The 288,358-nt window shown below is 41.3% G+C and overlaps 6 protein-coding genes across 9 annotated transcripts; 4 read left to right on the top strand and 2 right to left on the bottom strand.

The window, feature by feature from the left end:
- Positions 1-57,759: 57,759 nt before the first annotated feature.
- NLK (nemo like kinase) lies at positions 57,760-204,047 on the top strand. Its single transcript, XM_082603528.1, has 11 exons — positions 57,760-59,316; positions 145,719-145,848; positions 154,564-154,619; positions 180,329-180,435; positions 181,937-182,022; positions 186,380-186,589; positions 189,743-189,844; positions 195,590-195,676; positions 200,648-200,846; positions 201,764-201,857; positions 203,868-204,047. The coding sequence occupies exons 1-11, from the start codon at positions 58,859-58,861 to the stop codon at positions 203,920-203,922; spliced, it is 1,584 nt and encodes a 527-aa protein (XP_082459654.1). The 5' UTR covers positions 57,760-58,858; the 3' UTR covers positions 203,923-204,047.
- Positions 204,048-244,991: 40,944 nt separating this feature from the next.
- TMEM97 (transmembrane protein 97) lies at positions 244,992-253,815 on the top strand. The gene is made up of 3 exons (XM_082604832.1): positions 244,992-245,197; positions 250,899-251,043; positions 251,947-253,815. Exons 1-3 carry the CDS (start codon positions 245,069-245,071, stop codon positions 252,204-252,206), a joined length of 534 nt encoding a protein of 177 aa, XP_082460958.1. The 5' UTR covers positions 244,992-245,068; the 3' UTR covers positions 252,207-253,815.
- On the bottom strand, positions 253,421-259,783 carry IFT20 (intraflagellar transport 20). Its single transcript, XM_082604833.1, is given in 7 exon segments — positions 253,421-253,842; positions 254,303-254,406; positions 255,016-255,101; positions 256,269-256,397; positions 256,556-256,589; positions 256,592-256,796; positions 259,605-259,783. Coding segments are annotated over 6 exon segments (480 nt in total). The 5' UTR covers positions 256,637-256,796; positions 259,605-259,783; the 3' UTR covers positions 253,421-253,760.
- Positions 259,784-259,959: 176 nt separating this feature from the next.
- TNFAIP1 (TNF alpha induced protein 1) lies at positions 259,960-269,709 on the top strand. 2 transcript variants are annotated; one of them, XM_082604831.1, is made up of 8 exons: positions 259,960-260,094; positions 260,461-260,804; positions 263,110-263,427; positions 264,001-264,170; positions 264,601-264,690; positions 264,773-264,825; positions 265,638-265,833; positions 266,980-269,709. In XM_082604831.1, the coding sequence occupies exons 3-8, from the start codon at positions 263,223-263,225 to the stop codon at positions 267,214-267,216; spliced, it is 951 nt and encodes a 316-aa protein (XP_082460957.1). In that variant the 5' UTR covers positions 259,960-260,094; positions 260,461-260,804; positions 263,110-263,222; the 3' UTR covers positions 267,217-269,709. The 2 variants fall into 2 exon arrangements, with proteins under 2 accessions (XP_082460957.1, XP_082460956.1); XM_082604830.1 differs by lacking the exon at positions 260,461-260,804.
- A 176-nt stretch (positions 269,710-269,885) lies between these two features.
- On the bottom strand, positions 269,886-282,288 carry POLDIP2 (DNA polymerase delta interacting protein 2). Of its 2 annotated transcripts, XM_082604828.1 has the most exons (11): positions 282,063-282,288; positions 280,664-280,745; positions 275,899-275,996; positions 275,103-275,199; positions 274,859-274,934; positions 274,512-274,619; positions 273,916-274,052; positions 273,075-273,101; positions 272,740-272,865; positions 271,445-271,524; positions 269,886-270,920 (listed from the first exon to the last, which is right to left on the bottom strand). In XM_082604828.1, the coding sequence occupies exons 1-11, from the start codon at positions 282,221-282,223 to the stop codon at positions 270,806-270,808; spliced, it is 1,107 nt and encodes a 368-aa protein (XP_082460954.1). In that variant the 5' UTR covers positions 282,224-282,288; the 3' UTR covers positions 269,886-270,805. The 2 variants fall into 2 exon arrangements, with proteins under 2 accessions (XP_082460954.1, XP_082460955.1); XM_082604829.1 differs by lacking the exon at positions 272,740-272,865.
- A 107-nt stretch (positions 282,289-282,395) lies between these two features.
- VMA12 (vacuolar ATPase assembly factor VMA12) lies at positions 282,396-287,434 on the top strand. 2 transcript variants are annotated; one of them, XM_082603376.1, is made up of 6 exons: positions 282,396-282,632; positions 284,395-284,468; positions 284,793-284,882; positions 285,389-285,431; positions 285,644-285,756; positions 286,058-287,434. In XM_082603376.1, the coding sequence occupies exons 1-6, from the start codon at positions 282,422-282,424 to the stop codon at positions 286,148-286,150; spliced, it is 624 nt and encodes a 207-aa protein (XP_082459502.1). In that variant the 5' UTR covers positions 282,396-282,421; the 3' UTR covers positions 286,151-287,434. The 2 variants fall into 2 exon arrangements, with proteins under 2 accessions (XP_082459502.1, XP_082459501.1); XM_082603375.1 differs by having other exon boundaries at positions 286,055-287,434.
- Positions 287,435-288,358: the final 924 nt, after the last annotated feature.

Raw genomic sequence — 288,358 nt, 5'->3', positions numbered from 1 at the left:
TACCCTCTACAGTAAGCGTAGGACCAAAACAATAACTAGAGGCCAAAGCAATTAACCATTTCCCCAGGCTGAAGTTCCAGCCTCTTATTGCCTTGATAATTTACTCTGTAAGGTGGTAGGCACCTTGGCTCAGAGTCACTTTCCACATCTATTTTAAAGTCCCTGAATTCTGCTGAGTCTGATTTTACTCTGTACAAGACCAAAAGCAATAAGGTCTTCAACACCTCATTGCTTGGTGCTAAAAATCACCCTTGATGCTTACCTAAAAGCCTATAGTTATAATACAACTTGGTTTTCCTGCAGAGCTTCCAACCCCTGTTATACTAGGAGACAGAATTAGTGGTTGTATTGTTTTAGCAAGTCTTTGGAGCAGTGGACCAAAAATTATATCGCTGGGTGTCATCCCTTCTCCAGCCAGATCTTCCTATTTCTACGGAGATCTTGGAGCCCTCAGACCCAGTGTCGTGGTTCTCAGGGAAAAGTTGTGGAGGTTTCGAGCTTTCAGGGAAAGTACAAGAAATGGGAATGCCAACACCAAAAGGAGCCAAAATTATATCACAGTCTGTCCAATTCTGAACCTGTGATCTCGTCGTCAGCTCTGACCTCTCCTCGCCCCCAACTGCATTTCCTCCTTTTTCCTATTCAGTGAATGGTTCCGCTGTCCACCACTGGCTCAAATCACAAACGTGGGGGTCATCTGGGTCTTGTCCATTTCCCTCACCACCACCCTCATGCCATGTGCAACCAGCCCCCTATGTCCTGCCAGGGCCATTCTTTCTACTCCAGCCCCACGAGTTCCACCTTTGTTCAGGCCACCCTCTTTCCTCTGGTTTAACAACAGGCTCCTAAGTGGTCTCCCTGCCTTGCTCCCTTCTGTCTATTCTATCTACAGCCAGAATGAGCTTGCGGAAAAACAAAATAGGATCATGTCACTGCTCTGCTTAAAATCCCCCAGAAACGACCTGTGTTCACCAGGATAGAATTCTAACCCCAACCTTGGTACCCAGTGCCCTTCATGTTGGTGCCCCAGGCCACCTCTGCGGCTTCTTTTCTTGCCACTCCCTCTTTTACCAAATATTAAACTACCTGTGGCTCCCAGAACACAACACGCCTTCTCATATCTCCAGCCTTTGTACATATTATTTCCACATTTGGGAACAATTTTCCATCTTCCCCCCGGCTAAGACTTATTCATTCTCCAAGGCTCAGTGTATACATACTTTCCTCTGGAAACTTTCTGGAAAGGTAAAAAGCCCATCTTGCCTCCCTACTCTGGCCAAGTGTTCTTTTTATCCTAGTCTTATCCTTCTGATATGCGGCAGAAAGCAAAGCAGATTCCTGAGCAACACCTGACCCACAGCACCTGAGGGACTACCTACCAGTATCCATTCTCCCCTTCCTCTTTCCCATCAGAGCCCAAATTTGTTCTGATATCTACTCTGCTCCAAGTAGCTCCACGCCTCAGAGGGACCTGACCACACCCCCTGACTGGGAGTGGATCTGATTGATCCAAGGGTAATTCCATTTCCCTTCACAATGATTATCTCAAGGATGTCATGTAACCCAGTTCTGGCCAATGAGATGCACTGCTTCCTGAGAGAAACCCTAGAGAGATGGGAGGAGATGGCCTCACTTCTCCTTCCACATCAGGGATTCTTAAACTTTAAAAAAATATTTAGGGTGACAGGATCCCTCTAGCAATCAGATGAATTCTATGGACCCCTTTTTAGAATAATATTTTTAAATACGTAAAATAAATCACATGCTGCAAACTATTACATTTAGAATGGATAAACAACAAGGTTCTACTGTATAGCACAGGGAACTATATTCGATATCCTGTGATAAACCATAATGGAAAACAATATAAAAAAAGAATGTATATATGTGTATAACTGAGTCACTTTGCTGTACAGCAGAAATTAACACAACATTGTAAATCAGCTATACTTCAATAAAAAAATAAATAAATAAAATAAATATCACATGCAAACAATTATAATGTAACAGTTATTAAAACATTTATGATATAATAATATGTGATACTTTATTAATACATTCAATATCAAGATCTAGTGTGGGTCTAACAACTGCTATAATTTCAAAGTGGGGTTCAGCATAAACAACATTTTGCAATTTACTCACAATTATAACGTGTGAAAATACATGTGATTTCTATTGATGGCAGAGCCACAGTACACTATTGCTGCTGTAGTTTATTGCCTACACTCATAATTGAAGGAAACACCAAATTTCAGGTAGAAACTAATGATGTAATTCTTTTTCCCACTCAGGTTCATGGCTCCCTGAGTTTGTCCATAGAGCCCAGTTCCTAAGCCCTGCTCTGGACTTTATACTCTGGCTGTGATAGCTGGAGCCACTGCAGCCATCTTGCTAACAACCTAAAGGTGGACTGATGTGGAGATTGGCATAGCAGAGAGATAAAAAGAACCTCAGTCCTTGATGCTGATGTTGAGCCCCTAAACCAACCAATTCCACAGCCCATGAACTTCAGCTACGAAAAATAATAAATTGCTTTTTGTTCAAGCCCATTTGACCCAGGATTTCTGTCACTTCAGCTAATTTACAGGAAAGGAAGAATGTTTAACATTATATCAGAGTCAGTGTCATAGAATAGCACAAATGGGGCATCTACATTGAGCCCCCAATCAAAGCAAAAAGCCCCTCTCCTGACTAAGAGCAATTTAAACTCTTCCCGCTGTGTTCACAGTGCGGGAGAATCATATAAGCCCTGAGCCCTGGGGTAGAGAAGCTAGAGGAGCACCTGTCCCACAGCACCGTTTTACAAAGCATATTGGATTGAGGTGAAGCCTTGCACAGGGACCGATTGATGAGAGAGCGATGTGGGACACACCAAAGAGCCATACTCCTCAAGCTATAGTCCTCAGAAAAGAACATCAAATTGAGGATGCATCAGAAACACCTTGAACTTGCATGTGAAACTTCAGAAACAAATAGCAGGCCCTATCCCCAGACGTTCTGATTCAGTAGGTTGGCAAGGGCCCCGAAAATTTGCATGTCCAAAATGTTTGGGGTTATGCCAAGGCTGCTGATCCAGAGACTATGCTTTGAGAAGACCGTCCTGGAGGATCTACAGCCACCCAGAATGACCCTTCAGCCATGTGGCTAATAATATCACACAGGAGAGCACAACTGGCCTTGAAAGTTCGTCCAGTATTAGTATGCTGAGCAACTGATCTAGCTCTCTTTACCAAATGTGGTTTCAGCCAGGAGCGTGATTTGCCACTATCCTTGGCCGTGGAGTGCCAGAGACAGCTTGTACTGGCTCACAAGAGCCAATTGTTAAGGTTTCAGGAATCTTGCAAGCTGGTTATTAAATACAGCCATTATTAAAAATTAAATTATGGGGGACTTCCCTGGCAGTCCAGTGATTAAGATTCTGCGCTTCTACTGCACTGGGCATGGGTTCAATCCCTGGTCGGGGAACTAAGATCCCGCATGCTGTGCAGCGTGGCCAAAAAAAAAAAATTAGGGGACTTCCCTGGTGGTCCAGTGGTTAACAATCTGCCTTCCAATGCAGGGGACGGACGCGGGTTGGACCCCTTTTCAGGGAACTAAGATCCCTCAGGCTGCCAGGCAGCTAAGCCCACGCGCCACGACTCCTGAGCCCGTGCACCACAACTACTGAGCCCATGGGCTGCAACGAAAGATCCCACGTGCCGCAACGAAGACCCGATGCAGCCAAAAATTTAAAATAAATAAATAAATAAAATTATACATACTGATAGTGAAATAAATTACATTAAAAACAAAGGCAAGGGCTTCCCTGGTGGCGCAGTGGTTGAGAGTCCGCCTGCCGAAGCAGGGGACACGGGTTCGTGCCCCGGTCTGGGAGGATCCCACATGCCGCGGAGCGGCTGGGCCCGTGAGCCATGGCCGCTGAGCCTGAGCATCCGGAGCCTGTGCTCCACAACGGGAGAGGCCACAACAGTGAGAGGCCCGCGTACCGCAAAAAAACAAACAAACAAAAAAAAAACAAAGGCAATATATAGTCAAAACTCACCACTTTCTAATTATTTTACTACATTTTATTATCATCTATGCTCTTGAGTTTACTCACGTCTATTGTGTCTGTTTGGTAGAAATACTATATGTAATGTTTTGCTAGAACCCAACTTCGCATTCAGTGAGTTAATGGTAGATTGAAATCAGCCATGGTGGGAGGATTTATACCATGGAAATTGTTGATTGTATAGACTTAAGAAAATGATGGAGAAAATGTAAATAATGGAGATTCAATTTAAACCCGTGTTGTATCTATAATTGTTACATTGTGATGAGTGCAAAAAATTGAGGAAATACTCTTTCAGCTTTCAAAAACTGCTACCTGATTCAGCAAAGAAGTCTCTACATCACTGATGAACAGATGAAGTTCTGATATACATCTTTGTTGTTTCTCTTTTGTCTTACTCCCTAACATAAATGAAAATATCAACCAACATTCATATTGGAATTATACTCACTTGTCTAGTGACACGAGTGTCTTCTTTGCTGAATCGGATAATAATCAAGCATTTATTCACAGTCTGATTTTGTCAAATCATGGTTGAATTGCAACCATAGTTTGACTATGGATACAAGAGTTCAACAAAGGTCAATAAAAGTATTGTGAGATTCAATTGACTATATGGAATTTACAATGAAGCATTATGTATTTTATTATTTGTAAATTGTGTGCTACATACCCTTTCTAGCTATAAAATTTTAGAATAAACTTATACATAAACTATACTACATTATACGAAATTTATAATAAGCACGCTTTTTTCTGGAGAGTCAGTTTTTAAACATGTACCAGCACCATCTTTGTGTTTTGGTTTTGTTGTGTTTTTTTTTTTTTGCGGTATGCGGGCCTCTTATTGTTGTGGCCTCTCCCGTTGTGGAGCACAGGCTCCGGACGCGCAGGCCCAGTGACCATGGCTCACAGGCCCAGCCGCTCCGCGGCATGTGGGATCTTCCCGGACCGGGGCACGAACCCGTGTCCCCTGCATCGGCAGGCAGACTCTCAACCACTGCGCTACCAGGGAAGCCCCCAGCACCATCTTTGAATCATCTTTGTATCCTGAATGAGGCAGGCCCTAGCTGCTTATTAGGATTGTGAGTCCGTCACCCAGAGTGTCAAAACTGGGTGAGCAAAATTCTGCAGAATTCTGTCTTACCAGGCTGATTTCTTTTGAATGTGCTGCCTGCAACAATAGTATCTTTCACGCTTGTTGAAGTTGTCCTCGAGTGGGGACACTGGCTGCTTCATCCTCCTACGTGTAGCTTGGTGTGCTTCCCTAGGCGGGGACATGCACTGGAAGTAACAAAACTTGAAGAACCAGAGCCTGGCTCTCTTTACCATGATAAGCAGGCAACTCCCTGGAAAGTCTCTCCATAAGAATAGGAACGGGGAAGGGACCTCCCTTCCTCATCAAAAGTCCAGAGTAGTGGGGAGTATGTGCCACAGACAGAAGGCACTCCGGGAAGTGGTGACCGTGTGGGCAACACGAGGCCCTGGGCTGGGGCCTTCCCAGAGGGTCTTCCCAGAGGGCTGGAGATGGTGTAAGCCTGGACTTATTCACAAACACCCTCGGGGACTACCAGATAAGCCAGAGAGGAGAGGCCCAGTCCTGCAGTTACTTGGCTGGGGCTACCCAGAAGTAACCTCGGGCTTAATGATTTATGAGATCTCATTGGTACCTCATTTGCCAACCTTCATTGTGCACATAAAAAAGCCCATCTCAGGAGGGAGATGACTCAACCAAAGAGGTCACATGGTGAGTCGGAGTCCAGGGCTATAGATGTATCTCTGACTGTTTCATCCAGCCTCTGCTCTAGGCAAGATTTCTCCTTTAAACAAGCAGGGAAAGTATCAGCTCCTTGCATAGAAACACACAGAGCCAGCTGGCATGTCTGTGAATCAGCATTTGTGCTTCTCCCAGACCATTTACAGATTCTGGGGAGGAGAGCATAGAGGGAAAGTGCTCTGGAAGCACTTGCCCACAGTTTTTACACCATGGCCAAGCTTTCTCCCCATGGCACATCATTCACCTGTTTCATCTGTCTCTGTCTAGCACCCAACTACAGTGCAAGTTCCTGTAGCAGGGAACATGATACACATGGGCTTCGGGGCCAGAAACAGGTTCAAATATTGATGTTGCCACTGTGACACTGGGCAAGTCCAATAAGTGGAAAAAGAAAAGGAACAAAAATTTATTGAATGCCTTGATAAGTTAGGCTCTTTTTAGTTGTAAGTGACTGAAACCCAACTCAAACAGGATTAAACAAAAAAGGGAATTTATCAGCTCAGCAGACAAACTACCCTGGAACAGATCATGTTGGCTTCAGGTGTGGCTTGACCCAGGGGAATGATATCTTCAGGACACTTTTTCACTCCCTCCATCTCTAGACCCCACATCCTCTTGTTGCCTCTATTATCAAATGGGCTCTCTACTCAGAGAAGGAAGATGTATGACTGCCCAAACGCCAGTCATACATATGGTCAAGCTCAGGCCTAGCAGTAAGGAAGACAAGTCTCTTCTCAATAATGCCCACACAAATCCTAGGATGACTCTGATTGGTCCAACCTGAGTCACACGTTATAGCCCTGAACAAATTACTGCGGTTAGGTAAATTCAGAGCACTGATTGGCCATGCCTGAGTCACATGCTCCTCCCCTGGCGTGGGAGATGAAGCCTGGCAGAGCACAAGAACTAAAATGCATTAGGGAGGGCTTCTCTGGTGGCGCAGTGGTTGAGAGTCCGCCTGCCGAGGCAGGGGACACGGGTTCGTGTTTGCCAAAAAGAAATAAAAGGACAGTTAATAAAAGAAAGGAAAATGGATTCTAAGTAGCCAAAAAGACATCAAATGCCTGCTGTACCTATATCTCCCTGGCCCTTCGTTCATTATTTCCATTAAATTCTCACAACAATGTAATTTAATCTTTCAGAACTACAGTTTCCTCTTTCAAAATGAGAATAATGATACCTAATAAGAAGAATGGCTACCACTTACTTAGTACTTACTGTACCAGGCACTGGGCTAAGTGCTTTATGTATTCCAACTTATTTAATTATTTATGTCATAAGATTGCTGTTGAACATAAATTAAAATGGATGACATAAAAATCCCAGGCATACATAGTACCTGGTATATAACAGGTGATAAATGTTTAAATGTACTTTATTTGTAGCTGCCACTCATCTACTACAGTATTAAGCGTCTAACAGGTGCCTGTTTTAAAAGTTTAATTAATGAATGAAAGTGGAATTATTTCTGCTTTTAATTATTTACACTCTACCTAGTTGTACAAAGGATTTGATGTAACATACAGGATATACATTCAGCCATGTAGTGCAATTTAAATAGAAAAACAAAACCAAGATAAAGGAAATCTGTAAATTAGAATAGAATAACAAGACAGGTGGAAAAATAAAATGCATTCATGGAGACCATGGAATTACTTTGGGAATTTGGCTCTGAGCTTCCTGGCAAACAAAGAGAAAAAGGAAACCCCATTAATTACAATTCTACAATTCACAAGTGCAGGGGAAGAAAAATATCATTCCTCAGGGAAGAGAATTTAATGCATTGGTTTTGGAGGTAAAGGAATTATTGTTGGGGGTGGGGCAGGTAACAGGGACAGATACCTATAGATCCTGCGTGGGGAAGGGACTGTAGCATCTCCAGCACAGAAAGTAATTGACAAGGCAGCACTTCATCTTTTGAGGGGCAAATACCTGAGGTACTTTTGATAACAGGATGAGGTGCCAGTTTGGGGCTCTGATAAGAACTCAATCTCTTGAGACACAAAGCCTCCCACAGACTTGGGAGGGACTTCCCTCTGACAGAGTCCACATTCAGAGAGGAAGTAGGAGCCTCATCTCTAGGAAGAGGCTGACCCTGAGGGCCTTAACTCCCTCCTCAAGAAGAGACCTAGGAGATGATCTCCATGAGGCCCGGGAAGGAGAAACCGGGGGGTTCTCACCTAGCACCTCCCTTAGGGCAGGACACTTCCTCTTAGCTCCAAATCTCCAGCCTACAGCCCCGAAAGAGTTAATTGCAGTGACCCAAATCTGCAGTCCCATTTTCGGCATGCTGAAAATTACTTTTTAATCCTGGCTTTCAAGGCTTGCCCAGGAAGCCATCTGCTATGCCCTCCCCCACCTCGGGCACATGGGATTACTCCCACCTGCCCCGCCTAACTTGCTTTTGTGAGGCCTAATTCTGCTCCTGCCCATCCAGAGAATAATAATTTGGAGGATGACAGCTTCATCTGTGGGGTGGGAAGAGAGCCTAGATTTTAAAACAACAAAAATCAAGGTCTTCCAGCTCAGATTAAATAGAAGACAATTTGAAAGGTCAGAATCCATAAACAATTTGTAGGTATAGGATAATCAGACCTCTTGGCCTCAGGGATGCAATGCCATCTGTTGCAGGCCCCTGGGGCTGGGCAATGGGAAGCTTTGGGGTTTTTTCTGGGCTCTAATACTTGAGTGCCAGAGGGTTACAAAAGCAGATTTGTACCCATGACTCTGGATTTGCTCCACCCAAGTAGAAGTCCCCGAACTCCCACTGGAATAAGACCCACAGGTTATATCCTAACCTCTCAGTCCTTCAGCACGTAAATGGACCCGTTCATATAGACCAGGGATCCCCAATCCCCGGGCCTCAGACCGGTAGCAGTCCTTGGCCTGTTAGGAACCAGGCCGCACAGCAGGAGGTAAGTGGCGGGAGAGCAAGGGAAGCTTCATCGGCCATTAGCGCCTGAACCATCCCCCACCCTTCCCCCGTCCTTGGAAGAACCGTCTTCCATGAAACCAGTCCCTGGTGCCAAAAGGTTGGGGAATGTTGATGTAGACCACCTACTGCGTGCCTGGGGCTGCACCCTTGAGGACTTCACTAACCAGTGGAGGAGAGAGATGAGTCAATAAAGAGAACCCAATATGAAGTGTGATGTGTACTATGAAAAGGGGGTCTTAGAGCACTGAGTGAGCACCAACCCAAAACGCTGGGAGGGGGCTAAGCTGAGCCTTAAAGAACAGTAGTTCACCAGATGGACAAGGTGAGACAGGACATTCCAGGGAAAGGAAATCACACAGACAGAGGTCTGAGAGAGGATGATGCTTCTGAGGAGAGGACAGAGAAATTGTTCTCACTCACATGGCTGGTGGGAGTATCTGTTGCTTGGGTACCACCTCTATGAAGGACAAACCAGCGCTAATTTTGAAGTTACAAATACAGATATCCTTTCACCCAGAAATTCTACTTCCGAGAATTTATCTTGCAAACACACTCCCACGTGTGCAAAGTGATGTACTTACAAGATTATTCAATGCAGCATTGTTTATAATGGCAGAAGGTTTGGAATGACCTAAATATCCACCAACAGGAGACTGGTGAAATGAATTCTAGTACAGCCCTACAAAGAATACCCTGCAGTGGAAAAAAAGAATGAAGCCATTCTTTATGTTCTGGTATGAAATGATCTCCCAGAATATTGTTAGGTGATAAAAAGCAAGGGATCAACCAAATACAATATGTAGACCTTGCTTGAATTTAGATTTCAACAAAGTATCATCTGTTAAATAGAGAGAGAGAGACCATCAGGGAAACCTGAATGCGGATTGGATAGTTTATGATATATTTTTTTTCATGTGACAGATACTGTAGGTTTTTTTAAGTCATTTTCTTTTAGTGATATATGCTGAAGTATTTACAGATGAAAGTATATGTCAGAGATTTGCTTTAAAATAATCAGGGGGAGGAGGGTAGGGCTGAGGGCATAGATAAGACAAGACTGGCATATGAGATAATTGTCGAAGCGAGCTGATAGCTATATGGGAGTTACACATTATTTCCTCTACTTTCATATATGTGTGAAATTTTTCTATAACGAAAAGTTTTTAGAAAGCAAGAAACAGAATAGCATATTCAAAATGCTGCCATTTAAAGTAAAAAGATCAGAACTTTACCCCCCCAAATATAGATAGATAGATAGATAGATAGATAGATAGATAGATAGATAGATAGATGAATGTTCTCCTGGGACCTATTAGGCTATTGGGAATATAGCTAATTTTTAAAAAATAATTATAATATAGTGTGGAAAATGTGAGGACAAAAGGAAATGAATAAACTTAAGTGAAGAGAGGGGGTAGTTGAGGAAGATTTCTCAAGAGATGACATCTGTGTTGCATCCTGAAAGATGCCCAGGAGCTTGCCAGATGCGAGGTATGAGTGAGGAGTCACGCATTTTGTGCTGAGGGAAAAGCAAGAGCAGAGGCAGGGAAATGGAAAGAATATAGTGTGTTTAACTAAAAATACTACTTTGTATTAATATGACCAAAATCAATACTGTACTGTTGTCTTACATATTTAGAACTTTAACAATAGTTCTTCAGTTAAAAAAAAAAGATTTATGCACTCACAAAAAGAAAAGAGCAGAACCAATAGCCTTGCTTCTTTGCTTGTATATATATAACAAGTCTCTGGAAGAAAACACATGGTAAAAATGGTTGCCTCCAAGAAGGTGGACTCACTAGCTGGAAGAAAGGGCAGGAAAGAGACTTTTCATTTTCTTCTGCTTTGTATCTTTTGAACTTTGAGGCAAGTGAATGAATTATCTGTTTTTTAAAGTTAAATTAAAATATACATATATATATATATGTATGTGTGTGTGTGTGTGTTTGGAATCAGGGAGCAAGCCTGTCTAACTTGGGTAAGTTATTTAGTCTCTACCTCTATAAATCTGTTTTCCTATAATCAGAATGGGGACAATAACATTAGAATCTGCCTCATGGCAGTGCTGTGGGATTAAGTAAAATAACGTATTAAATGAAATAATGTAATAAGTTAGGTTCTGGATAGAGGGCCCCCTTATGAACACCAACTGACATTGATGGCAAGGATAGGACTCAACCCATGACTATTTGATTCCGTGGTCCTTGTTCTTTCCACTACAGAAGTTAATCACCAAGTCAAGTTGAAGAGAGGCTGTCCATAGAGAAGACTGGGCTCCAGATTGAAGATAGGGATGGGGTCAGTGGGATCTCTCTGAAGCTTGGACACTATGGCCTCATGGGGCTTTATTATCCGTGGTCAGCTCTGCCAGGAAACATACGCATGTGCTCATCACCTGCTCTCAGCTATTTTCACTGCCCTTGTCTCCCCCATGAAGACAAACAATGAAAGGTCAAATGGATGAAAGATGTAGTCTTACCTGTATGACCAGGACCAAGTCTTGCCCTGTGAGGGAAGACGTTCTTCTCATAGCTGCTCACAGACATCTGGGCCCAACAGCAAAGAACTCTGGGCAGAACGTCAGGAGCTTTGAGACCCAGCACTGGGAGTCAAAGGGACACTGTTGACACAGCATATAAACTAATACTCCTTCACCTCACTGGGCCTCTGTCTCCTCATCTGTAAAATGGGAATAAAAACACCGACCCTAGCTACCTATCAGGGTTGATGTGAATAGTTTCTGAAAAGGGACACAAGAAATTAAATCTTCAAAGCTTCTATTGTCTTTTAGCTTCAGTTTTATTGTTAAAAGTCCATTGTTATTTCTATTCTCTTTCCTTTATACACAACTTGTATTTCTTCTTCTGGAAAGTTATGGGACCTTCTTTTTACGCCTGCAATTCTGAAATTTCATGGTGAAGTGCCTTGTTTTGGGGTCTTTTTATATCTTCAGGTCTAGATTTCCACTGTTCAATTTCTACAAAGATCAAACTTCCAGGTTCCATCCAAGATGGAGGAAGGCCAGTCTCATGGTTATGCTGGATGGGAGAGAGAAATATCTGTTCTTGGGCTTCCCTGGTGGCGCAGTGGTTGAGAGTCTGCCTGCTAATGCAGGGGACATGGGTTCGTGCCCTGGTCTGGGAAGTCCGGAGCCTGTGTTCCGCAATAGGAGAGGCCACAACAGTGAGAGGCCCACGTACCGCAAAAAAAAAAAAAAAAAAAAAAATCTGCTCTTTAAACAAACTTTCAACCAATCTTATTGCGTTTCCTTACCAACCTCTTTGCAGTTCCTGATGCCTCCAACTCCTAAACCATCCCATCATCATCTGGTATTAATTCACCTTTTTTGTGTTAGCATTCCCCTTGCAAGCACTCGGTGTTAACTTCCTCATTTCTTATGAATCATCATTTCCCATATTAAAAAAAAAAATGTGTTGACACTTCTTCTCCACTGTAAAAAAAAAAAAAATTAGATCTTCTAATTCAGACTCTAGACAATTAGGATCTTCCTCAAGCCACTTTACCCAGGCGTATTCTGTGGCTCCTTAGATATTTCCTACATAAGTTAAAAAGATGATCAAAGGGAAGTTGAAAAGGCTGACCCTGTATTAGCAAGCCAGAGTTGTCACCCTGAAGTTCCCTAAACTTTCCTCCTCTCCTGTGTCAAAGAGATGACAACATACACACAGGTGGGTGAGAAGGATACTATGCCCCATAAATACACGTGGGCAGTATCCATCTACTTCAAATGTTTGTCCTTGGTGAGAGCTGCAGCTGTCTTGATGTGGCTAAAGGAAGTCTGGGAAAATCAGAAAAATGCAAATGCGATTCTTACTTTAGGCAAATCAATCTCAGCAATGCTCATATCTTATCAATCTTATCTTTAGGATGATCATTAGGATCATGGATTAATGCAAAAGTTTATTTTTGCCCTGTCTGCTCTCACCCCTTTAAAAGCCTTCAGATCACATTTTGACTCTGCCAGGCACCCCCAGACCCCTTACAAATCAGTTTGGGGACAGTATCCTCAGCATTAGTGCTGGACGGGACCCTGACAATCACAGGGTCCAGCCCACCACAAGGTCACCAGCATCACACTGCACCCACCCCTTATCACATGACATGAGCCACCTGCAGCCATTCTCTGACTGCAGAGGTTTCCCTTAGGAAGCCCCAGAGAGGGAGGAGGAAGACATGTGGGACATTCTTTATGAGGAGGTCTTTGAGGGACACTGCAGTGAGGAGGTTAAGAGCAGGAGCTTTGAAGTCAGGCAGTTCTGGTTGAATCCTAGCTCTCACTAACTTGCTGTGTGACCTGACTTCCATGAGCCTCGGCTTCCTCATCTGTAAAATGGGGATAAAATGACATCTACTTCACAGGGTTGTCGTGTGATCCAAATGAGAATCGTGTGTGTGAAGCATCTTGTGAAGTGTCTGACGTGGGGTAAGAATGAGAGCTACTGAGCACGTAGTATACTCAGCACTGTCCGGAGTCCTTTGTGTGTGTTAATTAATACCAGCAACAACCCTACAATACAGATGCTGTCAGCTCCTTCTTCAAAAAAAAAAAAAAGAGGAGGAAACTGAAGACCATGAGCGGTCAAGTGACACAAAGTGGCAGAACCAAGATATGAACCCATGGCTGTAGAACCCAGCTCTTACTCTTTTTTTTTTTTTTTCCGGTACGCGGACCTCTCACTGTTGTGGCCTCTCCCGTTGTGGAGCATAGGCTCCAGATGCGCAGGCTCAGCGGCCATGGCTCATGGGCCCAGCCGCTCCACGGCATGTGGGATCCTCCCGGACCGGGGCACAAACCCGTGTCCCCTGCATCGGCAGGTGGACTCTCAACCACTGCGCCACCAGGGAAGCCCCCAGCTCTTACTCTTAACCCCTCATCCATTGCCAGCTCACTGTTTGAACTGGCAAAGATGGAGAAGGGGTCTCCCCGCCTGGCGAAGAGCTGGACTTGTAGTGAACCCTTCTAGAATTCTGTATAAGGAAAAGAGGACACTGGTCTAGAAGGAAGAAGCAGGTAAAGGAGAAGGCACAGTGGTTTCCAGTGCAGTATGGAGAGAGAGAGGCAGCAGTGACTCATCCATAGGCAGCCATCTTCTGCTGTGGAGGGGCCATCACCCAGCTGGAGCCCTGGCACCCCTGCCCTGAAGCCTTGGCTAAGGCTCTCTCTCCCCTGGGGATGGAGCTGGAGAAACATCCCAGGTCTCTGCAGAGGTGAAAGTCACAGCACACTCCCAAAGCCTTTCTCATTTCAAGCATTAGATCGCTTTGAGCCAGAGCCACAATGGACTGGAAGGTAGGAGTCAGCCCGGGGGAATGGTGTTTGGAAATATCCTCTCTCTGAGTCCAAAAATGTCAGGCTATGAAAAATCCCAGATTCTTAGAAACACCATCATGATTAAGACTGAAGGCTCAGAATGCAGGGCTATTTCAGTTCCAGCTCTAACACTAACTAGGTCCTTGACCTTGGGAGATCATCTTAACCTGGGATCTCAGTTTTCTCATCTGTAAAATGGGACAAATAATACTTACCTTATAGGGTTTTGAGAATTAAATAAGAGAATATGTACAGAGCCTAGATAGGGTCTGGCATAGAGCAAGTAGTTAATAAGTAGTAACTAGTTATTATTATACATGGTGGTTTTAAATTTCTAAAAGACAAAAATGCATACATTTAGTTGATTGTGTGTGCAGTCAGAGATGTATAGATACACACATATAAACATGCACTGATACATGTTTCCCTAGACAGGTCGCTGAAAAACCAGCACGTGCTTGACTCAACATGAGGCATCTTCCGCCTTCTCCTGGGTCGGGTGAGGTGTGCAAGACAGCGATTATTATCCCCATTTTAGAGATCGGGAATCTAAGGGACTTAGTGGGATCTAAGTAGCTTGCTAATCCAATGCCTTTCCCATCCTTTTCTTAACCTTCCTGGCAATTTGTGCCCACCCTCCTCCTCCCACACAAATTCTCTGTCAGGCTAAAGGATCATGGATTTCCCCCTCAAACACAGCCCGATTATAGGAAGGAGACGCCTGAGAAGAGGTGAGAGGGAAAGAAAGAAGAGGAGAGGGACTTCCCTGGCGGTCCAGTGGTTAAGATTCGGCGCTTCCATGGCAGGGGTCATGGGTTCGATCCTCCACGCTTCCCTGCCTTGTCTCCCAAGGGTTGCAGGGATGCCCCAGATGTCCCCCCCTCCAGCGGGGCCCCTGGCCTCCTGGGACCCCGAAGAGCCTATGTGCCACCCTGATGCTCACTCCATGCGTGCCTATCTGCGTCGGGGCTGCGGGGGTTCAGTGGTCCAGGTGAAATTCCAGGAGGGAAGCAGCCCTCTAGACAGCTCACCTTGGCTGGCTCCTGAAGTACCTCCCTCTTCGGCACCGCAGGGGCTTTGGCACGCAGTGTCATCTATTCATCAAGGCACCGTTGATAGGTTTAGATTTTCTAGCTGAGGGAGTGTGCAGAAGCTGTACTCTGACAGTGAAAGCAAAACTGAAGATGCTGGAGAGGAAGGGTCAGTGTGAGGATTCTAGGAAATTGGGCATACAAAGGGTCCAGCACAGTGCCTGGCACACAGTAGGACTCTGCAAGGGAGGACCGTCCTCCCTGACCCCGAGGAGCTCTCAGAGGTCCCACCACCACACACCAAAGCTGCATTTCAATTTGTCTCCTGCACTCAGGCTTCACTCCATTACACACGGACATTTGGCTTCATTGATATGAAGGGGCTAATTGCTACATGAGAAATAATTACAAGACAGGAAATGGATTTCTAGACACTGTCAGTGGGAGGGGAAGCTGCAGCAGCTGCTGGGAGTGCTCTGGGAGCCTACAGGGCTCAAAGCCGCCCAGAGCAAAGCCAGAGTCTCACCCTGGGAGTACTTGCTTTACCCAGAGATGTGCTCCTAGAGAGGTCGGCGGTGCTGCAGATTTCTGGAAATCAAATCCACTTTTCCCTCTGAATTTGTTCCATAATTGGTGATATGCTCCCACAGGGTCCCTCGACATAATAAAAACCATACTGAAGAATGTAGTTAGCCTTAAAGGAAACCTATAAAGAGAAAAATGACAGGAAACGATCGCTCTTAAAACTAGCAAAAAGGAGAGATGCTGTGTGGAAACTCTAGGGTACTAGTTGGGGTTAGATGAACCCTGAGAAAGAGCTATATGTTCAATAGGTTGCCTGATATATATGCCCTTTTAGAGTTCCTTATGGCTTAGTTTTTTTTTTTTTTCAATCTAAAAGAATATATCTTGAGCTTCCCTGGTGGCGCAGTGGTTAAGAATCCGCCTGCCAATGCGGGAGACACGGGTTCGATCCCTGGTCCAGGAAGATCCCACATGCCATGGAGCAACTAAGTCCGTGTGCCACAACTACTGAGCCTGTGTGCCACAACTGCTGAAACCCATGCGCCTAGAGCCCAGTGCTCCGCAACAAGACAAGCCACCGCAGTGAGAAGTCCGCATACCACAACGAAGAGTAGCCCCAGCTCGGCGCAACTAAAGAAAACCCGTGCACAGCAACAAAGACCCAACGCAGCCAAAAATAAAAATAAATAAATAAATAAATTTATTTTTAAAAAGACTGTATCTTAATTCAAATACATGCACATATACACACACGCAGAGATAGAAACAGATAATAAGTGTAAGTGGAAAGGTCCATCTTTGGTGCTAATCAAAGTTAAACAAATTAATTGTAGCTAGTATTTATGGAGCACACTCTATGCCAAGTACTGAGCTTGGCATATATTACTTGTTCATCTTCACAATAGCCTGTGAATAGGATGCAATCAGCCTTAATTTACAGGTAAGAAACCAAGACTTAGAAAGGTCAACCTAGGTGCCCAAGTTCACACTGGTAAGTGCCAGAGCAAGGATTTGTGCTCAGCCTAGCTGAATCCAGAGCCTAGATTCCCAAAAACAATGAGAAAATCCCCCAAATTAGCAATGATATAGACTCAAGAATCTCGGGAATCTCAAGAATCTCTCTGGGATCTAGGATTCAATTCCTGATCCCCTAGCTTTAGGAAATAATCTTAAATATGGAACAGGTTTAATGCACAAAGATCTTCTTTGCAGAATTACTTAGTTACAATAAGGAAAAACTTGGAAACTAAATGATCAACAACGGGGGAAAGGTTGCATAAATTCTGGTACATTCATAAAATGGAGTATTATTCAACCACTAAAACTGGTATTTATAGAGTTTATAACAACACGGGGAAATGTTTATGTTATGTGGAGTAAAAAGTAGCAAGACTCAAAAAATAAATATGCATTACAATCTCTCTGAGAAAGAAATAGGCAAAGAAAGATAACTGGAAGGAAACACACCAAAATGCTAGTTGGTTTTTTTTAAAGCATAATTATGACTGTAAGAAACACCTTTCAGTCTTTAGTGACAGTCCTGCATTCTTAACAGCCTTTCCCAGGCTCTGCCCACAATTATAAGGCCTTTATGGTGAGGTCTTGCTTATCTTTCCTCACAGATGTCTGTTTAAAAGAACCACCAGTGGGGCTTCCCTGGTGGTGCAGTGGTTGGGAGTCCGCCTGCCGATGCGGGGGACACGGGTTCGTGCCCCGGTCCGGGAGGATCCCGCATGCCGTGGAGCGGCTGGGCCTGTGGGCCGTGGCCGCTGGGCCTGTGCATCCTGAGCCTGTGCTTCGCGACGGGAGAGGCCACAGCAGTGAGAGGCCCACGTATCGCAAAAAAAAAAAAGAACCACCATTGTCATAAATTATTATTCCTCTAACTGTAAGTTTTCACACAGTGGGCTTCCCTTAAGCAGTAGGTATCTGTGCCACAGTTGCCTCCTTTGTTCTGGCTGATGACATCAGGTGCAGAGTAAGAACTTTTTAAGACCAGAGAGGGGGATGCCCAAGGGGGCAGAACTGCAGGTATGCGAGTCTCCTTCACAGCCGAATGGTCATTGGTTCATTCATTCACGCAGTCAACAAACTTTTGCTGGATGCCTATTGTGTGTCAGACACCACACTAGGTTCTGGGAACGTGGGAGTAAAAAATATCCAAAGTTTACTTCATGCTGGCTTGAGAAGCAACCCTGCTGATCACATAAGAAAATGGGAGGAAGCTAAGGCCAAAACAAAGAGCTATCTGGCCATTAGGCTGCTTGATAAATATGCCCTTTTAGAGTCCCTTACGGCTTAGTAACTGAGACTGTTAGCAAGTCATTGGCTAGAGAAAGAACTAGAAACCAAGTCATCCAGCACTTTGCATTTACTTCTGTCTTAGTAGAAGGAGAAAGAGAGTTGTGGAGTATGAATTCTCCTTGCTGGTCTGGGATGACAGCCTCTTTGTAATAATTATCAGCTCAGTTGGTAGTTTCTTGTGACTGCTAGCATGAATGACTTGTCTTCCATGGGCCAGGCTTGTGCCTGGGTACTCACAGACTGGGACAACTTATGCCCTGACATGTTTCCTAAGACAGATACCTATGTCCCACCCAAGGTGGTTGGTAGTCTTGGTCTCTCTAGAAGCTCCATGCTGCTCCTGTACTTCCAATCCGATAGGATACCACTCTCCCTCTATGCAAGGGTTTTCATGCTAGAGTAAAGATCAGACAGACCAGTTCTGCTCCCTGCTCCACCACGTACTAGCTGTGTGACATTAGGCAAGTTGCCTTTTCTGGCATTCAGCATACTCAAGATTAGATTTAAGGAAAGTTCAGCCTGCCTGTGGATTCCAGGGCTTTTGCCCAAGCCTAGTGAACCAGACCTCCAGAGAGGGGCTCAGAATCTGTACGTGTAATGAGCATCCCAAGTGGTTCTTATTAATACTTACCTCATGGTAAGTAGTCAATAAATGGTAGCTTTAAAGAGTTGTAATTTACATTATCAATATCTACACTCAGTTTAACAATGACATCACCATTGCCTTCAAGAACAATGAATAAGTATAACATTTTACATCAGGATAATTAAAGGGCTATTCTGAGATTTTTCCTAAGGCAGCAGTCTTCCCCAAAGGTGAATTGAGGTCTCTAAATCTAGATACATAAAATGATGATCTGTAAATTGTAAATGATCACCTTTTCAGTTTCTACCTACTAATGTTTCAACAACTTCAGAGCCTGATCATATATGAGCAACTTTATCATGTCAGGTACTCTGTAGGGCCTAGTATATAATATTTCATCTTCAGAATTCTGTTAAATTCACATATGCAACTTCAACTCATGTATAATTTTCTAAATGTAGCAGGCTCAGGACCATAACCCTTGCAAGCCTTGGGAAGTGGTAATATATGTTCTTATTACTCAATTTATTCATCTTTTTAACTATTTATATCCTGCTGTGATCAACCATGTCTATTTTATAATTACGAATTTTCTGTAATCTTTTTTACAAATACTTCGATGTCATTTCTGAAGCATCACTTCTCTTCTAGTACTATCTGGTCTTCCAACTCTTTAGACTGATACTTTCTCCTTAGTGTAAAACCGCTGACATCAGTGAGGTGTGAATTCATCCTTCTGGGTTTTGCTGCTGTATGAATTTTCTGGAGAACCGTGAGTCATGACTTCTAGATGAGAAACTTTGCCCATTTCTGTTCACTGATGTCTTAGAACAAGCTGTCTATAACAGTTTTTCTATGTCAAATGAGGGTTGAGTGCTATCTGAAGGCTTATCCCATGTTCAGCAGACTACTGGGCTTTCGAATATGAATTGTCTTATGTTTTGATCCCTTTTTGAGGTGGTATCTCTTGGTATCTCCATTGGCCTTTTACTCATGCACTTATTTTTCAGGGAGAGACTCATCAAATTGCCTTCCACAACCTTGCTTTGGAAGACCCTGCTTGTCCCTACCACCTGCCCAGGCTCCGGCAGAAACAATCTAGGCAGGACCCTCAAATTGGGCCCCTTCCAAAGGAATAATAGCAATATCAACTATTCACCAAATAAATATGCACTACAGTCTCTCCAAGAAAGAAATATCACTCTTCATCAAATATTCAACTATTCTGCTAAAAGCTTTACGTACATTATGCTATTTAATCTTCAAGAAAATCCATCCAAGGGGATATTTTTATCATCTCTATTTTAAGTGCTTGGTTCAGAGAGGTTAGACAATTTGTTCAAGATCACACAGCCTGTAAGCAGGAGAGCCTGGTCCTTTGGACTCTAACAACAATGCTTCCAACCTCTGTAGTGCTGCCTCAATTCCCTCTCACGTTTCATCCTGTTCCTTGTGACCTACTGGGAGCCCCAACCTTGCCAAGGGGAAATCCACTGTCTTTAACACTTTCAACCCAAGCCTAAGGCCTTGCCTAGCCCAGCTGGACTTGCACCACAGAGAAGCTTTATTCTCCAGCCTCTGTGTTCCTCCACAGCCATTCTCTGAGAGATGAGATCATTGTGAAATTACTTTCTGCTGCTCCAGGCACTCTCCTACAACTGCAGTGCCCTCAACACACTCCGGTCTCCCAGTTCTAATTATCACCACGCTGAGTGGGCCCTTGGAGAAGCCCCAAGGCAGAAGATAATTAAATTAAAAGCCCAGGTAGCAAGGGTGCTGTATTATCTCTCTGTGTAAAAGAATTACACCCAAAAGTTAGCAGTTTAAGACAAAAACATTTATTATATCACCATTTTTATGGGTCAGGAATCTGAAGGTGGCTTAGCTGGGGGCCTCTGGTTCAAGTTCTCTCATGAGATGGCAGTCAAGCTGTTGGCCAAGGATGTGGTCTTATCTGAAGGCTTGACTAGAACTGAAGGATCCAATTCCAAGATCACTCATGTGGTTGTGGAACTAAAGACCTTAGTTCCTTGCCTTGACACATGGGTCTCTCCATAGGGCTGCTAACACATGGCATCGTGCATCCCCCCAGCGCAGGTGATTCAAGAGAAAGAGCAAGAGAGAGCACATGTTAGGCACAAGATACAGTCTTTTTATAACCTAATCTCAGAAGTGCCATCCCAGACATCCCTGGTGGTCCAGTGGGTAAGACTCCACGCTCTCAATGCAGGGGGCCAAGGTTCGATCCCTGGTTGGGGAACTAGATCCCACATGCATGCTGCAACTAAGAGTCTGCATGCTGCAACAAAGATTCTGAGTGCTGCAACTAAGACCCAGCAAAGCCAAAATAAATAAACAAACAAATAAAATATTTTTTAAAAATAAATGGGCATTCTGCATTAAAAAAAAAAAAAAAGAAGAGGAAGTGCCATCTACATCACTTCTGCTGAATTCTGTTTGCTAAAAGTGAGTCACTAATCACTCAAAGGGAAGGAGTTACACAAGGGCATGAATACTAGGAGATGGCGAACGCTGGGAGCCATCTTAGAGGTGTACTGGACAGAATCAGTTACTGCCACCAGCCCCCATAAAACCACACACACTAACTTTGTTAAGCCTAATTTCTTCTCTGGACGATAGCTTTTACTATATCTCCTGCTTAATTTTTTTTTTTTTTTTTTTTTTTTTTGCAGTACACGGGCCTCTCACTGTTGTGGCCTCTCCCGTTACGGAGCACAGGCTCCAGAAGTGCAGGCTCAGCAGCCATGGCTCATGGGCCCAGCTGCTCCACGGCATGTGGGATCTTCCCGGACCGGGGCACGAACCCGTGTCCCCTGCATCGGCAGGCGGACTCTCAACCACTGCGCCACAAGGGAAGCCCTCCTGCTTGATTTTCGGAGTCCCCTTCCAACAGGATAGTATAATAGTTGACACCCATCATTTTCTTAGCCCCTTCTAAATGCTGGGTCAGACACTTCGCAAAACTGGAAAGATGCAGAAACTGAGGCTCAGAGAGGTAAAGTAACTTGCCCAAGATCACATAACAAATAACAAGCAGGGGCATGATTTAAAGCCAAAACCATCTGACTCCAGAACCTTGTTCTCTTTGTCATGTTGGTCCATGCACACCCCTTGTTTTTGTCTTTGCTGTGTCCCACTTTGCAATGACTGTGACTCCTGTGATTTGGGAGAGGTGGAGGATGCTTTAGACGGAAGGAAGATATGTTTCATTTTAGCCATTCCTAACCAGATGTAGTCAGGCTCACTTGTCTCCCAGGCTCCTGAACTATGCTTCTACAAGCTAGATGTACTTGAGATCCCCGGGTCAGTGCTGAATGAATTGACTGATTGCTCCCTGTATCCCAGACACCTTGCAAAAAGCTTTACCTACATTGAGTCATTTAATTTCTACATATATTTCTGCTGATGCGCACACGTCATCTTGAGGTGGCTCAGCTGGGAATAATCACTGTAACAAGGGCAATGTGGCTCCAGGAATGACCCTGGTATAAGCTAGAGGGTCTCATTCTGCTCCCTCAGGGAACACACACACGCTTGACCACAAGGCAAGGGACGATAAATGGGTCAGGGAAAATCCATATTGGACCTCAATCATGTAGGCTCAGCCACACAGTGAGCTGAAACCACAACCACGTGACTGGTAAGGAGCTGGCAGAAGTGTGAACAGGCATGGACCAAGCTGAGGAAGTTGAATCCCTAGAGCATCCCCTGGGACAACCACATGACTGAATGCAAAATGGTCAGCTCATGCTCACCTGTGGGTTAGCTAGAACAGGCACCAAGTCTTCCCCATCTGTAGGTTAGATCATGCCAGAAGGAATCCAAGTGGGTTCAGGCTTCTTGGCTTCAGATAACCTGTCTCTTCACAGCAAAACTCAGGCCAGAAGGACCTAATATCACTTTTCACCATCCCAGAAGAAGAGCAAAAGAGCTGCTAAGAATTAAGTAGGGTGTTAGGACCCCAATCACATAAGCTGGATTTAGGGCAGCGCTTAAGTTCCCACAGAGAGCTAGAGTCCTCTGCAGGTCCCCCAGGCAGAAGGCCAGTCATCAGAACAGTGCCAGCATAGTGGGATTGGGGGTGGAAAAAGAAAGAACAGAAAAGGAAAAGAAGGGAAGGAAAGGGAACTGAGAAGGGAAGGAAAGGGAACTGTCTTGCTGAGAATTCAGGTTTACCCCCAAGCACACCATATCCAAGTCTAAAGAATCAAGACAAATTCCAGAACCCACTGGCCAGTGGGCTGAGATTACAGATGGAGGAAACCCTTGACAATAAGGATTGGTTTGAAAGACTGGAGGAACTGGGACTCCATATAGAAAGCATCAGTGAGTCTAATTCGGAGGAGTGGGGGTGGAGGGGAGTAGTCAGGATCTGGTGACTCCAATGCAGGAAAAGCCTTTGTCCCTGTACATGTATCTCAAGATATCAAGATAAGAGATCATAAGCTCAGTAACCAAGTCCTATAGAGAAAAAAGAACAGGGATCTTGGTTTCCAGTCGTGGCTTTGCCGCTACCTGTTTTACAACTCCTGGCAGATCACTTGGCTTCCCTGATCCTTGGTTTACCTGTGATGAGCAAGCCCTTAGACTGCAAGGTTCTTGTCTGATATACTCACTTGTGTTTATATCAAAGACCTAGCAGAGCACTTGGCACAAAATAAGAGCTCAATAAAAATTTGCTGAATTGGGCTTCCCTGGTGGCGCAGTGGTTGAGAGTCTGCCTGCCAATGCAGGGGACGCGGGTTCGAGCCCTGGTCTGGGAGGATCCCACATGCCGCAGAGCGGCTGGGCCTGTGAGCCACAACTACTGAGCCTGCGCATCTGGAGCCTGTGCTCCGCAACAAGAGAGGCCACAACAGTGAGAGGCCCACGCACCGCGATGAAGAGTGGCCCCCACTTGCCACAACTAGAGATAGCCCTCGCATAGAAACGAAGACCCAACACAGCAAAAATAAATTAATTAATAAAAAAAGAGCACTTGTAATAAAGATGTTTGTGAAAAAAAAAATTTGCTGAATTAATTAATTACACTCCTTGGAAAGGCTGTGAGAATCAAGCATGAGAGTTGCATTATAAGTCATAGAGACCTTAATTAAGATAATGCTTAGTTAAGATAATACTACAGAATCTTAACCACATGGAGGTCTGATCATCAAACAGAAATGGACTAAAGCATGCCAATGGGCAGGAAACTACCGTTCTCCTTTCGCTCTGTGTCTGAAGCAAGGATCTCACCTTCCTTCCTCAAGATGGGAATGGCCCTAAACTACCTGTTGTTTACATGGTGTCTTTCTTATTTATTTTGTTTCATACTAAGTCTACTACAACTTAACTTTTCTTCACTTCGATTGCTTTGTGGACCCATGATAGAACCCAAGTTGTCCTGTCTGATATACAGAATGTAGGTAACCTGGGGGTCTTCAAAGCATAGTGGAGGGCTTAAGGGTGGTGAAAACCTCTGGAATTTAGGGTGAGATTAGTGGTGCTGTCTATTGTGAGGAATCTAAAAGAACATAAGGGCCAGAAAGGCCACCATTGGATGTCTTTTCTCTTATTCTTCATCATGGGATAGGGATTTCTATGGGACAGATAGGGATTTCTAAGGAAAGAGGTAGAAAAGGTAATAGTAGCAAAATCTTATCTATAGTACCTTTGTAAAATCTCTTTATCACTGAACTTGAGATATAACATCATTCACTCTTGTGGGGCCCCTTGACTTCATGAGGATAATAAATTTCCCAAGTCTCTGCAAGCTGAATTAATTTCTCTGTATGACCTAAAAGTCCATGTCCAAAGGGAAAAAAATCCTTTTACAAGTAACACAGATAAGGAAGAGAACATTCATGGAAGCTGTGAAGAAGTGTGTTTGAATGCTTGATCCATAGACCACCTGCAGCAGATCACCTAAGGTACTCGTGAAAATTTAGATGCTAAGTCGTCACCCCAGACTTACTAAATTAGACTCTCTGGGGAGAGGAAGGAGGAGTGTAGGAAAGCTTTCCAGTGCCCCCTTAGTTGGAAGGTGGGAAAAGGGTCAGGAAAGACCCGTGCATAATGAAATTCCAGCCAGGTAGAGTGTTATCCAAAGCAGACTAACTGGAGATGCAAGTCACTCTTGGGACCACTAAAGGTCAAGTAAAGATGCTGAAGGTCATTTTTAAATTCCAGTGAAAGAACAGGGCTGAAAGCAAGAGACAAAACGAATGAGTCAGGAACGTGGAAGAGGCTTTCATCAGTCAAGAGCAGGGGCAGGTAGAAGGCCTGGATGAACACTGATAACAGAAAGGGGCTTCTTGCTCTCTCTGTTGATGTGGTCCATGGGTGGGTCTGCATAGTCTAAAGGTTTCTCTTCAATTGCTGCAAACCCAAGAGGAATGCTGCTCTGGGCCACCTTCCCCCTGCTGTCACCTTCCATGACGCTAGCTCAGATTTGCTGAGATTGACAGAGCTGGCAGAGGAGTCAGCCCAGCTGTCTGGTATGTGTCGTTAAAAATAATCTTTAGCGTTTTCTAAGCTGGCTTCTGAATATCTGTGGCTCTAATTGATGGGTGATCTTCATGTTGTTATATGCATTTAAAAACTACTCCGTCAAGAATGCATTAATGCGCTGTCTGCTGTCTGCAAAGCTCCCCATATTGTCCTTGTCACCTGCTGGCCCCAGCCCACCCAATCTGTCACCTCCAGGGGCCACAACCCACCTGTGCTTTGAGCCACTAGGTACCAAATCTTCGCCTGCTTACCAAAAGATACCCTGAAAAACAGCTTGAACCTAGAGAATAATGAGGGGGCTTCTTCACAGCTTCTTATTTTTGTTATTTCTTTTTCTCGGGGATTTCTCTGCTTCAGCCACCTCAGGGGGCAGTTACAACAAAATGACAGAAATGAAAACACTGAGCCACATTAAAATACTCTACGAGCAACTGCCAAATCCTAAGCCTTTGGAGAATAAGCTGACAGAAAGTACAGCTGTCCCTCTGCTAGCGACAGGGAGTGTGGGCTCAGATTGATGGTTTTGGTCTTAAGCCCAGGAGTTTAATGATAAAGATGGTGATAATTATTATAAAAATAACTAACTTTTATTGAGTGCTTTCTATGTGCCACACACAGTCCCATGCATCATGTGTGTATATCTATGTCTATAACATCTCATTTAATTCTTATTAAAGTCCTATGAGGTGGGTAATATTATTACCCCCATCTTACAGTTCAGAGGAAGAAATTGAGGAACAGAGGGTTTCAATAACTTGAACAGAAACCCAACACAAACTAGCTTAATCCATGGAGCGGTGTTGGCTCATATAATTCAGAAGGATGGGGTGGGGAGGCGTTAGAGATAGTTTCAAGCACATCTGGAATCAGGGGCTCAAGTGACGTCTCTGAAGGACTTTGTCAATCTCTCTGTCTCTCAGCTCTGCTTCCCTGTGTGTATTAACCTCATTCTTTGTTGCTACAGTTCGGCTTCCAGATGACCACAAGCAACCCCAGTCTTACCTAATCCAGCACCCGTGAGGCCATGCTTATCAGTAGGCAAGGTACTGACAAACTTAGGAGGACTTGTCCCTTTAATCCTTGCTCTCACGGCAGCCAGACCCACAAATCCAACCATGTCACTCTCTTCCTTAAAACTCATCCTGCCCTTCCATTGTCACCTACAGGATAAAGTCAAATCTCTTTAGTAAGGTTCCCCATGATCCGGCCCTGGTGGGTCTCTTACTTCACTTCCCATGACCCTCCCGCAGATGCTCTGTGTCCCCGAAGGCCATAGTACTGACACCTCCTGGATTTTCTTTCACACCTGCATTCCTTTGTTCCTGTTGTTTCCTTCTGCAGTACCCTATCCCTACTTCTGATTCCTCCTGGAAAATGCATATTCATCCTTAAAGATTCAAATTAAGTCTTTCTTCCTCCATAAAGCCTTTCCTGGAGCCCGAGGTGTAGGTGACCCTTACCTTCATAGCTCCCTCGTTACCCCTTGTTTCCACCGTTTTATAGCTGGACTTGTCTAATTGCATTGAAATTGGTCTCCTGTTTCCTCTACCAGAGTAAAGCCCTTTGAAGGTAGGATTCATGTCCTACTCATTTCTGGAACCCTAGTACCTAGTATGCAGTCAGCACACACCACGGTTATGCTCAATGAATGTTTGTTGAATTAATGGATGGATAACATGGATGATTAACACGGTATGATTGTCAGGGTAACTTCTCTTGTGATAGAAGGAGGTTAAATGCTGATCTAAGAGTACAACCCCTCCCAAAAGAGAAGGAAGGAAGGTTAACACAGTGGTTAAAAGCATGGGTTTTGGAATAAGAGTCTGGATTTGAATTCTGTCTCTGCTGCTTACTGTGTCACAATACTGAATTACAGTGAGCCTCAATTTCCAAATTTGGAAATTGAGTAATAATGTCAGCCACATGGGTCATTGTGTAGATTAAGTAAGATAATGTACACTTGAAGGAAAACAGAGGAAACTGTATTATCTTAGCTGGCACTAGAAATTCTATTAAGGAGAGAACTGTGTTTGCTGGCAAACTCCCCTGACAAGGAGCTTAGGGTAGAAGATGGGACCATGAGAGTTAGTGCTAAGACATCAGCAAGGAAAAGGGAAAGTACTTTTTTCAAAACTAAACTTTTTATTTTGGAATAATTTTCGATTTAGAGAAAAACTGTAAAGATAGTCCAGAGAATCCCTATATACCCTTCACCCAGTTTCCTCCAATGTTAACATCTTACACGAGACATTGGTCAAAACTGAGAAATTAACATGGTACAGTACTAGTCACTAAACTGTAGACTTTACTCAGATTTCACCAGTTTTCCACTAATGTCCTTTTTCTGTTCCAGGGTCCAGTCCAGGATACAATATTTCATTTAGAAATTACTTTTCATAAATAGAGAGAGGAAAATTATGGCAGTTTCAAAGCAAGCCAGAATGGGTTGGGGAAGAGGAAGAGAGAGGGGAATGGGGTGAGAGGTAGAGAAGGAAAGAGGAAAAGGGGAGGCAGAAGAGAAGAGAGAGGGCGGCTCCAACTGCGCTGTGTGGACCTTTCCCTTTGAGTCCCTCTCCATCCTACACTATGACTGTGTGAAGGCTGATGTGAGAAGTTGTAGCTGTGGAAATGGACGAAGTGCCCTGAATTTCAGGTCTGGAATGATCTAGTGCAAAAGAGAGGACAGAGGAGCCTGAAGGCAGATTTGACCTTGGGAGACACATCTCCAGACACAGCAATCTGCAGGAGGAGATTTCCATAGGCTGCAGAGGAGGCTGCGTGGGGAGAAACCAATTTTATCTGTATCTTGAGGGGCAAGATACACAGTGATTGACAGGCCTGGTTGGCATCTGCCTGATGTATAGTAGTGCTCAAAATGCTCATTATTAGTAGTATTAGTATAATGCTCAGATCCCTTCTTAAGGAGCTGCTTAGCTATCAACCCAACCCCCAAAAGCAGATTCTATTATGTAGGGACTCCCCTCCTGATTCAGGCTCCTCCCCTTAACATCACTTACTAGAGACTTCATGCACACCACAATGGATTCACTACCAAGAGAGCCCACTCCATGGGTTGAACCATGTCCAGGTTACTGACAATCACTATCTAGGTAGTGGGTCCCCAGAGCCCAGCAACAGCAGGGAAGATGAGCAAGCGATGTAGCCAGCGTAACAATAACCATGATAAAGACCACAAAACCTGTGGTTCTGAACTCCCACAGTAAAATCTGGAGTTCCCCTGCCTTCTCCTTAAAAACCTTCCTCTTCCTCCCTTCCTCCATCCCTTCTCCTGCCCCAGGCCCAGCCCCAGGGGAGTCCTGAAGAGCTCACTGGCTCTCTTCACTGGAGAGATGTGAGGACTTATGCAGAGGGCTCTATCAGAGAGACCAAGGTCAGAGACTGAGTTCCAAGAGCAGGAACTGAGGCAACCAGCTCTAAATCAAGCATTCTTTTTCTTTCACTGAATTGATCAGTATCTTGAGCACCCTGTAAGAATAATAATAATCTTTTGCATTTCTAAAGTGCTTTTACATCCATTATTCCAAGAAGTATGTAGGGTATGCCCATTTTACAGATGAAGAAGCTGTGTCTCAAGAGGGTAAGGGATTGCCCTAAGGTCGCCCAACTAACTGTGAAGGATTCAGGACCAGAAGCTGGTCTTCCCGTCTTGGACCCTGGTGCCCCTGTTAGTTGCCATCACTGATGGTTCCCCAGCAAGAGTGATCCCCAGTCTCTCAGCGGAGGGCAGGCGAGCTCAGAATCAGAAGATAGGGACTTTCCCAAATGTCAACGTTTTAGCTTTAACAAATTTATTTGAAAACACATTTCTTCAAAATAATTTATTCCTCAACAGTTAAAGCAAAGGAGTGGTTGGGGGAGACAGTTGTCAAAGAATGAATTGAACAGACGGGATAACAGACAGGTTAAGAGGAATAATTAGAGGCTTTTTTTCTTGTTATTCAACAGCTTCTTTTTCAGGCCTGTCAATCACTGTTTATCACACTTGAACCAAAACAATGATTTTTTTTTTTTTTCCTCTCTGAGACCAGGAGGACCTGCTGGGGAGATAGTCACTAACACTGAAGCAGGACCAGCATGACATACAGGCTGGAGCTGGGCAGCTTAAAAGTGTTCATGGCAGCATGGAAACCAGGAGGCCTATGCCAATGGGAAGGGCCCATGCCCATCGTTAATAATACACCAGGCAGAAGGAGGAAGCAGACATTTTCCAAGCTCTTACTATGGGCTGGCATTCTTTATTTAAGCTTCTCAACAACACTGTCAGATCGACACTCTTATTGCCATTTCACAGATGAAGATGCTGAGGCTCAGAGATGTTAAAAAGCACATACACACAAAATAAAACGCACGAGGCTAAATGCAAGAAAATGCAATGCCAGTGGAACTGCGTGTCCATTTTTGCAACTAAGATGACTGTCAGAATCCCAATAGTAGGTTGTGGTTCAAGCAACTTCCTGTACTACTGGGACTCTGGGGACTAAGGGAGAGCAATCAACCTGGCGGCAGATAAGCGATGAGGCAGAGGAAGAGCAACTATTTAACTCAGGGGCCAGGGGCTGGGGAGGGGGCTCATTCTTGGCAAAAGAGGCACCTAACCTGGGTAGCAGCACAGTCACCAGCAAACCCTGCCAGGTGAAGCCCTGGGCCTTTGGGTGGAGCTCAGCCAATGACCCACCTTGAAAGCAGTGAGGCTGATAGAGAAGAGGAAGAGAATAGAGAATGTTAAGGGAGCACGGAGGGGAGTATGTGACCCAGGACGAGCAGAGAAGATTCCCTAGAGGAAGGGATATAACTGAGTTGAGTGGTAAGCCATGTAAGTGGAAGTGGAGGAGAGGAAAAGAGAATTCCCAGCAGAGAAGACAATAAGCAAAGACACACGTGCCAGAAACATCATGAGGTGGGGGGAAAACTATAGTTGGGGGTAAGTCGAGTGATAAACTTGAAGAAAGAAGTGACCACTAATAAGGCAATAGCTGATCATAGTTAACTTCTATTGAATGCTTACCACGTGCCAGACACTTCTAAGAGCTTTACATACATTAGTCATTCATTCATTCCACAAATATTTATTGAACACTACAGGGCTGGCTATATGACGTGCAGGGCTCCGTACAGTGTGAAAACTGTGGGGGGCCCTTGTTCAAAAGCAAGAAGAAGCTTTTTACTTTCTTCTGTGATCTCTCTCTCCACCAGTCATGGTATTTTCTTATTTGCTATTTAACGTTGCATTCCTGAAGCTCAGAGATACTGGCAGGGCAAGTACAGGTCACTGCAGGTGCCCAGTGCCTCACCCTATAATAATATAATATTATATTATTATATAATAATAAGGGGCGGAGCGGGCGCGCAGCCGCATTAGCACGAGACCTTATTGCGAGGCTAGAGATCCTGCTCCGCCCGGTCAGCCTCGCAGTGGTCCTCACGACGGAGAGAGCCGTGAGAGGGAGGTCGGGCTTTCTTCCCTGGGCCCGCCAGGCCGTCCCGCCTCGGGGCCGGTAGGTGAGCTGGGGGGCCTGGGGACCCCTCAGAGCTCCAGAGCCCTCTCCATGGCCGCCCACTGGCTGGGCCCAGGCCTTGAAGCAGCAGCGAAGTTCTCCTCCCTCCCCACCTCCGTGACCTAATGGCGGCGACTGTCTCCACGGCTCGCGGTCCATGGAGGCCTCAGCAACCGGAGTATATGGACACTGCCATTAAGGTAACAGCTTCAACCAGCTTCAGTCTCTCCACTCAATTTTCAAAAATTGGTCCAGCTGAGATCAGTTGTGTACCCGTAGGAGGTGGCCAGAGGTCAGGGTTAAGTTGCAAGGATATTGCGCATCATTACTTCCCGTCCACCTCTGTGGTTGGTGCTATTCTCAAAGAAGGGCAATTGTTGTGAGCTGGGAATTCACCTGATGGGTATTTACTACAACATCGGTCTCCAGCCTTTTTACAACAGGGACCGGTTTTGTGGAAGACAGTTTTTCTACTGCCGGGGGTGGGTTGCGGGTGGGATGCGGAGGGTGGGGGGTAGTTCAGGCAGTAATGCGAGCGATGGGGGGCGGCAGATGAAGCTTCATTCGCTCGCCCACTGCTCACCTCCTACCGTGCAGCCCCGGTTCCTAATGGGTCGTGGACCAGTACCGGTCGGCGGCCCGGGGGATGGGGACCCCTGTGCTACAACATGTATTCTTATTGATCTTATACAAATGATTCTCTTCAGTTTAAATAAAAAGCCTGAGGGCAGGCTGGGCCCTGGGGGCCTGGCTCCCTCAGTGAAGATGGCTGGGCAGGGTCTGGGGACCTGGCCCAGAGGGTGTCGCCAGCTCAGATCTGCCTCTTCAGCTGGGCGTGGACACTGGCGGGAGGACCCAGACTGGGTGCTGGACGAATGCTCCCGGGCAGGGTAACCAGCCTGCGCAGGGACTTCCTCCTCTTAGCCAGGCCCTGGATCTCCGGAGGGTGAAAGTGAGCCTTGGGACCTTGCCCTTTCTTGTCAGAACAGAGAATAACATTTGTTTTGGTGGAGGTTTACAGGAACATGGTGACCTGACTGTGACCTGACCTCAGGAACAAAGGATCTGACACCAAGAAGTTTGCAACAACTAACCACGCCCCTCCCTAACCTTTCCTATAAAAGGGCTTCGCTGAAAGCTTTTGGGGAGTTTGGGGTTTTTCAGATTTTTTTTTTTTTTTTTTTTTGGCTGCACTGTGGCTTGTGGGATCTTAGTTCCCCCACCAGGGATTGAACCAGCACCCTTGGCAATGAAAGTACAGAGTCTTAACCACTGGACCGCCAGGGAATTCCTGAGTTCGGGGTTTTTAAGGCATGAGCCACCTGTTTCCTTGCATGGCCCTGCAATAAACCTTTCTCTGCTCCAGACTCCCACATTCTGGTATTGTTTGGCCTCACTGTGTGTTGGGCACATGGACTTGGATTCGATAACACTGAGACTTGGACCATGGGCATACATATGCCTATCTCTGACCTTCCCTATGTCCATGCCAAAAGCTCCTCTGGGGCACAGGGTGTTAGTGGTTGCTGGGTGGGAGTGGAAGAGCAGGTAGGCGAGAATCATCCCCAAGATGTGGGAGCAGCAGAGGCAGGATCACATGTGAACTGGGGTTCCAAACCCCCAGAGCATGCTCCATTGTCCCATCAGTAGTTGTGGCTGTCAGGCTGCAGAGCGCAGGCTCAGTAGTTGTGGCGCATGGGCTTAGTTGCTCTGCAGCATGTGGGATCTTCCCGGACCAGAGCTCGAACCCGTGTCCCCTGCATTGGCAGGCGAATTCTTAACCACTGCGCCACCAGGGAAGTCCCTGTCCCACTGTCTTGCAGCTTACATTCAAGTGGGGGGTAGCCAACCAACAAAATAAATGATGCAATTAGATGGTACATTCACTGGTGTGAAGTACAATGGAGGATAATGGTGCAGAAAGAGAGCAAATGGTGCTGGGGAAGTGTAGTTTTTAAAAGGGAAGTCAGGAATAGGCTCATTAAGAAGGTGACTTTTGAGCAAAGATTTGAAGGAAGTAAGAGAATAAGGCAAGAATATAGGAAGGAGAAGATCATTCCAAGCAGATGAAACAGCAAATACACAGACCTTGAAGCAAGAGTGCTCTCGGCTTGTTCTAACCAGTGTGATTAGAATGGGGCAAATGAGGGAAAGTTGGTAGGAGATGAGGTCAGAGAAGAAGCAAGGGGTGCAGCTCATGTAGGGCCTTGTAGACCGTTATAAGGACTTCGGCTTTCACTTTGAGTATGATGGGAACCTTTGGAGCGTTTTGAAGAGAGAAGTGATATGATCTAATGTATTTTAAAAGGATCACTCTGGCTGCTGTGTGAAGAAGGGATGACTGAGTTGAGCCTCAAATTTTGAGTGGTAGCAATACAAGTGAAAGTGGAGGATAAGGACTAGAAAAACAGCATGAACCAGAAACTATTGCAGTAACCCAGGTGAAAGATGATGCTATCTTGGACCAGAGTGGTAGCAATGAAAAATTATCTGATCCTGGATATATTTTGAAAGGAGAATCAACATATTTCTTCACAAATTAGATAAGGGTTATGAGAGAAAACTAGGGCTCAAAAACTATTCCAAGGGCTTCCCTGGTGGCACAGTGGTTGAGAGTCCGCCTGCCGATGGAGGGGACACGGGTTCATGCCCCGGTCCGGGAAGATCCCACATGCCGCGGAGCGGCTGGGCCCGTGAGCCATGGCCGCTGAGCCTGCGCGTCCGGAGCCTGTGCTCCGCAACGGGAGAGGCCACAACAGTGAGAGGCCCGCGTACCGGAAAAAAAAAAAAAAAAAAACTACTCCAAGAATTTTGACCAGAGCAATTGAAAGAATGTTGCCATTAATCGAGATGGGGAAGAACGTGGTTAAAGCTGGTTTTAAGAAAAAATTGGGAGTTCAGTTTCAGATAGGTTAAGTTGAAGATGCCTATTAGACTTCTAAGTAGAGATATTAAGTAGACAGTTGTATATAAGTCTGGAGTTTGGGTATATGGACTGGAGATATAAATACAGGAGTAGTTAGCATATAAATGATAGCTTAAAATAATGAAACTGGATGAGAACTCCAAGGGAGTTGAGTGTATGTAGAGAGATGAGGTTTAAAGACAGCTCTGAAGTACAAAAACATAAAAGTTTAGGGGGAATAACCAACAAAGGAGACTGAGAAGGGATGGCCAATGAGATGAGAAGAAAACTAGGAGAGTGTGGCATCCTCAAAGCCAAGTGAAGAAAGTGTTTCAGGAAGATGTTGATCCTCAATATTAAATGCTGCTGATGGATCAATATGAGGAATGAGAACTGACCTTTGAATTTATCAACATAGAATTCATTGGTGACTTCAACAAGAATAGATTCAACAACATGGTTGGGGGTGAAATCGTGATTAGAGAAGATTCGGAAGAAAATGGGAAAGAACCAACTCATTATTTTGAAAATTAATAAATAAAAGGGGAAAATCTATTATTTATCCTTTTTCCTCAGGGTAACCAAATAGTTGATGAGGAGTTTCCTTCTGTAGAAGCATTCAGCTAGCAAATAAGGAAGGAATGATGGAGTATCATCATTTTGCAGCCCCTGATGAATGAATGGATCTCGACAATGCTCACCATTGCCATTATGAAAAGACATGCTCCTGAATAAAAAGGAACCTGAATCTGACTAAGCCTGTAGATCTGACATCAATTTACAAAAATCGCAGGGAGAGAGGAACCCATTTAGCAACACCACAGGGAAGCAATCAGGAAAATCCAGGCTATGGGAAACTCTACAGGAAAAATGGCTGATTTCATCAATGAAAAATTGCAAAAATGAAAAAAAAAAAGAGATGAAGGGGGAAACTTATAGATTAAAAGAGAGTTAAAAGTATATCCAAAAAATTACAGTGAATGACCCTTATTTAGATCTTGATTCAAACAAACTGGGGGGGGACATCACATTTGAAATAATTGAAAATATTAAAACTAGTTGGATATCTGATTATATTAAAAATGACTTAACTTTTTTGGATTTGATATAGTATTGAAGTTTTTGGTAAAGAGTTCTTATCTTTTAGAAGCACATGTTGAAATATCTACAGACAAAATGGTATGTCTGGGATTTGCTGCAAAATAACCCAGGAGAAAGGGTGGGAAACAAAATACTGCTTGGCCAAAAATGGATAATTATTGAAAATCAGGTGATAGGCACATGGGACTATGTTAAACAATTTTCCCTTCTGTGTATGTTTGAAATTTTCTATTACAAAAAGTTTTTTTAAATAAATTTATTTATTTTATTTTATTTTTGGCTGCATTGGGTCTTCGTTGCTGCGTGTGGGCTTTCTCTAGTTGCGGTGAGCGGGGGCTACTCTTTGTTGCAGTGCGCGGGCTTCTCATTGCGGTGGCTTCTCTTGTTACAGAGCACGGGCTCTAGGCACGCGGGCTTCAGTAGTTGTGGCACACGGGCTCAGTAGTTGTGGCTCGCGGGCTCTAGAGCACAGGCTCAGTAGTTGTGGAACACAGGCTTCGTTGCTCCACGGCATGTGGGATCTTCCCAGACCAGGGCTCGAACCCATGTCCTCTGCATTGGCAGGTGGATTCTTAACCACTGTGCCACCAGGGAAGCCCTACAAAAAGTTTTTTTAAAAACATAAAGATAAAGAAAAGAAAGAAATCGGTGACTGTGAGTACAGATTATTCTTTCAAGGAGTTTTGCCGTGAAGGGGACCAGAGAAATAAGACAATGGCCAGGACTATTTCATTTAATCCTCAGTAACAACTTTTTGAAGTAGGTGACATTATTATCATCCCTACTTTATAGCTACAGAAACTAAGGTATAAGAAAGTTAAGTAACTTGTGCAGGGATACACAGTAAGTGTCAGACCTGGAATGCAAAGCTGAGTAGTCTGGATCCAGAGCTCTCTTAACCACTTTGCTCTCTACATTAAATGTAGGGGAATAACATAGTCAGCTTCACTTTACTTTGGATTAGTTTGACAGATTAGTGGGGGACAAAATTGCAGGCAAGAAAACAAGTTCAGAAGCTACTGCAGTAGCCTAGACAGGAGATTATGATGACCTGAACTAGGGCAGTGGAGTAGAAATGAGAGAAATGGAAGAGTAGCAAAGATATATGGAGGCAACAACAACCAGTAGATTTTGGTGAGGTGAGAAGAACAAGTGTGGTGTGGGCATAAGTACGGATCACAGATTTGCAGCTTTGTTCAGTGAAATAGCTGAGACAGAGAAGACGAGGAAAGGTAGGGTGAGGTGAAGAATTAGTACATTTGGGGCATACTGAATGCCCCAGTGCTCTCTATAGGGGGAAGGATATCAGAATTGAGATCATCGCCATTTGTTGGCAGAGTTATTCTTGCCAATAAACCTCTTGCTTGTAACTACAAGTGATGGGTTTCTGGTTGAGGAGGAAAATGAACATTATTTTCACCAAATGTTTCTCTCAGTCAGAAGAGGCAATGGAGTTAACATGGTGCCTTCAGATTCTGGCCTGAATACCTGCCTCCTGAGTTTGATTTCCCAGGGTCACCCTCCTTTCCATCCAATAGGCATGGTTCCACTCAGGTCTTAACTTCAGCCCTAGGTAAATTTCATATGGTAAAAGGACACAGGCTTGAAAGTTAGACAAATTTCATATACAGGGGCTGAATTTCAAGGAGAGGGAGGGAATTCCCTGGTGGTTCAGTGGTTAAGACTCCATGCTTCCACTACTGGGGCCCTGGGTTTGATCCCTGGTCAAAGAATTAAGATCCCATGTGGCGTGGCTGGGGAGGTGGGTGGGGGAGAAAGGACACACCACTTCTAGCTATGTGACTTTGGATAAATATACATAGCCTTTCTGAGTCTTGGTTTACCCAGTTGAAAATGAGAGGAATGGTACTTGTTTCTTAAAATGAGTAATTGGAAGTAAAGAACCTAGCAGAGGCAGTTAGGTGCTCAATAAATGTCAGTTCCATTACCATTCCCCTTTGTGAGATTCTTGGGATGTGATATCCCCATGCCCTTGGTGGTATTTATGGGTCATTTTCTACATCTGGGAAGAGCAATGGCATCAGGCTTTGATGGCCTTACCTGGTGCAGACGCATCCCATCCTGATTTAGGAGTACCTCCACCCCCATTTGGAGTGCATAAATTCACTAGGTAAGGCTCTCCTAGGATTGCAAGATTGACTCATACACTGCTTCTGCCTGTAGCTTCACAATGGATTCCCTGTTGGGGGTATCAGCACCAAGCGTGTGGACAGCTCCTTCCCAGGACTTCCTTACTCTAATTCCAGAACCTGGCCTCTGCCCATGGTTCTGATCAGCATTTCCCTGCCTTTCTTGCTCTTCTTGCCACAGCTTTAAGCACTTGAGTTAGAGTCCATAGATTTGGCATTTAGTAAACCAGAAAGAACCTGATTCCAAAACAAACCAGATTAGGCAACATCTTTAAAAACTTAGATAAATAAACTTTCTAAACCTGTATCACTGCCTTCAACTTTTTAGGAAATGTCGCATAGTTATCTATGGAGGCTGATTCTGATATAAGTTTATGCTTTGAAAACAATGTAACTTTTAAAAGTTTTTTTAATGATTCTCTACTGGGTTGAAATTAATGTCTTTTATAGTTTCATTCTGTCTGGCTTTGTTTTCCATGTCTTAGGAAAATGCTTGTGTAGCTGCCTTAGCTTTTCACAAATTATTACTGGAACCACTGCTCTTGGCAACCTTTATAAGCCTCAGACTTCCCTCTCTTCTGCCTTTAGTTATAAATAATCCTCAGGAATTCAGAGACAAGGCATAATTCTGAAGGAGGAACTACAGTCCCCATGGAAATGATCACACAGGACTTAGAGACTGGTTAGGACTAGTGGTTCTCAATCAGAAAGCATGTGTCAGGCCTCCCTGGTGGCACAATGGCTAAGAATCTGCCTGCCAATGCAGAGGACACGGGTTCGAGCCCTGGTCTGGGAAGATCCCACATGCTGCGGAGCAACTAAGCCCGTGCGCCACAACTGCTGAACCTGTGCTCTAGAGCCCATGAGCCACAACTACTGAGCCCGTGTGCCACAACTACTGAAGCCTGTGCACCTAGAGCCCGTGTTCCGCAACAAGATGAGCCACCACAATGAGAAGCCCACGCGCCACAACAAAGAGTAGCCCCCACTCGCCACAACTAGAGAGAGGCCCGCATGCAGCAACAAAGACCCAACACAGCCAAAACTAAAAAAGTAAATAAAAATGAATTAATAATAAAAAAAAGGAAGCATGTGTCAATACCAGGAACACTTTCTCAACTCCAGCACACTCACTTCAGTTGAGAACTACTGCATATCTAATGAGCCTAGAAATAAACTTGTTGGAGGTAAGAGAACTGTTTCCACAGGGATTAATGCTAACCTCCTCAGTACTACTACAGAGCAGCCACCACATTCTCCACCATCTGGTATGTCTTCCAGGAGGATTTCTAATTTATCTCCAGGGAACTTCCCATGTGTTTCCCCCATTACAATTTGAGGGGATTTGCACTTACTTGGAGGTTCTTTTTGGGTTTTTCTAGATAGGGGACTGGTGCTTCCTCCTTTTGGTTTTAAGTGTTCGGGGACATGTTGGCTGCTGGGTGTACAATGAAGGAGGTCTAAGCTCAAATGGGTAAAATAGCACATCCGCGTCCTGCGTGAGTAGTGAGGACTAAGGTGAACTGTCTAAAGGAAGATGCTCCTTCTTAGTTCCAGTTAATCCGTTTCATACAGAAATGCAATATTACCAGAGCTTCTGATTTTTTTTTTAAAAAAGCCAGAGATCAGGTATTGGTTCAAATTAAAACTTTAAAATATCATGTGGACCAAATAAAAGATTTCTGTAGGCCCCATCTGGCCAGTTTACAAACGAAACTCAGCAGAAAACACCTTTATGATTTTTTGTTGACTTGAGAGCAGACTGCCACACCTGGCCACATCTGCCAAAGGAATCAGTTCCATTTTGAAAGCTGCAATTCTAAAGCACTTAGTCACCCCATGCTGTGTTGATCTGGCCACCTGTCAAGGTGAAGATCTTAGTGTGACCTTTAGTTTTAGGGAGAGAAATTGAGGGAGATGGGCTGGGACAGCGCCAGTCCTTACTATCACCAGACCTGCTCTGATAGATTGTGCTAAAGCATCTTACTGACACACTGATAGACAAAATTCCACTGCTAAAACCCACTCATATATTACTGTTGTGCAATCCAACAAATCATATGGGCAACTCAATGCTGTTAGAATCCCAGCAGTTATACTGGTTCCTTTTCTTCTTGAATATATTCCAAATTTCCCAGACTTCCCTTGTAGCGCAGTGGTTAAGAATCCACTTGCCAATGCAGGGGACATGAGTTCAAGCCCTGGCACGGGAAGATCCCACATGCCATGGAGCAACTAAGCCCGTGCACCACAACTACTGAGCCCACGCACCACAGCTACTGAAGCCCACGTGCCTAGAGCCCGTGCTCTGCAACAAGAGAAGTCACCACAATGAGAAGCCCACGCACCCCAACGAAGAGTAGCCCCCACTCGCCGCAACTAGATAAAGTGCACGAGCAGCAATGAAGACCCAATGAAGCCATAAATAAATAAATAAATAAATAAATATTTATAGAAAGGAATATACTGCCTATTTAAAAAACAAACAAATTTCCCAAGGAAAAGAACCATCTCCACTGACAAGCACCACCCTCTGCAACTGAAACAACTTGAAGCTGGCATTGCACTCTGCTTATCTCACCAACCCAGATTCCAAGTGAGTTGGGGTATTTGACCATTTGTAAAGAAGATTCAACCTGCATCTTTACCACCTCAAAAGTGATTATGAATTCATTCTCTTTCCTTCACTTTCTGAAACCATTTAGTCTTTCCTCTTGCAAAGAAGTAGTTGCAGGGGGTGAGGGGAGAATAAGTCATCGGGGGACAAATATTCTTTTTTGCCTTTCAGCTTACACTTCCACCAGTCCTCATCTTTTCCACTTTCTGGTGGGTGAGAACTCTGCTGGGTAAATGCCTTTCCTGAGAAAGAAAGCCTCAACTAGGTGGGTGGTTCTGAAACAAAAATAGTGGCAAAGACCTGGCTGATGGAGAAGTATCCAAGGAAGTTTTGTGGGATCGCCTTGTCTCTTCAAAAGCAGCTGGGCTCCAGATTCACAGATTAAAGGCATAGTTCCTTTGATACAAGGGTCAGTGTGTCTCAAGTTCCCAGCCACAGTCAGTGGCTCCCTTGAAGTATATAAAGTTCTCACAAGTATGGGGGAGGAGGGAAAGATTTTCAGAATTCCCTGTGGTGTTTATCCAAAATACTCATACTTGTCCTCACCACCCACTCCAACCCTCTGGTCTATCACAGTTGGCTGTGGGGTAAGGAGTCAACTATGCACAGTTCAGAAAAGCTCCCTAGGTGATTTTGATTCACTGCCCTTTCCTCTCCCACGGTACCCTCACCTCTAGTCTACTTGAGAACTGTTGAACTGAGAATTACCCAGCCCCTTGGGTTACTTTGGGAATATTGTGGCTACATGGAGTCTATAAATGAGGTGCCTATTAACACACACACACACACAACTTGGACCTTAAATAAGACAATGGATGGGATTAGACATATGCAATCACCTGAAGGACAAGGGTGCCTCCTCTGTGTAATTGAAGATATTAATAGCCCTGAAGAATGTGTCAAATTGAATGGGTGGGTAGTGCAGGGGAAAAAGAAATTTGGTCAGTGTAGAGAACATAGACAAAAGAAAGGTGCTGAAGCAAGGATTGGTAGTGCCCATCGCCAAGGGAGCCTCAACAGTCAGACCTGGACCATCATGGACCATAGGTAAAACCACCTCTGTTACAAGAAGGAGGAATCAGGCCACCCAAGGCTGATGTCAGTAGGCACCATCAACCTATTGTCCCCGGGGCTAATTCTTGCTCCTTCAAGCAAGCTTCTGACCTCCTCTTTTATAGGGAGACAAAGTTCTGGTCTATATTTCTGGTCCCTAAGGCAGTGGTTTTCATGGTAAATGGCTTTTGATTGATCACAATTTGACATCCCATGAAGCTTGATAGTAAGGCCCTGCCTGATATGGCTCATGCTGACTCTTTGACCACATCTAAAACCACGAACAGAGACCTGATATGACTTCCTTTTTAAAAGGACTATTCTTTTTTTTAAAAAGTGAAATTCACATAGCAGAAAATGAACCATTTTAAAGTGAACAATTAAGTGGCATGTAGCACATTCACAATGTTGTGCAACTACCATCTCTATCTTGTAAAACATTTTTATCACCTCAAAAGGTAACCCTGTACCATTAAGCAATTGCTCCCCATTCTCCCTTCCCCCCAGCCCCTGGCAACCCCCAATATTCATTCAATGTCTGTGGATTTACCTACTCTGAATTTGCATATAAATAGAATCATACAATATATGATCTTTTGTGTCTGGCTTCTTTCATTTAACATGTTTTCAAAGTATTCACATTGTAACATGTATCAGTACTTCATCCCTTTTTATGGCTGAATAACGTTACTTTGCATATACATACCACAATTTGTTTATCCATTTACCCACTGATGGACATTTGGGTTTTTTCCACCTTTTGGCCGTTATGAATAGTGCTGCTATGAGCATGCATGTTATGTGTATTTATTTGAGTACTAGTTTATTGCCTGATGGTTTTTTTAACTTAAGATACTTATAGTACTCAAAATTTTTCTGAGTACTTGTTTTTAATTCATTTGGGTATATACCTAGGAGTGGAATTGCTGGATCATATGGTAATTCTATGTTTAAATTTTTGAGGAACTACCAAACTATTTTCCACAGTAGCTGAATCATTTTACATTCCTACCAGCAACATGAGAGGGTTCCAGTTTCTCTGCATTATCTGTCTTTTTTATTATAGTCATCCTAGTAGGTGTGAAGTGGTACCTCATTGTGGTTTTGATTTGCATTTCCCTAATGACTAATGATGTTGAGCATCTTTTCATGTACTTTTTGTCCATTTGTGTATCTTCTTAGAGAAATGTCTGTTCAGGTCTTTTGCCCATTTTTAAATTGGATTTTCTTTCTATTGTTGAGTTGTAAAAGTTCTTTATATATTATGGATACTAGATGCTTATCAGATACATAATTTGCAAATATTTTTACCTGTTCTGTAGGTTGTCTTTTCACTGTCTTAAAAATGTCCCTGGGCTTCCCTGGTGGCGCAGTGGTTGAGAGTCCGCCTGGCGATGCAGGGGACACGGGTTCGTGCCCCGGTCCGGGAAGATCCCACATGCCGCGGAGCGGCTGGGCCCGTGAGCCATGGTCGCTGAGCCTGTGCGTCTGGAGCCTGTGCTCCACAACGTGAGAGGCCCGCGTACAGCAAAAAAAAAAAAAAAAAAAAAAAAAAAAAAAAATGTCCTTTGAGGGCTTCCCTGGTGGTGCAGTGGTTGGGGGTCCGCCTGCCTATTCAGGGGGCACGGGTTCGTGCCCCAGCCTGGGAAGATCCCACATGCCGCGGAGCGGCTGGGCCCGTGAGCCATGGCCACTGAGCCTGCGCTCCACAACGGGAGAGGCCACAACAGTGAGAGGCCCGCGTACCGCAAAAAAAAAAAAAAAAAAAAAAAAAAAGTCCTTTGATGCACAGAAGTTTTTAATTTTGATGAAGTCTTAATCTGTTTTTTCTTTGGTCGCTAATGCTTGTGGGATTATATCTAAGAATCTATTGCCAAGTCCAAGATCATAAATATTTACCCTTGTTTTCTTTTAAGAGTTTTGTGACTTTAACACCTATATTTAGGTCATTTATCCATTCTGAGTTAATTTTTATTTATAGGGTGAGGTAGTAATCCAACCTCATTTTTCTGCGTGTTGTTATCTAATTTTCCCAGCACCATTTGTTGAAGAGACTATACTTCCCTTGTTCAGTGGACTTGGCACGCTTGTCAAAAAATCAACTGGCCATAAATATATGGATATGTTTCTGGTTTCTCAATTCTCTTTGATTGGTCTATATGTTTATCCTTATGCCAACACCACATTGTTTTGATTACTGTAACTTTGTAGTAAGTTTTGAAATTGAAATTGGGAAGTTTTAATTTTCCTACTTTTTTTCGTCTTTTTCAATATTGTTTTAGCTATTCAGAGACCTTTTCAATTACATGTGAATTTGAGGATTGGCTTTCCATTTCTACCAAAAGAAAAGTTATTAGAGTTATAATAGGGATTGCAGTGACTGTGTAGATGACTTTGGATAGTATTGCCATCTTAATATTGTCTCTGATCCATGAACATGGAATGTCATTTATTTAGGTCTTCTTTCATTTTTTTCATCAGTATTCTGTAGCTTTAAATGTACAAGTCTTTCATCTCCTTGGCTACAATTATTCTCTGGTATTATATTCTGGAGGAAGATGCTAAAATGACCATTTTAAGTTATAAATAAGATGACTCCTTACTGCTGTGTGGAGAATAGACCTTACAGAAGAAAGGGTGGAAGCAGGGAAATGTGTTGGATATTCCTGGTGAGAGATGATGGTGGCATGGACAGTGAGGTGGTCTTGGGAATGGGCAGGAGAAGTTGGATTCAGGATACATTTTGAAGGTAAAGCCAAAAGATGGGATTTGCTGGGATATTAGAAATAACAAAGTCAAGGATCACTTCAAGGTTTTTGATCTAAATAACTGGTGAAGGGTGGTGCCATTTACAGAGATGGAGAACACTAAACAAGGTACAAAGGAAAAACAAAGAATTCTGTTTGGATAACTTGAGTTTGAGTTGTCTATTAGACATGGGTAGTATTTATCACAATTTGTAATTACATACTTATTTTTTGTGTCTTTATTAACTGCTGTATCAGTTAACAGTAAACAGTAGACAGTAAACTCCACGAAAGCAAGAACCAAATCTTTCTTATTCAGTGTTGTATCCCTAACACCTAACATGTAACTTGGCACTTAGTAGATTATCATTAAGTGTATCTTTTTTTTTTTTTTTTTTTATATTTATTTTTGCTGTGTTGGGTCTTCGCTTCCGTGCGAGGGCTCTCTCCAGTTGCGGCGAGTGGGGACCACCCTTCATCGCAGTGCGCGGGCCTCTCACCATCACGGCCTCTCTTGTTGCGGAGCACAGGCTCCAGACGCGCAGGCTCAGTAGTTGTGGCTCATGGGCTCTAGAGCGCAGGCTCAGTAGTTGTGGCGCACGGGCCTAGTCGCTCCGCGGCATGTGGGATCCTCCCGGACCAGGGCTCGAACCCGTGTCCCCTGCATTAGCAGGCAGACTCTCAACCACTGCGCCACCAGGGAAGCCCCCAGTGTATCTTAATAAATAAATCAAAATGCAAAGTCAGGTCCACCTCATCTTTTCTGTATACTTGGTTTATAACACTGCTTTCAGATGCACATTTGTATATTTTATTATTGCTGCATTTCTAGCGCTTTTTCTATTTCTGTAAGAAGTGGGGTTCTTGTATTCATAATTTAATAAATCATGAAATGCCTCTCACCCCATCTCCTCACTCTCTTTACCTTTCCATTCATGCAATCTCTGGCACAATGACATACCTTAACAAATGTCAAGAAAAGAAGACCTGGGACTTCCCTGGTGGTCCAGTGGTTAAGACTCTGCACTTCCACTGCAGGGGGGCAGGTTCGATCCCTGGTCGGGGAATTAAGATCCCCCATGTCATGTGGCACGACCAAAAAAAAGAAGAGACCTGATACTTCTCAATAACAGTAGTAATATTTATTGAGTGCAAACTATGTGCCAGGTTCTGTGTAAAATGGTTTTATATCACCTCGTCTAATGCTCACAACAAATGTATCAGCATAAAGCCTGAAGCATTTTTTTTTAATATTAGAGTCACATGCTTTGGAATGTGAGCTTATCTATATAGTCAAAAAGAACAGTTGAGATGGGTACATTAATTTATTTAAGTGAATATATATCAGTGTCATTTTTTTTAAAGGTACTGACTTGTGCTAGCATAATAAAGCCCTGGAGAATCTTGCAATTGGGCAAATGAGTATCTTAAGTTAAAAGATAGATCAGGCAAGGGGCTTCCCTGGTGGCGCAGTGGTTGAGAGTCAGCCTGCCGATGCAGGGGACACGGGTTCATGCCCTGGTCCGGGAAGATCCCACATGGGGATCTTCATAACATGGGGCGGAGCGGCTGGGCCCGTGAGCCATGGCCGCTGAGCCTGCGCGTCCGGAGCCTGTGCTCCGCAACGAGAGAGGCCACAACAGTGAGAGGTCCACGTACCGCAAAAAAACCAAACAAACAGAGGAGTAGAATAGGTTATGGGGAGAGACTGCCTTATCCAAATCCAGTCTTCATCACTTATTAAAAGCATGACCTTGGGTAAGGTACTTAGTTCTCTATGCTTGAGTTTCCTCATCTTGAAAATGGAGATATTGATAGTACCTTCCTCATAAGTTTGTTGGGAGGATTAAATGAGAATATACTGAAGAACTTAAAAGAGTCCCCCTACATAGGTAGCACTTAACTTAATGATAACTGTTATTATTAAAGAACTGACTATGATCTGAATATACTCTAACAGCATGGACTTTAGGGCAATTAAAATAATTTATTATTGTTTGAAAAATCTGCTCGTGCTAGGTTTGGTCTTCAGATAAAACATCTTCTGAATTTACACCAGCATATCTTTGTAGCCCAAATGTGTTCTGAGAAGTTTATCCAGAATATGGAGGCATGGGCAGCTGACACAGACCCTGGCTGTTTTTTTGTGAACCTCAGACCCCAGTTTGCATCCAGCATTTCACCAGAGCTGAGCGTTTCTGCCTAGTTACTAGGTTTGGGAGCATGGCGTTAAAAATACGATTGTCCAGATTTATTTGGTGGTAACACGTTCTGACAGTATTTAGCCTACAGGCCATGTACATTTCCATCATCTCTTCTCAGTAAAGCGTTTGCCTGGAGCTATGTCATATGTCTAGAAATATTGCCTTCTCAATTGTCAACAGAGTAAAGAGAGTCATTTCTTAAATTTGTCCGGGACGTTGTAGTTTGCAAAGCACTCTCCTATCCATTATGATTCAATCCACAAGCAAACACTCCAGAGAGACAGGCAGGGTGATCATTTCCACTTAGCGGCTATGGAAACGGAGGCTTATAAGGTTAAGTCTCAGCCAAGTTGGCTGAGCTTCTTCTCACTCATGATTCTGTCTCTGTACCCTACAGCAGGCTTCCCACAAATCCTGGGTTCCCCGAAATATTCAACAAGTTGATGTGGGCCCTTTCTCTTGGTATTTGTTCACCTATATTTTTTCAGCTTGTCCAATATATCCCCCTGTTTAGAGCCACAGAATTGACGGTTACACTTTTTTCAGGTCAGGGGAGGCTGGCCTCAATCCACTAGAGCATCACAGGCTCTCTGCATCCAGGCCCTTACAGTTTTGTCACTGCGGTGGGCACCCCTGGTTAGAGAGTAAAGGCTGGAATTCTGAAGTGACTCCAAGCAGGTCCATAGTTGCCCTAAGTAATAATGGTGATATACAATCTGTTACCATGACACAAATCTAGGCATACTGAGGTTCTCCTGGAAAATATGCTCTGCTATCTCTTAAGCAGGCTGGTAACTTATTATTATTATTTTTAATTTATTTATTTATTTATTTTTGGCTGCATTGGGTCTTCATTGCTGTGCATGGGCTTACTCTAGTTGCAGCGCTACTCTTTGTTGCGGTGTGCAGGCTTCTCATTGTGGTGGCTTCTCTTGTTGCAGAGCATGGGCTCTAGGTGCATGGGCTTCAGTAGTTGTGGCACGTGGGCTCAGTAGTTGTGGCTCACGGGCTTAGTTGCTCTGCGGCATGTGGGATCTTCCCGGATCAGGGATCGAACCTGTGTCCCCTGCGTTGGCAGGCGGATTCTTAACCACTGCACCACCAGCGAAGTCCCAGTATCTTATGTTTTTAATTGGTGGTGTGCAGTAGATTAAGATAATTTTGCTAACTTATTTTACCAAATAAGGATAATAAATAACTATCATCATAAAACAACAGTATGGGGACATTTTCACACCAAAAAGGTAGGAGAGAGAGAATCTTAGAATAAGGAACGGTACATTTAGCTCTATGAAGAACTCACAAATCATCCTTACATTTCTTGTTCTACAGAGGTCTCTCTGAAACACTTCATCAGGCATTTGCTCTGAGACTGACTTTTGGAAACACTTCCCTGGGAGTTGTAACACTTTTTGCCCTGGTATCCTTGACTCCTGCTGTGTTCAGAGCAGGGGAATTTCAGGCCTAAGAAGACGTGTGTATGGACTAACAGTAAAGTTTCTCTGTACATCTGAATTGGAGCCAAGACTTGTGAATCATCTTTTCTGGATATACTATTAAAAGAAGTGGACATGATATAATTAGGTATCATTTGCAACAGTGCATTTGTTTTTTAGAGGTTGGGACAACATGTTAATCCCAGAAAGTCTTAGCTTGGGAATAATTATGGAATCTGCAGTCAGCAGAGGGAAGCACCTGATTTGATGTCACGTTATGGTGAACCATGGAATTGTCATCCACCAATGAGATCTTGACCTTCCTATGTGACCAGTACCCATTTTAGAAAACCCTATCGTGAAATTTAGGCAGACATCATAAATGTCATTATAAAGTCAAAAGCATTGCCTACTAAAAGAAGGCAAGGGATTGAGAGAGGGTAATGTTTTTTGAGTGTCTACTTTGTGCCAGATTCATGCAAAGAAACCAAATATCATTCACAATAAACTTGAAAAATTAGTCATCTTTATTTTACAAGTGAGGAAATTGAGGTGGAAAATAGAGAATTTGAATAAGTTTGTACAGCTGGAAAGTGGCAGAGTTCAAGTCTATCTGACTCCAAAATCATGCTCTCTACATAATACTACCAGAGGAAACAGAACCAAGATCTAGAGTTCCAACAACTTTCATCATGGTGAAATGTAAACAATGAAACTAAAAATACTTGCAGGTTAAAACTAGTGGGGAACTTCCTGAACTTGACAAAGAACATCTATAAAAAACCTATTGATAACATCATACTTAATGCTAAAAGACTGAATGTTAGAAGATTGTTTCCTAAGACTGGGAACAAGGCAGGGAAGTTTGTTCTCAGCACTTCTATTAAACAGTTCATTGAAGGTCCTAACTAGTGCAATAAGTCAAGAAAGATAAATAAAAGGCCTAAATATTGGAAAGGAAGAGATAAACTGTTTTTATTTATAGATTAATAAGATTAGAGAATCCTCAAGGATCTAGAAGAAAAAGCTACTACAACTAATAAATGAATTTAGCAAGGCCACAGAATACAAAGTTGCTATAAAAAAAATAAATTGTATTTCTATATAACAGCAATGAACCAGTGGAAGATGAAATTTAAAAACCAATACCATTTACAATAATATTAAAAATCTTGAAATACTTCCAGATAAATTTAAAATAATATGTTCAAGATCTGGTGTTGTTCAAGAATAATAATATGTTGTTCAACAATAATATGTTCAAGAACCTGGACTTCCCTGATGGTGCGGTGTTTGGGAGTCCGCCTACCAGTGCATGGGACGCGGGTTCGAGCCCTCGACCGGGAGGATACCACATGCCGCGGAGCAACTAGGTCCGTGCGCCACAACTACTGAGCCTGTGCTATGGAGCCCACGAGCCACAACTGCTAAGCCTGCGTGCTGCAGCTACTGAAGTCCGTGCACCTAGAGCCTGTGCTCTGCAACAAGAGAAGCCACTGCAATGAGAAGCCCACGCACTGCAGTGAAGAGTAGCCCCCGCTCCTTGCAACTAGAGAAAGCCCACGTGCAGCAACAAAAACCCAATGCAGCCCAAAATAAATAAATTTATAAAAAAAAGACCTGTACACCAAAAAGTACAAAACATTGCTTGGGAAAATTAAAGAAAACCTAAATAAACAAAGAGATATACTGCTTTCATGGGCTGGAAGACTCAATGTTGTTAAGATGTCAGTTCTCCTCAAACTGATCTATGAACTCAATGAAGTAACAATCCAAATCCCTGAAGGCTTTTTTTTTTCTTATGGCTAGAATTTGACAAGCTGATTTCAAAATGTATATGGAAATGAAAATGACCTAGAATAAACAAAACAATTTTGGAAATAAAGAACTGAGGTGGAGGATTTAAATTACTTGATTTCAAGATGTAATTTAAAGCTATATTAATTAAGACAATATGGTATTGGCATAAGGACAGACACATAGTTCAGTGAAACAATAGAGTTTACAGAAGTAGACCTACACATATCTGGTAAAATTATCTTTCAACAGAAGTACTAAGGTAATTCAATGGAGAAAAGATAGTCTTTTCAACAAATGATGCTGGGACGACTGGATATCCAAATGGGGGAATCCCCCCAAAACCCTTTGACCCTTACCTCACCACCATATACAAAAATAAACTGAATCATAGACTTAAATGTAAAAGATAGAAATATAAGAAAAAAAATCCTATGGCCTTATGGTAGGCAAAAATTTTATAGACGGGGCACCAAAGCACAAGCCATAAAAGAAAAAAAATGGATGAATTTCACTTTATCAAAATTTAAAACTACTGTTCTTCAAAAACACTGTTAAGAAAAGTTGAAAAAGCAAGCCATAGACTGGGGGAAAATATTCACAATACATATATACAACAAAAGACTTATATACAGAATATATAAAGGATAGCTACCCTCAATTTTTCAAAAGGGCACTTCACCAAAAAAGTTATACAAATGACCAATGAGAACATGAAAATATGGTTACCATCATTAGTAAGAAGGGAAATACAAATTAAAACCACAAAGTAATACCACCATGCATCCACTAAAATGGCCATAGTTAAAAAGATTATGGTCCCAGGTGTTGGTGAGGATGAGCAACTGGAACTCATAATATATTGGTGAAAAAGTAAAATGTTACTTATAACTTTGAAAATAGTTTGGCTGTGTCTTATAAAAGTAAACATACACTTACATTACTCTCCAGCATTCCTATTTCGAGGTCTTTACTCAAGGGAAATGAAAACATATGTCCACACAAAAATCTATACACATACATTTATAGCAGCTTTATTTATAATTGCCCAACGCTGGGAATAACCCCAAAGTTCATCAACTGATGGATGGATAAGCAAACTGTGTGATCCATCTATGCAATGGAATACTACTCAATGATAATAATAATAAAAAGTTCTACTCATACATGCAAAAACATGGGTGAATCTCAAAAACATTTTAAGTGAAAGAAAACTTACATGAGAGTAATTACTGTATAATTGCATTTACATGATATTCTAGAACAGGCAAAACTAATCTATAGGGATGGAAAGCAAAAAAAGTGGTTCCTTGGTGGGCTTCCCTGGTGGCGCAGTGGTTGGGAGTCTGCCTGCTGATGCAGGAGATGTGGGTTCGTGCCCCGGTCCGGGAGGATCCCACATGCCGCGGAGCGGCTGGGCCCGTGGTCCATGGCCGCTGGGCCTGTGTGTCCGGAGCCTGTGCTCCGCAGCGGGAGAGGCCGCAGCAGTGAGAGGCCCGCGTACTGCAAAAAAACCAAAAAAAACACCAAAAAGTGGTTCTTTGGGTCAAGGGTGGGAAGGATTGGCTGAAAAGGGACAAGGATAGAAATGTTCTGTATTTTGATTGGGGTAGTGATTACATGGTGTCACTATGTATGTTTGTCAAAATTTATTAAAGTTAAAATATTTATTGGATATACACTACAGATCCATAATGTTGACATAAAAAGTAAAAATAAAAATTTGAATTGATTTTTTGAATTGAAAATTTTTAAGTCCTAATTGTGTCCTTGTGCTAGCTACTGTATAAAAAGGATCGCCCAGATGCTGTCTCAGGTTGTAAACAAGTGCTCTTTATTTGGAAATGATGGCCTGCCTAGGCAGATAAATAGAGGGGAAGTACCTGTCCGAGTAGAAGCCATTGCTCTGAAATTTGATTTTTATTACCAGAGGACGACTTATAATCTGAAACATACCAGCAGCAACAGATTTTGAAGGCAGAAGACAAGGGTAAAGTCATAGGGATGCCTGTGGAGAAAAAAGACAAGGCCATGGGAATTCCATCCAGTGTGGTAGGAAAGTCATTAGGCGCCCTCATCTCTTTAATCGTGGAAGAATTCCTGAAAGGGCAAGATTGAGAGATTAAGGAAGAGAGGACATTCACACTCTGGCAACCTGAAGTTCAGAATGGATCACAGTAGGCATTCCCTTACCTGGGAGAATAAAATTAGAGAGAAACACTGAGTGATGGATGGACCCACTTGTAGGCATCTATCCTAAAGAAATATTTGCATGCATCTGTAAGGAGCATGGATGGGAACACTTGTGAAAGCCTTGTTTGTAAAAGCTAAAAAATGTAAGCAACTTCAATGGAAAATGATATAATAAAGTAAGGCATACCTGCTCTGTAGCAGACCCTGTCAGTGCTCTCCCCATAGAACCTGGGATTTACAATGTCTCTGTATGCCCGCTGACTTTTTACTGCTAGCACCTGCATCTCCTTGTCTGAGGACTTTCTCTGGCCACCAGAGTGCTCTCTGCCCAGGATCATGGCAAACCAAAAGTACCGGGGGAATTAATCCCTCTCTGAAGCAGCCCTCAACCAATGGTAGATGGGAGGTGATGCCCCAGCTCTCTTCAGGTAGAGGGTTCCACACTCAGGTCATACACTGACTCCCAGAGTTCCCCGAGGACTTGAGCTCTGGTTACCTACAGTGATGACTTGCTTGATGAAACACCTTTTATTGGCTTCCTTCCCTTCCTTGTCTCACTTCCCCATCCCTCTACTGGTATTTTCTAGTATCACCTCTCACATAAAGTACTTGTGCTTGAATCCTTGTTTCAGGGTTTCCTTTCGAATTCAACATTTTGAAAGAACAAAGCAGAACAATAAATACATTAGATAATTATGAAAAGATCCCCAAAACATATTGTTAAGTGAAAAAGCATGTTATAAAGACTAGATGTGTAGGATAATAGCACATATATGTATTTTTAACATCTTTACTGGAGTATAATTGCTTTACAATGGTGTGTTAGTTTCTGTAGCATGTATTTTTAAAACAAAAAGTAAAACCATATATTTCGATTTCTGTGTGTGTATGTGTGTGTAAATGACCATAAAATAGTCTAGTTGGGATGCACATTTATCTGAGAATAGTGGTTACCTCCGAGGAGAGTAGGATTGGATGAGAGGGTCAAGGGAGAATTTGCTTAAATAGAAAACTGAAAAATTTAAAACAACAATCTATTTGTGAATTATTTGTGTTTAAAATACTTTATAATGTGATGGACGAGCTCGTTTTACTTCAGCTTAAGAACCAACACTGGGCACTGGGGATGCAGAGAAAAATAGGAACACAGTCTCTGCCCTTAGGGAGCTCCCAGAGCATCAGACAAGTAAACATCTGTGATGCTGTGTTATAAGCACCATGAGAGAAATAAGCAGAGGGGCTATGGGAACCCAGAGATGGGGCCCAGTTAGCCATCTCTAGAAGAAAACGCCATTCGTCCCTCACCTCCCCTGTGGAGAGTTATGTACACTTCAACCAAAATGACTAGGGTTCAATCAGCACAGCTGAAAGTGTAACAATTAAGAATTAAGCAAATCAAGTGCTTGACACCCAGTCAGAATACAGATGGTTTTAATAGAAGACTTGTGATATCCCTGGAGGGGTATCCCAGAGGGGGAATTTATCAGTGTTTCCGGCACCACCAGGAATCTCCAGTCAGACAGTTACATTGGTAAAATGACCTTGGCTCTTCAGATGTCCCACCAGCCTCCCCTCCACGCCTCCACCCTGTGCCCTGAGACCATGCCCACTGAGCAACCTTCTGCCAATGATTTAGTTTCCTGTGGAGGCTTGCCTAGTGGGAGAAAATGTACTGACATGAGGAGGCAAATATTAAATCTAGTTGTCAGTTATATTTTTCACTGAAAGACAGTGAAATGGCCTGTTTCTTGCTTCTGGGCCTTTATTATGAGGCCCTTAGCCCAGTGGTTCCAAGCTTACTGCAAACACATTAGAATCTACTGCGAAGATTTAAAAAATACTGATGCCCAGGCCAGACCCCATACCAGATAAATGGGGTGGGATGGATGCCAGGCAGTGGTCAGCTGCCACGTGCCTTAGGAGACTGTTGTGTATATATCTCTTCCCAGTTCCACCTTTAGTGAAGTCATACTGGTAACTTGAAATCAACCATGGTAGAAGTTTTCATACCATGGAAATGGGTTACAAATCAGAGCTTTTTTTTTTTCTTTCTTTCTTTCTAAAGAGCTGAGTGTTAAACATTTACCATCGTATCACTGAAGCCAGGCTTTCAGTAATTGTTAAAGATCCCCAGGTGATTCCAATTTGCAGCAAGGCATTGGAACCAGTCTTACTCTTTGCCTACACAGTGCTCAGTGTGGTCTTAGAGAACTTGGTTTCACCTGCTAATCTAGGAATGCCTATTTAAGGCCGCAGCTCTCTTTCTAACAACTGTCTTTGAGGGCTTTTAGGGAGGGCAACCTTTATTCTGTCCTGGAGGCTGAGCTCTGCAACTTGATGTACTGGGAGTGGATAGGTGGAAGTTTTGTACAAGGCTCCTTATTGCCCTTTTAGTGAAAAGTATCTTATCACATTTGGAGTCCAAGCTGAAAATGGATCCATAGGACATTTCCTATATGATATTATGAAAGATGCCTTATTTTATTGTATGTCCAATGCATGTGAGTTATACTTTCATTTATTGATTTAAGAAGTCAAAATGACAAAGGGCATCTATAAATGTTAAACATATCAATTTTATCACATAGTTTAAAACTTTTTAATAAAACTAAGGTAAAATGTTCATCACTGATTCACCTGGGAAGGGGGAAAATGTTGAACGTTGCCTGGCTCTCCTGGCCAAGGACATGAGTCAGGGCTAAAGTTTGGTCTTGGAGTTTGGAGTTGGGATGAATATCTCACCCAGGGGCTGAAAGATGGAGAGGGGTGAGATGAAGCCAAAGTCCTCAGATACATGCAAAGGGAGCTCTCGTGGGGCTTAAGCTATGTTGTTGAGTTGAGTGGAAGCCCAGCTCTAGGGATGATAGAAGGCTTCAGAAGGCCTGGACAACACATGAACCTGGATTTGTCTGGCCTTACCCAGTCCCAGCTTCTTACTATGCCCCGTTTCTCTGAAGAGCACTGGGAATGGAGACACCAGGGAAAAAACTGATCAATAACTAATACCTAGAAGTGGGAAGGAAGCTACCTGTATTGAGTGGCTGATCTGTGTCAGGCACTGTGCTAGGTTTTTCATATGTTAATACATAACCTTATTTAATCCTCTCAATATCCCTTTGAAGTAGATATTTTCTACTTCAAAGTAGATGAAGAAACTAAAGCTCAAAAGTGTTAAGTGCCCAAAGCTGCATAGTCTCCGCAGACAACTCATGGGGGGGAGCCAGTTCTTGGAAGAAAGGGAAGATCACCTCCCACTTCCTGCACATTCTATTCCTGCTTATGCATTCTGATGTCCTGTGTGCTTTTTTTAGGCTTTAAGTGCTATCCTGCTGAGTCACTTCCAACTTCTCGTTCATCATGTTCAGCTCTCGAAAATGGAGCAGAATGGAAAGGGACAGATATTGTACTGTCTGGTGATGTGTTTAAGGGGAATTGAGTGTCTGTCAGGCCGACTCCATGTGGATGGAATGCTGGGGACGTGAACTGAGCAGTGCCCGAAGTGTATTTCTCATCTGACATGTAGGACACTTTGCCTTGGAGTGTAATACTAATAATAACCACTCCACTTACTGCCCCCATGAGGAGCGGGGCAGGCCCTAGGCTTGTGCTTTCCATTATTGTCTATTTGAATCATCGCAACTGTTGGAGAAGTAAGGGATCCTCTCTATTTTATGGACAAGGAAATTCAGACTAAGATAGGTTAAGGAACTTGCCCAAGATCATACAGCTAGTAAGGGTCAGAGCAGGGATTCAAACCCATGATCTATATCTGTGCTGTCTAATATGATAGCCACTAGCCACATGAGGCTATTGAGCACTTGAAATGTGACTAGTATGATGGAGGAAACTGTATTTTTAATTTAGTTGAGATATGCTGTTAATGTAAAATACACACCAGATTTCGAAGACTTAGTATCAAAAAATATATATATATACATATATACACAATCTTTTTTTTACATTGATTATATGTTTAAAATGACAAACTTTGGATATGTTGATTTAGATAAAATATATTAAATTACAAATAGAATTAGTTTCTTTTAACTTTTTAATGTGACTACTAGAACATTTAAAATGTTTATGTTACTCTCTATATTTCTATTGGACAGAGCTGATCTAAATCATGGACATTAAATAGTCACTAGACTAGTGATTTCCCAATATTTTTTATAAATTTTTGGAGCATAAATCCCCAATTTACATATTTTATTTATTTATACATAATATACATGTACACAACTCTGTATATTATGTACATTATAAAACACTGACAAAATGGACACTTTAAAAAGATGAAATAAAAAATAAGCAGAAATAGAAGTTGTACTAATTTCTTTTTGGAGCCCAGTGGCTCACTTTGTGCACTGCTTGGTGTGTGCACACATCATTTTGGAAACGCTTGCACCAGACTTAGAGCTCCTTCCTGAAGGGCAGACTGTTAATTTGTCTCCCTTCACCTATTGTTGCACCTAGCACAATGCCTAGATAGAGTCGGTGCTCAGTAAATATTTGTGGCAGGAATAAATAGCTCTTCATATGCAATAATTTTCTGGTGAATTGGATGTATTTCTTTATTTCACATGCATTGAGCACTTTCTAGGTGCCAGGTGCTATGCTAAATACAGAAAAGTAAAGTTGACTCAGCCCCTTTCCTCTAGGCCAGTGCTTCTCAAACTTTAGTGCATGTAAGAATCACCTGGAGGGCTTATTAAACAGATTCCTGCCCCCCACACCCAAGATTCTGATTGAAAGAGAATGAACATATATTGCCAGGAACTTTAAAATGTATCACCTTAATTTAATACCCAACTCCACTTGATGAGGCATATATTATTATCTTCATTTTCAGTCGAGGCAACTGAAACTCAGAAAAGTTAAATTGCCTAAGTCATAAAGCTAGTGAATAGCAGAGCTTGGACTGGTACCCACTTCTGTTCTCAGAAATGCATGCAAATCTTTATTACCTTCACCTTTTAGACTCTGCCCAAGGAACTGGGCATATCACAGAGTGAGACAGACAAGCTTTCTGTCCTGGTCAAACTCAGTAAACAATTAAAAAATAAAGAGTTCTCAGTGCTATGAGGGAGGTAGTGCCTTGTTACATATCTATATAACAGAAGCACATACTCTACCACAGGGTTAGGGAAAGCTTTCCAGAAAAAAAGTGAAGACCTGAACTATAAGTCAGAGAAGTGGAGTGGGGAGTGTTTGGAGCTGAAGATATGCACGAAGACTTGGAGGTAACAAACCATTTGAGGAACTGAAAGAAATTCAGAATGTCTGGAGTATAGAGGGTGGAGGTGAGAGATAAGGCTGCTGAGGAAGGCGGGAACCAGATCTAGCTGGGCTATTTAGACTTACTGACTTTTTTCAAGGGTAGGGGTGTGGTCAGACGTGTATTTTTAAAAGATTGCAATGCTCTCAGTGGAGGATGGATTAGAGGAGAGCTAGCCTGCAGGCTGGGAGATGCGTTAATTAAAGATGCTAGTGGCATGCATTTGGGTAATACTGTGGTGACTGGGGAGAAGGGTGTGTGTGTGTTTAGAAGTGTTCAAAAGCGTTTAAGACTTGATTGACTAGAAGGGGAGGAGTGGGCAGGCAAAAGAGGAATCGATGATTTCCAGGATTGAGTGCACAATTTTAGTAAGGGTAAGGTACTGTAAGCTTATTCTTTCTTTCTTTTTTTTCTTTTTGCGCTACGCGGGCCTCTCACTGTTGTGGCCTCTCCCGTTGCGGAGCACAGGCTCCGGACGCGCAGGCTCAGCGGCCATGGCTCACGGGCCCAGGCGCTCCGCGGCATGTGGGATCTTCCCGGACCGGGGCACGAACCCGTGTCCCCTGCATCGGCAGGCGGACTGTCAACCCCTGCGCCACCAGGGTAGCCCTATTATATCATATTTTTAAAGAAAAGTAAATTAAGATAAGTGAGGTTATGTGAAAGTGAAAGATGTTATTTTAGTAAGATTTCAATGACTAGAACTTATTAGAAAATATGGGAGAAAATTACAGTCTTTGTGGTTAAGTTTATTATTTTTGTTGTCTTAATTAATATCAATAGCCCTATCGTTCAATGAGCATGTAGCTGTGAAAACGAAATAACGCGTCTTTCTGCCACTATGAGGATTAGCCATGGAGGACCAGCTATAGGCTATGAACTGTCAGTCTACTGAGTTTCTTCAGTGACTGTCTTGTTGAGTAACCTTGGTTGAGTTTCTGAAGCTCGACATCCCCTTTTGCTCCTATTCCTCCACACCTGATGTTTTTACAAGGGGTAGTAGATGATTCCAATCAATGGATGATTTGGACTCCGCCTTCTTCATCTAGGTCCCGCCCCCTTCTGTAGACCACACCCCTTACACTTGGCCCCGCCCCTTGATCATCGCTGATATGACAGCGAATTCGCCACAATCCTGACCTATAGGAGACCTGAAGGGTGGGACAGAGATCAGTCTTTTTTTCCATTTGTCAAGTCAAGTGTCTATCTGGTCCCAGTCTCATCCCACTTCCTCTTCAAGCCAATGATTGGTTGCTCTGTTCTTGGTCCCCGGCTCACGATTGGTTCTTTCGTTCCACCCCTCTCTTCCAGCTTTTGCAGGCGGGATTAGCACGCAGCTTCCTGCTCCTGCCAAAAAAATAAAAGAAGAAAAAGAAAAGAGGAGAGAGGCGAAAGAAAATGTCACGGAGATCTTTGGTGTTTAATTCGCTTTTGGTCTTGTCGGTCAGGCCCAACTCTGCCTTTTGATTGGTCTTTCGATCTGCCCATCCCGGGTCGGGGGCGGGATTTCCCCAGGAGACCCACACTCTGTCGCCACTGGCCGAACAGTGCGCCTGTCTGAAGCTCCCGGCCCGGGATTGGAGGCGGACGCGGACAGGTGGGCGTGGATTGGCTAGGGTAGCCGGTCAGTGTGAGGCGGGGGCGGGGCCTCGGCGGCTGGTTGCGCGTGTCCGCCGCTGGCTCCGCTCTATCCGGCTTTGCTAGGGGAGGTGAGTCCGGCCGCGGCGGCACCGGCGGCTGAGGAGGCGGCGGCTCGAGGAGAAAGCGGCCGCGGCGGCTGAGGAGAAAGCGGCCGCGGGGACGGAAGCCGGGTGGGGGGGAGGGGGGGAGACGGAGCAGCCTTGAGCCCTGCGGGGGCCGTCGCGCGGGGGGACCCACCCGCTCTCCCCCCCAACCCTCCTCAGCAGAAGCAGCCGGCGGCGGGGGTAGGAGTCAGCCCGCTTCCGACTGCACCCCGCCCGTCTCCCGGGGCTCCCATTCTTTGGCCCCGGGACCCTAACCTCCTCCCGGGGCGGTTCCCTGTGTCTGGGCGTCCGAGTGCTGCCCACCTCTCTTTCATTGCTCCCCGCACCTCCTTACCTTCACTTTGCCCCGGTTCTCTTTCTCCTCTCTGTCCTGTCGCCTCCTCTGCTCACTCTGTCCCTCCTGCCTCCTTCCTTGGCTCTTTTCTGTTCGGGAAAGTTTAGTACCCCCCCCCCCAATCAGGTCAACCTGACGAGGAGTACGGGGAGATGTAGGAAGGCCTGAGAGTTCGAGGGGGGGAGCTAGTTTCCCTGAACATTTCCCCCCATCTTTTCACTTTGGGGTGGTTGGCATTTTTTTCAGTTGCATTTTTGAGGAGGTGGTAGGTGTTTAGAAAAGGATGTGGGAATGGAAGGGGTAGATGGGTCAAGCCTCTTACAGGATTCCCAGGGTCGTGTGTTACCTGAGCCTTTTCGCGTGTGGAGTTCAGGGGGTCGGGCGGTTTGGCCTTTATTCCCACATTCAAAGTTGGAACCTCCCCCGAATTAAGGATGGAGTTTTAGTACCCACTTGTGGCAGGAAACCTGGGGGGAAGGGGTCCCTTTTTCCTTTTTCTTTTTCTTTTCTCTTTTATTTTTTGGGGCAACCCACACCCTTCCACACACACTCACCCCCCGATTAAACACCCAGATCCTCTAACTTGTCTGGATTGACTGATGAAGACATAAAGCCACTTCCGCTCCATGTTTTTGGAGGTGGAGTGAGTGGGTTTTTTCTTCATTTTTAAATGGCCAAATGACAGCTTGACCCAGTTTGCTTTCCAATCAAAGGGCATTTTTATTTGAATGTCTCTTTGTGGCGCAAGAGCCAACGCAAAAATGATGGCGGCTTACAATGGCGGTACATCTGCGGCAGCAGCAGGGCACCACCACCACCATCACCACCACCTTCCACACCTCCCTCCTCCTCACCTTCACCACCACCACCACCCTCAGCACCATCTTCATCCGGGGTCGGCTGCTGCTGTCCACCCCGTACAGCAGCATACCTCCTCCGCAGCTGCGGCTGCCGCAGCAGCGGCCGCAGCTGCGGCCATGTTAAACCCTGGGCAGCAGCAGCCGTATTTCCCATCACCGGCACCGGGTCAGGCTCCTGGACCAGCTGCAGCAGCCCCAGCTCAGGTACAGGCTGCCGCAGCTGCCACAGTTAAGGCGCACCATCATCAGCACTCGCATCATCCACAACAGCAGCTGGATATTGAGCCGGATAGACCTATTGGATATGGAGCCTTTGGTGTCGTCTGGTGAGTATCCAAAGAAAAACACAGCTTCTCCTGGTTTCTTCTCATGGCTGTCGTTGGGCAAGCCCTGTCTCATGGTTTTCTCCATGTCAGCCCAAGTGGAACAGGCTTCTCGGCTCAACTGTAGGAAGGCACCCTTCCTTACCTGGTAAAGAGGCCTGATGGCATCGGTTGTCTAGGCTTGTGCTTTGGAGTCATGGACAGCTTTGGTGGAGCACCCTCTGTTGAGTAACTCACACAAGTTTGTTGTCTACCAGACCTATTGTGTAGAACCTGAGCAAGCCACTGAATGGAGATTCAGTAAATAGATGAATGCATGGAATGCTTATTTCTCCACAGACCTTGGCCATCTCTCATGTTCGATTTAGTTTGAATCAGTTGCCCAATTGCAGCAAATGTCACAACTGACCCACACTGGATTCTTGATAACAGTCTTGTCATTGGGGTATACGTTGTATAACCACTTTGCTCTTTCTGTCTTTTCATTCCTTGATTTGTGATCCTGATCCCCAGAAGGAAGATAAGGTTCATAGTTAAACCAGTTAAGTCATTGCACGAGTGGTTTGTTTTAAAGCATAAAGCTACAGTTGGGAAGTATGTAGCTTTAGTCTTCTGATAAGAATGCATTAAATACAGCACCACACATGAGCACCACAATTGAGGTCAGTAGACTGTAACTGTGCAGTGGCCCGCATTCACTGTAATGTTCCAGTGTCATTTAGCGGCTTGTAAGCTGCTGTGATCCCTTGGTTGGTTGCTGTAGTAGGAAGTATACTTTTAAACACGAAACTTCTCTACTTTTGCTAGTGTACTCTTTAAAGTCCGAGGGCTTCTTAAATGCAGCATTTTGTCTATTTGTCCTTCTTAGGAAGAGTAGCAGTTTATAATAAAATGTATTTATCATTGTAGGCTCCTATTTCTTTCAAAACCAGAATGAACTGAGCTTTTCCCCCCAAGGATTAAGTATTCTGGTGTGGATAGATGAATTGATGTTTTCAGTGCTTCCAAAATAGATGCCTTCAACTACACCTCAATTAAAAAAAAGATTCTTGTTAATGTATAGAAAAGCCCCCATCACCACAGGAAAATGAACTCTTTGGAACTAGCCTGGTAAATGTCTCCTTTCGTCATTGCTTTTCAGGCTATAATTGACCTGTTTCATTTTTGCATTATATCTGGCCATCTTTATTTACATTTCAGATTTTATAAACTAGGCTACTAAGTGATCCGGTCCGTCGTTTTCTAAACTGGTGAAGTCCAGTGTTTTCCCAGCAAGTTCTCCAAGGTGTGTGGGATTCCTGGTGGGAAAGAATGCAGCCGGTAATGGTGCCTTTTCAGTCTCTGCTCAGGGACCTGCCTGTTCTTGCCTTCCTCCCATCCCTTCCATATCCTATCCTCAGGGACTGCCCTGTGAACTGCTGTTCCTTGTCCAACCCTTGAGGATTTCAAAGCAGGAGGGGCAGGGGGCAGGAAAAAGATCTTTCCTTGCTTTAAATTTTGTCATTGATTTACTGAGCATTTGTTTGGATTTTCTTAGACCTGGAGGCTTTCTTTCATTTTAGTGCTTTGCCTACAGTGCTGAGAACTAGAGATGCTGAAAGGGAAATGGGTTGCAGCATTCTTGACTATGTTCTAAAGATGTTATTCACCTACATTTCTATCAAATGGTGATGTGATTTGTAGAAGTTTTAACTTCAAGTTGGTGCTAAGGGAATTTTTTTTTAAGGGGAGGGAGGTGAGGAACTGTAGTGCTGAAACATATCCCACAGCAAACATTCTGGTAGTGGGTGTTCTGAATTACCAATACATGAAAATCTGAATGTGTTTGATTTGAACCCATTCTAGGTTCTTTCAGTGATCGACCCTTGAAGTACCTCCGTCTCTGTGCCATCTTCCACTGTACACCAGTTGTTGTGCGTTTGCCCTGTCTGACTACATTTGTAAGCCCTATGAGGGTAGTGACTGTGTCTGCTAGAGTACTTCTTTTTTTCCCCAGCACCTACCACAGTGTCGTGGCATCTTTGCTGCTTGGTTATTTGATCTCCTGGTCAGGTCCTCCTTTGTTCTTTAATCAAGTTTTTCTACTTAGCTGCATTGATTGTTTTTATCAGCTGTTACAGGTGAAATACAATTTGGTATAGAAAAAGAGGAAAGAGTTCCAGGTGTGTGTTTTAGTATGCAAATTCTTTTCTATTTTTATATTTACATATTTATGACTTGCTGTCTGAATTGCTCATTATATTTGGAATTTGACTGCTATATGACTTGAGTAAGATTGTTAAAACTAGAGATCTGGACACCAAACCACAGTGAATTGCACTAGTATTCTCAAACCCGAGCTAAAGATGTTAGTGAGCTTTCTTACTTTTTAACTAACTGAATGAAAAATTTTCATTTTAATTTAGAAGGCACCTAATGAGTCTGAAACAACTATTTTCTAAAGTGATGAAAATGGAACATAAAAGTATTCTCCTAATGATACATCATTTAATTCAAAGCACCATATAACTACTTGGGCATTATAAGATTCACTTAGACTCAAATATGTTTAATGCATTTTGCAAGTATTCTTCTTCTGACATAGCATATGAAAAGAAACTATATCTGCTCTCGTTTCTTTTTTTGGACATGTACCCAGTGGTACTAACTGATGGCTAAATATGTTGCATATAATTTTGAGGGATATTGTTGTTTCTCCATGTACACAAGGAGAGATATTTGTAGAAGTGATGCAGCATTTTACCATTCAGATTTATCACTGAACAATTTAGTCTACCAGGCTTGATTTATCTTTCTGCTGAATTTAACTACTGGAATAACCTATCAGTGTTGGACAGGTGTGTAAAAGTAGTGAATTACCTATTACCTTGCTGGTAAAGGTGGTGCTTTGACAGTTCAATTAAGGTTTCATTAACAACTGTCTGCTGTGTTTTATCTCAAAGTAAGGTTTCCAGTTTACCTAGTAATATCATGGGGTAGCCTGAGACACATTCATTGCCAGTGACAGAATATTGTTCATGGGTTATCAAAGCATTGTATATAATTTGACCTTCTTTATCAGATAACAAGGCTTTCAAATGCCCATATGGACATTTTCATAATGCAAAACCACAACACAAAACAACTCACAAACAGGAACCTCAGTTGTTTGGTGAGAATAATGTAAATACCTTCTTGTCTGTAGTTCACATTTGCCAGAGGAAAGTAAGTTATACTGTTCTTAAAGATGTATTATAACATAAAGGCTTCAGGGGCTCGTGAAGTGTATGCTTTTGAGAATTGGAGGAAGTTGACCCCATGAGAAAGGTTTGAGGACCTCTAAACCCAGGCAGGTGTGACATTGGCAGCCGAAAATATCAGATTGAATTCATGGTACCTATTGCCACCTTAATAAAAGTGAGTCTGGGAAAAGCTTCTACTTTATTTTTTTTATTTATTTTTTCTTTTTTTATAGCAGTGAAAAAAAAAACAGACCAAATTTCTACTCTTACAAAAAGTATTTTCTAGTGGGGAAGACAGGCAAAATTTATTTAAATTATAAATATAACTTATCAGGTAACACTAAGTACGATGAAGGAAAATAAAATAGGATAAAGAGAGAGAGCTGTGGTCCTCAGGCTTCTACTTTATAAAATCAGTGTTTTTTACTTATCTGATTAATTGAAAGATCAAAGATCCTGGGATTCATTCAGTCTCTTGTCTTTGTACTCCAGGTAAAGTTGGAGAACTTTGAAGTTTATTATTCTAATTCCTTCAGCAGGTTACTTTTATTTAAGTAGTTTGAAACTTAAGCATTGCTGTACTGCTACTTAGTTACTTACTAGCTGTGTGATCTTGATATATTGTTTAACCTCTCTGCTCCTCATCTATAAAGTGAGGCTAATACTAGCACCCATCTCATACAATTGGTATGAGGATTAAATGAGGTAATCCTTGTAAACCAATGAGTACACTGTCTAGCACACAGTAAGCATTCAATAAATGTTAGCTGGTTTTCATTGTGGTTATTTTTAGTAGGAGAATCAAACTTGTGTGAATGTGCATAGAAGTGGCTTCACATAAGATCAGATTTATCAGGTGAAATCAACATGCAGACTATTTTTTGGTGGCATGACTTTAAATACCATAGAGTGTCCCCTTAGTTGTGCTATATGCCAGGGAAGTAAGGAGGGTTGAATTTAGAGTTAGGGTAAAATATTCTGTCCAATTCTCTCAATTAATTAAAAACAAACGCATAAAAAAAACATAATAAACATGTTTGTATGGACCTGGTAGGTGTTTAGTCAGATCGTCTGTACTGTTTTAGAAAGTATGGATTTCCATGCCTGGAAGGACATGAATTTTTTTTTCTTTCTCAGAATGTAACAAATGAAGGACATCCATGTTGTCAAAGTTCAGCTTTAGTAGAAATTCATTTTACTTGTGTTTGGATGAAAAGGTGTGAATTGTTAAAGAAGATCACAGTGAGGCAGGGGAAATATGTGTGATTTAATCAAAAATTATTCAGTGTAAATCCTTATGCATGGCAGAGATTGTCTAGCTTGCTCATCTTGTGAAAATTAGAGGCATCATGTATTTTCTGATGTTTTCCCTCGTCCTCTTACTCCTCAAATAGCAAACTATAATTTGGAAAAATGGGGAATGCTTTTGGGATAATTTTGGGAAAATGCTGGAGTTAGTTGCATCAGAAAGAGTGGTATACTAAAGTGTATTCTGTTATTAACTGTGTTTTACATGTTGAGAATCTGTAGTATTGAGAAGTTTCTCTATCAGCCAAGATTAACAGCCACAGCTGGATTCTTTGGGGGGTCTGCTTTGTGAAAAGAGCTTTGAAGAAGCAGAGCCTGCACCATAAAAAGGAAACGGTTGCTCTTCTAGACATAACAAAGCATCCGTGTGAAACTAGAAATGTGGAAATCTATATTGTTAGTTTTAACTACAAACGAACTTACTTTTAGAAACTGTAGGTTCATTGTCATAAAGCAGAGTAGGCAAAGAGAGAAAATAAAAGTAACACAGTCTAATGATATTGAACTGGTTTCTTGGCGAGAGAAACTCCATAGCCTGTAACACTGGAAGTCATTTTGTACTTGGGCTCCTGGACAAGATTATGCAGATTTTATTCAAAAACCAAAAATGAAACAAACCCAAAACACAACAAAAGAAACTCATTGTATTCTTAGGGAGAAATGTCATGTTCTGCTATTGAATATCAGCTTAAAAGAAAAAAAGATGATTTTTTTCCTAAAAGAATATGTTTCAGAAAGAATTGCCTTGTCAAACAAGCTAAAACAACAATATCCTTCAAAATTACATGCATCTTTTTTAGCTGTCAGTTAGTACCACCGGTGCATGTCCTGAAAAAGAAACGGGTAGAAATAGTTCCCTTTCATGTGCCATGCTAGAAGAATATTTGCAAAGTACGTTAACTGAATATTTATTTGAGTCTCAAGTTCTGGGATTTAATCCTCAAAGTTTAGGCAACTGTAGCATTGTTGTTCCTTGATATAAAAAGCCAGCTTCTAATGGAGTACTGGAATATTTCATTATCTTCACAACTTGGAGCATTAGAGTTTCACTGACTTCTATATGTAGAATTGAGTGTCTATTCTTGGTGGTTCTTACTAGATTTGTTGATGTCCTAGCAGTTTAAGAATCAACTGTTTGGGCTTCCCTGGTGGCGCAGTGGTTGAGAGTCCGCCTGCCCATTGCAGGGGACATGGGTTCGTGCCCCGGTCCGGGAAGATCCCACATGCCGCAGAGCGGCTGGGCCCGTGAGCCGTGGCCGCTGAGCCTGCGCCTCCGGAGCCTGTGCTCCACAACGGGAGAGGCCACAACGGTGAGAGGCCCGTGTACCGCAAAAAAAAAAAAAACTTACTGTAAGTTTCCTTAATATGCTGATTTGATTTCTTTGATGGGAATTGTCAAAGCCAAAGAAACTTTTCCATTTGTCATCCAACCAAACAGAAAGAAGTCATTGGGTAGAAGCTCTTTCCATTGTAAGATTATATTTGGGTTTTACTTATGATTCCCTGTGCTTCCATAATACTCACGTGAATTATTTGTTGATTGGGTCATCTGATGCAGATCAACAATGACTTCCTAACTAAAATAGCTTGTCAGTTTGATCCTTTTGTTGCTGGGGGGGGGGGTAACAAAGAGTGCCTGAGGCAACAGCCGTAATACTGTGAATAAGCACATGACAAGTCCTCATAGACCTAGTCGGTAGTTCTAAGGTACCTAGCCAAGAGACATTAGAAAAAATTCTGGCACTTTGGCATTATGAAAAGATGACTTCTAAGGAAACTATACTGAGTTCAACTTTAATAGTTAATTGTAATGGTGTGAGTAGAGGGACTCTGTACAGGGAATTCTGCCTTTGATCATGATCTGTGCTCTTTACCTAAACCCAGTTTCACATCTGTGTTTTGAATTAGTTTGGCTAATTGAATCATATGGAAGGTTTTGACAATGTTGGAAGTCACTAGTCAAAGTATATTTATTGTCAGCCTGCTACAGACCAGCACCGTTGTAGGCACTAATGAGGCTATTTAGTTCTATTAATAATTTAGCAAACCTGTTTCAAGTTTCCGCTATTATCTGTACTGTGCTTGGGATATAAAGATGTTTAAGTCACAGTATTGCCCTGAAGGAGCTTACAGTTAAATAAACAGTATGAAAAGTGATACTTCCCTGCTCTCAGGGAGTCTTGATGGAGAATTGAAACTAAATTGGAAACCGTCAAAAACATAAGGACAGATTATTTTCACTCGTTCTTACAATACTCATTTACTGTGTGTTGACTGTTTGCCAGGCACTGTGCTGGATGATAAGGATTTAAAGGAGATTATGATCTAGTGGGGGAGAGAGATTTGTAAATGGATAGTTGTAATTCACTGCCATAAATGCAGCAATAGAGATACTCCCTGGGAATACAGAGGAGGAATTTCTGTGGAAGGTATGGATGCTTTCTAGAAGAGATAATACCTCAACTACTGAGTCTTAAGAATGAGAGTCAAAAAAAAAAAGAAAGAGAATGAGAGAGTCAACAACGAGGAAGGGCATTATGGGTGGATGGGCCCTTGTGAAGGGGACTCACGGGGCTGGAGTTGCTGAAGGTGATAGGAGATAAGGGTGGAGACGAAAGCTTGAGCTAGATCCTGAAGAGGTTGGAGTGTCCTGCTGAAGAGATGAGACGCCATTGGTACGTGGGAGAGGGGCAAATAAAACTTACTCTTTTTATGAGTAAAGCACATATATACATACAGTACATAAACAGATATACAACATAACTATGGTATTAAAATTTCATGGGGGGGCAGTTAAGGGGGAAAATGTCTGAAAACGCTCCTGGGGGTGGACAATAATGAAACAGGTTGAAACATTAGGAATGGCAACCATTGGAAGTTTTTAAGTAAGGGAGTGACTTGTTCAGATTGATTTTTTTTTTTTAAGATATGTAAATGGAAAAGTAGAGGTAGCTGAGGTCTGGGCCTTAGGGAATGTTCTCAGTTGTAGGTGAAAGAAATTATTGGAGGTGGAACTAAGGGCAGTCAGATAGGAAAATATGTTCATAGTGCATAGATTGACAACCTACGCACAACAGAAGATTGTTAGGAAGATGGGAGTGGTCTTTGGTGCAGATAAAGTCAAAAGGAGGGTGGAAAAAGGCCATTGAATTTAGCAAGCAGATCATTGATGGCACATGAGAGAATGATTGTATGATTTTTTCCCCCTCTGATATATATATATATATATATATATATATATATATGTATGTTTGTCTCTAAAGAATGTCTTCAGTATTAGCAGCACTTTATTGTTAATAAAATTCTCCCAAATCCCAAGTTGTTATTTATAGTTTAATAAACCAGGGAACTTGATGTTTATCATATTCAAGGCACCATTTCCTTGGGAGGATTCTTTTTCTTAAATGACAGGGTAATAAAGTACTAACTAAACTTGTTAGGAGACAAGGTTCTGGTCCCTGCCTTGGTACCAACAACTGTATGACCTTGATAAAGTTATTTGACTTTTCTGAGTCTTGGTTTCCTCATTTATAAAATCCCGTGCTTCCTAAGTTTATATTATAAAATTGCATTAGTATTTGTAAAGCATTCTGGCATTACTTTGGGCAAATAGATTCTGCTAGTGACCACAAGACAACTTTCTTCAGGACTCCAGATGTTGAATAGCTTGTCAAATTGTTTAAAGGTAGGATGAGGTAAATGTAACCCTTTTCTAGTGTGATGACTTACATAGAGTTTTCAAATTTGGGATCAGATTTTAAGTGTGCAGTTTGTCCAAAAGACTCACTTTCTCCTGTTACTGACTTATTGGTAATGATTATACATGTTGTGGTGCAGTTGTGAAGGGCCTGCCTATTTGCAAATGGGCAATCAATTTTTTCCTCAATATAAATTTGGCATTATTTTCCTGATAGTACTTTCCCTTTTTAATGTTTTAGACTTATTTGCTTGCCTTCTTAAATATTTGGAGTGATTTTTAAATATTTAAAGAAAGTCTAATGTTAAGTATTTTGTCTTTTTTTGTGAGTAACCAGGTAAGCTGATTTGCCTACCAGTGCTTACATTAACTAGCAAGTTGATTTAAAATGTTTTGTTTTTACGAATCTTTGAAATTCTGAATTTACGTAGGGAATTTACTAGTTTGCAGATGGATCTCCCAGAAAAAGAGCTGTGTCACAGCTTTAAGGCTATAGCAGTTTAGGGCATACAATGCCCAGAGATAGAGGGAGCTCAACTTCCTAAAGCTCTTCCACAGCAGGAAGGGAGCACTTTCATAGCTGTCCTCAATAGTCCTCAGTAAGCCAGCAGCGCTGTCCCTAGATACACAGTTGACCCTTGAACAACATGGGTTTGAACTGTGCAGGTCTACTTAATATGCAGATTTTTAAAAATAAGTATATTGGAAACTTTCTTAGAGATTTGTGACAATTTGAAAAAACTCACAAACTACATAGCCTAGAAATATCCAAAAAATTAAGTAAAAGGTGTCATGAATGCATAAAATATATGTAGATACTAGTCTATCCTTACATAGGCATAAGGTGAATGATGTTTAAAATAAAATTAATAGTGTGTTAGTTTTCTTACTCTTTTATAACTTTGCTTTCAAAGAATTACATTAACATACAGTGTGCTCCTTGCCCCCGCTATTTACTCAGTTGGAGAAATTATATCAGCCTATCATCACAGGTAACTGGCTTTTTAAAAAATGTAACAATGTTTCCAATACTCATATTGATTAAACTAGCCTACCATAAAGCTACCATATTGCTGCTTCTTTGTTATCAATGCATGACTAGTTATACCTGTAAATAAATATTAATTTCTTTTTCATGTTTTTTCATTTTGGACGTCTAGCGTTAGTGATACGTATAATACCTACAGTGTTTTGTATCATATAAGACAGTATTGATAGGCACTGACAGATGATTCATCTTGTAAATAGCACTGCAAAAGTGTTTGCTCCTCTATGATTTTCTTAATAACATTTTCTTTCCTCTAGCTTTGTTGTAAGAATACAGTATATAATATAACACACAAAATATGTGTTAATCGACTGTTTATGTTATCAGTAAGGCTTCCTTTCAGTCAACCATAGGCTACTAGAAGTTGAGTTTGGGGGGAGTCAAAAGTTATGCTTGGATTTTTGACTGCACTGGGCAGGGGAGGTCAGCACCCCTAACCTTCGAGTTGTTCAAGGGTCAGCTGTATAATGCAAGCCACATAATGTGATTTAAAATTTTCTACACTAAAAAAGTAAAAAGAAACAGGTGAAATTAATTTTAGTAATTATTTTACTTAATTTATCCCAAATATTATCATTTCAAATGTTATTACTATAAAAATCATTAATTAGATATTTTACATTCCTTTTTTCATACAAAATGTACAAGATCCAGTGTGTCTCTTAGCGCTTACAACACTTCTCAATTTGGACTAACCAAATTTCAAGTGTTCAGTATCCATGGGGCTACTGACTACCTTATTGACCAGCCCAGTTCTAGAATCTCTTTGGTCTTTATTGGGTTGTTTACTCATTTCTGAACCAGTCACTGTCAGTGGGGATAAGGTTACTTTGGGATCAGTCAGGTCCACCCCTGGACCTGGAGATGGAGTCAGTTATAAGTGGGAGGGATGAATTCCAGCAACGAATGCTGGGAGGGTAGTCATTAAATGACCAGGTACGCATTCATCTAACTTATGTCAGACTCAGAAGAACTTGACAGGGTGTGTTTATAGAGCAAAGTGGAATAATGTTCTTTGTAGAGAAGTTGTCCTGCCTGCCCCGAATTATTTGGAGTATTTTCCTTTCTGAAGCCCTGTTTGCCTAAAGTAGCAAAAGGTAAAATTGGTACTTGATCCTTGCCATTTTTGCTTTCCTTCCCAGTTGGATCAGATATCCTCCACTGATTTCTTTTCTTTCCTCTCTCAGTGTTGTGGTTTTGTTATCTAGATAAAGTTCTCAGTCTTGTATTCAGTTTAAGTAATATAGAGCTCAGTAGTGTGAGGCAGCAAACTTCTTACAGGGGAATGAACAACACAGAAACTTTTTGTTTATCCGTTCCTTGACCTAAAATTCTTGCTCTGAGCTACAGAGAAAAGGTGAAGAGAGACATTTGTTCAAATGGATAAAATTAGTCATTTGACCCAGATTGCAGCCATTTTTTTTTTCTGTCTGCGTGGATAAAACCATCCTCCAATTTACATAAGCAGGTGATTTTTCTTACATGCTAATTTTTTTAATGTACCATGGCAGAGAGCTACAGATTTGCAAATTGTGTAAGTAAATTGAAATAAACCAGGTGACTTTATTTCTCTTTATTATCTTACCAGTACAGAAGCACCCAAAGGGCGCAATTATCAGGTGATTGTCTCATTACACATCTAAGTTAACAGGCAGCCTGATGCAAAGTTTTTTTTTCCTCACTTCTCCACTTCTTCTCTTTTTAATTTTTTAAGATAGGAAGCTATTGCTTTCTATATTTACTTTGACAGGGCTAGAAATTTAGTAATACAGATGTGGGGAAGTTTGAGCTTTAGTACAAGTAACCCAGAAACCGTAAAAATTGACAGGTAATGGTACTGTGCAGAAAAAGAGACACATGTATACTTGGTTTGGGTTTGAATTGCCTAAGAATTAGGTGAGAACCTCCAACTATGTTGAATTGGTTGGCTTCCTTTGTGTTGCTTTTCCAGGTTCTGCATGTTATAGTATTTGAGGTTATTGTGAAGATAACTGGTTGTGTACTAAGGCCAGTGTTCAAAATAAATATTGATGCATTCTTTTAAAAAACAAACTAGTTAATTACAACATGGTTTAAAATGTCATTTCAATAAAATAGAAATTTTAGAAAGGTACAACAATTGGTTTTAGGGGCTCTTTTCACAGAATATTCATGAGGACAAATTAGCATCAATCAATAAAGCGTCTTTTATTAAAACATTCCAATTTTAACTTAGTAATTAATGCTACATATTTAATTTCTCAGATGTTATCATATTGTTTACCTGGTGATATGTGTGGAGATTAAGTTATACTTCCTGTACCTTTGAAGTAATGACTTAGAAATGAATCATAATTTTAAGCTTGCAAGTTAAAAGGTTGGCCAGTCTTTTTTATCCCAGTACTTAAATATTAGTTCTTTTCAGGTTGAAGAAAAGTAGTTTAGACGAACTTTGAGAGCAAAGGAAGTTAAAGAATGACCTGAAAAGGACATTTAAGTACAAAGGGACAGGATGGTTTAATAGTTAAGAGCCTGTACTCTGATGACAGACTGACTGCCTGTATTTAAATCTTGACTCTACCCCTTATTAGTTGCGGGCAAATTATTTAACCTCTGGTTTTCGTGTGTAAAATGGGGATAGTAAATAATGGTATATCTATCTCATAGGGTTGTTGTGAGGATTCAATGAATCAATACATATGTAAGGTCTTAGAACTGTGCTTGGCAATGCGTGTATGTCAGCTATCACTGTTATTACCAGTTTCAGTATGTGTGAAAAAATGCAGTACCTCCTTAAGTTTACTAACCTAGGACATAGAACTAACAGCTTTTGAATGATTGTTGACAGGTGTCAAGTAAATGACTATACCAGAGATTTTTTTTCTGATTAACACCCAACTGTTTTTGAAAAATTCATTCAGATTCTAGAATGCTTTCCAAAGGTAACATTTCCCTTAGCACATAAGAGAAGGGTTTTCCCTTGCTCTTCAACTCCCTCCTTCCACTCTGTTATCAAAGTAATAATATGTTTGTTGTAGGAAACTTGGAAAATACCAAAAAGCTATTTTTAACCTACAACTCAGAGATAGCCACTAATAGTACTTTGGTGTATTTTTTTTTTCAATTTTTAAAATCTGGAATGTGTGTGTTTGTAATGTTAGCGTTGGGATCACGATTATTACATTGTATATTTACAATTTTGTATCCTATTTCACTAACATTACAAAGGTAGGTTTTTGGCCTTTTTTTTTTGAGGGCTAATTTTTTCATTCTCACAAGCCTAGAGCTCTATCTGAAAGGAATTATAGAGTTGGAAGATACTTTAGAATGCATCTAGTGTAACTGCCTCATTTTATAAGTGGGAAAATTGAGACGCAGAGAAAGAAGCTAAGAGAATTGTTCAAGGTCATGCAGCTGGTAAGAGGCTGAGCCAGAACCTTTGCTACTTTACCAGTGATACCTGTCCAACTTAATGCCTGTTGAAAATGGAGGAAGTGTTCTTCTAAAAGCAAAACAAAACAAATATAAAACAAAAACTCTATAAATGAAACCAGGAACAATGCTTCTGAAAAAAAAATAGAGTATTTAGAATACGCTGTTGTTTGGTTTTTGTGTGCCGGTGACTCTAAGGTTTCTGGTAAAAGCTTAATGTCATGAACTACAAGGCTTTTGGTGGAAAACAGCTCACTCTTTTCATGTATGTAATCATGTTCTGTAAAATTTGAAAAATTTTAAACCTCAGAAATCTTGAAAGAATTGTACAATAATAATACCCATAAACCATTCTTCTAGATTAACATTTTGTGACTTTTGCTTTATCTACTTTGAGGCTGTTTTTACAGAACTTGCTGAGATTGGGTTTCAATTAAATTTAGACTTACAGTGTTAAGAAATTTATGGTCACTGCATCAAGTCACTGTTCCATGTAATAAGTTTTGTACGGTCTCCAACTAGAGAACGAACTGGAAATTTTCAAGCTTGTGACTTTTGGAATGCTATTTATTCTCTTAATACTTAAAACAAAATTCAGTGTGAATCAAATGTGCAACTGAAACATACCAGTCAAAACTAGGCTTCAGGCAGAATAGAAATATTCCATTCTGCAAAGTTTTTCTCTTTTGGGGTATTTATCTCAGATTGGGAGTTAAGGGACATTTTCAAAATAAGAACCTAAGATCTGGTTTCACAATTTTATGACAGAGGACACGACTGAGGATATTACATTGTTGAAGCTAAATTTTAAGTTACTATATATATATTTTTAAGGAAATTACCCTAATAAAGTCACATGAGCCGATGATGTTGTGGTTTGTGTCACCCAATTCACTGCTCTGTATTTTTCAGTACCAAATAATTCCTTTGTTAAACTCACTTTCAGTAAATGAGACATTGTTTCCCAAAGGGTAATGATTATTTCCATATGTAGCACAAATTCCTAAGAAATAAATTTTAAAGTTTAAAATATTAGTGATTAGAAATGGTTGAAATTGTCACTGTGTATATCAAGCCACAACTGTGTATATGAAAAGGGCAGCTGCTGTGTTTGCTCCTTGGGCTACGATATAAGACATTTTGTTAATGAGAAACCCCAAATGTACAGCAAGTCTTTAAAAGCACAGTCTTTTGGTTTATGTGCAAAAGTGGGTTGTTTTATTGAGTCCACCCAGCTATTACATTACGTAGTTTCATAACATAAACACCAAGAATGAGGTAGCTGGAGTTCAAATCTAAATGGCCTGTGACAGGTAAGAAAGATATATACAGCAGATACTGGTTTACCTGATGGCAGTTGATAGTGGTATCTGCAAATAAATCACTGACTTCTTAAAGTACCTCAGCAGGAAAGACATTAAAATAGGGACACTGTGATGTTTAACTGGTGTAGGTGCTGAAGATCTAGTTACCAGTGCACATCAGCTTGTCTCTGTAGGTGGGCAGACTTTTTTTTTTTTTTTTTTTTTTTTAATTTATCCTTGGCTGCATTGGGTCTTCGTTGCTGCACACGGGCTTTCTCTAGTTGCGGTGAGTGGGGGCTACTCTTCATTGCGGTGCGCAGGCTTCTCATTGCGATGGCTTCTCTTTTTGCGGAGCACGGGCTCTAGACATGCGGGCTTCAGTAGTTGCGGCACACGGGCTCAGTAGCTGTGTCCTGTGGGCTCTAAAGTGCAGGCTCAGTAGTGGCGCACGGGCTTAGTTGCTCCACGGCATGTGGGATCTTCCTGGACCAGGGATTGAACCCGAGTCCCCTTCATTGGCAGGTGGATTTTTAACCACTGTGCCACCAGGGAAGTCAGACTTTTTTTTTTTAATACCTCGATTTTTTTTTCCTCTTAAGGTAAATGCTTGTTCTTAGAAGACAAATGAAAATCCATCTGTTTCTGTCTCTTTCCCTGTCAGTACTAATCAAAGCAAATGCTTGTAGTCACTTAAGACACATTCTCTACCCACTGATCCACTAAAAATGATGAGAACCTCAAAAGCTGGGACCATGTTTCATTTGCATCTCCAGAGCCTAACATGGTCCTTGGTGGGTACTTATTAAGTGTTTGTTGTTAAGCTGAAAGTTCCTAATGCTAAGTTTGTATGTCATGGTGACTGTCGGAGAAAAGTACTACCACTGACTTTTGCCATTACATAGATCCCTACTTCCTCGTGCAATGAGGAATTTTTATGAGAAAACAGTGGTACTTAGACTGCCCCATGGTGGTGATTTTGTTTTTTTGTGTTTGGATTTTTTTCTTAAGAGTAAAGAGCCCTAATCTAAAAATAATATACAATAACCAACTATTCACCAAAATAGTCCTTTATTTTTATAATCTACATTGAAATAAGAATGCTGTTGAATTGTTTAGGAAAAATACATTCTCAATGCAGTGTTGTGATCTCATGTTAGAAAAATAGAAACTGTGTCTAAAGTGTCATCTAATATATCAAAACATACCAAAGCGGTCTGTGATGCTAGCACAGAAAAAAAAAAAAATACTAAGCTCCTTATGCTGTTCTATAAATTTATGAGTAAATGCAGATTAGTGTGTACTAGAGATCCTTTTTAAAATTATTGAGAAAAAATGGCCTATTTCTGTGGTGTGCTGGTATACGTTTAACAACAGGTTCTCTGAAAAATAAAAAAGCTCTAGTTTGTAGGGCTTGCCAATTTCTGTGGTGTAAATACTAATACTCCTGTAATGGCCAGTTTCAAGCTAGCAACCTGAAGTCACTAAACGCTGAATTGGAAAAAGAAAAACAGTAGCACACCCATTGTAAACTGTTTTCACCATACAGGTAAAGTAGATGTTAACCGTAAAAGCATAAAACATACTAAGATAATTAGGAATGATGATTTCTGAGTGTTTATTACCTTTATTTTAAATATAATTTATTTCATTGTAAGTTTATATAATTTAATTTTTGACAGTTTGACCATAAATGTTGGTCAGTTGACCATAAATGTAATAATTTATTTCTCAAATTCTATTTTTCACTGTCAGCTTTGCAAAATTCCAGAAAATGTGACAGTCTCTCAGGAGCCAGTATGAGCTAGCTCCAGGACATCACTGGTTTATTTTGTATCTTTGTTGGGGTGTTTAGCTAGTGGTGGGGAAGAATGAAGTTAGATCCATATTCATAAAGTCCAAGTGGATTAAAGATTTAAATGTAAAAAACAAAGTCAAAAAGTAAGAAGAAAATATGGATAACTGTTTTTTATCATCTTAGAAGGAGAAGAGTATATTACCTTGACTTCAAAGCAAGACAAGAACATCAGATTTATCTGTGTAGAAATTTAAGATGTGTGTTTGGTAAAATATACCATAAAAAAAGTCTAAAAGAAAAAACAAAAAAACTAGGGGAAATCCCCCCAGACTGAAAACAACCTAAATGTCTATGAATAGTGAAGTGGTTATCTTTGAAAGATGCTCACAATTTATTAAGTGAAAATCAATGTCAAAGATTGTCCCCTTAAAATATAAAAAAAATTTACTCATATGTTCCAGGAAAGTCTGAAAGGATATCTACCAACAATGGTTATTATAATGAGGTGAGAGTATAGTAGATTTTCACTTTGGATTTTATAATAATAACTTCTACTTTAAAGAAACGCTAAGAATTTCTTTATTATAAACATAAGGAGGTACATGATAGTGCCCCTGTTTTTAGAGGAGGAAGCTACAGCTCAGAAAGCTCTAAATGACTTGCCTCAGGCTTCCTAGCTAACAAATGGTAGAAAAGAGCTTTCACCCAGGCCTGTGCTCTTTAAACAAACAAATAAATGTAATATTGATATATATAAAAGATATGTGATTGAAGTTATGAAGAATAATAAAAAAGTATCCATGAACCCACAACCTAACCTAAGAAATAGAAGATAAAATCAACACTGTTGAAGCTGCCCTTAAAATACATCTGACTCCATCTCTCTGCCTTACTTCCCCTGCCAAGAGAAAACCACTATCCTGAATTTTGTGTTTATTATTACCTGCTTTTTAAAAAATGGCTTTTTTGAGATATAATTCACATCATGCAATTTGCCAACTTAAACTGTACAATTTAATGTTTTTTTATATATTCACAGAGTAAATTTTCATTTTAAGTTTAGAACATTTTCATCACCACCAAAAGAAACCTCTTATCTATTAGCAAATCGCTCCCCATTCCCCCTTCCCCTGGCAACTGTTAACTTTTCTGTCTCTCTAGATTTGCCTATTCTGTACATTTGAGGTTGTTAAGTTCTTTGTGTATTCTAGATACCAGTCCATTATCAGATATATGATTTGCAAATATATTCTCCCATTGTTTTCACTTTCTTGCTGGTGTCCTTTGAAGCGTAAAAGTTTTTAATTTTGATGAAGTCCAATTTATCTGTTTTTTGTTGCTTGCTCTTTTGGTGTCATATTTAAGGTTTTGCCTAATCCAGGATCATGAAGATTTATAGTTATACTTTCTTCTAAGAGTTTTATAGTTTTACCTCTTATAGTTAGGTCTGTGATCCACTTTGAGTAATTTCTGTATGGTGTGAGGTAGGGGGTCCAACTTCGTTCTTTTGCATGTGTGTATCTGTAGGTATCTGCATTGTTCATTTGCATGTGGGTATCTGCATTGCCATTTGTTGAAAAGACTATTCTTATTTCCTAATTGAATGACCTTGAATGTTGAGTGCTTCAATAAGCACTCTTGTTGAAAATCAGTTGACCATAAATGTAATAGTTTATTTCTCAAATTTTATTCCATTGCTTTATAAATCTCTCCTTATGTCACTGTCACATTGTTGATTACTATCACATTGTAATAAGTTGTTTTTTTAAGATTGTCTTGACTACTCTGGGTCCCTTGCATTTTCATATGAATTTTAGGATCATCTTGCCAATTTCTGCAAAAAAAGCCAGATGGGACTTTGATATGGATTGCATTGAATCTGTAAATCAGTTTGGGGAATTTTGTCATCTAAACAATGTTAAGTCTTCTAATCCATGAACATGGGATGTTTTCCCATTTATTTATTTATTTATTCATTTATTTTTTTAATAAATTTATTTATTTATTTATTTTTGGCTGCGTTGGGTCTTTGTTGCTGTGCACAGGCTTTCTCTAGCTGTGGAGAGCAGGAGTTACTCTTTGTTGCGGTGCGCGAGCTTCTCATTGTGGTGGCTTCTCTTGTTGTGGAGCACAGGCTCCAGGGCATGCAGGCTTCAGTAGTGGTGGCTTGCGGGCTCTAGAGTGCAGGCTCAGTAGTTGTGGCGCACAGGCTTAGTTGCTCTGCGGCGTGTGAGATCTTCCTGGACCAGGGCTCGAACCTGTATCCCCTGCATTGGCAGGCAGATCCTTAACCACTGCGCCACCAGGGAAGTCCTCCATTTATTTAGATCTTGTTTAATTTCTTCAGTTTTGTTTTCAGAGTATGTTTTTTACTTCTTGTTAAGTTTATCCCTAATTTTTTTTATTGTTTTTAATGATATTGTAATTGTAATTGCTTTCTTAATTTCATTTTTAGATTGCTTGTTGCTTGTGTGTACAACTGATTTTTGTATATTAATCTGGCCCTGCAACCTGGCTGAACATGTTTTATTAGTTTATAAATATATTCCTCATGATTTTCTATATACAATATCATGCCACGTGCAAAGAGAGTGTTACTTTTTCTTTCCCGTCTTGCTGCCTTTATTTTCTTGCCTAATTTCTAGGGCAAGAGCAGACTTCCTTGTTTGTTCCTGATCTTAAGGAGAAGTTATTTCAGTCTTTCTCTGCTAAATGTGTTAGCTGTGGGTTTTTCCAGATGCTCCATATAGGATTGAGAAAGTTCTCTTTTATTCCTAGTTTGTGTTTTTAATCATGAAAGGGCATTGAACATAAATTGATTTTTAAATGTTGATCCAACCTTGAATTCCTGAGATAACTCCCTGAGATATACACTTAATCATGGTGTATAATCTGCTTCATTTTATCTTTTTGTATGTTTTATATTTATTTATTTATTTTTGGCTGCGTTGGGTCTTCGTTGCTGCACACGGGCTTTCTCTAGTTGCGGCGAGCGGAGGCTACTCTTTGTTGCGGTGCACAGGCTTCTCATTGCAGTGGCTTCTCTTTGTTGTGGAGCACGGGCTTTAGGCATGCGGGCTTCAGTAGTTGTGGCTCTGAGGCTGTAGAGCACAGGCTCACTAGTTGTGGCACAGGGGCTTAGTTGCTCCGTGGCATGTGCGCTCTTCCTGGACCAGGGCTCGAACCTGTGTCCACTGGCAGGTAGATTCTTAACCACTGCACCACCAGGAAGTCCCTGTTTGTTTTAAATAGACTTTATTTTTTAGGTTTTAGTTTTAGGTTCACAGTAAAGTTGAACAGAACCTACAGAGTTCCTATAAACTCACTGATCCTGCTCATGCACAGCCTCCTCCACAATGAACATCCTGAACCAGAGTGATAAATTTGTTACAATCAATGAACCTACACTGACACCTCATTATCACCCAAAGTATGTAGTTTACACTAGGGTTTACTCTTGGTGTGCATTCAGTGGGTTTTGACAAACGTATTAGGACAAGTATTCAGCATTGTAGTATCATACAGTATAGTTTCACTGTCCTAAAAATCCTCTGTGCTCTGTATTCATTTATCCCTCCCCCTTAAACACTGACAACCACTGATCTTTTTAGTGCCTCCAGAGTTTTCCCTTCTCATGTCATGTAGTTGGAATCATACAGTATGAAGCCTTTTCAGATTGACTCCTGTCACTTAGTAATACGCATTTAAGGTTCCTCCACATCTGTTTATGGCTTGATAGATCATTTCCTTTGAGTGCTGAATAATATTCCATTTTCTGGGTGTGCCACAGTTTATTTATCCATTCACCTACTGAAGGACATTTTGGATACTTCCAAGTTTTGGTAAGTATGAATAGAGCTGCTAAAAACGTTCATATGCAGGTTTTTGTGTGGACATAAATTCTCAGAGCTTTGGGTAAATACCAAGGAGCGTGATTGTTAGATTGTATGGTAAGAGTATGGTTAGTTTTGTAAGAAATTGCCAGTCTGCCTTCCAAAGTGGCTGAACCATTTTGCATTATCACCAGCAATGTATGAGAGTTCCTGTTGTTCCGCATCCTCACAAGCAGTTGTTGTTGTTCTGGATTTTGGCCATTCTAAGCAGTATGTAGCGGTATCTCCTATTTGCATTTCCCTGATAACGTATGATGTGGTGCATCTCTTCATATGCTGATATGCCATCTGTATATCTTCTTTGGGGAGATGTTTGTTAAGGTCTTTGGCCCATTTTTTAATCAGATTGTTTTTGTTTTCTTATTGTTGAGTTTTAATCAATCTTTGTATATTTTAGATAACTTCTTTATTAGATATGTCTTTTGCAAATATTTACCCTCATCTGTAGCTTGTCTTCTCATTCTCTCGATGCTTTATTTTTATTTTATTTTACTATTTTTTAAAAATATTTATTTATTTATTTATTTATTTTTGGCTGCATTGGGTGTTCGTTGCTGTGCACAGGCTTCTCATTGTGGTGGCTTCTCTTGTTGGGGAGCACGGGCTCTGGCATACGGGCTTCAGTAGTTGTGGCTCACGGGCTCTAGAGCTCAGGCTCAGTAGTTGTGGTGCACGGGCTTAGTTGCTCCGCGGCATGTGGGATCTTCCTGGACCAGGGCTCAAACCCGTATCCCCTGCATTGGCAGGCGGATTCTTAACCACTGCGCCACCAAAGGAAGCCTGATGCTTTATTTTTAAAAGAGTTTTTTTATTGAGGTATAATTTACATGCTATGAAATTCTCCCGTTTAGAGCACAATATATAGTTCATTGAGTTTTAGTAAATTTATACAATTGTGCAACCATCACCATAGTCCAGTTTTAGAACAGTTCTATCACAGCATAAAATTCCCTAAACAACCTGTTGTTTGGTTTTGCTTATTGGGGCTTTATACATATGGTAAAGTTTAAATGGACTTTAATGTGCTTTGGGGAATTCCCTGGGGGTCCAATGGTTAGGACTTCGCACTTCCACTGCTGGGGGCCCAGGTTCGATCCCTGGTCTGGAAACGAAGATCCCGCATGCTGTGCAGCACAGCCAAAAAAAAAAAAAAAAAAACCTTTAAATAAACAAATAAATAAATTGCAGGAAATAAATAAGTAAATAAAGTACTTTGCACTCCATAAAGGTATAAATAGAGAATGCAATAACTTAATAAATTTGGTTCCTGTTTCTAATTTTAAAATATGATAAAGAATTGAGATGAATTTGTTTTATTTGTCAACATTTTAATGAGTCTCTGAGGGAACACATGATAAGAGTTTATACAGAATCTTTTTACTTTAGAGGATAGTTGACCCATTTATTCAGGCTCCTCAAACCAAAGGAAACATTCAATTAGGTTTAATATAAAAATGGTTCTTTGTAGTAAGCCTTTAAATGTCTTCTCCATCTAACTTTTTATGGTGTCCTCGATAGCTTCAAAGATATTAGCATAAGTTTCACCATTTTGTTTACCTTACCAAATAAAAAGAATTCTTTTCTATTAGAATGAACTAATTGTTTTTCTCTTAACTAAAACTGTAATTATTCTGTTGTTTTTTGAACCTGAGTTCTGGGGAATTTTGTTTTAGGGAATAACCCCTGAATTTTAATACTGAGCACCTGCTGTTTTTTAAAAGCTGCATCCTCAGATAACTAATTCTTAGTAAACATGGTGTATAAGAGATAGTGGTAGGAATAGTTACTTTTACATAGGCTTCCCCAGTGATTGTTGAGAGTTGGAAGGTTGAAGTACTAGTTTTTCCAGTTTTAGTATTTTACCAGTCTGTAATCCTATTAGATATTTTTAATATTTATTTTACTTATTTATTTGGCTGCGCCAGTTCTTAGTTGTGGCACGTGGGATCTTCGTGGTGGCATGTGGGATCCAGTTCCTAGAACAGGGACCAAAAATCTGGGCCGCCTGCTCCCCCACACTCCCCAACCCCCACCCTGCACTGGGAGCTCGGAGTTCCACCCACTGGGCCACCAGGGAAGTCCCTTAAAGGAGCCCGTAATCTTATAGTTAGAAGAAAATTGAAAAAAGACATTTTAAAAGTCATGATTTTGAATGATCCCAGAGATAATTTTTCTGATGCCTTAGTTATGACGCAACAGTGCTAGTGACGAAAGTAGCACCAGCTAATTTGTATGCTGTGTCACTTGAGTTCCTAACTTGAATAAGAGCAATAAAAGTTACTACGTGGTTTGTGGGGTCTCTGTATTTCATGTAAGTACCTAATGAGGATCCATTCTTGCTCAAAACTAGAAATGCAGCTTCTTTCCACAGAAGCTTTATTTTTTAGTCATAGCTGTGAAAGAGACATAAAGATCACTTATCCAGTACACTCAATTAATGCTCTAGTAATTGATGATTCCTTCCTTCAGTGTTGCTATATAGGGGATATCTTGGATTGTTCAATTTATTATAAAATTAATTTTTAAGAAAATAATGCCATGTAATTTAGTGGGGAAGATTTGAGAGGTGTTGCCTATTGAAAGTGCATAAATAAGAACAGGGTATTGAACCCCCAGAGAGAGAGAGAGAAAATTATTGATGGGGTAAGTCGCTGGCATTTCTTTCCTAGAATGCCTGCAGTTGTGACTCCGTAGTCCTCATTTAGTGGCTTAATTCTGAGTTTTATTGCCCTCTTGCCCTTCTGGTCAAAAGTTCTGTATCTAATACTAACTTTATGCCCATTTCCTTTCATTTAGTTCTCTTTCACTGAATGTAAATACCATTATTAAGCTTCCTATGACACTTAGGTCTCGGGGGTGGGGCGGGGGTGACTGAGGATTGTCAAAGTGAATATGTTTAAAAAATCCTTACTTATTAAAAAATCAAAACCTGGAATTGTATACTGTTTTAGGTAAACATTTAAAATTTTACTAAAATCTACTTTGGTGTCTTTGAATAATGATGAAAAGTTTAATATTAAAGTCGTGTGTTTAATAACTAACATAATAAACTATGGGATAAATACTTTTAGCAAAAATTATTAAATTATGACAGATTGATGACTGTTTTATCTTTAAGACAATAATCAAGTCACCCCTTATCTTTTTTTCTGTTTGTTAAATTGTCAGTTTTGTAACACAACTGGGACACTTTACCCCCAAATAAACTTCATGGGTGAGTAATATTAATGTCTGATGCTAGCATACTTCAATTACAAAGCTTAATATAGTCTCCAAGAGGAAAAATAATTTAAAATTGAAGATTTATGTATGTACACAATTTTTTCCTCAGGCGACTCATTTTCTCATTTTGTTTCTCAGTTTAGGTTTTAAAAACAAATCATTTTATTGTATCTTTCTTATTGAACTTTATTCTTTAAAAATAGTCCCTAAAATGCTTTCCTGAAAGAGGAGATAATTTTACAGTCTGAAAGTCCTTTTATGTTTTGTCTGTATTTGTCTATATAAAGAAAATTCCTAATTCTTTTCTGCAAAGATGTGTGTAGAGTCAAACTTTTGGAAGATTTATCCCCTCACCCTCATAAAAGTTCACTTAGTAGTATGGAACATCTTGTTCCCTACTCTTTCTTCTGGAGCTTTTAATGACAAATAGAGGGTTAGCAGAAAGGAATCATGACAAAATGAGAAACCCTGAGAAGTGCATTTGGAAGCTAATATATAATTAAACTGAATGAAATGACAAAAGAGTGTTTATTTACCTGTTGAAAAACTGCATACCATGAGAAAAGTTAAGGCAAAATAATGTTTTGTGGAAAACTCTACCAAAGTAATAGGTCTATTCTTTAGCCTTTTAAATAGTTTTAAAAGCTGTGATTTCAGTTAAGTAGTTGAGTGAATATCCAGATTTAAGATGTCAAAAATAATTTTCTGATTCTAAATATAGGACTCTGCAACATTTTTATTGATAACTTGGACAGTAACCTATAAGGCTTATCAAATTTTCAAAATCAGTAGGAGCTAGGGGGCTTCCCTGGTGGCGCAGTGTTTAAGAATCCGCCTGCCAATGCAGGGGACATGGGTTCAAACCCTGTTCCGGGAAGATCCCACATGCCTTGGCGCAACTAAGCCCGTGTGCCACGACTGCTGAGCCTGCGCTCTGGAGCCTGCGTGCCACAACTACTGAAGCCAGTACTCCTAGAGCCTGTGCTCCGCAACAAGAGAAGCCACCGCAGTGAGAAGCCAGTGCACTACAAGGAAGAGTAGCCCCCGCTCGCCGCAACTAGGGAAAGCCCACACACAGCAATGAAGACCCAAAGCAGCCATAAATAAATAAATAAATAAATTTATTAAAAAAAAAAAAAATAAGAGCCCGTAAAGATGGCCGGCATAGTAGATGACTGGTATTCAGAGAGAGTGGTATGACAATGATGGGCAGAAATCGACAAGCAGAAATTTAGTAGGACTAAGTGTAAAGGTGTGAATTGAGAGTCATCTTTAAGTTAGCAGATGTATTTATTGAAGACCTGTGTACTAGGCTTTGAGCCCTGAGGGCATATTAATATGACCTTAAGAAGGGAAGGCAGACATTAAACAAATCTCCTGAGATAATCTACCTAAATTAACTTTCTGCTACTTATTGGCCATGTGATTTCAGGCAAGTTGCTTTAGCTCTTTGTGTCTCAGTTTCCTCTTCTGTAAAGCAGGGATTATGATGGTACCTATCTCAGACTCTTGTAAGAATTGAATGAAATAATATATGTAAAATGCTTAGTAGAGTGCCTTGCCCATAGTAAACACACAATAAATATGAGCTGTGTTTATTGTTATCTGTTAACCCTTAGCATCTTTGTTTTATGGAGGAAAACAGAGTGGTTATGATACCTAGTCTAATTTGCGAGGCTAAGGAAGCTTCCCTGACACAATCCCTACTTTGAAGAAGCTTGTACTTGAATCTTTGTAAACATTACAGTTGAACTATACATACAGATAGGTCCAGGATACTTACAGCAGGAAGATATAGGTGGGATACCCAGGGCCTCACTTTGTACGATTCCAAAGGGACAGTTCTTATAGCGTTATATTGTGAATGGTAGCCTGTGTAGTTATGTAGTGCATTTTTTGTAGTACGCCTAATTAGGAAAGTGACATCTGAGTTAAATTTTGATGGTGAGAGGTCAAGGGATGATGGGGAAGGATAGCACAGAGAGAATTTCATGTACAAAGTCATGGGGACCTGAAAGGCCATGGTAGGTTTGGAGACCTGGAATTAGTTCATTATAACTAGAGTGAAAGATGAGATGGATGAGAGAGTGATTACTAGGAGATGAGATTAAGAAGGACCTTGTTTGTATTGTAATTCCTTCAGATTTTATTTGAATCTAGGAAGCTACTGAATGAGTTAAACCGATGATTAAAATGATCAGATTTCTTTTTATAAGGTGCATAGGCAGTACTGAGGAGAATGGTTTGCAGTAAGAACAGAAACTAGGAGAAGGCAACTGTAGTACTAGGTCAGTGCTACTCCTAGTGTGGACTACAAACTTTATTACAAGCCAGCAGTGATGAAAATACCTTTCTCCTTTCTTACTTTAGGCTCATTTCTAGACATTCAGAAACTTTTATGGCAGTTTGACATAGTTCATGGTTTATAACCTTTGCTGGACTTTCAGTGTTCTACAGCCTTATACTTGTCTCAAGTCAGTTTTTTTCTCCACTCCCCACAGCAGCTATTTCAGATCTCTTTCACTCTCCTTAAGTTCCTACTCCACTTCTTCCTCACTTTCCACAGATGACTTCATCCTCTGTTTCACAGAGAACATAAAGCCAGAGGATGGAGGAACTGGATAACTTCCTGCTACACCCACAGACAAATGTGTGTCAACATTATTCAGCTTTCCTTCGTTTTCCTGTCTCTGGATCCTGTTCTCTTCCAGTTTTTCCAGGGGCTTTGTTCCATGTATTACCTTCTCTCAGATTTTAGTCGTTGTCTCTCTATAGTACCTCTTCCCATAGCCTATGAACTCGCCCAAGGCTCACGCCTACATTCAGTCTTTATCATCCTCTAGATTACCAGTCTAACCTTTCTTTCCCTTCACAGCAAAAGCTCCTTGAAAGATTGGTCTTCAGTTGTCTCTACTCCGTCACTTCTCATTTACTCCCAGTCCACTGTATGCATCTTTCTTACACTTACCATACAGCTCAAACTGCTCTGACGAATGAATGACCAGTGACCTGTTATTAACTAGCACCTAGGTACCAAATCCAGTGAGCACATTTCAGCCCTTATGATTTATGTTGCATATCAATAGTTTGCTCCTTTTTTCTTTTGAATAGTATTGCATTGTATTTATACATCACAATTTTTTATCCAGTCACATGTTCATGAACATTTGGGTTTCCAGTTTTTGCCTATTACAAATGAAACCACAGTGAACATTCATATGCAGATCTTTTTTTTTTTTTTTTTAGAAGATGTTGGGGGTAGGAGTTTATTAATTAATTTATTTGTTTTTGCTGTGTTGGGTCTTCGTTTCTGTGCGAGGGCTTTCTCTAGTTGTGGCAAGCGGGGGCCACTCTTCATCGCGGTGCACGGGCTTCTCACTATCGCGGCCTCTCTTGTTGCAGAGCACAGGCTCCAGACGTGCAGGCTCAGTAGTTGTGGCTCACGGGCCTAGTTGCTCCGCGGCATGTGGGATCTTCCCAGACCAGGGCTCAAACCCGTGTCCCCTGCATTAGCAGGCAGACTCTCAACCACTGCGCCACCAGGGAAGCCCATATGCAGATCTTTGTGTGGATGTATGCTTTCATTTCTCTTCAGTAAATACCTAGGAGAAAATACTGGGTCAAATGATAAGTATATGTTTAACTTTGTAAGAAACGCCAAAGTATTTTCCAAAGCGATTGCAATTTTGCGTTCCCACAAGCAATATATGAGAGTTCCAGTTGCTCCATGTGCTCGTGAGCTCGTGAGCATTTGGTGTTACCCATCACCGCCCCTCCGCCCCCCTAGTTTTAGTCATTTGAGTAGGTATGTGCTGCCGTCTCATTGTGGTTTTGCATTTCCCCTAATAGCTAATGATACAGAGCATTTATCTTTTCATGTGCCTGCTTGCTGTCTCTTTATCCTTTTTGGTTAAGTATTGGTTTAAGCCTTTGCCCATTTTTAAATTGGGTTGTTTGTTTTCTTAATAATGGGTTTTGAGCAATCTTTATATCTTCTGGATAGACATCTTCTTCAAATAGGCAATTTACAAATATTTTCTCCTGTTTTGTAGTTCTTTTTTTAAAAAAATTCTCTCAGCAGTGTCTTTTGTGCTGCAAACATTCTAATTTTGATGAAGTCCAGTTGATCATTTTTTTCTTTTATGGATCATGCTTTTGGTGCTATATTTAGAAACTCTTTGCCTGTGAGGTCATGAAGATTTCTCCCGTTTTCTTCTAAAAGCTGTATAGTTTTATGGTTTATGTTGAGATCCATATTTGAGTTAATTTTATATAAGGTGTAATGTTTAGGCTGAGCTTCCTTTTTTTAGTATATGGATGTCTAGTTTTGCCAGCAGTATTTGTTGAAAAGCCTATCTTTTCTCCATTGATTTGATTTTACACCTTTCCCAAAAATCAACTGGCCATATTTGTGTATCCCTTATTTCTTCTGTAACCTGTAGATTATTTAAAAGTGTGTTTTTACTTTTCAAAACTGATACTTATTTTCAAGTTACTACCTTGTAACATTTTGTTGTGATTTGAATGGGTGGTCTACATAATACTATTTTCTTTGAATTTGTCAAGATTTACCTTATGGCCTAGTATATGATCACTTTTTATAAATATTCTATTGTGTTTGAAACTTATGTTTGTTCTGCAGTTATTTAGTGTAATGTTTTGTGTATGTTCACTAGATGAAGTTTGCTAGTTGTGTTATTTAAATATATATACTTTATATAATTAAGTATTTATGTAAACAAATATATTTTATATGCATAACCTTTCAATTGATAAACGTATTTTTAAAGTCTATTACTCTGGCAAATTTGTATTATTTCTCCTCTTATTTTTCTCAATATTTGCTTTTATATATTTTGAAGCTCATATTACAGGCAGGTTTAGAATTTGTATGTTTCTGTTATGTTGAGCCTTCTGAATATGTACTCACTTTTACCTCTAAAAACTCTTTTTCCATGGTTTATCTTTTGGTAATGCAACTGCTACTTTTTCTTAAAAATTTTTTTAAATTGTGATTTACATGTAACAGAATATACAGATCTTAAGTATGCAGTTTGATGAGTTTTGACAATAGTAAGCACCACCCCAATCAACATACAGAACATTTCATCACCAAGAAGTTCACCCTAGTGAATTCAACCATGTACTGTCATTGTCCTGCTCTAGGCAGCCACTTTTTTCGTTTCTATCCTCTTTGATTAATTTTACTTGTTCTTAGATCTTATGTAGATGGAATCATACAATATGTATTCTTTTGTGCCAGTCTTGTTTTTTTTGTTTTTTTTGTTTTTTTTTTTTTGCGGTATGCGGGCCTCTCACTGTTGTGGCCTCTCCCGTTGTGGAGTACAGGCTCCAGATGCGCAGGCTCAGCGGCCATGGCTCACGGGCCCAGCCGCTCCGCGGCATATGGGATCCTCCCGGACCGGGGCACGAACCCGTATCCCCTGCATCGGCAGGCGGACTCTCAACCACTGCGCCACCAGGGAGGCCCGCCAGTCTTGTTTTATCTACATGTTTTTGCAGTTCATTTATGTTTCCTGCTTGACCCCAAAGTCATAAAAATATTCTTTTTTTTCTAGGAATTTTATGGTTTTAGTTTTTATGTTTAGGTCACTTTTCTGTCTCAATTTAAATTAACTAATTATTTATGTATGTTATATGTATATGTGTATGTATCTCAGTTCCCTGACCAGGGATCAAACCCGTGCCCTTGGCAGTGAAAGCTCAGAGTCCTAACCACTGGACTGCCAGGGAATTCCCTATCTCAATTTAATTTTTGTATATGAAATAAGGTAAAGGTTTGAAAGTTTTTGTTGTGGTTGTTACTGGGTTTTAATACTGATGACCTGTTCTTACAACACCTGTTGTTGAAAATGCTTTCCTTTTCTTGTTGAATTGCCTTGCTCTGCTGTGGAAAAATCAATTGATTGTGTAAGTATAGTCTAATCTGGACTTTAATTCTGTTTCATTGGTCTTTTTCTCTATTCTTATGTTAATGCTGTACTGTCTTGATTATTGTAGCTTTAGAGGAGGATTTCTCAACCTCAACACTATTGACATTTTGGACCTCATACTTATTTGTTGTGGGAGGCTATCCCATGTATTATAGGATGTTTAGCAGCACCCCTAGCCTCTATCCACTTTATGCTAGTAGCATCCTCCCAGTTGTGACAACCAAAAATGTCTCCAGACGTTGTTAAATGTCTCCCAGGGGACAAATCACCCATAATTGAGAACCACTTCTTTAAAGTAACTCTTGAAAGCAGATAATGAAAGCCCTTCAAATTTCATGGTCTCATTCAGGATTATTTTGACTATTCTAAAACTTTACTTTTCCATATCAATATAGAATTAACTTGTCAATTTCTATTTTTAAAATATGTTGAAGTTTTGATTAGGGTGATATAAAAGATATAGATTATAAAAGAATTGACATCTTAATAAAATTGAGTCTTCTAATCCATGAACATGGTATATCTCTCCACTTATTTTTTTTTTTTTTTTTTTTTTGCGGTATGCGGGCCTCTCACTGTTGGGGCCTCTCCCGTTGCGGAACACAGGCTCCGGACGCGCAGGCTCAGCGGCCATGACTCACGCTCCCAGCCGCTCTGCGGCATGTGGGATCTTCCCGGACCGGGGCACGAACCCCTGCCCCCTGCATCGGCAGGCGGACGTTCAACCACTGCGCCATCAGGGAAGCCCTCTCCACTTATTTTTGTCTTTAATTATTTTGTCAGTAGTTTGGAGTTTTCATTATAGAGATCTTGTACACATTTCGTTAAATTTACCCCTAACTAATGTTTTTCATTGCTATTGGAAATGATGTTTGAATTTTTAATTTCACTGCCTAACGTCATTGACTAATTGTAGACCCTCCTGCCCCACCACAACTTTACACTCAAGGCACCATGGCACTTGAGTGGCATCTCTTTCAGCAGTCGTATTGCTCTATCCTACTGTGAAGACCCCGTGAGAAAGAATTGGCAGAAAAGGTACAAACCTTGGGTCTAGAGATCATCAAGTTTCTAGGCAATCAAACCAGCCTATTTTCAGCCAGTAAAATTTGCTAAAATGTTTCTGTGGTTTTCTCCTTACCCATCTTAGTGGCCAGTTTTCTCCTTCCACTGTGTCTTGGAATGAAAGGGGCTTTGGATGTTTTCTCATTCCTTTCTGGAATTTAGTTCATTTCCATTTCTTTGAATTCTCAACTTTCATGTATATAATCAACCAACCAAAAAACTCTGATATTGTTGCTTTTACCCAGCCTCTTTTCTTTGTTAGAAGAAGTATCTCGTTAACTTTTATACCGTAACTGGAAATGGTTAACTCGCTACCAGTTCTCTTTGTTTAGTGTTTTGGTATATCTTTTAGCTTTTCTTTTATTATCTGTTTACTTTCAACACTTCTCTGTCCTATATTTTATACGTTGCTGGTAAACAATACATACTTAAATTTTTTTTTTTTTTTTTTTTTGCGGTACACGGGCCTCTCACTGTTGTGGCCTCTCCCGTTGTGGAGCACAGGCTCCGGACGCGCAGGCTCAGCGGCCATGGCTCACGGGCCCAGCCGCTCCGCGTCATGTGGGATCTTCCCGGACCGGGGCACGAACCCGTGTCCCCTGTATCGGCAGGCAGACTCTCAACCACTGCGCCACAAGGGAAGCCCTTAAATTTTTTATCTTTAAGTTTCATACCCTATTTCTGTTCTTTCAGTTGCCCTAGAAATTCTAACATGCATATTTAAAGTCCATAGGTAATATATATTGTCTATTTTCAAATCTGCCTGGTCAATTTTAGTAGTCTCCTATTCCTGTATAATACTTTTCTCCCTATTTTATTGCTTCAAGCATATTAAAAATCCTTATTTCATATTATGCATCTGATAATTGTATTATCTGTAGTCTTTGTTGGTCTAATTCTATAGTTTACTATTAGTTGGCTCTGACTCATAGGTGCTTGTTCCTTCCTGTGATTTTTTTAAAACTGCGAGCTCATGGTCTTTGGAACTTGTAATTTTTTGAGGCTAGAAATCAGATTTTTTTTTCAGAGATAATTTGAGTGTCTAGAGGTACCACCTACTTTTAGGCAAAATTTTCACCTTAGTTTTTCAGGCCACACAACTAGTTTGAATTCTAGCCCCACAGTGGTGCAGACTGGTTAAGAATTATAGTGAAGATATATATTGGTTTAACTGTTCTACCATGAGCCAAAGCCAGTAAAGATTTTTATTCCCATCATCTCCCTCTGCAGAATGAGGTTTTTCCTGTTTCACCTAGTAAGGATACAGCCTTTTGGGGAGTCTTGGCATATTTATAGACGTGTTGTTAATCCAGTCTGTCTCCATGGTAGGACCCGAGTAGCCTCCTGTCATCTCAGCAAGTAGCCCATTAAAACCTAGACTTTTGTCCCCCAAGGATTGGCCAGTAACTCTAGGGAAAACTTTGGCTACAGTATTCCTCACTCTTGTGAATTTATGCTTTCTTTTTGTTTCTGCCCTCAGGAATTCCTTTGCTTCCCCCTCAAGGTTAGCCATATATTTTATATAGCATTTTCAGGTACATTTTTCAACCTAATTTCCTTTTGCCTATACTCGATGTATCATTGTGTGTTACCTCTAGACGTTTTTGAATTGTGACAAGGTATAATATAGAGGAAAAATAAAGTCCACATTCAGGCCTTCTCCAAACTTGGGATGTTCTTCCCTTGTTTCCATTGTGAAAAAAGCATTCTACTCTTACACTCACTTCAGATGTTCTTCTCTCTAGGTATTCTCTCCTTCTGGCTCAAGTCCCACCCCGATCTATTCCAAGATAGAATGAATTAATCCCTCACATTTGTTTCCATCCTGCTTTATATACATGTCTTTCTTACAGGGGAGATATCCCTGTAGACACAAAGATACAGACTGGATTTTATTTATTTATATGTCCCTAGCATGTAATACGTAATCACTAAAGTTTGTTGGATTGAGTTCTCAAAACCTTTAAAACAAATCTTGAAATTTTAAGCTTTTAGCTAGGACTGTTATAACTTAATTTGCTGTTTCTTTTTAGCAAATAACTTATAAAGCAATTAAAGTTTATTCAGCATATTGAAAATAAAATAATTTTATGTGGTGTTTGGTAAATTGCTGGGCTGGTCGTATTTAAGGAGAGATTAAGTATGATTAAAATGTTATCTATCTTAAAATCTCCAGAGGGGTTGGGGTGGTATGATATTGGAACAAATGGAGATTTAGGTCCCAATTCCAATTTACTTTAAAATTACAGAATATGTAGAATTTTCTTGGAAGCAGAACTTTGTGTCTGGAACATCAAAGGGAATTTTTGCCTTTGGGATACTATTTTGTTTTTAATTTATTTATTTTATTTATTTTTGGCTGTGTTGGGACTTCGTTGCTGTGCGTGGGCTTTCTCTAGTTGTGGCGAGTGGGAGCTACTCTTCGTTGCGGTGCGTGGGCTTCTCATTGCGGTGGCTTCTCTTGTTGCGGAGCACGGGCTCTAGGCACGCGGGCTCTAGAGCACAGGCTCAGTAGTTGTGGTGCACGGGCTTAGTTGCTTCGCGGCATGTGGGATCTTCCCAGACCAGGGCTCGAACCCATGTCCCCTGCATTGACAGGCAGATTCTTAACCACTGCGCCACCAGGTGAAGCCCCTGGGATACTTTTTTTTTTTTTTTAAAGGATGTTTCCTAGATGACCTTGATTACTTTGGGGGGTGATAGTGGGTGCTATTGTTTCCTGTTTCCTGAATTTAGGTCTCTCTTTCTGTGGTGAATTACATAGTCATTTTGTGGCTATTATATACTTGTCCTACAATAAGAAATAATGGTGTCTATTTGAGAAGCTAATTTTGTGAACACATATCCCTTCTGCCTAGCATTCTTTCTCATAGCTGAAGATGTACAGATGAGGAAAAGAATTAAGTAGTGGTATGAAAAAGAGATGGGAAGAATACCTGGTAGAGAGTAGAGAGTACAGACAGGTTGGCAAGAAGACCAACTAGAGCAGAGGTTGGGATGACTTAACAATAGTGAAAGGCCCAGGTCAGAGAAGAAGGCAAGAGGAGCTGCCAGTACCAGAGGCTGGGGGATGGATAGCAAGCTGGCTCGTGTTGCTCAAAGGAGCGTGTCTCACATGTAAACGTTTTTCTGATACCCACTTTTCATTTTAACATCTCCACAATCAGGACATTTCTTACAATCAGTTGTATCCCACAGCTTAATAAACAGTGTGGGTGTTTTTCCTTTTTGGTGGTACATAAAATAACGGCACATTTACCAGTGGTGGCATCTTACAGTTAATGAAATATGGTGTAACTTTACCTTCCTCATAAGAGGGAGTATTGGCTGTATTAGCCTGTGAGTTTATATCATGTGATCTGGCAGACGAATCAATTTCTTAAAACGTTCAGAATTAGACTCAGCATTAAACTGATTCAGACAACTGAATCTTGATGTTATTCAAGTAGAAGCCTCTCCTCTCTAAGATGATTTATGTGAAACTAGCAACAACTTTTTTAAAAGGTCTGCCACTGAACAGGCTGTGTTTGCAATTGCCAGAAATTCTGAATCAAATGTAAGTAATCACTAGAAATGAAAGTAACCTTTCCTCATTTGTGTTAGTTATGGGGCTGTTTCCATGCAGCACCTACATATACAGGCAAGAACAACTTGTATGGCAACTTCTTAGCAGTGCTTAAACAGCAACATCTCTACAATTTGTGCCTCAGGTTCATCTCTGTTTTATCTTCTTGACTCTCTTTGGAATTTTGACGTAACTATCATGCTCACAGATTTGTCTTGTTTGCAAAATTGGGCATTTGAGTGAAACTGCCTCAACTTAAAAACCATTCTTAGGTTTTCCTCTTTTGCTTTTACTGCTCTAAGACTCACAGCCAAATGTACAGCCTCCTTGGTTAAGAAATGTAGAATATTTTAGCTTACGTTTTGTCTACAGACTACCTTCTAGGCCTCCCATCCTCACTTCGTAACTTTCCTATTTTTCTTCCCCTTCCCTAGACTCTTATTTCTTCTTCTTTTTAAATCTTTCTTTCTTTCTTAGATATCTCCCATTTGTTTTGGAATGGGGTGGATATAAATACAGACTAAAACAATCAATGAAATCTATCTTTTAAAAACTTTTTCTAATGTAGCGATACAGCAAATTAAAACACGTGAAGTGGAAAGTCCATTTTTGTTTTTTTCATTTGTGTCATAAATGAAGTGAGTTGTTTTTTTAAAATAAATTTATTTATTTTTGGCTGCGTTGGGTCTTCGTTGCTGCATGTGGCCTTTCTCTAGTTGCGGAGAGTGGGGGCCACTCCTCGTTGCAGTGCGCAGGCCTCTCATTGTGGTGGCCTCTCGTTGCGGAGCGCGGGCTCAGTAGATGTGGCTCGCAAGCTCCAGAGCACAGGCTCAGTAGTTGTGGCACACAGGCTTAGTTGCTCCGGGGCATGTCGGATCTTCCCGGACCAGGGCTCGAACCCGTGTCCCCTGCGTTGGCAGGCGGACTCTTAACCCCTGTGCCACCAGGGAAGTCCCAAAGTGAGTTGTTTTGAGGAAAGGAGAATTTTGTTTTGCTGACATTTGTGGTTGTTACAGTGTTTGGGGGCGAAAAAGGATTATGAGCCTTTTCAGATTATTTCTAATTTAGAGACTGGGTTTTTAAAGGAAATGATAATGATAATTTAAAATTTGAATACTTTTAAAGTTAGTGTGATCAGCTTAAATAATAAGAGAGAGCTATATTCTTTTCTAACAGAAAAGGTGCTTTTCTCCAGGTATTTTGCCTGAGAATGGAGAAGGTATTTCATTTTTGTGCATCTATGTGTATGTATTTTAAGTTTAAAGTTAATTATGTGAACAAAATACAGAGAACCTGTGGTTTATAAAACAATGGAAGGAAAGAACTAGGGATTGAGAGGGTTAGCAATTATTGGCACATGCATTTTATTCAAATATCTGTCCTCTGTCTTACTAGATAAGAATCCAAAGTGATGATTGGACTCACCTCACCACTGGCATATTTTACTCTCTCCCTATTTCTTCTGCCTCTGAACTAACAATGTAGCATGAAAGACTGGGATTTATAGTCAGAGATATACATAAAATTATACTAATCTAATACTGTGTGTCATGTCAGCTCTTTTTCTATTTATTGTTTTCTCTTCTTGGTGCTTTCTTTTGTTAGTACCTGTGCCCCCTTTCCTTCCTTTTCCTATTCTTGTCTTTCTTTGCATTGTACTTTTCTTTCTTATACTAGATACAAACCTCCTTTCCCTTCCTTCCCCTGTTTGCCAGCCCTTGGGGACAAAAGTCATTCTGGAGAATTGTCTTGGGATACTTAAATTATAACTGCTTCTAAGCCTATTAGGCATCTGGCACTGTAAATTAATCTAAAACATTAATCTAGAGATTAAAATCAGGCATCTTGATCAATTTGACACAGAGAATACTGTTACATTAAACCTTGCATTAGTATGGAGGGAAGTAATAAGATAATGTTTGGAAACTTCAGCTTCTTCTTGTCAGTGATGTGTTATTATTCATTCATACCAGAGATGATAAACGAATTCTAGATTTTCATGTTTTATAACATTAACCTTACATTATTGTACTGGCATAGTTCTCTTTCTGTAAGCTTTGAAACAAGATTAATTCTTTTTAGCAAATAGAGACAGAAAATTCCAGTCTTTCTCAAGCATCCTATAATTTGGGTTTATGGAACAGAATTCTTACAAGGATGTTCTACCTTAAAGTATACATTTGTTATTTAAACACTGAAAAGAATAAGCAAATAAAGTTGCATTGAATGAAGCTTATTAACGCTTCTATTGATTCAGTCAGCTAAAATTATGAAAGGACTGCTTCAATCCAAGAAGTACTGTACATTTTTTTTCATCCTAGAAAGCATATGTAATTATTTTTGGTAAAGGTAGCTGAACGGGAGTTTAGATCATTGCATATCCAATAGGAGAAAGTTAAATTTTACTTACTAGAAGATTTCCTGAAGTAACATGCCTCTCTTTTTCAAGCATTGAAAAGCATCTCCTTTGATTATATTGTAAAATAAATCATGTTACTATTTTAAAAATTAATAGGCTTTATTTTTTAGAGCATTTTTAGGTTCACAGCAAAATTAAGTGGGAAGTACAGAGTTCCCAGCTATCCCTTTCAACTCCTCTACTGCCCTCATCCCCCATCCAAACCTCCTCCCCACATCAAGATCCCACGCAAGTGTGGTACATTTGTTACAATTGATAAACCAATTTTGACACTTTATTATCACTGAAAATCCATAGTTTACCATTAGGGTTCACTCTTTGTGTTGTACATTCTATGGTTTTGGGCCAATGTATAAAGACATATCCAAGCTTAAAGTATCATACAGAATAGTTTCATTGCCCTAAAAATCTTCTATGCCCCACATGTTCATCCTTCCCTCTCCCCCAACCTGTGGCAATAACTGATCTTTGTACTCTCTCCATAGTTTTCCCTTTCCAGGATGTTATATAGTTGGAATCATGTAATGTGTAGCCTTTTCATATTGGCTTCTTTCACCTAGTGATATGCATGTAAGTTTCCTTATCTTTTTGTGGCTTGATAGCTCATTTCTTTTGAGTGCTGAATAATATTCTATTGTCTAGATATACCACAGTTTATCCATTCACCTATTTAAGGACATACTGGTTGCCTCTAAGTTTTGGTAATTATGAATAAAGCTGCTCTAAACATTCATATGCAAGATTTTGTGTAGACATAAGTTTTCAGCTCATTTGGGTAAATACCAAGGAGTACAATTGCTGGATTGTATGATCACGTTACCATTTGAAAAAAAGAAATTATATAGAAGAAACCAAAAACCTGCAAAATCTTCCTCTTGATAGCAAAATTAAACCTGGTTCAGGAAATTGTTGAAGACTTTTTAGGGGTCATTCCAGCTGCAGCATTAGTAAATGTTATCACTGTTGTTATCTCCTTAGAGCAGCATTACTGCAGTGTTCTCCTAGTTGGGCTCCTTATGCCAGTTTCACCCACTTTCCATGTTATTTTGTACTCATTTGCAGGCTTACTGGAAAATTTAATGAGATGATATGTGTAATGTGCCTAAGTACAGTGCCAGACTCAGAGTAGTCATTAAGTATTTGGTTTGTAGCACCCCCTCTATCTCATTCTTTCAGTTGTTTGTTTAAAAAGTTTATTCAAAGCCCTAGCATGGCATTAAAGGACCCTTAAAAACCAGCCTCATCCTCTCACCCTAGATTTATTGTACAGTTATGGATTCTTTTCTTGTTATCTCTTGTTTTGGTTTACTTTTAAAAATACATAAAATTTACCATCTTGGCCATATTTAAATAGTACAGTAATATTAAGTATATGCACATTGTCATGTAACAGATTTCTTGAACTCTTCATCTTGCAAAACTGAACCTCTATACCCATTAAACAACAATCCCTCCCTCACCCAGCACCTGGTAACCATATTCTACTTTCTGTTTCTATGAATCTGACTACTTTAGATGCCTTATATAAGTGGAATTATGCAGTATTTGTCTTTGTGACTGGCTTATTTCACTTAGCATAGTATCCTCAATATTCATTCATATTGTGGCATATGACAGGGTTTCCTTCTTTTTTAAGGCTGAATAATATTCCATTTTATGTACAGTTGACTCTTGAACAACGTGGATTTGAACTGCACGGGTCCACTTATACACCGATTTTTTTTTTAAACAAATATAGTACTACACAACCTGCAGTTGGTTGAATCCTTGGATGCAGAGGGCTGACTGCAAAGTTATATGCATGAATGTAGCATCAACACCCCTAACCCCTGCACTGTCAAGGGTCAACTTGACAACCATATTTTCTTCATCTATTCTTCTCTTGTTGGATGGATGCTTGTACCTCTTGGCTATTGTGAACAATACTTCAATGAACATGGATGTGCAAATAACCCTTTGAGATCCTGTTTTCCGTTCTTTTGGATATATACCAAGACGTGGGATTGCTGGATCATATGGTGATTCTCTTTTTAATTTTTTGAGGTACCTCTGTACAGTTTTCCATAGCAGCTGCATGATTTTATATAGTCACGAACAATGCACAAGGGTTCCAGTTTCTCCACATCCTCACGAGCATTTGTTTTTTTGATAATGGTCGTCCTGATGGTGTGAGGTGATATCTCAGTATGCTTTAGCATTTCCCTGAATGATTAGTGATACAGAGCATCTTTTCATATGCTTTTGACCATTTGTATATCTTCTTTGGAGAAATGTCTCTTCAAGTCCTTTGCATTTTTTTTTTGTGTGTGGTACGCGGGCCTCTCACCGCTGCAGCCCCTCCCGCCACGGAGCACAGCCTCCAGACGCTCAGGCCCAGTGGCCATGGCTTACGGGCCCAGCCACTCCACGGCATGTGGGATCCTCCCGGACTGGGGCATGAATCCGTGTCCCCTGCATCGGCAGGCAGACTCCCAACCACTGCGCCACCAGGGAAGCCCCTTTGCATATTTTTTAATCGAGTTTTTTGTTTGTTTTTGTGTTGTAGGAGTTCTTTATCAGATATATGGTTTGCGAATATTTTCTCCCATTTTGTAGGTTGGCTTTTCACTCTGTTGATTGTTTCCTTTGCTGTGCAGTTTTAAGTTTGATGCAGTCCCATTTGTCTGTTTTTATTTTGTCACCTGTGCTTTTGGTGTCATATCCAAGAAATTGTTGCCAAATCCAGTATCATGAAGGTTTTTCCCAATGTTTTCTTCTAGGAGTTTTATAGTTTCCAGTCTTAACATTTAGGTTTTTAATCCATTTTGAGTTAATTTTTGCATATGATGTAAGAGTCCAGCTTCATTCTTTTACATGTGGATATCTAGTTTTCCCAGTATTATGACCTGCAGGTCTGTGGCTTCAGAATGTCTGTGAATCCCTGAAATTGTGTAAAATGTTTTGTGCGTGCGTGACTTTTTAAGAGGACCCATTAACTTTCATCCAATTCTAAAAGTGATCCCTAATACTCAACACTACCACCACCACCCCGTCGACCCCACAAGGCTAGGATTGTGACAGTCTAAAAGAGATCATTAGGGACTTCCCTGGTGACGCAGTGGTTAAGAATCTGCCTGCCAATGCACGGGACACAGGTTCGAGCCCTGGTCCGGGAAGATCCCACATGCCTCGGAGCAACTCAGCCCGTGTGCCACAACTACTGAGCCTGTGCTCTAGAGCCCGTGAGCCACAACTACTGAGCCCATGTGCCATAACTACCGAAGCCTGCATGACAAAACTACTGAAGCCCACGCACCTAGAGCCTGTGCTCCGCAACAAGAGAAGCCACCACAATGAGAAGCCTGCACACCGCAACAAAGAGTAGCCCCCACTCGCTGCAACTAGAGAAAGCCCGCACGCAGCAACGAAGACCCAACGCAGCCAATAAATTTAAAAAAAAAAAGTTAAAAAAAAAAAAGAGATCATTAAATTATTGGAACATAGCACACTTACGAATGCAGCATAAGTTCATGCTGCTAATGAAGTAGAGAACCTCTGTGAGAAGCACAATGGGGACAGTACCAAGTATAGCATCCTGCAAGCGCTTTAGTTCTTCTGTTTGTAGCATTTCCTTAACCACATTGGTAGATAAACATAGTATATATCTTGCTATATATTTTGAAAGTTTGTTGAAAACAGAAAGCCAAACATATAAATGCTAGAACTAGTTGCTTTTTAAAAATCTTATTTTATTTTTATTTTATGTTTTTAATGGTATGCATTTTATTCAAGGGACTTGATTCCTTGATGTAATCAGTTTTGCTTTTAGAGCTGGATTTTTAAAGAAATGATAATGATTATTATACATTCTTGGGGGGTAATTATAATGCAACATTAAATGAATTTAAAAAATTAGAATGTCCACCCTCCCCCATTGCCCTCCCCCCCCAAAGTAACAAATATAAACCACAGAGAACTATTCATAGTGTTTTCCATTGTGGGGCAAGATTGAATAAAGCTTACCTTTGAGCTTTATCCTGAAGCCTCTCTTGTTAACCCTTCACATAGGCTGATGATGTGTATGCTGCAGAAGCAAAGGCAGTCAGCTTTGTGTTGATTTGAAGGTTTCTTTTTAGTCGGGTTGTCATTTGATATTGACATCTCCAGGCAAATTCTAAGTCCCTAAGCAAATCACCATTCAGGAGCATGTGTTAGGGATGCTTTTATGCCCCTTGTCACTGAAAGCTTGTCAACCACGCCAGAGGAAGTGTCCCCCTTCCCCCGAAATTCTTGCTGTTTTTAAAGTAACGCTTTAAACAGAAATAGTGCATCTGCAACATATTATGATTGGCTTTTTCTAAGAGGCCCAGACAAAGAAAATAGTTTTCTATGGAATCTTGTATTTTTTAAACATTATTAGCTGTTCAAAAGAAAAATAAAGGGTGCTAGCATAGCAGATAAAGTTCACTTGGATTACCTGGATTGTAAGAAGATATTTTGGCAAAATGCATCTTTCCAAGTCCCAGATGCCTAATTACAAGTTTCTGCTAATATGTTCATCCAACTTTTATCGTTTCCTTTTGTCCAATACCAGGATGCCTCCCTGTCCTTGTGAACAGGAAGCTGGGAAAAAGGGTAAGTGGGGTTAGGGAGGCACAATCCTCTGTTTCCTGCTGCTCTTCTTATTTTGGGATCAGTTTGGATTGTGAGATGAAATTGAAGAGCAGAATTTAATGTTGACCTCTAAAGTTGATGGTCCAAAAGGGTTTATTTGTCTTCCCTGAAGCCTGTCAATTTTTGAATTGAGTAGAGTGCTTTTTGGCTTTAAAAGCTTTAAAATGCAAACATTGAGGAAATAGCATGTTTGTAGTGACTAAGTAACATAACACATGCAGGTGCACATCTCAGGGTTTTCTTATTTATCCTAAACGTTACACCTAAATAGTCATTTAGAAGGAAATTTTTAACCATTAAGATGGGTTATACTGTGTAGTTAAATGCAATGGTTTCTATTGTGGGCCTTCCTAAAAGGATTTTGACTGATCATAAAAACTGTATGCAGAGAACTATTTGAAATAATAGTCACATGGTTTAGAAATAAGCAGAGGAAAAGAACTTCCTTATGATGTATATTAAATCTGCTTTTTCCCATTTCTGTACTATCCCTTGCACTGTCTGATATGTAGAAAATTGTCTTGTGGTAAGTCTTCCATTTGTTTTCAGAGTTATGTGTACCAATGAAGAGGCTTGATTTCTAGAATCAAGTCTGAAAGCTGATTGAGTGCTAGAGCTGGGAACAGAAAGAACTCAACCACCTAGCTGCTAATCCAAAAAGGGGCAGTGATGGGGTTAAAGTCTTCCAGGCTTCAGAATTGTCTAGGCTGTGACTTGTCAACAGGACTAAATTTTATATATCATTGCTTTTTGTATCTTTTGCAGTATTGTGAGTGCTACACAAATTTCATTGTCTAGTTTGGCAGTAGAATAGGATATATTTAGAGAAGGGAGATAAAACTAGAAACAGAGATTTGAATGTTAGGATAAGAAATTTGGATTTTATTCACTTTTGTTTGTTCAAAGTTTTTGTTTGCCTTAGATGAATGTATTAGTTAGATGGTTAGGCTGGATGATATCTAAGATTTTTTTTTAGTACTATGAATTTATAACCCATGATGAGGCCATGTCACCTCTGTGGTGTCAGCTCTAAGAGATTTAGTCATCAGTTCTCAGGCTTATAGCTTAATACAGAGGATGAAGTCATCAAGGAGGAAAGGTTAGAATACTCTGAGAATGACCACATCAAGGGAGTGATTGATTCCCTCTCTATATTTCTCCCCTTTTTCTTCTTATAATTTAATTTTAAGGAATCTAGGTGGTTTTTTCTTAGAGTTTACTGAGATTTACTGGTTGCATCCATGTGGTTTAGCATGTTACTCTGTTCTGTTTTCTGTTCGTTAGTAGTTGGATCTAGAGGCTTAATCATGTCCATGTTTTTTTGTTTTTTGGTGTTTTTTCATGGGTGGGCATGACTACTAGATAGTGGTGTGTACTTGATCAGGAGACACATAATATTGGGTTATCTCTCTTTTTTTGATATTAGTAGACATTGATGACTAAAACCTAGGTCCATCGATTTATTGAGGTTTGCAAAGTAGTGATATTCTGATTCTACCATTTCCTCTTCATTTATTAGCTGAAATATTTCTATAAAGTGAAGCTTCCTCTTCTCTTTGATTATCTGTTGGTAGGTATAGATTGTATAGGTAGGATTTGTAAAAGTAGGATAAATGCATTATTTGTCCCCTTTATCTGTTTTCAAAATGATGTATTGGTTCACTACCATCGTCCAAAAGTGACCAATTATTAACTTACGGATTTAAACATATTTGATATTTTAATTTTGTTGCAGTTATCTTTATTGATGTACAAATTATACTGTCTTGGCACTGGTCTTCTTTGTCCTTTTGACATAATCCTGGTAGTTTAGATATGGCAAAATGTTCCAGGCTCATCCTGTACATTTCCTACCCCAGACCTAGAATCAGCCATTTGTCCAGTGTCCCCTGGGCATAAGAGATACTCATTCTTTTTGGGTTGGTTATTGTTTCCAAGGCTTTTTCAGTGGACAGATCTTTTTAAGATAAAATAACATCAGGAGTTTATACTGATACTTCAAATAGAAATTAATTATTTAAACTCTGATCTTACACTTGTATCTCCTTTCTCACATATTGAGAATCCTGGTCTTCAATGGCATGTGAAATGACAGAAGTAAAACATCACATAAGTGTGCATTTGTTTCATTCTGTAGTACATACACAGCACTCAGCATACCAACACCAATGTCATTAATGAAAATGAGTGAAGATTTTTTTTCAGCTTTATTGAGGTATAATTGACAAGTAAAATTTTAATATATTTAAAGTGTACAGTGCAGTGATTTGACATGTGAAAGGATTACCACAACTGAGTTAACACATCTGTCACCTCTTGTATTTATTTATTTATTTATTTTGGGTGAAAACACTAAAGTTCTTTTTTTAGCAAATTTCGGTTTTACAATATAGTATTATCAACTGTAGTCAGCATGTTATATATTAGATCATCAGAATTATTTATCTTCTAACAGAAAGTTTGTACCTTTTTAGAAAACAGGTTAAGATTACTTAAGCAGCTTTATATTAAAGTATAATTTAATACTGTATGTATAATTTATAATTTAATACATACAACAAACTGTGCATATTTAAATTGCACAATATGTTTGATGTATGTATACACTCATGAAACTGTCACCTCAGTCAAGATTCTGAACATATTCATCACCACAGAAAGATGCCTTTGTCTCTCCGTAATCGTTCCCTTCCATGCCTCCCTACTTCACCCACCCCACCTCCAGGCTTTTGGTCACTATAAATTAGTTTGCATTTAGAAAATAAAATCTATTTGCATAAAATTGAGATTTTTATATAAATGGAATCATATAGAGTGTGCTCTTTTTCATCTGACTTGTTTCACTCAGCATTTTTATTTTGAAATTCATCTATGTTGTTGCACAAATCAATAGGTAATAACTTTTTATTGCTTAGTAGTAATCTGTTGTAGGGATATACCATAGTTTTGGGTTATTTCTAGTTTGGGGCTACTACAAATAAAGCTGCTATGGATATTCATGTCTAAGTCTTTGCATGGACTTATGTTTTCATTTCACCTAGGCATGGAATGGCTAGATGTTAAGGTAAGTGTATGTACAACTTTTTTTTTAGTAGTTCAAGAACAATTGAAATTATTTTTTATATATAAATATTTTTTATTTTTGGCTGCATTGGGTCTTCGTTGCTGCGTGTGGGCTTTCTTTAGTTGCAGCAAGCGGGGGCTACTCTTCGTTGCAGTGCGTGGGCTTCTCATTGTGGGGGCTTCTCTTGTTGCGGAGCACAGGCTCTAGGCACGTGGGCTTCAGTAGTTGTGGCACGTGGGCTCAGTAGTTGTGGCTCACGGGCTCTAGAGCGCAGGCTTGGTAGTTGTGGCGCACAGGCTTAGTTGCTCCACAGCATGTGGGGTCTTCCTGTACCAGGGCGTGAACCCATGTCCCCTGCATTGCCAGATGGATTCTGAACCACTGTGCCACCAGGGAATCCCTGTACAACTTCTTAAGTTAAGCAGTTTTTCAGAGTGGTTTACCGTTTTACGTCTCCAGCAGTGTGAGTTCCAGTTTCTCTACATCCTTGCTGATACTTAGTAGGGTCAGTCTTTTGAATTTTAGATATTTTAATAGGTATGTAGTGGTATCTTACTGTAGTTTTAATTTGCATTTTGCTAATGACTACTGATTTGCCTTTTGTATATCTTTTTTGAAGTGTCTGTTCAACTCTTCCTATTTTTAAAAAAATTGTTTACTTTTATTGAGTTTTGAGAGTTTTTTATTCTCAATATAAATCATTTATCAGCTATATGATTTTCAGATAAGTTCTCCAGGTTGGTGACCTGTCTTTTATTCTCTTAACAGTGTCTTTTGAAGAGCAGAAGTTCTTAATTTTGATGACTTCCAATTTATCAATTTTTAAGTATGGAGCATGAATACTTTTTATGACTCCACTTTATTTTTCTGTTTGGCTTTTCACCTATAACTCTTTGCTTTGTTATTTTAGCAGTTACTTTAGGGTTTATACTATACATCTTTAACTCATCCCAGAGTACCTTCAGCTGGTGTTATACTACTTTATACATAGCGTAGGAACCTTACCGTAGTCTACTTCCATTTCTCTCCTTCCAGCCTTTGTGTTATTGGTGTCATATATTTTACTTGTACATGTTATCGTGGTTTTTTTAAAACTTTTTTGTTTGTTTTTACTTACACATGTTTTAAATCCTACACCACATGTTATTTTGCTTTAAACACTGATTATTTTTTAAGGAGATTTAAATAATACTAAAAGGTCTGTTATTAGTCCCATGCTCTTCATTCCTTTGTGTAGATCCAGGTTTTTGTCTGGTATCATTTTCCTTCTGCTTAAAGGCTTCCTTTGCCATTACTTACAGTGCAAGTCTCCTGGTGATGAATTCTTTCAGCTTTTGCATGACTGAAAAAGTTTTTATTTCATCTTTGGTTTTGAAAGTTATTTTTGTTGGATTTGAAATTCTAGGATGACTTTTTTTCATTTAAGTACTTTTAAGATGGTGCTCCAGTGTCTTCCACATGTTGTTGTTTTCATTGAGAAATAGGCTATAATCTTTACCTTTGTTCTCCTGTATGTAATATGTCTTTATTTTCTGACTGCTTTTAAGATTTTCTCTTTATCAGTGGTTTTAAGCAATACCACCCCCCCAGTTTTATTGAGATATAATTGACATATAGGACTGTATAAGTTTAAGGCATGCAGTATAATAAAGGAAAGGAAAAAAATTTTTTCCCTGTGATGAGAACTTTTAGGATCTACTGTCTTAGCAACGTTCAAACATACCATAACATACATCAGTGTTAACTGTAGTCATCATGTACGTTTCATCCCCAGTATTTATTTATTTATTTATTTGAAAGTTTGTACCTTTTGACCATACCTTCATCCAATTCCCCCATGCTCCACCAGCTTCAAACAATTTGATTATTATGTGCCTTAGTATAATTTTCTTGTGCTTGGGGTTCAGTGAATTTCTTGGATCTGTGGGCTTATAGTTTATTCATACAGTTGAATACTATGCTACACATAAAATGTGTGAACTCAATCTAGACGGATCAACATGGATACATTTTCAAGTATGAATATCAAGGATTCACACCAGACTCAGAATGTTGGTTAACTCTGGGTAGGGAGAGAGTGAGGGACGGAGAGTCTTTTGATGCATCTATATAGCATTTCATATTTTAACAAAAGGTATCTGAAGCAGATGTAGCAAACATTTTATCTGGGCAATGAGTACGTGAGTGTCTAATTTCTCTGTTTACATTTGTGTCTGAAATATATTATCACTGATTTGAACAGATATCAATATAGTTCTTATAGTTTCCATGGCTTCCATTTTATTAAATATAAAATAAGTGCTCCCACATAAATCTCATCCCCATATTTAGCTACATTTGATAATCTACCAAATAAAATTATTCCCATAGATTCAAGACCTGTTTCCAGTTAGTCTCCTTTAAAAAGTAATGATCAGAATTTTCATAGCACTCTGTAAAATGCGTGTGTCTGTTTTGTGGGACCATTCCTTTTCCTGTTAGGAGACCCTTGTTGATTACCCTTTGAGGTATCCCAAAAGACACATTGCAAGTTTTACGGCATTTAATCCAAGTAAAATAGATCATACTGGGTAATGTCCCCTTCTTAGCCTTTTATTTTATTTTTTTAAAAAATAATACACTTGTTATATATCTTCCAAAATAAAAAGCCTTTGTCATGCTGGCATCACGTTTTTTTCTCTTTTGACAACTAGCCTGTCTTCTATGTCCTGAATGTCATTTTAATCATCTTTTGAAATGTTGCCGGGTAGGTGCCCCTTGTTGAACAAGAAAGACCTAGAAATCATTATAACTAACAATATACATGTTTTTCTTAAATGTGCTGCCAAAGAGCAAAACCTCTTCTGATTGGTGACATGTAGCACCTGCACAGCGGCTTTTTCTTCCCATTTTTAAAGTAAAATGCTCCTCTGTCAGGACCAACTTTTCTTTGGTCCTATGCTTCTGGTCTTAATGCCTCAAGATTGGTATGTTGTTTGTAGCTTTAAAAAAGCGGGGGAGGTGAGGAAAGGGAGAATGGAGGGTAAGGGAAAGGGAAGGCTTGTCAGCATTTTTGTCTTGGAAAAAGAATTTAGATAATTGAAATGTAGCATTTAATATGTTAGCAGTTTCAGAAAACTTATAGATGTTTCTTTACAACAAATAAAAACCAATCTAGAACATTTTCTCAGTATGTGGTAATTTTTCCATTTTGGTGATATTTATTTTTCTCTTTGGAGGAAACCATAGTTTGCAAAGGAATTTTCTTTTCTTTCTTTCTTTCTTTTTTATGTTTTTTTTTTTTTTTTTTTTTTTTAGCTTTTTGGCCACTTGTGGGATCTTAGTTCCCCATCCAGGGATTGAACCCCCGCCCCCTGCAGTGGATTTGCGGACCGCCAGGGAAGTCCCTGCCAAGGAATTTTCTTTTTCCCATTAACTACATAAATATTTTGGAACAGTATTTTAGGATTTATCTTTCTGTTACTAAGGTTTTTCTATCCTCAAGCTCAGTGAACAATACGTATTTTATAAAACTCCTTGTTTTCTAACCAAGTTTACATTAGTAAAGCCTCCCCTTTCAACAAACACCTACCGTGTAACAAGTGGTAGGGAGATAAAGGTGAAACAGACTGTCCTGTCCTTGTGCAGAAGCAGCTAAGAAACTAAATGGTTTAATTTTTGTTATATTTTTATACTTTTCCTAATCTACATTTTTGAGAAATGCTGTCTCCCAACTAATGAATGATAACTGGCTGGGAAGGGGTTTGGGAGGAGGTGGGAACATACGTTAATGAAACAAAGGACTTTGGTTTCTTTGAAATATTCTTGTGACCAGATGCTGGAAAAATATACAATGGGTTTTTAAAATATAGTTCTGGCTCTGAAATACATACATACTTAATGAAACCAAAATTGAGCACTCCTAAAGTAGGCTGATCTATATATAATAGCATTTCCAAAAGTAGAGCTTTTGTGGGCGGTCCCCATTAATTCTCCCTCCCTGTCCTCACTGCATATTCCCTTAACTTACTCTATGAGCATATCAAGAAGAGCGATTTATAATAAAAAGGAGAATTCTGTGACATGTAATTGTGGTCAAAGGGGTCCTTAGAAGGTATAGAGTGACGGCTTTGTCATTGCTGCTTCGTAGACCTTCAGAGTACAGAGGAAGCTTCCTGGTATAGAAAACAGAACACTTTAATCCAATCCCAGGACTGCGATTTATTCTCTGTGACCCAAGGCAAATTTGTTAACTTCTCTGGGCATCAATTTTCCTTTTTGAAAAATGAAGGTAACAATCTTTCCCATGAAAATTGCACATCAAAGGCTCTCACTATTCATTTATTTCATTTGTTCAGCTAATTTATTGATGTTGCACTAGACTCCTTAATGGTTCCTGCTAGTGTTAATAATTGATGAACATTGTGTCAGGCCTTATTCAGCTGTCAGACTGCCAAAGTCAGGATATGGTTTGCATTAGAACACATTAGAATTTCAACTCAACATCTCCAAAAAGAGAATGACAAGAAAGATTACAAAAAATGACTATTGCTCAGTAACAAGGGTAGCAGAAAGAAGCTGTAATATTTTTACTAGAAGATGATAGATTTGCAAGTTTTGCCCGTAGCAGTTATATCCTCACCAGATGATACTTCATAACCTCTAAACAAGTAAAATGATTTGTTTTTATTTACGTGAAGTGAAATTAAGTTCTCTGAAAAGGCTATAATTTTCCACAAGTCCCTAGGATTTGCTATATAGGGAATGGTTACATTCTTTCTTCAGATTTCTGAACAAATACACCACCAAAACAAATCCAAAAGTAGTTGAGCCCAAGTAGTTTGAAAGTTGATGTCGAATTGTTCCTGTCCTGAATCTAAAAGCGAGAACACATTTCAATAAGGCTGCTTTTCTCTTTTGCACCTTTGAAATGACTATCGTGGGTATATTTATAAACAGTGCACTATTAACCCAGCTATAGCCACTTGTCCTTTGCTGGCTGAGTCCAAGGCTTGCATACCAGAAAGGGAAGTAGTCTGGGGAGAGTTATAGGGAGTTGACAAAGGAGCTACTGATTTGCATCCATGATAATATATAATGTAAGGTCAGTCATGAAGAGATTAAATATCTGAAGAAAGATTATTTTAGACATTGACATCTCCTAGGGGTTTGCTGGAAGGGCAAATTACAATGTTTATGATCTGTGAGGGGAAGGGAAGGAGAGAAAAAGCTAATATTTTTATACAGGTAAAAATGAACATCTAGTAAAAGTTGGTGTAAGAGTTGAGTCTTTTGGATTACAAAAGTTCAACTCAAACTAGCAAAAAAGATTTGTTGGCTCATATAACCAGACTTCAAGATGGATAGAAGTAGAACTAGCCTTAGGTATAAATGAAATGTAAGACTTGAATATTATCAGGATTCTTGTCTCCTTTCTCTTTCTGTGCAAATTGTGATTATTTTCTTGAATTGGTTTTTCCACATGGCAGAGGCAGTTCTCAGTACACATCCTTACAGCTCTTCCTTAATGAAAGAGGAAAAGCGTTAGCTCCACTTTTTCAGTTTCCTAAGAAGTCTTTTTGGATGGTGGGGAATGTGATCTGCTTATCAGTCTAAGATGAGAAAGAACATTGGGAAGGCACAAGTAATAGCCATCAGCCACCTCAAGTGGAAATTGTTGCTGTGTGTACTAGGAGAGGATTGTATTCATGGGAGAAAAGACTGAGTTATATATGGTACTGTTAAATGTCTCACCATACTACTGTTGCTGCCTCCTGGTCCTCGTCCTCCTGTTTTATCTCCCTCTCTCCCCAGCAATGCAGTACCCCTCCAACTAGGAGGGTAGTCAACTTAGACAGTCACCTGGACCCTAGGGAAGAGTTTGCTGACCATTCTATTCGACATGGCAATGCATCTGATTCATTCCATTTCTAACACAGATTAGTAGCTTCTACATGTGATGGAATTATTTTACTTTTTTTTTTTCTTCTTCCCCAGACTATAACTGACATAGTTGTGAAAGAAATTTAGAGTTCTTTGGAAAAGATGCATCTGTCTATCCAAGGCTCAATTCTAGAGTCAAGGATCCTATTGCTATTGTGTAATTTCTTAATCTTCAAGGGCTTTATTATAAAAAGCAAGGTGTCAGTAAAATTCACTTCTTTATCAGGATGTAAAGTATCATATGATGCCAAATCTGCACTTAAATATAGTGGAGGTGATTATTCCCTTAAGTTTTCCCTCCCCTCTGCTTCCCCTGGATTGCATCAATCCTTAAAGTTGCATTTAAAAATTACATCAATAGTACAGCCAGATGGCATTCTGACACTCACTGTAAGTTTTCTAGGATTTTCTAAAATAGCTGGCTCAAATAGAATTCATCTTCCCTCAAGTATGTTCCTGTCCTTTTCTCTTCGTTGTGTGTTTCAACTGTTGCTCTTTTCTTAAAATGATAACACCAGAATGGAGAATTTACTTTTCCAAGATTTCCCATGTTTCTTCATCGAAGCCTCTTTCACAGATGAGATGTAATTGCACATTCATCATGATGCCTTACTTATTAAATAGTGATATTCAAGCATTTGTCAGCACAAGCATTCTTTTATAGGTCAAGAATATACTTCTTTTGAAAAAGTTGAAAAAGAATGGTAGCTACTTAACTGGTTTCAGAAGAATCTAGTTTAAACAGCACTCTGTGACATGAACATGCTAGCCACTGTACTACAGAAACAAGGCTTAAGTAGCATTCTGGACTTCATACTGACTCACTGAAAATAGGAATTGTTGAAGAGGATCACAAAATGCATATGTTCTTGATTCTACTATGTAAAATTATAATTTCACACATGAGAAGAAAAGTACAATATAGTTTACTTTTACACTAGTTTACTTAATTAAGCCTAAAAAATGTGCCAACCAAAACCTAACAGAACTGTTATTATTGTGACTCACTTGGTATAGACTTGAGTTTTTGAAAACGAAGTGTTCTTAAATTTTTAAAAATCTTCCTCTAGTATAGCCTCAGATCTCTGGACCTAAGGAAATATAATCAAAGGAGTACTGAAGGAGGAGAAAATGTCTGTCAACCATTGCACTTGGACTGAGAGGTTACCTTAACTTTAATGTTGGAATCCTGACACCTGGCAGTCAAAAGACATGCTTTCAATGGGCCACTGATATAAGTCAGTTAAAAGCTCCCATAGATCTTGAAGACACTTCTCTAGTTACACACTCCCACCTCTATTTCCAAACTGCAGAGAGAAAAGGAAAAATAATATTGAAAAATATTATTAAAAAATATAAAATATAAAAAAATAATATTGAAACATCTTTGTCTTCCTCAATAAAGAAATGAGGCCCTAATAAAAATTTACTTTTAAGAAATCCCTTACTATTGGCAGTTAAAGAATCATTTGCTTTTCTGTTAGAAAATAAGAGGTGCGTTCTTCTCCCAGCAGTTGCCTTGTAGGATATATGAATGCAACACTATGGGGTCTAAACAGTGATGTGATGGAGCCTTTCCCTTGTTTCATGCTTTGTTTTGTCTGGTTGTGTCTTAATATGTTGCAGCATCACATCCCATCACCACCATCTCCAGTCACACTTAATGACCGTTTTATTCTTCTTCCACCTGATGGAACTTTGCTTGAGCCAAATGCTTGTGTTTCACTTTGGTTTTTTTGTTTATTTCCTTTGTTTTTTTTTAATTTAATTTTTATTTTACATTGGGGTATAGTTGATTTACAATGTTTTGTTAGTTTCAGGTGTACAGCAAAGTGATTCAGTTATACATGCATCCATTCTTTTTCAGATTCTTTTCCCATATAGGTTATTACAGAATACTGAGTAGAGTTCCCTGTGCTATACAGTAGGTCCTTGTTGATTATCTGTTTTATATATAATAGTGTGTATATGCTAATCCCAAACTCCTAATTTATCCCTCCACCCCCCACCTTTCCCCTTTGGTAACCATAGTTTGTTTTCAAAATCTGTGAGTCTGTCTGTTTTGTAAGTAAGTTCATTTGTATCATCTTTTTTAGATTCCACATTGTATTTCACTTTGGTTTGGGATGTAATTTAACTTAAAAATGAGGCACCAAGGTAAAAGGGCCATATTACAAGTTTGGTTTTGTTTGTTTGTTTGTTTGTTTTGTGGTACGCGGGCCTCTCACTGTTGTGGCCTCGCCCGTTGCGGAGCACAGGCTCCGGACGCGCAGGCTCAGTGGCCATGGCTCACGGGCCCAGCCGCTCAGCGGCATGTGGGATCTTCCCGGACCGGGGCACGAACCCGTGTCCCCTGCATCGGCAGGTGGACTCTCAACCACTGCGCCACCAGGGAAGCCCAAAAGTTATTTTTATCGTGTAACTTCTGAAGGCAGCTGCACAATAAAAAATGTTCATATTGCAAAGATAGTTCAGGTAATTGATTGATCATGGAAAAATTTAAATTTAACTAATGTATAATATTTATAATTGACCATTTCTCCCAAATGTAATTATTTCCTTTATTAAGAAGGTTTAATAAATAAGTTTCATCTCTTGAGTATTTGTAAATTTAACTTGTTTTCTTTGATTTGGCATTAAATGAATGAAATTCAAATCTTTATAGTCAAATTTACAAACATATTACATAGGTTATTTACTCTCTTCTTTGAATTAAAATATGCTGAGTTGCAGGGCAAATTTGTTAGGCATAATACTGTTTGTTAGGTGGAAATCCAAGTTGTATTTCATTTTTATAAGTTAATTATCCTTACTTTGAATATCTGAACCTCATTGGATTGGGAAACATTACTTTAAAGCAGGCACAATAAATTATTAGCCTCAAATAACTGTTGGTGTATTGTTCTTTTCTGTTTGAATTACCTGTAGTTGTGGGACTATTAGACATCTTATTTCCTGATGCTGACGTGGTTATATTGATAGATGCTATACATTTTCACTGTCTTCAAGTAAGATAACTGACTTTAAATTTTAGCAACTAGGAAACCATTGAGGATATATCACTTTTTAGTTGTGATTCCTGCCTTTGTTAGTCTCCTTGACAGGTTGATAGTGAATGTTCCCTGGGTTTAAATTCACCAGGATTTAATAAGGATCTTATTCTTTTCTTTCTTTTTTTCTTCTTTAAGTGAATGTTTACAAGATATCCCAGACTAGTTGACAAAGGTTTATTTCTTAACACTTTGCATTTGCCAATAATTTTTAAAAGCATTGACTGATTTTTAGTATATTAATCTTCCTTAGAACTAGAAATGACCAATCCTGCACCTTACCATTTTTCTTTTATAGATAAGGAACTGAGACCCAAGTAATACAAACCTAAAAAGTGTATACTAGAACCTTCTGTTACTCCTTTGTCTATTACAGGACAAACTGTAAGTAAATCATTAAAATAACTAATTAAATTTGTGGGTCAAAGCCCTTTTGAAGTGAAATAGTTGCTCATATCAGATCTTTTGTGATAATACTAAGTCCAAAGGTTCTTTTTTTCCTTCTTTCCATTAATCGTCATAAGAATTAGACAGAAAATATGACTTCATATGCCCAATCTGGGGTAAAAGAGGACAGTAATGGTTAATTAGTTTTCTTCTAATGTTAGAAATCTGACTGTTGTGATAGTTATTAGTCACTTCTTTATACCATAACTCCCACAGGTAGAGGATAAACATTTTTGTGAAAGGTACCAACGTAAAATGCAGTAAAGAAGTATATTTTCATACATCGGGAAGGACACGTGTGTTATTGAATGGATGTTTTATTATTTAACTGATCACTTGTTGTTGGACATACAGGGCTTTATTCCAGTTATTTGTCATCATTATGAAAAGCTTTCCAATACTATTCTTGTATATAGTCTTACTTAATTTTTATGATCATTTCTGTAGTAAAAATTCCTAGAAATAGAATTGCTGGGTCAAAAGGTCCACTCATTTTTAAAGAATTTAGGTGTACAGTGCCAAATTACTTTCAAGAAATGGTGTACTAATTAATGCCTTTCATCATTAGTATAGTATTTACCAAGGCAGTTGGAGAAAAAACAATAGCTCTTGGTTTCAATGTCATTTCTTTCTCTCTTTTTTTTTGACTTAAACAACAAATTATTTTTTTAAACATGTATATACTGCAATTTTATTTCATTCACACAAACGAAGTTGGCATGTAGGAAATTTAAATGAAACAGTACTGTAAAAATAGCAGAGAACCAAAAAATCTGAAAAAGGAAATACACCTAAAGTGTGAGAATTCAACATTCATTAGTGTTTCATCTTCACATTTGATTGACACTTGATGCTTGCAAATTTTGAAACAAACTTTGAGATCATGGTGACTATTATGAAGAGAATTTTAGCACCAGCACTAAGATTTGTACATTCAGTTGGTTAGCAGTTGACTTGTTAGCCATTTACATAGTGTATAGTACAGATTTGTCACAGGTCAGATCACAGTGGTGAAGGAAAGAAGTACCTTCCTGAAATTAGAGAGGATCCCCTAAACTGCACTCAGCTTAAGACATGCAATGTACAAGAGCATGAAAACCATCATAATAATGTGGCTCCAAGGAAGATAGTTTTGATAAGGAAAATAACCTAAACTTCTGTTTCCCATTTTAATTACTGAAATCTCTAACAGTGACAAAACTGTCACATAGGACAGTAAATGTATACAGTAATTCAATCAAACTTCTTGGAAAGAACACATTTAGCAATCTGGGATAATGCAGAATGACAGGAAATATAATGTGATTTAACAGTAGTTCTTTTTGTCATTTTACACAGACATCATGTTAATATTAGACCAAGGCACAAAACGTTTAGTACATAAACCAGTTTCTTTGTTAAGATCTAGCATTGGACTTCCCTGGTGGCACAGTGGTTAAGAATCTGCCTGCCATTGCAGGGGACACGGGTTCAAGCCCTGGTTCAGGAAGATCCCACATGCCGCGGAGCAACTAAGCCCGTGAGCCACAACTACTGAGCCTGTGCTCTAGAGCCCACGAGCCACAACTGCTGAGCCTGCGTGCCACAGCTACTGAAGCCTGCACGCCTAGAGCCTGGCTCCGCAACAAGAGAAGCCACCACAATGAGAAGCCCGTGCACCACAGCAAAGAGTAGTCCCTGCTCGCTGCAACTAGAGAAAGCCCACGTGCAGCAACAAAGACCCAACGCAGCCTAAAATAAATTAATTAATTAATTAATTAATTTAAAAAAGATCTAGCATTTTTATCGCAGTCTTTTATCTTACTTTGGGCCGCTTGTACCCACTACTCTATCCTACTGTAGACTGTTTAACTTAATCAGAAAATCAAAAGTGATTTCTGACCAGATTTTGGGGGGACATAAACATTTATATCATCAGAGTGTTTGTACTAGTGAAGTGGAGCACCATTTCTTTTGTTTTCTGACTGTGTTCTTAAAGTTTTATTTATATATACAGTAAAATTGACTCATTTTAATGGTACACTTTGACGAACTTTGATAGTTATATGCATTTGTGCAACCACCATCACAATCAGGACATTAGAATGGATCTCTAACCCTAAAAAGTTTCTTCCCATTCGTTTGCAGTTGGTCCCCTCTCCCACCTTCAACCCCAGGCAACTATTGATCTACTTCCTGTCCCTATAGTTTTGTCTTTTCTAGAGTTTCAAACAAGTGGAATCATATAGTACATAGTCTTTTGTGTTTGACTTCTTTTACCTAGCATAATGTTTTGAGATTCATCATGTTGTTTATTAACAGTTCAATTATTTGTAATATCAAGTTGTATTACATATACTATGGATGTACTAAAATTTACCATTCATCACTTGATGGACATTTGGAGTGCACTGAATTTTTGGCTGTTACGAATTTCTGTGTACAAGTCTTTACATGGATATATATTTTCATTGTTCTTGGGCAAATACCTAGAGGTGGAATTGCTAGGTCACATGCTAAGTATATGCTTAAGTTTATAAGATACTGCCATAATGCTTTCCAGTGTGTCTGTATATTCTATATTCCCACCAGCAATGTATGAGAGTTCAAGCTTCTCCAAATCCTCACCACCACTCTTTATTGTCAGTGTTTTTTTTTTCTCCCTTATGAGCTTATATTTTATTGGAATGGAGAGACATGTCCATAATCACAGTGTAGTGTGGTTAGTGCTAAAAATGTCAGTCTTGTTAAGCTTTAGTCATTCTAGAGTGAGTGTGTAGTAGAATCTCACTGTGGCTTTAGTTTGCATTTCTTTGACTACTGATGTTGAATTTTGTTTTTCTTGTGCATATTCTCCATCTGCATATGTTCTCCCTTTTTTTTTGGCTGCGTTGGGTCTTTGTTGCTGTGAGCAGGCTTTCTCTAGTTGCAGCGAGCGGGGACTACTCTTTGTTGCAGCATGTGGACTTCTCATTGCGGTGGCTTCTCTTTGTTACGGAGCACAGGCTCTAGGTGCGTGGGCTCCAGAGCGCAGGCCTCAGTAGTTGTGACTCACGGGCTTAGTTACTCTGTGGCATGGGGAATCTTCCCAGACTAGGGATTGAACCTGTGTCCCCTGCGTTGGCAGGCGGACCACTGTGCCACTGGGGAAGTCCCTTGCATATCTTCTTTTATAAAGTGTGCACTTCTTTTGCCCATTTTTAATTGGATTGTTAGTCTTTTTACTATGGAAAGAGATATAAATATTCTGGATACAGGCCTTTTGTCATGTTTAAAAAAATTTTTCTCCCATTTAGTAGCTTGCCTTTTCATTTTCTCAGCAGTTTCTTTAGAAGAGCAAAAGTTTTTTGTGTGTGTTTTTTTGTTCATTTTTCTTTTCCATTATGGTTTATTACAGGTTATTAATATAGTTCCCTGTGTTATACAATAGGATCTTGTTGTTTATCCATTCTATATATAATAGTTTGCATCTGCTAGCCCCAAACTGCCAATCCAGCCCTCCCCTGTCCCCCTCTCTCCCTTGGCAACCACAAGTCTGTTCTCTATGTCTGTGGGTCTGTTTCTATTTCGTAGATAAGTTCATTTGTGTCATATTTTAGATTCCACATATAAGTGATGTCATATGGTATTTGTCTTTCTCCTTCTGACTTACTTCGCTTAGTAGAGTAATCTCTAGGTCCATCCATGTGGCGGCAAATGGCATTATTTCATTCTTTTTTGTGGCTAATATTCCAGTGTGTGTGTGTGTGTGTGTGTGTGTGTGTGTGTGTGTGTGTGTGTATCACATCTTCTTTATCCATTCATGTGTTGATGGACATTTAGGTTGCTTCCATGTCTTGGCTATTGTGAATAGTGTGGCAGTGAACGTAGGGGGTGCATGTATCTTTTTGAATTATAGTTTTTTCTGGATATATGCCCAGGAGTAGAATTGCTGGATGATACGGCAACTCTCTTTTTAATTCTCTGAAGACTCTCCATACTGTTCTCCATAGTGGCTGCACCAATTTATATTCCCATCAGCAGCATAGGAGGGTTTCCTTTTCTCCACATCCTCTCCAGCATTTGTTAGTTGTAGAAAGGCAAGATTTTTTATCTCGATAAAGTTCATTTCAGCTTTTTTTTTTTAATTAATTAATTTATTTTTGGCTGTGTTGGGTCTTAGTTGCTGCACGCAGGCTTTCTCTGGTTGCCGCAAGTAGGGGGCTACTCTTTGTTGCGGTGCACGGGCTTCTCATTGCACTGGCTTCTCTCATTGCAGAGCATGAGCTCTAGGCATGGGGGCTTCAGTATTTGCAGCATGCGGTAGTTGTGGCGCACAGGCTTAGTTGCTCCACGGCATGTGGGAATCTTCCCAAACCAGGGCTCAAACCCGTGTCCCCTGCATTGGCAAGTGGATTCTTAAACCACTGCACCACCAGGGAAGTCCATTTCATCTTTTTTTTTTTTCCTCTTATAGTTTGTGCTTCTTTGTCTTATTTTAGAAATCTTTGTCTAACTCAAAGTCACAAAAATTTTCTCCTGCTATTTTTTATGAAAGTTAATAGTTTTAACTCTTATATTTATGTCTGTGATTAACTTGGAATTAATTTTGTATATAGCATGAGTTAAGGGTCATGTTCATTGTTCCCCATATGGTTATCCCATTTTTCCAGCACCACTGATTGAAAAACTCTTTCCTTCCATTGAAACCACCTTGGCCTCTCTTTGTTGAAAATCAGTTGACGTGTAAGCATGGGTCTGTTTTGGACTCTACTCTGTTTTACGTCTGTGTGTCTATCATTATGCCAATACCACACCATCTTGATTTCTGTAGCTTTATAATAAGTCTCAAAATCAGGTATTGTAAGTCCTTAAAATCAGTTGTTGATTTCTTCAAAAAAGATTACAGAATTTTGATTGGAATTGCATTGAATATAAAGATCAATTTCGGAAGTTTGCTATTTGAGCAATATTAAGGCCTTGAAGCCGATGAACATGGACCCATGGACATAGTATATTTTTATTTAGGTTGTCTATAATTTCCCGTTGCAATGTTTTATAGTTCTCAGTGTATAGATCTTGCACATCTTTCATTAAATTTATTCTTAAGTATATTATTTTTTCATTCTATTTTATTGTAAATGGGGTTGTTTTTTAAATTTTTATCTTCTAATTGTTTATTGATAGTATATAGAAATACACTTGGATTTTGTTTATTAACCTCATATCCTGGAACTGTGCTACATTAAGTTATTAGTTCTAGTAGCTTTGTTGTAGATTCCTTAGTGTTTGATATGTACGTGAACATGTCATCTATCAATGAGGACAATTTTACTTCTTAAATTCTCACCCATATGCCTTTTATTTATTTTCCCCCTTATTGCATTGGCTAGGTACTCCAGAACACTGTTTAAATGAAAGTGGGGAGAGTGGACATCCTTGCCTTGTTCATGATCTTAGAAAACATTGAGCCTTTCGTCATTTTTTTTTAAAGATTTTTTGATGTGGACCATTTTTAAAGTCTTTATTGAACGTGTTAAAATATTGCTTCTGTTTTATGTTTTGGTTTTTTGGCCACAAGGCATGTGGGATCTTAGCTCCCCAACCAGGGATTGAACCTGCACCCCCTGCATTGGAAGGTGAAGTCTTAACCACTAGACCGCCAGGGAATTCTCGAGCTTTTTATCATTGAGTATGATTTTAGCTGTTAGTTTTAATCTGGTCGAGAAAGTTATCATGTACCTTTAATTATGAAAGAATATTAAATTTTGTCAAGTGCTTTTTCTGTGTTTATTCAAACAGTTGCGTTCCTTTTCTCCTTTATGCTAATATGGTGAATTGCTTTGATTTGCAGAAGTTAAACTAACCTTGAGTTCCCAGATTAAACCCCACTTGATTGTGATGAATTTTCCTTTGTATATACCATTGGATTCAATTTGTTAACATTTCGTTAAAGATTTTTGCTACTTATGTTTTATGTTCTTGAGGTGGTCTATAATTCTCTTCTGATGTCTGTGTCTGCCTTTTATATTAGGATAATACTGATCTTATAAAATGAATTGAGTATTGTTCCTGCCTTCTTTATTTTCTGAAAGAGTTTGTGTAAAATTGGTTTTGTTTCCTTAAACATTTGATAGAATATACCAGGGAAGCCATCTATGTCTTGAATTTTTCTTAAAGGAAGTTTTAAAAGTATGAATGCAATTTCTTTAGTTGATACAGGGTTATTAAGGTTATCTGTTTCTTCTTGGGTCAATTTTGGTCATTTGTGTCTTACAAGAAATTTGTTCATTTCATCTAGGTTGTTAAATTTATTAGCATAAAAATTTTAATAATACTCCCTTATACTTTTAATAGCTGCAGGATCTGTAGTGATATACCCATATTCATTTCTGAGACTGATAAGTTGTGGCCTCTCTTACTTTTTCTTTTTTCTTCTTGATCAGTATTGCCAGAGGCTTAGCAATTTTATCAGTCTTCTTAAAGAACTAGCTTTTGGTTTCATTAATTTTTGTCTATTATTTTTCTTTAATTGATTTCTGCCCTTTATTGTTTCCTTCCTGGTTATTTTGGGTTTCATTTGCTGTTCCTTTTCTGGCTTCTTAAAGTGAAAATTCAGGTTATTGATGTCGGATATCTTTTCCTAACACAGTCATCCAAAGTGGTAAGTTTCCTTGTAAACACTGTTTTAATTGCATCCCAAATTTTGCTCTGTGGTATTTTCATTTTCCTTCCATTCAAAATATTTTCAAATTTCTTTTGTGATTTCTTGTTTGACTCACTGATTTTTTAGAAGTGTGTTGTTAATTTCCAAATATTTCTGTTTTTCTCTTGATCTTATTGTTATAGATTTCTAATTTAATTCCATTATGGCCAAAGAACATTCTTTATATAATCTTAATCTTTTTTAATTTGTTGAAATGTTTTACAGCTCAGGATATGGTCTATCAGGTAAACATATAGCATATGCTTATGAAAAGAATTTCTATTCTGCTGTTGTTGAGTATGATGTTCTATAAATACAAAGTAAGGAAAGGTCAGCTATGTCTTTTCTGATACATTGCTTAGCCGCTTTGCCAATTACTATGAGAGGTGTTAAAATCACAATTATAGTTGTGGAATGATCTGCTTCTCTCTTTTTTTTTTTTTTTTTTGCGGTACGCGGGCCTCTCACTGTTGTGGCCGCTCCCGTTGAGGAGCACCGGCTCTGGACGCACAGGCTCAGCGGCCATGGCTCATGGGCCCAGCCGCTCCGCGGCATGTGGGACCCTCCTGGACCGAGGCATGAACCCGTGTCCCCTGCATCGGCAGGCAGACTCTCAACCACTGCACCACCAGGGAAGCCCTGCTTCTCTTTTTAGTTCTGTGAATTTTAGTTTCATTTATTTTCTGTGAATTTTAGTTTCATTTATTTTGAAGCTCTGTTATTGGCCACATGCACACTTAAGATTGCTGTGTCTTCCTGACAAATTGTCCTTTATGTATATAGCATACCTCTCTTTGTATTTTGAATAAATTTTGTGTTGAAATCTGTTTTATCTAATATTAATATTCCAGCCTTCTTACGCTTACTGTTTACATGGTGTATTATTTTCCATCCATTTACTTTTACCCTATCTGTCTTTATGGTTTAACTGTGTCTCTTTGAATATTTATTTATTTGGCTGTGCCGGGTCTTTGTTGTGACATGCAGGATCTTAGTTGCAGCATGCAGGATCTAGTTCCCTGACCAGGGATCAAACCCGGGCCCTCTGCATTGCGAGTGAGGAGTCTTAACCACTGGACCACCAGGGAAGTCCCTGTGTCTCTTATAGACAGCACAGAGTGGGTAATTGTTTTATTATCCATTCTGACAGTCTCTGCCTTTTAATTGTAATTTTTAGTCCATTAATGTTTAACATAATTAGTGATGTGGTCAGGTTTGGGTTACCATATTATTTTTTGTTTTCTGTTGTCTCCTGTTTTTTGTTTTTATGTTCCTTTTTGCCTACCCCCCTCACTTTTGGATTATTTGAAGTATATTTTTAGAATTTGACTTCAATTTCCTTTTGGTATTTTGGCTGTACTTCTTTGCATTATGTTTTTAGTAGTTGCCCTAGGGATGGTGGTATACATCCTTAACTTTTCACAGCTCACCTACAATTAATAACATACTACTTCTCATTAAATATTGAAATCTTGCAGTGTTATAGCTCTCAAACCATCTCATCCTTTATATTATAGTTGTTATATGTAGTGCATTATGAACCATAAAATAGTGATATAGGTTTTTCTTTGAACTGTTTAATGGTTTATAAGGAATTAAGAGGAAAAGGCAATCAGGAAAAAAGTTTTTGCATTAACCAGATATTTATCATTTTCAGTGTTCTTTATTGTTTTCTGAGGATCCAAGTTTTTATCTGGTATCAATTCCCTTAAGTCTAAGGAAATTTCTTTGGCATTTTTTGTATTGTAGGTCTGCTGCCAATTAATTTTCTTAATTTTTAAAAAAGTCTGTGAACATTTCTATTTTACCTTTATTCTTGGAAGGATATTTTCACTGAATATATGGAAGTATGAGTTATGTTTTCTTTCAAAGGCATTTCAAAGATGTTATTCCACTTTCTGTTGGCCTTCCATGGTTCCTGATAAGAAGTAGGTTGTAGATCAGTGTATTTTTTTTACCTTATATATAATATGTTGTTTTTCTTTTGCTGCCTTCAAGATTTGCTCTTCATGTTTGTATATCAATAGTTTGACTGTGATGCTTTCATCAAATTTGGGGAAATTACAATCATTATTTCCTAAGATATTTTTTCTGTCCCATTTTCTTTCTCCACTCCTTGTGGCATCCAGTTACAAATATGCTGGCCTGTTTAATCTAATCATATAGGTCCCTGAGACTGTTCTTTTATTTTTTAAAAATGTTGTGTGCGTGTGTTCTTCATCTTTGATCATTTCTGTTGACATATCTTCATGTTCACTAACTTTTTCCTTTGCTGTTTCCATTTGGCTGTTAAGTTTATTAATTGAATTTTTTTTTTTTTCCCAGAAACTGAACTTTTCAGCTCTAGAATTTGCTTTTGTATTTTTGGCTTTATTTTTCTACTGAGATTTCTTATTTTCTGATGAGATTTTCATTTATTAAAAGCATGTTTTGATTTATTTTATTGAGGATCATAACAGCCATTTTAAAATCTTTGTTTTTTGTTTAAACCTCTGGTTCATCTCAGAGTCAAACTTGCCAAATTTTATTTTCTCTTGAGCATGTGTTCCGTTATCTTGGTTCTTCATATATCAGATAGTTTGGGGTTGTATCCTGGACATCACAAATGTTGTGTTATGTAGTGTCTAGATTCTGTTACTCTCCTCCAATCAGTGTTTCTTTTTTTAAATAATGGACCATATATATTTTTCTGTGAAGTCCCTATTTATGCCCTTTGTCCACTTTTTTTCCATTGAGCTGTTTATCAATTTGTAAAAACTTTCATACATGAAAGATAAGTATTATTTATCATATTTTAAAATGTTTTCCTGGTTTTCTTTTTTTCTTATAGTGCTTATAATTCTTATATAGTCAAATTTGACAGATTTTTATTTTATGAGTAATGCTTTTTGTTTTACTTAGAAAGGTCTTGCCCATTTTAAGAATATATAACTATGTGACTCCCCTGGTGGTGCAGTGGTTAAGAATCTGCCTGCCAATGCAGGGGACACGGGTTCGATCCCTGGTCCAGGAAGATCCCACATGCCACGAAGCAACTAAGCCTGTGCACCAGAACTACTGAGCCTGCACTCTAGAGCCTACGAGCCACAACTACTGAAGCCCACGTGCCTAGAGCCCATGCTCTGCAACAAGAGAAGCCACCACAATGAGAAGAAGCCCGTGCACCACAACAGAGAGTAGCCCCTGCTTGCCGCAACTAGAGAAAGCTCACATGCAGCAACGAAGACCCAACACAGCCAAAAATAAATAAATGAATTTGAAAAAAAATAATGTATAACTATTCATCTGTCTTTTTCTCTAGTGATTTTATGGCTTTATTTTCTACTTTCAAATATTCAGTCTATCTATATTTTTTTGTTTGTTTTGGCATAAAGATTATGGTAAAGATATAACTTTTCCCCCCTAAAGTAATTAGTTGTCCCAGCACCATTTGTTGCATAGTATATCCCTTTTCTGTTGATTTGATACATTTATCATTCTGTAAAATTGTATATCTAATTGGGTCTGTTTCAGAATTTTGTTTTTTAAAATTGGCATGTATTTATGTTCTAATACCACACTGTAATGTTATAACTTTTATAGCTTGTTACATTTCATATCTGAACAGCAAAGCATCTTATTTTATCATTTTTGTAGCTATTTATTACTGTTTATTCTTTTAGATAAACCTCTTCCAGTTATCTGTTGCTGGATAACAAACTACTCCAAACTTAGTGACTTAAAACTCAGTAATTTTATTTGTTCACAATCTGTGGGCCAGGTGTTCAGGCAGGGTTGGCTGGGAACTCTGCTCCACATGACGTTGACTAGGGTCACTTGGTGGTATTCACCTGTGAGTTTGTCTAGTCTGAAGGATTAATGGGTTTGTGTCTAAGAATTTATGGCCATCTTTAATCTGCCACAGAATCATTTTATCAGATTTTCTCCAAAATCTTTTTGGAGTATTAATTGTAATTTTGTTAAATTTATAAATGAATTGATAATTTACATCCTAGTACTATTTTCCCACTTAACTATGGCTGTGTAACACCACCTGAAAACTTAGAGCTAAAAAATGACATGCTCCTGAATCTGCAGTCTGATGAGGAGGGCCCAGTGGGGATGGCTAGTTTCTGCTGCATTTTGTGTCAGCATGGACAGTTCCAAGGCTGAAGGCTGGAATCATCAGAAGGCTTCCTTACATAAATGGTGCCTAGACTGGGAAGATTCAAACAGCTGGGGATGGAAGAAGTAGGGCTCCTGAAGCATCTTTTTCACTTGTGGTCATTTCAGCATGATGGCTGCAGGATAGCCAGACTTCTTACATGGTAGTTCAGCTCAAAAGGCCAAGAGAGAGGTCTTGTTTGATTGGTTTATGTTTGGGAGAATTTTAGCATTTGAATAACACAAGTCACAAGCCTTCCCCCAGATTCAAGGAAAGGGAAGAAAATAGGCCCATCTCTCTGTGGGCAAAATGGCAATGTTTTGAAGAGTTTTGAAGAGCATGTGAGACTAGTACTATTATTGTGGCCGTTTTTGGAAAAGAATCTGCCGCACTCTTCTCTTTCAGGCACGTGGTTTATTCTGTTTATTCAAGTTATCTTTTGTGTTTTTCCGTAAGATTTTACATTTTTATATATCTATATCCATTTATTACCTGTCCTCATCCCTTATTAGAATTATTCCTGTATATCTTCGATCATTGAGGATCTTTTTTCGATGTTATAATTTTTTCATTTTTGATATGATTTTGACATTGAAAAAGGCTTTGTCTCTGCAAATCAGATTAGTAGAACATCTCCAATGTTATATAAATATATTCTACCTTCCTTATGTGCTGTAGTAACTCTTTAGAGGACTTTTAGGTTACATGTTTAAGAATAGCCATTTGAAAAGGGAATAGCACTTCTGGTTTTTTGGCCCAGTGTAAGAGAGTTTAGAAGTCGCCGTTCTGTTCTAAACAACAGTGGTGGGGCTTCCCTGGTGGCGCAGTGGTTGAGAGTCCGCCTGCCGATGCAGGGGACACGGGTTCGTGTCCCGGTCCGGGAAGATCCCACATGCCACGGAGCGGCTGGGCCCGTGAGCCATGGCCGCTGAGCCTGCACGTCCGGAAAAAATAATAATAATAATAACAACAGTGGTGAAGTGAAAGGAAATTTTATTTTGTATCAGTCTTGCAAGTTTATATATAGTGTTACAAATGTGAGAGTGACAAGGATGAGTCCTGTAGATTGCTCTCTGGAAGTTTAGACATTGAGATTATACATTGTGTGCCTCTTTACTTAAAAAATTAAAATTTTTTTGCACTCACCTTTTAAAATTATGGTTTATTCTTTTTTCTGAACTTTGAAACTTTTGTAATGTGAAACTTTTTGTTTGAAAGTTATTTGTATTCAGCCATATATTAAAAACAGTTCAAGAGAGCTGGTTCAGATAGTCACTACATATTTAAAATCCTAGAGATTTAATTAAGGGAATTTTTAATGTATATTTATAAATGATATAATAACGGATTTGGAAATATGCTTACATTTTAAATTTTGTCTGGTTGTCACAGTGGTGGCAAATTAATGTCATTGATAAACTTTTGAAACCAAGTTCTGAATAAATACTTTTGAAAACAGGCAAAACTCTACTCTCTTCCTAAACTTAGCAGGTTTGTAGGTTATACTTCTGTTCCAAGCGAGATAGTTTTAAGATTGATAAGCTCTTTGAAGAATTTATTCTGACCACTTTACCTACTAATTTTTGACTCATACCTTTATCATTTTGTATACTCTCATTCTATTTGTATTATTGGTTGTAGTTGCTACTTAATAAGTGAAACACTTCAGAATTCCTTTTCACCTTGAGATTCCCCATTTACCCTTTGTCTAGTGATGAATGTTTCCTGCCTGATGTTCACTTTATTATATTGGTCACCAAAACTACTATATTCTCTAATAGCAGGCAGGGATTTTAAGATACCATCTTGGACTAGATGTAAAGCTGCCTTTCTAGCCTCTTTCTTAGGTAGACCTTGGCAGTTCTTATTTCTCTGGTTTGTTTCTCCTGGGGATTTGTGTGACCTGATAACAAATTGCTATATATAAACAATCATTTTTACTTTATCAAAGTGGGGCCAGTCACTGGAAGACAGGAGCTAGATTTTAGTTATCTTTATTAGATGTTTTAAGTGGTGGTTTTCAGATAGACTTTTTTTGGCAAACAAACTTGACATTTCTCATCCTCATGACTTTGATGGTGAGTTTCATCTTTCCTGAAGTGAAACTGACAATAAGCAGAGCAAGGCTCTCAAGGATGATTCAGGATTCCTGTGGAAGTAATTTGCAGTTATTTGGTAGGAGGTGGTAGTAATAGTCCTGGAATCTTTTTATATGGAACCCTATAGGTTAAGGAAAGCCTTTCCTTTTCCTGGGATGGTATTTTGGATATAATTAGCAAAAGAAACTCTAAGAACAAACTCAGGTTGTCCTAGTTCTAAATCCATTTTGTGGTTTTCTTGTGGTCGCTTTCTCTGACCTTCCACTACTAAAACTGTTGCGCCATTAAATCCCAGTTTAATTCTGCTAGGCTTCTGTTCGTCAGGTGTTTTTTTTTCAGGTGTTCTCCTCAGTAAAATGCCAGGCAGCAGACCATTTTCCTGTATTCATCTGCATTCTGCATGACTATCTTGATTGCTACACTGAATCTTCACCTTGGTTCAAGGTTTTCTGTCTTAGCTGAAGAGAAAGGAGACAGGCACCTACTTTCACCCAGTGCTGTCTTTCACATTCATATCCCAGAGGAGGACTGAAAAAAATCTTCCTACCTCGTAATAATATACACCTGATAGTCTAACTGTGGTATAACAGGTGGCTAATGAGCTGTAGCTGAAGCAAATGAATTCCTCTACCTGAGATTTTATAGTTTGTAATTATATATATATATATATGGGCTGGTAATATAAAATTTTTAAATCATTGTTTGATCCAAAGGCTGGTATGCTTCAGATCTAAACCTAGGATGGTATTTTCTTCTTCTCTCTAGCTGTCTTTTCAAGTGGGAGAAAATATGGATTACTCTTCAAAGGGATACAGGTGTCATTTGCTGGTGAAAAATGGATTTGGGAAAAAGTAAGGAGTCAGTCATCAGTTACACCCCTGCCAGGTGTTTGGGCAGCCAAATCCTCCCCCTGTCATTTCTTGAGTGAGCCATGAAGAAGACCTGGTGATTTACCCATCGACTGGCCGTAGAAGAAAGCCCTTGTTATCTGTTAACAGCAGCATTCCATTCCACCCCCATTTCCCCAGGTGGGTCTGTGGTAGACATTGTTAGCTAATTATGATCACCCTGCTCATTAGAGTCAGTTTGCTCCCTGCATTATGCCAGCAGGCTTTTCTGCCCAGAGCCAAGGGTGAATTTAGCCCTATGCTAGAACACCAAGATATGAAAAATATTGTTTGCAATGTTTGATGTTCCTATTGGGGGTGATTTATTTCATTTCCATATTATGGTTGGAAAACCTAGCATAAAATACGTTGAATTATGATTTGTGTGCCTCATTATATCTATGTTGTTGAAAACATACCTCAAACAGTTTGTTTCTTAAATTTTCTTAGTTTTGGGAACTCCCTGGCAGTCCAGTGGTTAGGACTCCATGCTTTCACTGCCGAGGGCACAGGTTCAACCCCTTGTCAGGGAACTAAGATCCCATAAGCCCCGTGGCCAAAAAGAAGATTATCTCAGTTTTTAGAATATTTTTGCATATTCAGAACTTATTATCCTCAACTAAATTGTTTATTATACAGTGTGCTTTATTTATGTGAACAAAATAGTGCTTTCCTGTACATTTAAAATCATTTTCAATTCATATATAATGAAAATACATGAAGTATCTCAAAATTTCTTTTGTAAAATTGGGATGTCTTATTCACCATTCTTATATGCCAGCAGATGTCTTCCAGGTTACATAAGAGGAAACCATGGGAAACAAAAACTGATAAATGCAAGAGCTATATACCATAACAGTTGAGTAGAAGACAACATCTCACTGTTAAAATTTCTTTTTTTTTATATTTATTTCTTTGGCTGCACCAGATCTCTTAGTTGTGGCATGCGGGATCTTTAATTGCAGCATGCAGGATCTTTTAGTTGCGGCATGCAGTATCTTTTTTAGTTGTGCAATGTGGGATCTTTAGTTGTGGCATGCGAACTGTTAGTTACGACATGTGGCATCTAGTTCCCTGACCAGGGATCGAACCCCGGCCCCCTGAACTGGGTGTGCGTAGTCTTAGCCACTGTACCACCAGCGAAGTCCCTCACTATTAAAATTTCAATTCAAATAAATCAAAAACTAATTGCTCTCAGTAACATAATAAGGTAAATTTTTGAGAGAATGAAATGGAAATAGTAGGCGTGTGTGCTTTAGTGCACAGATTTGCATACACACAATTTTTTAGTAAATACTTTCAGCATAAAATTTACATGCAGCATCTTCATATTATGGTACAAAAACTAAGAAATGAGTAGCAAAACATAGCTGGTTTTCAACCAGACGAAAAAGAGAAATACATACTACAAAAGGCTATACTACTTAAAAGACATAAAAACTCCCATCACCAATTTTTCAGCTCGTAAGACTGGCAAAGCTAAGCTTAGAGTTTTGTTCAACTCTACCTACCTGTTTTGACAAGAAAAAAAAAATCTATATATAATGGACTAGCTAATCTCAAAAGGATCTATGAAAAGAACAGAGTGATAAGGTAGACAAAATTAGCATAACTACTGAAATGGATAGCATTTATAAAAATTTAGAAACTAGACTTAAAAAATCTAGAACACTACACAACTAGATACTTTGAATAAATCAATTGTAATAGGAAACACAAGACAATTTGCTAGGATCACTGGTGAATATTTTTCAACATATGATACCTATATCATAAATAGCTACAAAACACTGAAGGCTACTAATTTATTTTGTGAGGCAGACAGATATGGTGCCTGATAAGGACAGAACATAAAAATAAAGGCCAGTCTTCCAAAAGGAACATGAAAAGATGCTGAACATCGCTAATTATTAGAGAAATGCAAATCAAAACTACAGTGAGGTACTACCTCACACTGGTCAGAATGGCAGTCATTTTTAAAACTCTACAAATAACAGATGCTGGAGAGGGTATGGAGAAAGGGGAACCCTCCTACATTGTTGGTGGGAATGTGAATTGGTGCAGCCACTATGGAAAACTGTATGGAGGTTCCTCAAAAAAATGAAAATAGAGTTGCCAGATGATCCAGCAATCATCATTATCTTGTGTATCCCTTAACTAATTATCATAGTCATAGTTATTGATATTTTTTACTACTTTTGTCTTTTAACCTTCATACTATCTTTATAAGGGATTAATCCACTATCGTTACTATATATTTACCTTTCCAGTGAGATTTATTCTTTTGTATGTGTTCTTTTTTTTTCTTTGGCTGCACCATGCAGCATGCAGGATCTTAGTTCCCCAACCAGCGATCAAACTCATGCACCCTACAGTGGAAGCATGGAGTCTTAACCACTGGACTGCCAGGGAAGTCCCCTTATATGTGTTCTTGTTACTAATGAGTGCTATTTCTTTTCAGCTAAAAGAGGTCCCTTTAACGTTTCTTATAAGACCAAGTTTAGTGGTGATGAACTCCTTTGCTTGTCTGAAAATCTTTTTTTGGAATCTCGCCTTCACTTCTGATTAATAACGTTGCTGTGTAGAATACTCTTTTTTTTAAAATATATATTTATTTATTTGGCTGCAACAGGTCTTAGCTGCAGCATGTGGGATCTTGGTTGCCACGTGCAGGATCTTCGTTGCCACGTGTGGGATCTTTAGTTTTGGCACGCAGGATCTAGTTCCCTGACCAGGGATCAAACCCGGGCCCCCTGCATTGGGAGTGCAGAGTCTTTTAACTACTGGACCACCAGGGAAGTCCCGGAAAGATATTCTTTGTTGCAAGTTTTTTTTCTTCCAGCTCTTTGAATATATCATGCACAGTCTTCTGGCCTACAAGTTTCTGCTGAAAGATCTGCTCATAGCCTTAGGGGGGGTTACCTTTTATGTAACAAGTTATTTTTCTCTTGCTGCCTTTGCTATTCTCTCCTTGTCTTTAAATTGGCATTTTTAATTATAATGTGCCTTGGTATGGGTTTCTATATATTTCTTATTTGCAGCTCTTCGGGCTTCCTGGATCTGAATGTCTGTTTCCTTCCCCAGATGGGGAAGATTTCAGCCATTATTTCCTTAAATAATATTTCTGCCCCTTTCTCTCTGTTTTCTTCTTCTGGAAGCCCTATGATGCAAATGTTAGGCCATTTGATGTTGTCCCATAAAAGTTCCTTAAGCCATCTTCACTTTTTCTCATTCTTTTTGCTGTTCTAACTGGGTGAGTTCCACTGCCTTCGAGAAGTTGACTGATTCTTTATTCTGCTTCATCTAGTCTGTTGTTGAACCCCTCTAGTGTATTTTTCAGTGCTGTTATTGTATTCCTCAGCTCTGTGATTTCTAAATATTTGGTACATTCTTAATATTTTCCATTTCTTGTTGAAGTTCTCACTGTGTCTATCCATTCTTCTCCCCAGTTCACTGAGCGTCTTTAGGACCATTACTTTGAACACTTTATCAGGTAAATTACTTATCTCTGTTGTTTCATTAAGGTTTTTTTTCCATGAGGTTTTATCTTGTTCTTTCATTTAGGACATATTCCTCTGTGTCTTCATTTTGCTTTACTCTCTGTTGGTTTCTATACAGTAGATGAAGCAACCACATCTCCCAGTCTTGAAGGACTGGCCTATGTAGGAGATGAACCTTATCATTCAACCCTACTTCAGCTCTTGGTTGTCTCTCAAACCTTTGTGATTGTCCAAGCAGCTTATTATTTTTTTATTTTTTTTTATATTTTTATGGTACGCAGGCCTCTCACTGTTGTGGCCTCTCCCGTTGCGGAGCACAGGCTCCGGACGCGCAGGCTTAGCGGCCGTGGCTCACGGGCCTAGCTGCTCCGCAGCATGTGGGATCCTCCTGGACTGGGGCACGAACCCATGTCCCCCGCATCGGCAGGCAAACTCTCAACCACTGCACCACCAGGGAAGTCCCCTATATTTTTAATAGTTCCTAGTAGTTGAGGATGTGCTAAGACCTGTCAGTGTTCCAAAAGGGAGGGTCTCAGCACCCAGATTCAGGACAACTAGAAGCCAGATCCTCAGGCATCAGCTTTTAAATGTATGCAAATATATACAGTCTTTTGGGACCACACGTATAAGCCCTGCTGGCCACCAGAGCCAGGAAGGGTAGAGGTGTCCCCAGCAGCAGTAACAAAAATCAAGGCACCAGATGGGGTATGAGCTTCTTTCTGGATGACACAAATCATTACAGTCCCATGGGACCAGGACACAAAATCCTCTGGCCTCCAGAGCCAGGCAGTCAAGAGGCATCCCCTAAGTGGCAGTCACAAAAATTAGGGCACTAGACATGACACTTTAGCTTACTCTGTATATGTGAACAATAAAACTTTAATGGCAAGCATAAAAAAAGTTAGAATAAATGAGGACTTATACCCTGGCTAATGGGAAGGCCAAGTATACTAAGATCCCATGTTTACCTTACGTATTTAATATTTAATATTTAACCAAGTAAGATACATATCTTAGAACCTTGCTACCAGTAAAATCAGCATCACCTGGAAGCTTGTTATAAATGCAGAACCTTAATTCACCATTGCAGACTTAGTGAATCAATCTTCACCTTAAGACTTTAAGAATTCTGGGTGATTCTTATGTACCTAAAGTTACAAAAGCACTGTGTTTAAAGCAGTAGTTCTTGAATCTGAGTAAAGTCAGAGTCATCTGGGAGCTTTTAAAAATACAAATTCTTAGGAAGTAATGAAATAGGGTTGTTCTGTTTTTGTGTTTCTTTTCGTAAAGCCTACCAGTTGATTCTGATGTGCTAAATTTGATGGTAGCTGCTTCAAAGAATTTGATTATATGGCAATAATGTATATATGAAGAAGTTATAAGACATATTAAGTGATAATTATCAAATAGTATTGGTTGAAAAATAAACAAGTAAACCATAAAACAAAGTAGCAGTTCCAAAGATTGATTCATGGATTCATTCATTCAGTTCCAAAAATTAATTCCTCATTGCATACATTATAGGAATTTCCAAGTGAATTAGAGATTAACAAAACGCTGATATTAAAAGAAAAAAGGAAGGCTTCCCTGGTGGCGCAGTGGTTGAGAGTCCGCCTGCCGATGCAGGGGACGCGGGTTCGTGCCCCCGTCCGGGAAGATCCCAAATGCCGCGGAGTGGCTGGGCCCGTGAGCCATGGCCGCTGAGCCTGCGCGTCTGGAGCCTGTGCTGTGCAACGGGAGAAGCCACAACAGTGAGAGGCCCGCGTACCGCAAAAAAAAAAAAAAAAGAGAGAGAGAAGTTATGATTTTTCTGTGTTCTTTGAAATATGAAATCTCTGTCGGTAAATGGAAAAACTATATAAATATCAAGGTGGGAATTATATAGCATAAAATCAGAATAGGGTCTAGAATGTTGTAAACAGTCAGTATTCTGAGGTGTCGTTTTTGTTTTAACAGCTTTAGTGAGGCATAGTTTACATACCATAATATTCACCCATCATGAGTATGTAATCATTCTGTAATTTTTAGTAAATTTCCACTGTGGTGCAATCATCACCCCGACCCAATTTTAGAACATTTTCATTACCCGCAAAACTTAACCATTTGTGGTCAATCACCCATTCCAATTCCCAACCCTGAACAACTACTGATATGCTTTCTGTCTCTCTAAATGTCTCTTCCAAAAATTTCTTATAAATGGTATCATATATTACATGGTCTTTTGTGTTTGGCTTCTCTCACTTAGCATAATGTTTTTGAGGTTTAGCCATGTAAGTGGTAGCTTGTAAGGAAGTAGTAGTTTGTTCCTTTTCATTCTCTTGTATAGATGTACCATAGTTTGTTTATCCATCCACTAGTTGATGCATTTGACTCCAGTTTTTTGGCTATAGTACCACTATGAATATTCACATAGAAATCTTTGTGTGAACATATATTTTCATTTCCCTTGTGTAAATATATGAGTAGATTTGCTGAATCGTATGATAAGTTTATTTTAACTTTTTCAGAAACAACCAAACTGTTTTCCGAAGTGGATGTACCATTTTACATTCCCACTGGTAATATGTGAGGGTTCCAGTTTTGACTGGAATTGCACTGAATCTAGGTCACTATGGGGAGATTGCCATCTTAACATTGAGTTTTCCAATTCATGAATATGAAGTGTTCTCTCTGTTTAAATCTTCTGTAATTTATTTCAGCAATATTTCATAGTTTGCTGTATATCTTACACTTCGTTTGTTAAACTTGTTCCCTAAGTACTTGATTTGATTTGATTCTGTTGTGAATGGAATTGTTTTCTTAATTTCATTTTCAGATTGTTCATTGCTGGCATGTAGAAGAAATGGGTTTTTGTATAATAATCTTGTATCCTGCAACCTTGATAAACCTGTTTATTAGTTTAAGTACTGTTTTGTGTATTCGTTAGGGTTTTCTACATAGAGGATCATGTCATCTGCAAATAAAATCAGTTTTAGTTCTTCTTTTCCAATTTGGATGTTTTTTTAAAAAAAATTGGGGGGGGGGCGCTTTTTCCACTGATGAGACCCTCCAGTAAAATTTAAATAGACGTGGCTGGAGCAGACATCTTTGCCTTATTCCTTAAAGGGAAGCATTCAGTCTTTCATTGTGAAGTAAGATATTAGCTCTGTTTTTCATATGCCCTTTATCAGGTTGAAGAAGTTTTCTGTTTCTAGTTTGTTGAATGTTTTTATCATAAATGGGGGTTGGATTTTATGTTGCTGGATTGGATTTCTTACTCATGGATGTTTTCATTAATATTCTTGAAGGATATTAAGCTATAGTTTTTATCTCTTGTGATAAAGGAACTCAGTCCTTTTGTCATTGTCTGACGTTGGCCTCATAGAATGAGTTGGGAAGTGGTCCCTTTTCAGTTTCTGGAAGAATGTGTGAAAGACTGCTACTGTTTCTTCATTAAATGTTTGGTATAATTGACCAATGATGCCATCTGGACGTGGGCCATTCATTGAGGGAATATTTTTAATTAATAATTTGTGTAGGGTTAGTAGTGATGTCCCCTTTTACATTCCTGATTTTGTCCATTTGTATCTTTGTTTTTTATTGATCAGTTTAGCTAAAGGTTTGTCAGTGTTTTTTAACCTTGTCAAAGAACGAACTTTTTATTTCATTGATTTTCTTGATGTGTTTTTTTCTTTATTGTTTCCATTGTGATTTTGTTATTTCCTCTTGCTTGCTTTGGGTTTAATATGCTCTTTTTCTAGTTTTCTGTAGGTAAAAGCTTATATCTCACTGATTTGAGGGCTTTATTTTCTATATAACTGATTAAAGGTATACATTTTCCCTCTAAGCAGTGTTTTAACTGCATCCAATAAATTTTGATATATTGTGTTTTAATTTTTATTCAATTCAGGTATTTTCTAATTTCTTTGTGACTTCTTCTTTGTTTTGTTTCATATTCTAATATTTGGGGATTTCTAAAATTTCTTTCTAACGTCTGTAATTTAATTCTACTGTGGTGTGAAAAACATATTTTGGTTTCAGTCCTTCTTAGTTTACTGAGACTTGTTTTTTGACTTAGCATTTGGGCTTTCCTAAAGAACATTCTGTGTATGCTTGGAGAAAAATGTGTATTCTGTTCTTGTTAGGTAGAGCGTTCTGTAAATGTCACTTAGGTAAAGTTAGTCGATGGTATTTTTTTTAACTCTTTTCTGTCCTTGCTTAATTTCTGTTTAGTTGTTTTATCTTTTTTTTTTTTTTTTTTTTTTTTTTTTTTTTTTTGCGGTACGCGGACCTCTCACTGCTGTGGCCTCTCCCGTTGCGGAGCACAGGCTCCAGATGCGCAGGCTCAGCGGCCATGGCTCACGGGCCCAGCCGCTCCGCAGCATTTGGGATCTTCCCGGACCGGGGCACGAACCCGTGTCCCCTGCATCGGCAGGCGGACTCTCAACCACTGCGCCACCAGGGAAGCCCTAGTTGTTTTATCTTTGAGAGTGGAGTATTAAAACTTCCAAATATAATTATTGAATTGTCTGTTTCTTCTCTTCTGTCAAGTTTTGCTTTGTGAATTTTGAGAGTCTATTTTTAACTATGTAGACCATTTATAATTATCGTATATGTGTTTACCCTTTTATCTTTATGAAATGTCCCTCATTGTCTCTAGTAATATTTGTCTTAAAATCTGTTCTGTTTTGTATTAACATAGCTTCTGCAGCTCTCTTGTGGTCACCATTTTTGTGGTATGTCTTTTTACCTTTTTTAACTTCCAACACATTTTTATTGTTAAATCTAAAGTGTGTCTTTTGTAGACAGCATATGGTTGAATCTTGCTTTTTAAAAATTGTCAATCTTGGGACTTCCCGGGTGGCACAGTGGTTAAGAATCCGCCTGCCAATGCAGGGGACACAGGTTCGATCCCTCATCCGGGAAGATCCCACATGCTGTGGAGCAACTAAGCCCGTGCACCACAACTACTGAGCCTGCGCTCTAGAGCCCGTGAGCCACAGCTGCTGAGCCTGCATGCCACAACTACTGAGACCCACGTGCCTAGAGCCCGTGCTCCGCAACAAGAGAAGCCACCGCAATAAGAAGCCCATGCACTGCAACAAAGAATAGCCCGTGCTCGCTGCAGCTAGAGAAAGCCCACGCACAGCAACAAAGACCCGACGCAGCCAAAAATAAATAAATGATAAATAAATATATTTATTTTTTTTAAAACTTTAAAAATTGTCAATCTCTGCTTTTTATTGAAGTGTTTAATCCATTCACATTTAGTGTAATTATTGATTGAATTTACATTTGCCATTTTGCTACAGTATTTGTTTTCTATATATCTTGTTTCTTTTGTTGCTCTGACCTTCCTTTTTATCTTTTGTGTTAAACGAATCCATATTTCAAAATTGTATTTCTTGTTTTGTGTCAACTATTTTTCATTTGACCATTTTAACTCATCTCTTGATTTTTTTTTAATCCTCCTTTGGTTTTTTAGTTATTGTATTATTTGTTGTTCTAGGGATTGCAGTATGCATCTTAATTTCTGAACAATCTATATCAGATTAATAGTATTTTAATTCTGGTAGAATGCAACAACTTTGCTCTAATACAGCTCAGTTCCCTCCCCCTATTGTGCTGTTATTGTCATATATATTACATCTATATATGTTAAAACCAACAATATATTGTGCTATTTATCCACGTATTTGCCATTTCTTGTTTTTCATTTCTTCCTGTGGATTTGAGTTACCTTCTGGGGTCATTTCCTTTCAGACCAAAGGGATTCTTTTTATTTCCTGTAAGGCAAACCTGCTGGCAACAAACTCTTTTAGTCATTACTTATCTTGGATTGTTTTCACTTTGCCTCTATTTTTGAAGGACAGGGTCTTTTTTAACTGAATATAGAATTTTTGCTTGCCCCACTACCACCACTGCAATTATGGGGTTCCACTTCCCTCTAGTCTTCGTTATATCTGATGAAAAGTCAGTCATTAATTTTCTTGGTTTTCTTCATATTTCAATTATTATCTTTGTCTTTAACTTGATCTGTGGTTGACTATGAAGTGTTTAGGTGCAGAATTCTTGCGTCTATCCTACTTGGGAGTTTTCGAGTTTTGTATATTGTTCTTCATCAGATTTTGAAAGTTTTAAACCATTATTTCTTCAAATATCTTTTTTTCTGCTCCTTTCTCTCATTCCTTTTTTCACGGTACTCCCATTAGGTGTATGTTGGTACATTCAGTGTTATTGCATAGGTCTCTGAGTCTCTGTTCATTTTTCTTCAGATTTTACCTCTCTGTTCTTGAGATTGTATAATTTCTATGGATCTGTCTTTTATGTTCACTGATTTTTTTTTTTTTCTTCTGCTATCCGAAATCTGCTTTGGGCCAATCTAGTGAATTTTTCATTTCTAATTGTATTTTTCAACTTTAGAGTTTGTTTCCTTTTTTGTAGTTTCTATTTCTGTATTGAGATTTTCCATTGTGTCATTGTCGCCATATTTTTCTTTAATACTTTGAACATATTTATAATAGCTGCTTTTGAAGTTTTTCTGAATACAGCATCTGGGCCCACTCAGAAACAGTTTCTGTTGACTGCTTTTCCCCCTGAATATGGGTCACATTTTCCTTTTTTTTTTTTTAATATGTCTTATAATTTTTGTTGGTGTTGTTGTTAAAACTGGACATATTTGGTAATATATTGTAACAACCCTGGGTCTGATTCCTCCCCAGCCCTCCTCCCATGTCTGAAGGTTGTCATTATTGCTGTTGTTATGTATGTTTGCTTATATTTAAGTAACTTGACTTAATATGTGGGATCTTTCTCCCCTATGGATTGTAGCCATTCAAGTTTTTGCTCAGCTGTTTTTGTTTTCATCTTTACCTTGGCCTTCTTGGAGTCCCATAGCTTAGTGGTCAGCCAGTGATTAGTTAAAGGTTGTGCTCAAACATCTTGAGCCAGTAAGGCTTCTACCCTTTGCTGAGCCTTCTGTGAGTGTATTAGGGAGCTCATCTAGTTTTCAGGCATGCCTCAGCTTTTACTTTCTGCTAAGCTTCTCATTTCTTCCCTTCATATGTAGGAAGCCTCCTAGTCAGCCCTTGATAGGTGGAGAGCTTAGGACCTCTCCAGTCAACTCTGAGCATATACGCAGCCCCCAGTTAGCCAGGAATGCATAGAGAGTTTACCAGGCCCCCTGTGGCTCTCATTTCCAGAATCTCCTTATTAAGTTTCTGGATTTCTGTTAGTCTGCACCTCTTCCCAACTGGGACAGCAGCCTCAGGCTAGCAGAGCCGTAGGCTTTATCTCTTCTTTTCTAGTTGGGTTTAATGGTTTTACTCTCAATGCCACTGGGTATGGGTTTTTTGCCTTCCATTTCAAATCACTTCAGCGGCAGTGAAGCCGCTGGTTTCTGTGGCCAGCACTTCCCAGGTACTGCATGGACTGTGCTTGGGGTGGGGGGTGAATAAGGAGCAACCCAAAGCAGTAACACCACTGACTTCCACTGTTCTTACCCAGAGTTCCACATTTTTCATAACTAAACACTTTTAAATTTGTCATTTGACTTTAGTTGTGTTCTGGAGTTTTGTAATGGTTGTTTCTGACACATTTGTCCAGTTTTGTAGTAGTTTTGTTGGGAGAGGATTTGCTGATTTCTTCAGTTTGCCACAGCTGGAAGTCTTGCCTCCTGTTTTGTATTTGCAATATTTGGGGGTTTGGTTATTTTTAAAAGCCTAACTAATTAAAAACCTGAAGGACATCTATATATTGTAGCTGCTTCAGCATTTTGCTTCACAATAGAAGTTAGGAGATTGTGATTAGATTAGGGGTGGGACCGTAGTTCTGCTATAATTCTGCTGACAACACTCTTCTGTGGAATGCTCCTTAATAGCATATTCTTGTGTAATGATGAAGAAAACGTTTGTTTTTTTTTTTAAGCAAGCGAATTCTTTTGGAATTCAATCAAAACATAAGGAAGATATTATGTATACTCCTCTCTACAGAATGAACCAGTGGCACAAGGAAAGGTATGGTAGAATCCATTGGGCTGTTGTAGATGTGTATCTATAGCACAAAAAAAAAAAAGAAAAAAGGAAAGAATCACCCTCTTTAAAAATTACTCATTATATAGATTTCAATCTAAAATGCTTTTTTATGCTCAAATTTAACTGGGAAGTTAGCCTTTACCTTTTTAGTTATATAATAACACAGAGAGAAACAATACGAAATAAAACATACAGCTCTGTGATTTATCACAAAGTACACACCTCTAGCCGTCATCCATATGAGAAATAAGACATTGGTAGCACCCAGAAGTCCTCTCTTCTCTGCCCCATCATTAAGTACCCCCCAAGATAACCATTGTTCTTACTTTTATGATAACCACTTCCTTTCTTAATAGTTTCTGTCTACTAAGTGTGCATCCCTAAACATTAGAGTTTAACTTTGCTTATATTTTTTATATAGAAATCTTATTATTCATTTGTGACTGTTTTCTTTGGCTCAAAATTATGTTTGTGAGGTTTATCTATGTTGTTGCATGTAGCAGTAGTTCATTTTAATGCTATAGAGTATTCCATTATGTGAATATACAACAATTTGTTTATCCATTTTGCTGTTCGTGGATATTTGAGTTTCCAGTTTTAAGGGTATTAAAGATATGGCTGCCATGGACACACACACTTGTTTGTGTCTTAGTGTATAGGTACACAAATTCCTTTTGGGTATATACCTAAGAGTCAAATTGCTGGGTTCCAGTGTATATTTATTTTCATTTTAGTGTATAAAACCAACCTGTCTCCCAAAGTGGTTGTTCAGTTTACACTTCTGCTGGCAGTGTGTTAGAATTGGCATTTGCACCACACCTTCACCAAACAGTTGGCATTGTCAGACTTCGAAACATTAGTCATTTTGGTGGTTATAGCGTACTTTCTCATTTGGTTTTAATTCTCATTTCCCAAACGACTAATGAGGTTAAGCTCCTTTTCATATGTTTATTGGCCATTTGAATTAATCCTTTCTTGTGAAATGCCTATTCAAGCCTTTTTTAAAACTTGATGTGTAGGAATTCTGTACGCATCTGGGTAAGAGCCCTCTGTTCCTTTTTGCTCCTCCAGCCTTGCAGTCTCCTCTAAAGCCCTCTATTAGCAGAGTCTAACCTGGAGCTAGCTGGAAAAACCAAAACATGGTTTGCAGAGTCTTAGCCCCAGTATTGTAGAGCCGTGTTTAGACGGATGGGCTTGAAATTGAGAAACGCTAGCTTAGGGCACAACCTTCCTGTCTGCAGAGCCACCTTTATGATAAGCCATGTGTCTGTATATGGGAGAATCTGTTTCTGAGCCATATTTCTATTTCATTGGTCTATTACACTAGCTAAATTACTGTGGCTTTATAATAAGTTTTCTTATCTGGTAGAGCAACTTTTCCCACCTTATTCTTCTTCAAGAGTGTCTTAGCTGTCCTTGGCATATTTGCATTTCCATAAAAACTTTAAGACTAATTCGTGTAGTTTCACAAAAAGAAAACCATTTCATGTTTTGAATTTCACTGAGTCTATAAGTCAATTTGGGGAGAATTGAAATTTTTACAATATTGAGTAGTTTTCTAATTCATGAATATGGTATGTTTCTCCATTTATTTATGTCTTTAATTTCTCTCAGTGATGTTTTTTAGTCCTTTTGTGTAGAAGTCTTGCTTAGCTTTTCTTAGTTTTAATCCCAATATTGGATATTTTTAACATTATTATGAATAACGTTTAAATTTTTTTCATTCAATTTTTTATTTTGCAATTTTGCAAATATACACTTTCTTTAGTTTTGAATAATTAGACCCCATTAACCTACTACTCAAATACAATAATTTCAAGATTTGCTTTGTTTCAACAGTATTTATTACTGAAGTATTTTAAAACAAATCTTAGATCTCATCATTTCACCTATGTATACTTAGTATATACATCTCTAGAAATATAGAAATTTAATTTATAATCATAATTTTAAACCATATTCAAATTTTCCCTTCTATTTCAAAAATGGCAGTTTACTCTTGGTGTGTTCAGACAGTTTACTTTTAACTTACAGCATATTGAGGATTATATTTTATGTTAAGTAATTATTAAAATATTAGCTTAACCACTAAAATATCAAATGATAAAGCATTCTCTATGGCAATTAAAAACAAAACTTTTGTGACTTACGTGGTGGTCCAGTGGTAAAGAATCCGCCTTACAGTGCAGGGGAAACGGATTAGATCCCTGGTTGGGGAACTAGGATCCCACATGCCGTGGGGCAGTTAGGCCTGTGTGCCACAAACACTGAGCTCGTGCACCTCAACTAGAGAGCCTGCGTGCCCCAAACTACAGAGCCCACGCGCTCTGGAACCCGCACGCCACAACTATAGAGCCCATATGCCCTGGAGCCTGTGTGCCACAACTAAAGAAGAGAAAAAAACCCACACGCCACAACTAGAGAGAAGCCCACCTGCCTCAACGAAAGATCCCACGTGGCTCAACGAAGATCCCGTGTGCCACAACTAAGACCTGACACAGCCAAAAATAAAATATAAATAAATAATCTTAAAAAATAATAATAATTTAAAAACTTTCTGATGATGTGAAGTTTGTTTCTAAATTCATTACAATTTTTGACATTGATAAAGCCATAATCTTATAAACCTACCATGTGAGTAAAACTGTCCTTTTCTTTCATTTGATGTCTTCAACATTTATGAAACTAATGTACAACAAAAACTGCCATCTTTAAATTTTTTTAAAAAATCTTTATATTCCTCAGTGTTCCTGCTACTGAATACATCTCTTTCAGGAATTCATCAATGGGATTGAAAGCAAGCCTATTTTTGTGTGACATAGTTTTCGTTTTGGTTACCCTTTGTAACCTCCTGTTGCCCAAAGTTGTTAAAATGCAAGAAGGAGTTGCAGTTGTGCATTATTTTCCTTTGTGGTTTTGTACAGAAACCTTTCCTTCATTGCAGCTGGTTTTCCTCCCCATACAATGTTCACAGGTCTGTTTCTAGAAGACTGTGGGTAGTGTGCCATGAAAACTTCCTAGACTTAGCAGACTAGGCTATGTCATGTTCACCCTCTAACATGAGAAAATCCCCCTTGAAAAGGCAATGTGACAACTTTTGTGCAGGCCGGTCAGACTCTCACAGAGATTTTTTTTTTTTTTTTTTTTTTTTTTGCGGTACACGGGCCTCTCACTGTTGTGGTCTCTCCCGTTGCGGAGCACAGGCTCCGGACGCGCAGGCTCAGCGGCCATGGCTCACGGGCCCAGCCGCTCGGCGGCATGTGGGATCTTCCCGGACCGGGGCACGAACCCGTGTCCCCTGCATCGGCAGGCGGACTCCCAACCACTGCGCCACCAGGGAAGCCCTCTCACAGCGATATTTGACAGTGACTTGAGGAGGAAGAGTCTCTCTGTCTTCCCGGCATCTACAGTAAGGATGGAACTAATTAATTCATGCTCTAAAGAACCATAAAATATTCCCAAGACAACAATAATTAGCATTAAATAATTTTTCACCTATATTTTAACTTATTCAGTGGTTATTGGTTTGGGGAGTTGAGACAGTCTTAAAAGTTAGATCTTACAATAACAAGTATTTGAAAATAAATGTGACAGCTTGATACTGGATGGCTTGCCTGTTCCTTATTCTTCCTCCTTCCCTTCCTGGGTCTCTCCCTACAGATCAGAATGGCTCAGTGCTGTGTCTCATCTGCTGGGATCATTGCTGTTTATAGTTACTTAGACACAGAGTTAGAGGATAAGTTCCTATTAACTCTCCCAGTTAAATGTAGATGTTTTGCTTCTCCTGATTGGTAGTGTTAGGATAGGAGGGAAAGAAAGAACTATTTCACTGCTTTGGTTTGGCTACTGTGTAAGACCTTTTTTTCGTTGTAATAATCAGATTAACAAATTTAGGGATCATTTATAAGTATCTTAAGTTAAAGGAAAAGGATGGCTTTCTCATGTATAGAGCTAACTCAGCAAATACCAAATTTGGATAAACATTTAAAAAGAAAAACCAAACATCAGAAAACCCCAACTGATGGAACAAATTATCTAAATATGAAAGATGAGAATCCTTTTCTATGTGTTTTTTGGGTGGGGGCAGGGAAACCTAGAAGGTTTGTGCTTCTAAATAGTTTGCAACTCTGTATATTATGTCAGAGTGCACACAAGCTAGATAGAGTTGAAGTTCTGGTTATAAAAACCAGAGTCATACAAATAAATTCCATATTTAACCTGTAGTGTCCATGAACATATAATATGTACTAAGGACAAATAAACATTTTCTAGACTTATTTGTTGTCAAAAATTTTGTCTCATAGTTTGCTATTGTTTTCTCAAGGAAACTTAATCTAAATACAAGTAAAAATAACTTTTAAGGAAGTGAATCTTGAAATGAATGTGAAGGCAATAATTAAATATTTAGAGTCTAGCTAGGAAGTTCTATTACTGAGATGTGTACTGTATTGGTACAGTTGACATAGTAATTGTAGTATGTGTAGCAAAAAGTAGAGAATTGCTGATTACAAGTTAATGTGACTAGAATTAGAAGAACCTGATTTTCTTAATCCAAGTTGAAGCATTCTCTCTCTCTCTCTTTTTTTTTTTTTTTTTTTTTTTTTGCTTTGGATAGTTAAAAACCTATATAAGCACCATGAACTTTAAAACTGCTAAAATACATAGGGGAAAGATTCTTCACATAAAATGAATGAGGAGCATTTAATTTCTTGGGGACTCTTGCTGATTAGTTATACTAATTAAAAGATATTATAATGTAACATTCTAGTGCCTGGGAAAGTACCCCCAATGATAAGTTTTACTCTTGTTTCATTTCACCCCTTCTGCTTGTCAGTAATATAAGCAGATTTGTGGCAGTGGTCACAGTTTCCTGGGATTAAGAAAACTACAACAAAACGACCACAACCAGATCTAAAAAGCTTCCTGTTTTGGTATTATACTCTTTTGACTGACTCTATCTCTGAAGAATGGCTCATGGATTCTTTTGGCTGTTCAAAAAGCAGTTGAACTTAAATTCTAAGTGCAGAGAAGGATTGATGTACCCAGAGCAGATGTAAGAAAAGATTCTTTCTCACAACCCTTAAAACTTTATTTTTTTGTTTTTGTTTTTCTCTTTCTAAAACATTATTTTTAATGTAGTGTTTACAGAATCAAATGTTAATTTAAAACTGAGGACGTAAGTGCCTGTTAATATAACTTGAATGATTATGAAGGTAATCAGATGAAATGACAGATGCACTGTTTTCATTTAGAGCGAACAGTATTTTAGAGAAAGTAACTGGTCATAAGTGAATTGTAGGTCAAAGGATGGCTCCATTTTCTGAAATGAGGAAAGTTGCCCTAAATGTTGTTCATTATCTCTACAGCTGGAGCTTCATTAACAAGTGCAGTTGAAATAACCAGGGTATTGCAGCAGCAGAGAAACTAAGCACAGCAAGCCTTTCAGTAACAAAGAAAATAAAAGAATTCCTGTGTAACAGGCTTCCACACTTATCTGTGTTCTGTGATACTGTTTGTGCTGAACTAAAGCATCTGCTACTTCAAGTTAAGAGAGAACAAACTCAACATGGCGTGAAATTACTGCACTGCCATTCACATTCATGAGATTATATTGTTACCAGCCACAGGCATGACTGGCTTTTGCATGAATAATAAAATAAAATGCTGCTTTGTGAATTTTACCTTAAAACATTACAAGGCACAGTACTAACCTTGAGCCAGAAGTGGGTTTATCTTAAAGCAGCTTTCCTCACCACAGTAGGGTCAAGACCAGTAAGAAGTCAGAAGTTGCAAAGTATTGCTGCATGAGGTCTTTGGAAAGGGTATTGTGTTAAATCAATTTACTCATTTGTAAAAATTAATATTTATTGTGCAGGCTAGCTGTTAGACATATTAAAAATTATTAAAGTACCATTTGGCAACATCATAGTAATAATCATTGATTCAGGCAGAAAAAATCCATGGATGCTAAAGGTAGTGGGTCAGAGTTTGATGAGGAATAGCATATTTACATAGTTACAAAGGGAAAAAATAGTAACTTTGCAGTGGAGAAACCTGACAGACACCTCATCCAAGTGATCAGAGTTATCACCAGTAATGGGAAAAATCGACTTCATGGGCCTCCTAACGTGGTGCGCTAAGAAGACATCTGTGTTATTCCTGTGAAAAATACAGAACCTGAATCTAAGCTCAAGAAAATGACAGATGGACCCAAACTGAGGAACAGTCTAAAACTAACTGGCCTGTACTCTTCCAAAATGGCAATGTCATAAAAGATAAAGAAATGCTAATTAACTGTTCTAGATTAAAGAAGGCTCGAGAGGCAGTGACTACTGTGCAATGTGTGATCCAGAATTTCCCTTCCTTGCTGTTTCATTGACTTTTATCTTTTAGTATCTAGCTACAGAAGTGGTGTATTTAAACAGGAAAAAAATTTTAATAGTCAATATAATATTTGGTTTCCTTCCTACTTTACTTTCCTAGATTATGTGGATTCTAAGCAGTGTTATGGATTTTGGTTGGTGTTTTTTAAACAACAGTCAAAAATGTTAGGTCTCTTAGCCTACTTGAATTACATTTCAAGCTATTGAAGACTTGAAAATAATAATACTTAATTTTCAGCAAATTTTCAATCAGTGGGAGAAAGTGAAGTCCTCATGCTGTTTTAAAAATAGTAAAATGCACTGTTTAAGAGTTTTACAAGAACTTAGGAAGTAGCAATCACTAAGATAAATTTATAAAGAAGTGATGATATTCATTAAGAAGTTTGGTATGATTTTTAGGTAAAAACTAGGAATGCTTTATTTTCAGGAAGGCAGTTTGATGAGTGTCTATTTCCTTGTGGACAAGATGAAGAAATAAACTGAGTGACTGCAGTTAATTAAATAAATAACTAATTGACTAACCATACACAGATTAATGATTGGATGCCGGCCTCATAGATGGCTTCTAGTGTTGTATCTGTTGCAGAGCTCTGTCCTCAGTCCTGTTCTAAACTTTAATTAACAACTTGGATAAAGGCATTGATGACATACAGACCAGATTTCAAAATGATACAAATCTGGGAGGAATAGCCAAAGCATTGAATGGCTGAAACAGAAAATGAAAGATAATGGTAGCCGAGCATTATAGGAATCTAGCAAAATAAATCTGACAGGAATAGATTCTACAAAGACAACCAGTCATCAGTGATGGGTGGAAGGAAAAAAGCTTTAGGTTAATTCATGGAAACTCGATTAGCCAGATGGCCAGTTGGCCATGTTTAGCAAAACTCTTTGATTTAATATGTATCGATTGGGTCCAGTCAGAAAAATGGAAACACATTAGTACTTCAAGCACAGGGAAATATAATACAAGGAGTTGGCAATATAGGTGTTAGAAGGCTAAAAGAGAGAAAAGGTGGACACTGAGCTATTAAAGAGAGAGTAACCACAAGAGGCAGCCATCATACCAAGAACTGAGAAACAAAAGGGAAGAAGTTACCATAACCTAGAAGCTACAGCTCCTAAGCTGCCACTCAGACTCATGAGGGGACACTGTTGTGTCCTGAAACCCGTATTACTAAAAGATGTTTCATTTATATAAGAAACCAAAATACTCAAATTGTATTCTCTACATTCAACTAAAAGTGACCACATCTGAATGAACACCTCTTCCATCTTGAATTTGGTTCTGAAAATAAAGCATAAAACTAATTTGACTTCAGTCGTGTTAATGTTCAATACTTTTTCTCCCGTCTTTAAAATGGCTTTACCACTAGTAGCCCTCCTACCTCAGATGTATTGCTAAGTGACCTCTCAGGAAGGTTAAGTGTTTATAGAAATTTAGACAGGGATTTTAAAAAAAGAAAAAAGCATGGCAAATGAGTTGGGTGGGCTAAACATTCTCTTTGATTATAGTTTTGTTTATCTTTCTCACTGATACCTGAAGCATTATTAAGTGGATTTAATATTGAGTGTTTTAACATAAAGGTATTTGTCATTCTCTGAAACACTGAAGAACAAAGTTTGGGATTGATTTTTCTGTCTTTTTTTCCTCTCCCCCTAAATATTGTGTCTTTAGGTCAGTAACAGATCCAAGAGATGGAAAGAGAGTAGCACTCAAAAAGATGCCCAACGTCTTCCAGAATCTGGTCTCTTGCAAAAGGGTCTTCCGGGAATTGAAGATGTTGTGTTTTTTTAAACATGATAATGTAAGTGAAATCAGTGTTTGGGATAAACTATTTCCTAAGTATGTTTGATTATATTAGTAAAGAGCAAAAGAGAGTTAAAAAGGGTACATGTACCATATTAAGGGATTTGGAAACCTGAGACAAATTAGACCTTTTTTGCGAATGAGCAAGTTTAAGTGAATTCTAGGATTTATTGATTGACAGATAAATATTAATTCATTTAAAGCAAATGTTAATATTTAGCTTGGGAACAATACTAATGTACAACATAAAAATAGAGTATAATATGTAGTCTGAGTGATTTAAATAGAAGTAATTGGCCCCTGATTTTAAATGCTTTATTTATATCTTTTAATATTTTAAACCAGAGATTAAAGATGTGAGAAAAAAGTTTCTCCTCTTAAAAATAATACAGCTTTTAAAGATAACATAGTTTATCTTATTTATGGCTGTGTTTAGAGATGTCAGGATTCTTGGGGAAATAGAATCACAGTGGTTTGAGAGAGCTTCTTCTCAACTAATCCTGAATTAAAAGTTTGGTATGTATAAAATTTACCTGGGGGATGTTAGCATTGGACTCTTAGTTTTCAGTTTCATATGAAAAGAAAAACTGCCTCACATTCTGCATTTGGTACTCAACCAGTGCAATTTTAATTGCTGAAATAAAAATCAGGAAAACAGTAATTTCTTGTGAGTCTGACTGCTTGTTTGCACAGGAACCTGAAGGACTTTGGCTGAAGTGTAGGTCACACTTTAAGAGAGAGATTTGTAACAGTTTGAACTATTTGGTAAAACTAGGAATATCAAACTTATAATATGTTCACTTGAAGCTCCTTGGTTTGACACATTTCACTTTATTGATTACCCCTCTTGAAATCCATTTTCCTTAAACTTTTTTAGAAAGTAACTGCTTATCTTTCATTCAGTTGGAACTGCCTAGCAATGTGTTTGTTTGTTTCAATAACTTTGAAAACATCATTCCAGTTGCTATTTTATAACTGTTTCCTGAAATTTTGGAAGTGATTTTAGAATGATGTCTAGTGCTTGCTTTGTTATTTATTTCTTGAATTTGCCTGAGTGAGTGCCACCCCAGCATCAAAGAGTACAAACCGTATGTACATTGTCAGAGACTCAAGTAAAGGGGTCCACAATAAATATTTTGAAGGTGGCATCAGAAATATACTTTCTAAGGGTTTCAATGGTTTATTCAAACTTATCTTGGCTTCTTTTATAAAGGAGGGGTGGTGTAATAGGCTGCTATCTGTATATGTTGCTGTCTTTGCTCATGACTCATTCCTATAGAGTAATTAAGTTACAAAGATTGTGTCAGAGTGAGTAGTGTAAGAAAAGAAACAAAATGCATTCTTGAAAATCACACATATTAAAACACAGCAACTACTGTTCGCGCTCCTGAGCTGTATCGTAAAAGAGTGCTTGTGATTTCTATGGGAATGTTCAAAAGTGAGGCAAATAGTTGGAGATGGGACATCATGGCACCACTATTTTATACATAATGAATTTTTGCTGTGCACTGAGATCTACAAAAGCATCTCAGGGCCAGCATACCTGGTATGTGTGGAATGCCGATCTAAGAGGCAACTGGTATTTGATGTAGTTAAGACAACAGATGTTTATTAATTGTGTCCTGTGTGCAGAGTGCAGTGCTAGGTCATGTGGAGAATACAAAAAAAAGTTCAAAACATTGTCCTTTTTTGAAGGAAGTGGACCAGGTGTTTAAGCATTTGTTACCAAGTGTCAGAAAATGTGTAGCTGCTTTACATATATTAATTTAATACTTAAAAGTCTTGTCAGATAGGGCTTATTATCCCTGCTTTACAGAGGAGGAAACCAAAGCTTAGAGTTAAGTAATTTGCCCAATGTCAAGGTGGCACGAGATTGAAGTCTAAATCTGTCTTGCTTCAGGGCCCATATTCATTAATTCAGTAAACATTTATTGTGCACATCCTATATCCCTAAACTACATCAACTTCTAGGGGTTTCTACCCTAAAGGAGTTTAGTAATGTGATACTGTGATAACAGTGCTGTGGGAGGACTGCCTACATGGTTAAACATTAATACAGGACACTGTGTGTTCTGCACATAGTGAAAAGCTGGGCAACCAAACCTAAAAATATATTCGAATCACCAAGTGAGCCTTAAAAATGCAGATTCATGGGTTTCATCCCAGACCTACTACATTGTAATCTCTGGGGTTGAGACCCAGGTAGCTGTACTTTTTAAAGCTTCTCAGGTGAAAGATGACAGACAAGTACTGTACTATTAAGAAAAAGAGAGTAATTGTCATGGACTTAAAATCTCAAAGATGCTTTAAACAGAGAGAAACCTTAAGATGAGCCTTTTGAGATTAACATTTGATTGAATAGAAGGAAAAGAAAGGAATGTCATGATGAAAATGGCATTTAGAAAGATTAACCTGGCTGTTGTAGGAAGGTTAGATTTTAATTTGGATGGCTTTTTATGTGTCAGAGAATAGCTGCAAAACCCTGGAAGCCTTTAGATTTTCTTTTGAACAGAACCTTCAAAGTCACTGTATCATATTCATTGATATCAGGTGATCTGACTGAGATACACATACACACACACACACACATGCACACACACGCACATTTTTTTCCTTAAAGGTTGTTCATCTTAAAGGGATAGGTTCGCCTTGATGTAGCAACTTAGAGAAACAGAAATGGGTTTAACTTTCTAAAGATTGATGTCGTTTAGGCCTCTCAGTAGTGTCTAGTCAAAATCTGAGCTGTTATAAAATCTGACAAAATATTCTCTACTTTGCCCATCTGTGCACTTGTGCGTGTGTGTACACACACACACACACAAACAGAGTTGTCATTTTATCAGCATGGGAAAAGGATGACTGAGGGTTTTTTCATTCTTTGACAATCTGATGAATGCCATGAACCCTCTTTTGGAAAAATACATATACACATAATTTTTATGTCATTTTAGACTTTTACTAGTCCTTTAATGCCCATCCAGTGCCTCCTTAGGACCCATTGATTCCTGCTAAGAGCCCCTGTAATAGAGTTCTTGGGTTTTTCTTGTCCTTAGGCCATAGCACTAAGCACACGGTAGGTAGTCAGTCTATTGAAGAGTAAGTGAGTGAGTGAAAGTGACAGGGAAAAAAAATATGAAATCTCGGAGTCTGGAATGATAACCTCAGTGATCTCTCTTGGAGTTACTTTTTCCCAACCTTTTAGTTCTGGAGTAGAGGAGGCAAAAGAGGAGGTAGTGAAGGCAAAGGGGGATCGTTTGTTTTCCTCTGTATAGTCTGACTGAACCCAAATAAGGCCTCTCTAGGTTCATAAGTAGGATAAAGAATCATACCAATAGGACCCTTCTCGGAACGCAGACAAGCTGTTTGGCTGCAGACGTTATTAATGCTAATGGGTCTGCTGCTAAGGAGTGTGAAAAGGCAAAGGATACTTAGAATAAGTTACTTATCAGTGGATTTGGTTTTGTGTGCTCTGTGCCTAAAATTTGTGGTACTGAGCAGATTCTTGATGCATTTAAAATAATACAGGCTCTTGCGTTCATGAATTGGAATACTCACTGTGGTTAATACCCATGTTCTTCCCAAGTTGAACTATGTATTCAGTGTAATCCCAAAGAGAATCCCAGCAGGGTTTTATGCGTGTGTGTGTGTGTGGAAACTGACAGACATTCTAATGTTTATGGAAATGGAAAAGACCTAAAATACTCAAGACAATCTTGAAGAAGTTGAACAAAGTTGGAGATTCACACTTGAAACATATGAAGCTATAATAATCAAGGCAGCACAAGGACAGAAAAATAGATTAATGGAACAGAGTCTATAAACTGAGATACACATACATGTCCACCTGATTTACAAGACAGGGCCACTGCAATCCAGAGGGAAATGGATAGCCATTTCAATAAACAGGAATCAGGGACTTTCCTGGCAGTCCAGTGGTTAAGACTTCACCTTCCAATGCAGGGGGTGCGGGTTCAATCCCTGGTTGGGGATCTAAGATCCCGCATGCCTTGTGCCCAAAAAACCAAAACATGAAACAGAAGCAATATCGTAACAAATTCAATAAAGACTTTTAAAAACAAACAGGAATCAATTAGATATCCATATGAAAAAAATCTACTTCTTGACATATACATAAATTAATTCAAAATGGACCATAGACTTAAATATGAAAAGTAAAATAACAAAGCTTCTGGAATAAAACATAGGAAAATGTCTTCATGACTTTGAAATAAACAAAGATTCCTTAACTAGACAAGTAAAGCATTGACCTTTTTTTAAAAAAAGTGTTAAACAGGACACCATTAACATTAACATTAAAAATTAATGCTCATCAGAAGTTTAAGAGAATGAAAAGACAGACCTCAGGCATTATCCAACAAAAAACTTGTTTCCAGAATATATTATGTGATAGAACAAGTTTTTAAATAAATATTTAGCATTTGAGGAAGACCATTAGAAATAAATATTTTACTTGACATTTTTCAGACTGTAAATTCTGTATCTAAACATCATATATCTTATAAAGAGCTTCTACAAATCAAGAATTTTTGCCCATCAGTAAAAGACTTAATCAAGAATTTCACATAAAAGGATAACCAAATGGCTAATAAGCATATGACAAATTGCTCAAAGTCGTTAGTCATCAGAGAAATGTAAATTAAGACTAGTGAGATACTACTATATACTCACCAGAATAGCTTAAATAAAAGACTGACAATACCCAGTGTTGACAAGGATGCAAATCAGCTGAAACTCATCATTGCTGGTGAGAATGTAAATTCCTAAAACCACTTAGGAAACCTGGGCAGTTGCTGCTAAAGCTTAAATATACACCTGCCCAATGACCCAGCAGTTGTACTCTTTGGTATACTCAAGACAAATGACTGCATATATCTACCAAAGGACATGTACAAAAATGTTCATAGAAACTTTATCATGATACCATTTGGAAGCAACCCAAAAGTTTGCCAGCAGTACTCTGGATGAATACATTGTGTTAGTTCATATAATGGTATACCACACATCAATTAAAAGGATGAGGATCCACACATGGGTGTATCTCACAGGTGTAACAGTAAATGAAAGAAGCCATATACAAAGGTCTTCACTCATTATGATTCAATTTGTATAAAGTTCAAGGACAGGCAAAAGGAGTCTATGGTGATGGAAATGAGAATAATCGTCACCTCTGAGCAGAGATGGGTTTTGACTGGAAAGGAGCAAGGGGGGCCTTGAAATCCTTCATTTCTTGATATAGATTTTAGCCATGGAGTAAATATTTATCTTGTTATACACTTTGTATGTAAAAATTAATCAGATTAGACACTTAGGATTTGTATACTTTATTTTATATCTTACAACTCTATAAAAAATAGTAATAGTCGCTACTTGAAAGAACTTGAAATCTATACCAGTGGGGGTGGTGGTGAGAGAATGGGGAGGTGGGAGCTCCTTTGCTTAATTATGGGAATGCACTCTACAAACAGTTAAATTTTCAGTCTTTACATTTAGGATTGCGATTATTCACAGCAATTGTTTTTTTGATAAAGGATTAACTAAAAAAAACACTAAGCCGGGCTTCCCTGGTGGCGCAGTGGTTAAGAATCTGCCTGCCAGTGAAGGGGACACGGGTTCGAGCCCTGGTCTGGGAAGATCCCACGTGCCGTGGAGCAACTGGGCCCGTGAGCCACACCTACTGAGCCTGCGCGTCTGGAGCCTGTGCTCCGCAACAAGAAAGGCTGCGACAGTGAGAGGCCCCGCGCACCGCGATGAAGAGTGGTCCCCGCTCTCCGCAACTAGAGAAAGCTCTCGCATAGAAATGAAGACCCAACACTGCCAAATAAATAAATAAATAAATTTATTTTTAAAAAAATTTCACTAAGCCATTAACTCATCATGTAACCAATTGATAGTGAATCTTCTAACATCACAGAGGTTAAAATTCTAGAAAGCAGCTACTGAATGAGCTTTTGTCTAACTCTTAAGATTTGAGAAGTATGCTGAGACACTGGTAATGACTATTATTTAAGGATGTAGCTTTAGTTCATTTTTTAATTAAACAAGTCTGCTTGCTTTTTTTTGTATTTGAGATCCTCTGACGAGTCTGTGGTGTTTTGGGATACTTTGACTCTTTACAAGTCAAAGTCTTTACAAGGGTCCTCCTATATACATCATAAGGCTAATCTCACGTACTTTATTCCCACAGATAGTAGAGGGGTTATAGAAGGACTTGGGCTTTTTAAATAGTGAGTCAGGCATGAAGTCTGGAGTTTGAAACTCTGCTACTCTTCCTTCTCACTTGCTCATTTACACCACTTCTGAGATTCATGGATCATCTCTAATGGTCTAAGCACTGTTTTTTGCCACCTAGAAACACTGTGGAATGCCCTCATCTGATAAACATTTTGAGGTGGTAGAAAGAACAGGAGTATAAGACAACAGCCATTTCAAAAATTCCAGGCAGAGTTTAAAATATTGTACCTTCGAAGCTAAGAATCACAGCTAAATGCTTTGGTGCAAATGTCTAACCCTGTTTTATATGGCTTTTCTACAAAAAGCCTCATCAAATTTGGAGTAAGAATGCCTCATTCTTCTCTATCAAGGTTTAAAATGTATGGTTGTCACTTTCCTTTAGATAACCTCTAATTATAGCAGATAGATTTGAAGTGTAAAATAGCTTTGTCTAATGGACGCTGTCACTCATTGCATTCTGTTTTCCCCCAAGACAGGATGTATGTTGTTCAGATACAGAGCTTAGAGTCCAAAAGATGTCAAGTAAAACATTAATTTTTAACTGCCTTCCACAAGCATCAAATATTCATGTTAAAATTTTTTCTATCACATAATGAGAAATGAATTTATGTGAATTTGTGACACTAGCTAATTATAGGTTTTTAAAAATATAGAAATGAAATAATTTATCTTTCATATGATAAAAGTTATTCTTTGAAGGAACTGGAAAATCTGTTATTTTCCATTTATACGAAGAGTCTAAGTATAAACATTTTAATTCAGAAAGGAAATATAGATATTCTTTATAAAACATCTAAACTATTTTAAAACCTTTATATTTAACTGGTTTTAAAGTGAGTGAAAGCTTTTTCAATACAGGAGGTTTTAGTTTAATTAAAAATCTTAAAGTGACAAACTCTTGGCTGGAAAAAGAATAACCTTTAAAATGAACAAGGTTCCTCCCATACATAAATTGCAAGGGGAAAAGAGAAAGAAATGGAGGAGAAATCTGTAGGTAAAACTTGAAAGACATAAATCAACCATAATATATAAATCTTCAGCTCCTGATTTAGATTAACAAACTTTTTTTAAAAGAAAATTAGAAATTTGAGCACTGGATATTTGATGGTATTGAAAAATGGTAAATTTTCAGATTTGATAATTGTACTTTTTTAAAGTTTTTATCTTTTAGAGGTATTCACTGATGTATAGCTGAAATAAGTCTTGTATTTTCTTCAAAATTATATAGGGAGTGTGGAGGACATAGATGAAGCAAGAATGGTCATGTGTAGATAACTGCTAAGGCCAGGTCTTGATTACATGTGTATTCTTTATACTATTCTGCCCACTTTTATATGTTTGAAATTCTCCATTATAAAAAATTTTTTTTCTTAAAAAACTAAGCTAAAGATCAGAAAATTTGAACTTGTACTACACAGTTTATTTCCTGTTAAATAATTTCTTCTATATCCTTTGAGCCTGGTATTTCTCATTAGCAAGGTAGATTCAGATTCTTAGGTGTGACATCATAGATGGGGCTTAAAAGAGTAGATAAACAGCTGGTAGGGAAGGAAGGCCTATTTGTTGTGTTTCGATGGCAGAAGTTACATTGGTAGTGTGCTGCTTTTATAAAGGACTTGAATTTCAGATGCCTTAAAGTCTTTTTTTCCTACCCTAGTGACTTCTTTTTTTGTACTTGGAATAAGATCCAAAACATTTACCATAATTTAAAGAGACTTTGTGTGATATAACCCTGCCTTTCTCTTTCTGTTTTATCCTAGTCTATTTTCTTCCCACCCACTATGTTCCATAAGCACTGGCATTTCTGTTTCTAGAATCTGCCTGATTCTTTCTTGCCTCAGTGCCTTTACATTGCCTGACCAACACGTATTCACCCTTCAACTCTTAGAGTAGTTTTGCTTCAGGGAAGCTCTTTCTCCCACTCCTCTTTACTTTTTCCCTTCATAATAATAAATGTCACAATTATATTTTTGTGTAACTATTTGTTTAATGCCTTCCTCTCCCGTGGTCTCCAGAACAAGGATGATTATCAGTTTTGTTCATCAGCTTTCCCCGAGAGCCTCCCACAGTACCTGCCAGATAGAATGCACTTAGTAAACATTTTTTGAACAGAGGAGTAAAGGAATGAATGGTAGATATGGCTCCTCATGCTCTTAGAGCAACACTGATTATTAAAAATTGGGCATTTCTTTCCAGCACTCTCCTGTGCAGGGGTTCTGGTAGCATGTAGTATAACCCAATTGCCTCTCTCATATTGGCGTAAGTAAAATTGTCTTTGATAGTGATTTTACAAAACCTGTCTTAATGTTTTAGACCATGTTTCTTGATTGATAAATTTCGTTAATCTCAGTGTTCAGTTGTAACCAAGCCTAAAATCATTAATGAGTTAATAGTGTTTTTTGTATTTATGTCATATTTTGTTTCTTTTTTGTTTCTCTAATTTTTTTTTTCCTTTTCCCAGGTACTCTCTGCCCTTGACATACTCCAACCTCCACACATTGACTATTTTGAAGAAATGTATCCTAACCAGGGAATGTGAAAGAAGGGAGCAATTTTTTATTAATTTGTTCTTCTAGCATCTTCTGGGGTTCATGCCTTGAAGTGTATTAAATCTCATCCTTGCAGAAGTGGTTGAGTACCTGGAACCAGGTAATTTTGAAATCCCAAGTATCTGAGAGAGCACAACATTATCAATATATCCTGAGTGGTGATACCACAAAACAAGACTTCTGAACAGATATTTCATTTAATCCCCACAGCCTTGTGAGATGGGTATTGCTATTCCCATTTTGCTGGTGAAACCATTGAGGCAGCTGTGTTATAGTAGAACTCAATAAAGTGCTCTTATCACTATACAACAACTGCCAATCAGTCAAGAAGGTAATACTGCCCTTTTATCCACCACTTGGGGTAAGGTGAAAATTAAAGAGAGCTCTTGAATACTATAACTCTTGGTGATATTTTATCCCACCAGTTCTTTGTGGAATTAATCCCTTTGTGCAGTAAAGGGTTAACTCAGTGGACTTGGGGTGCTCCACCCCTGTATATTCCAAAGAAGAGACTGGCCCTTGACCAGCTCCTGGCTGATAGAGTGTCTTTGTATACATCTTGGTATACAAAAATGAGATCTTGGGCCAGGCCAGATGGTTCTGACACACGTTTTTTTTTTTTTTTTTTTTTGCGTTACGCGGGCCTCTCACTGCTGTGGCCTCTCCAGTTGCAGAGCACAGGCTCCGGACTCGCAGGCTTAGCGTCCATGGCTCACAGGCCCAGCTGCTCTGCAGCATGTGGGATCTTCCCAGACCAGGGCACAAACCCGCATCCCCTGCATCGGCAGGCGGACTCTCAACCACTGCACCACCAGGGAAGCCCTACACATGTTTTTCTTAAAAGTATAAAATTAATCTAAGAATAGAAGAATTGAGAAAGTTCTTTTCTCCTCAGCTATAGGTCAGTGGTAGCAACTGAGGTGAGAGCATTAAGGATTCCATTTCTTAGACTTCCTGAAGATTACCTGGCTCCTCACTGAAGAAAAGAAGGAAGCTGGTAAGATGGGGGCAGTACTTGTTTCATTCAGCAGAAGCAACTTTCTACACCTGGCCAGGAGCCACTTTCTTTATCCTTTTTGTTGGTGGGAAGGGCATCCACATACTAGAAGGCGTTCCTCTGAGTGGGTCATACTGTCTCTGCCTCTTTGGAAATTAAGAAATTTTCTTTATTAAATAAGAATTTTACTGGATTTACAGGTATGTCAGGGATCCCCAACATCACCCTTAGGGTTGATGATTCAGTGAAAGGACTCAAGGACCCAGGAAAGCTATTCTACTCACAGTTACAGTTTATTACAACAAAAGGATATAGATTAAAATCAGCAAAGGAAAAAGGTACATAAGGCAGAGTCCAAGAGAAACCAGACGCAAAGTTCCAGTTGTCCTCTCCCAGTGGAATTGCACAGAGTTTAATTCTCCCAGCAACAGTGTATGACAACACAGGTAAATGTTATTGACCAGGGCAGCTCACCTGAGCCTTGGTGTCCAGGGTTTTTATTGGAGGTCAGTGAGCCTTAGGGACTGACCTTAGCAACTCAGCCTTCAGCCCTCCTCCCTTCTCCTCACCCAGAGGTTGAACTAATACAGCTGGCCCAGGGCCCCAGGTGAACAAAAACAGGTGTTCACCATAAATCACATTGTTAGCGTAAGCCATCTGGTATGGCCAAAGCATCAGGTATACTAAGACAATCATATGAGGCAGGATATTGCAAGAGTTCAGAGGTTATTTCCCAGGAGCCAGTCGGGGGCCAGTCCTAAAGACTTCTGGAATGTGTAGGTTTGGGGCAACCCAGATCTGCTGAGTTAACCCTTTACTGCACTTAGGCCATCTGTGGGGAAAGAATGTTTTCATGTAATTGGTGAATATGAGTATTTTAAACAAATGTCAAATATTTTTAGATTTTCTTCACTGAACTTAGCTAATTCATTATATCCATGTCTGTCTTATACTTCAAGCATGAATTGTTTACATCAGGCATTAATTTTTTGTACTTGCGTTTGTCATTCCTTTAAAAACCCTATGTGTGCTTTTATAAGCTAGGAGTTCTCAATCGCTTATTATTATAGGCCATAACTTGAGTCTGGGAGATCCTGGATTCATTATTATTTCAAATACTTGCAGAGCAGAGGAAATTTTAGCATAGTTATGGTTTAAAACCATGAGTGGTTGGTAGCTGATTTCAGCCCATTTCATTAGCTAGCAGAATGTTTCTATGAAATTCTTTCCCTAAAATTTTTCATGAATGTTTAAATTAAAAGCCTTTGTCATAAAATATTCATGGAACCCCTAGTACACCATTTATTTACATGTTTTACTTTTTTATTTAATTATTTACCTTCAGGTTAAAAGATTGACACCTGTGCTTTCACAGTAATTAGCTGGCCACAGATGGAAAAACCTTCAAACCTAAACCCCAATATTCTTTTCTTCTGTTATATAATTTTTAGCTATATGTAGAATGATACACAGAAAAAAGGTGTTTTCCAGTGGTGGTGCCATTTGGAAAGCACCAAATCCTGTTAACATAAAAAAGAATTAAACCTATAGCTTCTACAGGATTATAAAGACTTTTTAGGAAGGCATGGTTTAGCTTGGGAAACAGAATACTAAAATTTTGTGTTTTAGAACAGCTATTAAATGGAAATGTAAGAAATGCCTTAGTTATTGCATATATGCTCTGCCTGATTCTTCTAATATTCTAAATAGAAAGTTTTCTGTGTCCTATGCTTTTTAATACAAATAAATTTGTTGTAGTCAAAGCAAAAAAAGTTTTCCCCTCAGTTTCCCTCTGAAAAATAAGAAAACTTACTACCTACAACACAAAAATATGGAGGATTAATAGGATCTCAAGTTACTGTTTGATTTCAACTTAGTATATTATCCCTCTGTGCCAGCAGCTCCCGCTATAGTATCTCAAAATCATGGCATACACATTACACATTGTTTCAGACAGTGCTTTTTTCAAGTTGGAGGATTTTAGAATGGATAATATTTTGAATTTTAAATATATGATCTTGGGCCTCCCTGGTGGCGCAGTGGTTGAGAGTCCGCCTGCCGATGCAGGGGATACGGGTTCGTGCCCCGGTCTGGGAGGGTCCCATGTGCCGCGGAGCGGCTGGGCCCGTGAGCCGTGGCCGCTGGGCCTGCGCGTCCGGAGCCTGTGCTCCGCAACGGGGGAGGCCGCAGCAGTGAGAGGCCCGCGTACGGGAAAAAATAAAAAAAAATAAAAAATAAAAATAAATATATGATCTTGGAATTGTGCTTTGAAGAAACTATTTTTGAGGCTCTTGTTTTAGGTAAGTTCTGTGTACACATATAGCTATTCATCTAATGGATGTTCTAATATTTAGTCGATAAAGGAGTCAGTTTATAGAGTCAAAAATATATATCATATTATTTAAGTTGTAAAGGGAAAGAAATAATCTTTAGTAATCTTCCATTGAACATACAGTACCATATCATTACACTTTTTTCTAAGACTAGAAAATTGGGATGTTACATTGCATATGTAAGTTTTTGCAAATAGTATTTTAAACCAGGTCTTTTTAAAACTAATTGAATAGTTAATATCATTTTCGAAAATCTGAGGTCTATGAACATTTTGATGTAATCAAGTGTCACAATCACAATAAGTATCAACATGGGTATCACACAGTTAATCATATGTTTTCCCCTAAAACTGTAATAAAAATGATTATATCAGTGCTCACCAAAGATTTAGCTTGGGTTTTGAAAGACCATGCATCTTTAGATATTTCCTTAAGCAACTTTTAAAAAGACAGTGATTATAACTGTTTACAAATCTTCCTACAGGGTTCAACAGATGAGTCAGGTATGGAAAGAGCAATAAATTCTACTATGACCTCTGTATCTTTTAGCTTTTGTGTTTTCATAGTTTTAAAATCTAATATATACACCTAGAAAATATATTCTTTAATAATTAAGAAAGATTATATTTTTTCTGAATTGAGCTTTCAGCTTGTTAAAGGATTACATTATTCATTTTGCACTTTGAGTTCCTATTTGGAAATGTGTATGAAAGCAGTTTGGCATTTAATTACTTTGAGCCTACTGAAATTTCATCCAAGAGAAACAAGTTTCTAATTGTTTGATTGGAAAACATTTCTTATCATGCTTCCATCAGGATTCTGGACTCTGTAACATAAACAGGCCCCTTCCCAGAAAGTACTAGATGCCGACTGGATTAGAAATTAAAATTTGGCTTGCTTTGGGAAAAGCTTCTTTTTAACTTGAAACATAGTCTTAGCATTTTATGGAGAAGAATATGGATGGTACAGGTCTTCTGTGCTAGAAACAATTACAACCTAAAACCAATGGAAACAAGAAGTCTAACAGGATGACTATATATCCCAGTTTGCCAGGACTCCTGGATTTTACCTGATGTCCTGGTATAAATACTAAAGTTTCTCCTTTCACTTTCAGAAATGTCCGTTTGAATAATAGGTTTAGCTTGTGCAGGCAGTGTTTAAACAGGAATTTCTTGTCGTAAAGGCAGCGAGGGAACCTACACATCCAGTTCAGCCAGTTAAAGTCCTTGGTAGGCAATAATGTAATGCTATCACTTAAACTACTCCCAAATGCAGTAGTTTACTTGATAGTGTTAGTATACTATATTTTATATACACAATATGTAATTCCCTAGTGCTATGAAACAGCTCTATAACCCTCAGGGAATCTTAGGAGCCAGTGAAAAGCTAAGAACAAACAAAATAAAATGTGTATATGCATATATAAGTACACTCTTTCTGCAACCACAGTACCAGCAAGGACCAGAAATCTACATTTTAGGAGTTTTGAAGATTCCCATATTGTTAGAATTTCCTCTTCATTTATTTGATAAGCATAAGCATCAACTATGTTCCTAGAACCAGGAATTTTTTTCTGTTTTGCTCACTGTTGTATTCCCAGCACTTAGAACAGTGCCTAACATATAGTAGGTGCTAAATAAATAAGATAGTCTCTGCCTTTCAAGTTTGTAATCTAGTGGGGGATACAATCATGTAAGTAATAATTATAATATAGGTTGGAAAGTATAGTGATAGAAAAAAATCTACATATCCTGAGAGTGTTGAGGATCTGATTTTTTACTCTTTCTCATTTTAGTTTCCAAGCTGATTACTTGAAAAGCATTTGATGATTTAAAACAAAAACTTTCACTTACCCACTGTCACCAATTCTGGCTCCTTAGCCCTGAAGCCTAGGACAGAGACACAGAAAGACAAAACCAAGGAAGAGTTAGCAGAACAATCCAAGAACAGCAAAATTTCTGACTTTAACCACCTCAGTATCTGCTGACTCTTTGGCTCTTTAATTTTTTAAAATTTAGTGTGTCAGGCATTGTTCTAAATACCTTTATCTCCATTTTAAAAATGAAGAAACTGTAGCTCAGAGAGGTAGATAACTTGATCAAGGTCACTTAAAAATGATAGGGCTGGGATTTGAACCCATGTTGACTGGTCCAGTGAGCCAAGAGTGCTCTTAACCCACTGATGCCTCTTAATGTTTTCCCTCAAGAACAATGTTTCCCTCAAGTCTGTGGGGTGAGATAAGATGTAAAGAAAAACTATTATATATGGTAGAATGTGCCAAAAGAATATAGACAGGTGATGTGGGACTTTAAAAGAAAACACAAGACTTCGTGGAGGAAAAGACATTTCAGTTGAGTATGGAAGGATGAGAAGGATTTGGATGGGTAACATTGAGGAGGGTGGATATTCCAAATGGAGGGAGTAAGTATTAGCATCTTTTAGGGAATGGCTAGAGTTTAGAATGTACGAATAATGAGAAATTAAGCTAGTTAGGGCCAAGTCATAGAGAGCCTTGAATGTTGAACTAAGGAAATTCATCTTTATTCAGTAGGCATTTTAGGGCCCAATGAAAGATTTTTGTGGTGAGGAATGACGGAATTGGAAGCGTACTTTATAAACTTAACAAAGAATTTCTGTTTGGGTGATGAGAAAGTTCTAGAATTGGATAGTGGTGATAGTTGCATAACACTGTGATTGTGCTTAATGCCACTGAATGGTGCACGTAAAATTGGTTAAAATGGTAATTTTTATTATGTATATTTTACCAAAAATTTTTTAATTAAAAATACCTTAACAAGGACCTGACTTTTGGGGCTGAGAGGCAGTGACTGCTGTGCACAATATAGTGAAAGGACAGAAGGATTTTTGGCAACTGATTGGGACTTCTTTAGCCATGTACTCAACAGCCTAGGTTGTCGAGTTGATGGCTGGTTGGGTATTTACAGAGGCAAGACAAGGAAATGAAGAAATCTGAGGGGCTGCTTAGAACATTACAGAATGGCTGGCCACATCGGTAGAGAAGCAATTGAAATCAGAAGAGGACTTGGCGTACTCTGAGAAAGGGGAGAGGCAAGATCCAAAGACAGATGTTGGGATGACAGCAAATAGCAGGCTCAGCAGGAGTAGTTGTGTGGTTTGAATATGGAGATTATTCTGAGAAAGGAAGAACAAGTTGTAGTACCTTCAAGATCTAAAGCCACGCTTTGAAATGAATGAAGTAGAATAATAATGAAAGTCTTTAGAGTTCAGATGGTTGAGAAACTGAGGGGTAGAGAGAATCTCTACCCTGGCTGCATATCACATTCACCTAGGGAACTTAAGAAAAAAAAAAAGAAATGAAATGAACAGACCCTGCATCCCAGAGATTATATATACACACACACACACACACACACACACACACATATTCTTTTTCATAATCTTTTCCATTATGGTTCATTTCAGGATATTGAATATAGTTCCCTGTGCTGTACAGTAGGACCTTGTTGTTTATCCATACAGCCCTCCCTCACCCCACTTTCCCTTGGCAACCACAAGTCTGTTCTCTATCTGTGGGTCTATTTCTTTTTCGTAGATAAGTTCATTTGTGTCATATTTTAGGTTCCACATACAAGCGATATCATATGGTATTTGTCTTTCTCTTTTGGACTTACTTCTAGTACAGTAATCTCCAGGTCTATCCATGTAGCTGAAGATGGCATTATTTCATTCTTTTTTATGGCTGAGTAATAGTCCATTTTGTGTGTGTGTGTGTGTGTGTGTGTGTGTGTGTGTGTGTGTACCACATCTCCTTTATGCATTCATCTGTCGATGGCCGTTTAGATTGTTTCCATATCTCGGCTATTGTAAATAGTGCTGCTGTGAACATGGGGGAGGGGTGCGTGTATCTTTTTGAATTATAGTTTTGTCGGGATATGTGTCCAGGAGTGGGAGAGTGGGATTGCTGGATCATATGGCAACTGTATTTTTAGTTTTTTAAGGAACCTCCATACTGTTCTCCATAGTAGGTGCCCCAGCTTACATTCCCACCAACAGAATAGGAGGGTCCTCTTTTCTCCACACCTTCTCCAGCATTTGCTATTTGTAGACTTTTTAATTACGGTCATTCTGACCAGTGTGAGGTGGTGCCTCATGGTAGTTTTGATTTGCATTTCTCTAATAATTAGCAATGTTGAGCACCAGAGATTCTGATTTAATTGGTTTGAGTTGGATCCTAGGCATCAGTCAGTTTGTTGTTTAAACTTCCCTCCAGTGAACTTAATGTGGCCTCGGGGTTGGGATCCACTGGACTAAAGCACTGCAATGATTCTCAGTAAGAATGTTGAAGTTACCAGTGACCACCTGGGAGAATGTGAATACGCAAATGTAAACTAGCTTTTTGTGTCATGTAGCTAAAATCAGGATTGTTGTATAGGCTGCTAGAAAAGACAAGGATGAGAGAATGTGGAATGTGGAATTAGCTTCTGTTGTGTATTTTTTAAGAGGTTTTTGAGCATAGCAGTGGGACCAACCATAGCCTGGAAAGGGTAGGAGAAAAGAAGGCAGCTTACTCCTTCTCTACTTATCAGCTCTTTTTTTTTTTTTAATTTATTTTTGGCTGTGTTGGGTCTTTGTTGCTGCTTGTGGGCTTTCTCTAGTTGAAGCGAGCAGGGGCTACTGTTCGTTTCCGTGCAAGGTCTTCTCATTGCAGTGACTTGTCTTTGTTGCAGAGCACGGGCTCTAGGAGTGTGGGCTTCAGTAGCTGTAGCATGCGGGCTCAGTAGTTGTGGCTCGTGGGTTCTAGAGTGCAGGCTCAGTAGTTGTGGTACACAGGCTTCGTTGCTCCACGGCATGTGGGATCTTCCCGGACCAGGACTCGAACCCGTGTCCCCTGCATTAGCAGGCAGATTCTTAACCACTGCGGCCACCAGGGAAATCCTGTTCCTTGGCTCTTAATGTCTGGGTTTGTGTATACGTGCATTTACTTGCTTTGAAGGGCTGTGATGATGGAAGATTAGTAATCCCAGGCTCTACCACCTACATTTGACAGACGCAGAAGCTTGCCTTTGCCTTCTCTAGGGTACTTTGGGAAGAAAAGAGCTGAGGTTTGAAATAACGTAATATTTTCTAGGATGCTTTTTCTGTTTCATTGCATTTGTGGTTATAGCCTTAGTGACAAGGACTCAGCCAACAGAATTTTCTGGGCCATGACAGGGGATGTAAATGACAACTTTCCAGGGTTTTTTTCTTTTTTTCCGGTGGTAGAATAGACTTTTTTTTCTTTTTTTAGTCAATTTTAAATCGCAAATTAAAGGTAGTTTTTATTTTTTGATTTTTGATATTCTATACAACAAATTAGTTACCTTAAAAAGAAGAGGAATTTGCCTTAGCCTGGGAAAGAGATTGCTATATTCAAACATTTTAACACCGTGACCTTTTATTCCATTGATTTCTATAGAGAAGCACCGGCATGCTTCAGAAAAGGTCAGTGATTCTAATTGAAGCACACACCAATTTTTTTCTGGTTGCAAAGACGCCCATGGTTTTTGTTGCAAAGAAGATGATGAGATTTAGGGCTGACCATTTGTTACCAGAGAAAGCAATTTTCTCTGTGATGCATTGCTGTTTTTCTTTCACATGGAAAGCATTGTTTGAAATCAACAATACCCATAAACCAGATTTTCATTATCCATGCTATTTAATGCCCTCATTTTTATTTCATAGGCAGTTATATATCTGAGATCGAGGTTGAAATTTCCCTCCTCTGTGGACCTGATTTTGGAAGAAAAAAATGTGAGGAAAAGGATACTGTTAAGTCTCCCATATTTATGGTTGTGAGATTTTTCCTTCCAACAGGAATGGCAGGATTTCAGAATTAGTGCTTAATGTGAGTTTAAGAATAGTTTAACTGTCATTCTTGGACTTCTCATATAAGAGAATCTGTGTCTCCAGGAATCAGACCTGGGTATCTACATACTATAGTTTATTAAACCAAAAATTCACCATGTCCTTTTGGAAAAATCACCTGATTTTCATATTTGTTTTAACTCATATTGCATAAAGATGAAGACTTTAAAACAAATAGTTGTAAAACTGTTGACCAACATGGATGGCTCCTACTTGATAAATATTTAATATTGTAAGATTTCTTTTTTATAATTTGGCTTAGTGTTGGTCTCTGTCCAGAATGAAATGGAAGAAAGAATTGTCCAGTTTTTAATATCTGAAGTCAGGGATTAAAATTGTGTTTTCAAAGCTTTCTGTCTATATTCATTCTGTAGGAAATAATTTGATACAGCAGGTTCTCCATTTTCTTCTCCCAACCCAGCTAAACCAGTTAAATACCCTTATTTTGCTATCTGAAGGCTTTTAACGCATCATTAATAGTTTCTCATACAACCTCAGTTGCTGATTGCACATAGAACATTAAATGTGTTCTCAGACTTCAGTTCAGTTAAGCAGACAGGTCAGCCGCTGTAGTTCAGAACTCTAGGTGGCCAGAGTTTTTGAAGCTGATAGGTAGTTTTTTTACATAAGACCACATCACAGATTTTCACATATATGCACAACTTGAGCTGTCCAGAAGGGTTAGCTCTCTATTATTAAAGTACTTATATAGCAGTGCTTTCTTATGAAATATTTGCATAGCCCTTATCAATAGCAGTCATTTATTCATAAGAGTTTATAAATTCCCCTGGTTTTTACTGACTGTAGAAGCTGGGTAATGAATCAGCTTTATTCTCTTTTGTCTGAGAGTTGGAAACAATATAAGTTATAGACTGATTGGCAGGCCTGAACATGGAAATATGGAAAATTGGCCTTCATTACATATTCTTAGAGGATGGTTATATTAGGAAATTGACCACCACGTATCTCCCTTTCTTCTCCTTACAAAGCCTTGGTGGCTTCTCCAATACATGTTCTTGATGTTGGAACCTAAATAACTGCACTCTGAAATTAGTGCCATCCCCACTCCTTCTGCTTGCCATACTCTCATCATCCGTTAGTTCTGCTGCCTGACAAGAGCAGTCTTGAGTTTGGTGACTTACTATCACATCATGAAATGGGAACAAGCTCCTTATCCTCTGTTTATTTCAAAATCTTTATCATCAGTTCAGGGCCGACCTAGTCAGCATTCTGCTAGCTTGAGGTAATAGAAAATCTACCATAGTGGCAAAGAGCATGGAGTCTGGAACCAGACCACCTAGATTTGAATCGCAGCTTTGCCTCTTACTACCTGTGTTTTCTGGGGTTTTTTTGGTTTTTGGTTTTTGGTTTTTGGTTTTTGGTTTTTGGTTTTTGGCTGCGTTGGGTCTTTGTTGCTGCGCACAGGCTTTCTGTAGTTGTGGTGAGCAGGGGCTACTCTTTGTTGTGGTGCGCAGGCTTCTCATTGTGGTGGCTTCTCTTGTTGCGGATCACGAGCTCTAGGCTTTCAGGCTTCATCAGTTGTGGCATGCGGGCTCAGTAGTTGTGGCTCACAGGCTCTAGAGTGCAGGCTCAGTAGTTATGGTGCACGGGCTTAGTTGCTCCACGGCATGTGGGATCTTCCCGGACCAGGGCTCGAACCCGTGTCCCCTGCATTGGCAGGTGGACTCTCAACCACTGCGCCACCAGGGAAGTCCAACCTGTGTTTTCGTGGGCAAGTTACTTAACCTCTCTGTGCCTCAATTTCCTGGTTAATAAAATGAAAATTATAACAGTACCTACCTCAAAGTTATTTTGAGGAATAAATTGGGATAGTTAAATAGACTTAGAACAGTACCTGGCACTTAATAAGTGCTATAAAAGTAGTAAGGGAAGGCCTTACAGAGGAAGTGAAGCTAGAAGACAATAGGAACTCCTATGAACTTTGTCATGCAAACAAAGTGCGCCAAGCCAACTACCAACAGATGGCATTAGCAAGTACTCATCACAAACAAATGGACTTTCATAATCGCCTGTCAGTAACAAACCGAGCCTAATTATAGAAAGATTTTTTGTCTTAATAAGATGTGAGCTGTTAATGAGGAATGGGTGGTCAACCTCAGTACCTCATATTCCCTTACGTGGTCTCCTCTTACCAGAAAATATATTCTATATACAACTCGCTAGCAGCTCCAAGCCTTCCATCCAGACTGCATCCACATTATATCTTTCTTACTACTTTTTCTTTTTCCATTACCTTAACCAAACCTTTCTTATTAATTAGAAAGATAAGACCTAACCTCCTCCTTCAACCTACAGTCCCAGAACCACTCCCCTTGTTATGCCCTAAAGTAGTGGTCACATCTCCTCGTAGTAGTCCCTTCCTGACTGCACAAAGATTACCTCGGCATTAGTGTACTAGCAAATCCTGAGGTTGTTTTAAAAGAACTGTTTAAAGTTCCAGCTCACAGTTGGAATTTTTTTCCCTCTGCTTTGAAGAGAGTCACTATAGTCAGAGCAACTTATTCATACCAGCTCTTTGAAACACATGTGTTTCAGGTGAAGCCAAAAAAAGTCTAAAGCTAGAATCTAGTCTTTTCACCTCTATTACAAAATAAATAAACCTCTAAAACTTCCCAGCTGGTGGGAATGAAATGCTGTCAGACTTCCCAACTAATAGAGGGTAATAATGAATAACAACAAAGCCATACCTAAATAACCCCATTATCATTCTCTTGAACTGGTTAACCTTCTGATTATTAGCCTCTTGACACACTTAATTCAGGTATGAGAGTTTAGGGATGCTCGTAGGACTATTTATTTGATCTTCTTGTCCTATCCCACTGTTCTGACTTTATTTCTATTTTTTAAGGTTGGTAGACACCAGGGAGGCATGTGTTACATGCCCAGAGGTTTCAGAAGCCACTAAATATATCAGACCTGCCTTAATTGGAGGATATGGGAAGCAGTGGGGCTTTTAGCCACTTCATAGACCAGCTGAGTCTCCAGCTACCAACTCAATTTATTTGAGAGCAGTATGTCAAGGAACTTAATAGACCTACAGTGCACTAGCACAAATCTGTATTTTAGCTGGAGTACAATTTATTTATGTACTACTTATTATATTGGTTTTCTCTCTGTATAATATATGAATGTCATTATTAAAAATTAAGAGCGCCTAATTGTTGGTGATAGGTTTAATAATTATGTGTTTTATTGACAGTTTTCCTCTTACTACTACATCACTTAGAGGTGGCAAGAGAACCCAGATGGTAGATAACAGGATTAGGTTGAAGTGGCATTTTTCCAAAGGAAATATGATATGCATGAGCCAAGCAGAGTTTTGTTTCATGTGTGTGTTGTTTGGATATGTGGAATACTAATCAGTTAGGGGAAACCAGTATGATAGCTAATTTTTACCACCCTGAGCTCAGACTGAGAAACTCTTCAGGTTACTAGAAGCCCTTTACCAAAACCAGGAGTCCCCTGTGTGGAGGTCTCACAGAGATTAACACTTTTAATTGCTCCCTTGAGTTTCCAGTCTGTCCAAAACCAACCCTAGTTCTTTCTCAAAAGTAATACGCAGTACGCCCTGTAGAAAACTTTTCTTGGTCTAAGAAAAGGGTTTTTGTCCTCTTATGAAGGAATGTGACTATCACGAATGGACATACTGTTTTTTGGTGCCAAGAAAACTAATACATGAGACCCCGTTAATAAGAAGTGAATATAATTTTCCTTTTCAGCAGTAATATCCTTTTGAGATTCTGATCTTTCTTTTTAAGATCAGTACCTTAAAAGAGCTTTTTAAATTGGTTGCCTGTTTTGTATGTGTGTGTGTTTTTTGTTTTTTTTTTTACTTATTTCCTTTGGCTTTTTCTTAGGGTGGGGGGGGGATGTTAGGAGGAGATAAGAACATAGTCACATGTGTTCTTCCCATAACAGTGGTGATGATGGTAGCAGCAGCTTCCACGTAATCACTCTTCCCTTTGTGCCAGGCATTTATATGTGATTCACATACAACATCTAAACCCGGCAGTAACCCTGTGTAGTAGGTATCGTTGTGCCTCTTTCTTTGTTTTTATTTTCATTGTGCCTCTTTTATAAAAGTAAAAACAAACTCAGAGAAGTTATTTAACTTGCCTAATGTTACCAAGCCAGTAAGTGACCGAGTCGAGATTCTAACCTGGTCTTCGATTCCAAAGCCTACACCACACTGCCTAAACCCGTTTAACTCCTCATTTTAAAAATATGCTCTCTTTCTTCTTAAGTAGAATTATTTTGTTCACCTTTTTTGAGGTTTCATCTTTTGAAAGACAGAGCACAGGTCAAGAACAAAAGCTGGGATTTGGCAGCAACTCCTCTGTGTACCAGCTAAGACCTCTGGCTAGTTCCTGCACCTCTCTAAACCTCTTCACTTATTTGTGTAATGGGAATCATAATAGGACTTACTTAGAGTAATTAGGGGTAGATGAGGCAAATTAAGTTTAAGCTGGAAGTCTGACACATAGAAAACTCTCAATAAGTATCAGCTATTTTTTTTTTTTTTTGATCAAGCTTCTGTGGCTGTGTACATTAAAATCTTTTTGCTTCCTTCTTGTTTTCTCTACCTGATTTTTACACATCAATCTCAGGCTTCTTCTAATCTCTTGAATGTTGCCTTGCATTCATCCATCTTTTTTCTCTGTTTTGTCATTGAGTTAGCGTGCTCTCTACACCCACTTGGTACCTAGTCAGTATTTATTGATGCGAATGATGGTGGTTAAACAAAGATGCTGTTGGCACCAGTCCTGCAGCTTCTGAGACTGCCTGAGTAATCATGACTCCTAAAAACAGAAAAGGACTCAATCATCTTACTCATAATTGAAGGTCAGAATTTGATGTCAGCATTTGTTTCTGTGGTGATTATATAGCTTTTTCTGCAGAATTACTTGACAGTTGGAGTAGTCAGGCTTTCTGGCATGAGGCCGATTATCATGCATTCTTAAATGACCTCCTAAAATAGATGCAGCATCATAAAGGTGGGTTAAACAAATATTGATTGTAGTACAGATTTGTTTTAATTGGAGCAAGAGGTCAGGGGAGGCTTACCATTGAGGGGTAGTTGACTGCCAGGCTCTATCCATCTACATTAGTTCCCTAGTCATCTTGCCCATAATCCTTTCTTGCATCAAAGAAAATTGTACAAAACTGTTTTTAATCCTAAACACTCCTCCCTTTTCTCTGCCTTTCTGGTATCTCTAATACATTCCTACCTCATTTCTTTGATTGATCCTCAGAGGATTTCTTATTTTTGCTTTTTCCTGCTTCAACCTCTGTTCTCCATGAACACATTTTATTCCTCAGCAACCCCTGTGGGAGTCTAGCAGGGTGTCCTGCATATTATATTTAGGCTCTATGCACTAACAACTCAGCTCTTGACACTGATGTGCATTATTCTAAAGAACATCATATCAGTAAGGTTGAATTTATAACTCATGGTTATAAATGACATGCTTCCATAATTTCAAAATCCAGATTTTTTTTAATAAAAGAAGGAAAGAATGGGGAAAAAATTTAATAAAAAAATTAAAACTTTGTGCAAGAAAAAAAAGATCGTAACCAAAAGCAAAATTAACACCCCATCTGTGGCAGATTTCATTTAGTAGAGACTTGTTTATTTCTTACCATATCTAATGTAATATAATATACAAACTTATATTTTCAATTTAGATCTCCCACCAAAGCCTGTCCTATATTTCTAGCAATCTCTTGTTCAGAGATTTTTCTAGTTCAGTTTTTTTTTCTTTTTTTCCCATTTTCTTCTCAAGGACTACTAGCCCAACCCTCTCCCCCACCACACACAAAAAGTTAGCTGGGACTTCTTTATATGTACACAGACGTGTGTGCACGTGAATTTTTAAAATTCTCCTTATCCGTTAAAAAAAAATAGGGAATATGAAGCTATGCAAGTAAGCATACATGATTCATAGGTACAGAAAAATGTTTATTGAATTGTCAATTTTAGCTTTGTGATTTGACTAAGAAGGGTGGAAGAAGACTTCCCTGGCAGTCCAGTGGTTAAGACTCCACCCTTCCAATGCAGGGGGCGTGGGTTTGACCCCTGGTCGGGAAATTAAGATCCCACATGCCACACAGAGTGGCCAAAAATAAATTAAAAAGAAAAAAAGAAAAAAAGGGTGAAAAGAATAAGACTTGAAGGAAGTAACTCAGGAGGTAGAAAGAGACAGAGGCAAAGAAAGTATAAGGTAGAAAAACTTGCCTCTATGATTTTGTTTTTGAAACTTTGTATTATTTTTCAGTTGCTGGCCAAAGGAGTATCATTATTTAGCCTGTCCACCTGACATTCCTTCACCCCCAGCCTAGATTTGTTGCATGGGAGTAGTTCCAGGTTGTTATGAGGATTAAATGCGGTGACCTATGTTAAAAGTGGCACATAGTAGGCTCAAAAATATTCTTCACCAAACTGAGATCATCCTTCAGCAAACGGTGGGATTGCTTCTTATTTGAGGTTGTGGCCTACTAGTAACAGAACTAAGACTACAGATCCTAGAAGAAATTAATAAGAGTACTTGTGTGGATTTGGGCAGTTACTTCAGGCATCTTCGGATTCAGTTCCTTCCAAAAGGAAAGACTAAAACTCAAAAAGAGAACAAGTAGTCTCCAGAATAACCTACCACTTGTGCTGTGAGAACTCAGAGAGATAATTCGTAGGAAGTGCTTAGAAAGTGCCTGGCACATAGAGAAAGCTCAATAAGTGTTAGTTGCTTTTATTTTTGTTATTTCTCATGTGTTTTAAAAAAAGTCTTAAGGTGAACCATTTTAGGAAACCTAAGGAAAGTATGTATGTGTTTTTATAGATATAGGCAAACTGCCAATTAGAATGTGCATCTAATTAGAAGTTCAGTAGGAGCTGAAGAAACCTTGATGGTTTCTCACATATTTAACTAAAGGTTTAAATCTCTAGTTATTGGAATTCAGCAATTCTAATAATTTAGAGATTTATCTTTTTAGAAGAATATTTCTTGGTTGTGCTACTTTGTTCCTCTTATTCCTGTTGGCTGTGTGATGGCAAATCTGGCGTATTCAATCCCAAAGCAGTGCCTAAGGGGCTTTATGAGATTAACAGCCATAACACTGTTGTGATCTTTGGGTGAATCTGTTGTAATTGCTTGTTTAATTGTCCATCTCCCTTGGTGGGCTATGAACTCAGTGACAGCAGTGACATTCTTATAGACCATCAAATTTCCAGTGTCTAGAACGGTGTCTGGCACGTGCTGCTGTTGAGAATATTTGTTGAAGAACGAAGAGAGTGACTTCCCATTTGAAGACACATGGCAAGGGAGGGATTCTGAAAGCCACATCATGTAATGCAGTACTGATTTTCTGATTTTCTGATTTTTGCTTGGAACCTGGTTTTTGCAACATGCAAATAATGTCAGTCTTACGGATTTCATTTTCTCTCTTGATAGTAAACAGAGTGAGGCAGAATTTCATGGAAAGGGTCAGTCTTAGAACTCATGACAATCTGGGTTTGAATCCGAGCTCTGTGTCAGCAGCTTAACCTGTCCCAGCCTCGATGTGCTCATATCTTAGTAGAAATAGTTACAAATTAGGTATTGTTGGTGAGGATTAAATGAGATGACATATAAAGTGGCACATAAGTAGTTTCAACAGAAAGTTAGCTTCCTTTTCTTCTCCTCATAGCACATAATTAAAAGTAATTCAGCTATTCTTTGTTTCAAAGTAATCTGCATGTTGTGGTGACATTTGGTTAAGAAGTGGGAATAGTAGGCAAGCTGCTACGGGAAGCAGCATGGTGGGGTAGAGAGCGCGCTAGACTAGGAGTCGGGACTGAATGTGACCTTGGGTAGATCACATAACCTCTCTAGCTGAAGTTTGTGTTTCTCTTAAGTGATATTCCCCATCGACTAATAATTGAGAAAGCAGCAAAGGGACTATTTTCTACCCTGTTATATATAAAGAAGCTTCTGAAATGTCAGTATTACCAAAACAAAAAACCATACACAATTGACTCTTTAAAACAACACAGAAACGTTTGTGTCTCTTGGGCACCTGAGGCATCAAGAGCTGCCATCCCCCCCGCCCCCACCCTTGCGGTTGTAATTGTTAATTTGCATCATTCGTTTTTCTGAAGCAAATCAGTACATTTTGAAATCCATATTTCATGGAGCTACTTAACTAATTGCTGCAATCAGCAGCAATTTATTTTATAGCAGCGCTGTTCAGATCGCTCTGAGGTTGGCATACCATGCACAGTGTGTTTTTTACAACCATATTTTTAATGATGAGTTTTAATAAGGGAAAATGGTTAATCTGCTGATATTATCCTGAAAGTCCTAACTTTGGTCCTGTGTTTTACCTTTACCCAATGCTAACTTAAAAGGCCACAGCAAAGTCATTGACCTAGTGGGTGCACCGGCTGTCGGAGAGGCTGTCCCATTTAGAAGGACCAGGAGAGGGAAAGCGCACCCTGTTCTTCTTCTTGTTTGGAGACCCTCATTAAATTACTCAGAAACAATAATCAGATAGCTGCTGTTCAAGTTAATGGCACCTCTGAGTCCCTGTCAAGAGAGCTTTATTTAATGCGCAACAGACCTGGAGTGATGCAGGTGCCTTTTCAGGCCCTCATTTAATTTAAGCTGCTTTAGTTGGCATGGCAACTAGTTGAGACATCTGGGAGACATTATGCTAGGGATTGAGACTTCAGAGGATTTATGCTAGAGCAAAGCAGAAACCTTATCATGAAGTGGTGTGTGTTGCTTCTAAATTTCTGCAGCTATATTGTTAAATGTCCAAATTCAGGAATTGTGTTTTCCAGAGAAATAAAATGTTTTAAGGTTGGCCTGGTCGTTGGCTTGTTTTCTGTGAAGAAAAAAATGCTTTATTCGTGAGGTGAAAAATATTCATTTCAACCCTGAAGAATTTACTTTGCTAAACTAAAGCTTGACAGAACTTACTCTCTGCAGAGTGGCTGTTTTAATCACTTTGTAAAAATCATACATTTAAATTTTATCAGACTTTTATGTTTAAAAGATATTAGAGGAGGGGAAAGCATCTCTGCACAAAGGTAAACAAAATGGTCAAGGTAGACAGGGCTGTATGTGGTTTTGCCCTGGACTTTCTGGTTAAATTAAGAGTTTATTAACCTACCCTCATTTTTTTTTTAACCAAGCATGTCATCTTCTCAAGAAGCAGAGATATGAAAGTAACACTCTTCTAAACTCTTCTTTCTTAAATATTGTAACAGGAGATTGAATGAAAGGTTTTTTAAATTCACAGATCCTGAGGACAGTAACATAGTAATCTAGTTATTTGCATTTAGCAGAGGGAATACCTGCTGGTTTATATTTTGTAAGAAACTGTGCACATATGTATGGGCTCTTAGTATAGAAGAATTGACTTACCACTTGAAATCATTCATTTTGAATGCCTTGTTTTTCAGGGGTTTTTTGATATCTGGTAATACTTTGCTCTGTGTTAGGTTGAACAATGTGAAATTACTATTTTTGTTGGTCAAAATGGTCCAACATTGTCAGTTCAAATCCAACAGGTCTAGGATGTGAACAACACCCTGATCTGGAAATATAAGTTTCGTAATGCTAAGTGAAATGTAAGAATTTTTTCTGAAATTAGTAATTATTTATAAAATATCTGATTAGAACAGTACCCATTCCAACCAGACAGTGTTTTGCTTTTCCCTTTTCTTTGAAAATGTAGTCACTGTTAGAAGAAAGCATATGACATTATTTCATACTTATTCTCTGTTTTTGGCTTTTGTATCAATTTGTTCCTTTTATAAGTCAAAGCAAGATTTTTCAGGTGCCAGCACTGAGAATTCAACCTGATAACTTGAAAATTAAGATGTTTTCTCTCTGCTGTTTGCATGCATACCAACTGTCACCAGTAACAGTAAAGATTCTGGAATCGCAACTTGGCTGCCTATTTTATAGATATGTGAGGCAGAATAGAATATAATATAACCTGCTCTTCACTTCCATGCAAGAACTTTTCAATCCTGTCAGGAAGAAAAAATTGTCAATAAACTCAGAAGACATGGCTGACATCCCATACAGATGAGTACTCTCATTAGGAATTTTTTTTCCCTGAGTAAAACTGCAAGTTGATAGTACTTAATACAGGGATAGCAGTTGTGAAGTTTTTCTGGTTTTCTGTTGTTGTCTTGGTTTTTTTCCTGTGTAATGTTCCTTTGTTTTCGTCCCTTGAGATTTCTGGAACCAACTCATATTAGCACTTCTGATTAAGGCTTAATGGTGCAAATAGAAGTTTTTTCCTGTCTCTATCCTATGATTAAGATTTCCTAGTGGGAAAAATTTTTAGTATATACAAGAGGGTTAATATCCTTAATATGTAAGGCACTTTTACAAATAAATTATCACCCCAGTAGAAAATTGAGTAAAGAAAAGAAACAAGTCTCTCTCTCACTCTTCCTCTCTTTTTCCCTCTCTCATACTCACACATATATATGGCCAATAAACATGTAAACAGTTTTCAATCTGAAAACACAGTTGATAGAACACAGATCTTTACTGCCAATTCTTCCTGCAGCCCCCCCTAAAATGTCAGTAAAGGGTTAGGAACTCAAACTAGAAGAGGCAGAAACCTCTGCTGGCAGTGATGAGAACCCAGAAACAAGTTCTTGCTCAGAACATCAGAGCAGCTCAGGGTTTGGAGGCATCAAGTATCTCAGAAAGTAGGGATGCAGGTAGGCCTAAACACAGAATTGGTTGCAAGCCTGTGTAAGAAGTAGTAAGATGTTCAAATGTTCAGATCGTCTCCTATTCCGCAGGAGACCATATAATACTTTATTCCCTGGAGACAGCATGAGTGGAGCTGTGGTGTCTTTGGCCCCATCCCCCACTTATACAGAACACTGGCAACCTGGCCTGTGCCCTCCAAGACAAAAGTTTGGAGGGCTCTTCTCTAGAGAAATGGATTAACCCGAGAGGATCGTAATTGAGGATCCTTCGTGAAACAAAATTAAAGCTCTGTGCTGCCGCCGCCCCCCCCCACACACACACAAAGCTACATTACAGTCAAAACAGTAATAACCTAAAGGCCAATTGATAGGAGATTTCTTAAGTCATGACATTACATAAATTGGAATACTATTTAAGCACTTTTTGGGGGGGGCGGGCTGCGTTGGGTCTTCATTGCTGCGTACAGGCTTTCTCTAGTTGCAGCGAGCGGGGGCTACTCTTCCTTGCGGTGCGCGGGCTTCTCATTGCGGTGGCTTCTCTTGTTGCGGAGCACGGGCTCTAGGCACGCGGGCTTCAGTAGTTGGGGCTCGCGGGCTCTAGAGCACAGGCTCAGTAGTTGTGGCGCACAGGCTTAGTTGCTCCGTGGCATGTGGGATCTTCACGGACCAGGGCTCCAGGCAGATTCTTAACCACTGCGCCACCAGGGAAGTCCCTATTTAAGCACTTTAAATGATATAAAAGAATTGTATACCATGGAAAGATATTCACAAGATATTTTAAGTTAAAAATATATAAGTGTGTGTGTGTGTGTGTGTGTATATAATATGATCTACTTTGTCACGATAATTCCACTACAAGGAATATATCACTAGGAAATAATCAGATTCACATAAAGCTATATATGTGGGATATTTATCTCCTGGTTATTTAAAAATAGTTTTAAAAGTTAGAAATAACTTGGATATTCAACAATGACAGATTGGTTAAATGAATTATAAATATATCCATACATTAGAACCCTCTACAGTAATAAAAATTCTGCAAGAAAACAGGCAGCAAAGCCATGTGTATACTATAATCCCAGTTTTAAGTATACATATAGGTATGCATACACAGCTTTTACATGAAGATATTATAGGTTAATTCAAAGAGGTAGGATTCTATGTAGTTTTTATACTCTTTGGCTTCTTTGTATTTCCCTAGTTCTGTGATGAATTTTTTTTTTTTAACTATTTTGGAAAATTTTTTTAAATACACAGAAGGAGAAACAATAGTATAATATCTATCATATACACAATACCCAGCTTCAGCAATTACTGATCATTTTGCCAGTCTCGTTTCCTTTTTATTGAGAGGAGGGGGAAAGGAGAGCTGTATTATTTTAAAGTAGATCCCAACTATCACAGTATTTTACCTAAAAATACTTAAATATGCATTTCTAACTGGTAAGGGCCTTAAAAACATAACCATCATAACCTAATAAAATTAGCTAATTCCCTGATTGCCTCAAAGGTCTCTTTTTTTAATCAGGTTTGTTTGAATCAGGATCTAAAAAAATATAAGTTGCATTTGGTTACTATATTTCTTGAGACTTTTTATCCCAAACATTCCTCCCTTCCCTTCCCCTCACAACGCCCCCCTTCCTTTCTTTCTCTTTCTCTTTCTCTCTTCCTTCCTTCCTTCCTGCCTTCCTTTCTCTCTCTTTCTTTCTCCCTCCCTCCCTTTCTTTCTTTCTTTCTTTCTTTCTTTCTCATTGATTTTTTGGAGGTATTTTTCCTGGAGAATGATCCACATTGTGTGTTTAGCTGATTGCTTCCTCATGATGTCTTTTTATTTCCCATATTTCTAGTAAACTGATAATTAGAACTAGAAGATTGATTATATTGTTTTTTAAGATATGAATATTTTCTAGGCAGTGGTGTGTATATCACAGGGACATAATATCTTGTCCCACAATAAGTGCTGCTAAGATTGAGTGGTGGATTGAGTTGATGTGGGTCTCATTCCTTTCAAGTGGTTTTAGCAACCATTGATAATTGGTACCTTAGATCCATGGTGTCATAGAGGTTGCAAAACAGTGATTTTTTTTTCCCCTAATGTATCATTACTTCTGTATTTATTAGCTGAAATTCTTCTATAAAGAACACTCAACATTTAGTATATTTTATTAGAGTTTTTAAAAATATAACTCAAAAGAAAAGAATGTAAAATCCTAAATTGTGTAGGTCCATTGAAACAATTTAAACATAGTCAGTTTCACTATTATGTAACCTTAGGCAGGTTACTTGCCTTCTGTTAGCCTCAATTTTCTCATCTGTAATTGGGGATACCACTACCTATCTTGTAGGATTGCCATGGAAATTAGATGAGATGATATATTTAAAATACTTAATGGAGTGGCTAATACCTAGTAGGTGCTCAATATATATTCATTCATTCAACAGATATTTACAGGGGACTTACTATATGTAGGCATTGTTTCTTCTGAGACTTTTGGATAGACTTGTGAACAATACAGAGAAAAAACCCTTGCCCTCATGGAGAAGGATTGGAGAGACAAACAATAGATGTAATAAGTAAATTATGTAGGATAAGTACTAAAGGAAAAAAGAAAAGGTAGGGCTGTGCGAGAGGGTAGCAATTGGACGAGGAGTGCAGGACACATTATTAGAGTAGTCAGAGTTGGCCTCAATCGAAAGATAAAATTGAAGCAAAGATACAAAGGAGGTGAAAGAGTTAGCCAAGTAGATGTCTGGGGAAGCACAGTCCAGGCAGAGAAGGAGGAAAGGCCTAAGGTTAGTGTGTGTCTAGCATTTTCAGAGAACAGCAAAGAGGAAAGTGATAGGAGGTTAGAGAAGGAGGAAAGCCAGATCATTTATGGCCCTGCAAGGACATTTTAAGGACTTTGACTTTTCCTCTATATGAAATGGGAAGGTTTTGCAGGAAAGTGACATAATCTGGCTTTCGTTCTAAAGCATGATTATGTGAAGTGCATCTAAAAAATAAGATGAATTGGTGAATGGAAAGGGCCATGGATAAATGTGCACTGAAGCAAATATGACAAAACGTTAAGTGTAAATCTACGTGGTAGGCATATATATGGTGATCACTGTTTAATTCTTCCAAGTTTTCTGTGTGTTAGGAAATTTTTATAAGAAAAAGATTTTTTAACTATTAAGAATTCTACATGCCAAATCCCATTTCCTCACTAATTTCTTTGGAAAGAGCCTGGTTAATAAAACCTAACATAAAAGTTAAACCTAAGAGTATAAATACCTTAAAATTGCATTTTCTATATAATAAAGTGACTCAATATACAGATAAAATATAACAGTGAGAAATGTATTCTGGCTACTTTGTTTTAGAAATCTAGGGGTCTTGGGCCAGGCTGGTAATAGTGGACATGATAAGAAGTGGTCTAATTCTGTGGCTAAGTTTTGAAAGAACCAATAGGATTGGAGACAGAGTGAGAGAGGGATCAAGGTTGACTCCAAGGTCTGTGGTTTGTGGTGTGACCAACCTGCTGGAAAAATAGGTTTGCTGTGGGAAAGCCTGCACCTAGAAAGTGTGTGGTGGGGGAAAGATAGAGAATACATCTTGGACATGTTAGTTTGAGCTGTCAATTAGACATCTCGTGGAGATGATGAGTAGACAGTTTGATAGACAAGGCTGGACTTAAGGAAAGAAGATTAACTAGAGGTACCAAGTTGGGAGTCATCAGCATGGATGTTATTTAAAGTCATGGGGGCTTCCCTGGTGGCGCAGTGGTTGAGAATCTGCCTGCCGATGCAGGGGATGCGGGTTCGTGCCCCGGTCTGGGAAGATCCCACATGCCGCGGAGCGGCTGGGCCCGTGAGCCGTGGCCACTGAGCCTGTGCGTCCGGAGCCTGTGTTCCGCAGTGGGAGAGGCCGCAACAGTGAGAGGCCTGCATACCGCAAAAAAAAAAAATAATAAATAAATAAATAAATAAATAAGAAATAAGAAAGAAAAATAAAGAAAGAAAGAAAGTCAGTCAGTCATGGGACTGGATCCCATTACCCTATAGAGTGAGTATCGAAAGAGAAGAGGACCAGGGACTTCCCTGGCGGTCCAGTAGTTAGAACTCTGTGCTTTCACTGCCAAGGGCCCAGGTTCAGTCCCTGGTTGGGGAACTAAGATCCCAAAAGCCATGCTGCATGACCAAAAAAAGAGAGAGAGAGAAGAGGACTAAGCCCTGGGGCATTTCAACATTAAGTGCTTGGGAAAGAGCACCGACAAAGGAGGACTGAGAAGAAAGAACCAGAGAGGGAGAAGGAAAGTCAACAGTTGGGTGTCCTGCTAGCCAGTTGAAGAAAATGTCTCAAGGAGGAGGGCGTTTCCAACTATGGTGTGTCGAGTGTTATCAGTTATTCTCCTTACTCCCAAGTTGTCCCTTTTCCTACCTGTTTTTGCTAAAACATTAAATTAGAAGTGTTTTTAAATCCTTCTCCCCAAATAATAATCACTTACTACAAGAGACTTTTTAAAGCTCATAAGGGTAAGATACAAAGCCTAACATCACTTTTTGAAAATTTAAGTTTTGAAGGCAGATTCCTTCTCGTCTTTATTTTTATAAGCCCAGCATTTACCCTTAAAACAAGCATGTAAATGCTAAAACAAGAGCCCCAGGGCCTCTTAGTTCATTTACAACTAATGGTAAGCACCCTAAGACTACAGCCTCCATAATATCGTTCTGGAAGAAGAATTTTAGGATCTGAGGAACTATGTAAGAAAGCAAAACAACTGACATTTTTTGTCTTGCCTTTCCCTGCTTTCAGGTGCACAGGGCCAGGGAAGCCTTACTGTTTTACTCAGAATGTGAAACTGACTTTTACAAGGTGTCAAAAGAATTTGAATCCTGGTAGGAGCCTCCTAAAGTCAAAGGCCGTCTCCCCTTGTCTTAAGGAAACTTATATTATTTAAATCATAAAGCTCACCCAGACTTTTAAGGAGTTCTTAACTGCAGGCAGAGTAAGACATGAATCTTTCCTTTTCTAGATGAAGCAAAAGGTGATGCCTTCACAAGAGTCCTGAATTCCCATCTCCATTGCTCCCTGCGCCCCAGCCTTTGATCATCTGCCTTATGTTGATTGAGCAAAACCCTGAGGGTATAACAGAGTGCAAAGCATGGGAAGCTTAAAATTTAGTAAGGGAAGTATAAATGTATAAAAAGTTAAATAATAAAAGAATTCAGTTGTGAAGATTGTAGAGAGATTTGGACTTGAACTAACCATTTTGCGTAGTTTTAGGAGTACCATGCTTTATAGAGTAACTTAAGCCACAGTTAATAGGTAGGTTGTCATCTGTTCCATTGGTGCCATGGTGGCCTAGGGTGAGACCAGCAACCCTCTCTTGGGGTTCAAAGGACACTCCAGTAACACGTCTGAATAGACCCTCAGACTGGTCTTCACACTCTTCCTGGCCCAGCTGTCGTTGAAAATATTTACCCTTGGTTTTCTCTTTTATAATGCTAATTAATAGTGAAGTCACTTGGTTGTTTACTTCTGCTAACTTTTTAAAATTCTTTAGTTTTGGCAGTGTTTTATCTTGTGAGGGCTGGAATTGTCACCTCTTCAATGCTGTCTAGAAGCTTTTTTTCCCTAAGCTTTTTCCAGCCTTAAGAACAGAAGTTATTTAGACCTGGTACCTACTTTGCAGGGATTGGGGGCTGAATTCTCGGAACTCTCCTTAACTTGAAACCTCAAGATATGTTGTCACAGAATTGATGCAGAGTGACCTACATAAAATTATCGTCTCTCCTCAACCACTCAGCTCAGATCATGTCAAAGTTTTTCTTTATCAGATTTTGCGAGGTAAGATTTTCTTTATGAAGAAAAAGGTAGTGTCACTGTATAAATGAAATGTTTTGCTTTTTATTTGAACTAATCTGACCTTCCAAGGCTTATTTCTTCCCTAACAACTTCTTTCTTTTGACCAAGGTATATTTAATAATTTCTGTACTTGACGTTTAATAAGAGGCTTTTAAGGGTAGCCAAGTGGTTCTTATTTTCAGTGGTGGAAGAGAAGGCCCTATCTAATTCATTAGGTAATCGAGGGGGTTAATATAGAGAGGTAAATAAGCAAGATGGTTTGTCAAACAAGAATGCTTTGTCACAGAGTTTCCACTAAACAGCCTTTAGTAGGAGTGTGTGGCTGGCATCAGATGACTAAATTGAAAAGGAACTGTGTTCCCTATGGATAACATACATTCTTCAAGCCAGCAGTAGGTGGGCCTGGCCTGAGTGTTGGCAGGCATGCCTGAGTTCAACTCTAGAAAAGCAAAATGACTCTTCAAGCATGGAGGAGACTGATAGAAACAGCCAGCTAACTAATTCTGTAGGCTGGCTCATTAAAGAGCACTGACTTGACAGAAAAGTGATATGGGCTGACATTGCTGGAGTGTCCTCTGGCCATCAGGTGTGTCCCTCAGAATTTTGCCATTACAAATGGAGAGTTGTTTAAAGCTAAAACAGTTTTCTTACCTAGTAAAGTACTTTTTTTCTCCCACGGGATTCAAAGAATTAAGACATTCTTTATAAAAATTGACAAGCATCTGCCAAAAGAATTAAAGCACATACACAGTGTTAAAGCTAGAAAGTTCCCCTTCTATAGATTTGTTGATATTTGGAGATGGGGGTGGGGTGGGGGTAGAGGGGAAATATTGGATATTGGATCTTTTTTTCACACTTGTAAAAAAAAATGGGATTTGCTATATTTTATTCAGAAGGCTCAGCCTTGAAGCTGTGATCTTTAGCAGTGCTAAAGCCTACAGTCTTTCAAGATGTCAAAAATATTTTTAAAGTAATTAATTACCCTCTTGATTCTTAGTGGTGGAGAATACTACCAACAAACCTGGGCAAGTTTCTGAATTTTGTCTCATCAGTGAAGATCTGTCCTGGGAAAGGCTCCCTGCTGGTCGATGGGAACTATTTTGTGGGAGCAGCTCACAATCACAGGTTGAGAGTATCAATAGCAGAGCTCCAGTAGCCACACTTGTGAACAATTCAAGGCTATTGGTCTGGTCAGCCTTAACTCCAGTGCTTGGAATGCCTGTCTATATACTTAAACCTCAATAATCTTTCGAATTATAGACATTATCTCTAGACTGTGCAAACCTTTGATGACATTTTATTTTACTGTAGCAAAACTATAGTTTTTTGAGGTAGGACTAAGTCAAGCTTTTAATAATGTTCATTATGCAGTTATTTAGAGAACAATTTAAAATCCTGTACTCTTGTTTCTATGGTTTTCCCCAAATCATTGGTTGAGTAAAAGGAATTAAGTATCTTCAGTTAAATCTGTTTATTGTTTCAGGTTTGAAATATCTCCATTCAGCTGGCATTTTACATCGAGACATTAAGCCAGGGAATCTCCTTGTGAACAGCAACTGTGTTCTAAAGGTAGCTTTTCAGTTTATTTAAACATGTAAGAAAAAATTGGAACGTCAAGGCATGTTTAAAGAACATGTTTTTGTGAAAGAAATGGTTAAATTTATTTTCATCACTTTACCAAAATTTAAAGAACCCAGTGTTCTCTAGCAATATCACTAGTCATGGACATAGTAACTAATTTGTAGTCTTGGCTCATGGTTTCTTTGTGATATTTTGCACATGTTTTGGAAACATTGGAATTGGAATTTCAGTGTGACTAGAAATAAGAATAGAGAAGGTGATTTCTTTTCAGATTGTTCCATTATAAAGGAAGTGTATATCAGAAGAAAGATTGGAAGACCAGTAAGCTTCTACTTACGTAAGAATCAAGTGTGGCTTTTAAGAAGACTGTCTATGTTTTTGCACAGCTAACATTTTTATATGCTGTTTGACTGAGGCAGCAAAGTAGGGAAATAGAAACATTTAAAACTGAAAATACTAAGCCAGGAAAGGTTCAAATGTATTTCCACGGTATACAGTAACCAATTCTCAGTTATCCCTCTGAAGGGGTATTGATTACAGGATTTATTATGTTTAGCGGCCCACAAATCTCAAGGTGTCAATTTCAGTTTTTTATTCTTACCCCAGTACCATCCCCACCCCATTGTCTTTTGTTAGAGTGGCTCACGAATAGCAAAATCCACATGTGTACATACACCCTACCCCTAATAGAGATGTGTATTAGCAGAACTCCTAAATAGTGAGGGGTCCACCATATTTTTCCCTATCATAGAAATTAGAGATAAGGGCCTTCCTAGAGCTGAGTCATCTCTGTGTAAGCAAATTGAAACTCCCTTTATTTTATGAGTGGCTAAAGTATTATATGGTGCTTCAGTCCACAGTAAATATTCTTTTTTTTTTTTCTGCGGTACATGGTCCTCTCACTGTTGTGGCCACTCCCGTTGCGGAGCACAGGCTCTGGACGCGCAGGCTCAGCGGCCATGGCTCACGGGCCCAGCCGCTCCGCGGCATGTGGGAACTTCCCGGACCGGGGCACAAACCCGTGTCCCCTGCATCAGCAGGCGGACTCTCAACCACTGCGCCACCAGGGAAGCCCCACAGTAAATATTCTTAACATTTCAACTGATATATTTGAAAAAGAAAAGAACTGTTTATAAATGTTGTCTTATTTTAAACATAATCAAGACTGTCATTAGTACTTAGCTTGTTGGCAGTTAAACTAAACCTTAAAACCAAGTATATAAATGAATTTCAGTTTTATCTTAAATGCCTTCTTTAAACTGTGGGCCAATTTTCTTCAAAAGCTGATGTGTTATACTGCTTTTGAATAAAAAATTTCCCTTCACTCTATTCTTGAAGAAGTCTGTTCCTGTTTTAACTCTAGGAAGATTTAAAACACCTATTTTTCATATCTTCCCTGAAAACAACTAATATTGTAGTTCATTCTTTTGTTTCCACAGAAAATTAATTGTCCCAAAAACCACTAAAGTAAATATTCCTTCTATAGGTCATTGAGTTCATTCCCCTGCCACCTTTTCACTTTTTAAAAAGAGCTGTAGCGACTTCCCTAGTGGTCCAGTGGTTAAGACTCCATGCCCCCAGTGCAGGGGGCCCGGGTTCAATCCCTGGTCAGGGAACTAGATCCCGCGTGTGGCAACTAAGACCCGGTGCAGCCAAATAAATAAATATTTTAAAATAAAAATTAAAAAAATAAAAAGAGCTGTAACCTATCCCCATAACCTATTTTAATTCTTAAAAAAAAAAAAAAACATTAAGAACGTTATAGTCAGGGACTTCCCTGGTGGCGCAGTGGTTAAGAATCTGCCTGCCAATGCAGGGAACACGGGTTCGAGCCCTGGTCCAGGAAGATCCCACATGCCGTGGAGCAACTAAGCCCGTGTACCACAACTATTGAGCCTGTGCTCTAGAGCCCGCGAGCCACAACTACTGAGCCTGCACGCCGCAACTACTGAAGCCCGTGCACCTAGAGCCCGTGCTCCACAACAAGAGAAGCTACCACAATGAGAAGCCTGCGCGCTGCAATGAAGAGTAGCCCCCACTCTCCGCAGCTAGAGAAAGCCCGTGCACAGCAATGAAGACCCAACACAGCCAAAAATAAATAAATAAATATAAAGATCTTAAAAATAAATAAATAAATAAATCCTGGTCCTTAACAAAAAAACCTTATAATCAGGAATCCTTTGTCCTATTCATACCAAATCACTTTATGACGATTTAAGCCAGTTTCTTCTTATTTCAATTTCTGGTTGGAGAACTTCACAAAGCATTTGTGTAGAATCTGTCATGCTTGATGCCATTAACTGCTTGCAGTCCATTTTCCAAATCGTTATGGTGGTGTAACCTCTGGCTACATGAATAACTAAAAGAAAATGTCATTTATGAATAAACAACATACAGATCAGAACAAATTGAAATTTTGCTCTGTTTCTTTAACTTGTCTTAGCAGCCTACTTTTAAAAACCAGAGTAGAGTGCCAGTCTGTTGATGGTAATTCTCTCTTCTCAAACGTAAAAATGCATAGAAAATAATTATGATAAAACATTGTTTAAAAATTAATGTCCTTTCAGATTGTGAATATATTTTGTTTACTATTAGGCACAAAACAGATAATTTTGCTGGAAATCGAATATCTTTTTGGTTATCTGACCATATAAGCTTCTTACTTTGAATTTAGCCTGTCTTCCAGATAAATTGCCAAAAATGATTCCAGATCTGTTTTATAAGAGAAAACATTTTCTGCTGGGTAGGTGGTTGGTTGTTTTTTTTTTTTCTTTTTAGTATAAATACAAGAAAAGTAAAGTGGATTTCAGTCCTTTCCTTTAGTTTTGTTTTAAAAGATATCCTAAAATTTTTTTGCCAAGTAATAGAGCGTTTAAAGATTATGTGTTATTTGAACACTGGCCTTTGGGAGGGTTTGATAAACAACATATGCCTTTTTTCCTTTTTGGTATAGTTTTTTCTGTGTGGTCTGGAAATTTACTTTCATTTTTAAGTTTTAAAGATGTTGGCTTTATACTTCTTCATCCCCACCTACAAACATGAATTCATTTGATGTGACCAGATATAGCACAATTCAAGATAAAAAGAGAGGATTACCAAAAATTAGGGGTAAAATTTGTTTTCTTTAAAGCAGTGGTTTTCAAGTTTTTTTAAGCCTCCAGACCCTTTTTTCAAATGAAATATTATGCTGGGACCTCAACTTAGAAGACAGATAAAAAGTGTTATTTTGTCCCTTATACTACTGACTCAGAGTTCATCAGTGACCACACTGGAACTTCGATGGTCATTCCTCTCTTATCTCATCCTCAGTGCTCCCAGTTTTGTTCTGGTTGCCCAGTATCGAGAAAATCTTAATTCCTGAGAATAAGCAGAAGTTGCCGGTGGTGGCACTGCTGCTATTTACTGACAGCTCACCTTGCAACCTCCAAATACTTTTCACTTAAACAGAAAGAGCAAGAAAAGATTTATTCCTAGGTCTGCATGTAAATTAACCAGTCTTTCTCATTTACCATTATGTCTCCAAGTTCTAGCATACTGTCTAAAATATAACAGGCACTCAATTAATTAAATGTTGATGGTGTGAAGAAATGAAGGAACCTGTTAGCATTGGTATTCTACAGTGTGCTACATTTTGGCATATTCACACATCTGAGTGTGTATTTTAAATAGATACATGTGAAGTTTAGGTAAAATGTTTACAGAACTCCTGAAGTACCTCCTCAGAACTGGATTCAGCAGGACTCCATTTGAAACCCATAGCTTTAAAGAAATTTTACTATATATATTCCATTGAGATAGTGAACATATGGGAATTTCCTCCAGTCTAGTGGTTAGGACTTGGCGCTTTCACTGCCAGGGCCCCAGGTTCCACCTCTGGTCGGGGGAGCCAAGATCCTGCAAGCCATGTGGTGTGGCCAAAAACAAACAAACAAACAAAAGATAGTGAACATAGTTAGCTCAGGAGGTCTTTAAGATTTTCCTTGTAATTTCTTCCTCCATAAGCCAGCCTTGAAAATAAATTAGCTTGATTTGTTCATTAAACCTAGAAGTATGCATTCAGCTGCTTTTTGTTTGTTTAGTTAGTTACAGTTGAAAACAGATGAAAAGTGAAAAGCATATCTTTATAATACATCATTTTATATAGAAATATGGAAGTTTGAGACTTTTCTTCCCTTTCATCCAAATAAGATCAAATTATATTGACACAAATATACTCTGCCTATATCATTGAAAACTTTTCAAAGTTCAGAGGTCTATCAAGATTTTAGTTTTTTGTTATTTTGTTTTACCTTTTCACTTGTAAATATATTTGTTTGACACTATTTTGATAATCTTTTCTATTTAGATTTGTGATTTTGGATTGGCCAGAGTGGAAGAATTAGATGAATCCCGTCACATGACTCAGGAAGTTGTTACTCAGTATTATCGGGCTCCGGAAATCCTGATGGGCAGCCGTCATTACAGCAATGCTATTGACATCTGGTCTGTCGGATGTATCTTTGCAGAACTACTAGGACGAAGAATACTGTTTCAGGCACAGAGTCCCATTCAGCAGGTATGATTTCACTTTAGGCTTTAGGAGCTTTTCAATTCTGTTACAGATTTAAAGGAAAAGCCATCTTGCACACATGTCTTGGGCTTATTCATTGTACTGTCTAAATTGCTTTTAACAAATTCAAGTTCACTTAAAATTCAGAAAGTTATGAAGTTGAAGATTACAGAGATATTGATTTTGCAACTTACGAGCCTATTAGAGGGAATGTTGACTTTATTACACGCATTGATGCATGGCAGCAGACTCCGATGTAACAGTTTGCACAGGTGTAATCTTCAGTGGTTAGAGGGCCTCTGTTCTTTCTAACTGAATGGATCTGACATGAAAATGTATTTGGTGACTTAATGTACTTACACTTTGTGCTTAGAATATAAATTTTAAGTGTTGACTTCTTTAAATATGAACATTTAGAAACCCTTTCTAACCTTTATTGAGCTAAAATATTTAAATGTGGCAGAGAACATCAGGAGCTGATTAAACTGTAGCTTTAGGAAACGGTTCCTGATATTATACTTTAACTGTCTGTCTTTATAGCTAATTCATCACTACCCATATTTTCTTTGGGGTAATTCCTAAGTATTTTTTATTCATAAATTTTAACAATATTGTTTGCGTGAGAATAACGTAACAATGATGAGTCAGGCCGTAGAATCAAAGTGGTGGGTTCAAATCCTAGCTCTGCCATTTGCTATCTGTCAAGTCTTGGGCAAGGTAAGCTGTTCCTGAGGATTGTTGTGCAGATTAAATGAAGCAGTAAAGCTGAAAGTAAGGCCTGGGGTCTAGTAAGCACTTAGTAAATGTTAGCAGTTATGATGGTGGTGGTGGTGGTATGCCAGGGTGTGAGGGATACAGCCATAAATAAGACAAAGCTTTGTGAAACTTTCACATGAGATAGAAAATAAGTATACCAATAAATATAATCCCAAGTAATGATACATTCTATGAAGAAAACAATTAAACCAGGTTAGGGATAGAGAATGATGATGGAGCAGTGCAGTGCTGAAGGCCTCTTGGAAGGGATAACATTTGAGGAGTGACCCAAGTGAAATGAGGCAGCAAGATACCCGGAAGAAGTATTCCAGGGAAAGGGACAACCAGAAGGTGCCTGGACGGAGGTGAGGCCAGGAGCATACCTGGGACAAAAGGGACAACCAGCATGACAAAGCCCTTTGAGGCAGGAGCAAGTGTGGGTGTTGGAGGGATGGCTTGATTAAAGGAAGAGTATGTAAGAGATGAGGTCAGAGAGAAGGAGCCTGACCATGGAGACCTGATAAGGACTTTGGATTTTATTCTATCCAAAGTGTGATGGAAAGCTCTGTTTTTGAGCAAGGGTTTTGAGCAAGGGAGTGTTAAGATTTGATTGATCACGTTTTAAAAGATCAACCTAACTATTGTGTATCTTTGTAAATAATTCATGCACTTGACCAAAAATGAAATCATTTCCTTTATGCTCTATCTACCAAGAATTGTTAACTGATACATTAGAAACTATATATGCTCTGATCAACATTTAAATCTATTTCTCTGCTATACGTTCAGTCTTTTTGTTTAAGTTTACATCTTTTAAAATTGATCCTGGTGATAAAAAATTATCATATATAATCTAATGTTGGATACCATTGATAATATTCACTTTACTGTTCAATTTCTTTAGAAGGTAGAGTTTAACAGACTTACCTGTAAGATGATATGTCATATCTGTACATAAGCTGCCATTACAGAAAAGCTTAAGTAAAAATTAAGATGTTCAAATACTGTATATTGAACAAGGATCTTGGGTTGCTGCTGAAAAGAATGTACAAAGGAAAGTGTGAAGCAACTGGAATGGGATTCAAATATCTCATTTTCTAGAGAGATAACATAGGTCTTGAGTTTGCCAGTGTGATGTAGCCACTGAAGTCTCCTCCACATCTATCAGTCATCAGTGTATTTTGGAGTGAGAAATCAAGATCTAAAATGAAAAAAAGAGTCTAACTTCTAAATGGAAGTAGATATTTTCTGTAGCATTTTCTCCTTTATCTTCGAGAAATAAATACCCTATGTCCTGTAGTACCAGCCGACTTCATAAAAATGTTTCTCATCCATAGGTCTGACCCATTTTAGACAACTTTCTCAATACTTCCATTTGTTTTCATGAGCCAGTCATTTCCTTCGGCCTTTAGTTGTTAGAGGTCCAAAAGTATCGCCAACACACTTTTCCCAAAGAGCTTTTATATAGAGATCTTTTATTCTGTGCAAAACAAGCTACTTGAGAACCTCTATTATCCTGGAGGGCAGTGATACTGATGGCTACCCCATAGCTTAGTTAAGTGCAGAAAATAGTGCTTTGTATTTGGCAACCCCAGAACCAGGAAAATAAGTATTCGCTGGATAAGAGTTTTCCATCCTGGAGGAATTAGAATGAAATGTTATTGCTAATTGGGTTATGAAATTAGAACAATCATAGCACTAAAGAAAATTGTTAAGGTAGTTTGCTACCTACAAAGACTTGTTTGTGAGAAGACCATTTTTATTGGTCTCCTTTATTGTGCACAGCTAATTAGGTGTGGCCTTATGCGGTGTCATAGTTTTCTAAATCACACGGTTTTTCGCCAGTGTAAGAGATTTCTAGCATAACTAGAATGTAAAGGGTCTGCACTGGCCCAAACTTAGCTTTTATTTCAGGTGTGAATGTTCTGAGTATTTACTAAATCACAGCTGCCTGGTTTGGATTAGCTCCTCGATGAGCCTGAATCCGTTTGAAGCATCAGAATCCATTGATTAGCTGTTTGAACAGAACAGTCATTAGCCATCACCGAGAGAGCAGTTCGTTTCTACCAGGATCATAGAGGCTGCGGTATCAAGACACAGGGCAGGCAGATGCAGACCCTAAATTACTATAGCCTTAGAATGCCACGCTTGCCAAAACTGTTTTCTCTATTTGTATCTTACGGATTCCTAATAAACATATATCTGTTTGGTTTTTTTTTTTTTTTTTTTTTTTAAAAAAAGGCCAGAAAGTGAACGTAGAGGCTCCTACCAGTTAATCTGGACGTCGCCTTAAATGTTTTTTCCCCCCAAATTTGGTCCTCATCTCTAACACTGTGATTTAAGAGTAATGAAATGTTGTTTCCATGAGCTTACTATCCATCTGTACTTCGTGTTTCCTCATAGTTGGATTTGATCACAGATCTCTTGGGCACCCCATCACTGGAAGCAATGAGGACAGCTTGTGAAGGTGCGAAGGCACACATACTCAGGGGTCCTCACAAACAGGTAAGAGGAGAAGGAGGGCTCTGTATTTGGTAACCATCTGTTTGGGCAGAGTTTTCTTCCAACAGAATAATGAAATGAGAATTTTTAAACAAAAGCATTACTTGTAGGTTTTATTAATTTTTTTAATGTCATGGCCATAAGTAAGAAAATGTTAAGATATTTGTCAAACCCAATAGAATATAGTAATTCCCAATGCTATAGGAAAAAGTAAATATTTTTGTAGCACCTTTGCTAATAAATGACCCCTGGCTTTTGTATCCTGGTTTTTGATGTGTCTGGGGGTGGAGCTTTGACCTCAGTACCATAACCTAGTGCATGTATACTCAAGATATCCTTTCCACATACTGAGCCAAAATACCTGGTATCTCTTATTCCAGCCAGGAATGTGAAGCTGTTTCTATTGCACTCTTGCCACTAACACAGAATCAGATGTGAATGTTGTTAGAAAAGAAGTATGAAGAGAGATTGCCAGATTTGCACTGATCAATATTACTTGCAACCAGCCAAGTCACTGCTGAGAAAGACAAGATGGTTATTATCTCCACCCTGTCGATTTAGCAGCATTTTTTAGAAGCACTTTCCTAATCTCCTTTGGACAAAAACAGCTTAATGATGTGAAGAGTGAGTAAGGGGAATACTTTTCCTAGGAACAACAAACCGAAACAGAAGAGAGAAGGCTTGAACAGGAAGACTCAGCAACTAATTTTCCTGGGCTTTGCCTTGCTTTCTTTTAAACTGGGCATTTAGATGATCTGATTGATCATTAGAAGATCTGGTTGATCTAATTGATAGACCAAATGACAGACTGAGTTTGACAGTCCTCTCAAATTATCTGCCAGACATTTGGTCAAGGCCTTACCTTTCCCTTGTGGTTCCTTTGTGATTCTAGTGACTCCAGAGCTTCCATTTTCACAGGCAAAAAGGGCACTGGGTAAAGTGTGTTATCTTCTAAAACCAGCCCGAACTAGTAAATGTAGATTTACTACTAGAGATGTAGGTGCTGGTATTTTAAATAGCCGCCTGCTGGTTATGTCCTTCTGTTGCATTTAGTTTAGAAGTATAGAATCATTTGGGCCCTAACTCCCTTAGAAGAGCACAGTAAGTCTTAACCTAGAGGAAGGTTCTATATAAATAGAAAGAACTAACAAGATCTGTTATGTTCAGTTTACTGGCCAGTATCAGGAATATTAAACTAATTTATCAATACCTGGCACATATACCTTCAAAGCAATTTTTAAAAATTTTGTGGTATATATGCAAGTAATACGTGAGTACATGTAAAATAAAAATTTTACAGAGAGTTAGTCATCCATAGCAACCCCCACGCCATCCTAGTCTCCTCTGGATTAATTTTAGAGTATCTTTGCAGACATATTTTTCTATGCATTTATTTACATAATTTGTACAAACAGAAGAAATATGTACTATTACTTGTTGGGACTTTTTTAAACATATACATACGCAGGAGAACCTTATTGGCTATCTTCTTAAAGTCACAGATTACTGCCTCAAATTAATATACTTGTGTTGGTTGATTAATATACATACTTGCATGTGGCATCAGTCAGGACTCTTTCCACTGAGACAGTTCAAACTGACTTAAGCAAAAAAGGGAACTTAGTGGCTCATATAACTGAAAAGTTGTGAGCTACCACTGACTTCAGGCTCTGCTGGATTCAGGTAGTCAAGTGATATTTCATGCCAGGAATCTGACTCTCTTCTGTTTTCCTATGTGGTGGCTTCATTTTCAGACAGACTTTCCCCCGTGTGTTTGCAAAAATGGAACCAGTAGTCCAGCCCTGCGTTCTATTAGCATATCAATCCTCAGGAAAGAGCTTTCCCAAAGAGATCCATAAAAATATTTGGAAGGTCTCTGATCCATTAGGAATGTATTTGGTTATGAGTAATAGAAAACCTTGCTTACAGTGGTTTAAAGAAATAGAAGTTTATTTTTTTCCTCATATCATGAAGTCCCAGAGGTAGGCAGTCTGGTGATGGCATAGCAGCTCAGTTATGTCATAGAGGATTTGGTTTTTTTCTTTCTCTCTGCTCTGCCATCTTTAGAATATTGACTTCATAGTCTCTTGCCTATTACCTCATGGTCACAAAATGACTGTAGCTTGTCCAGAAATCATATCCATATTCAAAGGAAAACAATGGAGGAAAGAGGGAGCACTAGCACTATTTGTTCCTTTTATCAGGAAAGCAGAAGTTTTCCCAGAAGCCTGCCTAGCAAACCTTTGCTTGTATGTCATTGTCCAGAACTATGTGATGTGTGGCCTCTGAGATGGCAAGAGAAGCTAAAAAAAAAATGGGTCTTTTCTATCCCAGTTAATAAAGGTAGATAGGGATAAAAGGATTGGAGGTGCGTGTTAGCTTATCCATTCCATTGTATGTTCCTGACCTGTATTAACTGTGTGCCCATCCGGGAACCAGTCGTGGTGCTCAGGGGAATATACCATATGATTGGCCAGGCCTGGGTCAGATGCCCATCCTTGGAGTTCAGAGATTGAAATCAAGCCCAGCCAAACCACTTGATTTGAGAGTGAAAAAGGGAGTGGTTCCCTTAAAGTCAGGAAACGGGGGGCAGACAAGAACACTATATGGCATTTTTAATTTATTGTCTCTTTTCCACAACTCAAAATCTTAGCTGCCATGGCCCAGGGATCTATTAAGGCAGATACTTGTTGAGGCACTGCCGTTTTGGTAGGATTGAAAAGTCTCTTATCAGCCCTTAGTCCCTTCGTTCATCTCTTAAAAGGTTTAGATCTTCATCATTCCTCAGATTGTTCTCAGCTAATTGTGTCAGAAATAGGTAAAATATTTTCACTGAGGTGAAAATGGTCCTGTCCCCTGACAGGGACCTTATCTTACAGTTAAGAGACTCAGAGTACGGTAGAGAGTTCATTCAATTCAAACTTCTTATGTTTCAATTGGGGGTTTCTTTTGTATAACCCCAAAAATGCTTACTAGAGTGCACTGCGCATGGTGCAACTCAGCGCTGCTGACTGAGGAGCTCAGCTTCTCTGCTGCTGGGTGAAGACTGTCAGGAATATCTAACAGGCCCTGTGCAGCCTGGCCCATGCTGCCGGGGTGACCACGCTCTGCAGTTGCCTCATGATGACTGTGGCATATACCATCTAGGGCCTCTTGCCCAGGCATAATGGCTGGTAAATTAGAGGGGAAGAAAATGGAATTAGAAATGCAGCATTTCTAGTATTGCATCTTTCCTGTGGAGCCAATGCTAAATTATTAATAGGTGTCATTCTAGAGAGGTACCGGCATGACTGAACTGACTCTTTTTCTCTGTCCCTCTTTTTTTTTTTTTTTTTTTTTTTTTTTTTTCTGGTACGCGGGCCTCTCACTGTTGTGGCCTCTCCCGTCGCGGAGCACAGGCTCCGGACGCGCAGGCTCAGCGGCCATGGCTCACGGGCCCAGCCGCTCCGCGGCATGTGGGATCCTCCCAGACCGGGGCACGAACCCGTGTCCCCTGCATCGGCAGGCGGATTCTCAACCACTGCGCCACCAGGGAAGCCCTCTCTGTCCCTCTTTTTAACTTGCATATATAATATAAACACAGGAAAGGAGAAAGCATATCAGATGACTGTTTAGGCTGAAATGAAACAGGCTTATTTTTAGTGTATTTGTTGGGGTATACTTCTGTAAAGAAAGATAATATCGGGGGGTGGATTTTAAAAATTTCAGGTAGCCTTAAACATCCACTCTTGATTTTCACAAGCTCCCCATCCCATACCCAGTTGTCCTTGAGTCGTAAGTTTTGCCTTCTAATTTGTCTTATATCCTCTATTCAATGGCCTCTGGAACTGTTTGTTTATATGTTTTCCTTGGCCACAGAGAGGTGTTATTCATCTTTGTTGTCCCAGCACCTAGCTCAGGGTCTGGCACTTGGTGGATGTTAGATGATCAGCAGTGGTGGTGGTAGGTAAACAGGTCTGTACTTGTGCAGTCTAATGGATGAGAAAGCCAAGGTTCAAGTGACTTATCTGAGTCTAGTGGTGGCAGAGTTAGAATTTGAAGCCGCGTCTTCTAGTACTCATTCCAGTGTTCCCTTCCCTATAACCTGCCTGCACCACAAAAATGGGATGAGGGGTAGATTCACTTTGAGAGTGGAAAGAAAAGAATTGCTTATGGAGAGACATTTTGGTCAGTAAAAACTGACTGGAATTTGGCTGCCATCCTGCACAAGCCAGTGAAAAAAAGCACAGCTATTCACAGCCAAACCAAGAATCGGAATCTTTTAAGAATATCAAATTACTTCATTTTACACAATAAAAAAGTTCTTACGGAAAATATATGTAAATTGTAAGTTAAAACCTCTTCCCACGCTCTCCACAATCCCCCCTCCTTTATCTTGACTAATACAGATAATTTCAGAGCTGCCATAGATTTATATATTTTGAGCAGGAAAACATGTAAATGCATCAAGGAGTAGTAAATTGGTCTACAATTATATATATATATATATATATATGGGTTTGGGGGGTTTTTTTTTTTTTTTTGGTCGCACCCCACAGCATGCAGGATCTTAATTCCCCAGCCAGGGATCAAACCCGTGCCCCCTGCAGTGGAAGTGCAGAATCCTAACCACTGGACTGCCAGGGAATTCCCATCTACAAATATTTAAATGCCAACTATATATGGGTTCTGTGCACATAATGCTTTTTACCTATAGTAATCCTATCAAGTGTCATGCAATTTTAGAACTAAAGTAAACTTCAGTGATCATTTGGTCCAACCTCCTCATTTTATACTTAAGGATACTGAGATTCAGGATGTTGATTTATCTAATTAGTTAGTAAACTAGAACCCCCATCTCATCTCCTGTTACTCTTGATCCTGAAGAAAACATCTGTATGGTGAATAATTACCTCCTGATGATTCTGAGGTGTCTTGTTGTTGTTGTAGAATTTTCCTCTACAGCTTAACTGAGGGAAGGAAGCAGATATGTAAAATACTTGATGTTAGTGGTTATCATAGTAGGATTCTAGGCCCGTGATTGAGATATAAGGAGACCTTTTAGTGTTACTTGCGTGAGAGACAGTGCAGTGATGCCATTCACCTGCTCATCCCCTGACTCTCCAAGCAGCGAAATAAAAGCTTTATAAGCTCTGTGGCGTCTCAGGTCATTAGAGTCATCTCCCTGCCTCCGTGCAAGAGGGTTAGATATAGGCATGTGGATATGCCTGCCACTTAAAAAAGACAGTTATTGAGTGAGTAATCAGTGCTAAAGTGGTGTCATCCTTTCTTAGAAGATTCTGTAAATTCCCGAGTGTCCTAAGGCTCCTTTAGTGTTTTAGCAAGGTAATGTTGCCGTAAGACATAGTTCATGCCTACTTTGCACAGTTTACTTGCATGTAGCCAAGGTTTTAAATCTTCTTTTCTCCCGTCCTTGGGCGTCTTTGGTCTTCCCTTCTTGCCAAAGCGTGTATGATATAAGGCTAACAGGAGCTCCATATTTTCAGGATTAGCTTTCATTTTTCATAGGCTCTTCTGTGCTCTGACCTACAATGGGTAATCATGCAATATAAACTATGCCACTGCAAGTCAGTGACAGTTGTTGCTTTTGAAGACTGGTTAATGAGGGGAATACTCATTTCCTTTGAGTTGAGACTCATGTGCACACACCTTTTGAGCTGCGTACTTACCTTGTCATAAATTGGCTGTATTCCACATCTACTTACACAAAGACTCACTTGCATATTTGAATTCTTTATTTTTTCACAGCCATCTCTTCCTGTACTTTATACCCTGTCTAGCCAGGCTACACATGAAGCTGTTCATCTCCTTTGCAGGATGTTGGTCTTTGATCCAGTAAGTAGTGTTTGTTTTTATATCTTTTTAATGAATTAAAAATATGTGTTCTAAGAAAAACATCCTGGCTTTGAATAGATGGGCAATGTAAATAATGACTTTTTTTTTAATGAATAATGACTTTTTAAAAGATAAACTTCAGCCCCCAGTTCCATGTGTATCATGCTCACCCATCACACAGAAGTTTGAGTATTAACACATAAGAGTCTAGGTGAAGAGAGATAAGGAACGGTACCATCCTTATTTATCTCAGTATTTGTAAAAGGAGTTTGACACCAATTTGAATTAGGAAAAAAAATTTTTTTTAATATTATTTGAAAAAAATCTGCCCATTGTATTGCGTAAGGAAGTATTTACTCTGGGTTGTTAAAATGGTGGCTTTTCCAAATGCCATTTCTAGATTTGACTCTTCTGGGGCAAAGTTCAGCTCTTCATTTATTCATTTGTCCAAAGAATATTCATTATTCACATCCATGCCAATAACTGTTGTCAAAGAAGACTAAAAAACAGAAGCATTTAGGCAAGAAAATTTTACTTGCTGAGAGTAAATGGAAGTCACCAAATACAAAATACAACAGGTATTTAAAGGGGGAAAATACCCACAAAATTACCAGTTAAGTTTACATTGGTTTGTTCATGATGAGAAAACAGCAACTTTCTCACATGATTATTAAATCCACAGAGGTCAGAACTATCTTCAGATGTCAGCATAACAAAGATTAGGGATAAAAATGTTTTGTTAGGAAGTCCAGGTTTGTGGGAAACAGGGTTCTATTTGGGGGACCAGAACCAATCAGAGTGATCAAGTTATTTTTATTACATCTCAGGGTGCAAAGTGGATTTTTTGTTTGGTTGGTGTTTTTGTTTTCCTTTTGTTTGTTTACTTTGGCATGTGAGGTACTTAGTGATACGGGAAGCAAGACAGAGTGGCAGTTCTTGTTCCCATAGTCCCTTGTGGTCAAGTTCCTGCCATTAAAGACAGTTTCAGCCACGTAATTTGCTGAATGAGCTAGTGGTTTAGTGTCATCAGTTTGATATTTTATTTTGCAAGTTTATCTGCGTAGCTAACAGGAGATGTTGATTAATACATAAAGACCTTTTGTATGGTTAACAAAACTAGAGGCACAATAACTTAAGGTTTCACAGGTAATTTCTGTGTGCCCATTGAGGATTTTCTAAAGGCCCTGAGGTTAAATTTACTTTTCTGTGTCAGAAATATGTTATTTTCTTTATTAGTTCTACTTAGATTAAGAACGAGGAACTATGTAATTCACCTGTACCAGGTTTTTCCCGCAGTACTTACAGCTGTTGGGTATCCTCTTTCTCTGAGATCCCATGTTTATTTATGATCCTGACCTGCCAGGAGCTCATGGCTGGAACTCTAAGGCTGGAATTTACTGAACTGTACAGCGGATACCATGCATATTTCCTGGGAGGCCTTTTAGACATCAGTTCTACATGTGAAATGTAGTCCTTATTCCTTAACAGTGGGATGTCACACCTAATTAAATGAAACCTTTGGTGTGGTCATAGTTACAAATTAGATTTATCTATAAGAAAGAGATATGCTTTATCAATAAGAAGGAGATATGATTTATCTGGAATTTTTTCTGACATATGCTTACTGATTAGTTTATGATTGATATTAAGGATTCTTTTTCTAGTTCTGAGGGTTCATTTAGAAATAGATACCATTTTTAAAGAATGTTTCATTCTGGTTTTAACCTGTTAAATTTGAGGGTTAGTGATACATTAAGAAGAAAGAAATGAGGGTTTTATTACCTCAAAATAGTGATGACATTAAACAAATCTCCAGAGACCTTAATTTATCTAAAGGCAGTAAACAGTTACAAGCAATATTTTTAAAGCACAGCAATAATTATTAGGAATTTAGACAATTATTTACTTTTTTCTCTTGACAAACAAAAAAACACTGTTATCTTGCATACACATCTTCCTATCATCACCCATTCTTTTACATTCTTTAAAAGAATACATATGTACTTTAACCCAAAGGTATTTGCACATCTTTTTTAACTGTATATTGATGGCTACTCGATACTGTATTAATGAAGAGCCTAGGTATATTAAAATTATGTTGTCCATATATCCAAAGACCATTTATTAACTCAAATTAATGTTAGTAAGGTCTTAATGTTAACTAAGAATTAGGAGATTGAAATTTTAGTTGACTCATTAAGTCTTTATGATTCGTAGCATACAAAAAACTAATTTCTTTTTAGAAACACATTACCTATTATGATTCATCTCATTTAGTTTAACACATAATTTGCAATTCCATAATCTTAGACAAAGTAATATTAGTTTATCTGACCAGCAAAACCAGTAGGAAAAAAAATCAAATTCAAAATGATTAGGCTTTTTATGAGAAAACAAACCTAAAACTTATATAAATGAGAATATTGTATTAGCATTATTTGTACAGGTGTTTTTAAATTTTTATAACTATTAACTCAGACTGATTTGTCCAAAGAGTCATCTTGTATACAATTATCTTATACAGTTATATACCGGATATTAAAACTTCTAAGTTAATTAAGAGAAATATTTTGCCTACTTTGTAATCTAGTAATCAAGTAATAGTATTATTTTAACTCTCAATTAAAGCTTTTTTTAATCTTTGAGTTATAACTTGAGCAAGCAAAAATTTCTAAAGAGCCAAAATATTTTATTCATAAGGAAGAATAATGTTTTTAAATCTTTCCATTTCTTTTTTATGTCTTTAATGTGTTGATACTGTTTCTAAAAGCCAGTTGCAATAGGAGTTTGCTCCATTGGATTTTAAGAGATCTCATAATATGATGTATTAACTCCCCTCAGAAGTATACGAAGTACATCCATTTATATTTGTAAAATGGAAAATTTTATCACTTACTCAAAACTAGAAGAGCCAATTTTGATAAAGTAACAAAATCTAGGATATAAACAAGTGAAGTGTCCGTATCTATTACAAATGTTGATTACTTAAACGAGATGTAATTAAGACATAGAGGACATAATTATGCACCATCAATTCCTTCAGAAGAACATCACTATTAAATCTGAGAAAGTTTGTGATTTTTTTTTCCTCAATTTAACAGGACAGTTTTTCTTTTCAGTGTTCATACCCCTTAAAAAATGAGTCTCCTTTCTTTAGCCTTGTTTCAGAAGTCCCAAAAAGACCTTAATTTGTTTAGAGAAATGAAAGTTGATCATTGCATGCTAGGGATTTGATTTACTTTTTGTTCAAAGGCTTCTCTTAAGTAAGACACTTTAGAGGACCCCATATTGGTGCACAAGGAACATACAAACAGAGCGTGCCATCCATAGTTAGGAAAACACCAAAATCTCTTCAGCTCTGGATCTGAAATTTCAGGAAATACCAGAATTCCCAAACAAAAAAGACTAACAAACAGTGAAACCAGATTCCATCTGCTGGTGGCAGCTGACAGGGACCCAATTTCTGACATCTGCCACCTGACAGAAGTGACTTTAATGGTCATATGATAAAATTAAAACCCAGATTCCATCACTGCTGCCACCAATTTGGACACAATCAGCCATGCTCAGTCAGAAACAGAAATACACTTGGCCACTAACCAGATTTAGTGGGCAAAAGCCAAAGAGCTCAATCCCACGCATGAGACTGGCCAGAGATGCTGAGGACTGAGAGGGGCCCAGACCCAGGCAAGGTGGACTGTCCTGTTTCTTTTGGCTCTGACAGTAGACCTTGATCCCGGTGGAACCTCTGGGAATAGTTGGACTCATTTAGGAAGAAAAGGAAAAGTTTAGTTGCTAAGCGTGCTAGGGAGTCAGACTTCAGAAGGGCTGCGTCACCAAATACAAAACACGACAAGGAGCAAAAGGAACAAAACCAGGATTGTGAAGCTTACATTCATCTCTCCATGGTGGAGAAACAGCAGCTTTCTCTTGTTATTATCATATCCCAAAATGTCATGACATGCCTTTTAACATTAGCATAGCAAAACATCAGAGATAAAGTGTTTTTAGGGAATCCAGGTTTATGGGAAATATTTAACATTTTATTATTTGGGGGACCAGAACCAGTTGCGGTGATCCAGTTATTTTTGGTTTGAGTGCAGATGGTTTTCTTTTTTTTAGTTGTGTTATGTCAAGTGCTGGATCATATTATAAGCAGGGCAAAGTGTCAGTTTGTGTTCTACTCTCTACTATTGAGTCATCCTTAAATCCTTTAAAATCCACCTTCTCTCAGTAGTACTTACATACCCACTGAGCTAAAAGGAGGGACAGCTTTTTTCTTTTTTTCATGGAGAAATGAGTTTAAAAGTTTATGGTTTATGTAACCTGAAACTAGTATATTAAATGTTCTAATCTGAAGAGCCAGAAAACCCCAGGCTGCTGATAATCACACTGGGCTGGATATCAAAACATGGCATACAGGCCATTCATTAGCTGATGCCTAACTCCAGCCGCTTTCAGATAAGCTTTTGCCCAACTTGATTTGGTATCCAATAGGATAAAAGTTTCAAGGAGCTTTGTAAAATTGCCACCATGATCACATCTCTTCTAAATGCTGAGACATATTTAGAAAATATAACTGTTATTTTAAATGTAAATATACCCCTTCCAAAGCATTACATATTTGAATGTCATGATATTTGTCATTTTTGACCCTGCATATATCTATTTCAAGGTAGGAACTTTTCAGGATCTTAGCAGGCTCATTTCTAAGTGCTTTCTGGTGGCGTATGGTGGTTTATCACAGTAGTTTGTTGTCTTATGTCATATACTCCCTCTACTGCTACGTTACCCACCTCCAAATTCAATTACTCTCTTACCCTCACCGTCCGCAATTATCCCTTTACACAGGATGTTCCATAAATTAAGTATAAGCTGTGTAAAGCAGTCACTGTGGCTCGTGAAAGATCCTGTGTGGACAGTCATGTTTATCTGCAGTGTTGATGTGCTGGTCTCTAAATTTGATTTCAGTCCAAAAGAATATCCGCTAAGGATGCCTTAGCCCACCCCTACCTAGATGAAGGGCGACTACGATATCACACGTGTATGTGTAAATGTTGCTTTTCCACCTCTACTGGAAGAGTTTATACCAGTGACTTTGAGCCCATCACCAATCCCAAGTTTGATGACACTTTTGAGAAGAACCTCAGTTCTGTCCGACAGGTTAAAGGTGAGTTTGCTTTTTTGGCCTTCCGCCAGGTGGGGTGACTGGTAACATTTTCTGTTATGTGGCTGTGGAAAGCTGAGCTCTGGATGGAGATCAAAGCTCCTTTATATGTTTGTTTTACAAACTTGCATACAGCTGTTTGTCCGGAGCACATATGCCAAGAAAGCTGTGTGTGTTATAAAAACACTGATTCTATATCCAGGGGAAGGTCCGGCAGAGGAATGAACATTTTGTTCTTGTTTTCAAAGCTGACTTACTTAGAGTGACTCAGTATATTTAATATGTATTCACTCAGTGTGATTTCATGGAATGATACATATTGGACTTTATATAACATGCAAAGTTTTTAAAAGGATAAACATCCACTGAGGGAATCATTCCTTGGATGATGACAAGAAGGGGATTTCTAATAGTCTGCTCATAAAATTTCTTGACACGATGTCCTATTTGGGGGGTGGGTAAAGACAGCCAGAATTCTGAGTGGTTTTAAGTGTCTGCTCTAGGACATTTTAGAAGAGAGTAGTCCCCAAAGTGACCAGCCTGAACCTATGTACCGAAATACCAACTGAGGTTTTTTTAAGTGATTTTCAAAAAGGCAATAATTACCAGCAATTTAGAAGAGTTCATTTATAACGCCAACCCAGTGGAGTCACTCTCAAATTTATAGACCATTTTACACCTCCCACTCATGGGGTTTCCAACCCCCGTAATGGCACTGTGCAGGGTTTTGCCTATGTTTAGCAGCACCTGTCATTTTGGTTTCAGAAAAGTTCCACTGGATTCTGCCTGATAGATGACGTGTGTGTTTAACTAAACCACTAGGAAATGCCGTTCAGATGCTGACTAGAGTTAACCTGAAAATCCACTGCTCCCAGGCCTGCAACTTGGCGTGGGTTGTATGATATTTGTTTTCTCCACAGAAATTATTCATCAGTTCATTTTGGAACAGCAGAAAGGAAACAGAGTGCCTCTCTGCATCAACCCTCAGTCTGCTGCTTTTAAGAGCTTTATTAGGTAACTATATGGATGTAATTCTGACTTTCTTGTTAGAATTAAAAGGATGCCATTGTGAGTTTGTCATTCAGCATATTTCTGGTTTTATTTAGATTAGATAACATAGATAAAAGGTCCAACAGAAAGTTTCTGTTGTGAGTTCTGACTTAGTCAAAAGCATGTTAAAAATGTAAGCATTTGTTCTTACACTAGCTCCAGTTCGCTGTGGCTGCCTTGGCAGTTCCCCAGATGCCCATTAAGCTGCCTGGTCAAGTACATGGGGATCTTCCTCTGCCAGCAGCGTGGCAGCCACTGTCCTGGAGTTGCACATGGTCGTCTCAGTTCCCACTGCCATCCCCACCACCATAATAATAACCGCAAGCAAGAAAATTCTATTTTATAGGTGGACTGCTGGTGTATCCTGTTTAAAGAGAAACCAATAGTCTTACTGGTTATAGAGCTATAAACCTCCTTCAGAATCTAGAAAGCGTCATTCTCTTGATCTCTCTTTGTCCTTACCTCCTCCATCTCTTTTTCCCTAACTCCTTGTATCAATCAAGGTCCAGTCAGCAGAAAGAAACCACACCCAGTAATATGAACAGGGAAAATTTAATAACAAGCATTAACTAGGAAAAGATGGTTAACTACTAAAAGGCATGCAAGAGGATTCTGAAGAGTCCAAAGTAGCAAATGCGGAAAGCAAGTACTCCCTCTGGACTGAGGGAGAGTGAACAAGGGAGAAGTTGAGAACTTAGAGGAAGCCCCTCTACCCAAGGCTAGTAAGATTTGGACCTTTTTGGAGAGGAGCCACAGGAACACAGCATGATGGTGAAGAAACTTTACAAAAGGGGTGAGCAGAGCTGATCCATCAAAGAGCCTGCTAGGTGGAGAGAAACTTGCCAGAAAGTTTGGGTAGACCAAAGCTGGGCCTTCCACAGCAAAAAAAAAAAAAAAGACCTTGCAATGCCCTTTCAGCGCCCTCTGTTGGCAAAGAGTATCACTGGGCCCGTGGCGAAGGAAAAAGTTGAACAGGGTCTGGCTCAGGTATCACAGAGCAGCACGAAGGGAGGCTTTGATCTGAGAGGCCACACTCTTCCTGCCTCCCTCCCTTTCCTTTTTCCCTCTCCTCCTTGCTTGTCTTTCCCTTCCCTTCCCTTTTAATTGGCCTTGATATAGTGTTGAAGCTGATTGAATTTATTGAACCAAGGTCAAGAATTTTTGTTTATAATTTTTAAAATCAGGTGACTTTCATTCCTTCCATGTATTTTTCTGTAGAAAGAAGGAATTAAGTTGCCTTTTTACTTCCCTGTGGTTTAAAATTACTTTGTTTTAATATTTTTCCCTAAGAGTCAATTAGGTGTTTTAATACCTTTCAGGTGCAAGTTATTCATTATCCTGGGCCCCCAGGAAGCAAAGTGACACACAACCCCCTCAAGTCTATAATCTTGGCAACATTAGACAGACATGTGAAATAACTGATAAAACAGATCTGTGGATAACAAGTGCTAAATGATTATCAATTAAAACTTGATAAAAGAATGCTTTTGAGGCTCATTCAAAATAGGTTCCCACTTAAAATCACCTTATTTTGAGAAGCTACTTTTAAATGGATAATTCTGTATCCTTTAAGGTTATTTATAATAGCTACCATTAATATTATGAAGTAGGCACTGTGAAAAACATACATTATCTCATTTATTCATCACAATATCCTATGAGGTGGATAACATCCCTTTCCAGGAGAGGAAAGATGAAGGCATTTGCTCGGTATCATACAACTAGTAAATGATGTGTTGCTTTCAAGCCCACTCATTAGCTACTGTACCATATCGCCTCACTATAGATACAGATCCTTACATGGACAATTTGGAACAAATGCACCTTTAGAGAAGTGAAAAGAAACAAATAAAAATCCAGGAATGGACTTTACAATTTTTTTTTTAAAGGAAGGGGGAAAACAGGCAGCAGTGAATTGCCCTGTTGCCTTTTGCGGTGCTACAACTGGTTCACCGTGTCTCTGTTCTCTTCCAGTTCCACTGTTGCTCAGCCATCTGAGATGCCCCCATCTCCTCTGGTGTGGGAGTGACGGTGGAAGATAACGTACTACTGAAGATGTAATGTAGCTTTCCACTGGAGTCTGGGATTTGCAATTCTGGAGGTTAATCATGCTTGTACTGTAATTTTACTAATGAAGTTTTAAATTAACAACCACTACTTGTATGATATGAATAATATTTAGAAATGTTACTAGACTTTTAATCTTGTAAAGTGGTTGTGCTTTTAGAAGAAAAATATTTTACCCAGAGTTGCACATGTTTTATGAATTTAGTGCAGCTGTTATGGCTCACCTCAGAACAAAAGATAATTGAACCAAATTTGGGAGTTTGGGGTTTTGTGTTTTTTGTTTTTTCTTTTTTAAAATGAAGTGAGATTGTTCACACACACACACACACACACACATACACACACAAAGGACAGTCATACATTTTGATATTTGAGCCATTCCTGAAAATTTGGGGTTCTCTAAAATGAAAGAATCTGGAAACCTTGCCTGCGACCAATCATGGAGCCACGTGAGCTGATCGTGGCTGCACCTCGGGAGGGGGGAGGGGGGAGGGGCATGCCACCTAATGATCAAGCCCTATAATTAGCTTCTCATTAGAGCCGTGACGGTGATGTGTGCTGTCTAAAATCCAATGTTGTTGGTAGAGAGAATGAATTTGTGACTAGGAGAGACTAAACTTTTGTTTTCCTTACCCAGTATAAATATATATATATATATTTAATCTATTTTTATTAGAAGTTTTTCTGCTCTTTCTTACATAAAAGAACCCCCAAGCATGCATCTTTCATGTGTGTAAATAATTCATTTCTGGGCTAATTTCAAAAGAATCCCAACATTGCTGTATAGAGAGAGAACTAGCTTGCACATTTTAGGTCTGTGAAATTTTGTGAGACTTTTCCTGCACTGGACAGTAAAAATAAATAAATAAAAGACAAAAACAAATTAAAAAAAAATTTAAGCCACAAAAAAAAAGGCACATAGGGAATTATGTCAAATGTGTTTGTGTCCTTAGGCAAAGCTGTGGGAGTCTTGAAATGTCACAGTAGTAAATAACTTATTACTTTTTGACAAATTCTTTTTTCTGTTGGAACACTGAATTCTTCTGTGCATATGTATATATGAATACAAATTGAAGGCCTCTACCTCCTGGAGTTATACAACTTGGCTTGTTTACCTCCACATGCTGATGATGACTATTTTTTTTTTTAAGTTCAATGTGGAGACTTGAAACTTGAATGTCCCTTCCAACTTTTATATTAAAAATAAAAAGACAAGAAAATTGAAGATCGTTTTTCACCTGTACAAGGAATACTAATGGATCGTCTTAAAATTGGTCTAGGAAAAACCTTGGTGTGTGTTATGGACAATTAACTGTTAAAGTTATTGTAAGTTATCTGTATTTAGCAGAGTATTTTCATCTTGAGTGATCTGAGCTGAATTTGAAGACTATTAATAAGTTATGTTTGGAAGTTTTAACTTCAATGAAGTAATTATTTGCTGTGAAAGAAACAAACATTGAATTACTAAACAAAGATGGTGCAATATCTTTGTTTTTTTTTTATGAGGCTCCTGAGAATCAACCCAACTGAAGCATTTCAATTCACTTGAATGAGAAACGTGTTTAGTATCAAAAGAGCCCAAGAAGACACTGGTGTGAAAGGTACAATCTCAGAGGTTGGTCAATTACCGTGGCACACTTACTGGTCACTTTGTACAATGTAGATTTGAAGTACAGTGGTGAAAACATTAAATGTGACATTTGAAAAAGAGGTGTCATCTGTTTTATTTCAACTCCTTTCCTTTATTTTCTCTTCAGTACAGCTTGTATCCTGAATTTGCAGTTTTGAGACATCACCTATTTATATTTCCATTTCAATCTTTGAGGAAATTAGTTGTGGGTTTTTTTTAATCTTCTCAGACTTTAGATTGCCAAAAACATATTGGAAACGTAGTTAACTGATGTCAAAGATATTGTGATTTAAATATATGCAATTTGAAAGTCTTTCCAGACTTTAGAGTCTAATCCAGTGGTTTTCAAACTTTTTTTAAGCAAAGAATCCTATTTTCATGTGAAATCAATATAATGGAGTCCATTATATTAAACAAAAGTGAGCTGCTCCGGATGCAGCAGACTGCCAAGGGGGCTTGACCCCTCCCTCCTCTTCCTTTCTGCCTCCTGCCCCTGTCATCCCAAAGGTACCTCCAGCTAAAAAAGCCCCAGCTGGGTGGTGTGACTAAGACCTGATACCAAACTGCCTAACTTCAGAATACTTTCCCTGAGACTAGATAAAGCAGCATTACTCTTGGGGTTGTAGGTGGTGTGTGTACTTCTCCTTATCTTTTCCTGATTTAGCAAAATGAATGGATTTTTTTTTTCCTGACATGGGAGGAGTTGACTGTTATAACTCATATAAATCAATATAAGTATTAGTTTATCCAACAAACTTTTGAAAACCTACGAGTGCAATAATTACTTATGTGGAAGCCTTGTTAATGTCAATAATGCTTAAATAAGAAAACTAGTTTTCATCACGAGAGCATTAAGAAATAACTGCACGTATAACACTTTGAAACTAAACTTCTTCACAGATAAGTAGTAGAGAAAACTTGTTGACCTGTTCCCACTAGAACCTGCTCACCTAACCAGGGGATTTATGCCTTATTTCTTAATTTAAAATTATTGATAATTGCAAAAATGTGGAATTTTCTACAGCAAGTAATCAGTATGAACAGGTAAGTCAGGGCTGTAAGCAGCTGCAATTTGTTTGCAATTAAAGTGTAAGAATCCAGAAGATGGAGATAATCTCTTGAGGTGGCTCATAAGATTTGGAGTTTTTATTTCATTTTTCCTCTGTGGTTAAGTCATTTTAAATATTACCTTTATATTAAAATTAAAATACATTAAAGAAGAGAATGCATCACTTGCATGGATTTTTCAATTAAGACAGCTTTGGGGGGTGCCATTTTCTACTGCGTTCTAGTAATGTCTAGGCAGCATGGTAGTAAATGGACACGTTTACTAACTTCCCTGCAGTGACTCTCCACCCCTCCTTCCTTAAATGGTCTTTCTTTGGCTTCTGAAACACACCTCTGTTTTTCTCTTTTAGGGGCCACAACTCTCCCTTACAGGCTCCTTCCTCTGCTTAATCCTCACATGTTTGTGTTCTCTGGGCTAGGGATCAGGCCTGGGTTTTCATCCAACTCTAAAGCCAAGGGTTCTTGACTTGGCTACTTGGTAGAATCACCTGGAGAACTTTCAGAAATTTCAAGGCCACACCCCCAGAATCTCTGGAGGCAAGGTCAGGCATCAGTTTTGTGCTGTGGTTTTGTTTGTTTAAGTCCTCCAGTTGATTCCAATGTGCAGCCAAGATCCACTGCAGGACACTCTCCTGTGACCTCATTTACCCTCATGGCCTCGTTGACTGTAAGAGAATGACCCCAAATCTCTTACCTATATACCCAGATTTTTCTACTAGGTGTCTGTTAGAAATTTCTACTTGGGTATCTTACAGGCACCTCAGCCATGTCAAAAATGAAATTAATAATGGTTTTCCCCCGACAATTTTATTATTATTAAATCATTCTCACTTCCCCACTAGGTCTTTTTTTCCCCTTCCTAGACTAGCAAAGTAGTTGAGGTTTACCTGTGTCATGAGGAGTTGTGGAAGGGAAAGGACTGGAGGCAAGGGGAGTAGAGGTGTACACTGAGGCAGGCTCCTCGTGTTCGGTTAGGACCAGTGCCAGGGCGGTGCTCCTGGCAGCACAGAACCAGGCTTTTCTTTTTTTGGCAGGTGAGATGGAAGAGAATGACTCCAGTTACAGTGCTCTATCTGCTCCGTACGCCTCAACCCTCAACTCTGGGCTTCATCATCCACCCGCTTACATAAGCCCGAAATCAGGGTCCTCCTCACTCCCATCTCAGCTCCAGAATTCATGCACATTTTACATTCCATTCTTTAATGTACTTTTATCTCAATGTTTTAAATGACACAGCATGAAGGAAAAAACAAAAACTTTCCAGTGAATAAGTTAAATGCTATTCAATCTTGTTCTCCATTTTGGAAATCAGGGCTGAATGGAAGAGACTGATACTACTCACTGATTTAACATCCAGTTTTTCCTCTCTCAGGTTTAAAATATTTTAAGAATCAAACACAAGTGATAACATTTTCCCCCGTTCTTGTGACTTTCCCAATGAGTGAACAATGCCCAGATACTTGGAAAGAAGTGGTAAATTACAACGTTTTCAGGTTGCTGTTGGTAGAATTTTTAACAAGCGGACCTTCTTGCTAAGAGGTCAGTGTTTATTTAAGGTAGCGGACTTCAGAGGTCTCTGAAACAGCAGTCAGTCTCCTACTGTCTCAGGGAAATACTCAAAAGGTCCCTAAGTAGTAAAAAAAAGATGGGTTTATTTTTACTTATGTTTTGATAATAATACTAATTTTCACAGCTCATCATCCTTACAGCCAACTATTTTTATCCATTTCTTAATCACAGCAGTTATACCATTTTTTTTTAATGGACAGCTTTAGAGTTTTTGAGAACGCTTATACTTGAGAAGAAAAATCTTGTAAACACAATATTGTGAGTTCCTTTTAAAAACTATATTGTGGGGCTTCCCTGGTGGCACAGTGGTTAAGAATCTGCCTGCCAATGCAGGATACATGGGTTCGAACCCTGGTCTGGGAAGATCCCACATGCCACAGAGCAACTAAGCCCGTGCGCCACAACTACTGAGCCTGTGTGCCACAACTACTGAAGCCCAGGCGCCTAGAGCCCGTGCTCCGCAACAAGAGAAGCCCCCGCAATGAGAAGCCCGCACACCGCACGAAGAGTAGCCCCTGCTCACCGCAACTGGAGAAAGCCCGTGTGCAGCAACGAAGACCCAATGCAGCCAAAATAAAAATAGAAAACAACAACAACAAAATATATAACGTGTGTATTAGTAATACATTCACATGGTACAACCTACAAAAGGATAGTGAAAAGGAAATCGTTCTCCCTAGAGGTGCAAACCACTATTTCCAGTTTCTGGGGATCATTCCAGAGATTCTCTGCGTAATCAAGCTTATGTATTTTTATAGGAATGACAGCACACTATGAACACTCCTGTGTCTTGCCCTCTTCTCTCCACTTGACCAATGTGGAAGGTTGTTCCACATGAACACAGAGCTAAAGCTTTTAATTTCAGCCACTTCCTTATTATGAAGGCAAACAATGAATAACTTGATTACCTCTTATCTATGTTTTTATCCTTTGGCATGGCATTTTTTTCCACGAAGAAAAATAATTCAAGGTAGAACCAACTAACCAGTCTTCCCCCAGGTAAGCCATTGCTCATATCTGTAGTAATACTATTTTCTAAATCATTTTTCACTTTACTACAATTTTTTTAAAGACAAGTTATTCAAACCTCATTGTTAAAAAACTAACCATTTTTTCCATCCCACTAGACACTGAAAACAATCAAGAGGCATTCAGCTATACAAGCTTCCTAACTTTTCCCAGATTCAGATGTGGCCATGTCTAGTCATTTGTGTACCCTTTTTCATTCTATACTATTTACCAAAACTCACCATTCAATTATTTTACCAACAAGGGCCTTAAAAGTTAACGTCTTCATATACATCATCATACAGATTGCAAGTAAAGACCAATAGAATGACCAAATCATTAATATCCATGCTTTTTCATCTATCAAGAAACAGGTTAAGCTGAGTTTTGCAACCAGTTGTGTACATCTTTTTGTGTACAGCAAAAATATTTGAACTTTTACTTCCAGCAATAGGGATGATTAGATACTCTAAAAAACAAACTCTATATGGAAAACAGTATGGCGGTTCCTTAAAAAACTAAAAATAGATACCATATGATCCAGCAATCCCACTCCTGGGCATATATCCAGAAAAGACGAAAGATCTAATTCAAAAAAATACATGCACCCCAGTGTTCGTAACGGCACTATTTACAATAGCCAAGACATGGGAGCCACCTAAGTGTCCATCAACATATGAATGGATAAACAAAATGTGGTATATGTATAAAACAGAATATTACTCAGCCATAAAAAAGAATGAAATTCCATTTGCAGCAACATGGATGGACCTACAGATTATCATACAATGAAGTAAGTCAGAGAAAGACAAATTCATGATATCACATATGTGGAATCTAAAAAAAGTACAAGTGAACTTATTTACAAAACAACAGATTCACAAACAGAAAACAAATGGTAAGGGAAATGGTGGGGGAGGGATAAATTGGGAGTATGGGATTAACAAGTGCACACTACCATATATAAAATAGATAAGGGTTGGGCCTCCCTGGTGGCGCAGTGGTTGAGAGTCCGCCTGCCGATGCAGGGGATGCGGGTTCGTGCCCCGGTCTGGGGGGATCCCATATGCCGCGGAGCGGCTGGGCCCGTGAGCCATGGCCGCTGGGCCTGCGCATCCGGAGCCTGTGCTCCGCAACGGGGGAGGCCACAACAGTGAGAGGCCCGCATACCGCAAAAAAAAAAAAAAAAAAAAAAATAGATAAGGGTTTACTGTGTAGCACAGGGAACTATATTCAATATCTTTTAATAAACTAATGGAAAGAAAAATTTAAAGAATATATATATATACACACACACACACACACACACACACATATATATATATATATGTGTGTGTGTGTGTGTGTATGTATGTTTGTCTGTTACTGCCTCAGCTCCTGGTGGGAAACAAAGTCCTCCACAAGAATTTTAAAACCACAAGTGTGCCCTAACATGTCATTAGACTTCAGACTTACGCTACCATCAAGGCTTAAGAAACTCAAACCAAGATAATAACTTAAAGTGGCCCTCAGTTGGTAGTGCCCTGGGGTGTCTGGCAAAATCAAACGTAGATGCTCCTATGAGGGGAATGCATCCTTAACTGGGGCCCCAGAGGATTCTGGTAGATAAAGCCCACCCAAATATGAACTCACAGTCCAAATTACAAAGCACAGGGAAATAAGCCACTATACTAAGAGACAATTACAAACCAAGTACTTCATATATTGGAAGTATTGGATACAGAATACGAAATGATTATGCTTAAGAATATTTAGAAAAATGAAGGTATCCAAAAGCCAAGCAAGGACTAAAAGTCTTTGAAATATGACCAGGCATATTTGAAAAGTAATCAACTCACATAAATAAAATTTTTAAAAGTCACTGAAAGTAAAAATAAGCAGAACATTGAACACAGCCAAAGAAAAACTAAAACTTACCCAATATACACTGCCTCATATACAGCAGAAATAACACAAATGCACAGAAAATAAAATATTGAGACTTGGGGGATAGAGTGAAAAAAAACAATCTATATAAAATTGGAGTTCCAAAGATAAAAGGATATGAGAGGGGCAATATTAAATAATAGCTGAGGTTTTCTTAGATTTGATCATAGTTAGGAATCGTTGAATTTAGGAAGCACAACAAATCATAAGCAGGATAGACAACTTAGTGAAACTGCAGAGTGACAAAGAGGAGGTCCTAAATGTAACAGAAAAAAATTGCCTAAAAAGAATAACAGTGAAACTTGCCTTCTCAACAGCAAAAACTGAACCTAGAAGATAACCAAATAATACAGCCAAAGTTCTGATAGAAAATTCACCTAGAATTATAAACTAACATTTAGTGTAAAAACATAAAGATCTTTTGAGAAAACCAATTGTTTACTATCAACAGATCCTCACCAAAGGCAATTCTAAAGGCTATACTTCAAGAAGAAAGGATAATTACAAGCAGATTTCCAATACAAGAATGAACAAAGAAATTGGTGAACATGTGGGGGAAACTAAGCAAACAAAGACTGCATAAAGCAAGAATAATGTCTAGTTGGGAGGGGGATAAAATTAATTACACAAGCATTCTTTAGGATACACATACTCCTGGGGATAAATGAAGACTCTCCTGGAGGTGCGCAGGCACATGTGTTTGTTTTTTTTAACATCTTAATTGGAGTATAATTGCTTTACAATGTTGTGTTAGTTTCTACTGTATAACAAAGTGAATCAGCTATATGCATACGTATATCCCCGTATTCCCTCCCTCTTGTGTCTCCCCCTCCCACCCTCCTTATCCTACCCCTCTAAGTGGTCCCAAAACACCGAGCTGATCTCCCTGTACTATGCAGCTGCTTCCCACTAGCTATCTATTTTACATTTGATAGTGTATATATGTCAATGTTACTCTCTCACTTCGTCCCAGCTTACCATTCCCCCTCCCCGTGTCCTCAAGTCCATTCTCTACATCTGCATCTTTATTCCTGTCCTGCCTCTAGGTTCATCAGAACTTTTTTTTTTTTTTAGATTCCATATATATGTGTTAGCATATGGTACTTGTTTTTCTGACTTACTTCACTCTGTATGACAGACTCTAGGTCCATCCACCTCACTACAAATAACTCAATTTCATTTCTTTTTATGGCTGAGTAATATTCCATTGTATATATGTGCCACACCTTCTTTATCCATTCATCTGTCAATAGATGTTTAGGTGGCTTCCATGTCCTGGCTTGGAAAAGAAAAAAAGGAATCCAAATCGGAAAAGAAGTAAAGCTGTCACTGTTTGCAGATGACATGACACTATACATAGAGAATCCTAAAGATGCTACCAGAAAACTACTAGAGCTAATGAATTTGGTAAAGTAGCAGGATACAAAATTAATACACAGAAATCTCTTGCATTCCTATACACTAATGATGAAAAATCTTAAAGAGAAATTAAGGAAACACTCCCATTTACCACTGCAACAAAAAGAATCAAATACCTAGGAATAAACCTACCTAGGGAGACAAGGGACCTGTATGCATAAAACTATAAGAACTGATGAGAGAAATTAAAGATGATACCAAAAGATGGAGATATATACCATGTTCTTGGATTGGAAGAATCAATATTGTGAAAATGAGTATATGACCCAAAGCAATCTACAGATTCAATGCAATCCCTATCAAATTACCAATGGCATTTTTTACAGAACTAGAACAAAAAATCTTAAAATTTGTATGGAAACACAAAAGACCCCGAATAGCCAAAGCAGTCTTGAGGGGAAAAAAAGGAGCTGGAGGATTCAGACTCCCTGACTTCAGACTATACTACAAAGTTACAGTAATCAAGACAATATGGTACTGGCACAAAAACAGAAATATAGGTCAATGAAACAGGATAGAAATCCCAGAGATAAACCCACACACCTATGGTCAACTAATCTATGACAAAGGAGACAAGGATATACAATGGAGAAAAGACAGTCTCTTCAATAAGTGGTGCTGGGAAAACTGGACAGCTACATGTAAAAGAATGAAATTAGAACACTCCCTAACACCATACACAAAAATAAACTCAAAATGGATTAGAGTCCTAAATGTAAGACCGGACACTATAAAACTCTTAGAGGAAAACATAGGAAGAACACTCTTTGACATAAATCACAGCAAGATCTTTTTTGATCCACTTCCTAGAGTAATGGAAATAAAAATAAACAAATGGGACCTAATGAAACTTCAAAGCTTTGGCACAGCAAAGGAAACCATAAACAAGATGAAAAGACAACCCTCAGAATGGGAGAAAATATTTGCAAACGAATCAACGGATAAAGGATTAATCTCCAAAATATATAAACAGCCCATGCAGCTCAATATTAAAAAAACAAACAACCCAATCCAAAGCTGAGCAGAAGACTTAAACAGACATTTCTCCAAAGAAGACATACAGATGGCCAAGAAGCACATGAAAAGCTGCTCAACATCACTAATTATTAGAGAAATGCAAATCAAAACTACAATGAGGTATCACCTCTCACCAGTTAGAATGGGTATCATCAAAAAATCTACAAACAACAAATGCTGGAGAGGGTGTGGAGAGAAGGGAACCCTCTTGCACTGTTGATGGGAAAGTAAATTGATAAAGCCACTATGGAGAAGAGTATGGAGGTTCCTTAAAAAACTAAAAATAGGGGCTTCCCTGGTGGCATAGTGGTTGAGAGTCCGCCTGCTGATGCAGGGGACACGGGTTCGTGCCCCGGTCCGGGAAGATCCCACATGCTATGGAGCAGCTGGGCCCGTGAGCCATGGCCGCTGGGCCTGTGCTCCACAACAGGAGAGGCCACAACAGTGAGAGGCCCGCATAATGCAAAAAACAAAAACAAAAACAAAAAAACTAAAAATAGAATTACCATATGATCCAGCAATCCCACTACTGGGCATATACCCAGAGAAAACGATTATTCAGAAAGACACCTGGGGCCTCCCTGGTGGCGCAGTGGTTGAGAGTCCGCCTGCCGATGCAGGGGATACGGGTTCGTGCCCCGGTCTGGGAGGATCCCATATGCCGCGGAGCGGCTGGGCCCGTGAGCCATGGCCGCTGGGCCTGCGCATCCGGAGCCTGTGCTCCGCAACGGGAGAGGCCACAACAGTGAGAGGCCCGCATATCGCAAAAAGAAAAAAAAAAAAAAAGACACCTGCACCCCAGTGTTCATTGCAGCATTATTTACAATAGCCAGGTCACGGAAGCAACCTAAATGCCCATCGACAGATGAATGGATAAAGAAGATGTGGTACATACATACAATGGAATATTACTCAGCCAGAAAAAGGAATGAAATTGGGTCATTTGTTGAGATGTGGATGGATCTAGAGACTGTCATACAGAGTGAAGTAAGTCAGAAAGAGAAAAACAAATATCATATATTAACGCATATATGTAGAACCTAGAAAAATGGTACAGGTGAACCAGTTTGCAGGGCAGAAATTGAGACACAGATGTAGAGAACAAATGTATGGACACCAAGGGGGGAAAGTGGCAGGGGGTGGGGCTGGTGGTGTGATGAATTGGGAGATTGGGATTGACATGTATACACTGATGTGTATTAAATTGATGACTAATAAGAACCTGCTGTATAAAAAAATAAATAAAATTTAAAAAATTTTTAAAAAGACACATGCACCCCTGTGTTCATTGCAGCTCAATTTACAATAGCAAGGTCATGAAAGCAACCTAAGTGCCCATCAACAGACGAATGGATAAAGAAGATGTGGTACATATATACAATGGAGTATTACTCAGCCATAAAAAGGAATGAAATTGGGTCATTTGTAGAGACGTGGATGAATCTAGAGACTGTCATACAGAGTGAATTAAGTCAGAAAGAGAAAAACAAATTCGCATATTAATGCATATATGTGGAACCTAGAAAAATGGTACAGATGAACCAGTTTTCAGGGCAGAAATTGAGACACAGATGTAGAGAACAAACGAGTGGACACCAAGGGGGGAAAGCGGGTGGGGTGGGGGGGAATGGGATGAATTGGGAGATTGGGATTGACATGTATACACTGATGTGTATAAAATGGATGACTAATAAGAACCTGCTGTATAAAAATAAGATAAAATTCAAAAATTCAAAAAAAAAAAAAAGAAGCCTTGGCTATGGGGGCGGAGTTTAGGTGGGGTGGAACTTAGGCAGGGGTGGGGTTTAGGATGGGGCAGGACCTAGGTGGGTGGGGCGGTGACATTTGAGCATGGGGCGGGGCCTCTGCTTAGGACCTGCGCAGAAGGGGAGAGGCAGCACGTGGAAAGGAGGCCCTCTGGAGTGTGGGGCTCTGGAGTTTGGAGGCAGGGCCCCGAGTGAAGGTTTGTGGGTGGAGTTTAGGCCCAGCATGTTGGAGGGGGTCTCCGAGTGTAGAGGTGGGGCCCTGGGTGGGGGTGTAGGGGCTGGGGTGTAGGGGCGGGGCTTGGGTTCTGCGTGGCAGGAGGGAGGCTCCGAGGGCAGAGGATTAGGCCCGGGAGCCCAACAGGCTCCCCGGTGCCTAAGTGGACAGGGAAAGTGCTGGCCATGTTCCCTTCCATTCCTTCTACCCCTCCCCCACCGTCTCCCCCAGGGTCTCACCCGTCGCCGCTGGACCCCTGACCGGGTGGGTCCCGCTGGGTGTAGGAACTCCTCCCCTCCCCCAGCCACCCCTCAGGGGTGCCAGTCCCGGAGTTACGGCCTTTACTTTGGCTCCCCCTTCCCTCCCTCCCTCCCTCTCCCTCAGAACCCACATGGCTGGTGGGGGCCTTGGTGGGCAAAGGATCAGGCCCGGGATCTCAGCAGGTTCCTGGGGGCCCAAGTGGGCGGGGGACACCTGGCCACGCTCCCTTTTGATCCTCTGCCCTCCCAGTGGTTCCCCGATTTCCCCCTTGGGCGTGGGCGCCAGTCCCGCTGCCTCCACCTCTCCTCCCCCTTCACCCCACCATGCCCCACGTCCTCCCCGGTGCCTGGTAGGTGCCCCAGTTGTGCAGAGACGCGAATTCCGTGTCCTCCTAGTACGCCACCTTGACTCCGCCCCCAGCACATATGTTTTTTAAGAGAGTCAACTTCAACTTGCTTTCCACCATCACCATTCTCCTCCAGGGTGTCCGTTTCCACCCACCCCTTCATGATCACCATTCTCCCACTTTACAGAAGACAGACGTACTTCTCATACATCCTAAATATTACTGCGGCACGACGTCCCTGTGTGTAAAAACTTCCTGGTTTGCCGAGGAAACAGTTTTGTGTGTTTTGTTGTGGTTTTTTTTTTTAATAAGGACCTCACCTCTTTCATCTCATGACTGTCAGATAATACATCAATCTTGAAAGAGAACACCTTGAAAGTAAAGCAAAGAGAGCATTAGGAAGAAATATTGAAACTGGTAGTACTTTATTTCATTCAGGCAACAAATTCATGACCCAGTTCTGTCTTGAAATTCAGAAGTGAGAGGTTTTTTATGGAAACGTATAAAATGAAGCCAGACTTCTAACAGAAGGTAAATCTGTTTTGACCACTTGGTTTGCCAATGAGGACTTTACGATCAGTTTATATGATAGTCATTTTTCCACAATTAGAATTAGCTGGAATCTGTAGCTACGAAGTTCTGATAAAAATATATTTAAAGCAAAAGATATTTTTTAAAAATCATACAAGATATTGTATGATAAAATATCCCGACAAGAATGTGAGAAATTGGAACTCTTGTGCGTTGCTGATAGGAATGTTAAATGGCACAGCTGCTATGAAAAAGTGTGGCAGTTCCTCAAAAAAAATTAGAATTACCCTTTGATCCAGCAATTCCATTTCTGGATATATACACACATATATATATACGATATATATATATCGTATATATATATATATATATATATACAAGAACTGTATATACAATTCTTTGAAAAGAATTCAAAGCAGGGATTCCAACAGATATTTGTGCACCACTGTTCAAAACAGCATTATTCACAATAGCCAAAAGGTGGAAACAACCCAAATGTCCATCGGTGGATGAATGGATAAACAAAATATGGTATATACATACAATGGAATATTATTCCAGCTTAAAAAAGAAAGAAATGGGACTTCCCTGGTGGCACAGTGATTAAGAATCCACCTGCCAATGCAGGGGACACAGGTTCAAGCCCTGGTCCGGGAAGATCCCACATGCCTAGGAGCAACTAATCCCGTGTGCCACAACTACTGAGCTTGTGCTCTAGAGCCCACAAGCCACAACTACTGAAGCCTGCATGCCACAACTACTGAAGCCCGCGCACCTACAGCCCGTGCTCTACAACAAGAGAAGCTACTGCAATGAGAAGCCCACAGACTGCAACGAAGAGTAGCCCCCACTCGCCACAACTAGAGAAAGCCCGCGTGCAGCAACAAAGACCCAACGCAGCCAAAAAAAAAAATTAGAAAGAAAGAAATGAGACACTTTGGCAAGATGGCGGAATAGAAAGGATGTAGAGAACACCTCCCACAAATACATAAAAAATACACCTACATATGGAACAGTTCTCACAGAATACCTGATGGATGCTGGCAGAAGATCTCATACAATCAAAGCTGCAAGAAAGGTCAGGTAACCAGGAAATGTGAAGAAAAAAAAAAGGACTCCGGATGGGATATCCGCCCCTGGGAGGGTGCTGTGAAAGAGGAAAGGTTCCCTCAGCCTGGGAACCCCCTTTACCAGCTGGGAGATCAGCTGGGACAGATAGGGAGCTTCAGAGGCTCAGAGGGAAGTACAGCAGCCAGACTGTGGCACACAGAACAGAGAGAGATCAGCACAGGCAGTCCTGGCCACCTTGCTGCACTCCCCAGCCAAGTGGATTACTGGTGCTCCTATGGCTGGGGTGGGTCTGGTGTTAGCAGCTGCAGGTCTTTTGAGGCACATGGAGGCATGGCCGGGGTCAAGGCTCATTCTGTAGCTCCACGGCAGGTCCAGGTGTGCAACTATGGCAGTCCCCGTGCCTGACTTTGACAGATCTCGGATCTATGCTGGTGGCCTTGTGAGCGCAGTGCCTGAGGGACACCCAGGCCAAATGCCAGCATTCTCATGGTTGAAGCGGGGCCAATGGCAGCGGCAACGACAGTGTGCTTTGTGAGTGGGCACAGTGGGTGACAGGCAACACCACAGAGTGCACTTCCTGGTGGACAGCTCCTGCAGAGGAATACGCAGTGGCTCCTCTCCCAGCAGAGGTGCTCCAGTCCCACCTACCGCACACTGCAGCTCAGAAACAGATCTGGGGGCTTCTACTCAAACAACTGGGGAACAGACTCTGCCCTCGACAGGGCTTTACAATCACAGAGCAAAGAGGAGGTGCTGCTCAACATCCAGTGCAGGCTCTGGTCACCACAATACTAATCACACCCCCTACCAAGGGGATATCAGCCAGCACACAATGAGGAAAGATGTGACAGGCATCCATACTAAAAACAGCCCTTGCACCAAAAATATTAGACTCATGGAGGCTACACAGGGGTGCTCCCACATGAAAACACCCCTTCAAGACAACAGTAGACACTGTTTCTCCCAAATTCATAGACAAATTATAAGTAAAATGAAGAAGCACAGGAACCACTCCCAATTAAAAAAACAAGAGAATTCCACTGAAAGAAAAATGAAACAGACCTCCCCAGTCTGCTAGAGCCCTCAAAAAGGAGATAATAAAAATACTGAAGGAATTAAGAAAAGCTATCAACAGAAATGCTGATCACTGTAAAAAGGAACTAGAAACTATAAAGAGTAGCCAATTTAAATTAGAAGAATCATTTGCCAAGACAAAAGCTGACCTGAAGGCAATAAATAGCAAACTAAATAATGCAGAAGGGTGCATAAGTAATCTGAAAGATAGAATCATGGAAATCACCCAATAAGAACAACAGACAGGGGACTTGCCTGGTGGTGCAGTGGATGGGACGCCATGCGCCCAATGTGCGGGGACTGGGTTCAATGGGCAACTGGATCCCACATGCATGCCGCAACTGGGAGTTCTCATGCCACAACTAAGTAGTCCACCTGCCACAACTAAGGAGCCTGCCCGCTGCAACTAAGACCCAGCACAACTTAATAAATAAATAAATAAATATTTTTGAAAAACAGCAGACAGAAAGACACATTAAAAAAAATGAAAGCAGGGCTTCCCTCGTGGCACAGTGGTTAAGAATCCGCCTGCCAATGCAGGGGACATGGGTTCAAGCCCTGGTCCGGGAAGATCCCACATGCTGCGGAGCAACTAAGCCTGTGTGCCACAACTACGGAGCCTGAGCTCTGGAGCCTGCAATCCACAATTACTAAAGCCCATGCACCTAGAGCCCGTGCTCCACAACAAGAGAAGCCACCACAATGAGAAACCTGCACACCACAATGAAGAGTAGACCCTGCTCGCCACAACGAAGAGTAGCCCCCGCTCGCTGCAACTAGAGAAAGCCACGTGCAGCAACGAAGACCAAACTCAGCCAAAAATAAATAAATAAAATAAATAAATAAATAAATAAATTTTTTAAATGAAAGCATTATACAAGACCTATGGGAAAATATAAAATGTGCCAATCTATGCATAATAGGGATCCCAGAAGGAGAAGAAAGAGAAAAGGGGATCAAAACTGTATTTAAAGAAATTGTAGGACTTCCCATGTGGCACAGTGGTGAAGAATCCACCTGCCAATGCAGGGGACATGAGTTCGAGCCCTGGTCCGGGAAGATCCCACATGCTGCAGAGCAACTAAGCCCGTGCGCCACAACTGAGCCTGCACTCTAGAGCCTGTGAGCCACAACTACTGAGCCCACGAGCCACAGCTATTGAAGCCTGTGCACCTAGAGCCCGTGCTCCGCAACCAGAGAAGCCACTATAAAGAGAAGCCTGCACACGGCAACAAAGAGCATCTCCCACTCGCTGCGAATAGAGAAAGCCCATGCGTGGCAATAAATTCCCAATGCAGCCAAAAATAAATAAATAAATAAATTTATTCAAAATGAATAAATACAAAAAATGGCAAAAGTTAAAGAGAGGATTCTAAAGGCAGCAAGAGAAAAACAAAGAGTTAATTACAAGGGAACACCCCATAAACCTATCAGCTGATGTCTCTACAGAAACATTGCGGGCCAGAAGGGAGTGGCAATATATATTCAAAGTAATGAAAGGGAAAAATCTGCAACCTACGATATTCTACCCAGCAAAATTTTCATTTAGAATAGAAGGAGAGATAAAGAATTTCTCAGATAAACAAAACCCAAAAATACAGCGATACTAAACCTATTCTAAAAGAAATATGGAATTTTCTAAACAGAAAAGAAGCAAGAATCTACAGGAAAGAGAAAATCACAACTGGAAAGTAAATCACTTAAGACACTAAACAGATTTTTTTTTAAATCAAAAAAATTTTGTAAACAGTCTTCCCTGGTGGCGCAGTGGTTAAGAATCTGCCTGCCAATGCAGAGGACATGGGTTTGAGCCCCGGTCTGGGAAGATCCCACATGCTGCGGAGCAACTAAGCCCGTGTGCCACAACTACTGAGCCTGTGCTCTAGAGCCCGTGAGCCACAACTATTGAAGCCCCTGTGCCACAACTACTGAAGCCCACGTACCTAGAGAGCATGCTCCACAACAAGAGAAGCCACTGCCGTGAGAAGCCCACACTGCAATGAAGAGTAGCCCCTCGGGGCTTCCCTGGTGGCGCAGTGGTTGAGAGTCTGCCTGCCGATGCAGGGGACACGGGTTCGTGACCCGGTCCAGGAGGATACCATGTGCCGCAGAGTGGCTGGGCCCGTGGGCCATGGCCACTGGGCCTGCGCGTCCGGAGCCTGTGCTCTGCAGCGGGGGGGACACAGCAGTGAGAGGCCCGCATACCGCAAAAAAAAAAAAGAGGACAGCAAAATCATAAAATGTGGGGGAGGGGAGGAGGAAAATGTAGTGGTTTTTTTTAGAATGTGTTTGAGCCTATATGACTACCAATCTAAAGCAAGTAGATACAGTACTGGCTTAACATACTTGAGAAACAGGGTAACCACAAAACAAAAACATACACTAGATTCACAAAAATGAAAATGAAGAGAACTCAAGAATAATACAAAAGAAAACCATCAAACCACAAAAGGAAAAGAAAAAAAAAAGAAGAAATACAAAATCAAGGTTTAAATACAAGAAGGTTTAAAAAGGCAATAAACACATATCTATCAATAATTACCTTAAATGTCAATGAACTAAATGCTCCAATCAAAAGACACAGTGGCAAACTGGATAATAAAACAAGAGCCTACAATATGCTGCCTACAAGAGACCCACTTTAGAGCAAAGGACACATATAGATTGAAAGTGAGGAGATGAAAAATGATATTTCATACAAATGGAAATGACGAGAAAGTGGGGGTTGCAATGCTCATATCAGACAAAAGACCATAAAGAAAGATAAAGAGGACACTACATAATGATAAAAGGATCAATACAAGAAGAGGATATTACACTCATTAACATACATGCACCCAATATAGGAGCGTCTAAACACATAAAACAAATACTAACAGACATAAAGGGAGAAACTGACAGGACTACAATAATAGGAGGAGACTTTAACACCCCATTGACATCAGTGGACAATACTTCCAGACAGAAAATCAATAAGGCAACAGAGATCCTAAATGACACAATAGAACAGTAAGACTTAATTGATATTTTCGGTACATTACATCCAAAAAAAACCAGAATACACGTTCTTTTCAGGTGTACATGGAACATTCTCCAGGAAAGACCACACACTAGGGTACAAAACAAGCCTCATCCAATTGAAGAGGACAGAAATTATTTCAAGCTCTTTTCTAACCACAACAGCATGAAACTAGAAATCAACCACAGAAAGAGAAAAGAGAAAAAAATGGAGACTAAACAACATGCTACTAAAAAACCAACTGGTCAACGATGAAATCAAAGTGGAAATTTAAAAATACCTTGAGACAAATGACAATGGAAACAACCATACAGAATCTGTGGGATGCAGCAAAAGCAGTCTTAAGAGGGAAGTTCATAGCGATACAGGCCTTCCTCAAAAAAAACAAGAAAAATCTCAAATATACAACCTAACCTACCAACTAAAAGAAATAGAAAAAGAACAAACAAAACCTAAAGTCAGCAGAAGGAAGGAAATAATAAAGATCAGAGAGGAAACAAATAAAATAGAGATTTAAAAAAATCAATAAAACCAAGAGTTGGTTTTTTGAAAGTGTAAACAAAAATCAACAAACTTTTGGCCGGGATCACCAAGAAGAAAAGAGAGAGGACCCAAATAAACAAAATAAAAAAACAAAAGAGGAGGAAAAAAACAACTGATAATGCAGAAATACAAAAAAACCATAAAAGAATACTATGAACAATTATATGCCAACAAATTGGACAACATAGAAGAAATGGACAAGCTTCTAGAATCATACAGCCCATCAAAACTTAATCAAGAAGAAACAGAAAATTTGAACAGACCAATCACTAGAAGTGAAATAGAATCTGTAATTAAAAAAAAAAAAAAAACTCCCGGGCTTCCCTGGCGGCACAGTGGTTAAGAATCCACCTGCCAATGCAGGAGACACAGGTTCAAGCCCTGGTCCAGGAAGATCCCACATGCCACGGAGCAACTAAGCCCATGCACCACAACTGTTGAGCCTGCGCTCTAGAGCCCGTGAGCCACAACTACTGAAGCTCGTGCGCCTAGAGCCCATGCCCCACAACAAGAGAAGCCACCGCAATGAGAAGCCCGTGCACCACAACAAAGAGTAGCCCCCACTTGCCACAACTAGAGAAAGCCTGTGTGAAGCAACAAAGACCCAATGCAGCCAAAAATAAATAAATAAATAAATACATTTTAAAAAAAACCTCCCTGCAAACAAAAGTCCAGGACCAGATGGCTTCACTGGGGAATTCTACCAAACATACAAAGAATAACTTATACTAATCCTTCTCAGACTCTTCCAAAAGACTGAAGAGGAGGGAATACTCTCAAGTCATTCTATAAAGCCACCATCACCCTGATACCAAAACCAGACAGACACTACCAAAAAAGAAAATTACAGGCTAATATCTTTGATGAATACAGATGCAAAAATTCTTAAGAAAATCTTAGCAAACCAAATCCAACACATAGAAACGGTCTTACACTACGACCAAGATGGATTCATCCCAGGGTCACAAGGATGGCTCAATACACACAAATGATGTTGACCACATCAACAAAAGAAAAGACAAAAACCACAAGATCGGGAATTCCCTGGCAGGCCAGTGGTTAGGACTTGGCACTTTCACCAGCCAGGGGCCCGGGTTCGATCCCTGGTTTGGGAACTAGGATCCTGCAAACCGCGCCGTGCAGCCAAAAGAAAACAAACAAACAAAAAAACCACACACGCCCAAGATCATCTCAACAGATGCAGGAAAAGCATTTGATAAAATTCAACATCCATTCATTTTAAAAACTCTCCCAAAGTCGGTATAGAGGGAACATATGTCAACATAATAAAAGCTATTTATGACAAACCCACAACCAACATAATACTCAATGGTGAAAAGCTGAAAGCCTTCCTGATAAAATCTGGAACGAGACAAGGATGCCCACTCTAACCACTTTTATTCAACATAGAACTGGAAGCCCTAGCCACAGCAATCAGACAAGAAATAAAAAGTATCCAAGTTGAAAGGGAAGAGGTAATTATAGGCAGATGACATGATACTATATATAGAAAACCCTAAAGACTCCACACAAAAAACTACTAGAACTGATAAATTCAGCAATGTAGCAGGATACAAGATTAACATACAGAAATTGGTTGCATTTCTTTACACTAACAATGAAATATCAGAAAAGGAAAGGAAACAAACAATCCCTTTTAAAATCACATCAGAGGGGCTTCCCTGGTGGCGCAGTGGTTGAGAGTCCGCCTGCCGATGCAGGGAACACGGGTTCGTGCCCCGGTCCGGGAAGATCCCACGTGCCGCAGAGCCACTGGGCCCGTGAGCCATGGCCGCTGAGCCTGCGCGTCCGGAGCCTGTGCTCCGCAACGGGAGAGGCCACAGCAGTGAGAGGCCCGTGTACCGCAAAAAAAAAAAAAAAAAAAAAAAAAAAAATCACATCAGGGACTTCCTGGGTGGTCCAGCAGTTAAGACTCCGTGCTCTCAATGCAGGAGGCCCAGGTTCAATCCCTGGTCAAGGAACTAGATCCCACATGCTGTAACTAAAGACCTGGCACAGCCAAATAAATAAATAAATAAATAAATATTTTTAAAATCACATAAAAAATACATAAGAATAAACCTGACCAAGGAGGTGAAAAACTTATACACTGAAAACCATAAAACACTGATAAAGGAAATTGAAGATGATTTAAAGAAGTGGAAAAATATCCCATACTCTTGGATTGGAAGAATTAATATTGTTAAAACGGTCATACTACCCAAAGCAATCTACAGATTTAATGCAATCCCTACCAAATTACCCATGAAATTTTTCACAGAACTAGAACAAATAATCCTAAAATTTATATGGAACCATAAAAGACCCAGAATTGCCAAAGCAATCCTGAGGAAAAAGAACAAAGCAGGAGGCATAACCCTCCCATACTTCAGACACTACTACAAAACCACAGTAATCACAACAGTGTGGTATTGGCACAAAAACAGACATATGGATCAATGGAACAGAATAGAGAGCCCAGAAATAAACCCATACACCTACAGTCAATTAATTTTCAACAAAGGAAGCAAGAATACACAATGAGGAAAAGACAGTCTCTTTAGCAAGTAGTGTTGGGAAAGTTGGACATCCCCATGTAAATCAATGAAGTTCGAACACACCCTCACACCATACACAAAAATAAACTCAAAATGGCTTAAAGACTTAAATATAAGACACGACACCATAAAACTCCTAGAAGAGACCATTGGCAAAACATTCTCTTACATAAATCATACCAATGTTTTCTTAGGTCAGTCTACCGAGGAAATAGAAATAAAAGCAAAAATAAACAAATGGGACCTAATCAAACTTATAAGTTTTTGCACAGCAAAGGAAATCATAAACAAAATGAAAAGACAACCTACAGACTGGGAGAAAATATTTGCAAATGATGCAACCAATAATGGTTTAATTTCCAAAATATACAAACAGCTCATACAACTCAATAACAAAAATAAACCCCATCCAATCAAACAATCGGCAAAAGACCTAAATAGACATTTCTCCAGAGAAGACATACAGGTGGCCAATAGGCACATGAAAAGATGCTCAATATTGCTAATTATTAGAGAACTGCAAATCAAAACTCCAGTGAGGCACCACCTCACACTGGTCAGAATGGTCATCATTAAAATTTTATCTACAAATAACAAATGCTGGAGAGGGTGTGGAGAAAAGGGATCCCTGCTACACTGTTGGTGGGAATGTAAATTGGTGCAGCCACTATGGAAAACAGTATGGAGTTTCCTCAAAAAACTAAAAATAGAGTTGCCATGTGATCCAGTAATCCCACTCCTGGGCATATATCCCAATAAAACTATAATTCAAACAGATACATGCACCCTTATGTTCACAACAACACGCTTTACAATAGCCAAGACATAGAAACAACTTAAATAGCCATCAACAGATGAATAAAGAAGATGTGATACACACACACACACACACACACACACACACACACACACACACAAAATGGAATATTACTCAGCCATCAAAAAGAATGAAATACGGCATCCCTGGTGGTGCAGTGGTTGAGAATCTGCCTGCCAATGCAGAGGTTCAGGCCCTGGTCTGGGAGGATCCCACATGCCACGGAGCAACTAGGCCCGTGAGCAACAATCACTGTGCCTGCGCGTCTGGAGCCTGTGCTCCGCAACAAGAGAGGCCACGATAGTGAGAGGCCCATGCACCGCGATGAAGAGTGGCCTCCGCTTGCCGCAACTACAGAAAGCCCTCTCAAGAAAACGCAGACGCAACAAAGCCATAATAAGTAAATAAATAAATAAATAAATAAATATTTTTAAAATAAACGCATTATACAAGACCTATAGGAAAATACAAAGTGTGCCAATCTATGCATAATAGGGATCCCAGAAGGAGAAGAAAGAGAAAAGGGGATCAAAAATGTTTTTAAAGAAATTGTGGGACTTCCCTGGTGGCACAGTGGTGAAGGATCCACCTGCCAATGCAGGGGACATGGGTTCGAGCCCTGGTCCAGGAAGATCCCACATGCTGCAGAGCAACTAAGCCCGTGCGCCACAACTGAGCCTGCACTCTAGAGCCTGAGAGCCACAACTACTGAGCCCGCGAGCCACAGCTACTGAAGCCTGTGCACCTAGAGCCCGTGCTCCACAACCAGAGAAGCCACTACAAAGAGAAGCCTGCACACTGAAACAAAGAGCATCTCCCGCTCGGTGCAAATAGAGAAAGCCCATGCACAGCAATAAATTCCCAATGCAGCCAAAAATAAATGAATAAATACATAAAATGGCAAAAGTTAAAGAGAGGATTCTAAAGGCAGCAAGAGAAAAACAAAGAGTTAATTACAAGGGAACACCCCATAAACCTATCAGCTGATGTCTCTACAGAAACATTGCAGGCCAGAAGGGAGTGGCAAAATATATTCAAAGTAATGAAAGGGAAAAATCTGCAACCTACGATATTCTACCCAACAAGATTATCATTTAGAATAGAAGGAGAGATAAAGAATTTCTCAGATAAGCAAAACCCAAAAATACAGCAATACTAAACCTATTCTAAAAGAAATATGGAAAGGTCTTTTCTAAACAGAAAAGAAGCAAGAATCTACAGGAAAGAGAAAATCACAACTGGAAAGTAAATCACTTAAGACAGTAAACAGATTTTTTTTTAAATCAAATAAATTTTGTGAACAGGCTTCCCTGGTGGCGCAGTGGTTAAGAATCTGCCTGCCAATGCAGAGGACATGGGTTTGAGCCCCGGTCTGGGAAGATCCCACATGCCGCGGAGCAACTAAGCCCGTGTGCCACAACTACTGAGCTTGTGCTCTAGCACCCGTGAGCCACAACTACTGAAGCCCACGTGCCTAGAGAGCATGCTCCACAACAAGAGAAGCCACTGCCGTGAGAAGCCCACACACCACAACGAAGAGTAGCCCCTCTGGGCTTCCCTGGTGGCACAGTGGTTGAGAGTCTGCCTGCCGATGCAGGGGACACGGGTTCGTGCCCCGGTCCTGGAGGATCACGCGTGCCGCGGAACGGTTGGGCCCGTGGGCCATGGCCACTGGGCCTGCGGGTCCGGAGCCTGTGCTCGGTGGCGGCGGGGGGGCACAGGGGGGCCACAGCATTGAGAGCCCCGCATACCGCAAAAAAAAAAAAGAGTAGCCCCTCCTCACCGCAACTAGAGAAAGCCTGTGCACAGTAATGAAGACCCAACACAGCCAAAAATAAATAAATTAGAAAAATATTTGTGAAAACGATAACTACAATGAGTGGCAAAAGGATAAACATAAAGATGTAAAAGAGGACAGCAAGGGCTTCCCTGGTGGCACAGTGCTTGAGAGTCTGCCTGCCTATGCAGGGGACACATGTTCGTGCCCCGGTCAGGGAAGTTCCCACATGCCGCGGAGCAACTAGGCCCGTGAGCCACAATCACTGTGCCTGTGCGTCTGGAGCCTGTGCTCCGCAAAAAGAGAGGCCCGCGCACCGCGATGAAGAGTGGCCCCCACTTGCTGCAACTACAGAAAGCCCTCTCACGGAAACGAAGACCCAACACATACATACATACATACATATATACATACATACATAAATTTTTTTTAAAAAAAAGAATGAAATAATGCCATTTGTGGCTACATGCATGGACCTAGCGATTATCATAAGTGAAGGCAGAGAAAGACAAATACCATATGATTTCACTTATATGTGGAATCTAAAATATGACACAAATGAAGTTATCTACAAAACAGAAACAGACTCACAGATATAGAGAACAGACGGGTGCAGGAGAGGGTTGGACTTGGAGTTTGGAACTAGCAGATGCAAACTCATATATAGAATGGATAAATAACAAGGTCCTACTGTATAGCACAGGGAACTATATTCAATATTCTGTAATAAGCCATAAAGGAAAAGAATATGAAAAACAATATATATATAAAGCTGCATCACTTTCTTGTACACCAGAAACTAACACAACATTGTAAATCAACTATACTTCAATTAAAAAAAGGGGGGGGAGGGACTTCCCTGGTGGTCCCGTGGTAAAGAATCCACCTTCCAATGCAGGGGACGCGGGTTCGATCCCTGGTCAGAGAGCTAAGATCCCACATGCCACGGGTCAACTAAGCCCATGCTCCACAACTACTGAGCTCGCACACCTCAACAAGAGAGTCCACGTGCCACAAACTACAGAGCCCATGCGCTCTGGAGCCTGTGTGCCACAACTAGAGAGAGAAAACCCACACACCACAACTAGAGAGAAGCCCACGTGCCACAATGAAAGATCCTGCCTCAACGAAGATCCCACATGCTGCAACTAAGACCCAACACAGCCAAAAGAGAAAAAAATAAAGATAAACAAAATAAAAATGTTTGTTTAAAAAAAAAGAAGTAAAATGAATCCAATGGCAGAGGAAAAAGTTTAAAACTGTCACTGTTTGTAGATGACATGATACTCTATAGAGAAAATCCTGAGGATGACACCCAAAAACAAATGGAACTCATCAGAAAATTCAGCTAAGTTGCAAGATACAAAATTAATCTAAAGAAATCAGTTACATTTCTATACACTCACAACTATCAGAATGATAAATTAAGAAAACAACTCCATCGACAGTGACATTAACAAAAATACCTAGGGATACATCTAACCCAGGAGGTAAAAGACCTGCACTCGGAGAACTGGAACTCTGTTGAAAGAAATTGAAGAGGACACAAACAAATGGAGAGACATGCCATGCTCATGGATTGGAAGAATTCATATTGTTAAAATGATTCCACACCCCAAAGCAATCTAGAGATTCAATGCCATTCCTATCAAAATGCCAATGGGATTATTTGGAGAACTAGAAAAAAGAATTCTAAAATGTGTGTGGAAACACAAAAGAACCTGAATAGTCAATACAATCGTAAGAAAGAAGCACAAACGTGGACATATCATGTTCCCTGATTTTGAACTATACTACAAACCTGGAAACACCAAGACAGTATGGTATTGGCACAAAAGAAATACACATAGACCCATGGAACAGAACTGAGAGCCCAGAAACAAACCCATTATGTATGGTGAACTCATCTATGAAAAAGGAGGTGAGATATACAATGGGGAAAAGATAACCTCTTCAATAAATCTTGTTGGGAAAACTGGACTGCAACGTGCACAGGAATGAATTTGGAACACTTTCTCATACCATCTACAAAAATAACCTCAAAATGAATCAAATACTTCAATGTAAGACCTGAAGCTATAAAACTACTAGAAGAAAACACAGGCAGTATGCTCTTTGACATCAGTCTAGCAATATTATTCAGATCTGTCTCCTCAAGCAAGGGAAACAAAAGCAAAATAAACGAATGGGATTCCATCTAAAAGAAAAGCTTTTCAACAGCAAAGAAATCATCCACAAAATGAAAAGGCAGCCTACTGAACGTGAGAAAATATTTGCAAACAATATATTGGAAAAGGGGTTTATATCCAAAACGGATGAAGAATTCATGCAACGCAACCTCTAAAAGACTAAAACCCAAGTAAAAAATTGGCAGAAGACTGAACATTTTCCCAAAGAATATACACAGATGGCCAACACATACATGACTAGATAGTCAACATCACTTATCATCAGGGAAATGCATACCAAAACAACAATGAAATTATCACCTCACACCTGAAAAAATGGTTATCATCCAAAAGACAACCAATAAGAAGTTGGCGAGGATGTGGAGAAAAGGGAACCCTCATACACTTTTGTTGGGAATGTGCATTAGTACAGCCACTATGGAAAACATTATGGAGGCTCCTCAAGAAATTAAAAATAGAACTGTCATATGATGCAGGAATTACACTTGGGGGTATCTTTCTGAAGGAAACAAAAACACAAATTCAAAAAGATATACACACCCTTATGTTCATGGCAGCTCTATTGACAATAGCCAAGATATGGAAGCCAGCAAAGTATCCATCAATTGGCAAATGGATAAGAAAGATTTCATGTACATATTTACACACACCCAGTGGAATATGACTCAGCCAATAAAAGAGAATGAAATCTTATGGCAACATGAATGGACCTAGAGGGTATTATGCTGAGACATGTCATAGAGAGAGAGATGACTTATGATGTCACTTCTATGTAGAATACAAAACAAAACAAAAGAACAAGCACAACAAAACAGAAATGGACTCATAGATCTCAAGAACATGCTGGTGGTTGCCAGAGGGGAGTGGGGGGGGGCATGAGCGCAGTATGTGAGAAAGATTAAGGGGTACAAACTTCCAGTTATAAAACAAATGTCATGGGGATGTAACATACAGCATAAGGAATAGTCCATAATACTGTAACAACATTGTATGGTGACATGTAACTGGACTTATCTTGGCGATCATTTTGTGATGTATAAAACTATCAAATCGCTATATGTTATACCAGAAAACTAATATAATTTTGCCCATCAATTATATGTCAATTTTAAAAAAAAGAAGACATACTATCTTAAAAAAATTGTAGTGAGATAAAAAGCAGATGTCAGATGAAACTCTGAAATGATGCAGGTTGAAAGGACAATGTCCGCTGAAGTTCCACTCTCAAGTGGCCCAGACAAATTGAGGACTGGAAGAGGAGCAGCCATGTGATACTACTCGAATGTTTGTTTCTTTGTTTAAATAGACTTTATTATTTTTTTTAAAGAAGTTTTGAGTTCACGGCAGAATTGGGCAGAGGACAGAGAGGTCCCACATACACCCTGCTCTGCTGTTGCTGCTCCCCCTGTCCCCATCCCCCCAGGTGCTCAGAGCCCCCCGCTCCCTAACTATCCTACCGACATTGTGTGTGTCAGTCACTATCAATGAATCTACATGGACACCATCACCAGGGTCCAGAGTTTATATTAGGGTTCACTCCTAGTGTGGTACATTCTATGGGTTTTGACAAATGTATTTCACCATGAATGAATGTATCGCACTGAACAGCTTCACCACCTTAAAAAGCCTCTGTGCTCGACCTATTTATCAGCCCTCACCCCTCAACCGTGCCACAAACCCCTGGCGCTGCAATGATCTTCTCACCCTTTCCATGGTTTGCCTTTTCCCAAATATCATATGTAGTTGGTGCCCTAAAGTATGCCAGCTTTCCAGGCTGGCTTCTTTCAGTGAGTAATATGCATTTCAGGTGCCCCATCTGTCTCCCCATGGCTCCATATCTCTCTCTTGTCTTTTCAGTGCTGAAGAACATTCTGTTGCATGGATGTAGCCCAGTCTATGTGTCCATTCACCTCCTAAAGGACATCTTCGTTGCTTCCAAGTTCTAGCAGTTCTGAATAAAGCTGCCCTAAACATCCTGGTGCAGGTTTCTGAGTAGATGTAAGCAATCGACTCACTTGGGTCCACTGATACCAAAAATTTTGAGGGCTGGATCATAGGGTAAGAATGTGTTTCATTCTCACAGTTTCTGAAGATGGTAGCTGAGAGCATGTCAGCATACTGAAGAATCAAGCCAAGGAAGGAGGTAGAATTCAAAGACGCTGGCAAGAAAAATGTCACCGAGACAAAACCATACCTCCACCCTCTTAGAGTTGACAGCCGGTCCTGAGAATTAAATGGAGACAGATTCACAGGAGAGACGCATACACATTTATTTCCCATAAGATTTACAAGACACAGGGTGCCCCACTACAGAAATGAAGAAAGACCCAGAGAAGTGGCAAAACCTAAATGCTTTTCTATTGTGTTGAACAAAGAGAGGCGATTGTGGAAAAGGAAGTACACTGTGTGGGGAAGTGAAGGAGTATGAGAATTACGTTTAACAAACTCCATTTGTATAGAATTCTCTCATTCTCCATTTTCTTCCCTTGACGATAACAATGTCACTCTCCTTCCAGCAGAGGGAGGACGTCTTCCATGGCGGCGGGAGTGGGGGTGGGGGGGAGGATATGTTCTCTCCTGCTTCCAGGAAGAAAGAGCAGAAAGGTCCACGCGCCCTTATTTGCACCTATTGGGTTGGCCCAAAAGTTCGTTCGGGTTTTTCTGTAACATCAGTATTTTGGGGGATTTGATCATTTGTTTTTGCTGTTGTTGGGTTTTTTTTTAAGTGTCCATAGCTCAAAACAATATTCTGGTTTCCTTTACATCTAAGTCCTTTATCTGGGATTTGGCTTCTGACAGGAGGAGGGACACATCTTCCTGACATGATGGGGCCGGGCAGGCAGGGAAGGATAAGATGGGTGCGGGCCCACGCCTGTTCTTTTCTCATATGTTGGGAAGCTGATTCTGCTCTTGCCAGCTAGGACCTCATTTCTCCATGAATGATCTGGCAAGATATCAGATGAAAAGAGGAAGAGCAAAGGTCAAGAGATCACGGAGAAGACTGCTGATAGATGCTGGGGTCTTCTGAGCAATGATTTCCTCAAAGGCACATGCACACCCCTGGTCTCTTCTTCTCGGTGGAGTTCTCATCCCTATCAGCAGGCCTCTTGGGGGTTAAAGGGATGGGGGTTGTCCACAGCAGGAGTAGGAGTCCATGACTGGATGGCGATGTCCACAGCAGGACTGGAGGGTCCATGGTGGGCTGGAGGCCATGCGGCAGGCATGAGTGCCTGTCCACACATCATGGTTGTAGGCCCGCACATAGTGCACCTATTGATGTGGTAGAAAGTGCAGTGGTCCAGGGGCCAGTCCAGCCTATTGAGGGTGCCCAGCCCCAAGCAGGTGTATGACCACTGAGTGGTCAGCGTAGAGCATATACAGGGTGCTCTGGCCGTGCTCCCACACTCCCAGAGAGGACACCTCAGCATGGTCCCTGGGAAGACTGGGAGGTCGGCCAACAGCATTTCCCCCCATCAAGCGCATGAAACAAAAGATGCCTCTGTGCAGAAAGTCAGAATATCACTAACCTGACTGCTGTCCTGAGGAAGGTCAGTAGGCATGGATGGCCCTGGGTCAGCGTCTGGGAATTGGGCTGCGGTATGGGTGGAATGGGCCACCTCCAAAAGTTATGTCCACGTCCTGGCCCCCCAGAACCTGGGAATGGGACCTTGTTTGGAAATAGGGTCTAAAGATCCTATTTACGGATCTGGAGATGAGGTCATCCCGGATGAGGGTGGCCCTGAATCCAGTGACAGGTGTCCTTAGAAGAGACAGAAGAGGACAGACACAGGACAAGCCTCATGAAGATGGAGACAGAGACTGGATGGATGTGGCCACAAGCCCAGGGACGCCTGGAGCCTCCAAAAGCTGGAAAAGCCAGGAAGGATCCTCCCCTGGAGCCTCTGGAGGGGGCTCAGCCCTGAGACACCTTGATCTCAGACTTTTGGTCTCCAGAGTAGAGAGGATAGGTTTTTGTTGTTCTGAGCCTCCATTTGTGGTCATTTGTCGTGGCCACCCCAGGAAGCTACTACATCTGGGGAACGGCTCCCTGCTTTTACCTAAACCTCCCTCCCGTTATGGGCGGCTCCCTGCACCTACGCTGTTTGCACAAACCATGTGTTTCATGCTGAACACTGGCTCCCCTTCTGGGCACTGGCATTTTGGAGGCTGAGGGCAGATGATGCCAGGTGACCAACCCCAGCTGGGGGCCAAGCCCCTAATGAGCTTCCCTGGGGGAAAATGTCATGGTTTTACCCTTCCTCACTGGGGGAAGAGACACTCTCAAGACCCTCGAGTGAAGGAGGGGGCATGAGGAAGCCAGCACAGGGATCCCCCCATGCACCCCTACTGTGTGCTGTGACCCATCTTAGCCTTGAGCATACGAGCCTCCCAGCGAGTCCCCGAATGTGAAGGCGGCCCCGCAGACCTCACTGCTTCCCTCCACGTCTGGTAGGTGGAAGAAAGACTTCTTGCCATTCTGGGGGCGGTTCTAGGGTTTTGCGGGCTGAGCCCCTGTCTATGCCCCACTCCCCAACAAGAGACACCAGAACAAGCTGTTTGCCCTGTTGCCTGAATGCCCCTCCGCCAATATTCTCAGGAAAGAATTCAGGGGTGTTCACAGCAGTATCTGCAGGCAGCTCTGGACCTGCACCCACGTTCGCACCTTCTCTGTAAACACACTGAGAGCCTTCCCTGACCTCGTGCGTATGCCCTGCTGACCGCCACCGCCTGCCAGCCACAGGCCCCGACCTCAGGTGGCACACCGACTGCCTCCCCATCTGTAAGGGGATAGTAGCCTCTGCCAGTGGGGTGAGCGGAGGGCACACCTACAGCCACAGCACTGGCTCTGTGGATGGCACGGCCCCTCGTGGGCCTGGACCATTTGCTCTTCCCCCTGCCCCCTGCCTGACACACAGTCACAACATGGTGACACTGGCTGCTCAGCGTCCAGTCAGGAGGGGGTCCAGAGGCAGCACCTGGCACCACAACAGATGTGCCTTTCCATGGGCCGTGGACACACAGGGTGTTAGGACTTTGTGTCTAGAGAATAATCCGAGCCCACTAGAAGCTGATCTGTGTGTGGACTTGAAATCCACAGGCAGGGGTTCTCTCTGGACACTGGCTTGGAAGCTTCTGCACAGGTGCTGGCCACACCAGTGCCTCCTGCCAGAGCCCTCCAGGCCTCCTCCCTGGCGGGCACGGCAGAACCCACACCCCACGGGCTCCCTGACAAGAGCCAGAAGCGCCAACACTGGCAGGGCCTGGCGGTCACTCCACCAGCACCGCTCAGCCCCTCCTCCCCAGTGACCAGGAGAAGGAAGGCTGGGGAGTCCAAGGCGCAGCACGGGTGAAGCTCGACCCATCCCCTCCACGGGACCCCCAGCCCTCTTACTCAGGCCCACCAGCTGCACCTCCTGGTGTCCGAGACCCCCTGCACTGACCCACATTCCTGGTGTGGACATCCACGTACACAAGTCGCCCCATGTCCTCTTCCCACACGGGGTACCCCTCCATCCCTGCTTCTCCCTGACGACAGCCTGCACCTCACATGTCCTGGGAAGGAAGGAGGCCAGCCTGTCCCACCTGCCTCCGGAGGGCCCAGACGCGGAGCTCAGGGGCTGCTGGGCCTTGGAGTCCAGACACTTTCAGAGGTGGGATGAACCTGCCACTGCCCGCTGAAGCTCCCCCGTCCGTGATTCAGGAGACAGGAGGACCCCCCAAACCGAGCCCGTCCCCAGGCTCTACTGCGAATCTGCTTAGATCCGCTCTCCTGATCCTGAAGACAGACCTGCGGGAAACGGAACCTGCGATTCCCCTAAAGACGATGTTCTGTGCGATTTCCACAAGACCCCTTTCTACTCTGTTCTGAGCAACTTACTAGTCAATCCATGCTGCCATCACCTCTTGAACAGACTGAGAAGCTGAGGCTCCGAGAAGCCAAGTTACCCACCCAGAAGCACAGACATGGGGCCACAGAGTGGGCTCTGTACCCGCCGCCCGCCCAGGGGGACTGCCTGTTCCCGGCAGGCTCCACGTCCCCCCAAGGGGAAGAGCTCACAGAGCCTCCTCTTAGTGGATTAGCTTTGCAAAACCTCCCGTTCAGCAGGATTCATGTTACGAAACCTTCTTTTAACAGGATTTGTCTTCCAATCCTGTTTTGGGTGTCGCCCGGGAGGCTTGTCTCCCTGAAGCGGGGTCAGCCTCGTGTCACCAGGGCAGCTTTCTTGGGTCGCACTCACCACTGCTCGTCCACTCCCAACTCAGACCCAGAAAGGCCCCTTGGGCCCCGAGCCCCATGGCTCTGCGTGGGCACCCACTCCCCTCCTGCCTGGTCCCTCCCTCTGGTGTCCCCGACAGGGTCACCAGGAATTCCCACTTACCTGGGGCAGGCTGTACCCTCTGTCCCGGGCGGGGGGTGCCTCCGTGTTGTCAGGTGGAAGAAACAAGAGGTACCCGTGGGGCCTCCCTCACGCAGCACAGCAGCCAGCACCCACCTACTGACCTCGTCGCTCTAGACGGGCCTGGGCAGAGGTGCAGACACCAGCAGCCTCTCCCGGTTCTCATCTCACCCCAGCAGCGTCCATGGTGTCCACGGGGCAGACGCTAAGCAACTCCGTGCCGGCTGCAAAGAGAGGACGCTAGCTCATACGCCCCTCCCAGTGCACGGGGGCTTTCTCTGGCAGGCCCCTCCCAGGATATGGAGCTCACCTGGGCAGGCACCCAGCAGCCCACGGGGCTCACGTGGGCAGGCACATTCAAGAGCATGGGACTCACCTGGGCAGCCCCCTCCCAGGGAACAGGGCCCACCTGGGCAGGCACCCCCCAGGATATGGAGCTCACCTGGGCAGGCACCCAGCAGCCCACAGGGCCCACCTGGGCAGGCACCCCCGCAGGGCTGGGCACACAGGAATGGCGCCCATAGCCCTCAAAGCAAAGCACCCCAGCCCCACCTGTTTGTCAGAGCTGACCCTGAGCAGCTCAGAGAAGGACCTGAACTAACAACAGCAGCTCCTGGACATGTCTGTGACCCTGGGCTTCACTCTGTGCAGCCTCCTTCCACTGGCTCTTCCAGAGGCTTCCACTGCACCCGGGCACCAGGCCTCTGTCTCCGCCCACCACCCTTCCTCTACCTGACTCCTAGATCCCTCTCGTGAGGAGAGGGTCTTCTTGCAGTTGCCTCCCACTCATGGGTCAGTTAAAATGATTAGAAAACAAGCCAAAGCTGCAGCCCCATGTCCATCCTGATCCTCAGGACCTCACACCTGTTCCTTGGACCTGGCTGGTGCAGCAAGGCCCATTTTCTGCAACTATGAGCCCCTGATGGGCAAGGATTGGCCGATCTGGGCAGCCTGACTCAGCCGGCCAGCCCTTCCCTGGTATGCCTGGATCAAGGTCTGGAAACACCCTCCCAGGCAGCAAGAGCACTTGCAGTTGCTCCTCAGGCCATGCTCCCTGCCCTGTCAGCAGCCGCGGGGCTGGGTTGGCGGTTGGGAGTGAGGGGCCATGCCGTGTGGATGGCTCAGTCTGAGTGGGCCTCTGCCGGACCTTTTGCAGGAGTTGCCGGGCTGCCACCTGTTAAAGAGGATGTGTTACCTGTACCTGCTGTTGTAAGTTCTCCCCAGGCAGTGGGGTCCAGGAGCGGAGGGGTAGCTCAGGTAGGTAAATGGAAACTTCCAGAAGAGCACCCAGGACCATCCGACCATCCCATGTGGCCTGCAACTCGGCATGCGTGCTGTCACTGGTATGACAGTGACAAGTGCTTTCCTCCATCCTAATCCAGGATGACTTCATCTCAGATCCTTCACTCATTCCACAAAGACCCTTTTTTGAGAAAATGTCCCTTTGTACATTCTAGGGGACACATCTTTTGGGACCACCATTCAACCCACTAGGTTTGTATAAAATAACCCTCGAATTTTAGGAGATGGCTGAGGTCCCATATAGACTGGCACTGGCAGCAGCCATGTGAGTGGGGGTCTGGGGAGAATGAGGACCCTGGAAATACGATGCGGTGGGTCAAGGCCTCTGTGGGAGCAGCAGCCAGGCTGCTTCCCAGCTTACCTTTTGTATTTTCACTTAGATTGTGGGGCAGTGTCGGCCTTGCCTCTGGGTTTTGCTTTTAAGAAGTCAGATTATCAGTCTTTCTGCGTGGCTTCTCAATTTATGACATATTTGGAAAGGTATTCCCTATTCTGATAATATAAAAATTATTATCCCTCAAGTTCTTCTACGACAGTTTTATTGGTTTCGCATCTTTGGTCCAGCTGGAGTGTGTGTGTGTGTGTGTGTGTGTGTGTGTGTGTGTATCAGGTGTGAGATAGGAGGCTTTTTTCCTAGATGACCACCTAATTTTCTCAATACCAGTCGATGAAAGATCCCTCTTTTCCCAGCTATCTGCAATATTAATCTTCTACTAATCACGTAGGTTTTGGGGTCTATTCTGGCATTTTAATTTTTTTTTTGTTTATCTATCTGAGAATCCATGCGTCAATGCCATTCACACTTGTGAGGTCTTTGAATCAGGAGGCATCTAAGAAGTCATAGGCTAGTTGGCAGTGTTTTTCTTAGCAGCACACGAACCAGTGATGCACCTTATGATACACAGTGTCCTAGATTCAACAAAATGGTAATAATTGTGGCTTTAAAATATTGTTTACCTCCTGGTAGGCCTTATCACACCTCAGTGCTCAGTGGAAGCACGGAGTCCTAACCACTGGACCGCAGGGAATTCCCTGAATAGGTTTTTAATTAGGATTTCATTAGATGATAGACTAATGAGAAGTGACATTTATATGACATTAAATCTTACCTTTAAGAACATTGTGTGTCTTCACAATGATCCAAATACTTGTATGTGTGTATATCGCTCAAGAGAATGTTGAAGTTTCTTTTATGTTCATTCTGTAAATATTGGGTATCTACACGGAAGATACAGCATAAACACAGCAGACCAAAATCTCTTGCCCTCAGATTTTTGCACACCCTGAGATCATGAAGATATTCTACTATGTCATCTTCCAGTTTATCTTGCCTTTCACATTTAGATCCACAATTCACTTGGAATTGATTTTTGTTTGATTTCATTCCATCTAGATTGTCAGCTGATTAAGCACCATTTACTGAAAATCTACTTTGTTGTTCACCAGTAGTAATACTGTAATAAAGCAAGTGCTCACATATGGGTAGGTCTAGATATATTTCAAAGAATAGAATCAGCTTCATTTTTCTTCAATTCACATCTGGAGTTTGTGAAAAAGGAAGGAGCCAAGAATGAAGCCATTGTTTGGGCCTGAGAAACAAGAGGAGGGGCCAACGATGGGGGAAGGAATCTGGAGGAACAGAGTGGAAGCAGAAAGTCATGGCTTTGGACATAGCTGAGGCGGAGGCACCTTTTAGACATCACAGTGAAAATGCAGGGTAGGCAGGTAGAGATAAAAGTATCAAATTATATCTTTGAGAACCATTACCTTTACAAAATTAAAATCTTAATTTTTTTTTGCTTTCAACTTTTGCTGAAATTAAAAATTGTTTCTTTTTATTTCTTTGATAATTGGTCATTTAATCATTTTAAGTGTATATTTCAGGGGCATTAATTACATTCACAATGTTCTGCAACCATCACTATTTCCAAAACTTTGTCATCACCCCAAACAAAACTCTGTACCCATTACGCAATCACTCCAGTTCCCTCCTCCTAGCCCCTTGCAACCACTAATCTTTCTGTCTCTAAGAATTCTCCTTTCCTAGATATTTGTCCTTTTGTATCCAACTTCTTTCACTGAGCATGTTTTTAAAGCTTATGCACGTTACAGCATGTATGGTAACTTCATTACTGTTTATGGCTGAATGATATTCCATTTTAAGTACAGTTGACCTTTGAACAATACAGGGGTGAGAAGCACTGACCCTCCATGCCAAAAATCTGTGTAAAGTTTACAGTCAGCCTTCTGCATCCTTGGTTTCACATCCATGAATTCAACAACCACAGACCATGTAGTAGTATGCATTTATTGAAAAAAATCTAAGTATAAGTGGACCAATGCACTTCAAACCCATGTTGTTCAAGGGTCAACTGTATATAACACATTTCCTTTATCCATTCATCTACTGATAAACACTTGTCTTGTTTCTACCTTTTCGCTATTGTGAATAATGCTGCTATGACATTCATGTATCAGTACAAGTATCTGTTTGAATCCCCGTTTGCCGTTCTTTTAGACCTAGGAGTAGAATTGCCAGGTCATATGGTAATTTTAACGTTTTGAGGAACCACCAAACTGTTTTCCACAGTGGCTGCATCATGTTACTTTCTCACCAGCAAGGTACAGGGTTCCAGTATCTCCACATTCTCCCCAAGACTTGTTAATTCTCTCTAATCTTGTTATTTTCTGTTGTTGCTGCTTTTTAAATTATAGTTATCTTAGATGTGGGGTGGTTTCTCATTGTGGTGGGTTTTTTTTTTTTTTTTTTTTTTGCGGTACACGGGCTTCTCACTGTTGTGGCCTCTCCCGTTGTGGAGCACAGGCTCTGGACGCGCAGGCTCAGCAGCCATGGCTCACGGGCCCAGCCGCTCCGCGGCATTTGGGATCCTCCCGGACTGGGGCACGAACCCGTGTCCCCTGCGTCGGCAGGCGGACTCCCAACCACTGCGCCACCAGGGAAGCCTTCTCATTGTGGTTTTGATTTGTATTTCTCTAATAACTAATGATGTTAAGTGACTTTTTATAAGCTTAGTATAACATGCAATAAAACTTAATTTAAGGGTATAGTTTTATGACTTCTGAAAAATATATACACCCATGTAACAACCACCACAATCAAGATACAGAATATTTCCATCACCCAGAATATTCCCTTGTCCCCTTCCCAACCATTTCCATCAGCACCAGGCAACCAATGATCTGCTTGTCTCCAGAGATTAGATCTACATGCACCCCTATGTTCATAGTAGCACTATTCACAATAGTCAAGACATGGAAGCAACCTAAATGTCCATCAACAGATAAATGGATAAAGAAGATGTGCATGTGTATGTATGTGTATATATATACATAAAACAATAGAATATATTGTCTATATATATATAGTTTATATATATATAAACAATAGAATACTACTCAGCTATAAAAAAGAACGAAATAATGCCATTTGCAGCAAAATGGGTGGACCTAGAGGTTATTATACTAAGTGAAGTAAGCCAGACAGAGAAACACAAATATCATATGATATTGTTTATATGTGGAATCTAAAAAAAAAAAAAAAAAGATACAAATGAACTTATCTACAAAACAGAAACAGACTCACAGGCATAGAAAACAAACTTGTGATTACCGGCGGGGAAAGGGGGAGGAAGGATAACTTAGGAGTTTGAGATTAGCAGATATAAACTAATATACATAAAAATAGACAAACAAGGTCTTACTATATAGCACAGGGAACTATATTCAGTATCTTGTAATAAACCATAGTGAAAAAGAATATGAAAAATATATATATTATTTAAAAGGATATATAAAAAAGAATATATAAATAACTGAATCGCTTTGATGTACACCAGAAACAAAACATTACTTTACTTTAATCAACTATACTTTAGTTAAAAAAAAGAAATGCTGATACATGATCTATCGATGAACCTTGAAGACCTTATGCTAAGTGAAATACGCCAGACACAAAAGGAAAACTATTGAATGATTCTACTTATATGAGATACCTAGAAAAGAGACAGAAAATAGTATAGGGGTTACTGGGGAGAGGAGCGGGGGGATGGGGAGTTATTGTTTAATGGGTACAGAATTTCAGTTTGAGATGATGAAAAATTTCTGGAGGTGGACAGTGGTGATGGTTGCAGAACAGTGTGTATGTACTTAATGCCACTGAACTGCACACCTAAAATGGTGTGGACATGTACTCAGATCAGTGCTGCCCAGAGTGAAAAGAAAGAACATGTCAGAGGCAATGCCTCGGAGGTTCAGAGACAGCAATGATCCCCCAGACAGCGGCAGTCAGGGCAGCAGGCCTTGGGAACTTAAAACACCTAAGAATGGGGAGGCGGGCAGGGGTGCGGTGAGGGGGGTGGGTGCATTTTAAGGAGAGAGAAGAGTGAAACAAAAGCAGAGAGGAGAGGAAAGAGCCTTGCATAGTTGCTGCCCAAGAGGAAGGTGGCAGGTCTAGTGCGGGCCTTCTCCGAGCACTTTTCGGCTGGAGTTACGGGCTAGAATCGTTTCCACCACTGCGGGGTCCATTGTCGGGCTAGTGGTGTTCGTCTCATCACAATACAAATAATTTTCAAAAGGTGCTAAACATCACCCCTTCTCACTCAGGACAGGGAAGCTGCTCAGAACTTTTTTTTTTAAGTCATTCTTTCACTCAGCACTTGCTTTTGGTGAGAACCTGCTGATTAACCCCGTCCTCCTCCCCAGGGCCATTTATCTTCTACTTCTTATCTGACCTTGTCAAGCTTTGGTTCCCCCACTAAAGGAATTTCAAACATAAGACAGCAGCTGGACAGAGATTGTGTTGGATGGAGAGCCTTGCAGAAGCGCTTGGCCTTGAAAATCTTTATCTACAGAAAACAAACTTGGCTGAGTGAGATGCTTTTGGAGGAAGTCACTTTAACAGCTGTACACTTAACCCCATTCCCTGGGCAAATCCCAGCCTAGGGGCCCCACGTTCCCTCCCCACGGCAAGCAGTTACAGTCAGCATGGACTACAGCTTAAAAGGTATCTGCCATGTCCTGAAAGCCGTTCTTGGGGGGAGGGGGGCGCGCTCTTGCCAGGCCCCCTCCTGAGTACAGCTGTGCAGGAGCGCTCCAGCCTACCCCCTAGAGGCCCTGGGGATGCCAGAACTTTGTGTTCTCACAGTGTTTATCCCTTGTTCACCATCCCAGAAGGAACCTCCACTGCCTCTCCTGCTGTGCTCTCCCTCTACCCTGCTCTGATTCTCCTCCCCAGTAAACACCCCCTTCCTCTCCAGAGTCCAAACCCCTCTATATGGGGCTCACAAAGCCCTCCACACCCTCAGCCCTTACCTCCTGCAGTAAATGACACCTAGCTCCCCTGCCCCTAAGGGCTCGGCTTCCCCAGCACTGGCTGCTCATTTTCTCACAGTCCACTAGTTCAGGGTCAGGAGGCGGGGTCACCAGCCTCCCTGCTCCCCAAGGCCACGTCCATTTCCCCTCCACTCTCCGAGGTTTAAGCCAGACCTCTCAGCCCATGCCCACCTCCCTCCTGGTTACTCCCCTTACATACCGAAGACTTTGGCAATGGGCTCACAGCCTTCTCTCCACCCGACTGCCACCACCATCCAAGGTGGCCTCTGTGGTCCATCCATCCCACACCCTGGGCCCTCCGTCCCTTTTCATCTCCAAATACCTTCCCCTCCACTCCATTTCAGCCACAGCTTCCCATGGGCAGAACCTCTGAGATCCAGAACCCACACACTTGTACCCGCATGTCATACTCTCCCAACCTTCTGGCCCATTCATCCAGTTACTCCCACCACATTAGCGCTTATTCCTCAGCAAGGCCTCAAATCCATTCATTTCTCCAATTTCTCCCAGTCTACCAGCCCCTTCTGGCCTTATGTCACTCACTCCCTATCCCGCTTGAACTGCAAGCTCCGTCTCTTCAATCACTCTCTTGTTCAACTCCTCAACATCACCACTGTCTTTCTAACCCCAACCCTGGACGAGTCGAACAGCCTTTTTCTGTGCAGATCTCATGAGAAAAGCACAGAGCCTAGGAGAGTGGGGCCTCCAGATCAATGGCCACACATCTCAGCTGGGTCCTCTACACTGACCACAGTGCTCTGTCCTAGTGCCACAGGGCCCACCCTTGGGAGCACAGCACTCCTCTGACCTAAACCTGATCCATTCTCTCCAGCTCCTCGGCGGCCTTGAGCCACATTTCCTGCTCTCGTCCTCCTACATGGAAAACGTTTCCCTGGACCGAGAAACTTCAAGCAGCATCTAAACAAGTGAAGGTACTCCAGTCTCTCTCATCTGAAAAGTACATAAATAAGCCTCTCCTGAGCACATCCCCCTCCACCCACTGCCGCATCTCTCTGCCCCTTCCTAATCAGATGTCTAGCTCCCTGCCTCGATTTCCCCATCTCCTTACTCCTTACCCTGTTGTCATCAGGCTCCTGCCTCCACCAGCCACAGCTGCTCGCACAAGGTCACAGGTGTTGCTCTGACACAGCTGACCCTCCCTCCTTGCCCGTGTCTCTGAGACATCACACTCCTGCTGTCTACCTGTATCTCAGCCTCCTCGTCCCATGACCCCTAAGGTTGCAGGTCGCCTAAGATCTCTCACAGGCCTTCTGCTCTCAAAACTTCAACTCCCATCAAACGCTGATGCCTCACAAATCTACATCTTCAGACATGTTCATCCAACTGCCTGCTAGACTTTTCCACTCAGATGCCACAGAGGATACCGCTCAGTGACAACATGCGCAGAACCAAATTACCTTCTCTTCAACTCACTTCTCCTCTACCTCACTCTTCTCAGTGAATGGCAGCCCCACCCATGCTGTCCCAGGGCAGACCCAGACCCAGCATATAATTAGAGATCAATATTTGCAAAATAAAAATGAACCACTGAGCCTCCCTCATTCTCCACAGCCGATCACTAAGAATGATCAATTTTACCTCCTACTATATCCCCGTGCTTCTTTCTTAATTGAGGCTGGCTGCCTCCTACACATCCTTCAGAAGGCTTCAGGGACCCTAACTCCGGAGGGACAGGGATCTTGCCCGCTGTTCCCACGGCCCGTGACTGCCGCCACAGCCAGGACCACCACGCACTGTCCGGCCGGCCCTGCTGAGTGACACCCCACTGCACTGGGCGCTCCATCTCCATAAGCGCCCACGGCCGGGCACACAGGAGCCTCCCAGCAAGCACTGAACGGATGGAGCGAAGGAACGGAAGAGAAATGAGCGAAAGGGCCACGGATGGCACGCGATCGCGGAGAGAAGGCCGGCAGACGCCGCGACACGCAGGACCTCTGGCTGTGCAAGGCCCGCGCCCGGAGCGGCCCCACGTGGCAGCCGAGCAGCCCCGCCCCCACGTCACGCGGCGCTCCCCGCGGCCAATGGAAAAGGTCCGCTGGCCTCCTTGGCGGACGCTCCCGGCCTGCGCGCGGCTTCTCAGCCAATGGGAGAGGCCTTCGTCGCCCTCAAGGCGGGGCGGGGCGGGGCGGGGCGGGGCGGGGCGCGGTGTCCTGGGATGGCGAGGTTGCGGGCGTGTTCCCACGTCGTGTTCCCTCTAGCGTAGTCTGGGCTCCTGCTTTGCCCAACCGACGGATGATGGGGCCTCTGGGCGCCCGGCGCGGCCTGGAGTGGCTGCTGGGCCTCTACTTCCTCTCCCACATCCCCATCACCCTGCTCGTGGACCTGCAGGCGCTGCTGCCGCGCGATCTCTACCCCGTGGAGGTGAGGGCGCTGTCTGTCCTGGCCGCCGGTCGCCGAGGTTGGCGCCCCTCGGTGTAGCGGTTGCCCCGGCGTCCCGGTGATCTCCCCTCCTCCGGCCTGGCGCCCCGCCTCGCCCACTCAGGGTTCCCTCCTGCTTTCCTTGGGTTCCGCCGGCGCTCCGGCCCCTCCTTACCCTTCAACTCGACTTCTTCCTCGGGGTTTTCTTTGTCTCTCCCAGCGGCTTCCCCAAGGCTCCTACGGCCAAACACCTTGCTCCTTTTAAAGACAATTCTTCCCTCTTCCCACACCCCAGCTCTGGTCAGTTGTCAGTATTTGAGGGAAGTAGCCTGGATGAACCAGTGTCTAAATTATGGACACATGGTGGATTTGTTTTAAAGTTGTGTTTCTTGGGAGAGCTTTAAAAATACCGACTAATCCCAAAGAAATAACGCAAGTAGTATTAGACCCCTCTAAGGGACATTCGCAGAGCGTCCTGATTTCAAGATTAGGACCCAGCAACTTCAAAAGCTCAGAAGTAAACGACACCTTTTCAAATCGTCCTTTTTTATTGGGTTTGAGCAAGAATGATCACCTGAGTAGAAACGGAGGCGAAAGCCCCATTTCCTGGTTATTGGAGAGCATTCTTTACCCCAAACTTTAACTTTTGCTTTAAATGCTTTTTATTTATTGACTTTTATTTTCATGTGTGGACCTTGTAACCTTCTATCACAGAATTCCAGTCCTCAGTTCTACAGTTCTCCAATCTGTCTGCAGAACTATAGGCAAGCCTGACGTGTCTACCTAAAGATTTGATTTTACCTCTGTTTCTCTTTAAATGCTTTTTCTCTGCAGAGCAGGGGTTCTTACCCTGAGGTCCATGAACCCCTAATGGGGTATGCAAAATTTTGTGTGCCTTGTTTTCCATAGCTTCCATCAACTTTTCCAGGGGTCTGACCCTCCCCAAAAGGTTAAGAGCCACTGCTCAACAATAAACCCCCACTCCGTTGTCTGGTTTGTTTCTAGCTCCAAGCATAAATGGGAAGACCTCTGACCTACCCTTTCCTGGGAAAAGTGTAGGTTGTGTGTGGCAAGAGCATTGTCTGGGGACTTGGTTCTTCCAAGAACTTCTTGAGTTCCTTGGGTAAGTCAGGGCTCTGTAGCTTCAACTGTCAAGTAGGAGAGAGATGAGTTAAATCACAAGCTCAAACACATACAAGATGTGTTAGTTTCCTATTGCTTCTGTAACAAATTACAAAAATATAGTGATCTAAAACAACATGAATTTATTATCTTTCAGTTCTGGAGGTCAGAAGTTTGAAATGAGTCTTGTAGGCCTCGTTCCTTCTGAAGGTCCTAGTGGCGGATCTGTTCCTTGCCTCTACCAGTTTCTGGTGGCTGCGGGTGTTCTTGGCTTGTGGCCACATCACATCAATCTCCGCTTCAGTCATCACTTTGCTGCCTTTTCTTCTTTAGTCCAACCTCCCTCTGCCCAACTTTTATAAGGACACTTATAAAAGTAATTACATTTAGGGCCCACCAGATAACCAGGATAGTCTTCCCATCTCCAAATCCTTAACTTAACCACATCTGCAAAGTCACTTTTGCCAAATAGGGTTACATTCATAGGTTCCAGGGATTAAGATGTGGATGTCTTTGGGAGCCATTATTCAGCCTACGACACAGGCCCGGGTGGTACATGATCCTTCTAAACAGGTCGTCACAGCTCCGCATTAGCCATTAGTTACCTTGAAGAAAGGAGAGCCATGTCTGTGCAAAGTCTTTGTGGCCAACAGAACTCAGGCAGGCTGCCTGTTCACAATCTCTGATGTTATAAATGAGTCCCTTTAATACTAGGCAGTCATGGGACTTCCCTGGTGGTCCAGTGGGTAAGTCTCCGCACTCCCAATTTGGGGGGCCCGGGTTTGATCCCTGGTCGGGGAACTAGATCCCACACGCCTGCCGCAACTAAGAAGCCTGCATGCCGCAACGAAAATCCCGAGAGCCGCAACTAAGACCTGGCACAGGCAAAATAAATACATACATACATACATACATACACAGCAGTTATGTTACTCCAGGTAGCCACCCGTTCCAGACTTAACAGCTATTGGTTTCCCTATCTTCTGTGAATGTGCCATAACCACAAGTTCTTGCTCACCACTCAGAAAATACAATTAAAATGTTTCCAAAATCATAAAGACCCCATTTAAACTTATATATTTGATTTGGTAGTTTTCTCAGCTTTATTTTTTTTATTTTTTATTTTTTTTTGCGGTATGCGGGCCTCTCACTGTTGTGGCCTCTCCCGTTGCGGAGCACAGGCTCCGGACGCGCAGGCTCAGCGGCCATGGCTCACGGGCCCAGCCGCTCCGCGGCATATGGGATCCTCCCAGACCGGGGCACGAACCCGTATCCCCTGCATCGGCAGGCGGACTCTCAACCACTGCGCCACCAGGGAGGCCCTCAGCTTTATTTTTTTAAGTTGACTTGTTGTAAAAGGTCAAGGGCCAACATAGGCTGGATCTGACCAGAAACTCTGTAACTGTTTGTGTGTGTGTGTGTGTCTGTCTGTGATACTGTTTAAAGACCTTAGTAACACAGGGGCCTCCCAGCTTGGAAGGCCTGTGTCTCTATTCACTCTTGTTGCTTTGGGGTGGGCAATGATGGCTTTGTTGCTTCTGTATGGGGAAATAATAATAATAAAAGCCCTGAGTTATTTTCACATTCTCTTTGAAAAATGCCAAATTTTGGGCTTCACTGGTGGCGCAGTGCTTGAGAGTCCGCCTGCCGATGCCGGGGACACGGGTTCGTGCCCCGGTCCGGGAAGATCCCACATGCCGCGGAGCGGCTGGGCCCGTGAGCTCTGGCTGCTGGGCCTGCGCGTCCGGAGCCTGTGCTCTGCAATGGGAGGGTCCACGGCAGTGAGAGGCCCACGTACCGCAAAAAAAAAAAAGGAAAAATGCCAAATTTTAACATCTGTTGTGTTTTTCCTAAATAGGAGTTTCTCCAGAACTAAAAAGCTTGTGGAGATTACATAATGGTTAGGCTAAAATTTGAAAATATCTTTCTTGGTTTGAATCAGATCAACACTTGGAAAAACTCTTACTATGAAACAATAAGAATTTAGTTTGGATTAGAATATGGAGAGGATGGGAAGCATTTTGTAGTATCATCTGCAGCTGGGTAGCATTGCATCTGTTAAAATAAGGGAAAACAAGTGAGCATCTAGATGCTGAAAGTTTGTGCGCTCATTCTAAGAGGAGTGCAAGACTGTTCAGTAGCAACTTCAGTCTAGAAATTCATGTGCGAAGGCCAGGTGAATATTTTAATGGATAACAATGGTAAGTTGAGTCAAATGTGAGTCAGTTATAAATGGAAACAGTTTTATTACCTTTTTGGGGGGTCTTACCTAATAATTATTAATGACCAGTTGCATGCTGAGATTTTAATAGGATTAAATTGAACTTCTCCAAATATGTATTACAGTTAAGTAATCTTAACATTTACTGTGTGCTAGCCATTGTTCTAATGACTGTAAGTATTAACTCTTTTTATCTTACCAACAGCGAGGTAGGTACTATATAATTGGGAAACAAGTTTAGTGAGATTAAGTGCTTTGCCCAGAGCCAGCACTCAGAGCCAGGCACTCAGCCCCTGGGTACCATGCTCATCACTCTGCTTGGGGGTTAAGAGCATTGACCCTCCACAGTCGAAAATCCACGTACAGTTTATAGTCAGCCCTCCATACCCACGTTCCTATCTTCAAATTCAACCAGCCACCGACTGACCGTGTAGTACTGTAGTATTTACTGTTGAAAAAAATCCGCATATATGCGGACCTGCACAGTTCAAACCCGTGTTGTTCAAGGGTCAACTGTGTTTTAAATTTTGCTGTTATTATCCTGCAGCCCTTAGAAATTACAGTGTTGTACAAATCTGCCTGGATTTATGAAATAGGTGGATCTGAATGTATACGAATTGAATAGAAAGTGAAGTTCAAATGAACCAGAATGCCTTTTTAAAAAAAATAAATTTGTTTTTGGCTGCATTGGGTCTTTGTTGCTGCGTGTGGGCTTTCTCTAGTTGCGGCGAGCGGGGGCTCACTCTTTGTTGCGGTGCGCGGGCTTCTCATTGCACTGGCTTCTCTTGTTGTGGAGCACAGGCTCTAGGCGTGCGGGCTTCAGTTGTGGCTCGCGGGCTCTAGAGCGCAGGCTCAGTAGTTGTGGTGCATGGGCTTAGTTGCTTCGCGGCATGTGGGATCTTCCCGGACCAGGGATCAAACCCAGGTCCCCTGCATTGGCAGGCAGATTCTTAACCACTGCGCCACCAGGGAAGCCCAAATGAACCAGAATGCCTTTTAAATTCTGCAATAAATCTTTCAAAATACATCCTTCCAATATTTTTTTTTAAGTAAATCTAGAAAGCAAAAAAGGATCTTAAAAAACATTTAGTCCAAGTTGCTTGTTTTACAGATGAGAAAATAGAGCCCAGGAGAGGTGCAGTGACTTAACCTTTATGAATATTTTCTACCACATTACCATCCTGAAAAGTGCTTAGAAGGAAGCTAAGGATATTGCTGTGAATTTAAATTTCAAGTCAAATACAGATTCAAGATCACTTGGTCAATAAGTTGATTATCTAGCTAAGGCCTTTTTGTAATTAATATTATGCTAACAGAATGTTTCTTTCTGGATGTTTGCTTAAAGCTCACTTGCAGCACAGAGGCCTCTATTTCACAATAGTGAGCCTTTATCTTTAGATTAAAAATTAACAGGAAAAATACCTTTGGATTTTCCATTGTAAGCCAAATGCTTATCTTGGAAGCTGTCTTGATTTATCGTAATATCAAGATGCCATCTCCAGGAGGTTAAATGTGACAGACCTTCAGTAGTCTACGTAGTGTGGAGAGCCCTAGGCTTTGGGCTCTTAAAAGAGCACAGAATGGGCAGCCTCAAACCCTCCTGCTTCCTTCCCCTGCCTGCAGCCTTGTCTACACGGATCTGCATCTTTTGATTTGACAGTGTCATCACGAAGGTGGGGCCCAAGCTAGAACTGAGACTCTCCAGAGTGAGGCAGTCTGTTCCTCTGCAAATATACTACTGATCTCCTAAAAGAGAAAAAACTTTAGAATTCGGGGGGTAAAGAATGACAAGGAACTTGAGATTTGGGGATAAGTTAAATTGTCTAAAATTGCAACTTCGCAGAGGTTAGATTTACCTCCCTTACACTTCCCCCCGCACCTCGCCCCCCAAAAAAGACAAGGAAACTTATTTCTGTATTTGAGGCAGTCTGGCCCTTGGAGCTTGCTGTGCAGTTGCTATTTTGAAAGGACAAACGTCAGGATGGTTTTCACATCATTTCTTTGTAAAGAAGGCTATTGTTGGCAGATACTTCACGTTTGTGCGTTCAGCTGAGAGCCTACTAAGGGCCACATACAGTTGCTCCTGACGGTATCCACACCTGGACGTGTGTTATCACAGACATGCTGGGTAGCACACAGGGGCTGGAAGAGCTGAGGAAAGCTGCTGGGAGAAGGTAACATTTGAGTTAGAGCTGGTGAGTTTTTATTAAATGACCATCTAGGCTGTACAACAAAAGCCAGCTGGGTGTGCCGTCTGCTGCCAAGGGAGCTGGGCAGTGAGAGGCTCTGCCAGTGGGTTGGAGCTGCTGAAGCCTGTCCTGCCAGGTAGCTGTATTCATTGTGATCCTCATCTTTTCCCAGCTGAGAAACCTGCGGCAGTGGTATACTGAGGAGTTCAAAGACGCCCTGCTACAGAACCCCCCGGTGTGGTATAAGTCCTTCCTGTTTTGCGAGCTTGTGTTTCAGCTGCCTTTCTTTCCTGTCGCAACATATGCCTTCTTCAAAGGTTAGTAAATGGGGAAATCCCATTTCTCCTCTGAAACCAGGTCCCAGAAATCTTTTGGGAAAGTTTTACCAAGGGAGAGGGGAGTGGTCCCTGGAGGCTGTATGAGGGTGATATAGGATTGGTGGGAACGGCCAGGGTAGATCTTGTATAGGGACATTAATGTGGCTCAGGCTAGTGTCTGTGGCTGCAGGACTGCCTCAGTCAACTGGAAATCTCTCACACACATGAAACCTGAGGCTACTTTCAAGTTTGAACTTGTTCCTTTTTATTGTCCCTCCCCCCCAACAGAATTTTTTTTGTTGTTGCTTTTATTTTTCTGCTTTGGGTAGTATCATACTGGCTTTTAAGCAGTAGCATCAAGCTAATCTCTAAATGGCTTAACTTCTCATTTAAAAATTATTCTTACAGTGTCTCCATGACAAATGCTTTTAAAAAGAAGGTGGCCACACCAGTGTTCATGGTAACTAAGCTTGTACAGCTTCTTTCCCACTGGAACCCCCAAGCCATCTCTTAGCAGAATCTCTTGATCCCTCTCACCTATATATAATTACTTAGCAAAGAGATGTTGCTGACAGGGCTGCCCCCGCCTCTTCCCCTTCCCCCCATTGCATTTTAGACCAACCTTGTTTAACTAGTAATGGCCATTTAACTGCCCTAGAGTTTTTCTGAATTAATTCTGACACCACCCAGTGTTCTTTGGCAGTCAGTGGCTAGGGCTCCAGCTGTCACATAAGTTTGCACATTGGGCATTATTATATCACATCCAGTTTCCACTTGGTGGAAAAGGAGGCAGAATGATTCAGCTGAAGGGAGCAGGCAGAGACAGGGTGGAGGATGCTGTGGACACACCTGGAGCCATGAGCAGATCTAACCCTTCTCTCTTTCTCTCCTCGATGACCTCAGGAGGCTGCAGGTGGATCCGTACCCCTGCAATCATCTACTCGGTTCAAACGATGACAACTCTGATTCCAATCCTCTCCACACTTCTACTCGAGGATTTCTCCAAAGCCAGTTGTTTCAGAGGACAAGGACCTAAGACTTTCCACGAACGACTATTCCTTATATCTGTCTACATGCCCTACTTTCTCATCCCTCTTATACTTCTGCTTTTCATGTTGCAGAACCCCTACTACAAGTCTGAGGAGAAAAGAAAGAAAAAATGAGGAAAAACCACCCCGGGTCCAGGGGAGAGGGGACCACGGGGCAGTTTCCTGTTGGACCCAGTACCAGGAAAATGCTCAGAACCCATGTTTTCAGTAATATTTGAAACACACCAGCAGCAACATACACGGCCAAGGCACTGGCAGGAGGCACATCAAACCCTCATCTTCCAAGGGCACTGGCATAAACAGACCAATCACCTGAGGATGAGCAGAGGGGTGTGGGCTAGGTTATAGGGAAGTGGTGCCAAAGGCCTCACTGTGTGCCCAAGTGCCATTGCAGGATTACTAAAGGCAGGACCAGACCAGACACCAGATAAACTTCCAAGCAACATGGCCTACTTGGCATGTTCATGAGTCATTTGACCCAGAGTATACATGTGACTAACCCTTTGACTCATGATCCTCTACAGCATGTCACTGGGGTGTCTCAGGCCATTTTTAAGCTTGAAGCTGTGCCTCTGTGATGTTCATTAAAAACTGTTTTCTTGTCCCCATGCCTAGGTGGGGGTGACCTATTCTGTAAGAGGGTTAAACTTAGTTTTCCTGAACATTCAACCTTGGCATGACCTTCAGTCAGAAATGGGTCAAATTGGAAGGTGTATTGTTTCTGTCTTAAACAGGTTGTCCCAGGAGAAGAGATTTTTTAAAGTCTCCTTGTTTATCCTCTTTCCAAGCCTTAGACTTCTATTACTTTTTACAGACCACCTAACATAAGTTCCTTTACTCTGACATCTGGTGTCTCAAACCTGCGCTGGAGGTGTCCCTCCTCCTGGATAACTTCGTCCTACCGAATAGTTTAATAATTCCTTCCTGTCTCATTCCCAGTCAAAGGCAACGGGTGGTGGGGAACTGCGCATGACAGGTCCAGTGTGTGCATATAGGGTCTCTTCACGTTAGTACTTGGTATTCCGCTAGCTTTCTCTAAATTCATACTGGAGGCCAACTCAAAAAAAAAAAAAAAAAAGACTTGTGAACACACATGGAAAATGGTAGATGCTTGTCCTGGTTAGTTCCCCCTTTTTGCCTGTTTTGCTTACAAGCCCTAATGGTCTGATTGTTGGGAGTATCGTCTGACTCCTGTATCTGGTCAAAATAAAGGTAGCTGCTGACCACTGCCTGGTTTGTTTTGTGGACCAGGGGCTAGAGAGTCCAGGGTTCTCTTACAAAGGGTTAAATGTACATTTCAAGGGCACCAGGAAAAGAGGTAGATCAAGCCATTTGAAAATAATAATTTATTGCTTTTCCTTCCAAAGCTTTGTGAATTTACAAAAAAAGTTTATAGGTTGCTCAGTTCAGACTGAGAATGCAAGAGGTGAGAACCTGGACCACAATGGCCACTGGGTGTTCGCCTGCAGATAGGCACTGACGTCTGAAACAAGCTCCCCCAGATCTGTTTTATTGCCTTCAGAGATGCTGCATTCCTCACACACCATCTCACACAACACACTTGGGTCATTAGTCAAGTCACTGGATTGGTGCAGAGGTTTTTTTGGTTTGGGGGTTGTGGGGTTTTTTTCTTTATTTGCCCTCCTGCTAGAAAATGAAATTTTCAGTTCATTTCTGAAAAATAAATTGGTCAATAAATTCATTTTGTTCTGCTTCTACTTTACACAGAGCTTCATATTCAACCCGATACCTGAAAAACAAAATTGTTAGAAGCCCTCAAAATGGATGAAATAAACCATGGACTTAATTCTTCTAGAGAAGAATGTTAAGTGATTTAGATGATTCCAAGAAACGGTGTGAGTTCAAAATGAAGTTAGTGAGGTCAAGAAAGAGAAAAAATAAGAGGCAAAGCCCTACCTAGGGCCACCCATGAGAAGTCTCCAGCCCTGAGAGTCTTCCTTTCAGAGAGCCAGCCAACTCTGGACACCCACTACCTGAGTGTTCGTGCTCTCAAACTACTAGAGGTTGTCTGATAGTAACATTTTTTTCCCATGAAATGTAATTTTATTTTTATTTTAATCAGGATGACAAGTTAAGACACTATTCCTGGGAGAACGATGATGAAGAATAAGGACAAGAGGTGACCATTCGAAAGGGAAAAATAGAATTGCAGTTCAGTAAAGAACTTGCTTTATGTCAAAACTTCTTACCTTTCAAGCTGCATTTTCTTTTCAGCTATTAGTGCCTGGAGTTGCTGCTGTTGGGCTTCTCTCTGTTTTGCTATAGATTTGAGCAAGTTCCGAGCACCAATGGCCTAGAAAAACACGATACTGCTAAAGAAAGCCACGGCTTCATTAAAGTCCTCAAGTGGGGAAGGGATGCTGCCTGGGGCCGGTGGAGGGTGGGGTGCAGCGTGGGGAAAGTTGAGCCTCAGAGGTTTAGGAGTCAGTCAGAGAGAGGCTTAATTAACCTCACGATCCCAAAGTGCCTGGTGAGAACGGAACTGCAGCTCTGAGGCAGACCTAGGAGTGTACCCAGAGCCTGGCACACAGTGGCCCATTTGGTGCGCCATTTGTGTCCTTTGCCAAGTCATCTACACCCTACACGCCTTCATTTTTTCATTTATAAAATGAGGGTAAACCACCTCTCTCAGTGATGACGTGAAGATTAAAGGAAACAATGACTGAAAGTACACTGGCATATAAGAGTTCAATAGTAGGTTAACTGGACCAGGAGTTATTTCAGGTGTAAAGCATAATCATTCAATATTTGCATAAGTATTCTTATTTAAAATCTTGTTCTAATTAAAGAATCCCCGCCCACCTTCCCCTACCCACCCCACCCCCAAATACGTCAAGAGGGCAGAAGGATGAGAGGCTAGTGAACCAGGCCAAGACTTAGACAAAACACATGCTGATCTTACCTTCATCTTCTCATTTTCTGCTTCTTTTGCAAGTTGGTCAACAAGCTCAATTAAACCACCAACTATTTTCTGAAACTGGCCAATTTCTTTTGGGGAAAGAACACAACAAAATGTGTTATTTTCTCAGCATCACCACTCTCCCTCAGCATTCCCTTGCACCAAGAGGGCAGGGCTAACTGCCCCTTCTAATTTGTGTCAGAAAACGTTTGGTGTCTGACACCCTTGGTCTGAACCTAGAGAAGGGTGGCCAGGTGCCCAGAGCTGGACTGGGGCATATTTGGATCTTGAGGCACAAAGCGCTGTGTTCATGAAAGAACCGCCTCAGGACGTGAACACTGCCTCTAGACAAGCCTCAGATAAGACACTAGATTTCAGTTAATGGTGGGGTAGGGGCTTTCCACCTATGACCTGAGCTAATAAAAAGCTCAAAGCATTTAAGGACTTAATCTCGCATTTGCTTTTTTCAATGTCCTTGGGTGTAGTGGAACCCCATGTTACTGAGGAGTAAACTAAGGCCCAGAGGGTAGGACGACATGCACACAGCAATCAGAAGACTGGTGAGAGAACCCACACTACCTTTCACCAGTCAAGCTCTCTCCACAGCCTACAGGTGTCCAAAAGCTCAGAAATCCCTACTCTAGCTAGATCTGCTCTGTATTCACTGCTACTGGGTTTGCTTGGCTGCTGGGACAGGAGGCATCCTGGGTATATCTAGCTAAAAAAAAAATGAGTCTTTTGAACTGCCTCTAGCAATTTTCACTCCAAATAATGGCAAGTCAGGGACTTCCCTGGCAGTCCAGTGGTTAGGACTCTGCACTTCCACTGCAGGGGGCATGGGTTTGATCCCTGGTCAGGGAACTGTTTATTAACTTACGGCCATGCCCTGAGGCATGGCAATCAATCAATCAATCAATCAAGGCAAGTCAGGCACTGAGAACACTATTTCTCCCAAGAAATCAAATCATAACTCCACTTCCCACCCCCAAGCCATAGTTCTGAAGTTTAAGGTTCCTGAGATGGCATAGCCAAACAAATACCCTCCTCTCTCCATTGCAGTGTTTGTTTTGATTGGTGCTCTGGGACTACACAAGAAGGCAGGTAGACAAGGTGGGTGGCACATGGGAATTCATGGAGGCCAGGCTTAACCTTCTGGGAACCAGCAGCTCCGCTGTGGCAGGGCCAAAAGCTGCAGTCTGGGGGTGGGGGCGGGGCACAAAGCTGAGTGGCACCATGTCTCCCCAAATGACACTCACTGTCCACAAAGTCCTTGCACTCTTCCTTTAGCTCTATGGTCTGCTGGGTAACCTCTGGGTCCAACACCCGCAGCTTGTTCAGCTCATCAAAGTGCAGCCCTGCTTCACCCAGGATGTCCTTGGCCATGGCTGTAAAGAAACCAGCCCCAATCCCCATCACTTCCCAGCCACTCAAGGAAATGCCAGCTTCCAGCCCAGCCCCACTCCTGGCCCCGGACACCAATGCCAAAAACCCAGGTGTTCCAAAGGCTCCCCCTTCCCTCTGCCTCTGCCTCTCTGAGCCTCACCTGTTTCCTTTCCAGCTTCCCTAGAGAAGAGCAGTCCTGCTCTGAAGGGGTGACAGTGTCAGCCAGGAAGAGGTGTGTCATAGGACCAAGGGTCAGGAAAGAATAAAGTCCAGTTGCTTGTCACAGGCATCGTTCATTCAACACACATTTCTTGAGGGCCTACTACATGCCAACACTGCTAGATGCTGGGGGTAAAGATGAGTACAACATGGTGCCCGCCCTGGAGGAGCACAGAGTTTAGCTGGAGGAAGACAGACATGTACACTGAAAAATTATACTGTGTTAAGTGCTTTTACAGAAATATCACTAAAGCATGGAGGAGAATAGAACAGTTAACTTGGGGTGAGGAAGTGACATGTGAACTAAGTTGTGAGCCATAAGCATATTTATTTAACCACAGCTATGTACCCAAAAGGACATAAAAGAACTTTTCAAATATAGTACAGGAACAACATAAAAGACAAGTAAAAGAAAATCTGAGTGACTTAAAAATTAAGGTTAAAGAAATAAGAAGCCAGGTGTAAGAATATTACCCAAAATGTACGCCACAGGTACAGCTGCCTGAACTAGGACCCAAAGGGGTCAGTCTCTAGCAGAAAACACAAAAAGGAGTGAAATATCATCAACAACATACCAATAAGGAGGCCAAGGAAAGGCATTCCAAGCAGAGAAAACAGGCTGAACAAGAGCATGAAGCCACTGGAAGGGCCTATCTTGCCTAGAAGATGAAAAGACAGAGGATGGAGCTGGAAAGGTCGGATGGAGCCAGATCAGAAACACCCTGTGTGCTAAGCTAAGGAGTTTGGGTTTTTTTTTTTCCGTAGACAAGAGAACCAGCAGAGATAACTTCTCCCTTCCCAGGCCACCTTGCATTCCTGGTCCAAAGGATGTCTCAACTCTGAGAAGGAAACACTGAAAACTCACCCTCGTTCTGGCTTAAACACACACACAAAATAAAATAAAATAAAAATAAAAATAAGACAGCATACACCCTGTCTAAAAAGGGAGGCAATGCTATTGAGGTCTAGCCATTGGCTGCTATACCAATTCCCACACCCAAGGTGTTCCGAAGGCTACCACAACCTGGCCCTGCGCCAACCCTTCCCTCCCACCACCCCCAGCCTCACCTGTTTCCCTTCCAGCTTCCTGAGAGAAGTTCTGTTCTGAATGGGGTGATTCTGCGAGTGACTTCCCGGGGTAGATGTGCCATAGGAAGAGCAATGGTTAAAAAGAATTAAGCTCCATTCTTGCAAGAACTGATTTTCAAGAGGACCAGAAATCCAGATTAATATATGAAATCTGATTTTTAAAGGAGAGTATCTAATTCAAAAATTTTAAGCAAGGAAAAAAAAAAAAAACCACATCCAACACTGTGTGGCCCAACTAATGTATGTTTGGCTGTGTATGACCGTGGTCCAGAGCCTTTGGCCTCACTGGAGCCCATTGAAGTATGTTGGCTAGCATCTTCATTTTGAAACATTTTAATCATCCAGAGCTCCCTTATAATTGGGCTTTTAAAGAAGATCTGTCTTCCTATTTGTTCTATTTACACAGTCTAAGCATTTAACACCTACCAGCTGATTAATTAGAACAACTGCTTCAAGTAACCTGAGGGCACAAAGATCTGCTTCAACTTCCACTCTCTTCCCTAAGAACTTGCATTTATTCACAAACATCTACTGAGTCCCTGCTCTGGGGATAGAGAAGTGAAGAAAATGCTTTAATGCTTTAGCTTCTGACCTCTGGACAGACAGTAAACAGATAATCATGAATTGTGATAACAGTATGAAGAAAAGCACATGGTGCTACGTGAAGCCGTAGCAGGAGGACATAATTCATATGTAAACAAAATTACAAAAAAAATTTGTAAACAAAAGTCTTCTGAAAAAGTGACACGCTGAGACCTAAAGGGTGTCCAGAAGTTTTTCAAGTTAAAGGGGGAGGAGGTATTCCAGGCAGAAGGAAAAGCTTGTGTGAAGATGCTGAGGCTGTGAGAAATTTGATGTGTTCCAAGAGCCAAAAGGCTAGCGTGGTAGAAACACTGAGCAAGGGGAAGAGAGGAACGGGATGAGGTGAGGTGGGGAGGCTAGGGCTGGATGGCGGAGGGCTCTGAAAGCTGCAGCAATGAGCCTGGAGTTTCTCATAAGGGTAATTAATGGGCAGCCAGCAGAGTGGCATAGTCAGATATGCCTTTTAGAGAGATCACTCTAACCCAGGATGGAGAATGGGTTGGAGGGAATAAGAGGATGGAGCTACAACTATCTTGTTCATCACTGTTACCCGAGCATTTGGCATGGTGCCTGCACAGAACTGGCACTCAGCAAATGTCTGTGGCATGAATGACTGTGACAACAAACAGAGCAAGCTATTTCAGTAACCAAGGCTTGGAGCTGAAGAAGAGTGTTCCGATTTGAGATGTTTTGTAAGTCGAGTTGATAGGAGTTAGTAAAGGATGACTGAATGCAGGGGTTTGGGGAGGAGTGAAGGAGAGTCAGACAAGAGTCCCGTGTATCTGGCCGGAGCCAGCTGCACGGTTGGAAGGCACATAGTTGAATGAGATGGGTCAGACCGAAGAGGAAGTGTAGGCAGAGGGTTCACAGCCGACTACCGCATTCTCTCCCAATTACCACCACACGCGCACCTGAGGAGCACCGGGCACAAGAGCCGGACTGAGCTCCCTGAAGATCAGGGTGGTGACGCGCTCTCCGCCCCCCGGCCCCCCCGGGCTCTTCCGGACCCACACTGGGCTCTACGAGCAGGCTCCATCCGTGGGGTGTGGGGAAAATTAGGAAGACCTGGGTGATGGAGCTGGCTGCCTTCCCTACGTAAACTCCTTGAACTTATCTGAGCCTCAGTTTCCTCCTAAGATGGTTGCGAGCATCAGCGCGTAAAGCTCCAGGCCTTAGCCGGGGGTAAAACCGCTCCCAGAGCCGGGAGGAATTCCCACGTTTCTTTCACCCTGGGAAGGCTTTTCCTCGGGCCGCGGGCCTGTCAGGCTCATCTCGCCCCGGGCCCGCCCACGTCCCCCGACCCGAAGTTCATGGCTTACCTGTTTATTCCACAGCGGCGGCAGCGGCTGCGACCCAGGCTGACGTCGGCAGGCAGCTTCTCTCTCCGGTCACTGGCAGCCGGCGCCCTGCCCGCCAGCCTCAGCAGCGGCCACGGCTACAGGCCCTGTTCACGCCTAACATCACTTCCCGACACCGGAAGCCCGTACACCCGCAGAGCCTGCTGGGAAACAGAGGCCTGAAAGGAGAGACGGCTGCCTACAAGACCCAGAGGCCTTTGCGCCGGAAAGGCTGCCGGAAGTAGCTGTGCGCTCACCGCGGGATTCTCTCAGGGGCTCCTCCCTCCACCCTGATTGGGTGCTGGGCCTGCCCCGCCTTATAGTCTCAGGCTCCCGCTGGCTTGGGGCGGAGTCCGCGCGTAGAGGATGGGAGTTTAAGGCCCGGGTTTGCTGGAGGGCAGGCGGCCACAGTCTAGGGGCGGCACGGTGTCGACTTGCAACCCAGCTGAGAGGAGAGGCGCCACCTGGGAGGGTGAGAGCCGAGCCGGCCCATGCCCTAGGGGAAGGGATGGACGGGTCCTGGGCTGAGCAAAGAGAGTCCCTCCCAGTCCTGGGGAAAAGGCGTGGGACGGCGAAGGGAGGTGGAGAGCTGAAATCCTCCCCTGGGGGTGGGTGTCAGAACCGGTCTCGGTTTCTCGATAGTAGGGAGGGGTACGGGCTGGGGAAGACTCTACACTGGCCACGGAGAGGTTGGGTCTCGATGAATTTCCTCAGGCCCTTTGGATAAAGCATAAGATTTACACCTTGGGTTTCTGCTAGATCCGCCCTTTCTAGCCAAGATCGGCTCCTCCCCTCGCCATCCCCAGTATGACGAATTTCTGGGACCTTCTTTCCTTAGGACCCCACCTTGTAACACCGCCGTGGTTGTTTGTCCTTTATTCGTCTTGGGTTGCCATTCGCTTCGCCGAGTGTGACACGGATACGCCCCTAGCATCCCCAAATATCCACACACAAAGTCCGGAAGGAAGAGCATTGAGGCTCTCAGTGGAAACTTCATTCTCACCGGAGTTACTTTCTGGGGCGTCACCTGCCACAGGATTCCTGGAACCCATTGGCCTGGGCGGAATCTGAGCCGGTGGAATCTGAGCTGACGTCATCCAGGGGCTCAAAGCAATTGCTTTGTTGGAAAAGAATAGATTAGCTTGGATTTGTCTTCCTCTATTGGCAGCTGCCTAGCCTTTAGTGAGCTCCTTTTCTCTGATCCTGGGGAAATTGGGCTAGACACAAAATACATAGGGAATTTGTTAAAACCTGTTAAGGGGTGGATTTATTCCTTTGGGGTGGGCAGAGGAAGGTAAGGTGACCTCATACTATTCAAGTTGACTTACCGATTGGGCAATCTGCTGGTGGGGGCTCATCTCCTCCTGTACATGACAAGCCACCAAAGGAATTCAGTATTTCATACAGCACCTGCCCTGGGCCTCCCTCGGACATTCCTCCCAGGGACCTACCTAAATCTTTTCGGGGACAATTGCAGTCTAACAAACTGACAAATACTTTTAAATGTGCATAGCATTGTGGTAAGCACTGTTTGGAGAGTGGAGCAGTAAACGTGGGAAAACCAGTGCACTTCTGGGTTACACTTAAAAGAGAGAACGGGGTAAACTTCTGCAAGTTGTGATGATGAAATGAGGTCATTTCGCTTTTCTTCTGATTTCATTACCAGCACTGCAGTCCAAGCCTTCATCATCTCTTGCCTAGACTACTGCTTCCTCCGGTCTTCCCACTTGGTCTCTTGCACCCTTGCGGTCCATTCTCTACACAGTAGCCAGAGTGATCTCAGATCATATCACTCCCCTGCTCTGAACCCTACAATCGATTCCCATTGCAATTAGTATAAAATCCAAACTCTTCAGTATGATCCGGCCCCTGCCTTCCCTGAGTTTACATCCAGCCAACTTCCCCCTACTTTCTATGCACCAGCCATCTTGGCCTTATTTCTGTTCCTAAAATTTGTGTCTGACTGAGGAACTTGGCACTTACTCTTCCATCTGTCTGGAATGCTCTTAGAGCTCAGCTGGAAAGTCACCTTCCCAAAGAGGCTTTCCCTGGCTCCCCATCTAAATTAGTACCTCTTCCTAGTCACTCTCTCTGTTTTATTATCTTTATTATTACATTTCTCACCTTCTGGAATTGCCTGCTTATTTATTCATTTTCTTGTTTGTTGTCTTCCCACTAGAATGTAAGCTCCACGAGGCTGACTTGTTTGTTCTCTTCTGTATCCCCAGCACCTGGCACAAAGCAGGGGCACGATAAATGCTAACGCTTATTATTTTTTTTCTTGTTAACTGACATTATCATGCTTCTTTGAACTCCTTGAAGTCAAGGACAATATCTTTTCATCTCTTTATCCCTCCTGCTTAACTTGGTAGGTACTCAATATTGTTTTATTGCCAAATGAATTAAATGAGCTGATATATATTAAATGCCTAGAATAGTACCTGGAACATAATAAACATGCAAAAAATGTTTGCTTTTTGTTTTCGTTCAGTGAATGAATTTTAGTGATTCTTTAGAAAGCCAAAACACGTATAGAACCTAGATCATAAGGGGTGATCTGGCTTTGCCCTCCTCTGCTTTGCTTGCTTCTCCCTCCTGTGAACTCCCGTCAGTGTTTCAGTTTCCAAATCACCTAATTGTTTTTAAATTTATCATCTGGTCTTTTTTGGCCCTTTCTCCCCATTGTTGGGCAGGAAGAGAGAAGGAGATAAGGCTGGACCCGTTCTCAGGAAAAAGAAGCAAAAATAGCCATCCTGTAGTTGTTCTATCCTGAAAAATGGTGACAATTTCAGGAACTTGGGACAGGGCTGATGCCAAAAAAGGGGGAGGTCAGGAAACCTTGGCTGGAGCTAGGGTAACCTCTGCCAGGAATACAGGCAGGCTTCCTCCAGCCTGGCTCAATCCATGTTCTCCTGAAGCTGCTGTACTTGCCTTCCTGAAGCCAGACTCTGGGTGGTGCTCAAAGGAAGCACTGGTGCAGGCTGCTCCTGAGCCTGGAATCGTTAGAAAGGAAGTGCATCCTGTCCCTCAGACTCCTGGGAAACTCCTAGGCTGGCTGGATTCCCAGTAGGTTTGGCCGGAAATCTTGGATCCTGGGAACACTGAGAAGAAAACAACTGGAATCTGACTGGTGGATCCCCAGGGTGAGGACTTCTGCTCTGCCCAGTCTGTTCCTGGAGCTGCCTTTGATTAGCTCCAAGAGTTTACTTGGTCTCCTTGCCATCCAGGGCTGGGCCAAGTCTCAGGGAGACTGGTGAGGTGACCAGCATCGGGTTCTGGGAGACTGTGCTCCCAGACCTGGGTCCTGGTACCATGAAGAACAGCAGGAATGTCTTTTTTGCCATTGCCTAGGGCTTTAGCCTCGCCAGGGAGACTTGGGTTCATTAGGAGAGAATGACTGGATGGTCAGTGTTTCTCTTCCTGTTCCCTCCTGGCTGAGGGCTCTCCTCTGCTGACTCCTGTCTTCTCTCCCATCTCCTGCTCACAGCGCTGAGAGTATGAGGCTCTGGCCTCCACTGGCCACTCACTCGTGACCCTTCCACCACGGCGGGGCCTTCCAAGCCGACCTCCTGCCGTGTGGTGATCTACCTGCAGCGGGAGATGTCGGGGGATACCTGTCTGTGCCCAGCGTCAGGGGCCAAACCCAAGCTAAGCGGCTTCAAGGGAGGAGGCTTGGGCAACAAATACGTCCAGCTCAATGTGGGTGGTTCCCTGTACTACACCACCGTGCGGGCGCTAACCCGGCATGACACCATGCTCAAGGCCATGTTCAGTGGGCGCATGGAGGTGCTGACCGACAAAGAAGGTGAGGTGCTGGGGCTTGTTGGGTGGAGTGGGGAAGTTAGGAGAAGTTCCTGAGGAAGTGATTTCAGGGCATGGCTCAAGCCTGGCAGATCTGGAATCTAGATTCATTTTTCCTGTTCACCTAGTGCAGGACTCCTTCACCTGGAGTTCTTAGTAGAGCTTCAGAATTCTTTGAAATTATGCATAGAATGTTGTGTATTTACATATTTTCCAGGGAGAAGATCCATACTTTTAAAATATTCACATATTTTATGGCCAGGGCCAGGTGTTTCTGTGTTGTCGGGAGGTGGGTCTGAGCACTCCTGAGCTTAGACAAACTCTGTGGGCCTCCACAGAGCCTGGAGGGCCTGTGTCTCCCACGGTATTTGCCAGTTCTTGGCTTCAGGGAGGAGGGGTGAAAGGCAGCCATGGACTTAACAGCCGGAGGTTCTGTTCCCACTCCCGTCACCCAGTGCTGTGGGCTCTGTGCTCCTTATCACCTGCCACCAGGCTCGTCAGGTGGCCTTTGCCTGCTACCTGCTCTGAGGTACCTGGAGGCAAACAGTAACCCTCTGGGGCCTGTCTGAATCCCTAGGCTGGATCCTCATAGACCGATGTGGAAAGCACTTTGGCACCATTTTGAATTACCTCCGAGATGACACCATCATCCTCCCTCAAAACCGGCAAGAAATCAAGGAACTGATGGCTGAAGCAAAATATTACCTCATTCAGGGGCTGGTGAACATGTGCCAGACTGCCCTGCAGGTACGGAGGCAGAGTTGGGCAGGTTGTGAGGTCGGGATGGGCCCCCTCCTTCACGGAGGTAGGGTCCAGTTCCTGGAAGGCTACGTGGCAGGTACGATTGATGAGTCCAAACCTAGTTAGACACACCAGCTGTTGCCCAGGCCAAGCAAGCTGGCAGCCGGTCGGTTTATAAGGTGACGGACTCAGGCGGTGTGAGTAGACAGTGCTTCTAGTTTATCCGCCTAGATAATCTGGATTTTAGGTTTCTGGGAATGGGGGTCTGCTTGCCAGCTGGCAGTTCTATTGCCAGGGGCCTCCTGTCTCTATCTGATGCCTCCTCAACAAGTAGGGGGTGGCCATGGCAGAGGGGCTCTGACGGCTCCTGGGGAAAGCCTGGCTAAGCCTGGCAAACAGAAGATCCCAAAAAGATTCTTGGCTGTGTGTCACCCAGGACAAGAAGGACTCCTACCAGCCTGTGTGCAACGTCCCCGTCATCACATCCCTGAAGGAAGAGGAGAGGCTCATCGAATCCTCCACCAAGGTACTGGGACCTCCGAGGGATCGCCGAGGGCCGCGGGCTGGGGGTGTCAGGCCCCTGGCCTTCATGCTCTCTTCCTTCACAGCCCGTGGTGAAGCTGCTATACAACAGAAGCAACAACAAGTATTCCTACACCAGGTAGGTGGGGCACCTGCTGAGGGGTGGGGTGCGCTGCCCAGGGAAGGGCCACAGAAGCAGCGGGGAGGGCTGAGCAGACAGAAATCGGGCAGCAGACCCAAGGGAGGCCACCTGCACGCCTGGCACAGTTGGCGTGAGTGTGGGTCTCGGGAAGAGAACACAGTAGGAGGGAAATCAGAGCCGAGGCATTTGGAACTCAGTGTGGGGCCCTGGCTGGGATGTAGATGGGACTGAACATGTAACAGCCTCTTAACATGTGTCATGTCAGGCAGCGGGCCAGGTGTTTTCCCTGCATTCTCTATGGGCTGGAGGAAGGCTGGGAAGCCAAGGGGCTGGGACTCCTCCTCAGGCAGCCCTCGCTCTTCATAGCTGGGCCAGTGTCCCCCTTGTCCCCCAGTGGCCTCTCAACAGGCCATAGTTAAGTATATGCAGGACGCTGCAGGCTTGGAGACCCAAACCCTCTCAGGGACTCCCCGTGGGCAGACATATTGCCAGCGTCACCCCCCACAGCCAGGGAAGGGGTCCTTCTGCTGAGATGGCAGCGAGCCTCCTTCCTTCCAGCCTGGTGAGAGGAAACCTCCCTCCCTCAGTCCTCTCTGCTTTAACTTAAAACCAACTCACCTCCTTTTCCTCACAGGCCCCCAAACGCGAAGGGGGCCCCATGACCCTTTCTCTCGCTGTCCCTCTGGCATCTTGACTCTTCCTCGTTTCATGAGCACCACAGTGGAAGGGAGGAGAGATCCCGGCCAGCACCGGCCCCTGTGCTGGGACCTCCCTCACTCCCAGGCCCCGGGCCCTCACTCGTTTTTCAGCAACTCCGATGACCACCTGCTGAAAAACATCGAGCTGTTCGACAAGCTCTCCCTGCGCTTCAACGGCCGTGTGCTCTTCATCAAGGATGTCATCGGCGACGAGATCTGCTGCTGGTCCTTCTACGGGCAGGGTCGGAAGCTGGCGGAGGTGTGCTGCACCTCCATCGTGTACGCCACCGAGAAGAAGCAGACCAAGGTATGGGGCTTCTGCCTGCATGAGTGGGGCTGAACCTTTCGCCACCGGGCATACATTTTGCTGTCTTTCCCAAACTTGCCGTGATGGTGCTGCTCAAGGACAAAAGCCAATGCGTGGGGTTTAGGGAATGGTATAGAACTCTGCTTTGGTCAGCTGAGAGGCAGGGCTGTTGACCAGCAGGGAACAGCCTGGTGCCATGGGAAGGACTGGGTCTTTGGAGTTGGCCCAATTCAGATCTGAAATCTGGGCCCACCATTTATCCGTTTTCTGACTTTGGATAAGCCATGTAAACCATCTGGGCCTCAGTTTCCTCATTAGAAATCTGAGAATGATAGTGTGAATTTAACAGATCTGTTATGAAAATGAGACAGTTCTTAGGAGAAGCAGTGCAGGGCAGTAGAAAGAGCTGTTCAGATCTCCTCTGGCCCCCGCTGGTTGGGTGTTTCTGGTCAATCAGCTTAGCCTCTGCAGTGACAACGCAATGCCAGGCACGTGTAAGAGATTTGATAGGAGATAGCTCCCTCTCTTTGCCCCCGCTGCAAGCAGATGGTGCCTCCCTGGAGAATAGCTGTGCACCCGCCCCCCGCCACCAGCATGTTTTGGAAACAGCAGAGCATTGCTGGGGTGGAAGGGTAGCTCATCTGGGGGAGGGCTGTGTGCACGTGAAGGCCTCAGAGCAGCCAAGCTTTTATTTTTCGTTCACTGTGCGTCAGGCTCTCTGCTAAGCATTTTGCATCTTTCATGTAATGTTCACAACAACTCACTGAGGTAGATGTTAACATGTGGAAACTGAGGCACAGCAAGGTTAAGTCCAAGGCCCCACAGCTAATAAGCAGGGGAGCTGTATTTGTACCTAGGCCTGAAGACAGAGGCAAGGCCATAACCTCTACACACACTAGTCCATTGGTCTGGGATTGGGTGAGGCAGGGGGAGGGTGCTAGCGTTCCACGTCTCTGTGTCCGTAGAGTCCGTCTCCTCACGCCTCCTTCAGAAGACGACCCCCACCCTCCCTCTTGAGATAGAAAGTCATGTCTCTTGAGAGAGTTCTGGAGGCCTTATGGAGTCAGCACAGGGCCAAGGGCCCTGACATGCTGCTCCCTCTTTGGGGTAAAACCTCATTCGGTCCTCTCGTCCCCCTTGCCCCAGGTGGAATTCCCAGAAGCCCGAATCTATGAGGAGACACTCAACGTTCTACTCTACGAGACCCCCCGAGTCCCTGACAACTCCCTATTGGAGGCCACAAGCCGGAACCGCAGTCAGGCGTCCCCCAGTGAAGATGAGGAAACCTTTGAACTGCGGGACCGTGTCCGCCGCATCCACGTCAAGCGCTATAGCACTTATGATGACCGGCAGCTTGGCCACCAGTCTGCCCATCGCGACTGACAAGACCCTCCTGGAGTCAGGGCACGAGATACCCTGTCTCCTCTCTTGTGGGACCCCGCCCCATTGGCCACCCCACGCTGCTGCTGCCTGGGGTCTCTGCTCCAGCACCCAGAGGCATGACAGGCCCTGCCTGGGAGGTCAGAGGGCCTGAGCAGGGGAGGGGCTGCGTTTCTTTTCCCAGCTCCCTGAGCACTTCAGGATGACTGAGTCCCAGCCCCTTTGCTCAGCATCTCCCTTTCTGCCACAGGGAGCCGCTGCCGCCCCTGGGCTGAATGGACTGACCTGCCCACCCCCCTGCCAAGAGCATTCCCCTTGGCCCTTCGCTGAGCACCCCTTTGCTCTGCTGAAGGGCTACTTTAGGCCTCGGGGAGGCCCATGGGGAATGGGTTCGCTCTGTGGGGAAGGTGGCTTCTGGTGCTGTGGAGGCCCAATTTCTTACAGAAGGTGGGGCTTCTTTTTTCCTAAGGTGTTTAAGCACAGGTTTAATGAGTTTAGTTTTTAAAAAATAATCTAGGAAATGACTAGTTTTAAGTCTAATAATGAGGAGACTGGGTGTTTCTGCTCCAGGGTTTCAAGACCGTGGGTAAAACAGAACCCTTGGCCCTTCTGATGCCTTTGGGATCTGTTTCTGTAAAGCACTTTGTACTTTTATTCAGGAGATTTGTCTCCTGCCCTGACCCGCGTCATCCTTCTCTGATCCTAACCCCCTTTTCCCTGTAGAATCAATCTGCGGGAGGGGAAAGAAGCAATAAAAAAAAAACTGACCATCTTTGGCTTTGCCAAACTGGCCAAGCCGCTGGCCCAGAGAGCGCTGAGGGGGTAAGGATGTGTGAGTTAGGACCTATGGTCCTAATAACACCCCTGTAAGAAAGGATACTTTACCCCTACATCTTAGGGTCACGTACTAACTTCTAGAGTCTTACATGATTGCTGTCTTTGATTCTCTTGCCCTCGGCTCCAAGGCATGCTGTCCTCACTTACTCTAAACCCAAAGAGCCATCACGGGGGCCAGGAGCTGCTTGCAGCCAGGAGCATGAGCTGCAGCAGGAAGGCTGCGGAGCCCGTGGGCACCACACCTGCCTGCCCATCAGCTGAGGACAGCAAACGCAGAGCCCCACGTTCCTGGAGGCCCTGTGCAGAGGCGGCTGTGCTTGGCCATACATCTCCCTGCCCTGCATCCATGCTATTGGTTTTGTGTCCTGGCTGGGGAATGGTGGTTCTGCCCAGTGGTGAGTCCCTGAACACAGGATAATGTGAGTAGCCTAAGAGCCTTGAAAGGTTCTTCATTTTTCTTGTTGGGTACTTGGCTGTGGAGATGCAAGCACTGGCTCTTGGGCAAGGGTGCAAGTTCTTCTTCAGGGCTTTGGTATTCATTCACTTCTGTTTGGCTTGGCCCTTAGGAGGCTGCTTATCCGAATTCTTTTCCAAAAGAATGCCGCCAGTGAGGGAGCTGTTCAGCCAGCCTAACAAAGCAGCATAGCACTTAGCAGTACCCACTCAGTCAGGAAGGGACATAGCTTATCAAGTTCATGTCTCTTGACTACTCTTACTACAGCTAGGTGGCTCTTCACGGCTGACCCCATGAGCCTATGGGCAAATGCCAGGCCAGGGTTAGCAGACACTCACAAGGACCTGAAATGACATGGTGGGGCAGGGGAAAGGTGACTTTAATCAAGCGCTTTTCACTTGTCGCAGTCTTGAATGTATAAAGACTTCCAGGTGAGGCACCTTGGTGATCAGCCACAAACGGTTCTTCCAGCCTTCACTGGAGTAACAAGATGAAAACAAATCCATTTCTTTGACTGGATTCTGGCTTTGGCTTTGTGGCTTTCCCACAGCGACTGGAATGCTTCTGCTTGAGGCCCCTGGTCTGTTTCCTCAGCTGCCTTCCTGAAGCCCTTTAATACTCAAAGTCCCAGCTCCCTACTGAGGCATTTTAATGCTTGTCCTTTGACCTCCCCAGCCCCTGTAGCCTCTCTTTACTGCTTTGACATTCAGATCCTCAACTGTCTCAGTGGTGAGTAGTCTTTCTGGGACTCTGGGCACTTATGTCGTCCAACTGAAAATATCTCTTTGGTCTTTAAATATTGAATACTAACATTGAACTCACTGAAGTAATCTTAGCTTTTAAAATCAGACTGTGGTGTAAGGGTTTGGGGTATTTTCTTTGAGTTTCCCAGCCCCACTTAGAAAGCAGCTCTTGGCTGTGTGAATTTTTCAACTCTGAGCAGCCCAGGGGAATGTAAACAAAAAGTGTGGATGAAGGTCAAACCTTCTTGTCAGTTTCTGAGAAAACTGGAAGCCTGCTGTTAACTACACGGACCAGGATTAGGTCCTAATCACTCTGTTACCTGACCAAGTTCTCCTTAAAGGATGGCACACGTCCTGACATGAGAGAACTTCTCCTTTATCATGTAACTACAATTCTTTGTTGCTCAGCGTAGGTGATGGAAAAAAAAACACTAATTTCTAATAAAACTGTGTTACACTGCAGTGGTACAGAGCTGTGCTTACAGTGAGTATAGCTTGGTCAGCTCGCTGCTGTGGACATCATAATTGTATTTCTGTTCACCACCTGACCTTATGTTCTCACTGGGTCCTATGCCCCATTGCACTCAGTTGCCCTGCAACCCAGGCTCCCCCTGGTGGAGGATTAAGGACAACACTAATAAGGGTTGGAACTGAAATTTAATATTAATTCAAGAAAACGACCTCTGTAACAATCACTACAGTAGTGAGGGAGCAGGAATCCTAAGAATCAGGGCAAAAATGCAGCACATTTTATCTCTGGCTCTTGGAGATCTGTGAGAAGCTCAGAAACTAGACTGGCTTCGTCACTGTCCATACCTAACACTCCTCGGCTGAGTTTCTGCAGTTGCGATCTGGAGGCTTGACAGACCTGTGCTGGCAAGCCCATTGCTCCGGAAAACCTGACAGGCTTGCCTCACTTCTCCCCCAGGCCCACGGAGGCCAGAAATGCCAATAGTTGGCCGGCACGAAGAGCCGAGCCACTTCTTTGATCCTGACGCTGGCCTCCCGCTCTGCACTTGGCAGAGGGTAAAGAGAACAAGAGTCCAGTCCAGCCCCCACCTCACTGGCTGAGTGACCTGGGAGACATCGGCCAACCCCCAGCCTCAGGAAGGAGACAGATACTCTAGTTGAAGGGACAGCTTCCTGGAAGGGCAGTAAGGACAGCAACCAAGGGCCCCTGCGACCCTGGGGGCAGAAATGGCAAGGGGGGCCAAGCGTGCACTGGTTTATTGACCAAACCTCACATTCTAAACAGCTTGTGTGACAGGCTAGGAAACTCCTCCAGACCTATGGCAGCTGAACACACAGAGTTCCTGATGGAAAGGTTTACTGGAACACAGCGTAGGCAGGGCTTACGGGGAAGGCCACCCTTGGAGGAGTCCTACGTGGGTCTTCTGGAGAAAACAGTTATACTCCACCCGCCAAAGTAAGAACCCCACAATCAAACGGTGCAAACAATTAAGAGACCCACTGTGGCCCATGACAGAGTTCTGCAGCAATTGTGGGATGTGAGCTGTTCTTTGGGGTCTGAGCCTGGGTGCTTAGGGCCTCAGCTGGCCTACCAGTGAAGGCCTGAAGGTGGTGTCTTCTCATCTTTATTGCTTTCAAGGGAGAAGGGAGGGATCCGGACATCGAAGTGGGAACCATCAGGCCTCTCGAAGCGGAATGTGCCCCTGTGAGAGAAACTGGTTTAGAGGGAGTGAGGGCTGAAACCTGGAGAGCCCTGTGTCCTCAGCACCAGAATGAGGCAGGATAAGACAGGCCTGGGCTCTCTTCTGCCTGGCTCATGCCAGGACAACACTGATCAGAGACCCAAGAGCCTATCCTGGCCCTACGTGAGAAGAAGAAACGAAGCTCTCCTGAATCTGGCCCTTAGACGCACCCTGCATAAGCTACCCAACTATACTTTCAGGTTAAGGAGTGAAACACCAGGGAAAAAACCCGACTACATGGGCAACTCAGTGCAGCATCAAAGTCACCAGACCTCTTTGACCTAAGTCCTCATTCCACAAAATCACAGGGAACTGGAAAACAGTCATAAATCAGACAAGACCCACACAGCAATGAACAGCGGATAAGGCTCCACCTCAGGACTTCACTTGGTCCAGAGTTAACTGCAAGCTCTAAGCTCTCACTTTTTCTGACCCGCAGTGTCCGTGGACTTGAGCTGCCCCTGCCCCAGCATGTGCTTACTCACCACATGTGCCCACTGGAAGCTTGCAGGGAGACGTGGCTGCTGTACTGGAATGCGGGCTGCTCCTTGGATAACACTGGTTCCTGTGAGGGTTCAGGCAAAATAGGTCAGGCCAGACAAGCTCCCTGTACCCCGGGGCCACGTGCTGACTGCCAGTCCAGGCTGGTTGCTCCCTCATGCCTCCCACCATAACGGCCGACCAGCACCTTCCACAGCACAGCCATTGACCTGGGCCTTTTATTCTGACCCTGGGAAAGATAATCTCAGGCTGAATGGCTGAGGTTACAGGCAAAGATGCTAAGCTCAGGATCTACTCTGTAAATACCCTGTCCAGCATCCATTCACTAAGTACCTAAGTGCCAGGAGCCACATTGTGCTCAGCAAACTTCTGCTAACTTAAGTCTGCTGGTAATCATAAGGTAATAGGTGTGAGCCTAAGACACGGAGATTTTGGTTAACTTGCCCGAAGTTATGCAGTAAATAAACAACACAGTGGGCATTTGAAAACAGACTAACTCCAAAGCCCTGTTCTTTCTATCCCATGCTGCTTCCCCAACTCCCTGCTAACATGGATAGATGCCTGTTGAATGTGGTCCTCTCTCATGACTTGATTTCTCAGGAGACTGGGTAGGGTAACGCAGGAATTGCAAAATCACATCTCTTCAAGGACTAGCAGAGGATGAACACGTGTAAAGAGGCAGAGGAAGGACGACCGGGAATGGTGGCAGGTCCATGCCCCACCCAAGGGCATCCCAATAGATTTTTAAAAAGGCTGGCAACCACAAGCTTTGATGGCAGACTCACTTGGATTCAAACCCAGGCCCTGCCTCTACTAGCTACAGGACCATGGGCTAGTTAAACAACAGTCTCAGTCTCAGTCTCTTCATCTGTGAAATGCATTATAAGAAAACCGATCTCGGGCTTCCCTGGTGGCGCAGTGGTTGAGAGTCCGCCAGCCGATGCAGGGGACATGGGTTCGTGCCCCGGTCCGGGAAGATCCCATATGCCACGGAGCGGCTGGGCCCGTGAGCCCTGGCCGCTGAGCCTGCGCGTCCGGAGCCTGTGCTCCGCAACGGGAGAGGCCACAACAGTGAGAGGCCTGCGTACCGCAAAAAAAAAAAAAAAAAAAAAGAAAGAAAACCGATCTCACGGGTGAGGTTTCTCACCCCAAACAGCCCTAAGCTTTCACACACTGAGCCTCTGTCCCTAACCACAGAGAAGGAGGAAACCATGCACTAAGCTCCTAGGCCTGCTGGGCAGGACTAGAAACTGAGCATTATTGGCCCAAAGATGCTCACCCTGCCCACCACCCCTCGGCCCCGCACTGTCTCCAAGGTGCCGGATAGACTGAATATCCTCCAGTGTCGCTCCCGGAGCTGTACTACGTCACTGTCGAGGTTCTCCAAGCGGATGCAGTAACGCCACTGCGGGGGTAGGGGAGAGAGTTCACATCTGAGAAGGAATAGACCCTGGGCCAGCTTCCTTGGAATTCTAGGAGAGCAAAGGGCAACAAAGACCGACACCAGCACTGCACCATCTCACCTCCCGCCCCCAGAGGTAAACCTGCCCACCTCCCAACCTGCGCCCACAGGTACACCTCCTGAGCTCCCCTCCTCCCGAGGGAGACACTCACCCAGTAGACGTGGGAATTCTGGGCTTCCTGGGGGAAAAAACACAAAGAATTTCAGGCCCAGAGGGCAGGAACAAGTCTATTCCAATCAACATCTCTCCAAGGGAGTGGATGTATTCCAGGTACGTTGCAAAGACAGAGCAAAGCCACAGGTATCTGTGGGTTGATGATGTCTCAACTATGGCGAACAAGCCCAGAGGGAGGCAGCCTCCCTTGGGTCCATCCCTGGCGCCCTTCCTCTTCATCCTATCAAGATCACAAACAGAGCTGGATGCCAACAAAAACCAGCCCTGGGGCTCTTCCCTTTCTCACAACCCTCCCTGTCTTCCCCCACATTACTGCTGGTCCAAGCTGCTGTCCTCCTCCTCGGCCTTTCCATATCCCAACCTTATTTCAATACTTGGAATGCTGTATGTTGGCCTCCCGCCACCACCATGAGCTCCTGAAAGGCAGGGCACAGGGTCTCATTTATATTTGTATCCCCAGGACCTAGCTTACGGCCAAGGAAGAAATAGCTCAATAAATGCATAAAAAGTGGGAAGATGAGCCTACACTGATTTAAGCAAGTATGTGTATATTCTTCACAGACATGGCTCCCTTTGAGCCGGAAGAGAAGGAAGAGTCAGCCAGGAGGCCTCCTTCCTGGGATCTGAGTTTCCTTGCTCTAGGTCTTGGTGTCAGCTGTTGCCAAGAGGCTGCTCAACCCCAATCAATACATGCAGCACTTGAAAGCAGAACCACAGGCACATGGTTTAAATTTGGAACCCACACCAGCAGTCACTGGGGACACCACACAGAACCTGGGGGCCTAGCCCTGAGGGGAGGTCCCAGGCTGGGCACATACCCTCATGCCCATGTAGAAGGGGATGACGGTGACACGGATGTTCTCGGTTGTTTCCCGGTGGACGTCGGAGAGCTCCAGCCAGGGGTGATTCTTCTCTTGCCAGGCCCGTAGCGTCTCCCGAGCTGCAAAAGGGGGTGCTGGGGCAAGAGATCGACTGGTTAGTCCAGGCCAGCATCCAGGGCGTTACACCCTGCCCAACCACTCCTCCTAGAAAACCCTTCCCAGTGGTGGCCCAGGTAAACAAGACACCCAAACATAAGCAAAAGCACAGGCTGGGAGAACGCACAGAACTGCCTACCAAGAATAAGGCCTGAGGAGGTATGTGACGCCAGAGGAAGAGCAGTGGACTGGGAGTTAGGAGCCCTGGTTTTCAGACCTCACTCTGCTACTACCCACTACCTAGCAACCTTGAGTCCCTTCTCATCATCCCTGAGCCTGTTTCCATATCTGTGAGGAGGAGATAATAGCCATCTACGTGACAAGTCTAATGGGAGATTAAATAAGATTGTAGAAATAGAGCTTTGAAATTGCTTCTGGGATATTCTCTTTGAAGAAAGAGCCCTCCCACTCCACCTTCCCTCTATGATAGAGGTTACCTTTTGTCTGGTCATATAGAAGAAATCTTTCAAAGAGCTCGTGCTGGATGGGAACCTGATCAGTGGAGGTGTAGGGGAGGATGTCTTCATGGCTGACATAATCCAGGCCTGGCAGAGAGACAGAGACAAAGAGACAGTGAAACTCACAGAGGAGGGGGGGAGGAATGGGGCTGAAAAGAAACACAATTCCTGGCCTTATGGCAGGGTGGGACGACCCTGGCACCACTGCTCTCAGCACCTATACTCCCTCCCAGCAGATTAGACAGCAGAAAGGCCTCAGAATCCTCTCCCTGAGACACACCAGACCCCCTTCATCGACAGGCACCACTCAGATGCTCCTTACTCACCTGGGATGGCATAGAGGGCCCGGCTGTCATCATGGTTAGCCAAGAAAGTCACAGCTTCTGTCTGAGATCTCTGAGACTAAGGCAAGAAGCGAGTCAGAGATTTTCTCGGTCACTATCCAGTCCTGAGGACTTAGGGCCCAGTGCTGATCTGGGCCTGTCTGACCCCTCTCCTTTGTAGTCCCCATCACGGTTCGGGGCTTTCCCATGGAAGGGAACCCCAGGCGCAACCATCTTGCTTACTTACTATATGTGGACAGTCTCGGGCATCAATCAGCACCTGATAGTAAGTGTGAGTTTTGCCTTTCACCTCCTTCGAGCCGTGGCCGGCAGGGTTCTCTGCTCTATGGGGCAGGAGAAGAAGCCCAAGATCAACCCCAGAGAAACGGAAGCAGTGCCTGCCCCAGCTCCCTACCACCCCCTCACCTAAACAGACCGGTGCCCGAGCTGAAGGAGCTTAGCACCAGCTGGGTAGCTGTGCAGCACACCCTGGCCCAGCATTCCTCAGTCAGGGGCAAGCAACAGAGTGTGGTGTAGAGTCATTATTTGTCTTACTCTCTGGATGCCTCTTAGAAGAAAAGGGCCAAGCTGAGAAAATCAAACGGCTGCCTTAGTCCCTGGAGCCCAGAGCACCCCACTCTTCTCACATCCCAGGGGCTGTCTGTGATCATTTAGTGGAGCTGGGCCTTTTCTTTTTTAATATACTCTCGTGATGATTAGAGATTAAGGGAAAGATTCTAACTGAACATCAAGAAATCAAGAAGCCTAGTCCCCCAGATGCCCTCTGGGGTACTTATAATGCAAACTGAGAATGCCTTGGGAGAGCACCTTGGGGAGACCTAAAGGGACCCCCTAGCTTAAGACTGTCCCTGGCACTCAGCACTTTTGTCTCCATGGGTATTAGTGCCAAGGGAGTGTTCTGGGACCGCTCCTAAGGCCCAGAAGGATGCTGCCTTCAGGGCTGGGACCCCAATTATGTATGTCTGCCATGAGTCAGGCCTCCTCCTGAGGATACTGTGAAGCACAATGATAGGGAAACTTACTTTTCTGGAGCTACAGAAGCCACATCCCGGTCATACAGTCTGGCCTGCCAGGGAAACAGGACAACACCTCGGTAGCCAAAAACACTGTGAAGGAAAAGCTGGGAGAAAAGAGAGGCCTCAGTCAGTCTGCAGTCCAGCAGGTCCATCCAGGTGGGGCCCCGACCACTGAGTGGCACAGGTGGTGGCGACTCCAGCACAAGGTCTTGCTACTCTTTCCCTTGAACTCTGTGACGCACCCAGACCAACTCTGGAACATGCTCACTGCCTCTTTACCTGGCTGACTTCTACTTATCCTTTTTTTTTTAATTTATTTATTTGAACTCTGTGATGCACCCAGACTAACTCTGGAACATGCTCACTGCCTCTTTACCTGGCTGACTTCTACTTATCCTTTTTTTTTTAAATTTATTTATTTGAACTCTGTGATGCACCCAGACCAACTCTGGAACATGCTCACTGCCTCTTTACCTGGCTGACTTCTACTTATCCTTTTTTTTTTTAATTTATTTATTTGAACTCTGTGATGCACCCAGACTAACTCTGGAACATGCTCACTGCCTCTTTACCTGGCTGACTTCTACTTATCCTTTTTTTTTTTTAATTTATTTATTTGAACTCTGTGATGCACCCAGACCAACTCTGGAACATGCTCACTGCCTCTTTACCTGGCTGACTTCTACTTATCCTTTTTTTTTAAATTTATTTATTTGAACTCTGTGACGCACCCAGACCAACTCTGGAACATGCTCACTGCCTCTTTACCTGGCTGACTTCTACTTATCCTTTTTTTTTTAATTTATTTATTTGAACTCTGTGATGCACCCAGACCAACTCTGGAACATGCTCACTGCCTCTTTACCTGGCTGACTTCTACTTATCCTTTTTTTTTAAAATTTATTTATTTGAACTCTGTGAGGCACCCAGACCAACTCTGGAACATGCTCACTGCCTCTTTTCCTGGCTGACTTCTACTTATCCTTTTTTTTTTAATTTATTTATTTGAACTCTGTGACGCACCCAGACCAACTCTGGAACATGCTCACTGCCTCTTTACCTGGCTGACTTCTACTTATCCTTTTTTTTTTAATTTATTTATTTGAACTCTGTGACGCACCCAGACCAACTCTGGAACATGCTCACTGCCTCTTTACCTGGCTGACTTCTACTTATCCTTTTTTTTTAAAATTTATTTATTTGAACTCTGTGACGCACCCAGACCAACTCTGGAACATGCTCACTGCCTCTTTACCTGGCTGACTTCTACTTATCCTTTTTTTTTTAATTTATTTATTTGAACTCTGTGATGCACCCAGACCAACTCTGGAACATGCTCACTGCCTCTTTACCTGGCTGACTTCTACTTATCCTTTTTTTTAAAAATTTATTTATTTGAACTCTGTGACGCACCCAGACCAACTCTGGAACATGCTCACTGCCTCTTTACCTGGCTGACTTCTACTTATCCTTTTTTTTTTAATTTATTTATTTGAACTCTGTGATGCACCCAGACCAACTCTGGAACATGCTCACTGCCTCTTTACCTGGCTGACTTCTACTTATCCTTTTTTTTTTAATTTATTTATTTGAACTCTGTGATGCACCCAGACCAACTCTGGAACATGCTCACTGCCTCTTTACCTGGCTGACTTCTACTTATCCTTTTTTTTAAAATTTATTTATTTGAACTCTGTGACGCACCCAGACCAACTCTGGAACATGCTCACTGCCTCTTTACCTGGCTGACTTCTACTTATCCTTTTTTTTTTAAATTTATTTATTTGAACTCTGTGACGCACCCAGACCAACTCTGGAACATGCTCACTGCCTCTTTACCTGGCTGACTTCTACTTATCCTTTTTTTTTAAAATTTATTTATTTGAACTCTGTGACGCACCCAGACCAACTCTGGAACATGCTCACTGCCTCTTTACCTGGCTGACTTCTACTTATCCTTTTTTTTTTAAATTTATTTATTTGAACTCTGTGATGCACCCAGACCAACTCTGGAACATGCTTACTGCCTCTTTACCTGGCTGACTTCTACTTATCCTTTTTTTTTTAATTTATTTATTTGAACTCTGTGATGCACCCAGACCAACTCTGGAACATGCTTACTGCCTCTTTACCTAGCTGACTTCTACTTATCCTTTTTTTTTTAAATTTATTTATTTGAACTCTGTGATGCACCCAGACCAACTCTGGAACATGCTTACTGCCTCTTTACCTGGCTGACTTCTACTTATCCTTTTTTTTTTTAATTTATTTATTTGAACTCTGTGATGCACCCAGACCAACTCTGGAACATGCTTACTGCCTCTTTACCTGGCTGACTTCTACTTATCCTTTTTTTTTTTAATTTATTTATTTGAACTCTGTGATGCACCCAGACCAACTCTGGAACATGCTCACTGCCTCTTTACCTGGCTGACTTCTACTTATCCTTTTTTTTTTTAATTTATTTATTTGAACTCTGTGATGCACCCAGACCAACTCTGGAACATGCTTACTGCCTCTTTACCTGGCTGACTTCTACTTATCCTTTTTTTTTTAAATTTATTTATTTGAACTCTGTGATGCACCCAGACCAACTCTGGAACATGCTTACTGCCTCTTTACCTGGCTGACTTCTACTTATCCTTTTTTTTTTAAATTTATTTATTTGAACTCTGTGATGCACCCAGACCAACTCTGGAACATGCTTACTGCCTCTTTACCTGGCTGACTTCTACTTATCCTTTTTTTTTTAAATTTATTTATTTGAACTCTGTGATGCACCCAGACCAACTCTGGAACATGCTTACTGCCTCTTTACCTGGCTGACTTCTACTTATCCTTTTTTTTTTAAATTTATTTATTTGAACTCTGTGATGCACCCAGACCAACTCTGGAACATGCTCACTGCCTCTTTACCTGGCTGACTTCTACTTATCCTTTTTTTTTTTAATTTATTTATTTGAACTCTGTGATGCACCCAGACCAACTCTGGAACATGCTCACTGCCTCTTTACCTGGCTGACTTCTACTTATCCTTTTTTTTTTAAATTTATTTATTTGAACTCTGTGATGCACCCAGACCAACTCTGGAACATGCTCACTGCCTCTTTACCTGGCTGACTTCTACTTATCCTTTTTTTTTTAAATTTATTTATTTGAACTCTGTGATGCACCCAGACCAACTCTGGAACATGCTCACTGCCTCTTTACCTGGCTGACTTCTACTTATCCTTTTTTTTTTTTAATTTATTTATTTGAACTCTGTGATGCACCCAGACCAACTCTGGAACATGCTTACTGCCTCTTTACCTGGCTGACTTCTACTTATCCTTTTTTTTTAAATTTATTTATTTGAACTCTGTGATGCACCCAGACCAACTCTGGAACATGCTCACTGCCTCTTTACCTGGCTGACTTCTACTTATCCTTTTTTTTAAAATTTATTTATTTGAACTCTGTGATGCACCCAGACCAACTCTGGAACATGCTTACTGCCTCTTTACCTGGCTGACTTCTACTTATCCTTTTTTTTTTTAAATTTATTTATTTGAACTCTGTGATGCACCCAGACCAACTCTGGAACATGCTTACTGCCTCTTTACCTGGCTGACTTCTACTTATCCTTTTTTTTTTAAATTTATTTATTTGAACTCTGTGATGCACCCAGACCAACTCTGGAACATGCTTACTGCCTCTTTACCTGGCTGACTTCTACTTATCCTTTTTTTTTTTAATTTATTTATTTGAACTCTGTGATGCACCCAGACCAACTCTGGAACATGCTTACTGCCTCTTTACCTGGCTGACTTCTACTTATCCTTTTTTTTTTTTAATTTATTTATTTTGGGCTGCATTGGGTCTTTGTTGCTGTGCACGGGCTTTGGGGGCTACTCTTCGTTGCGGTGCGTGGGCTTCTCATTGCGGTGGCTTCTCTTGTTGTGGAGCACGGGCTCTACAGCACAGGCTCAGTAGTTGTGGCGCACGGGCTTAGTTGCTCTGCGGCATGTGGGATCTTCCTGGCCGAGGGCTCAAACCCGTGTCCCCTGCATTGGCAGGCAGATTCTTAACCACTGCGCCACCAGGGAAGCCCCTACTCATCCTTTAGGCCATAGCTGAGGCCTCTAGGAAGCCTTCCCTCACCTCCCCTCCAGTTAGCACACTGTACAGCCGTTGACCGTTTGCATACTGTAATTCCCTTCTAGACTGTCAGCTCCATGAAGGCATTCCTTTCTGATTTAACACCAATGCATAAAGCTTAGTACACTGTAGGCATACGGAAAAAAAAAAAAAGTTGAACAAGCAAAAAGTCCTCCTTACCTACAAGGAGCCTAAATCTATCTCAGTGGATCTGGCACAAAGCTGACACAGAAAAAGAGCCTCACACCCAGAGCTTACTTCACTGCAATCAGTTCAACTATGACAAAGCATCAGAAAGCAGGTTTGCTTTTCTGAAAGCTCCCTCCACTGGCTTCCTACCAGCCACTATGTTAGATGACTCTTCAGCAACAGGACTCTCTCCTCAGTACAGTCCAAACCATCTCTGTCCACACTAACTTGGAAACAGAACCCAATTACGCATGAAATGTATTCAAATCCAGGAAAACAGAAAACCCGTCTTAAAAAAAAACAAAAAAAACAAAAAACACTTGATTCTGTTCCGGCACCAAACACCAAGGCAGAAAACCATAACTTTCAGGCCTGTGACCAAATCTGACCCTTTCAGAAGCAGACCACACAGTGAAAATGAAAGATGACGCAGCCCAGCACTCACCTGCCCAGTCTCATATTTTCCGTTCTGTTTTGGCACCTCAAACACACCAACTGTCTCCAAAACTTTGCCCTCTGGTCGGTTTCTGATTAGGAAGGAAAAGAACAAGCAACTGAACAGCTAAGTGAAGGGTACTAATCCATCAGTAAAAGCTACTAGGATACTGAGGGCCAGGGCAATGACAGCAGAAAAGGGGAGCAGCAGTGGGGCCAGCTGAAGCAGGTAAGAGTCCTGCGAAGCCACCACTCTACAGAGATTCTGCCTTTCCTCCTTTGAGGCCAGCCACAGAGGCCTGCATAAGATCTGACTGCTCCCAGATCACTTTCTTCTCTCTTGACTCTCAGCATTCCTCATATCATGCCCTCAGACCCTGCTTAATTGTATCCCTTGCCTCCATTCCTTCCCTGACCCACCCTCCTGAACTCCCTCAGCATTTTAACTGCCCTTTCCACCTTGCATTTCAGTTGTGTCCCTCTCTTATCTCCATTAGAGACTGCAAGTTCTTTGGGAGCAATGCCTGTGTCTGATTAGCCTGTGCTCCCTCTCAAAGCCTAGTGTATAAACGGTGCTCAAAAAATACTTATTTTGTGTTATAATTCCATGTCCATCTCCCCCTCTAAACTGCAGTCCTCACCCCTGCACTATACCTAGTATTATTCTCTCAATCTAGTTTTTGTTCAGATTTAATCAGTTTTCACAGGAGCCTTAAATTGGAAATAGTTATCATCTCTCCCCAGTGTCCGTGTCTAATCTCACCCACTAAAAGGTCAACTCTTACAGTGGTCTCTCCGGACAGGGCTGCTCCTTCTAGGGGTCCTTCAAAGCACTGTTTTCTTACTATTTTGGAGATGTGAACTTTATGCTTCCCGCCACTTGATTCACCCGCCCCAATTTGATCTGCCTGGCCCATCCCTAGAGACATGCTCACACCATCCCCATGGCCTCATACCCTCTTCCCCAAGTCACATACAGAGAAAGTGTGTCCCCAAGGTCACATTGAAACCTGGGACCAACGCAGGGCGCAGATTCGAGTCCTGTTTCCCACTTCTAGCATCTTTCTGTGGGAGGCCTTGGCCCAGTCACGGGCTGGGGGAAAGCCCTAGCACTTAAAGGGCTGCCCACTAACAGCGGCGCTCGGATTCCCGCATTCGCGGAAGTAAGATTCGCTCCGGGAGGGTTACTAGTTCCCCCTCAGAGCCAGCCCTGCACAACCCAGGGCTCTGGGCCGCGCTCCCTTGTCCGCTCCTGGCACGCGTCGCGGGCAGCGCAGTCGGCTCCCGGGCGGAACCCTCTCCCGGGTCGAACTCCAATCACCCCCAGCCGGCCGGGTTCCCTGGCCTCCCCTCTGGCCCGGGACACGCTCCCTGGGCTCCGGGCTCGGCCCCCGTGCTTCGTCCCTCACCGGGACGAGAGGTGCCTCCGCGTCGTCGTGGTCGCCACTGGTGGGAAGGTCCCAGCTCCACCCGCCGCACAGAGCGGCCTCGGCCCTCGGGCCCCGGTCAGGGACCGGGACCACCAGCGACTGCCCACGGTCAGGGCCCGCCGGGCCACACAGCCCGCCATGTCCCGCCCGAGTACCCGCTGGGCTGCTGACACGGCCCGACCCGCCGCCGGGCGGCGTTCCGCCCCCGCCCCACACTGCCCCGCGCCGCTTCCCCGCCCCCTTGGCCCTCTGCCCCGCCCCGCGAGCTTCGCGCTACTTCCGGCACAGGCGGACGGAAGTCCCGGCCCGGGGTCACCTGACCTTAAAGTCGGCTAGTCATGGCGTCTTGCTTGTTAGTAGGCGAGCGACTTGTACGTGCTTTGGCCCCCAGCGGGGAGCTGGAGCCAGAGCAGCTGCCCGGGAAGCTGCGGGCAGAGCTTGAGGCCGTGCTAGGGAAGAAGCACAAGGGCGGCAATTGCCCGGCTGGCCCCGCTCGCCTGGTTCCTTTCCGCCTGATCCGGGACCTGCATCAGTACCTGAGAGAAAGGGGTGAGCCCCAGTCTCCAGTCCAGAGTCGCCTCCTTTTTCCCAGAGTTTAGTCTCTCCTGAGGTCTTTTTTCCTACCTCTAGCATTTTTATGAGGGATGTATCTGTTGCGGAACCAAACTCGCGGCTTGCGTTACTCCCAGCAAAGCCAATCTATTGAGGCAGGGTTGTGGTGAAGGAAAGTACAGTGTTCAGTGCAGGGTGCCAAGAACGGGAGTGGGAGACAAGCCTCAGATCCATTTCAGCTTGGTCTTTGAGTTAAGGGGTTTTCGTTTAAGGGAGAAGAACAAAGAGGCTGGGAATAATCACTGTCATGTGACATTTCCTAATTGTCGTTTTGCGAGTCAGGATGTCTCTGATTTAGGATTCTCAGGCCAGGTGGTCCATGGCTCCGGCGTCTGTTAGCTTACCTTGCCCTGGAGAAACAACCTGAGTTTGCAGGTTAATGATGATATCTATAACTGCACTTTTAGTACATTAGAGATGTTATCAGCAATAGCAGTTTTAGTCATCTGACTCTGGTTCATTAGTATTGTTAGCAAAGGATTGAGGTTAGAGGGGGACAAGAAAGGGAATAAAGTTTTGGATAGAGAGATTAATTATAAACTCAGCAAGGGAACTCAGTTTTAGGGGGACTGGATTTCAAATCCATCACTCTCCTTCACCCATGGAATGATCATCTGGCCAACCCAAGAGTCACCTCATAAACCCTGGGGAACCCACTCCCTTCATAATTTCCATGGGAATTCTTCGTGGATGACAAAATTTACTTGTGCAGTTTCTGTTCTCCTGAGTCTCCTCTTTACTTCCAGGCCCACTGAGGCCCACCTGACCCTTGAGGAAGTCCAAGTTCTAACCCAATACCACTGCACAGGTTCAGTTTCTTTCTTTTAAGCCACACTAAAAAACAACTTAGCATAGTGAGCTTGCCCTGTTTGGGAATCTGGATTTCTTAGCAAGAGTGCCAAATCTGATGGGTTTTTTGTTTGTTTGTTTTGTTTTGTTTTGGCTGCGCCGCTCAGCTTGTGGGATCTTAGCTCCCCAACCAGGGATTGAACCCGGGCCCTCAGCAGTGAAAGTGCAGAGTCCTAACCACTGGACCACCAGGGAATTCCCGGATGGGATTTTTTTGTTTGTTTTTGTTTTTAGGTATAGGATGATGGAAAAGTGTGTTGAAAGATCTGAACTGGGAGTAGCATCTGAGTTCTCGTCCTAACTCTGCTGTTAACTCTTCTTGGAGACGTCATGTCTCTTCCTTGGGCCTCAGTTCCCTGAACATGTAAAGGGGGGCAGTGAGACTAACTGACATGTTAGGTCTTTTGCCGGAATTAGCAGCCTACCCAGAAGTGTGAAGGGTAGATTCTTCAATTACTGAAACTAAACAGGACCTTAGAGACCATCTAGTACAGTGTCCTGTGAGTATTTGCCACCACTGCGCCTTAAACCTATTTAGGGCAAGTTCTGTTGTGGCCACAGAAATTACCTAACTTAAAGGCAAATATAAATGGCTTACATGTCATTGGCTGTGACATTGGTAGGGTAATAGCGAGCCAACAATTAAAGTCAGTATGTAGCACTAGGAGATACTTATGTGGGATTGTCCTAGTTTCTTCCCAGTTGAAAATGATCCTGGAGATGAATTGGTATAGGCGTGGCCATGTTTTATTTTGGTAGAAAGAACTGAAGAGCTAGACCCTTCTCTGATGTTAATCCTTCAACCTCAGCTCTATGCATCATTATGTTGGTGGAAATCTCTTCTTCCTAGGTTCCAAACTATACCTTCATGAGCTCCTAGAAGGCAGTGAAATCTATCTCCCAGAGGTTGTGAAGCCTCCTCGGGTATGTAAGGGATATATTTGTGAGAGTGGGTGTTGGTTGAGTTGGGTTTACTCATGATACATCCAAATTTATGAACCAACATTTGGGCTCAAAAATTTGTCTTTTAAATCCTTGATTGCTGGGGTGAGGGAACCAGATATTGTCCTCCTAGTCTGACAGCTTGGAAAACTGAAATTAAAAAAAAAAAAAAAAAGTTTCCAAAGCACAGGAGGCAGAACTGGTACGTGGGTCTTCTTAGTACTTTGTCCCCTGAAACTAGTGATTGTGACATGCTTTCTAGCAAGCTGGGAATATCATTCTTCTCATTTGATTTTTCTGCCTCAGAACCCAGAGCTAGTTGCCCGTCTGGAGAAGATTAAGATACAGCTGGCCAATGAGGAATATAAGCGGATCACCCGCAACGTCACCTGTCAGGTAAGGGCCCGCTCTTCAATACATGGACTGTGTAGCCCCTGAAAGCAGGGCCCTGCTCTGGGAAGAGGTACAAATGAAAGAAGCAACATGGAAACTTGGTTTGTATACTATTAAGGGACCGTAGAAGCTCTGTGCTGCGTACAAGCCAAATACAATTCCCAACTCATTTACTGAGACTCTGGGCTCAGATGGTGACTGAGTTTTAAAGGTTGTAGAGGGTGGGGATGAGCCTGGAGCCATTCTTCTGACAGGGCTCCGTCCTATTCTCTGTATGCTCCTGCCCCGGAGCAGGAGAGGGGTACATGGGTACTGGGAACCTATGCCTCTTCTCTGAAATGCTTGACCTGTGGTCCAGAGAAGAATCCAACTGGTCCCAGACAAAATCCACGGAGAAGGCAGAACTAATGTGTTGGGTAATAAAGAGGGCTGAGCCCAGACTGACAAATGAATACTTGCTGGGCTGTCTCTGAGCTGCTTCCATTCTGAAATCCTTTGCTTTTTCCCAGGATTCAAGGCATGGTGGAACCCTCAGTGACCTGGGAAAGCAAGGTGAGGTACTAGGAAATCAGGCTGCTAAAGCCTCTCCCTGGGACCGGTCAGTCATGGCCCTCCTTCCCACTCCAGTGCTCTGGGTTTAAGCCTGAGCTATTCAGGCTTGCTGTTGGAGGGAAACCCAGCTGAGGGGGGAGGCAGCCATGAGATAAAAGGGCCTCTTGGAGGATGCTGACCTAATGGTTTCTTCCCTGGGCTCCTCCCCAAAGTGAGGTCAGTGAAGGCTCTGGTCATCACCATCTTTAACTTCATTGTCACGGTGGCAGCTACCTTCGTCTGCACTTACCTTGGAAGCCAGTATATCTTCACAGAAATGACCTCGGTGAGTAGGTACTGGTCAGGGCAGGGTGCCCCAGGTGGGAGTGTTAGTGGGAAAGGGAGGACATATGTGAAAATGCCTTGAACAGGTTAGGTATTTATGTGATAAACAAGGGGGACATTAGATCTATCCAACAGTCATAGGGGTAGGTAATAACCTCAAGAGAATCCAGATCTTCTTTTCTTCCCTTCCCCCCAACTTATGGGCTGGGTTGAGGTCCTCTCCATCCTTATTAGGTGCTAGAGGCTGCAGAGCTGGAAGCTGGCCTGCATCCCCTAAGCCTGGTTCTCCCACTTCCCAGCAGGTACTGGCAGCATTGATCGTGGCCTCTGTGGTGGGTCTGGCTGAGCTGTACATCATGGTGCGGGTGATGGAAGGTGAGCTGGGAGAGCTGTAACCGTGCTTCATCATCAAAGTCTGGAGACTCCAGGCTCCCAGCTGCCAATCACTGATTCTCAGTCAACCCATCAGGCTCTTTGTACTCAGCTCCGGTTAGTCAGAGGGCCGAGCCAAGACCACCTGCTGTTCCTGCAGGGAGCCCCATCCTCTGTCACTCTGTCAATTTACAGAGTGGGCAGTAGAGGAGACTCAGACAACGCCTGGAAAGAACTGGTCTGTCTGTACATTCGCCTGAACCCGGTGCCCATCTGCCTTCTACAGTCCATTCTGGGCATTGCTGGGGCTGGGTTTTTTTTCTTCCATTGGAAGTAAAGAGAATCCAGGCCTTTCCAGAAGTAGACCATACTGCCTTGAACTTGCCCAAGTGCAGAAATCAGTGGTCATCCTTGCTCCACACATCTTGATGCAGACCTGTAATTTAGATCAGAAGCCTCCAAGAAAGCAGAAGGATTCCCTTTCTTCAGTTTGTGCTGGAAGAGGAACCAATTAGAGGACATCAAATAAGAGAAAGCCGGGTGGTACAGGATAGTGGAATCAGAAGCAAGGCAGCTACGTTTTTGGAATCTTAGCTTCTGTCTTCGTCTTCTTCCTTGTGCTTGCCTTGCTCAGATTTTCTATATGCTTCTGCCCGTCTCCACCACTCACGAGCCCTCCTTAAACCTCCCACCTTTCTATCACCCTTTGCTCTGCTTCCAAAAATGAAAACAGTTCAGATGGCAAAACAGTATGTTTGCTTTTAATTGCAAAACCCCTTGTGCTTGTTTGTATTTGTGGGGGGAGTATGCCTACTGTGAATTGTGTCAACTAATAAAGGGAGACATTCTTGGTGGACAGGGGACTATTTTCAGATTTAACTATATGTATAATTATACACTTTATAGTATATATGTGTGTATATATTGTTATACATAAGCCTAATGTGGGTTATTTTATGTGGATTCTTAAACATGTTTGGGTAAATGCAAAACCATAGTATGTAAAAGTTCACAGTTGACTAATTGTTTTACATGATTGCTTTTTGTCTTCACAACAGTCCTGGAGGTTGGAAAAGGAAGTGGTTTTAGGCCCCTTTTCCAGAGGCAAAACTGAGGCTGAGAGCGGTCAAATGATCTACTTCGGTCCTTCCTCTGTTAAATGGAGCCAAAGACTCCTAGGTTGTCCTGAAGTCTCTATGTAATGTTAAACTTCTAAGAACTTAGATTAGTGGTGTATTGATAGAATCTGTATAAGACATTTAGAAATTATAGCACCATTATTATTTATCCAATAAATATTTATTGTATCCAGTGTATTCTTATTTCAAATCTCACGACAACACAAAAGCCCAAAGATGTCCATAGTTGTGAGAACTGGTCAGGGTCTGCTCCTAATGGTGGACTCTGTCTTTCTGTTTGTTCAGTGTATGAGCTCCCATGGTCTTCTTTTCCCCCAGGACACTATTCTGTTCTTAGAAATTATACACTCATTGGCTCAGTAGATGTTTCCTCTACAATATTGCCAATTTCTTGAATTACAGCAAGTCAGCCTCTCAGGGCAATATTCTGCATGAGACGGAGGGCTTAGGCCCTTCTGTTACACCTCAGATAACTTTGTTGAGAAATCTTAGGATTTCTGTTGTTGATTGGAAGAAATGTCAACTGAGAGAAAAAATGCAGGTGGCGTTTTACAGTGTTTCTAGCAACCCAGACTGTTTTAAGATTGAGTTAAAAAGCTACACCGAGTCACTCATTGCTCCTGATAAGCAAAGCCAAGCCAGATTTTTAGAATTCTTGTAGACATCATCCCTTCTCAAGTGACTGGGTCTTGCAAATGGAAAGAGCTTTAACCTTCAGACCAGTATCTATGCTATGTGCTTAAAAAATCTATTTGCGTTATTTGCTTTGGTCTGTATTCCATTCTCCACCTTTGACAATGAATATCTCTGGGGTATTGGGGCCGAGAACAGTAAGAAAAATGAGGGAAAAAATACACAGATTTTATCCTGAAAACATAGAACAGAGAACCAGGGACTTTCCTGATGGCGCAGTGGTTGGGAATCTGCCCTGCCAATGCAGGGGACACGGGTTCAAGCCCTGGTCTGGGAAAATCCCGCATGCCACAGAGTAACTAAGCCTGCGTACCACAACTACTGAGCCCACGTGCTGCAACTACTGAAGCCCATGTGCTTAGAGCCCGTGCTCTGCAACAAGAGAAACCACCGCAATAA

Source organism: Mesoplodon mirus (genome assembly GCF_964341445.2).
Source record: "Mesoplodon mirus genome assembly, chromosome: 18".
Lineage (NCBI taxonomy): Eukaryota > Metazoa > Chordata > Mammalia > Artiodactyla > Ziphiidae > Mesoplodon > Mesoplodon mirus.
The sequence above is the reverse complement of the archived record's forward strand: the minus strand, read 5'-3'. Positions and strand labels throughout refer to the sequence as shown.

What these genes read in the sequence shown, in the direction of transcription:
- NLK (XM_082603528.1), top strand. Translation starts at nt 58,859, where the DNA reads ATGTCTCTTTGTGGCGCAAGAGCCAACGCAAAAATGATGGCGGCTTAC. An exon ending in GGAGCCTTTGGTGTCGTCTG is followed by an intron (nt 59,317 to 145,718) that starts GTGAGTATCCAA and finishes TTGTGTCTTTAG; the next exon opens with GTCAGTAACAGATCCAAGAG. An exon ending in TCAGGGGTCCTCACAAACAG is followed by an intron (nt 189,845 to 195,589) that starts GTAAGAGGAGAA and finishes ATTTTTTCACAG; the next exon opens with CCATCTCTTCCTGTACTTTA.
- TMEM97 (XM_082604832.1), top strand. Translation starts at nt 245,069, where the DNA reads ATGATGGGGCCTCTGGGCGCCCGGCGCGGCCTGGAGTGGCTGCTGGGC. An exon ending in GCGATCTCTACCCCGTGGAG is followed by an intron (nt 245,198 to 250,898) that starts GTGAGGGCGCTG and finishes ATCTTTTCCCAG; the next exon opens with CTGAGAAACCTGCGGCAGTG. An exon ending in AACATATGCCTTCTTCAAAG is followed by an intron (nt 251,044 to 251,946) that starts GTTAGTAAATGG and finishes CGATGACCTCAG; the next exon opens with GAGGCTGCAGGTGGATCCGT.
- TNFAIP1 (XM_082604830.1), top strand. Translation starts at nt 263,223, where the DNA reads ATGTCGGGGGATACCTGTCTGTGCCCAGCGTCAGGGGCCAAACCCAAG. An exon ending in GGTGCTGACCGACAAAGAAG is followed by an intron (nt 263,428 to 264,000) that starts GTGAGGTGCTGG and finishes CTGAATCCCTAG; the next exon opens with GCTGGATCCTCATAGACCGA. An exon ending in TCATCGAATCCTCCACCAAG is followed by an intron (nt 264,691 to 264,772) that starts GTACTGGGACCT and finishes CTTCCTTCACAG; the next exon opens with CCCGTGGTGAAGCTGCTATA.
- POLDIP2 (XM_082604828.1), bottom strand. Translation starts at nt 282,223, where the DNA reads ATGGCGGGCTGTGTGGCCCGGCGGGCCCTGACCGTGGGCAGTCGCTGG. An exon ending in CGGAGGCACCTCTCGTCCCG is followed by an intron (nt 280,746 to 282,062) that starts GTGAGGGACGAA and finishes CTTCCTAATCAG; the next exon opens with AAACCGACCAGAGGGCAAAG. An exon ending in GGCCCTCTATGCCATCCCAG is followed by an intron (nt 274,620 to 274,858) that starts GTGAGTAAGGAG and finishes TCTCTCTGCCAG; the next exon opens with GCCTGGATTATGTCAGCCAT.
- VMA12 (XM_082603375.1), top strand. Translation starts at nt 282,422, where the DNA reads ATGGCGTCTTGCTTGTTAGTAGGCGAGCGACTTGTACGTGCTTTGGCC. An exon ending in AGGTTGTGAAGCCTCCTCGG is followed by an intron (nt 284,469 to 284,792) that starts GTATGTAAGGGA and finishes TTTCTGCCTCAG; the next exon opens with AACCCAGAGCTAGTTGCCCG. An exon ending in CAGTGACCTGGGAAAGCAAG is followed by an intron (nt 285,432 to 285,643) that starts GTGAGGTACTAG and finishes TCCTCCCCAAAG; the next exon opens with TGAGGTCAGTGAAGGCTCTG.